Source organism: Ranitomeya imitator, chromosome 1 (genome assembly GCF_032444005.1).
Source record: "Ranitomeya imitator isolate aRanImi1 chromosome 1, aRanImi1.pri, whole genome shotgun sequence".
NCBI classification, from domain to species: domain Eukaryota; kingdom Metazoa; phylum Chordata; class Amphibia; order Anura; family Dendrobatidae; genus Ranitomeya; species Ranitomeya imitator.
Genome location: NC_091282.1, coordinates 1130363555 through 1130651912, shown reverse-complemented (window position 1 = coordinate 1130651912; position 288358 = coordinate 1130363555). Strand labels below are relative to the sequence as shown.

The following is a 288358-nucleotide window of genomic DNA, read 5'->3' as shown; positions in this document are numbered from 1 at the left end:
GATTCCTGGTTTCAAGTTCCCTAAGGGCCGACTTTTCAATCTGTCTGTGCCAGGGCATGCCGCCATGTGGAGTTATATTAAGGAGTCTTTGGAGAAGGGGCATATTCGGCCCTCTTCGTCACCTTTGGGAGCGGGTTTCTTTTTTGTTGCTAAGAAGGATGGCTCCTTGAGACCCTGTATTGATTATCGTCTTCTTAATAAGATTACGGTCAAATTCCAATACCCCTTGCCCTTGCTTACGGATTTGTTTGCTCAGATTAAGGGGGCTAGGTGGTTTAGTAAGATTGACCTCCGAGGGGCATATAATCTTGTTCGTATTAAACAGGGTGACGAATGGAAAACTGCATTTAATACGCCCGAAGGCCATTTTGAATATCTTGTGATGCCATTTGGGCTTTCTAATGCTCCATCTGTGTTCCAGTCTTTCATGCATGATATTTTCCACAATTATATTGATAAATTCATGGTCGTATATTTGGATGATATTTTGATTTTTTCCGATGATTGGGAGTCTCATGTGAAGCAGGTCAGGATGGTGTTCCAGATCCTTCGTGATAATGCTTTATTTGTGAAGGGGTCTAAGTGCCTATTCGGAGTTCAGAAGGTCTCTTTTTTGGGTTTTATTTTTTCTCCCTCGTCTATGGAAATGGATCCTGTTAAGGTCCAAGCTATTCATGACTGGATCAAACCCACATCTGTGAAGGGCCTTCAAAAATTTTTGGGCTTTGCTAATTTCTATCGCCATTTCATTGCCAATTTTTCCAGTGTGGTTAAGCCCCTTACTGATTTGACGAAGAAAGGCGCTGATGTAACGAATTGGTCCTCAGAGGCTGTTGAGGCCTTTCAGGAGCTTAAACGCAGATTTACTTCTGCCCCTGTGTTGCGTCAGCCGGATGTTTCTCTTCCTTTTCAGGTTGAGGTCGACGCTTCTGAGATTGGGGCAGGGGCTGTTTTGTCTCAGAGGGAATCTGATGGTTCTTTGATGAAACCGTGTGCTTTTTTTCCCAGAAAGTTTTCGCCTGCGGAACGCAATTATGATGTCGGCAATCGGGAGTTGTTGGCTATGAAGTGGGCGTTTGAGGAGTGGCGACATTGGCTTGAGGGTGCTAAACACCGCGTTGTGGTCCTGACCGATCATAAGAATCTGATTTACCTCGAGTCGGCCAAGCGGCTGAATCCTAGACAGGCTTGATGGTCCCTGTTTTTCTCCCGTTTTGATTTTGTGGTCTCGTATCTTCCGGTATCTAAGAATGTTAAGGCTGATGCCCTCTCTACGAGTTTTTCGCCTGATTCTCCTGGAGTCCTTGAGCCGGTTGGCATTCTTAAGGAGGGGGTGATTCTTTCCGCTATCTCCCCTGATTTGCGGCGGGTGCTTCAGGAATTTCAGGCTGATAGGCCTGACCGCTGTCCAGTGGGGAAGCTGTTTGTTCCTGATAGATGGACAAGTAAGGTAATTTCTGAGGTTCATTGTTCAGTGTTGGCTGGTCATCCTGGGATTTTTGGTACCAGAGATTTGGTTGCTAGGTCCTTTTGGTGGCCTTCCTTGTCGCGCAATGTGCGTACTTTTGTGCAGTCCTGTGGGACTTGCGCCCGGGCCAAGCCTTGCTGTTCCCGCGCTAGTGGGTTGCTTTTGCCTTTGCTGGTCCCTGAGAGGCCCTGGACGCATATTTCCATGGATTTTATTTCGGATCTTCCTGTTTCCCAGAAGATGTCTGTTATCTGGGTTGTTTGTGACTGGTTCTCTAAAATGGTCCATCTGGTACCTTTGCCTAAGTTGCCTTCCTCCTCGGATCTGGTTCCATTATTTTTTCAGCATGTGGTTCGTTTGCATGGCATTCCGGAGAATATTGTCTCGGACAGAGGTTCTCAGTTTGTCTCTAGATTTTGGCGGGCCTTTTGTGCTAGGATGGGCATTGATTTGTCTTTTTCTTCGGCGTTTCATCCTCAGACTAATGGCCAAACTGAGCGAACTAATCAGACCTTGGAGACCTATTTGAGATGCTTTGTGTCTGCTGATCAAGATGACTGGGTGGCTTTCTTGCCGTTGGCCGAGTTTGCCCTTAATAATTGGGCTAGTTCGGCTACTTTGGTTTCACCTTTCTTTTGTAATTTTGGTTTTCATCCTCGTTTTTCTTCTGGGCAGGTTGAGCCTTCTGATTGTCCTGGTGTGAATTCTGTGGTGGACAGGCTGCAGCAGATTTGGACTCATGTGGTGGACAATTTGACGTTGTCTCAGGAAAGGCTCAACGTTTTGCTAACCGCCGTCGGTGTGTTGGTCCCACGCTTCGTGTGGGGGATTTGGTTTGGTTGTCTTCTCGTCATGTTCCTATGAAGGTTTCCTCCCCTAAGTTTAAGCCTCGGTTTATTGGTCCTTATAAAATTTCTGCAATTATTAATCCGGTGTCTTTTCGTTTGGCTCTTCCAGCCTCTTTTGCCATTCATAATGTTTTTCATAGATCTTTGTTACGGAGATATGTGGTGCCGGTTGTTCCCTCGGTTGACCCTCCTGCCCCGGCGTTGGTTGCGGGGGAGTTGGAATATGAGGTTGAGAAGATTTTGGATTCTCGTTTTTCGAGGCGGAGGCTTCAGTATCTTGTCAAGTGGAAGGGGTATGGCCAGGAGGATAATTCTTGGGTTGTTGCCTCCGATGTCCATGCCGCCGATTTGGTTTGTGCTTTTCATTTGGCTCATCCTGATCGGCCTGGGGGCTCTGGTGAGGGTTCGGTGACCCCTCCTCAAGGGGGGGTACTGTTGTGAATTCTGCTCCTGGGCTCCCTCCGGTGGTTGTAAGTGGCACTTTTGTGAGTTCTGCTCTTGGGCTCCCTCTTGTGGTTTCAAGTGGTATGGCTGCTCCTTGGAGTTAGCTGTTGTCAGCTGCCTCCACTTATCATCTCCTCTCTCGCCTATTTAAGTCTGGCTGTTCCTTCAGCTAGTGCCACTTGTAAATGGTTCCTGGTTGGATTCACATCTCTTTGGAGTTCACTGTTATCCTGACCAGTTCTGCAAAGCTAAGTTTTTGCTTACTTTTTCTGTCCATAGTTTGTGGACTTATCCATTCTGTGCTTTCTTTGTTTGTCCAGCATTATCAGTTTGAAGTATTTTCTGTCTTGCTGGAAGCTCTGGGAAGCAGAGTGACCCTCCACACCTTTAGTCAGGTGTGGAGATTTTTTGTTTACTCTGCGTGGATTTTTGTAGTGTTTTATACTGACCGCACAGTGTTCCATCCTGTCCTATCTATCAAGCTAGACTGGCCTCCTGTGCTCATCCTGGTTTCATTCTGTGTATGTCTTTTTCCTCTCCATTCACAGTCATTATTTGTGGGGGGCTAATCTATCCTTTGGGGATTTTCTCTGGGGCAAGATAGTTTTCCTGCTACTGTCTTTAGGGGTAGTTAGCTCTTAGGCTGTGACGAGATGCCTAGGGAGAGTTAGGAGCATTCCACGGCTGCTTCTAGTGTTGTGTTGAGCTTAGGGTCTGCGGTCAGTACAGTTACCACTTCCCTCAGAGCTTGTTCCATGTTGCTCCTAGACCACCGCATCATAACACTCACCCCAGTCCCCGCATCTCCCCACAGTGGCTACCTAGACCAGTCCTGGGCTCCCACGGCAGAAGAGGCCCAGTGGGCATCGGGAGTGATTGAACTGAAGAAATGGAGGGAGCACCGAATTTTAAAGAAGCTGCAGTGCCCCGGCGGAGGAACCATGTCCGGCCGGATGACACGCGGCCCCTACAGAAAGCCAAAGGGCAGAGGCACCCTTCAAGAAATTGGTGGCCACAGTTGGGTCACAGGAGCAGGAGGCTCCAAATTTGTGAGCCAGCCGTTGCCAGAGGAAAAAAGCTGGAGGAACTGTAATGAGTTGTCCTTCAGTGGATCTTTGGGCCACAGTGCGGCCTTTTATTCCAACCAGCGGCAGTGTATAGACTGATGTGGCCTTGTTTTGAAAAAAAAAATGTTGTGCCGGTTGCATCTGAGGAATAAAAGGGACTGTTCCGCATCTCTGAAGAGGGGATCTCACGAGGTCACCGCAGTTCAGCCCAGCGATCGGTGTGAAAAAAAGTCAGACAGCACTCGCATGGTCTGAGTGCTGTGTGATTTTTTTTTTGTCGCACCCATTTACTTCTATTGCGGGATGCGGTCCGATTTCCTAATACAATCGCAGCATGCTGCGACTTTTTTCCAGTCCGATCGTGATCTAATCCGAGCTGGAAAAAAACGCAGATAAACACACAACCATAGAATAACATTTGTCCGAATTCAATCTGATTTTTTATCGGATTGCAGTCGATCGATTTCATCGCAAGTGGGAATGAGCCCTTAATAGTAACATAGTAACATAGTTAGTAAGGCCGAAAAAAGACATTTGTCCATCCAGTTCAGCCTATATTCCATCATAATAAATACCCAGATCTACGTCCTTCTACAGAACCTAATAATTGTATGATACAATATTGTTCTGCTCCAGGAAGACATCCAGGCCTCTCTTGAACCCCTCGACTGAGTTAGCCATCACCACCTCCTCAGGCAAGCAATTCCAGATTCTCACTGCCCTAACAGTAAAGAATCCTCTTCTATGTTGGTGGAAAAACCTTCTCTCCTCCAGACGCAAAGAATGCCCCCTTGTGCCCGTCACCTTCCTTGGTATAAACAGATCCTCAGCGAGATATTTGTATTGTCCCCTTATATACTTATACATGGTTATTAGATCGCCCCTCAGTCGTCTTTTTTCTAGACTAAATAATCCTAATTTCGCTAATCTATCTGGGTATTGTAGTTCTCCCATCCCCTTTATTAATTTTGTTGCCCTCCTTTGTACTCTCTCTAGTTCCATTATATCCTTCCTGAGCACCGGTGCCCAAAACTGGACACAGTACTCCATGTGCGGTCTAACTAGGGATTTGTACAGAGGCAGTATAATGCTCTCATCATGTGTATCCAGACCTCTTTTAATGCACCCCATGATCCTGTTTGCCTTGGCAGCTGCTGCCTGGCACTGGCTGCTCCAGGTAAGTTTATCATTAACTAGGATCCCCAAGTCCTTCTCCCTGTCAGATTTACCCAGTGGTTTCCCGTTCAGTGTGTAATGGTGATATTGATTCCCTCTTCCCATGTGTATAACCTTACATTTATCATTGTTAAACCTCATCTGCCACCTTTCAGCCCAAGTTTCCAACTTATCCAGATCCATCTGTAGCAGAATACTATCTTCTCTTGTATTAACTGCTTTACATAGTTTTGTATCATCTGCAAATATCGATATTTTACTGTGTAAACCTTCTACCAGATCATTAATGAATATGTTGAAGAGAACAGGTCCCAATACTGACCCCTGCGGTACCCCACTGGTCATAGCGACCCAGTTAGAGACTATACCATTTATAACCACCCTCTGCTTTCTATCACTAAGCCAGTTACTAACCCATTTACACACATTTTCCCCCAGACCAAGCATTCTCATTTTGTGTACCAACCTCTTGTGCGGCACGGCACAATGTATGTTTGGAGTTGATGTCCTGCTGCAGAATAGGTTAGAGCTGATCAAACATTTTAAAGGAGTTGTCCACAACTTTTATATTGATGATATTTTTAAATAGGAACTGATCTGCAGTACCTGGCAGCTGCCACTAAACAGTGTATTGATCAAAACAAAAACAAGACTAGACCATATTGTATCTGTGCACTTAGCCTAAAGTATACAGTACGTTGCAATCTTTTCCCAATATACAATTTAAAAATTGGCCCCCATTCACCAGTGGGGTTTTCTTCCAATAATCTTAGGTGAGCTGCTGAACATTACATCCCTTCTGTTGAGCTCCTTTCCCACTGCTAAAAAGACCCAAGATTGGTTCACGTTTGCGGTTGTGTCCGCAGCGTTTCTGATGCATACATCCGCATATGTCTTGATTTCATATCTTTAATATTGTGAACGCAAGTGCATGTGTTTGCATGCTTTCGTCTTTGTCTTTTCGCGATGAGCGGCTGGGCGCGACTAACGCACCATGTTGCAATTTTTGAGGTGGCAAATTTTCATAAAAAATGTGCAGGCATGCGCTTGAGTGCGTTAAAAAATGCATAAATGTCTATGGGAACACATGCGTACGCATGTCTTTGCGTACGCATGCGTTCGATGCGCTTGCGCACTTCGGACTGCGCATGTCCAGGAATTGATTTAGACACGCCCATTGAGACACGCCCTCCTGGAAATATAGAATGTATGCGCATAAAAAGCACAAACGCATGCAAAAAACGCATGCAAACGCAGCATTTTTTCCCCATCACGCATAAGCTGATGCGGGTAAAAAACACTGCGTTAACATGTGTTTGCATGCGTTTTTGCATGCGTTTGTGGTTGCGGACAAGACGCTGCAGACTCAACCGCAAATGTGAAACTAGCCTTAGCCATTCAGTAACCTGACATAAATCCCATAGCATTAGTGATTAGCGAGTGTACTCGTTGCTCGGGTTTTCCCAAGCACGCTTGGGTGATCTCCGAGTATTTGTTAGTGTTCCGAGATTTAGTTTTCATCGCAGCAGCTGAATGATTTACAGCTACTAGCCTGCTTGAATACATGTGGGGATTCCCTATAACCAGGCAACCCCCACATGTTCTCAGCCTGGCTACGAGCTGTAAATCATTCAGCTGCTGCGATGAAAACTAAATCTCCGAACACTAACAAATACTCGGATACCACCCGAACGTGCTTGGGAAAACCCGAGCAACGAGTTCACTCGCTCATCAGTAATGGGCACAGCTCTACACTTCCACTCATATGACAGCTAAGTGGAGGTGACCAGGGATGCTGCTTCCATTAGGCGATTTGAGCCCTTTGGCTCAGGCGGCAGAAGAGAGGGGGTGGCAGATTCCATAGTAACTGAATTTGCGCTGCTAGGTTTTTTTTTTGTTGTTTTTTTTAAATAAAACTCCGGGGTCAAGTGCCCGCCCCCCCTCCTCCCTCCCTCCTTCCCGCCCCCCCTCCCTGAAGACGTAATGCTCACCTTCCTCCAGCGGTGGATGCAACTGTGTCTCATATGTGCATATTCATGACTTTAATTAGCGCTATCATGTGACCGCTGAAGACAGGAAGGAAGACGCTACAGAATAGATGCCAGGAAGTTCTGTTCTGTGCCGCGCGGTGAGAGGTGAGTATGACAGGGAAAAAGGATGGGGAGCCATGCACGCAGGGTGGGAGGATAGGGGAGGCATGCACGCAGGGGAGAAGGATAGGGGAGCCAAGCACACAGGGGAGAAGGATGGCGGAGCAATGAATGCAGGGGAGAAGGATGGGGAGCCGCAAACGCAGGGGAGAAGGATGGGGAGCCGTGAACGCAGGGGAGAAGGATGGTGGAGCCGTGAACGCAGGGGAGAAGGATGGGGGAGCCAGGAACTCAGGGGAGAAGGATGGGGGAGCCGTGAACGCAGGGGAGAAGGATGGGGGAGCCGTGAACGCAGGGGAGAAGGATGGGGGAGCCGTGAACTCAGGGGAGAAGGATGGGGGAGCCATGAATGCAGGGGAGAAGGATGGGGGAGCCGTGAATGCAGGGGAGAAGGATGGGGGAGCCGTGAACGCAGGGGAGAAGGATGGGGGAGCCGTGAACGCAGGGGAGAAGGATGGGGGAGCCATGAACGCAGGGGAGAAGGATGGGGGAGCCGTGCACGCAGGGGAGAAGGATGGGGGAGCCATGCACGCAGGGTGGGAGGATAGAGGAGCCATGCACGCAGGGGAGAAGGATGGGGGAGCCATGCACACAGGGTGGGAGGATGGAGTATAAATATGGAGTATACAGTTAGGGCCAGAAATATTTGGACAGTGACACAATTTTCGCGAGTTGGGCTCTGCATGCCACCACATTGGATTCGAAATGAAACCTCTACAACAGAATTCAAGTGCAGATTGTAACGTTTAATTTGAAGGGTTGAACAAAAATATCTGATAGAAAATGTAGGAATTGTACACATTTCTTTACAAACACTCCACATTTTAGGAGGTCAAAAGTAATTGGACAAATAAACATAACCCAAACAAAATATTTTTATTTTCAATATTTTGTTGCAAATCCTTTGGAGGCAATCACTGCCTTAAGTCTGGAACCCATGGACATCACCAAACGCTGGGTTTCCTCCTTCTTAATGCTTTTGCCAGGCCTTTACAGCCGCAGCCTTCAGGTTTTGCTTGTTTGTGGGTCTTTCCGTCTTAAGTCTGGCTTTGAGCAAGTGAAATGCATGCTCAGTTGGGTTTAGATCTGGAGATTGACTTGGCCATTGCAGAATGTTCCACTTTTTGGCACTCATGAACTCCTGGGTAGCTTTGGATGTATGCTTGGGGTCATTGTCCATCTGTACTATGAAGCGCCGTCCAATCAACTTTGCAGCATTTGGCTGAATCTGGGCTGAAAGTATATCCCGGTACACTTCAGAATTCATCCGGCTACTCTTGTCTGCTCTTATGTCATCAATAAACACAAGTGACCCAGTGCCATTGAAAGCCATGCATGCCCATGCCATCACGTTGCCTCCACCATGTTTTACAGAGGATGTGGTGTGCCTTGGATCATGTGCCGTTCCCTTTCTTCTCCAAACTTTTTTCTTCCCATCATTCTGGTACAGGTTGATCTTTGTCTCATCTGTCCATAGAATACTTTTCCAGAACTGAGCTGGCTTCTTGAGGTGTTTTTCTGCAAATTTAACTCTGGCCTGTCTATTTTTGGTATTGATGAATGGTTTGCATCTAGATGTGAACCCTTTGTATTTACTGTCATGGAGTCTTCTCTTTACTGTTGACTTAGAGACAGATACACCTACTTCACTGAGAGTGTTCTGGACTTCAGTTGATGTTGTGAACGGGTTCTTCTTCACCAAATTAAGTATGCGGCGATCATCCACCACTGTTGTCATCCGTGGACGCCCAGGCCTTTTTGAGTTCCCAAGCTCACCAGTCAATTCCTTTTTTCTCAGAATGTACCCAACTGTTGATTTTGCTACTCCAAGCATGTCTACTATCTCTCTGATGGATTTTTTCTTTTTTTTCAGCCTCAGGATGTTCTGCTTCACCTCAATTGAGAGTTCCTTTGACCGCATGTTGTCTGCTCACAGCAACAGCTTCCAAATGCAAAACCACACACCTGGAACCACCCCTGACCTTTTAACTACTTCATTGATTACAGGTTAACGAGGGAGACGCCTTCAGAGTTAATTGCAGCCCTTAGAGTCCATTGTCCAATTACTTTTGGTCCCTTGAAAAAGAGGACGCTATGCATTACAGAGCTATGATTCCTAAACCCTTTCTCCGATTTGGATGTGGAAACTATCATATTGCAGCTGGGAGTGTGCACTTTCAGCCCATATTATATATATAATTGTATTTCTGAACATGTTTTTGTAAACAGCTAAAATAACAAAACTTGTGTCACTGTCCAAATATTTCTGGCCCTAACTGTAAATACTAGGCCCTATAGGGGGGACACTGTGTGAGAGGACAGTGTGAAGAGGGGGCCGGTATAGAAAGGAGAGGTCAGTGTGAAGAGCATGTACCATAAGAGGGACAGTGTGGGGGTCATATTTTGTGCAGACAATATAGTGAGGGGCAATTTTTTATTCCGGAGCATTATAATGACACTTGTATCTTTAAGGGCGTCTTGTGGAGATTTTCTGCAAAAGAGCGGAAAAGATGGAAGTCTGCAGAGATGGCTGTGGCTGAGAAAACTCATCATGGGGTCTGGACAAGATGAAGAAAAGAAGAACGGCTCCAGAATCAACGCCATCTATAAGGTACCTGGATGTAAATGTTATTTGTGATACTAACTAATTCTCATGTTTTTATTTATGTTAGGAGCATTAAAGGGGTTGTCCAGGTTTGTAATGAGTCTGCAGTCATTCTTTGTAACTGCAGACTTCTGACTTCTCACAGTGCGAACTGCAAGCTGTCAGGATTCTCTTGTGCTGGTGATTTACATTCACGCTGTCACGGTCTGACTAGACATGTGTAGCCTCCGTCATTGAAAATGAACTAAGCGAGGCCGGGCACGTCTAGTCGGAATGTGGTCAGAAGTATACAAATCACATGCTTGTGCTGACATGACCGTCCACCGGCAAGGGAGAATCCTAGAAGTGTGCAGTGCATTAGTTGTGAGAATTCAGAAGCTGCAATGTCAGGATTCAGCTCTGCAGGTTCCAGTAGTCGTCACATGGACACTTCACTCATATGCGATTTTCATACTTATGGTCCTGTGACAACGAGCTTCTCTTCTGCTTCTCTGTTTTTCACTGAACATTGAGAGCATTAGGGAGAGGAGCTCGTGGGTACATGACTAAGTGTGCAAATCGCATATGTCCTTGGTGGAGGGGGGGCACCAAAATGAATTCTTGTCCATGGTGCCAGAAACCCTAGATACACCTCTGCCGGTATGCCACTGCGAGCGGCGATTACCGGGTCCGATGGAGGGATGTGTGTGTGCCCAGGTAGTGAGGCAGGGACTGTGGGGGGGGGGCGCCATTTTTCCGTTCGCCTCAGGCAGCAGAGAGGCTAGGTTCACCCCTGGAGGTGACGTACTGCTATGGGTTGAATGAGAGACGTCCAGAATTAACATAGTATTGTAATAAATTCCACAATAGTTTTGCCAAATGATAAGAATAAAATTTTCTTGTATGTAAAGAAATAAAGCGGAGACCCACCCGATTTTGAAGTCTTAGATATTAGATAATTTACTCCGATGAAATCTGCTTCTTTTAGAATTGCAGAATAATTTTACATAGACATTTGGGTTTCCAGGACAACAGCAGAATGTTAACATTTGTGGCCCCAGCTGAAATAACATTGTGTCGCACCTCATTAGATGTCTGAAAATCTTGGCTTGTCACAAATAATCAGCAAATAAAATGCTAATAGTAGACACTAGTACTCACATCTATGCAGAAGTTTACTGACCTCAGTTTTGTTTGTTGATTCTTTTATTCCAGTCCAGGTCCTGCGTAGTTGGGTGCCCCGGACCTTGGTGACCAGCAGTTTCATGTAATAAAAAGAATTTGAACACAAATAGCAGAGGTGAAGAATATTGGAGATATAATTTCATGCCAATTATTTGTATCCTATTTGGGCTGGGATAATAAAACCCCCAGTCCTATTTCCTTTGTTTGGGACTCAGTGTAACATCCCTGCAGGCATCACTGCATGGCTTCCCATCTTCCCTCTTACTCAACACTCCAAGCCATGCTGTGCGTTCTGTCCTCTGCTGACTCCATGCTCGGGGCCTCATGTCCTTCTTTGCTGCACACCTCCTGGCTGTATGCTTATGGCGGCGGCCCTGGCACTTCCTGTATCTTATAGAGCAGGGGTCCCCAACCTGTAGCTCGGGAGCCACATGTGGCTCGCGGTCCCATGAATTGTGGCTCGCGGCTGTCTATCAGCTTGGTGAATTAGCACCACTTCTAGCAAACAGGTATGAAGAGCAAATCTGAAAATGGTGAATTTTGTGAGCAGCCCTGCACAGAAGAGCAGCTCTGGACGCACATATACTGGTCTTAGTGGTTTTGAGATGATTTAAGTATGGTACGCTGAAGACAAGATGATTTCCACCTGTCAGAGGAAATGTATGAAGCTGGATGTAACAGTGTGGTGGGAGTGCTTTATAGGAGAATACTGAATGGGGGTATTGTGGGAACCTCTGGATCTTAGTATACTACTTTGGCGTGATTTTTGTGGAAAAGCTTTGGTTAACCATTATGCCTGTAATGGGGGCTTTGGTTGGCACTATTGTGAGGGGGTGAGAGCTGAATGTGGCTCGCGACCCTCTCTCAGGGCAGGATGTGGCTCCCGACCCTCTCTCAGAGCTGAATGTGGCTCTCAAGGTCAGAAACGTTGGAGACCTCTGTTATAGAAACTGTGTGCACCTTCTTAAAGGGACTCTGTCACCCCCTCCAGCCGTTAGAAACTAAAAGAGCCACCTTGTGCAGCAGTAATGCCGCATTCTGACAAGGTGGCTCTTTTAGTTATTGGTGCAGTCAAAGCAGAAATAAAGCGTTTTATAATTTCGCAAAAATACCTGTCTTTAGACAGGGAGGCAGGTCTTAACCCCCCTGCTGCAAATGCCACACTTCCATCACTCAAAGCTTCGGCGCCGGGCGCCGCCCCCTCCGCGCTGTTTTCCAATCAAATCCGGTGCCTGTGCTGTATAGTTCTGCCAGGGGAAAGCGCAGTGAGCGCTGCCCGTCTGACCTCAGATGCAGTCTCGCAGACTGCGCCTGTTCGGCCACCCAGCTTGTGAATCCCAGCCCCGCAGTGTGTTATGCTTTATTCACAGTGTGGGGCTGTGATTCACAAGCAGGGCGGCCGCACAGGCGCAGTCTGCGAGACTGCATCTGAGGTCAGAGGGGCAGCGCTCACTGCGCCTGCCCCTGGCAGAACTAAACAGCGCAGGTGGCGGATTTGATTGGAAAACAGCGCGGAGGGGGCGGCGCCCGGCGCCGAAGAAGATTTGAGAGATGCAAGTGTGGCGTGTGCAGCAGGGGGGTTAAGACCTGCCTCCCTGTCTAAAGACAGGTATTCTTGTGATTCTGGTCTTTGCTCTGCTTCTTGCCGATCTGCTCTTTGCTCTGCCTCCTGTGGCTCTGTCCAGCTCTCCGCTTCATGCAGCTTAGTTTTGCTCCCGCTCCGTGGCCAGTGTGTCCTTGTTTCTTCAGCTTAGTTCTTACCTATTCCTTTATTCCTCTAGTCTGTACTGGTCCCTACCTGTTCCCTTATCCCACATGTTCCTGCCTATGCTCCTGTCCTACCTGAACCAGTTCCAGTCCCCACTATTTGTGCCCACCTGCCTGCCAGAGTGCCATACCCGCCTGCCTGCCAGAGTGCCAGCCGTGCCCGCCAGAGTACCAGTCATGCTCGTCCATACCTGCTCCCACCTGTTAATAGTGTTCAGTCCCTCTGTGGGATCAGCTGCCACAGCCAGACACTTCCCTGGAGTGGCACCTGGTAGCTACCTGTCGTGTCGCACAAGTCTGACCTCACCATCAGAGGCTCGAGCGAACACCAAGGAAGCTGCTTAGTCACACCCCTTCCAGGGTAGTCTGGTTTGTGGCACAGTGGGACCACAATCCCCTTGCTCACGCCACCCAGTCACGGCGTGAGTTTAACACTCAGCAGGAAGTCTAATATTCTCAAAGCCTCAAGAATAGAGATGGGTGGACCCCTGGATGTTCGAGTACAGTTAAAAAAGTTCAGGTACCAGAACAGTACCTGAACCAGATCCCCATTCACTTGAATGGGTGGCCCAAACAAGCAGTGTTTGACATGCTGACGTGCCCACAACAGCCATGGGTGGAATCGCGATCTACCCTCGGCTGTTAACTAGTTACAGTGCCTTGCGAAAGTATTCGGCCCCCTGGAACTTTTCAACCTTTTCCCACATATCATGCTTCAAGCATAAAGATACCAAATGTAAATTTTTGGTGAAGAAGCAAGAACAAGTGGAACGCAATTGTGAAGTTGAACGAAATTTATTGGTTATTTTAAATTTTTGTGGAAATTGAAAAACTTAAAAGTGGGGCGTGCAATATTATTCGGCCCCTTGTTATGAAAGCAATTCAGAATCACAATGGACATGGAGGTCAGAGCACATACAGTGAACTGACAATAACCCAAAATAATAGAACGAGCTCTGAGACGTGGGAACTCTGCAGACCGCAATCCCTAAGCCTATCAAACCACACTAAAGGTAGCCGTGGAGCGCTCCTGACCAGAACCTAGGCGCCTCGTCACAGCCTGAGAAACTAGCTAATCCTGAAGATAGAAAAATAAGCCTACCTTGCCTCAGAGAAATTCCCCAAAGGAAAAGGCAGCCCCCCACATATAATGACTGTGAGTAAGATGAAAACACAAACATAGAGATGAAACAGATTTAGCAAAGTGAGGCCCGACTAGCTGAACAGAACGAGGATAGGGAAGATAACTTTGCGGTCAGCACAAAAACCTATAAAAAACCACGCAGAGGGGAAAAAAAGACCCTCCGCACCGACTAACGGTACGGAGGTGGTCCCTCTGCGTCTCAGAGCTTCCAGCAGGCGAGAAAAACCAATAAAGCAAGCTGGACAGAAAAATAGCAACAAAATAACATAAGCAAAACTTAGCTTTGCAGAGCAGCAGGCCACAGGAATGATCCAGGGAAAAAACAAGTCCCACACTGAAACATTGACAGGAAGCATAGATCAAAGCATCAGGTGGAGTTAAGTAGAGAAGAAGCTAACGAGCTCACCAGATCACCTGAGGGAGGAAACTCAGAAGCTGCAGTACCACTTTCCTCCACAAACGGAAGATCCCAGAGAGAATCAGCCGAAGTACCACTTGTGACCACAGGAGTGAACTCTGCCACAGAATTCACAACAGTACCCCCCCCTTGAGGAGGGGTCACCGAACCCTCACCAGAGCCCCCAGGCCGACCAGGATGAGCCACATGAAAGGCACGAACAAGATCGGGAGCATGGACATCAGAGGCAAAAACCCAGGAATTATCCTCCTGAGCATAACCCTTCCATTTAACCAGATACTGGAGTTTCCGTCTTGAAACACGAGAATCCAAAATCTTCTCCACAATATACTCCACTTCCCCCTCCACCAAAACCGGGGCAGGAGGCTCAACAGATGGAACCATAGGTGTCACGTATCTCCGCAACAATGACCTATGGAATACGTTATGTATGGAAAAAGAATCTGGAAGGGTCAGACGAAAAGACACAGGATTAAGAACCTCAGAAATCCTATACGGACCAATAAAACGAGGTTTAAACTTAGGAGAGGAAACCTTCATAGGAATATGACGAGAAGATAACCAAATCAGATCCCCAACACGAAGTCGGGGACCCACACGGCGTCTGCGATTAGCGAAAAGTTGAGCCTTCTCCTGGGACAAGGTCAAATTGTCCACTACCTGAGTCCAAATCTGCTGCAACCTGTCCACCACAGTATCTACACCAGGACAGTCCGAAGACTCAACCTGTCCAGAAGAGAAACGAGGATGGAACCCAGAATTGCAGAAAAACGGTGAAACCAAGGTAGCCGAGCTGGCCCGATTATTAAGGGCGAACTCAGCCAAAGGCAAAAAGGACACCCAGTCATCCTGATCAGCAGAAACAAAGCACCTCAGATATGTTTCCAAGGTCTGATTGGTTCGCTCAGTCTGGCCATTAGTCTGAGGATGGAAAGCCGAGGAAAAAGACAAGTCAATGCCCATCCTACCACAAAAGGCTTGCCAAAACCTCGAAACAAACTGGGAACCTCTGTCAGAAACAATATTCTCTGGAATGCCATGCAAACGAACCACATGCTGGAAGAACAAAGGCACCAAATCAGAGGAGGAAGGCAATTTAGACAAGGGTACCAGATGGACCATCTTAGAAAAGCGATCACAGACCACCCAAATGACTGACATCTTTTGAGAAATGGGAAGGTCAGAAATAAAATCCATAGAGATATGTGTCCAAGGCCTCTTCGGGACAGGCAAGGGCAAAAGCAACCCACTGGCACGAGAACAGCAGGGCTTAGCCCGAGCACAAATCCCACAGGACTGCACAAAAGCACGCACATCCCGCGACAGAGAGGGCCACCAAAAGGATCTAGCCACTAACTCTCTGGTACCAAAGATTCCAGGATGACCAGCCAACACTGAACAATGAAGTTCAGAGATAACTCTATTCGTCCACCTATCAGGGACAAACAGTTTCTCCGCTGGGCAACGATCAGGTTTATTAGCCTGAAATTTTTGCAGCACCCGCCGCAAATCAGGGGAGATGGCAGACACAATTACTCCTTCCTTGAGGATACCCGCCGGCTCAGATAAACCCGGAGAGTCGGGTACAAAACTCCTAGACAGAGCATCCGCCTTCACATTTTTAGAGCCCGGAAGGTACGAAATCATAAAGTCAAAACGGGCAAAAAACAACGACCAACGAGCTTGTCTAGGATTCAAGCGCTTGGCAGACTCGAGATAAGTCAATTTCTTATGATCAGTCAATACCACCACGCGATGCTTAGCTCCTTCAAGCCAATGACGCCACTCCTCGAATGCCCACTTCATGGCCAGCAACTCTCGGTTGCCCACATCATAATTACGCTCAGCAGGCGAAAACTTCCTGGAAAAGAAAGCGCATGGTTTCATCACTGAGCAACCAGAACCTCTCTGCGACAAAACAGCCCCTGCTCCAATCTCAGAAGCATCAACCTCGACCTGGAACGGAAGAGAAACATCTGGTTGACACAACACAGGGGCAGAAGAAAAACGACGCTTCAACTCTTGAAAAGCTTCCACAGCAGCAGAAGACCAATTGACCACATCAGCACCCTTCTTGGTCAAATCGGTCAATGGTTTAGCAATACTAGAAAAATTGCAGATGAAGCGACGATAAAAATTAGCAAAGCCCAGGAACTTTTGCAGACTTTTCAGAGATGTTGGCTGAGTCCAATCATGGATGGCTTGGACCTTAACAGGATCCATCTCGATAGTAGAAGGGGAAAAGATGAACCCCAAAAATGAAACCTTCTGCACACCAAAGAGACACTTTGATCCCTTCACAAACAAAGAATTAGCACGCAGGACCTGACAAACCGTTCTGACCTGCTTCACATGAGACTCCCAATCATCCGAGAAGATCAAAATGTCATCCAAGTACACAATCAGGAATTTATCCAGGTACTCTCGGAAGATGTCATGCATAAAGGACTGAAACACTGATGGAGCATTGGCAAGTCCGAACGGCATCACGAGATACTCAAAATGACCCTCGGGCGTATTAAATGCAGTTTTCCATTCATCACCTTGCTTAATTCGCACCAGATTATACGCACCACGAAGATCTATCTTTGTGAACCAACTAGCCCCCTTAATCCGAGCAAACAGATCAGATAACAATGGCAAGGGGTACTGAAATTTAACCGTGATCTTATTAAGAAGGTGGTAATCTATACAAGGTCTCAGCGAACCATCCTTCTTGGCTACAAAAAAGAACCCTGCTCCTAATGGCAACGATGACGGGTGAATATGCCCCTTCTCCAGGGATTCCTTCACATAACTGCGCATAGCGGTGTGCTCAGGCACAGACAAATTAAACAATCGACCTTTTGGGAATTTACTACCAGGAATCAAATTGATAGCACAATCACAATCCCTATGCGGAGGTAGGGTATTGGACTTGGGCTCATCAAATACATCCCGGTAATCAGACAAGAACTCTGGGACCTCAGAAGGAGTGGATGACGAAATTGACAGAAATGGAACATCACCATGTACCCCCTGACAACCCCAGCTGGACACCGACATGGATTTCCAATCTAATACTGGATTATGGGCTTGTAGCCATGGCAACCCCAACACGACCACATCATGCAGATTATGCAACACCAGAAAGCGAATAACCTCCTGATGTGCAGGAGCCATGCACATGGTCAGCTGGGTCCAGTATTGAGGCTTGTTCTTGGCCAAAGGCGTAGCATCAATTCCTCTCAATGGAATAGGACACTGCAAGGGCTCCAAGAAAAACCCACAACGCTTAGCATATTCCAAGTCCATCAAATTCAGGGCAGCGCCTGAATCCACAAATGCCATGACAGAATATGACGACAAAGAGCAGATCAAGGTAACGGACAGAAGAAATTTTGACTGTACAGTAACCCAAGCGCCAGGAAAAACGCATCGATATTACTCAATGCAGGATCTCCTGACGCAAGAGAAAACGCCCAGTCCTGAGGGTCGCCGCGCAAAAAAGAAATGACGATCCTAACCTGTTGAATTGGGTCACCAGAAGAGCGAGGTTTCAAAGCCAGAAATAGTTTACAATTATTTTTGAAACTCAGAAATTTAGTTCTATCTCCAAAAAACAAATCTGGAATAGGAATTCTCGGTTCAAGCAAAGAATTCTGGACCACAAAATCTTGAATATTTTGAACTCTTGCCGTGAGCTGATCCACACATGAAGACAGACCTTTAATGTCCATTTCTACACCTGTGTCCTGAACCACCCAAATGTCTAGGGGAAAAAAAAGACAAAACACAGTGCAAAGAAAAAAAAATGGTCTCAGAACTTCTTTTTTCCCTCTATTGAGAATCATTAGCACTTTTGGCTTCCTGTACTGTTATGAAAGGCAATTCAGAATCACAATGGACATGGAGGTCAGAGCACATACAGTGAACTGACAATAACCCAAAATAATAGAACGAGCTCTGAGACGTGGGAACTCTGCAGACCGCAATCCCTAAGCCTATCAAACCACACTAAAGGTAGCCGTGGAGCGCTCCTGACCAGAGCCTAGGCGCCTCGTCACAGCCTGAGAAACTAGCTAATCCTGAAGATAGAAAAATAAGCCTACCTTGCCTCAGAGAAATTCCCCAAAGGAAAAGGCAGCCCCCCACATATAATGACTGTGAGTAAGATGAAAACACAAACATAGAGATGAAACAGATTTAGCAAAGTGAGGCCCGACTAGCTGAACAGAACGAGGATAGGGAAGATAACTTTGCGGTCAGCACAAAAACCTATAAAAAACCACGCAGAGGGGACAAAAAGACCCTCCGCACCGACTAACGGTACGGAGGTGGTCCCTCTGCGTCTCAGAGCTTCCAGCAGGCGAGAAAAACCAATAAAGCAAGCTGGACAGAAAAATAGCAACAAAATAACATAAGCAAAACTTAGCTTTGCAGAGCAGCAGGCCACAGGAATGATCCAGGGAAAAAACAAGTCCCACACTGAAACATTGACAGGAAGCATAGATCAAAGCATCAGGTGGAGTTAAGTAGAGAAGAAGCTAACGAGCTCACCAGATCACCTGAGGGAGGAAACTCAGAAGCTGCAGTACCACTTTCCTCCACAAACGGAAGATCCCAGAGAGAATCAGCCGAAGTACCACTTGTGACCACAGGAGTGAACTCTGCCACAGAATTCACAACAGCCCCTGTAACTTAATACTTTGTTGCACCACTTTTTGCTGCGATTACAGCTGCAAGTCACTTGGGGTCTGTCTCTATCAGTTTTGTACATTGAGAGACTAAAATTCTTGCCCATTCTTCCTTGGCAAACAGCTCGAGCTCAGTGAGGTTTGATGGAGATCGTTTGTGAATAGCAGTTTTCAGCTCTTTCCACAGATTCTCGATTGGATTGAGGTCTGGACTTTGACTTGGCCATTCTAACACCTGGATACGTTTATTTGTGAACCATTCCAGTGTTGATTTTGCTTTATGTTTGGGATCATTGTCTTGTTGGAAGACAAATCTCCGTCCCAGTCTCAGGTCTTTTGCAGACTCCAACAGGTTTTCTTCAAGAATAGATCTGTATTTGGCTCCATCCATCTTCCCATCAATTTTAACCATCTTCCCTGTCCCTGCTGAAGAAAAGCAGGCCCAAACCATGATGCTGCCACCACCATGTTTGACAGTGGGGATGGTGTGTTCAGGTTGATGAGCTGTGTTGCCTTTATGCCAAACATATCGTTTGTCATTGTTGCCAAAAAGTTTGATTTTGGTTTCATCTGACCAGAGCACCTTCTTCCACATGTTTGGTGTCTCCCAGGTGACTTGTTGCAAACTTTAAACAACACTTTTTATGGATATCTTTGAGAAATGGCTTTCTTCTTGCCACTCTTCCATGAAGGTCAGATTTGTGCAGAGTACGACTGATTGTTGTCCTATGGACAGACTGTCCCACCTCAGCCGTAGATTTCTGCAGTTCATCCAGAGTGGTCATGGGCCTCTTGGCTGCATCTCTGATCAGTCTTCTTTATTTGAGATGAAAGTTTAGAGGGACGGCCGGGCCTTGGTAGATTTGCAGTGGTATGATACTCCTTCCATTTCAATATGATCGCTTGCACAGTGCTCCTTGGGATGCTTAAAGTTTTGGAAATAATTTTGTATCCAAATCCGGCTTTAAACTTTTCCACAACAAAATCACGGACCTGCCTGTTGTGTTCCTTGGTCTTCATGATGCTCTCTGTGCTTCAAACAGAACCCTGAGACTATCACAGAGCAGGTACATTTATACGGAGACTTGATTACACACAGGTGGATTATATTTACCATCATTAGGCATTTAGGACAAAATTGAATCATTCAGAGATCCACAATGAACTTCTGGAGTGAGTTTCCTGAACTGAAAGTAAAGGAGCCAAATAATATTGCACGCCCCAGTTTTCAGTTTTTGAATTTCCACAAAAATGTAAAGTAACCAATAAATTTTGTTCAACTTCACAATTGTGTTTCACTTGTTGATTCTTCACCAAAAATGTACATTTGGTATCTTTATGTTTGAAGCATGAATACTTTCGCAAGGCGCTGTAAATGCCACTGCCAATCTATGACAGCGGCATTTAACTCGCGCTTCCGGCACGCGAGATGGAAATCCCGCCCATTGGTGACCCCATCATGTGACCGCAGGTCACCGATGGATTGGCATGACAACCAGAGGTCTCCAACAGATCTCTATGGTTATCATAGCCAGATTGCTATGATCGCCACCCGGTGGCTGGCGCTCATAGCAAGTGAGCATATCTGCTACATACAGGCGATCATGGAGACTAATAAGGCATGCAATAAGTAAAAAAAAAATGTTTTGAAAAATATAAAAGTTCAAATCATTCCCCTTTCGCCCCATTCAAAATAAAACAATACAAATAAAATCAAACTTACATATATTTTAAATCGCCGTGTTAAGAATTGCCCGATCTATCAATATAAAAAAGAATTAGCCCGATCGTTAAACAGCGTAGTGAGAAAAAAGTCAAAACGCCAGAATTACTTTTTTTTTGGTCACCACAACATTGCATTAAGATGCAATAACCGGCGATCAAAATATTGTAACAGCACCAAAATGGTGTCAATAAAACCGTTAGCTTAGCACACAAAAAATAAGCCCTCACCTAACCCGCTATCACAAAAAATGGAGACGCTACAGGTATCGCAATATGGCGCAATTTTTTTTTACAAACTTTGGAATTTTTATTTCACCACTTAACCTCTTAAATGACCGCCATTAAGTCTTTTTACTGGCCTGAGATATAAGAGAATAGCAGCCCCATACAGGCGACAATCCAGCAGCCGTCGGCTGTACGCTATAGCTGACAACTTGCTGTATCACCAACGATCAGTGCTGGCACCGTCCACATCTGTTTAACCCCTTAGTTGCTCCTGTCAAAAGTGACAACATCAAATAAATGGTTAAAAGATTGTGGGGGCTTCCGCTTTAATCGACACCCTGAGATCATGATTGTGTGGTTCTAATGTTTACCATGGCAGTTCATGGCCAAATAGATGTCAGTCTCCGGGCTGTAGCGGCCGGTTCAGAAGTTATCGACATTTAGGTGGTAAAAAAACACTTTTTCATTCATGCTATGCCACTTTGCATTAATTCCTGAAAATCACCTGAAGGGTTAATAAACTACCTGACAGAAGTTTTCAATATGTCGAGGGGTGCTGTTTTTAAAATGGTATCACTTTGGGGGTTTTCCAATATATAGAACCCCCAAAGTCACTTCAAACCTGGATAGGTCCCCTTTGAGAATTGCAATTTCTTTTCATTTTTGTCAAATTTGTGATATTTTTTATAAATAAACACAAAACATATCAACCTAAATTTACTATTATCTTAAATTATAATGTGCCACGAAAAAACCTTCTCAAAATCACTGGGGTTTGTTGAAGCATTCTTGAGTTATCACCACATAAAGTGACATTGGTCAGAATTTCAAAAATTGGCCCAGTCACTTAGGGGTTAAATAAAAAAGAATCTAGACATGTTTGGTGTCTATGAACTTGTAATGATCTGGAGAATCATAATGGAAGGTCAGTTTTAGCATTTAGTGAACATGGTAAAAAAAAAAAAAATAACTGTGGGATTGCACTTTTTTTGCAATTTTACAGCACTTGGAATTTTTTTCCCGTTTTCCAGTACATGATATTTTAAAACCAATGGTGTTACAACAAAGGGAGAGACACATGCTGAGAAATAGGGATTACCAGAAATAAAGATAATAAAAAATGCTTTATTTAGTAATAAAAAAACCAGACAGATGACAACATTAAAAACATTTGAAACCAAAACATGATAAATACACATGCCATGCTCATAATACGGCATTGACACACCTCCAGAAACCCATTCCTGAGTATATGTGACCCCAAATATGACTATATACAGACTGAGCAATATTAAACACTTGAATGGATTGATATGCCAAGCTGAAAAAAATAAGCATAAATTAGTAAGCCCAGTATGTGATGGGTCTAAATTCACAGCACCATGTAGAGAAAATAAACAAAGTCTGTAATAAAACCACTCCATAAACAGGAGCCAAAAACTGTATATAGATCCTAAAACACATAATAGTGTGGTGAAGACATAAAAGATCAGGCTATATAAATATGGAAAGTGCACAGGTGCTACTGCAGGGCCGTATTAAGGCTATGTTCACACTTTGCGGATTCCATCGGATTTATCGCGGTTTTTACTGCGGTTTCTTCTGCGGATTTTCATCTGCAGTTTCATATTGGAGCAGGTGAAAATCCGCAGAAAAGAAGTGACATGCTGCGGAATGTAATCCGCTGCATTTCCACACGTTTTTTTCCGCAGCATGTGCACAGCGTTTTTTGTTTCCCATAGGTTTACATTGTACTGTAAACTCATGGGAAACTGCTGCAGATCCGCAGCAGTCAAATCCGCTGTGGATCCGCAGCAAAATCTGCAAAGTGTGAATATAGCCTAAGGGTATGTGTCCACGTTCAGGATTGCATCAGGATTTGGTCAGGATTTTTCATCAGTATTTGTAAGCCAAAACCAGGAGTGGGTGATAAATGCAAAAGCATTTGTTTATATTATACTTTTCCTCTAATTGTTCCACTCCTGGTTTTGGCTTACAAATACTGATGAAAAATCCTGACCAAATCCTGATGCAATCCTGAACGTGGACACATACCCTTAGAGTTTCTGCTGCCCTAGGCACTTTAAATGCTGCCTCCCCCATTGTTGAGTATGACACTATCGGCAGTGACTTTGGCAAAAATCGCTGATGTGAAAGTAGCCTTTTGCAGCAGATCCGGCAGTTTTTCCGCATCTGCAGCATAATGGATCACTTACAGCAACACTGCATTCGGCCTCATTCATTCCTATGGGACTTGCGGACATGTGCAGCACTTGCGGTTTTGCCGCGATCCAGCAAATATGGTATTTGCAGCAATGGAAAAAAATGCTGCTAGCAGTGTTTTTTTTGTCTCACCGCAAGTGCCGCACATGTCCGCAAGTAGCCATCACTACCTGTCCCTGCACCTTGCTAGCTCATCCCTAACCATCCCTCCCTGACCTAAAACTACACTATAAAGCTTTAGAAAAACAATTTACTAACTGACATATTCCTATGATAATGAGGGCTCCAGGCTACGGCGTAGACTGGGACTGGCAGTCTCCGTGTCTCCATAATGCTCTCAATGTGTAGTGAAAAACTGAGAGAAGCAGAAGAGAAGCTCGTTGTCACAGGACCAGAAGTATGAAAGTCGCATATGAGTGAAGTGTCCATGTGACGACTACTGGAATCTGCAGAGCTGAATCCTGACATTGCAGCTTCTGAATTCTCACAACTAATGCACTGCACACTTTTAGGATTCTCCCTGGCCGGTGGACAGTCATGTCAGAACAAGCATGCGATTTGTATACTTCTGGCCACATCCCAACTAGACGTGCCCGGCCTCGCTCAGTTCATTTTCATTGTCTGAGGCCACATATGTCTAGTCAGCGCATGACTGCATGTAAGTAAAATCGCCAGCACGAGAGAATCCTGACAGCGTGCAGTGCGCACTGTGAGAATTTAGAAGTCTGCAGTCACAAAGAATGACTGCAGACTCATCACAAACCTGGACATCCCCTTTAAATGGAACCTACCACCCCCAAAATCGAAGATGAGCTAAGCCCACCAGCATCAGGGGCTTATCTACAGCATTCTGTAATGCTGTAGATAAGCCCCTGATGTATCCTGAAAGATGAGAAAAAGAGGTTAGATTATACTCACCTGGGGGGGCGGTCCGATTCGATGGGTGTCGTTGTCCGGTCCGGGGCCTTCTATCTTCATAGGATGACGTCCTCTTTTTGTCTTTACGCTGTGGCTCCGGCGCAGGCGTACTTTGTCTGTCTGCCTGTTGAGGGCAGAGCAAAGTACTGCAGTGCGCAGGTGCTGGCCTCTCTGACCTTTTCTAGCGCCTGTGCACTGCAGTATTTTGCTCTGCCCTCAACAGGGCAGACAAAGTACACCTGCATCGGAGCCGCAGCGTAAACACAAGAACAGGACGCCATCATAAGAAGATGGGAGGCGCTGGACTGGACCGCGACGCCCATCGGACCGGACCGCAGCGAGACCGCCCCTGGGTGAGTATAATCTAACCTCTTTTTCTCATCTTTCAGGATACATCGGGGGCTTATCTACAGCATTACATAATGCTGTAAATAAGCCCCTGATCCTGGTGGGCTTAGCTCATCTTCGATTTTGGGGGTGAGAGATTCCCTTTAATGCTCCTAACATAAATAAGAACATGAGCGTTAGTTAGTATCACAAATAACATTTATATCCAGGTACCTTATAGATGACGTTGTCTCTTCATCTTGTCCAGACCCCATGATGACTTTTCTCATCCACAGCTCCTCTCTGCAGACTGCCATCATCTCTGCTCTTTTGCAGAAAATTTCCACCTGATGCCCTTAAAGATACAAGTGTCATTAAAATGCTCCTGAATAAAAAAAATGTCTCTCACTATATTGTCTGCACAAAATATGATCCCCACACTGTCCCTCTTATGGTACATGCTCTTCACACTGACTTCTCCTTTCCATACCAGCAACCTCTTCACACTGTCCTCTCATACTGTCTCCTCACACTATTCCCCTCCCTCCTCATACTGTCTCCTCTCGCATCCCCTTTTTCACCACACTGTCTCCTCATATATTTACCCCCTCACTTTCTATACTGCCTGCTCACACATACCCCCCGACTCCACATTCTGTGTCTGCACACATCCCATCTCCCTCACTCCCCGAACTCTGTCCACATACATTTTTCACATCGCTACTAATACTGTGTCCGCATACATTCCCCCATTCGCTCCTCACAGTGTCTGCACCCATCCCCCATACTGTTTTCTTATATATGCCCCCCATTTCCCCATACTGTTTCCTCAGATATGCCCCCCATTCCCCTGTACTGTTTCCTCATACATGCATGGCTCGGCTCCCCCCCCCCCATCTTCTATGCATGGCTCGGCTCCCCCGTCCCATCTTGTATGCATGGCTCCCCCTGTTGTATTCATGGCTCGGCTCTCCCTGTCCCATCTTGTATGTATAACTCCCCCTGTTGTATGCATGGCTCGGCTCCCCCCCTCCCATCTTGTATGCATGGCTCGGCTCTTCCCGTCCCATCTTGTATGCATGGCTCCCCCTGTTGAATGCATGGCTCTGCTCCCCGTCCCATCTTGTATGCATGTCTCTGCTCCCCCCATCCCATCTTGTATGTATGGCTCTGCTCCCCCATCCCATCTTGTATGCATGGCTCTGCTCCCCCTTCCCATCTCATCTTGTATGTAAGGCTCTGCTCCCCCATCCCATCTTCTATGCATGGCTCTGCTCCCCCGTCCCATCTTGTATGCATGGCTCTGCTCCCCCCATCCCATCTTGTATGTACGGCTCTGCTCCCCCATCCCATCTTGTATGTATGGCTCTGCTCCCCCCATCCCATCTTATATGTATGGCTCTGCTCCCCCCTCCCAGCTTGTATGTATGGCTCTGCTCCCCTATCACATCTTGTATGCATGGCTCCCCCTGTTGTATGCATGGCTCAGCTCCCCCTGTCCCATCTTGTATGTATGGCTCCCCCTGTTGTATGCATGGCTCGGCTTCCCCTCTCCCATCTTGTATGTATGGCTCTGCTCCCCCATCCCATCTTGTATGTATGGCTCTGCTCCCCCGTCCTATCTTGTATGTATGGCTCTGCTCCCCCATCCCATCTTGTATGTATGGCTCTGCTCCCCTCGTCCCATCTTGTATGCATGGCTCTGCTCCCCCGTCCAATCTTGTATGTATGGCTCTGCTCCCCCCTTCCCATCTTGTATGCATGGCTCTGCTCCCCCCGTCCCATCTTGTATGTATGGCTCTGCTCCCCTGTCCCATCTTGTATGTATGGCTCCCCCATCCCCTGTCCTCCTCCTCCTCCCTCCATCCTCCTCTGTCCTCCTTCCCCCATCCTCCACCCTCCCTCCCCTGTCATACTCACATTTCTCCTCCACGCCGAAAGTCCCTGCATCTCTGTCCTGGCGCTGCAGCTTCTTCCTGTGTGAGCGGTCACGTGGTATCACTCATTAAGGTCATGAATATGCATCCATATTGATGACCTTAATGAGCGGTACCATGTGACCTCTTACACAGGAAGAAGTTGCAGCGCATGGACTTTCGGTGCCGAGGAGAAAGGTGAGCATTATGTCTGCAAGGAGGGAGGTGGGGAGGTGGGCAGGCGGGCAGGCGGTGGATGGGCGGTCGGGAGGTTTGGGCGCGCGGTGACCCCGGACTTTAATTAAAGAAACAAAAAAAGCACACAACTTGCTCAGGTGCCGCCCCCTCCCGCATCCTGGTGCCCTAGGCACGTGCCCTCAAGTGCCTGGTGCCAAATACAGCCCTGTGCTAATGAGAAGTAGATAAGATCCTAATCAGACCGTCAAACCTGCACGATAAATGAAGATAAAAACATAGCAGGTGGAGCCATGCTGGTAAACAAGGATGAAGGAGGAGGAAGCGACCACGTGTATTGCCACTAACATACGTGGCTTCCTCAGGGAAAATGTCTTACAACCATTGGTGTTTTTCAAAAGTAAAACTAATTTCACAAAAAACAAGCCCTCACGTGGCCATTTCGAATGAAAAAAAAAGTTATGGATCTAGGAAGAAGGGGAGCAAAAAATGAAAATGCAAAAACAAAAAATACCTCTGGTCATTAAGGGGTTAAATCAACAAATTTTTAAAAAAAATTACTGGTATTTCAGTAGCATGATCTGGCCACTACAATGTACTGGGCACTACAATGGCAGATTTTCAATTTTCACTCAGTAATATCCACTGCTTTTTGTTTCTAGAAAACACCCATGGGGTCAAACTCATCACTACACCTGTAGATAAATTCCCAAAGTGGTATAGTTTTCCAAATGGGGTTTCTTGAGGGGTATTCTGCTTTTCTAGCACTCAGAGGGTCTGTATATGATCTCTGCTAACTATTCTAGGAAAATTTTGGCTCCCAGAGGCAAATAGCTCTCTGTCCCTCCCGAATCTCACCGTATGGCTAGGTAGTGCACATATGGGGTATTTCTACTTTTAGCAGAAATTGTGGTGAAAATTTTTGGTGCCATTTCTACCCGTTTACCAGTGAGAAAATGTAAAATCTGGCGCTAAAACAACATTTTAGAGGTAAAAATGTAATTATTCTTTCTCCTCCATCCAATGGTATAAAATTCTGTGAGGCACATGTAGTGTCAACATACTCACTGCAATCCCTAAATTAATTCACGGGGGGAGGGTGCAGTTTGTAAAATGAGATCACTAATGGGTGGGGGGGTTAATGCTGTTCGGGCACCTCTGGGGCTCTGCCAATGTGACATGGCACCCTCAAACCATTCCAGCAAAATCTGAACTCCAATATACTGCTTCTTCCCTTATGAACTTTGCAACTCAAAAGTAGTTTTTGACCATATATGGGGTATCGGTGTATGAGAAGAAATTGAACAACCAATTTTGGGGTCCATTTGCTCCTGCTATCTTTGTGAAAATTTGGATCTAAAAACATTTTTGTGGGAAAAATAATTTTGTTTCATTTTCACAGATTAACGTTATAAAATTCTGTGAAGCACCTGGGGGTTCAAGGTGCTCACCACATGTCTTGATAAATTCCTTGAGGGATCTAGTTTCAAAAATAGGGTCAGTTGTGGGGGTGGGGTTTGTTAAGGCACATCAAAGGCTCTCCAAATGCAACGTGGCGTCCGTTCTCAATTTTGTGATCAAAAAGTCCAACAGTGCTATGCCATGCGCCCAAACAATACTTTTCTCTAAAATATGGGGCATAGGTGTACTTAGGAGAAATTGCACAACAAATTTTGGGTTCCATTTTCTCCTGTCACCCTTGTGAAAATAAAAATTGGGGCTAAAAGTACATTTTTGTGGAAAAAAATAGATTTTTTATTTTCACGGTCTTATGTTATAAACCTCTATGACGCACCTGGGAGTTGAAAGTATTCACCACATATCTAGATAAGTTTCCTGAGGGGTCTAGTTTCCAAAATAGAGTCACTTGTGTGGGGTTTCCTCTGTTAAGGCACATCAAGGGATCTCCAAACGTGACATGGTGTCCGCTCTAGATTCCAGCCATTTTTGCACACAAAAAGTCAACCGGTGGTCCTACACTTCCAGGCACTGGCATGCACCCAAACTGTAGTTTTCCCTTACATATGGGGTATCTGTGTACTCAGGAGAAAATGCACAATAAATTCTGGGTTCCACTTTCTCATGTTATCCTTGTAAAATTAAAAAATTTGGGGCTAAAGTACAATTTTTGTCAAAAAAGTAAAATGTTCATTTTTCCACATTGCATTATATCATGTGAAGCACCTGAAGGGTTAATAAACTTCTTGAATGTGCTTTTGAGGACTTTCAGGGGTGTAGTTTTCAGAATGGTGTCAGTTTTGGATATTTTCTGTCACATAGGTTGCCTCTCAAAGTCACTTCAAATGTTATGTGGTCCCTAAGAAAATGGTTTTGTACATTTTGGTGTAAAATGAGAAATTGATGATCAACATGTGGTAAATATTATTTATTAACTATTTTGTGTGACATAACTCTATGTTGTAAGGGCATAAGAAAAAAAAGTTTGAAAACTGCAAAATTTTCGACAAATTTCCGCTATTTTCACAAAAAACGCAAGTCATATCGAACAAATTTTACCACCATCATAAAGTACAATATTTCACGATAAAAGAATCCAAGAATCACTGGGATCTGTTGAAGCGTTCTAGAGTTCTTACAATATAAAGTGACACTGGTCAGAATTGTAAAATTTGGCCTAGTCATGAATGTGTAAACAGGCGGCTTGGGGTTAAAAGGGTGTGACAGGGTCACTGGTGCCATACATGAGGGAAGATTTGTGTCACAAAGGTTGCTTTCCTGTCTGATGTGAAAGCAATATGTTTTTTCTCCTGCACGATATGTGCTGAGAGCAATCCAGTAGCTATATGGGCATGGCTTTTATGGTGGGTAGGTCACCCCCCATATCTCCACCTCCAGGGTGTGGCTGGAGAGAATTAAATGTCCTGCTAGTTTGTGTGGAGGAAGGAAGCCTCCAGACTGCTAGCTCCTGTGAGAGCTGCTATATGTGTTGTCCCAGAGGCACAGGGCAGGACTTTATATGAACTTTTTTATTTTCACTTGAGCCAGAAAGGCTGTTCTTCTGTTACCAGTTTGGGTTTTTGGTTTATGATGCAATAAACCACCCAGAGACTTTAACTAAACATGGTCCTTGTGTCTACCTGGAGGAGCAGCTAAGTGAGCCGACCTTCCACAGGGGTTAAACATGTTCCGCTCAACAGACTGTGTGTTTTTAAAGAAGCACTCACATCAAAATTGTTATTCTCTCTATATTGCAGTCATTATATTATATAGCACTATGTACTTGCAATTCCTTATTTTGCCATTCTACCCAGTTAGTTCTTTTGCATTAGTTCTATGACATGACGTGATTAAAAATTGACTGGTTGAATCCTTTTAACCTCTATGTAGAGGAGGTCAATTTTCCCTGTATAAGTTATAAGTAACTGCAAAAGTCCCTGCCCGGGAAAGGAGCGTAGTAGCTGGGTCAAGAGTTGAAGTGGTGGATGATAACTGTGCAGAAAAGAGACTTCCTATTTCAACATAGAACAGAAAAAAGAGAAGAATTAACTGGGTAGAAAAGCAAAATGAGCAATTGTAAGTATACAGTGCTATATAATATGATTGCAATATATTATAAGGATAACATTTTGATGGGAGTGCTTCTTTAAGTTGTATTTGAACTTGTATTGGAGACTATCGGCTATGGTGTCTTCAGGTTTGCACTGACCCATAGTGTAACAGGTGAATCCCTGGTGGGCCCACCAATTATTACATAAGTAGTGTTTGGCACTTAATCAACATGTACAAAGGTAACATCTCATCATTCATTGAACAAATTACCCACTTTATTATTATATAGAAATATAAGCAAATGAACAAGGATCAGGTAATGTAGCTGATCAGTGGGCTGTAGTGTTGAGCGATACCGTCCGATACTTGAAAGTATCGGTATCGGATAGTATCGGCCGATACCCGAAAAATATCGGATATCGCCGATACCGATATCCGATACCAATACAAGTCAATGGGACATCAAGTATCGGAAGGTATTCTCATGGTTCCCAGGGTCTGAAGGAGAGGAAACTCTCCTTCAGGCCCTGGGATCCATAGGGATGTGTAAAATAAAGAATTAAAATAAAAAATATTGATATATTTACCTCTCCGGCGGCCCCTGAACTCAGCGCGGGTAACCGGCAGGCTTCTTTGTTCAAAATCAGCGCTTTTAGGACCTGAGAATCACGTCCCGGCTTCTGATTGGTCACGGGCCGCCATGTGACCGCCACACGACCAATCACAAGCCGCGACGTCACCGCAAGCTATTAACGCGCTCATTTTTAAAAATGAGCGCGTTAATAGCTTGCAGTGACGTCGCGGCTTGTGATTGGTCGCGGCCACGCGACCAATCACAAGCCGCTACGTCTTTGAAAGCCATTAACGCGCTCATTTTTAAAAATGAGCGCGTTAATAGCTTGCGGTGACGTCGCGGCTTGTAATTGGTCGCGGCCACGCGACCAATCACAAGCCGCTACGTCTTTGAAAGTCATTAACGCGCTCATTTTTAAAAATGAGCGCTTTAATAGCTTGCGGTGACGTCGCGGCTTGTGATTGGTCGCGGCCACGCGACCAATCACAAGCCGCTACGTCTTTGAAAGCCATTAACGCGCTCATTTTTAAAAATGAGCGCGTTAATAGCTTGCGGTGACGTCGCGGCTTGTGATTGGTCGCGTGGCGGTCACATGGGCGGCCCGCGACCAATCAGAAGCCGGGACGTGATTCTCAGGTCCTAAAAGCGCTGATTTTGAACAACGAAGCCTGCCGGTTACCCGCGCTGAGTCCAGGGGCCGCCGGAGAGGTAAATATATCAATATTTTTTATTTTAATTCTTTATTTTACACATCTCTATGTATCCGATACCGATACCCGATACCACAAAAGTATCGGATCTCGGTATCGGAATTCCGATACCGCAAGTATCGGCCGATACCCGATACTTGCGGTATCGGAATGCTCAACACTAGTGGGCTGTTATGATGCGGTGGTTTAGGAGCAACATGGAACGAGCTCTGAAGGAAGTGGTAACTGTACTGACCGCAGTCCTTAAGCTCAGCACAACACTAGAAGTAGCCGTGGGGTGCTCCTAACTCTCCCTAGGCACCTCGTCACCGCCTAAGAGCTAACTACCCCTAAAGATAGAAGCAGGAAAACTATCTTGCCTCAGAGAAAATCCCCAAAGGATAGATTAGCCCCCCACAAATAATGACTGTGAGTGGAGAGGGAAAAGATATACACAGAATGAAACCAGGATGAGCACAGGAGGCCAGTCTAACTTGATAGATAGGACAGGATCGAATACTGTGCGGTCAGTATAAAACACTACAAAAATCCACGCAGAGTTTACTAAAAATCTCCACACCTGACTAAAGGTGTGGAGGGTAAATCTGCTTCCCAGAGCTTCCAGCAAGACAGAATTAATTCATACTGATAACGCTGGACAAACATAGAAGCACAGAACGGATAAGTCCACAAACTGTGAACAGAAAAGAGTAAGCAAAAACTTAGCTTTGCTGAACTGGTCAGGATAACAGGGAACTCCAAAGAGATGTGAATCCAACCAGGAACCATTTACAAGTGGCACTGGCTGAAGGACAGAGCCAGGCATAAATAGTTGAACAGAAAAGACGATCAGTGGAAACAGCTGAAGACAGCTAACTCCAAGGAGCAGCCATACCACTAGAAACCACAAGAGGGAGCCCAAGAGCAGAACTCACAAAAGTGCCACTTACAACCACCGGAGGGAGCCCAAGAGCAGAATTCACAACAGTACCCCCCCCTTGAGGAGGGGTCACCGAACCCTCACCAGAGCCCCCAGGCCGATCAGGATGAGCCAAGTGAAAAGCACAAACCAAATTGGTGGCATGGACATCGGAGGCAACAACCCAAGAATTATCCTCCTGACCATAACCCTTCCACTTGACAAGATACTGAAGCCTCCGCCTCGAAAAACGAGAATCCAAAATCTTCTCAACCTCATATTCCAACTATCCCTCAACCAACACCAGGGCAGGAGGATCAACCGAGGGAACAACGGGGACCACATATCTCTGCAACAAAGATCTATGGAAAACATTATGAATGGCAAAAGAGGCTGGAAGAGCCAAACGAAAAGACACCGGATTAATAATTTCAGAAATTTTATAAGGACCAATAAACCGAGGCTTAAACTTAGGGGACGAAACCTTCATAGGAACATGACGAGAAGACAACCAAACCAAATGCCCCACACGAAACCGGGGACCAACACACCGACGGCGGTTAGCAAAACGTTGAGCCCTTTCCTGAGACGACATCAAATTGTCCACCACATGAGTCCAAATCTGCTGCAGCCTGTCCACCACAGAGTCAACACCAGGACAATCAGAAGGCTCAACCTGCCCAGAAGAAAAGCGAGGATGAAAACCAAAATTACAAAAGAAAGGTGAAACCAAAGTAGCCGAACTAGCCCAATTATTAAGGGCAAACTCAGCCAACGGCAAGAAAGACACCCAATCATTCTGATCAGCAGACACAAAGCATCTCAAATAGGTCTCCAAGGTCTGATTAGTTCGCTCAGTTTGGCCATTAGTCTGAGGATGAAACGCCGAAGAAAAAGACAAATCAATGCCCATCCTAGCACAAAAGGCCCGCCAAAATCTAGAGACAAACTGAGAACCTCTGTCCGAGAAAATATTCTCCGGAATGCCATGCAAACGAACCACATGCTGAAAAAACAATGGAACCAGATCTGAGGAGGAAGGTAACTTAGGCAAAGGTACCAGATGGACCATTTTAGAGAACCGGTCACAAACAACCCAGATAACAGACATCTTCTGGGAAACAGGAAGATCCGAAATAAAATCCATGGAAATATGCGTCCAGGGCCTCTCAGGGACCGGCAAAGGCAAAAGCAACCCACTAGCGCGGGAACAGCAAGGCTTGGCCTGGGCGCAAGTCCCACAGGACTGCACAAAAGCACGCACATCGCGCGACAAGGAAGGCCACCAAAAGGACCTAGCAACCAAATCTCTGGTACCAAAAATCCCAGGATGACCAGCCAACACTGAACAATGAACCTCAGAAATCACCTTACTCGTCCATCTATCAGGAACAAACAGCTTCCCCACAGGACAGCGGTCAGGCCTATCAGCCTGAAATTCCTGAAGCACCCGCCGCAAATCAGGGGAGATGGCAGAAAGAATCACCCCTTCCTTAAGAATGCCAACCGGCTCAAGGACTCCAGGAGAATCAGGCGAAAAACTCCTAGAGAGGGCATCAGCCTTAACATTCTTAGATCCCGGAAGATATGAGACCACAAAATCAAAACGGGAAAAAAACAGAGACCATCGAGCCTGTCTAGGATTCAACCGCTTGGCCGACTCGAGGTAAACCAGATTCTTATGATCAGTCAAGACCACAACGCGGTGCTTAGCTCCCTCAAGCCAATGTCGCCACTCCTCAAACGCCCACTTCATAGCCAACAACTCCCGATTGCCGACATCATAATTGCGTTCCGCAGGCGAAAACTTTCTGGGAAAAAAAGGCACACGGTTTCATCAAAGAACCATCAGACTCCCTCTGAGACAAAACGGCCCCTGCCCCAATCTCAGAAGCGTCGACCTCAACCTGAAAAGGAAGAGAAACATCCGGCTGACGCAACACAGGGGCAGAAGTAAATCGGCGTTTAAGCTCCTGAAAGGCCTCAACAGCCGCAGAGGACCAATTCGTCACATCAGCGCCTTTCTTCGTCAAATCAGTAAGGGGCTTAACCACACTGGAAAAGTTGGCAATGAAACGGCGATAGAAATTAGCAAAGCCCAAAAATTTTTTAAGGCCCTTCACAGATGTGGGTTGAATCCAGTCATGAATAGCTTGAACCTTAACAGGATCCATTTCTATAGACGAGGGAGAAAAAATAAAACCCAAAAAAGAGACCTTCTGAACTCCGAATAGGCACTTAGACCCCTTCACAAACAAAGCATTATCACGAAGGATCTGGAACACTATCCTGACCTGCTTCACATGAGACTCCCAATCATCGGAAAAAATCAAAATATCATCCAAATATACGACCATGAATTTATCAAGATAATTGCGGAAAATATCATGCATGAAAGACTGGAACACAGATGGAGCATTAGAGAGCCCAAATGGCATCACAAGGTATTCAAAATGGCCTTCGGGCGTATTAAATGTAGTTTTCCATTCGTCACCCTGTTTAATACGAACAAGATTATATGCCCATCGGAGGTCAATCTTAGTAAACGAACTAGCCCCCTTAATCTGAGCAAACAAATCAGTAAGCAGAGGCAAGGGGTATTGGAATTTAACCGTGATCTTATTAAGAAGACGATAATCAATACAGGGTCTCAAGGAGCCATCCTTCTTAGCAACAAAAAAGAAACCTGCTCCCAATGGTGACGAAGAGGGCCGAATATGCCCCTTCTCCAAAGACTCCTTAACATAACTCCGCATGGCGGCATGCTCTGGCACAGACAGATTGAAAAGTCGGCCCTTAGGGAGCTTGCAACTAGGAATCAAGTTAATAGCACAATCACAGTCCCTGTGCGGAGGAAGGGAACTGGACTTGGGCTCATCAAATACATTCTGGAAATCCGACAAAAACTCAGGGACCTCAGAAGAGGGGGAAGAGGAAATTGACATCAAAGGAACGTCACTATGTACTCCTCGACAACCCCAACTAGTCACCGACATAGTTTTCCAATCCAGCATCGGATTATGTTCCTGTAACCATGGAAAACCCAGTACAACAACATCATGCAGGTTATGCAACACCAGAAAACGGCAATCTTCCTGATGTGCTGGAGCCATGTACATAGTCATCTGTGTCCAGTACTGAGGTTTATCCTTGGCCAAGGGTGTAGCATCAATACCCCTCAAAGGAATAGGGCTCTGCAAAGGCTGCAAGGAAAAACCACAGCGCCTGGCGAATTCTAAGTCCATTAAATTCAGGGCAGCGCCTGAATCCACAAATGCCATGACAGAAAAGGATGACAATGAGCAAATCAGGGTCACAGATAAGAGAAATTTAGGCTGTATAGTACTAATGGTAACAGACCTAGCGACTCTCTTAGTACGCTTAGGGCAATCAGAGATAACATGAGCAGAATCACCACAGTAAAAACACAGCCTATTCTGACGTCTGAATTGCTGCCGTTCTGTTCTTGTCAAGATCCTATCACATTGCATAGGTTCTGGACTCTGCTCAGAGGATACTGCCATATGGTGCACAGCTTTGCGCTCGCGCAGACGCCGATCGATCTGAATGGCTAGAGACATAGATTCGCTCAAACCGGCAGGCGTAGGAAAGCCCACCATAACATCTTTAAGGGCTTCAGAAAGACCTTTTCTGAAAATAGCAGCCAGAGCCTCTTCATTCCATTTAGTGAGCACAGACCATTTTCTAAATTTCTGGCAGTATAACTCTGCCGCTTCCTGACCTTGACACAAGGCCAACAGGGTTTTTTCTGCATGATCCACAGAATTTGGTTCGTCATACAATAATCCGAGCGCTTGAAAAAATGCATCAACATTCAATAATGCCGGATCCCCTGTTTCAAGAGAAAAAGCCCAGTCTTGAGGGTCACCCCGCAGCAAGGATATGATGATTTTTACTTGCTGAATGGGATCACCAGAAGAGCGGGGTTTCAAAGCAAAAAACAATCTGCAGTTATTTTTAAAGTTCAAAAACTTGGATCTGTCCCCAAAAAACAAATCAGGAGTAGGAATTCTAGGCTCTAAAGCCGGAGTCTGGACAACATAGTCCTGGATACTCTGTACTCTTGCAGCAAGTTGATCCACACGAGAAAACAAACCCTGAACATCCATGCCAAAGCATATATCCTGAACCACCCAGATATCAAGAGGAAAAAAAAGACAAACCAGGGCACAGAAAAAAAAATGGTTCAGAACTTTCTTTTCCTTCTTTTGAGATGCATTTAATTCATTTTTAGCCACTTGTACTGTTATGATGCGGTGGTTTAGGAGCAACATGGAACGAGCTCTGAAGGAAGTGGTAACTGTACTGACCGCAGTCCCTAAGCTCAACACAACACTAGAAGTAGCCGTGGGGTGCCCCTAACTCTCCCTAGGCACCTCGTCACCGCCTAAGAGCTAACTACCCCTAAAGATAGAAGCAGGAAAACTATCTTGCCTCAGAGAAAATCCCCAAAGGATAGATTAGCCCCCCACAAATAATGACTGTGAGTGGAGAGGGAAAAGACATACACAGAATAAAACCAGGATGAGCACAGGAGGCCAGTCTAACTTGATAGATAGGACAGGATGGAATACTGTGCGGTCAGTATAAAACACTACAAAAATCCACGCAGAGTTTCCTAAAAATCTCCACACCTGACTAAAGGTGTGGAGGGTAAATCTGCTTCCCAGAGCTTCCAGCAAGACAGAATTAATTCATACTGATAACGCTGGACAAACATAGAAGCACAGAACGGATAAGTCCACAAACTGTGAACAGAAAAGAGTAAGCAAAAACTTAGCTTTGCAGAACTGGTCAGGATAACAGGGAACTCCAAAGAGATGTGAATCCAACCAGGAACCATTTACAAGTGGCACTGGCTGAAGGACAGAGCCAGGCATAAATAGTTGAACAGAAAAGACGATCAGTGGAAACAGCTGAAGACAGCTAACTCCAAGGAGCAGCCATACCACTGGAAACCACAAGAGGGAGCCCAAGAGCAGAACTCACAAAAGTGCCACTTACAACCACCGGAGGGAGCCCAAGAGCAGAATTCACAACAGTGGGCCCCCAGTATTAATGTTACTGCTGGGCTATTGACATTCCATTCTAATACTGGATGCATTCCACATACACAACACATGTGTCTATGTAGCACACAGTCAGAAGCAGCAGCAAGGAGGACATTGTACAGTAGCAGTAAGCAGTGTAGTAGTGAATCCAGCTCTGGGACCAGATAAACACTTGCTAAAAGTTATAGCGCAAGTTGTCCATGCTTCCCTCTGCCTGTTTTCCTACTGTGTTTCTTCCTCTCTGTCTCCATAGATTTCAATAGCTAGCTATAATCTGAACCCTTCATGAGCCGAAGTCTTACTTGTCTTGGGCAAAAGGGATGTTATTATTTTTTTCAGATCATTAAAAAAAAGTAATTTTTGTGTTGGCGCATTCTGAGACAATTCACTTGTTTCTTTATGGGACAGATGAAAGTTTTAAAGGGAATCTGTCAGCAGCAGGTTTTGCTACATAATCTAATAACATAAAATACATAAACTGAAGCATATAAATCACATAAAATGTACTAGAAGAAAGAGTATACCGTATATACTCGAGTATAAGCCGACCCGAGTATAAGCCGACCCCCCTAATTTTGCCACAAAAAACTGGGAAAACTTATTGACTCGAGTATAAGCCTAGGATGGAAATGCAGCATTTACCGGTGAATTTCAAAAATTAAAATAGATCATTATTTCCCCATAGCTGTGCCATATAGTGCTCTGCACCGTTCATTATTTCCCCATAGCTGTGCCATATAGTGCTCTGCATGTTCATTATTTCCCCATAGCTGTGCCATATAGTGCTCTGCACTGTTCATTATTGCCCCATAGCTGTGCCATATAGTGCTCTGCACCGTTCATTATTGCCCCATAGCTGTGCCATATAGTGCTCTGCACCGTTCATTCTTGCCCCATAGCTGTGCCATATAGTGCCCTGCATCGTTCATTATTGTCCCATAGCTGTGCCATATAGTGCTCTGTGCCTTTCATTATTGCCCCATAGCTGTGCCATATAGTGCTCTACACCGTTCATTATTGCCCCATAGCTGTGCCATATAGTGCTCTGCACCGTTCATTATTGCCCCATAGCTGTGCCATATAGTGCTCTGTACCGTTCATTATTGTCCCATAGCTATGCCATATAGTGCTCTGCATCGTTCATATTTCCCCATAGCTGTGCCATATAGTGCTCTGCACCGTTCATTTTTCCCCATAACTAAGCTGTGCCATATAGTACTCTGCACCGTTCATATTTCCCCATAGCTGTGCCATATAGTGCTCTGCACCGTTCATTTTTCCCCATAACTAAGCTGTGCCATATAGTGCTCTGCACCGTTCATATTTCCCCATAGATGCTCCACATAAATCTGTGCCATTGCTGCTGCAGTAAAAAAAAAACAAAAAAAAAACGGCATACTCATCTCTCTTGCTTGCAGCTCCCGGCGTCCGGTCCTGGCGTCTCTCCGCACTGACTGATCAGGCAGAGGGCGCCGCGCACACTATATGCGTCATCGCGCCCTCTGACCTGCACAGTCAGAGCGTATAGACGCCGGGAAGATGGAGCGGCGCCCGGCGGCTGGAACGGGGGCAGGTAAATATGCGATATTTACCTGGTCCCAGCGTCTGGCTCCTTCTCCTGGACAGCTGTCTTCGGTGCCGCAGCTTCTTCCTCTATCAGCGGTCACCGTTACCGCTGATTAGAGAAATGACTATGTGGCTCCACCCCTATGGGAGGTGGAGCCGTATATTCATTTCTCTAATCAGCGGTCCCACGTGACCGCTGAAGAGGGGAAGAACTGCAGCACCGAAGACCGTGGGACAGGCGGGGAGCGTCAGGATCGCTGGAAGCAGGTAAGTATGCCTCAGCGCCCTCACCCCCTCACCCGCAGACCCTGCCACCCACCTTGACTCGAGTATAAGCCGAGAGGGGCACTTTCAGCCCAAAAATTTGGGCTGAAAATCTCGGCTTATGCTCGAGTATATACGGTATTTTATTTTCAATAGAAAGTTACCATAAAATACAGTCAAATGACAATTAATGTCTAAATATCACAAACAGAGCTATTTGAGTATACGGTACAGGTGCACCCATGATAAAATGTGTTGCACCACAGAACAGGGCATGGGCACAGAGGTAATAGAGCAGGGGGAGATCTCTCAATATAACCAACCATATTACAACAGTAAAGTGCCAGTGCATAATATCAAAAACGGCTAATGTTGCAAATAATAATAATAATAATAATAATAAAAAAAATAAAAAAAAGGTTATTCTCACCCTCCGACGTCGCGTTGTCCTCGGCAGTGCAAGCGGCAGGTTCCAGTGCCAAGGATGCTATGCGAGAAGGACCTTCCATGACGTCACGGTCATGTGACCATGACATCATCACAGGTCCTGCGCTCATACCAACCCTGGGACCGGAAGCTGCCGCGTGCACCACACACAGGAGCCAGGACTACAAGGGGCCTTCGGAGGGTGAGTATATGTTTATTTTTTATTTTAAGTGTTTTTTAACCATGCATATAGTGCCCACATTGCTATATACTACGTGGGCTGTGTTACATACTGCGTGGGCTGCGTTATATACTACATGACTGCTATGTACTATGTGGGCAGTGTTATATACTATGTGGGCAATGTTATATACTGCGTGGGCTGCGTTATATACTACATGGCCGCTATGTACTATGTGAGCAGTGTTATATACTATGTGAGCAATGTTATATACTGCGTGGCCTGCGTTATATACTACATGGCTGCTATAGACTACGTGGGCAGTGTTATATACTATGTGGGCAATGTTATATACTGCGTGGGCTGCTTTATATACTACATGGCTGCTATGTACAACGTGGGCAGTGTTATATACTATGTGGGCAATGTTATATACTGTGTGGCCACTGTTATATACTGCGTGGCCTGTATTAACGCATCGGGTATTCAAGAATATGTCATGGTCTGTGCTATATACTATGTGGCTGCTATATACATACATATACAACAAAAACCCTCACTGTCGCCCTGATTCACTCCCGTCTTTACTACTGTAATGCTCTACTAATTGGCCTCCCCCTTACTCGACTTTCCCCTCTCCAGTCTATCCTTAATGCAGTAGCCAGGGTCGTCCATCTGGCTAATCGTTACTCGGGTTCGTCCGCTCTTCGCCAGTCGATACACTGGCTGCCCATTCATTACAGGATACAATTCAAATTACTTGTTCTCACCCACAAAGCTCTCCATAGTGCGGCACCCCCATACATTTCCTCCCTCATTTCTGTCTATCGGCCTAACCGACCGCTGTGCTCTGCAAATGACTTTCGACTAACCTCTGCACTAATCCGTACCTCCCACTCCCGACTCCAAGACTTCTCCCGTGCTGCGCCAATCCTCTGGAATGCTCTACCCCAAGATATTAGGACCATCCACAATTTGCATAGTTTTAGGCGCTCGCTCAAAACACATTTGTTCAGAGCGGCCTATCACATTCAGTAATCAAAGTCATTTTATGTTTGTGTGTGTGTGTAGCCCATTCACTATCTCCATCTATCCCCCACCCCCTGAAGATGGCTGGACCATCATTGTAAATACATCATTCTAAATACACACCTGTGCTTTGTATCTCCCCCACCTCATTGTAGATTGTAAGCCCCCCCAAGTAGGGTCGTTTTATTTCGCTTTAATTATTGTATTGTTAACGTTGTTACTGTTTGTGTTTGAAACTGTTAAACTGTAAAGCGCTGCGGAATATGTTGGCATTATATAAATAAAGATTATTATTATATTCTAGCATACCCGATGCGTTAGAATCGGGCCACCATCTAGTGAGATATAAATAGCAAGCTCAGGAGTAAAGTTACCCCATTTTTCGGATTATAAGATGTGCTTTGTTCCCCCAAATTTTCGGGAAAATGGGGGTGCGTCTTATAAATCGAATATACTTTAGCGGCCGCGTTGGAGCAGGGTCACAGGGTCGCTGCTTGAGGAGGCACGAATGGCGTGTTGCTGCAGGCTGGGATAAGGGTATGTTTGGAGGTGTGACGCTGTGGGTGTTCGGTGGTGCGGGGGCTCTGCTGTCATTTTGTGAATGCCCGGGATCCCCGCACTTCCATGATTTACATTGCGGTGGACTCCAGGAAAATGGCTGCCAGGGGCGGCGCAGGCACAGATGGAGATCTCGGCACCAAGATCTCGGGAGATGAGATCTCAGGCGCCGCCCCCGTCAGCCATTTTCCTGGAGTCCACCGCAAACTAAACAGGCTTTCACAAAATGTCAACGGAGCCCCCGCATCACCGAACACCAGCAGCGTCGCACATCCGAACACCCCTTTCTCCCAGTCTGGGGTCTGCAGCATCGCCCCACTCTTGCCTCCTCCAGTAGCGACCCTGGGACCCCACTTCACCACAGCCACCACCCCAGCAATAAGATGCATTTTTTTCCTATTTTTCTCCTCAAAATTTGGGGTGCATCTTATAATCCGGTGTGTCTTATAAACCACAAAATACAGTATATAAAAAAGTGGGCTGTAATCTCTTTTTGGAGTGAGGGATTGTTTACAACAACTTATTAAAAAGTACTAAGCTGTATAGTGCTAAACGTTTCCGACCCGGCTGCTGCACCGCTCTCACTGAAATTACTATATATACAAACTGAGCCCAACCACGAAGACTCTGCCTCCCCCACACTCCTATCCAGAGTAGATCTTTGTAGATGGCAGAGCACATTTTGGCATCTATTTTCTCCATGATGGCTGCAAAATGTTAGTTAATCATATTAGAAAATGTATTCAAATTTACATTTCTAGCTTAAAAATGAAACAAAAAAGTTTAGTTACCCTTTAAAAGGAACATGTCATAATATAAATTACGGCCACCACATTTAATGCCTCTTTTATAGAATTCTAGTAAGCCCCCAAAAAAGCTTTTATAATTCCACCATACATACTTTCCAGTCCAATGGGCGTCACGCTGGTCTTGCTTGGTTGCCTCCTCTCTCCTCCTGCTTGCTTCATGTGGAGGATGAGTCCTACAGTACTTTGCTCTGACCACAGTAGGGCAGAGTGAAGTACGCCTTGTAGAGGGGTCAGGGACTTAAGCAAATCTTGCTAGACTACTGTAAGGCTACGTTCACATTAGCGTCATGCGACGCAGCGTCGTCGACGCAACGCACGACGCATCGGAAACACACACAAAAACGCACCCTTTTTGACGCATGCGTCGAACGGATGCGTCGTAAAACGCAGCGTTTTTGGTGCGTTTTTGTTGCGTTTTTCCGAAAAATGCAGCGTTTTCCAACGCATGCGTTGTCAAACAATGATGTCATTTTTCAGCACAATTAAGTGTCTAGACACTAGATAATACCACCAATGAATAGAAGAGGGTGGGTCTAGTGTCTAGACACTAGATAATGCCACCAATGGATAGATGAGGGTGGGTATAATGGAATTGTGGTATATATACCCCGGCATAGATAAATTCCTACCATACAGCATCAAGATGGAGCGTCCCATGGAGAGTATCTACCTCAATATGGAGCTGGATTTTGCCATTGCTATTGCTTATGCTATTGCCTGTCATGAACAGAGGAAAAGAGAAAAACTATGGAGAAGGAGTCATCGGCGTTTTTGGCTACACCCTATAGTGTAAGTCCGAGAGAGTCGTGGAGCCTACCATTGTTTGTTTGGCGAGTTAAATGACAACCAGGAGAAATACTTTGAGTACACCAGGATGTCTCAAAACAGCTTCCGATATCTGCTGCGTCTGGTGGAAGGAGCCATTTCCAGGCAGGACATGCAGCTCCGTATATCAATTTCCCCCGAGGAACGTCTGCTGGTGACTCTACGGTACGTAATGCAATGTGAAGGATTTATATGTTCTTGCCATTTTTTAAAGTAACGTGTTTTGGTTTCGTGGGGTGGGGGATTGGAATTAAAAATGAAAATTTATTTTATAACAATGTAATTAATTAAATTTTTTTATTTTTCTTCTTGTCAGTTTCCTGGCTACCGGAGAGACCTTGAGATCACTGCATTTTCAGTTTCGGATTGGAGTCTCCACACTTTCAGGTATTATTGCCGACACATGCCGGGCATTGTGGGACAACCTCCGGGAGGAATTTTTACCAATACCAACGACAGCGTCATGGGAGGCCAACGCCCAAAAATTTGAACAACTGTGTTCTTTCCCTAACTGTATTGGAGCAGTGGATGGGAAGCACATTAGGATTACAAAGCCTGCAAGAAGTGGATCTCTGTTTTTCAATTATAAAAAATACTTTTCCACCGTGCTCATGGCAATTGCAGGTGCGGACTGCAGGTTTCTCACCGTGGACATTGGAGCGTTTGGCCGTGCAAATGATTCACGGACATTTAAGGAGTCTGACATGGGCCGAAGATTATACGAGAACAATTTTAATTTCCCTCAGCCACGACCTCTTCCCAACACCGAAGGCCCGGCCATGCAATTTGTTGTGGTTGGGGATGAGGCTTTTCGAATGAGTGCCAACCTACTGAAACCGTACTCCAGTCGGGGGTTGGACCGCACAAAAAGTATTTTTAATTATAGACTGTCCAGGGCCAGAAGAACTGTGGAGTGCGCCTTTGAAATCCTTGTCTCAAAATGGCGTATCTTAGGATCCGCAATAAATTTGAAAATTGAGACAGTGGATGAGGTGGTGAAGGCTTGTGTGGTTCTCCACAATTATATTATTGATAAAGAGAGAGTCAACGTGGAACTTGATGAACCCATACCAAATCCATTGCCTGATTATCAAGATCATCCTCTGAGGACAACTTTGGACATTGCTCATATGAGGGACCGATTTGCTGCATACTTTGTTTCAGATGTTGGGCGTGTTTCATGGCAAGATCAAATGGTTTAATTCATCTTGGTATGATACAATGAAAACACTGTCATGTAAACACTGTTGAGTCCATGACATTTTACCAGCCTATGTAATGTTATTTAAATGTTGTAATTGTCCCCTTAATTTCTTCTGCGTTGTGTTTTGAAATAAAGTTCTTGTGCCTTTCCGTTTTAACAAAACAAATCTCCCATATGTTTTTCCAAAGTAAACAAAATTTAAAATCCAATGTTCTAGAAACTAATGTGTGTCCCACAAAATTTAGTAATGTGAGCACCAGTACCCAAATTGACTGTGACAAAACAAACAAATTGTTCAGCCGTGTGTTCCATAGTTTTGAAATATAACATGATCGTCTCCCACCTTGTCAACCATTTTTAATCTTGCAGACTATTTGCATATGGAACCTGGCTTGACAAGGAGGGAGACGATCATGTTTGCAAAACTCTACTGAGTTAACACTATTGGACTCAGGATGCTAGAATACGTCCAGAGTCAAATAGTGGCGACACAGTGCACATTGCTACCACCTCACCTGACCAATATTCTTAAGGTACCGTAATAAAACGATTAGCCAACGATCACGACCAGTGATACGACCTGACCGTGATCGTTGTTAGTCGTCGCGTGGTTGCTGGAGAGCTGTCACACAGACAGCTCTCCAGCGACCAAAAAAGAGCAAGTCCCCGTGTAATCTGGGTAAACATTGTGTTATGAAGCGCATGGCCGCACTCACGATGTTTTCCCTGTTTACCATTGTAAATGTAAAAAAAAAAAAAAAATACCCTTACATTCCGGTGTGTGACACGTCCATCGCCGTCAGCTTTCCGTACTGTGCCAGCCCTAAAGCACAGCACAGCGTTTATTAAGTCAACGGTGTGCTCTGCTTTACTTTACGGCCGGGAATGACAGTGTCAGTCACTGCGGGAAGATGACGCCGCGGGACGTGATTGACACCGTAATAAGTATGTAGTATTTTTTGGTATTTTTCACTTTTTTGATTGTTTAAAACACTGCGCTAGTAACCCGATATTCCCTTGTTTACAGCAAAGACATCGCTGGATCGGTGTCAAACACGCCGATCCAACAATGACAGCGTGTGATCAGTTACCCAAAAAAGGTACTGATCATTCGCTGAGACCTACAATCTCCCAGCAGGGGCCTGATCGTTGGACGATTTCAGAAAAGATAACGTTGCTAAGTGACAAAAAACAACTATATCGTTAATGAAATCGTTGTGTGATGGTACCTTTTAAAATTGATATATTGTGCAATGCTCTTTGTGTTTGTAATATCTCATAGTACAATGAGCGACAGCCCTAAAAAAAATGTAAAAAAATATTGATAAAATAGTGTCAGACATTGCACATCAGGTGTTACAAACACAAGATTTGTTTATACGGCGCACGGTGTGATTTGGTGCAAACTTTATTTTAGACAAAGAAAAACTCAGTATTTTTGAACAAATTAACAAATTTATTGAGGACACAAAAATAAAAAATGGGTAAATGTTATGGGGTATTAATGTCAGCGATTAAGGGGGATTGATATCCTCCACTTTTGGTGTGTGTTGAGGAGAACGAGGAGGAGGACGAGGGGGAGGAACCAGCATACTCTAATACACTAGATGGGATGCCGACATCAATCCAGCCAGTAGACTGTGGCGATACTGCCAACGCAGGAGGTGAGGGAGGAGGGACGACCAGTGTCCTAGGCTGGCTACTCCTGCTCCGGGTAGACCCAGGCTGAGTACTGGGTGTGCTCCGGGTAGACCCAGGCTGAGTACTGGGTGTGCTCCGGGTAGACCCAGGCTGGGTACTTTGTGTGCTGGTTTTTGGAGCAGCCATAGCCGACGTTGTAGTGCTGGTCTTCTTCTTTTTTTTTCCTCCTCTCTCCCTCTGGGTGTGGGTCGGCTTCCCGTCTTTGTGCCCTTGAAGGCCTGGCAGGAGCAGAAGTTTGGGGCTCTGTTCTATGGTGGCGGTGGCGGTGGCCCTCGGCACGCGGAGCTCTGTGTTGGTGCTGTGCAGCAGGAGTCGGAGCCATGGTAGCCAGCGATGGTACTGCGGGCATTGTAGTCGCTGACTGCATGACCCGAGCCTGCTGCAGAGCAGTGACGTATGCATTGTTGCAGGCCTGCATCACCGAAATCTGGAGTTCCAGCGTAAGATGTTCCACCATGCCCTTCTCAATGGCACTAAAAAAATGTTTGGCCGGCCTTGAGAGCTCCGATTCCATTGTTTCAAGACGCCGGTCGATATTGGACAGAGCTGTGTCCATTCTATCGCCCAGCGCCTTGAAACAATTCTGGAAGACGGTGCTCAAATGTAAAAATTCGGGCAGGACCGCCCTGTCCGAGGCCCGCTGACGCTGTCGGGAAGACCCGAAGGAAGGAGCGACAGAGGCCTCGGCCAGGGGAACATCTGATGGACCGGCTGCCAGTTCGCCAGATTGTGGTGGTGCAGACCTGCTCTCGCTGTGGGATGGCTGTGACGGGTCAGATGGCGATTCACGAAGGACCGCTCCAGAGGGTCGGACAGGCTCGCGGGTGCTGCTGTGTGTTCTGTGAAAACATAAGGAAACCATTAGTATACAAAATATAACATTTCACATTCGTCACCACCTGTGTAAAACTAAACATTGCATCACACACTATTACTGTTAAGGGTTTGTTCAGTCAGTCGTAACGGTTTGCTGATTGAACCGGCCAGCTGCCTGACATGGCTGATGCTACCAATCAGCGCAGGTGACAGGCCTGATTAAAATGCCCGCTCCTTACTCCCCGCAGTGAAGGCCCGTCGCCCGCATACTCCCCTGCCATTAATTAACTTTACCGGCGGTATCCATTGCCGCCGTTAATGTTAACCAATTTTTAATATTGACACTGCATATGCCGCATCAATATTAAAAATAGAATACATTTATTTATTTCAAAATAGTCACCCATGTTTGCCGTTTGTAACGCCCGACAATTACGCTTATCGTCGGAACTGCCATGACGTCACGGTCATGTGACCGAGACGTCATCACAGGTCCTGCGAGCTGAGCAACCATGGGAACATAACCTGCCTTGGAGTAGAAGGTATGCTGTGTCTATTTATATTGTTCCTTTTTTAAAAAAAAATCTGGGATACACCTGGATGGGCAATATACTACTCCACTATGAAATATTGCCCGGGCATGGCCAATCTACTATCTTTCTGTGTTCTGTATACTTGGTACTTCAGGAAAAAAAAGAGGAAGTCCAGCTCACCATAGTAGTAGTCCCAGAAGGCTCGGAGCACGGAGACGCTGTGTCAAGCGTGAGAAGACCAGAAATGAAGAAAAAATTCCAGCTCAACGAGGCGTGAAAAGTAAAAACTAAATACTTTATTCACTTCAATCAGAAGCAGAGGATGAAACATCAGCACAATACAATAAAAAACACTATCTACGCGTTTCAGCTGACAGGGCACCCTTAATCATGATGTCTGATTAAGTGTTCCCTGTCACCTGAAACGCGTAGAGAGTGTTTTTATAGTACTGTGCTGATGTTTCATCCTCTGCTTCTGATTGAAGTGAATAAAGTATTTAGTTTTTACTTTTCACGCCTCGTTGAGCTTGAATTTTTTTCTTCATTTCTATACTTCGTACTTGCCAAAATAAATGGCTGGGCAATAAACTACATGGCTGGAATATAAGAAGACACAAAAGAGAATAGTAAAACCAAAAACACTCAGTTTGAAAAAATGTTGCAGTAATCCGCAAGTGCTAGTAAAAGATGTAAAAAACAGGGTATTTGGTTGATACGTTTTTTGCAAAAAATGTATACTAAGCTGCTCTACCAATCTTCACGGTATACCCTTATCAGAGCAGTCCTAACTAATGTATGCAATCCCTATCTGATGTATTTAAAAACCTGATCATCTGTATATAACCTGTGTGAACAGGGTTCAGAGAGGAAAAATCCATGTGTGCATACAGGGTAGAACAGCTTTTGTGCAGATAGCCCAAGAGGAGTGGTGGAACTCCCCAGTCTTGTAGACACAAGAGAACAATTATGGAAACAGGAACACATGGGCTACTTGCACAGTGAACAAGTCTGTATGATCATGTTCACACACCACCAAGAAACCTGAAGACACAAAAGAGAATAGTAAAACCAAAAACACTCAGTTTGAAAAAATGTTGCAGTAATCCGCAAGTGCTAGTAAAAGATGTAAAAAACAGGGTATTTGGTTGATACGTTTTTTGCAAAAAATGTATACTAAGCTGCTCTACCAATCTTCACGGTATACCCTTATCAGAGCAGTCCTAACTAATGTATGCAATCCCTATCTGATGTATTTAAAAACCTGATCATTTGTATATTACCTGTGTGAACAGGGTTCAGAGAGGAAAAATCCATGTGTGCATACAGGGTAGAACAGCTTTTGTGCAGATAGCCCAAGAGGAGTGGTGGAACTCCCCAGTCTTGTAGACACAAGAGAACAATTATGGAAACAGGAACACATGGGCTACTTGCACAGTGAACAAGTCTGTATGATCATGTTCACACACCACCAAGAAACCTGAAGACACAAAAGAGAATAGTAAAACCAAAAACACTCAGTTTGAAAAAATGTTGCAGTAATCCGCAAGTGCTAGTAAAGGCCCCTTCACATTAAGCGACGCTGCAGCGATACCGACAACGATCCGGATCGCTGCAGCGTCGCTGTTTGGTCGCTGGAGAGCTGTCACACAGACCGCTCTCCAGCGACCAACGATGCCAGTAACCAGGGTAAACATCGGGTAACTAAGCGCAGGGCCGCGCTTAGTAACCCGATGTTTACCCTGGTTACCATGCTAAAAGTAAAAAAAAACAAACACTACATACTTACCAACAGCCGTCTGTCCTCCAGCGCTGCGCTCTGCTTCTCTGCTCTCCTCCTGTACTGTCTGGGAGCCGGAAAGCAGAGCGGTGACGTCACCGCTCTGCTTTCCGGCTCACAGACAGTACAGGAGGAGTGCAGAGCGCAGCGCTGGAGGACAGACAGCGTTAGGTAAGTATCTAGTGTTTGTTTTTTTTACTTTTAGGATGGTAACCAGGGTAAACATAGGGTTACTAAGCGCGGCCCTGCGCTTAGTTACCCGATGTTTACCCTGGTTACCAGTGAAGACATCGCTGGATCGGTGTCACACACGCCGATCCAGCGATGTCTCCAGGGAGTCCAGCGACGAAATAAAGTTCTGGACTTTCCTCAACGACCAACGATCTCCCAGCAGGGGCCTGATCGTTGGTCGCTGTCACACATAACGATTTCATTAACGATATCGTTGCTACGTCACAAATAGCAACGATATCGTTAACGATATCGTTATGTGTGAAGGTACCTTAAAAGATGTAAAAAACAGGGTATTTGGTTGATACGTTTTTTGCAAAAAATGTATACTAAGCTGCTCTACCAATCTTCACGGTATACCCTTATCAGAGCAGTCCTAACTAATGTATGCAATCCCTATCTGATGTATTTAAAAACCTGATCATCTGTATATAACCTGTGTGAACAGGGTTCAGAGAGGAAAAATCCATGTGTGCATACAGGGTAGAACAGCTTTTATGCAGATAGCCCAAGAGGAGTGGTGGAACTCCCCAGTCTTGTAGACACAAGAGAACAATTATGGAAACAGGAACACATGGGCTACTTGCACAGTGAACAAATCTGTATGATCATGTTCACACACCACCAAGAAACCTGAAGACACAAAAGAGAATAGTAAAACCAAAAACACTCAGTTTGAAAAAATGTTGCAGTAATCCGCAAGTGCTAGTAAAAGATGTAAAAAACAGGGTATTTGGTTGATACGTTTTTTGCAAAAAATGTATACTAAGCTGCTCTTCCAATCTTCACGGTATACCCTTATCAGAGCAGTCCTAACTAATGTATGCAATCCCTATCTGATGTATTTAAAAACCTGATCATCTGTATATAACCTGTGTGAACAGGGTTCAGAGAGGAAAAATCCATGTGTGCATACAGGGTAGAACAGCTTTTGTGCAGATAGCCCAAGAGGAGTGGTGGAACTCCCCAGTCTTGTAGACACAAGAGAACAATTATGGAAACAGGAACACATGGGCTACTTGCACAGTGAACAAGTCTGTATGATCATGTTCACACACCACCAAGAAACCTGAAGACACAAAAGAGAATAGTAAAACCAAAAACACTCAGTTTGAAAAAATGTTGCAGTAATCCGCAAGTGCTAGTAAAAGATGTAAAAAACAGGGTATTTGGTTGATACGTTTTTTGCAAAAAATGTATACTAAGCTGCTCTACCAATCTTCACGGTATACCCTTATCAGAGCAGTCCTAACTAATGTATGCAATCCCTATCTGATGTATTTAAAAACCTGATCATCTGTATATAACCTGTGTGAACAGGGTTCAGAGAGGAAAAATCCATGTGTGCATACAGGGTAGAACAGCTTTTGTGCAGATAGCCCAAGAGGAGTGGTGGAACTCCCCAGTCTTGTAGACACAAGAGAACAATTATGGAAACAGGAACACATGGGCTACTTGCACAGTGAACAAGTCTGTATGATCATATTCACACACCGCCAAGAAACCTGAAGACACAAAAGAGAATAGTAAAACCAAAAACACTCAGTTTGAAAAAATGTTGCAGTAATCCGCAAGTGCTAGTAAAAGATGTAAAAAACAGGGTATTTGGTTGATACGTTTTTTGCAAAAAATGTATACTAAGCTGCTCTACCAATCTTCACGGTATACCCTTATCAGAGCAGTCCTAACTAATGTATGCAATCCCTATCTGATGTATTTAAAAACCTGATCATCTGTATATAACCTGCGTGAACAGGGTTCAGAGAGGAAAAATCCATGTGTGCATACAGGGTACAACAGCTTTTGTGCAGATAGCCCAAGAGGAGTGGTGGAACTCCCCAGTCTTGTAGACACAAGAGAACAATTATGGAAACAGGAACACATGGGCTACTTGCACAGTGAACAAGTCTGTATGATCATGTTCACACACCGCCAAGAAACCTGAAGACACAAAAGAGAATAGTAAAACCAAAAACACTCAGTTTGAAAAAATGTTGCAGTAATCCGCAAGTGCTAGTAAAAGATGTAAAAAACAGGGTATTTGGTTGATACGTTTTTTGCAAAAAATGTATACTAAGCTGCTCTACCAATCTTCACGGTATACCCTTATCAGAGCAGTCCTAACTAATGTATGCAATCCCTATCTGATGTATTTAAAAACCTGATCATCTGTATATAACCTGTGTGAACAGGGTTCAGAGAGGAAAAATCCATGTGTGCATACAGGGTAGAACAGCTTTTGTGCAGATAGCCCAAGAGGAGTGGTGGAACTCCCCAGTCTTGTAGACACAAGAGAACAATTATGGAAACAGGAACACATGGGCTACTTGCACAGTGAACAAGTCTGTATGATCATGTTCACACACCACCAAGAAACCTGAAGACACAAAAGAGAATAGTAAAACCAAAAACACTCAGTTTGAAAAAATGTTGCAGTAATCCGCAAGTGCTAGTAAAAGATGTAAAAAACAGGGTATTTGGTTGATACGTTTTTTGCAAAAAATGTATACTAAGCTGCTCTACCAATCTTCACGGTATACCCTTATCAGAGCAGTCCTAACTAATGTATGCAATCCCTATCTGATGTATTTAAAAACCTGATCATCTGTATATAACCTGTGTGAACAGGGTTCAGAGAGGAAAAATCCATGTGTGCATACAGGGTAGAACAGCTTTTGTGCAGATAGCCCAAGAGGAGTGGTGGAACTCCCCAGTCTTGTAGACACAAGAGAACAATTATGGAAACAGGAACACATGGGCTACTTGCACAGTGAACAAGTCTGTATGATCATGTTCACACACCACCAAGAAACCTGAAGACACAAAAGAGAATAGTAAAACCAAAAACACTCAGTTTGAAAAAATGTTGCAGTAATCCGCAAGTGCTAGTAAAAGATGTAAAAAACAGGGTATTTGGTTGATACGTTTTTTGCAAAAAATGTATACTAAGCTGCTCTACCAATCTTCACGGTATACCCTTATCAGAGCAGTCCTAACTAATGTATGCAATCCCTATCTGATGTATTTAAAAACCTGATCATCTGTATATAACCTGTGTGAACAGGGTTCAGAGAGGAAAAATCCATGTGTGCATACAGGGTAGAACAGCTTTTGTGCAGATAGCCCAAGAGGAGTGGTGGAACTCCCCAGTCTTGTAGACACAAGAGAACAATTATGGAAACAGGAACACCTGGGCTACTTGCACAGTGAACAAGTCTGTATGATCATGTTCACACACCACCAAGAAACCTGAAGACACAAAAGAGAATAGTAAAACCAAAAACACTCAGTTTGAAAAAATGTTGCAGTAATCCGCAAGTGCTAGTAAAAGATGTAAAAAACATGATCCTACAGACTTGTTCACTGTGCAAGTAGCCCATGTGTTCCTGTGGCTGGAATATAGTACGTGAATATGCATGTTTTCAAAACTAGGTGTGTGAATAGGTACTATACTTACTCTCGGCTTTCAAGGACCGGTCGCAGGAATTGCAAAATACGATTGTATTTGTAGATTGAGGTCCTTGAAGCTGCAGCACCACTACGAATCTGTCCCTCCTTTTTCAGGCCCCTCTTGAAACGGTCCTTCATGGAGCGCCATCTGGTCTTCAATTGTTTAACTGTGTATAAAGTTAAAAAAAAAAGTTAGTTTGAGAGAAAATATTGAAATTGATAACGCAACTGTGTGCAATCCCAATAGAAGACATCACAGACGGTTGTGTATCCTGGCATGATGGGTCAGAGCAGCATTTCGGAAATACTTACGAAATTTATCTTTGCCCGCGGGGGAAGCGCTGTCGAAGCCATCCCACAGCGATTTTGCCACCTCAATCCACAAACGGCGCAACACGCCCTGGTCCGCGTGCCGGGGGTCACGGCTGTCCCACAACGGGCCTCGTTCCTGTATGGATGCCACCATGAGGTCTATGTCCAGTGGGTCATCATGGGCCCGTTGTGAAACCTAGAATAATTGGAAAATATTAATGTTTGCAAGATAAAAATTGTTCTCCCTACCTCCTCCACCACCGCCTACCACCTCCACCCCCCCCCCCACCCACCACCCCCCATACCCCAAAAAAAAAAAAGTTAAAGAAAAAAAAAGGAATAGGTTTGACATAAAAACTTACTCGCCGTCCTGCCACCACAGCTTGGTCCCGTGGTCTCTGCTCCTGAGGGCTATGTTCCTCCTGGCTCTCCTCCTCACTTGAAGAAGCCTGTAAAATAGTTTAAAAAAAGTTGAGTGACCCATCTACAAATGACACCGAATAGTAAGCAACAGTAGATCATGTACTCACCGGACTCCTCAGCGGTGGGGTGGGGCTTGACTCGCTGGCCATTACTAATGCAATTCTGAAATAAAAAAACAAAATAAAATTTATCCTATGCACAATACAGCGGAACATAGTAAAATATAAAAAAAAAATACATTTACATTTCAACCACAAAGAACATTGCACTAATGCCAACTGAACTAACGCTGAGCAAACAACACTGCCGCATTGAAACAAAAAACAATGGCAGAGACAACACAATGCCAGAGTAAACAAAAGCCTAAAGATAACAAAACAAATACACAACAGACCCTATGTCGTAATCCAAAAAGACAGTTTTGTTTAAAAAAATGTTTACTACATTGATTGCAAAAAGTCAAAAGAAGAGCAAAACCATACCGCCATACGTGACAATTAAAAAAAAAAAAAATTAACAAAAAAAAAAAAACGCTAAATATAAGACCTTAAATACCAAACTGATTAAAAAAGCAAACATTTATATTTAAAAAAGCAAAAAAAAATTTGGAACAACAGTATGCACGGAGCAACCCAAAAAACACAATAGATTTTTGAAAGAAAAAAATTAACAACCCCCAAAAATTAAGGACAGAAACGGCAATCCTGGATACACCACCATACTTTAAAAATAAAACCGACAGGGCCAGAGACAATAAAAGGATACAACGCCATACATCACAACCAGAAACATACAACAATGTCTTTACACAACCACAGTGCAGAACATAATACACAACTTGCAATAAAAATTATTACATTTAATAAAAGGGCGCAGAATCATTCTATACTACCATACTTTACAATAAAACCGACAGGGCAGGAGACAATTAAACGCCATCATATAACGCAAGAAAAATACATCACAACTGAATACAAAAAACACCCCCAAACCAATAAATGGAAAAGAAAAATCTATCCTGGAAAGAACAATAATCAAGGCCGGAGACAATGAAACGCCATCCTTTACAAACGCCATACATCACAACCAGACTAAAAATACAACAATATCTTTAAACAACCACAGTGCAGAATATAATACACAACTTGCAAAAACAATTTAAAAATAAAACATGTAGAAAATGCACAGAATCATTCTATACTTACATCTCTGGACAGCAGATGAAGATGTCTGGTCTGGTGTGTTGGCTATAGATGCTGCAGCAGAAGTGACAAACAATCCAAACATTTTCTTTATATATGGGGGATGTTTTTATCACTGTCTTCACTGTCTAGACACTGTCTAGACACTTTTTTGTTTAATTTTATTTAACGACGCATGCGTCGCACAACGCACGCACGACGCACGCACTTGCGTCTCGTGCGTTGTCAATTGGTTTCAATGGGAGATTGTAACGCAATGACGACGCACGAGCGATGCAAGTGCGACGCATGCGTTTTATAGACGCTACAAAAATGCAACATGTAGCGTCTCCGACGCCACCCAGGTGCGGTGAAACAACGCATGCGTCGTGCGTTTTTACAAAAACGCATGACAACGCAACGCATGCATCCCCAATGATAAAGATAGGGGCGCATGACGCATGCGTCGTTGTGCGTCGACGACGCTGCGTCGCATGACGCTAATGTGAACGTAGCCTAAAAGAGTCATTAATGGTGGTGGCTGTAGTTTATATTGGTTCCCTTTAAACTAGAGGTGGAGAACTTTTTTATCCACCAAGGGCCATTTAGATATTTAGGACTCCTTTCCACTTGCGAGAAACACGTCCGTGTCTCGCATGTGAAAACCAAGCTCTGGCGCCGGCACTTGGGAGCGGAGTGTGCAGCTCCATGTGTTGCTGTGCGTCTGCACGCTCCACTCTGGAGTGTCGGCGCCAGAGCTTGGTTTTCACATGCGAGACACGGACGTGTTTCTCGCAAGTGGAAAGGAGCCCTTATACTGAGCCTGACGTCCAATCAGCGCTGGCGTCACTGTCCCCACTTTCAGACGAACCGGACATGAAGAGGAAGTCCGGGTTGTAGCTGTATTCAGGGAATACAATAAAAGCAAAAACTATGCACTTTTGACCTGGTGGCAGGACCTCTTTAAAGGGTTATTCCAGCAATCACATTATTTGTCACAAAGCACTGTAAATGCACACTTACTGTTAATATAAAGATCTAGATCAACATACAGATTTTTTTTTATACCATTGTGTCTTTAACCCCTCTGTGACCTTGGACGAACTATCCCGTCGAGGTGCCCTGGGCTTATCTGACCCTGGACGGGATAGTACGTCATAGCCGATCGGCCGCGCTCACGGGGGGAACGCGGCCGATCGCGGCCGGGTGTCAGCTGCTTATCGCAGCTGACATCCGGCACTATGTGCCAGGAGCGGTCACGGACCGCTCCCGGCACATTAACCCCTGGCACACCGCGATCAAAGATGATCGCGATGTGCCGGCGGTGCAGGGAAGCACCGCGCAGGGAGGGGGCTCCCTGCGGGCTTCCCTGAGCCCCCCGCAGCATTGCGATGTGATCTCGTTGCTGCGAGGGTCTCCTCACCTCCCTCCCTGCTCGAGCCCCGGATCCAAGATGGCCGCGGATCCGGGTCCTGCAGGGAGGGAGGTGGCTTCACAGAGCCTGCTCAGAGCAGGCACTGTGAAGCCTGCAGCGCTGCTAGTGAGATCAGTGATCTGACAGAGTGCTGTGCAAACTGTCAGATCACTGATCTGTGATGTCCCCCCCTGGGACAAAGTAAAAAAGTAAAAAAAAAATTTTCCAAATGTGTAAAAAAAATAAAAAAAAATATTCCAAAATAATGAAAAAAAAAAAAAAATATTATTCCTATAAATACATTTCTTCATCTAAATAAAAAAAAAAACCAATAAAAGTACACATATTTAGTATCGCCGCGTCCGTAACGACCCGACCTATAAAACTGTCCCACTAGTTAACCCCTTCAGTAAACACCGTAAGAAAAAAAAAAAAAAACGAGGCAAAAAACAACGCTTTATTATCATACCGCCGAACAAAAAGTGGAATAACACGCGATCAAAAGGACAGATATAAATAACCATGGTACCGCTGAAAGCGTCATATTGTCCCGCAAAAAAAGAGCCGCCATACAGCATCATCAGCAAAAAAATAAAAAAGTTATAGTCCTGAGAATAAAGCGATGCAAAAATAATTATTTTTTCTGTAAAATAGTTTTTATCGTATAAAAGCACCAAACCATAAAAAAATGATATAAATGAGGTGTCGCTGTAATCGTACTGACCCGAAGAATAAAACTGATTTATCAATTTTACCAAACGCGGAACGGTATAAACGCCTCCCCCAATAGAAATTCATGAATAGCTGGCTTTTGGTCATTCTTCCTCACAAAAATCGGAATAAAAAGCGATAAAAAAATGTCACGTGCCCAAAAATGTTTTCAATAAAAACGTCAACTCGTCCCGCAAAAAACAAGACCTCACATGACTCTGTGGACCAAAATATGGAAAAATTATAGCTCTCAAAATGTGGTATTGCAAAAAATATTTTTTGCAATAAAAAGGGTCTTTCAGTGTGTGACGGCTGCCAATCATAAAAATCCGCTAAAAAACTCGCTATAAAAGTAAATCAAACCCCCCTTCATCACCCCCTTAGTTAGGGAAAAATAAAAAAAAATGTATTTATTTCCATTTTCCCATTAGGGTTAGGGTTAGGGCTAGGGTTAGGGCTAGGGCTAGGGTTAGGGCTAGGGTTAGGGCTAGGGTTAGGGCTAGGGTTAGGGTTAGGGCTAGGGCTAGGGCTAGGGTTAGGGCTAGGGTTAGGGTTAGGGTTAGGGCTAGGGTTAGGGCTAGGGTTAGGGCTAGGGTTAGGGTTAGGGTTAGGGCTAGGGTTAGGGCTAGGGTTAGGGCTAGGGTTAGGGCTAGGGTTAGGGTTAGGGTTGGGGCTACAGTTAGGGTTGGGGCTAAAGTTAGGGTTAGGGTTTAGATTACATTTACAGTTGGGAATAGGGTTGGGATTAGGGTTAGGGGTGTGTCAGGGTTAGAGGTGTGGTTAGGGTTACCGTTGGAATTAGGGTTAGGGGTGTGTTTAGATTAGGGTTTCAGTTATAATTGGGGGGTTTCCACTGTTTCGGCACATCAGGGGCTCTCCAAACACGACATGGCGTCCGATCTCAATTCCAGCCAATTCTGCGTTGAAAAAGTAAAACAGTGCTCCTTCCCTTCCGAGCTCTCCTGTGTGCCCAAACAGGGGTTTACCCCAACATATGGGGTATCAGCGTACTCAGGACAAATTGGACAACAACTTTTGTGGACCAATTTCTCCTGTTACCCTTGGGAAAATACAAAACTGGGGGCTAAAAAATAATTTTTGTGGGAAAACAAAAAGATTTTTTATTTTCACGGCTCTGCGTTATAAACTGTAGTGAAACACTTGGGGGTTCAAAGTTCTCACAACACATCTAGATAAGTTCATTGAGGGGTCTAGTTTCCAATATGGGGTCACTTGTGGGGGGTTTCTACTGTTTAGGTACATTAGGGGCTCTGCAAACGCAATGTGACGCCTGCAGACCAATCCATCTAACTCTGCATTCCAAATGATGCTCCTTCCCTTCCGAGCCCTCCCATGCGCCCAAACGGTGGTTCCCCCCCACATATCGGGTATCAGCGTACTCAGGACAAATTGGACAACAACATTTAGGGTCCAATTTCTCCTGCTAACCTTGGAAAAATACAAAACTGGGGGCTAAAATATAATTTTTGTGGAAAAAAAAATATTTTTTATTTGCATGGCTCTGCGTTATAAACTGTAGTGAAATACTTGGGGGTTCAAAGCTCTCACAACACATCAAGATGAGTTCCTTAGGGGGTCTACTTTCCAAAATGGTGTCACTTGTGGGGGGTTTCTACTGTTTAGGTACATTAGGGGCTCTGCAAACGCAATGTGACGCCTGCAGACCATTCCATCTAAGTCTGCATTCCAAATGGCGCTCCTTCCCTTCCGAACCCTCCCATGCGCCCAAACGGTGGTTCCCCCCCACATATGGGGTATCAGCGTACTCAGGACAAATTGGACAACAACTTTTGGGGTACAATTTCTCCTGTTACCCTAGGGAAAATACAAAACTGGGGGCTAAAAAATAATTTTTGTGGGAAAAAAATTTTGTTTTATTTTTATGGCTCTGCATTATAAACTTCTGTGAAGCCCTTGGTGGGTCAAAGTGCTCACCACACATCCAGATAAGTTCCTTAGGGGGTCTACTTTCCAAAATGGTGTCACTTGTGGGGGGTTTCAATGTTTAGGCACATCAGTGGCTCTCCAAACGCAACATGGCGTCCCATCTCAATTCCTGTCAATTTTGCATTGAAAAGTCAAACGGCGCTCCTTCCCTTCCGAGCTCTCCCATGCGCCCAAACAGTGGTTTACTGCCACATATGGGGTATCAGCGTACTCGGGACAAATTGGACAACAACTTTTGAGGTCCAATTTCTTCTCTTACCCTTGGAAAAATAAAAAATTGGGGGCAAAAATATAATTTTTGTGAAAAAATATGATTTTTTATTTTTACGGTTCTGCATTATAAACTTCTGTGAAGCACTTGGTGGGTCAAAGTGCTCACCACACATCCAGATAAGTTCCTTAGGGGGTCTACTTTCCAAAATGGTGTCACTTGTGGGGGGTTTCAATGTTTAGGCACATCAGTGGCTCTCCAAACGCAACATGGCGTCCCATCTCAATTCCTGTCAATTTTGCATTGAAAAGTCAAACGGCGCTCCTTCCCTTCCGAGCTCTCCCATGCGCCCAAACAGTGGTTTACTGCCACATATGGGGTATCAGCGTACTCGGGACAAATTGGACAACAACTTTTGAGGTCCAATTTCTTCTCTTACCCTTGGAAAAATAAAAAATTGGGGGCAAAAATATAATTTTTGTGAAAAAATATGATTTTTTATTTTTACGGTTCTGCATTATAAACTTCTGTGAAGCACTTGATGGGTCAAAGTGCTCACCACACCTCTAGATAAGTTCCTTAGGGGGTCTACTTTCCAAAATGGTGTCACTTGTGGGGGGTTTCAATGTTTAGGCACATCAGTGGCTCTCCAAATGCAACATGGCGTCCCATCTCAATTTCTGTCAATTTTGCATTGAAAAGTCAAACTGCGCTCCTTCCCTTCCGAGCTCTCCCATGCGCCCAAACAGTGGTTTACTGCCACATATGGGGTATCAGCGTACTCAGGACAAATTGGACAACAACTTTTGAGGTCCAATTTCTTCTCTTACCCTTGGAAAAATAAAAAATTGGGGGCAAAAATATAATTTTTGTGAAAAAATATGATTTTTTATTTTTACGGTTCTGCATTATAAACTTCTGTGAAGCACTTGGTGGGTCAAAGTGCTCACCACACCTCTAGATAAGTTCCTTAGGGGGTCTACTTTCCAAAATGGTGTCACTTGTGGGGGGTTTCAATGTTTAGGCACATCAGTGGCTCTCCAAACGCAACATGGCGTCCCATCTCAATTCCTGTCAATTTTGCATTGAAAAGTCAAATAGCGCTCCTTCCCTTCCGAGCTCTCCCATGCGCCCAAACAGTGGTTTACTTGCACATATGGGGTATCAGCGTACTCAGGACAAATTGTACAACAACTTTTTGGGTCCAATTTCTCCTGTTACCCTTGGTAAAATAAAACAAATTGGAGCTGAAGTAAATTTTTTGTGTAAAAAAGTTAAATGTTCATTTTTATTTAAACATTCCAAAAATTCCTATTAAACACCTGAAGGGTTAATAAACTTCTTGAATGTGGTTTTGAGCACCTTGAGGGGTGCAGTTTTTAGAATGGTGTCACACTTGGGCATTTTCTATCATATAGACCCCTCAAAATGACTTCAAATGAGACGTGGTCCCTAAAAAAAAATGGTGTTGTAAAAATGAGAAATTGCTGGTCAACTTTTAACCCTTATAACTCCCTAACAAAAAAAAAAATTGGTTCCAAAATTATGCTGATGTAAAGGAGACATGTGGGAAATGTTACTTATTAAGTATTTTGTGTGACATATCTCTGTGATTTAATTGCATAAAAATTCAAAGTTTGAAAATTGCGAAATTTTAAAAATTTTCGCCAAATATCCGTTTTTTTCACAAATAAACGCAGGTACTATCAAAGAAATTTTACCACTATCATGAAGTACAATATGTCACGAGAAAACAATGTCAGAATCACCAGGATCCGTTGAAGCGTTTCGGAGTTATAACCTCATAAAGGGACAGTGGTCAGAATTGTAAAAATTGGCCTGGTCATTAACGTGCAAACCACCCTTGGGGGTAAAGGGGTTAATTCATCTCCATCTGCTCCATATTATCTTATGCCATTGCATAAGTAGAGTAGAAATTGCAGTTTCACATGATCTATCAACAGCAGATATCAGACTGTGCTCCCCAGCAAGCAGAGCAGAGGGCAGTACAAGTGAGTTCTGCTGGAAGCCAGCTATCAAGTCAATGATGTAAGAACACACATGCTGCTCTGTTGATATCGTTGATAGAAGATACAATCCTTTAGTCAGAGTTGTGCACAGGACAATAAAGTGCATAGAAGAATAGAGGGTATAAATGTCTGAATGTAGAATGCACTATGTGGCAGTGGTGGAGACATGGCAGAGCTATGCCTGGAGCCAGCAGAGAGACTGCACTCACGGTGCATGTGTAACATGGTGCGGGCTGATAGCTATGGGTGAGGTACTCTTATATTGCACCTCGGACATTTTACATGAAGGTGGGGGTCCTGGCTGGATGTTTGGACTTATGCTGTCAGGATGCTACTCTCGTGCAGGCCGCATGTAATCGATGTTGCTGGTTTGCCAGGACCAGGTGTTGAACAGTTCAATGAGGGAGACCACCATTTAAAAATAAACTTTTTACTGAACAAGAATATATGTAAGAGATAGTGGTTACATAGTCTTATGAGCGTTCTACAGGCACTAAGTGATACAGTTACTGTCATGCAATGTGTAATGTGATCCATAGTATATAGGGAAAGCCTACGGTTATGTTTAGAGTACATGGCCTAGCATAGGGCTTAAGGATTAAGTTAGAAAGGGGAAAGATTCAGCTGTGGACATACTAGAGATAGGAAGTATAGTGCACAGGTTAAGTTTGCCCAGCAACCTACTGCTGGGGCAGACAGAGTAAAGAGACAGTTAATGATTGGTCCATCCTAAAGTGGGAAGGGTTAAGGCCAGTAAAGGGCAGCCATTTCCTGGTTTTATTCAGTTAGTGAAAGAGGTGGTTGGTGACAGTTGCTAGAGTGAGTTCAAAGTGCATTGGGCTGCTAGCAGAAGCAAGTACGAGTTGTGCTGGGCGGTATGAGGCCTTACCTAACTCCCTGCGGATATTCCTGCAATGTCCGGTGGCTATGGAGACACTGACACCCCTTCCATACAGAAGAAGCTGGATGTTGAACCGCGTGAGGGAAAGTTTATGGATCGCGGCAATACTGCAGGGACGGATGAAAAATCTCTGGGGCCGTCAGGAACTGTTACAGCAGGAATAGTTCAGGCGGGAAATGTACTGTGTTACTGAAACAAGAAATGGAGAGAGTGTTGTGCCCGATACTGCGTGATACAATCTGATGTACTGTTACTGTCATTGACCATGACTACTGCATTGCGCACCTTACAGTCACACCCTCCGCTACCACGATTGTTACACTCCTGGATGTGTTACTTGTTAGGCTGCTTGTTTTAGTTTTGATAAAATCATTGCTTTATCAACAGATTTTCGCTACAGGACTAGTAAACCTACTACCATGTAGTCCTCCATATTCATAAGTTCTGTATACTCTCAACAGCACCACTGGTTGGCAGCTTCCTGCCTATGCACAGTGCACCCGCTGTCAATCAGTAGCGTGGTGGGGTTTTACAGACCTCAACATTCAGAGAACTAGTAGATCTGTATCAGATAAAACAATGACTTTATCAAAACAGAAGGAAGCAAACCAGTAAAGGTACCTTCACACTGACCAACTTAACAACGATATCGCTAGCGATCCGTGACGTTGCAGCGTCCTGGATAGCGATATCGTTGTGTTTGACACGCAGCAGCGATCTGGATCCTGCTGTAACATCGTTGGTCAGAGCAGAAAGGCCAGAACTTTATTTCGTCGCTGGATCTCACGCAGACATCGCTGAATCGGCGTGTGTGACGCTGATTCAGCGATGTCTTCACTGGTAACCAGGGTAAACATCGGGTTACTAAGCGCAGGGCCGCGCTTAGTAACCCGATGTTTACCCTGGTTACCAGTGTAAATGTAAAAAACAAACAAACACTACATACTTACATTCCGGTGTCTGTCGCGTCCCCCGGCGTTCTGCTTCCCTGCACTGTCAGCGCCGGCTGGCCGTAAAGCACAGCGGTGACGTCACCGCTCTGCTTTACGGCTGGCGCTCACACAGTGCAGGGAAGCAGAACGTCGGGGGACGCGACAGACACCGGAATGTAAGTATGTAGTGTTTGTTTTTTTTTACATTTACACTGGTAACCAGGGTAAACATCGGGTTACTAAGCGCGGCCCTGCGCTTAGTAACCCGATGTTTACCCTGGTTACCCGGGGACTTCGGCATCGTTGGTCGCTGGAGAGCTGTCTGTGTCTAGATCGCTGCAGCGTCGCTAAATGTGACGGTACCTTAAGTGATACGTCATTGGAATGAGGATCTTGTTTCCTACATCTTGCTGCTTTAAGATGAGATAACAAAATCCTGGAGATAGATTCCCTTTAACAATGAGTTACATTAGCACAAATTAATAACGATATATGAACATTATTATAAAACCACTTGGTAATTTTGGGAATTACCACTAAATAGCGAACTGTGCAGGATAAAATTGTGACGCCCAGGAGACCGGGATACCCAGCACCGGACCAATGGAGTCTGTCTCTTGAAGGGGATGTCACGGGTGGCTTGACCCGGTGCTGTGGCCTCAGGCAATGCACAGTGTAAGGGGTATCATGAGGGGACAGGCACTTACTTGATCAGCAGCAGGTTCTCCCAGCGGTGACGATCCTGATCCTGGATAGATGGCTATTGTCCAAATGAAAGACTGAGGCACTGAAACGTTTAACCAGTTTACTTTAACATAAAAGGATTTACAACCAGTCCTGTCACCGGAGTCTGTATGGGAACTCTGAGTTACTTTGACCCTGCCGGGGTCTTCGCCTCTTATTGTGCGCAATTTCTGTGTGGCCCTGCTGCTGTATGTGAACTGGCTGCCGGCCCAATCTGTCCCCTCCGGGTCCTGGTTCGACGGGCAACCCGAGTCCTTTTATCGGTTTACCCCCTCTGGGAGACCGCTGAACTCTGTGTCTGTTGCTGCATCCGACCCTAGTGAAGCTGATATCACCTCACGTTTTTCCGGTTGCTGTATTATATATGATGAATACAGCCACGGATCCGGTATCTGTCTTTGCGCCTGTTCTGGGTAGTGATTAATGCTACCCGGTTCTCACAATGTCCTTTTTCTCTATCCCTCTTCTCCTCAGGCCGGTGATTTAGGCCTGGTAACAGTCACAGGGCTGTTAGAGATTCAACTGTATGACCTCTCACTATCAGCTCCTTGGCCCAACTGCCATTTCTTCTCTCAGACCAGAATGGATCAAGGGGAGTCTCTGGAGCTCCCCCTTCTGGCCGGAGGTGGTAGTGCAGTCTTGCTATTTTAGTATTTGTACTTACTGTCAGTAACTATTTTTGTGGCAAATACCCCTAGGGGTGCCACATTCCCCCTTAGTTAAGAACAGTACTCCGGGACTGTGGGACAATAACATTTTGAAATAACAATTAATATGTACAGAGTCTTAAAAATGAAAAGTTACAAAAACCACTCAAGGAAACAAAAATAGAGTTCTGTAAAAAGTCACTTCAAATAGCGTCCATTAATACAGTTCTATCCTTGAAGGTATTAGGAACGGCACTGTACTTAGTGTCCAGGAATTTAGTTCCATTTTTCCAACGGAGTTATCAATATAAAGTCTAAAGAAAGTTCAAAAAGAGCAAAAAGCAAAGTTCAAAAAGCAGTCTTTCCGGAGCTTTGATTTAGTGCCTCCGGGCTGATAAAAAGTTCAAGAATATGCAATAAGTTCATACAGACAAGTCTCTGTAGGCACTGGGCTTAAACGTTGCAGACTGATAGCAATGACTATACTACATTTTCCGTTTAACTATATACGGCATAACATATATACAATTCACATTATGAGCTTTATAGTTGGTAATCTGCATACCTGGCCGGTAATTGACCCTGGGTACTACGCTGTGATCTACGTAATAGCGGTGTCTCTTCATGTGGTGTACTACTGTCTACTGCGGATGTAGTATCTGCCCGCTCTGCTAAAGATAATTCCACGACTATGGAGTTGGCAAGTCCACCATGAATGGGATTACTCTGACCAGGAATCTGTTCTTCCTGGCCTGGAACCTCCTGTAGTACGGGGTCAGCCTCTTCCTGTCTTGGGACTTCTGGTATTGGGTTCGGTGTTGGGTAAAAGGCCACCATGGGAACCACTACTGCACCATGGTATGTTAGTAGGGTTTTGGGAAAGTCTCCTATACAGGTGTGATACACTTCCTCTTCTTTTTCCTTTACTGGTTGAACCTGTATGGGTTGAATAACTTTTGGTTCTGGCTGGACAACGTCTGGCTCTTTCAATGCTTCCGGACATAATTTAAGATTGTCTCTTGACACTAGTACAGATGTTAAGCCTCCGTTTTTGCTAATGAGACACATTTTAGGATTATCCACTCTTGTTGGTAAAACTGTGTAGGGTACGGCTTCCCACTGATTGTCCAGTTTATTGGTTCGACGATTTCTCTTGAGCACTTGGTCACCCGGTCTTAATGGGGTCGCTAGAGCATTCTGGTTGAAAGTTCGCTCTTGTCTTTCTCTAGTTTGCTGAAGGCTTCTTTCCACACTCTCTTGCACTTGGCGATACTGCTTTTGCCGTATGATATCCCAATTGGAGTCTTGAACTTCTGCGTCTGGTTTCAGAATTCCCATTTCTAGATCGATTGGTAATTGGCCGGGTCTTGCACGCATAAGGTAAGCTGGGGTGCAGTTGGTGGAGCTCACCGGGACATGATTATACAGATCCACCAAGTCAGGCAATTTCTCTGGCCATTGATTCCTTTCTGTCTCAGGTAAAGTCTTTAGTAGGTCTATTACAATATGGTTCATCTTCTCGCATAAGCCGTTTGTTTGTGGATGATAGGCCGTCGTCCGGATCTTTTTGCAACCATACATATTACAGAATTCTCTGAAGATCTCTGATTCAAAGGCTGTACCTTGGTCGGTGAGAACCTGTTCCGGATATCCATGGGGTCTACAAAAGTACGTTTGGAACGCTTTGGCTGCTGTTTTTGCTGTCAGATCTTTTACGGGTACTACTACCAAGAAACGTGAATAATGGTCCACGATGGTCAAGGCATAGACATAGCCGGACCGGCTTGGTGTCAACTTCACGTGGTCCATGGCTACAAGTTCAAGTGGTTGTTTGGTGATTATGGGCTGCAGTGGTGCTCTTTGGTTCTTTTGATCGTTTCTTCTGAGGTTACACGGGCCACAATTTCTGCACCACTGTTCGATTGATTTTCTCATCCCGACCCAATAAAATCTTTCTCTTAGAAGTACTTCTAACTTTTTCCAACCGAAGTGACCAGCACCATTATGGTAAGCTTCGAGGACCATCTTCACATCTTGTTTAGGCACAATAATCTGCCAAACCAATTCATGTGTTTTCGGATTGGTGTATCTTCTACAGAGCTTCCCTTGATACAGGAACATTTTGCCTCTCTCTTTCCAGAGTTGATGCGTCTCTTCTGGGGCATCCTCATAGGGATATGCACTTTGCTCAGTCAACAGTTCCTTCACCAACTTCACAGCCGGATTGCTGTCTTGGGTGTCAGCCCATCTATGGTGTGCTAACGGATTAAAATTCACCTCTTGTTGTTTCTGATAGGTACTTGACTGATGATGTTTTGCCTTGGGACGATGGAAGGCTGGTAGTTCAATTTCTTCAAGCTCCCCCGTTTCCTCTTCTACATCTCTCAAGTGTGGCATCCGGGATAGGGCATCGGCATTTCCATTCTTGCGACCTGCTCGATACTTGATTATGAAGTTGTAATTAGATAACCGGGCTATCCATCGCTGTTCTAACGCACCTAATTTGGCTGTGTCCAGGTGGGTCAACGGATTGTTGTCAGTATAGACAATAAATTCTGCAGCGGCCAGATAGTGTTTGAAACGCTCCGTCACAGCCCAAACTACTGCCAGTAGTTCCAATTTGAAGGAGCTGTAATTTTCTGAATTTCTTTCAGTAGGCCGGAGCTTTCTACTTGCAAAGGCGATGACTTTCTCCCGACCTTCTTGCTTTTGTGACAGCACCGCTCCTAGTCCCACATTACTGGCATCGGTGTAGAGGATGAAAGGTTTATGGTAATCTGGGTATGCCAGAACCTCTTCTCCGGTTAGTGCCTTCTTTAGTTGTTCAAAGGAGTCTTCCCTTTCGTCGTTCCACTGAAAAGGAGGGTTTCGGTTTGAAGGTTTCTTCGTCTGCCCTACCAAGGTGTCTTGCAAGGGTGCTGCCAACTTGGTAAATCCTTTTATAAATCTGCGATAGTAACCCACCAATCCCAGGAATTGTCTCACTTCTTTTGCGCTGGTAGGTCTTGGCCAATCCCTTATGGCGCTTATTTTCTCGGGATCTGGTGCTACTCCCTCCGAACTCACGATGTGTCCCAGGTACTGTACCTTTGGCTTGAGAAGGTGACATTTGGATGGCTTGACTTTCATGCCATACCTGGATAAGGCTTCGAACACTTCTGCCAGGTCTATTAAGTGTTGTTCGTAAGTCTTTGAGTAGACGATCACATCATCTAGGTACAGGAGGACGGTCTCGAAGTTCTTGTGTCCGAGGCAGCATTCCATCAGCCGCTGGAAGGTACCGGATGCGTTGCAGAGTCCGAACGGCATGCGATTAAATTCACATAGACCCATTGGTGTGGTGAATGCCGTCTTTTCCTTATCTCTCTCAGCCACAGGGACTTGCCAATACCCGCTTGTTAAGTCTAAGGTGGAAAAATAATTAGCAGATTTCAAAGCAGTTAAGGACTCTTCTATCCTAGGCAAGGGGTAGGCGTCTTTATGGGTGATGTTATTAATCTTCCGGTAGTCTACGCACATTCTCATGGTTCCGTCCTTTTTTTTGACAATCACTAGAGGGGCCGCCCAGGGGCTACAGCTGTCTCTTATTACCCCGGCCTGTTTCATTTCCCTCAGCATATCTTTTGCACATTGATAGTGAGCGGGCGGTATGGGTCTATATCTTTCTTTTATTGGGGGATGGTCACCTGTGGGGATTGTGTGTTCTACCCCTTCTATCCGTCCGAAGTCCAATGGGTGTTTACTGAAGACTTGTTCATATTCCGTCACTAGCCTATACACCCCTTGTTTTTGATGGGTAGGTGTTGAATTTATGCCCACGTGTAGCTGTTGGCACCAATCCTCCATTTCTCCATCTGAGCCATTGCCTTCCACCTGACAGGTTGGTTCTAAGGGCTCAATGGTTGTGATGGCATTGTTGTCAACAGTATATAGCTTTGCCATTGTAGCATACCTTGGCAAAGTGACCTCTTCCTCTCCACAGTTCAAAAGTCGTACCGGCACTCGTCCCCGGTGTACCTCGACTATCCCTCGTGCTGTGAGTATAGTGGGCCTGCTGTCGGTGTACACTGGTTCTATTAAGGCTTGATAATCTCGTCCCTTAGTACCAATGGCTGCTCTACACCATACCAGCATTTCTGTTTTTGGTGGGATTACAATAGACGTTGGATCACTTACCCTCACACTGCCGATTTCTCCACCTGCAACTTCTACCTGTTGCCTTAACATCAATACTTTTATTTCCCTCCGGAGAACTCTCTGCTGGCAGGATTGGGCAGTTTCAGCAATTTGCTGTAAGACAGAAATGACTTCGGAAAAGCAGTTCTCTAACACATTCATTCCTATCAATACAGTTGGTTCACAGTTCCGCCGGTCAACATCAACAACAATTATACCCTGTTTCTTCAGTTCTACTTTACCAATCTTTATGGTCATCTCCCTGAATCCTAGTTTCGGTACCAACTTACCATTACTGGCCCATATATCTAGTTCAACATCAGAGGGCCCTTTATCAATATCTGCATCAGCCCAGTACCTCTTATAAAGGATATACGGTATAGATGAAATCTGGGAACCTGTGTCCAACAAAGCGTTGAGGGGAATTCCGTCCAGCACGATAGGGATAATGGGTCGTCCTCCGATGTACCTGTCGTGCCAGGGTGTTGGGCCTTGAAAGTTCATTCCTGCGAAGCGGCCCGCATTCCCAGGGGATTCCCGTTTAAATCACAATCTCGTGCAAAGTGGCCCGGCTGCTGGCAACGGCGGCAAATGGGCTGTCCATCCGGTTGGTAGCGGTCGCGGGGTCGTCCTCTCCATGTCGGGTATCTCCGGGGTCTCATCCATGGAACATCCTCTCTACAGTTTGCCAACTCCATCTTGTGTCCTCTCATCTCCTGCATGGTTTTAGCCATTGAAGCAACAACATCAGCTAAAGAGTCAAGCTTTTTTTGAAGAGCCTCATTAGTACTGGGCCCCAGGGGCTTAGCAATGGCCCCAGACATAGCTGATGTCACTGGCACTCCCTGTTGTTGAGGTGCCTCTGCCATGGGTTGCGCAGGATCCTGATCCCGAGGTGCCTCTGCGAGCTGGAGACGTATAGCGCTCTCCTTTAATTGGGCAAATGTCAATTCAGGGTTCTTAAAAACAAGCATGCTCACATGCCCCCGGTGAGAAGGGGTGTAGAGTCCCTCAATAAATTGATCTCTTAGCAGTTTATCCGCTCCGGTGTTAAAAATGGGTTCAGCCAGTGTAAGTGATTTAAGGGCTTCCTGCAGGTTTAAGGCAAAGTCTCTCACGCCCTCATTAGCTTTTTGTTTGCAACTAAAGAATCGTATTTTAGCTTTGCTGCTGGCCGTGGTTTCAAATGTAGCTTTTAATCCAGCAAATATGCGTTCAACAGTGCCTTTTAGATCAGCTGCCCATGCTGTGACTTCTCGCTTAGCATGGCCACTTAACTGCATCATCAGGAGACTAACACGCTGAACTTCACCCACAGGGAACATGTCAAAATGGGCCAGCATCTTTTCTCTGAAATCGTCAAGGGTATTAGGCTCACCTTCATACATTGGAAGCCATGGGCCACCCGGGGTATATGGCATCAGCACCGGCATGATGGGCGCCACTCCTTGCACCGCTGCGCTGCCGGACTCTCTATTGACACTCTGTCTTTCAGCTGCATTAGCGTTGCCGAGTGCTGCGGCGTCTCCGTGCTGCGACATACTGTGCCCCCTTAGTTAATCCGGACCCTTCCGGTCCTCCGCTTCTGTCGGGATAGTGTAGATTCGTTCCGCTGTGCAGCAGGATCGATTTTCCCCTTGCTCTGATGTCAGAGCGCTCAGCTTGGTGCCGCCCACAATGACACGCCCCCTGCTGCTCCCACCCACCGCGCTCTGTAATGGCGGATTCTGAAGTTTTTCAGTTAGACTGGGGCTCAGGTGATGGCATAGCTCAATTAACAGTCTCGTGCCTAACGGTTATGAAGTGATTACCTCAGGGGATGGCGGCCATCTTTACTCCATTATAACCAATGGGGAAAAGTCACTTTCAATAGTTTTCAATGGGGAATGGATTTTTCTTTAATAAAGTCAATTTTCAAGATTTTTCATCCCAGTTTTCACAGTTTTGGGCTCCAATCACGGCACACAATACCCGGTATACGGGCTGGCTAGATCCTGTTCGTGACGCCAATTGTGATGCCCAGGAGACCGGGATACCCAGCACCGGACCAATGGAGTCTGTCTCTTGAAGGGGATGTCACGGGTGGCTTGACCCGGTGCTGTGGCCTCAGGCAATGCACAGTGTAAGGGGTATCATGAGGGGACAGGCACTTACTTGATCAGCAGCAGGTTCTCCCAGCGGTGACGATCCTGATCCTGGATAGATGGCTATTGTCCAAATGAAAGACTGAGGCACTGAAACGTTTAACCAGTTTACTTTAACATAAAAGGATTTACAACCAGTCCTGTCACCGGAGTCTGTATGGGAACTCTGAGTTACTTTGACCCTGCCGGGGTCTTCGCCTCTTATTGTGCGCAATTTCTGTGTGGCCCTGCTGCTGTATGTGAACTGGCTGCCGGCCCAATCTGTCCCCTCCGGGACCTGGTTCGACGGGCAACCCGAGTCCTTTTATCGGTTTACCCCCTCTGGGAGACCGCTGAACTCTGTGTCTGTTGCTGCATCCGACCCTAGTGAAGCTGATATCACCTCACGTTTTTCCGGTTGCTGTATTATATATAATGAATACAGCCACGGATCCGGTATCCGTCTTTGCGCCTGTTCTGGGTAGTGATTAATGCTACCCGGTTCTCACAATGTCCTTTTTCTCTATCCCTCTTCTCCTCAGGCCGGTGATTTAGGCCTGGTAACAGTCACAGGGCTGTTAGAGATTCAACTGTATGACCTCTCACTATCAGCTCCTTAGCCCAACTGCCATTTCTTCTCTCAGACCAGAATGGATCAAGGGGAGTCTCTGAAGCTCCCCCTTCTGGCCGGAGGTGGTAGTGCAGTCTTGCTATTTTAGTATTTGTACTTACTGTCAGTAACTATTTTTGTGGCAAATACCCCTAGGGGTGCCACAAACTTCTTCTAAGGCACCGCCATAAAAAAAAATGGTACTTCAGAAGAATGACCTTATATGACCAATGTAAAAAGGCTACACAGCGGTCATTAAGGAGTTAGGAATTCTGTGGAACACAAGAAATAAACAGTTTTTGACTGCCTGCACCACATACTGCGTGATCTATTTTCATTTATCAGTGCTGGTTCCTCTTTTCATTGCATTTAAAACAGGCAAAAAGTTGTTAGTGTCGTGTTGTGTTGTCCTGTCCTCCCATCACTTGTGTTTGTGCCAATATGTAATAAACTATTATTACTTAAAGTTCCATACTGTCCCGGGGGAATTCATTGGCGTTGATTTCTTTAACCTTCTTGTTTATGTCTGTAGCTAAAGCTGCCATTGACTGCCATTGACTGAACATCTTCAATTCCCTTGCTGATGGAAGTAGGTTTACACTCAAAATCTCACGTATTTGGCTTCAACTCAGTATTTTGTCTTCTCCAAACACGACGAGTTTTGTTTCTACCAAACAGTTCTACTTTGGTTTCATCAGACCATATGTCATTCTCCCAATACTCTTCTGGATAATCCAAATGCTCTCTACTAAACTTCAGACGGGCCCGGACATGTACTGGCTTAAGCACAGGGACACGTCTGGCACTGCAGGATCTGAGTCCTTGGTGGCATAGTGTATTACTGATGGTAGCCTTTGTTACGGTGGTCCCAGCTCTAGGCAGGTCATTCAAAAGGTCCCCCCGTGTGGTTCTGGGATTTTTGCTCACCGTACTTGTGATCATTTTGACCCCATGGGGTGAGATCTTGCGTGGAGCCCCAGATCGAGGGAGATTATCAGTGGTCTTGTATGTCTTCCGTTTTCTTATTATTGCTCCCACAGTTGATTTCATTACACCAAGTTGCTTGCCTATTGCAGATTCAGTCTTCCCAGGGCTACAATTTTGTTTCTGGTGTCCTTCAACAGTTCTTTGGTCTTCACCATAGTGGTGTTTGAGGATGTGGACAGGTGTCTTTTATACTCATAGCAAGTTCAAACAGGTGCCATTACTACTGGGAATGAGTGAAGGACAGAGGAGCCTCTTAAAGAAGAAGTTACAGGTCTGTGAAAGCCAGAAATTTTGCATGTTTTTAGGTGACCAAATACTTATTTTCCACCATAATTTGCAAAATAAATCTTGCCAAATCAGACAAGGTGATTTTCTGGATTTGTTTTCTCATTTTGACTCTCATAGTTGTGGTCTACCTATGGTGTCAATTACAATTCTCTTGTCTTTTTAAGTGGGAGAACTTGCACAATTGGTGCCTGACTAAATACTTTTCCCCCCCACTGTATTAGTATCTAGCAACAAGCAAATCCTTTACATAAAGAGATGATAGACTAGTGGAGGGATACAATACCTGTCATTTCATATATCCTTATCAGGATTGCAACATTATCATATGCTGATAGACAGACCTGCTCCGAGCAAGGTGGAAATGTATATATTTAATTACTTAATAAAAGTTAGATTTTATACTTAGGTTTTATTACACAAAAAGAACCTGAAGACCCACCTCTGCCGACAAGCCTACAACCTGCAGTATCCAAGAAACCACTGCACGACCAGCTCTACCATCTCATTATCCTCACCCATCCCTTGTAGATTGTGAGCCCTCGCGGGCAGGGTCCTCTCTCCTCCTGTACCAGTCGTGACTTGTATTGTTTAAAGGGGACATGTGACCTGAATTTGGGCGGGACAGGTTTGCGGTCATATGGGCGGGGTTTTCAAGATTGCCTTGCGCAGGAGTGTACTTCGGAGGACACAGCATGAACTTCAACCCAATATTGCGGCCAGCATGGAGCCAGCGGGTAAGGAAAGGGTAAATCAAACACCCGAAAACCCCGCCCATATGACCGCAAACCTGTCCCGCCAAATTCAGGTGACAGGTTCCTTTTAAGATTACTGTACTTGTTTTTATTATGTATACCCCTCCTCACATGTAAAGCGCCATGAAATAAATGGCGCTATAATAATAAATAATAATAGTCCACTTGGATCAATCATATTGTTTAAATACTGTGGATCTGTATATACATTGTGGGTTGTAATCTGAGAACCCCGGATTATGCACTCCTTTGTACAGCGTCGCTCCATTGAAGATATACATGTGTTTCTTCTGGAGCGCAGTATGGGAAATCTCTTCTTGCAGATCAACTAGGCATTTCTCTCTAGAGGAGTGAGTTTTACTCCGCCCACCCAGATGCTGCCAATCACAGCTCGGCAGTGTCTGAGACTGCTAGATCAGCCCTGAGCTGTTATTAGCAGTCGCCTGTGACGCCAGAGAAGACTATGAAGAAACGCCCAGTTGGCCTGCAAGCATAGATTTCCTATACTATGCTCCAGAAGAAACAGGTGAATATCTCTGCAATAGAGTGACAAAGCAGAAAATCGTAAAGAGCGGCCAGTGTGTGGGATTCTGAGGGTTCTCCTGGGTTCTATGGAACCGCTTGTTAAAATAGCAGGGGGTTCCCAGAACCTGGAAGAACCAGAGCCCCATGGGTGGGATTCAGCCATTTCTAACTGACTCTGCGTCCTTTGACGTACATTTAGTTGAAATGTAATGCGGTGCACGAAGCTATCGGCTTTCGAGTCAGTACAATTACAGCAATATCACATTTATAGATTTTTTATGTTTTGGCGCTTTTACACAATAAAAACTATTTTATAGAATAAATAATTATTTTTGCATTATCTCACTTTTTGTTCAGCGACAAGATGACGAGTATTGTTTCATGCCTCGTTTTTTTACTGTGTTCACTGAAGGGGTTAACTAGTGAAACAGTTTTATGGGTCAGGTTGTCCCAGACAAGGGGATACCAAAAGTGTACTTTCTTTGTTTTTTGTTTTTTTTACATAAAAATAGAGATGCATCAGCCTCAACACTGACTTACTGTCCTGAGGATCCAGGCACTGGATGATATCTTTTATCCAACCTCCTGGCCAGCGGTGGCACTTCCAGACCTGCAGCGTTCCAGACCCAGGCAGACACCAGCCAGACCTGGGTAAAACATATCTTCGGTACCATCCTCACTTCACTCTAGAATCCCTCAAGGACAGGAAACCAAACTAACATAGTAACATAACATAGTAACATAGTTAGTAAGGCCGAAAAAAGACATTTGTCCATCCAGTTCAGCCTATATTCCATCATAATAAATCCCCAGATCTACGTCCTTCTACAGAACCTAATAATTGTATGATACAATATTGTTCTGCTCCAGGAAGACATCCAGGCCTCTCTTGAACCCCTCGACTGAGTTCGCCATCACCACCTCCTCAGGCAAGCAATTCCAGATTCTCACTGCCCTAACAGTAAAGAATCCTCTTCTATGTTGGTGGAAAAACCTTCTCTCCTCCAGACGCAAAGAATGCCCCCTTGTGCCCGTCACCTTCCTTGGTATAAACAGATCCTCAGCGAGATATTTGTATTGTCCCCTTATATACTTATACATGGTTATTAGATCGCCCCTCAGTCGTCTTTTTTCTAGACTAAATAATCCTAATTTCGCTAATCTATCTGGGTATTGTAGTTCTCCCATCCCCTTTATTAATTTTGTTGCCCTCCTTTGTACTCTCTCTAGTTCCATTATATCCTTCCTGAGCACCGGTGCCCAAAACTGGACACAGTACTCCATGTGCGGTCTAACTAGGGATTTGTACAGAGGCAGTATAATGCTCTCATCATGTGTATCCAGACCTCTTTTAATGCACCCCATGATCCTGTTTGCCTTGGCAGCTGCTGCCTGGCACTGGCTGCTCCAGGTAAGTTTATCATTAACTAGGATCCCCAAGTCCTTCTCCCTGTCAGATTTACCCAGTGGTTTCCCGTTCAGTGTGTAATGGTGATATTGATTCCCTCTTCCCATGTGTATAACCTTACATTTATCATTGTTAAACCTCATCTGCCACCTTTCAGCCCAAGTTTCCAACTTATCCAGATCCATCTGTAGCAGAATACTATCTTCTCTTGTATTAACTGCTTTACATAGTTTTGTATCATCTGCAAATATCGATATTTTACTGTGTAAACCTTCTACCAGATCATTAATGAATATGTTGAAGAGAACAGGTCCCAATACTGACCCCTGCGGTACCCCACTGGTCACAGCGACCCAGTTAGAGACTATACCATTTATAACCACCCTCTGCTTTCTATCACTAAGCCAGTTACTAACCCATTTACACACATTTTCCCCCAGACCAAGCATTCTCATTTTGTGTACCAACCTCTTGTGCGGCACGGTATCAAACGCTTTGGAAAAATCGAGATATACCACGTCCAATGACTCACCGTGGTCCAGTCTATAGCTTACCTCTTCATAAAAACTGATTAGATTGGTTTGACAGGAGCGATTTCTCATAAACCCATGCTGATATGGAGTTAAACAGTTATTCTCATTGAGATAATCCAGAATAACATCCCTCAGAAACCCTTCAAATATTTTACCAACAATAGAGGTTAGACTTACTGGCCTATAATTTCCAGGTTCACTTTTAGAGCCCTTTTTGAATATTGGCACCACATTTGCTGTGCGCCAGTCCTGCGGAACAGACCCTGTCGCTATAGAGTCACTAAAAATAAGAAATAATGGTTTATCTATTACATTACTTAGTTCTCTTAGTACTCGTGGGTGTATGCCATCCGGACCCGGAGATTTATCTATTTTAATCTTATTTAGCCGGTTTCGCACCTCTTCTTGGGTTAGATTGGTGACCCTTAATATAGGGTTTTCATTGTTTCTTGGAATTTCACCTAGCATTTCATTTTCCACCGTGAATACCGTGGAGAAGAAGGTGTTTAATATGTTAGCTTTTTCCTCGTCATCTACAACCATTCTTTCCTCACTATTTTTTAAGGGGCCTACATTTTCAGTTTTTATTCTTTTACTATTGATATAGTTGAAGAACAGTTTGGGATTAGTTTTACTCTCCTTAGCAATGTGCTTCTCTGTTTCCTTTTTGGCAGCTTTAATTAGTTTTTTAGATAAAGTATTTTTCTCCCTATAGTTTTTTAGAGCTTCAATGGTGCCATCCTGCTTTAGTAGTGCAAATGCTTTCTTTTTACTGTTAATTGCCTGTCTTACTTCTTTGTTTAGCCACATTGGGTTTTTCCTATTTCTAGTCCTTTTATTCCCACAAGGTATAAACCGCTTACACTGCCTATTTAGGATGTTCTTAAACATTTCCCATTTATTATCTGTATTCTCATTTCTGAGGATATTGTCCCAGTCTACCAGATTAAGGGCATCTCTAAGCTGTTCAAACTTTGCCTTCCTAAAGTTCAATGTTTTTGTGACTCCCTGACAAGTCCCCCTAGTGAAAGACAGGTGAAACTGCACAATATTGTGGTCGCTATTTCCTAAATGCCCAACCACCTGCAGATTTGTTATTCTGTCAGGTCTATTAGATAGTATTAGGTCTAAAAGTGCTGCTCCTCTGGTTGGATTCTGCACCAATTGTGAAAGATAATTTTTCTTGGTTATTAGCAGAAACCTGTTGCCTTTATGGGTTTCACAGGTTTCTGTTTCCCAGTTAATATCCGGGTAGTTAAAGTCCCCCATAACCAGGACCTCATTATGGGTTGCAGCTTCATCTATCTGCTTTAGAAGTAGACTTTCCATGCTTTCTGTTATATTTGGGGGTTTGTAACAGACCCCAATGAGAATTTTGTTACCATTTTTCCCTCCATGAATTTCAACCCATATGGACTCGACATCCTCATTCCCTTCGCTAATATCCTCCCTTAAAGTGGACTTTAGACAAGACTTTACATAGAGACAAACCCCTCCTCCTCTCCGATTTTTACGATCTTTTCTAAACAGACTGTAACCCTGTAAGTTAACTGCCCAGTCATAGCTTTCATCTAACCATGTCTCGGTTATTCCCACTATGTCAAAGTTACCTGTAGATATTTCTGCTTCTAGTTCTTCCATCTTGTTTGTCAGGCTTCTGGCGTTTGCGAGCATGCAGTTTAGAGGATTTTGTTTTGTTCCAATCTCCTCACTGTGGATTGTTTTAGAAATGTTCTTACCTCCCTTCTGAGTATGTTTTCCTGGGTCGTCTTTGTTCGAGTCTAATGTTTTTCTTCCCGTCCCCTCTTCTTCTAGTTTAACGCCCTCCTGATGAGTGTAGCGAGTCTTCTGGCGAATGTGTGTTTCCCAGGTTTGTTGAGGTGTAGTCCGTCTCTGGCGAGGAGTCCATCATACCAGTAATTCACACCGTGGTCCAGGAATCCAAATCCTTGTTGTCTGCACCATCGTCTTAGCCAGTTGTTTGCATCAAGGATCCTGTTCCATCTCCTGGTGCCATGCCCGTCTACTGGAAGGATAGAAGAAAAAACTACCTGTGCATCCAGTTCCTTTACTTTCTTCCCCAACTCTTCAAAGTCCTTGCAGATTGTCGGTAGGTCCTTCCTTGCCGTGTCATTGGTGCCAACATGTATCAGAAGAAATGGGTGGACGTCCTTGGAGCTGAAGAGCTTTGGTATCCTATCGGTCACATCCTTGATCATCGCACCTGGAAGGCAGCATACTTCTCTTGCAGTTATGTCCGGTCTGCAGATGGCTGCTTCGGTGCCTCTCAGTAGTGAGTCTCCCACCACCACCACTCTTCGTTGCTTCTTGGCTGTACTTTTTGCTGTCACTTGTTGCTGTGTGCCCTTTTCTTTTTTGCTTGCTGGTATTGCTTCATTCTTAGGTGTGCCATCTTCATCCTCTACAAAGATTTGATATCGGTTCTTCAGTTGTGTGGTTGGTGATTTCTCCATGGTCTTCTTGCTTCTTTTGGTCACATGCTTCCACTCATCTGCTTTTGGAGGTTCTCTGACACTTTTTGCACCTTCTGTGACCAGTAGAGATGCTTCTGTTCTGTCTAGAAAGTCTTCATTCTCTTTGATGAGTTTCAAAGTTGCTATTCTTTCTTCCAGACCCCGCACCTTTTCTTCTAAAAGGGCCACTAGTCTACACTTCTGACAGGTGAAATTGGATTCTTCTTCTGGTCGATCTGTGAACATGTAGCACATGCTGCAGCTCACCATGTAGGTTGTCACATCTGCCATGTTGCTCCTAGATCCTGCTGACTTGCTGTGTGTTTTCCTTCTTGTGTAATCTACTCAGCCAAGCTCTCTTGCAATAATGTCCTACAGGCAAAAATTCGTTTGGTGATGCTTTCGAAGCAGCTGGTCCCGGCTGTACCCAACGATCTTCTAGCTTAGGGAGACTTCGCTTCTCCCAGAAGGCACCTGGAATATGCAAATTAGCCTCCTGAAGCTTGAATCCCTGGTTTGGTGATGCTTTCGAAGCAGCTGGTCCCGGCTGTACCCAACGATCTTCTAGCTTAGGGAGACTTCGCTTCTCCCAGAAGGCACCTGGAATATGCAAATTAGCCTCCTGAAGCTTGAATCCCTGGTTTTGATGCGGAGGATGTCACCACCCTTTTATTCAGTAGCTTTCCTGTCCTTAGTGGGTGTTGCTGTAATGGGAAAAGGGGAAAATAAAAGGTTCTTATATCAGAAACAAACTCATCACTGCTATAGGCCTACTTAAGTTTTATAAGGATACTTTATGTAAATCTGTTAACATAAATTAAATTTAAATGTATTATTTTTCACTACAGATATGCCGTAATACTACTCAAAATTACTTGTTTGTGTAAAGTGTGAAATAAAAAATCAAGGCGCTTTGTATTTTCAAAAATTATTTTAATTACGATAGAGAAAAAAAACACAGGCATATTAATGTCATAAATCAAAACATTAGCAATATAAAATAGGCTAAATTTTAAAAAAAAATTACAAATTATAAGAAAAAGGTGGGGAACTCAAACCAGGGACTTGGTGTTGAAAAAGTGGGGGAACAGCAGCAGGAGTGGACACAAAGGGAGTAAGGGAAGCGGACTAAAGGGCGGTCCAGAATGTTGGGTAACAAAAGGTTGTCCTCCTTAAATATACCACCCACCTGCTGGGGTTCAGGTGGTTTCTTCTTAGCACTACGTCGGAGTCCTACTCTGACAAGCAGGGTCTCCGGCGTGTCTCTCCAGTCACCCGTGCTGCGGTCAGATCTTCTCTTCCCCATGCTCTGCATGCTTCCAACCGGTCCTCTAGCCATGTCCTTAGGGCACGCGTGCGTGCACTCCCGCCCTCTTAAAGGGTCAGCGCGTGCACTTGCTATTTCCTCCCCAGCCAATAGCTGTGGGACATTATGTATATATTGCTTCCTCCCCACTGGGGAGGTGCCTGAGCAACCTTCCTGTTTTGCAGTCTAAGTTGTGTAAGGTTGCATACAAGTCCCTGCTGCACTCTACTGCAGATCCTGCCTGCTGCACTATACTACAGATCCCGCCTGCTGCACTCTACTACAGATCCTGCCTGTGAACTCTACTGCAGATCCTGCCTGCTGCACTCTGATGCAGATCCTGCCTCCTGCACTCTAATGCAGATCCGGCCTGTTGCAATCTTATGCAGATCCTACCTGCTGCACTCTGATATAAACACTGCCTGCTGCACTCTGATACAAACTCTGTCTGCTGCCTTCTAATGCAAACTCTGCCAGCTGCTCCCTCCATTCTATCCTCTGGGTCCAGCTGCTGCGCGTCCGTTGGTCTGTCCTGGAGTGGCACCTGGCGTTCATTGGGTGCCAAATCTAACCTCACCTTCAGAGGCTCTAGTGAACAGTCAGGTGCTCGCTTAGTCATGTCCCTCCAGGCTCTCCATGGTTCGTGGCACAGTGGTTACGCAAACCATGTCCATGACACTTCTGTAGCTATAGCTTTCTGTAACTTAGTTTCAGTAATGTGCACCGCGCCATTCCAGGATGTGCGCGGCTGAACACGGTACTTCCGGTACGCTAGTTTGAAGCGCCAATTTTTAACCAAAAGTGCTTCTCTATGACATGCACCCTATCAGGATGCATGTCGGGCTATAAAAGAGAAGCAGGGGGGACGGAAGTCTAGGCAATTCATGGGGATCTAGTACCACATGAACCGTATGCCACTCATCTTACATCTTTTACCAGACATGTAATAAGTGGTGACAGTCTGAGTCCTGCTTCTCCAGTGTCTGCACATGTAATAAGTGGTGACAGCCCGAGTCCTGCTTCTCCAGTGTCTGTACATGTAATAAGTGGTGACAGCCCGAGTCCTGCTTCTACAGTGTCTGTACATGTAATAAGTGGTGACAGTCTGAGTCCTGCTTCTCCAGTGTCTGTACATGTAATAAGTGGTGACAGCCCGAGTCCTGCTTCTACAGTGTCTGTACATGTAATAAGTGGTGACAGCCCGAGTCCTGCTTCTACAGTGTCTGTACATGTAATAAGTGGTGACAGCCCGAGTCCTGCTTCTACAGTGTCTGTACATGTAATAAGTGGTGACAGTCGAGTCCTGCTTCTCCAGTGTCTGTACTTGTAATAAGTGGTGACAGCCCGAGTCCTGCTTCTCCAGTGTCTGTATATGTAATAAGTGTGTGAAGGAACAAATTAAGAAAGATTCTCCATTTTGTGCTTTTCGACTCCATTTTGCTGTTTTGATATAAATTTTGTTACTAGGCTAAAGTTCACAGCTGTTATGAGACCTTGATTGTTGAAATCTGGACAGGACATGAGACTGAGGGTGTATTATTCTATGAGACTTTGACGTACAGACTGTTCCTGCATTCTTATAGGTTAAGAACCGTGAGCGTGTTCTTATGCTGATTGGTTGAAGTATAATTTTTATGATTCTGAAAAGTGATATACAATAAACGGGGGCCAGAGATCTGCTCGATCCCCCCAAACAGAGACACACGTCTCCGTCTGGTCATTTTCAGTTGCCGGCAATGCCCTGTAGATTAATTTGGAAATCACTGAGTCAACCATGAAGGATCACTTTAGATCCTCCCTCAACAAGTGGTGACAACCCGAGTCCTGCTTCTCCAGTGTCTGTATATGTAATAAGTGGGGACAGCCCGAGTCCTGCTTTTCCAGTATCTGTACAGGTAATAAGTGGTGACAGCCGGAGTCCTGCTTCTCCAGTGTCTGTACATGTAATAAGTGGTGAAAGCCCGAGTCCTGCTTCTCCAGTGTCTGTATATGTAATAAGTGGTGACAGCCCGAATCCTGCTCCTCCAGTGTCAGGACATGTAATAAGTGGTGACAGCCCAAGTCATGCTTCTCCAGTATCTGTACATGTAATAAGTGGTGACAGCTGGAATCCTACTCCTCCAGTGTCTGTACATGTAATAAGTGGTGACAGCCCAAGTCCTGCCTCTCCAGTATCTGTACATGTAATAAGTGGTGATAGCTGGAATCCTGCTCCTCCAGTGTCAGGACATGTAACAAGTGGTGATAGCCCGAGTCCTGCTTCTCCAGTGTCTGTACATGTAATAAATGGTGACAGCTGGAATCCTGCTCCTCCAGTGTCTGTACATGTAATAAGTGATGACAGCCCGAGTCCTGCCTCTCCAGTGTCTGTACATGCAATAAGTTTTGACAGCCCGAGTCCTGCTTCTACAGTGTCAGGACATGTAATGAGTGGTGACAGCCCAAGTCCTGCTTCTCCAGTGTCTGTACATGTAATAAGTGGTGACAGCCCGAGTCATGCTTCTCCAGTATCTGTACATGTAATAAGTGGTGACAGCTGGAATCCTACTCCTCCAGTGTCTGTACATGTAATAAGTGGTGACAGCCCAAGTCCTGCCTCTCCAGTATCTGTACATGTAATAAGTGGTGACAGCTGGAATCCTGCTCCTCCAGTGTCAGGACATGTAACAAGTGGTGACAGCCCGAGTCCTGCTTCTCCAGTGTCTGTACATGTAATAAGTGGTGACAGCTGGAATCCTGCTCCTCCAGTGTCTGTACATGTAATAAGTGATGACAGCCCGAGTCCTGCCTCTCCAGTGTCTGTACATGCAATAAGTTTTGACAGCCCGAGTCCTGCTTCTACAGTGTCAGGACATGTAATGAGTGGTGACAGCCCAAGTCCTGCTTCTCCAGTGTCAGGACATGTAAAAAGTGGTGACAGCCCAAGTCCTGCTTCTCCAGTGTCAGTACATGTAATAAGTGGTGACAGCCCGAGTCCTACTTATACAGTGTCAAGACATGTAATAAGTGGTGACAGCCCAAGTCCTGCTTCTCCAGTGTCTGTACATGTAATAAGTGGTGACAGCCCGAGTCCTGCTTCTCCAGTGTCTGTGCATGTAATAAGTGGTGACAGCCCGAGTCCTGCTTGTCCAGTGTCTGTATATGTAATAAGTGGTGACAGCCCGAATCCTGCTCCTCCAGTGTCAGGACATGTAATAAGTGGTGATAGCCCGAGTCCTGCTTCTCCAGTATCTGTGCATGTAATAAGTGGTGACAGCTGGAATTCTGCTCCTCCAGTGTCTGTACATGTAATAAGTGGTGACAGACCGAGTCCTGCCTCTCCAGTATCTGTACATGTAATAAGTGGTGACAGCTGGAATCCTGCTCCTTCAGTGTCTGTACATGTAATAAGTGGTGACAGCCCGAGTCCTGCTTCTCCACTGTCTGTACATGTAATAAGTGGTGACAGCCTGAGTCCTGCCTCTGCAGTGTCTGTACATGTAATAAGTGGTGACAGCCCGAGTCCTGCTTCTCCAGTGTCTGACTGTCTGTACATGTAATAAGTGGTGACAGCCCGAGTTCTGCTTCTCCAGTGTCTGTACATGTAATAAGTGGTGACTGACCGAGTCCTGCTTCTCCAGTGTCTGTACATGTAATAAGTGGTGACAGCCCGAGTCCTGCTTCTCCAGTGTCTGTACATGTAATAAGTGGTGACAGCCCGAGTCCTGCTTCTCCAGTATCTGTACATGTAATAAGTGGTGACAGCCCGAGTCCTGCTTCTCCAGTATCTATACATGTAATAAGTGGTGACAGCCCGAGTCCTGCTCCTCCAGTGTCTGTACATGTAATAAGTGGTGACAGGTGGAGTCCTGCTTCTCCAGTGTCTGTACATGTAATAAGTGGTGACAGCCCGAGTCCTGCCTCTCCAGTGTCTGTACATGTAATAAGTGGTGACAGCCCGAGTCCTGCTTCTCCAGTGTCAGTACATGTAATAAGTGGTGACAGCCCGAGTCCTGCTTCTCCAGTGTCAGTACATGTAATAAGTGGTGACAGCCCGAGTCCTGCCTTTCCAGTGTGTGTACTGTTGTGAGTTCTGTTTTTGGGCTCCCTCTGGTGGTTACTGATGGTACTGGGTGATTTGTGTTCTGCTGTCTCTGGTGTCCACCTGTTCTATTAGGATTTGGGAGTTTCCTATTTAACCGGGCTTTCTTGTCATTTCCCCGCCGGCTATCAAGGTTATCAGAGTGTTTTGTTACCTCAGCTTCTGGCTTCAGTAATCTTCAGGACAAGCTAAGTTTTGATTTTCTTGTTCCACGTTTTGCTTTATTTTTGTCTTGTCCAACTTGCATATAATTGTCTTTTTGCTGCTGGTTGCTTTAGTGGGCTGTAATTGCTCCTCATGTTCCATGAGTTGGAACATGAGTTCAAGTAATTACAGGATGGTTTTTTGAAGGGTTTTTTGCTGACCGCGCAGTTTACTTTTGTATCCTCTGCTATCTAGTTTTAGCGGACCTCATTTTGCTGAATCTGTTTTCATACTGTGTATGTGCCTTCCTCTCATTTCACCGTCATTATATGTGGGGGGCTGCTATTTCTGTGGGGTATTTCTCTGGAGGCAAGAGAGGTCTGTGTTTCTTCTAATAGGGGAAGTTAGATCTTCGGCTGGTGCGAGACGTCTAGGATCAACGTAGGCACGTTCCCCGGCTATTGTTATTTGTGTGTTCAGGTTTAGGGTCGCGGTCAGCTCAGGTTCCATCACCCTAGAGTTCGTTGGTGCTTGTCCTTTTGTGATTCCCTGCCATTGGAATCATGACAGTATAGCCGGCCAAAATGTTTGGGCTGAAGTAGGAGGAAAAGTAGTCTGAGGAAGTTTTTTTTTTTTTTTTCTTCTCCTCCTCAGTGTTTGCTGCCTAGCCTTAATTGCAGCCAGTCTGATTTTTTTTTTTTCCTCCTCTTAATCCTTGAATGGCTCTGACCTTAGCTGTTTATCATGGACGTCCAGAGTTTAGCTTCCAGCTTGAATAATCTTGCTGCTAAGGTTCAAAATATACAAGATTTTGTTCTTTGCTGGAGATAGATCTAGTTTTCTGAATTTTAGGAACAATTGCAAGCTGTTCCTTTCTTTGAAATCTCGCTCTTCTGGAGACCCTGCTCAGCAGGTTAAGATTATTATATCTTTCCTGCGGGGTGACCCTCAAAATTGGGCATTTGCATTGGCACCAGGGGATCCTGCGTTGCTTAATGTGGATGCGTTTTTTCTGGCATTGGGTTTGCTCTATGAGGAACCTAACCAGGAGATTCAGGCTGAAAAAGCTTTATTAGCTCTCTCTCAGGGGCAAGATGAAGCAGAAATATATTGTCAAAAATTTCGGAAATGGTCAGTGCTTACTCAGTGGAATGAGTGCGCCCTGGCTGCAAAGTTCAGAGATGGCCTTTCTGAGGCCATTAAAGATGTTATGGTGGGGTTCCCTGCGCCTACGGGTCTGAATGAGTCTATGACTATGGCTATTCAGATTGATCGGCGTTTACGGGAGCGCAAACCTGTGCACCATTTGGCGGTGTCTTCTGAACAGGCACTTGAGACAATGCAATGTGATAGAGTTCAGTCTAGAAGTGAACGGCAAAACTATAGGCGGAAAAATGGGTTGTGCTTTTATTGTGGTGATTCAGCTCATGTTATATCAGCATGCTCTAAACGCACAAAAAAGGTTGATAAGTCTGTTGCCATTAGTACGTTACAGTCTAAGTTCATTCTGTCTGTGACTCTGATTTGCTCATTATCATCCATTTCCGTCGATGCCTATGTAGATTCAGGCGCTGCCCTGAGTCTTATGGATTGGTCATTTGCCAAGCGATGTGGGTTTAGTCTTGAGCCTCTGGAAGTCCCTATTCCTTTGAAGGGAATTGACTCTACACCTTTAGCTATGAATAAACCTCAGTACTGGACACAAGTGACCATGCGTATGACTCCCGTTCATCAGGAGGTGATTCGCTTCCTGGTATTGTATAATTTACATGATGTTCTAGTACTTGGTCTGCCATGGTTACAAACTCATAATCCAGTCCTTGACTGGAAAACAATGTCTGTCTTAAGCTGGGGATGTCAGGGGGTTCATGATGATGCACCTCCGATTTCTATCGCTTCATCTACTCCTTCTGAGGTTCCTGTATTTTTGTCTGATTATCGGGATGTTTTTGAGGAGCCTAAGCTCAGTTCGCTTCCTCCTCACAGGGATTGCGATTGTGCTATAGATTTAATTCCTGGTAGTAAATTTCCTAAAGGTCGTTTGTTCAATCTGTCAGTGCCAGAGCATACTGCTATGCGGGATTATGTTAAGGAGTCCTTGGAAAAGGGACATATCCGTCCATCTTCGTCCCCTTTGGGAGCAGGTTTTTTTTTCGTGGCCAAAAAAGATGGGTCCTTGAGGCCTTGTATAGATTATCGTCTTTTGAATAAGATTACCGTAAAATATCAGTATCCTTTGCCTTTGTTGACTGATTTGTTTGCTCGCATTAAGGGGGCTAAATGGTTCACTAAGATTGATCTTCGGGGTGCGTATAATCTTATACGAATAAAGCAAGGTGATGAGTGGAAAACCGCATTTAATACGCCTGAGGGCCATTTTGAGTATTTGGTAATGCCTTTCGGACTTTCTAATGCTCCTTCAGTCTTCCAGTCCTTTATGCACGATATTTTCTGTGAATATCTGGATAAATTTATGATTGTGTATTTGGATGATATTTTGGATTTTTCTGATGACTGGGAGTCTCATGTTCAGCAGGTCAGGAAGGTGTTTCAGGTCCTGCGGGCTAATTCCTTGTTTGTAAAGGGCTCAAAGTGTCTCTTTGGAGTCCAGAAGATTTCTTTCTTGGGGTATATTTTTTTCCCCTTCTACTATTGAGATGGATCCCGTCAAGGGTCGGGCTATTTGTGACTGGACGCAGCCTGCATCTCTTAAGAGTCTGCAGAAGTTCTTAGGCTTTGCTAATTTCTATCGTCGTTTTATAACTAATTTTTCTAGTGTTGTTAAGCCTTTGACGGATTTGACTAAGAAGGGTGCTGATGTTGCTGATTGGTCTCCTGCGGCTGTGGAGGCCTTTCGGGAACTTAAACGCCGGTTTTCTTCTGCTCCTGTGTTGCGTCAGCCTGATGTTTCACTTCCTTTCCAAGTTGAGGTTGATGCTTCTGAGATTGGAGCGGGGGCGGTTTTGTCACAGAGAAGCTCCGATTGCTCGGTGATGAAGCCATGTGCGTTCTTTTCTAGAAAATTTTCGCCCGCTGAGCGGAATTATGATGTGGGCAATCGGGAACTTTTGGCCATGAAGTGGGCATTTGAGGAGTGGCGTCATTGGCTGGAGGGTGCTAGACATCGTGTGGTGGTCTTGACTGATCACAAAAATCTGATTTACCTTGAGTCTGCCAGGCGTCTGAATCCTAGACAGGCTCGTTGGTCACTGTTTTTCTCTCGTTTCAATTTTGTGGTTTCATACCTGCCAGGTTCAAAGAATGTGAAGGCGGATGCTCTTTCTAGGAGTTTTGTGCCTGACTCCCCTGGAAATTCTGAGCCCACTGGTATCCTTAGGGATGGGGTGATTTTGTCGGCCGTCTTCCCAGACTTGCGACGTGGTTTGCAGGAGTTTCAGGCGAGTAAACCTGATCGTTGTCCGCCTGAGAGACTGTTTGTTCCGGATAGTTGGACCAGTAGAGTCATCTCCGAGGTCCATTCTTCTGCGTTGGCAGGTCATCCTGGAATATTTGGTACTAGAGACTTGGTGGCCAGGTCTTTTTGGTGGCCTTCCTTGTCGAGGGATGTGCGTTCTTTTGTGCAGTCTTGTGAGGTTTGTGCTCGGGCTAAGCCTTGCTGTTCTCGAGCCAGTGGATTGTTGTCACCTTTGCCTATCCCGAAGAGGCCTTGGACGCACATTTCCATGGACTTTATTTCGGATCTCCGTCTCTCAAAAAATGTCTGTCATCTGGGTTGTGTGTGACCGCTTTTCTAAAATGGTTCATCTTGTACCCTTGCCTAAGTTGCCTTCCTCCTCTGAGTTGGTCCCTCTGTTTTTCCAGAACGTGGTTCGTTTGCATGGGATTCCGGAGAACATCGTTTCTGACAGGGGATCCCAGTTTGTGTCTAGATTTTGGCGGACGTTCTGTGCTAAGATGGGCATTGATTTGTCCTTTTCGTCTGCATTCCATCCTCAGACGAATGGCCAGACGGAGCGAACTAATCAGACCTTGGAAACTTATTTGAGGTGTTTTGTTTCTGCTGATCAGGATGACTGGGTTACCTTTTTGCCGCTGGCCGAGTTTGCCCTTAATAATCGGGCTAGTTCTGCTACCTTGGTTTCTCCTTTCTTTTGTAATTCGGGGTTTCATCCTCGTTTTTCCTCTGGTCAGGTGGAGCCTTCTGATTATCCTGGAGTGGACATGGTGGTGGATGGGTTGCATCGGATTTGGAGTCATGTGGTGGACAATTTGAAGTTGTCCCAGGAGAAGGCTCAGCAGTTTGCTAATCGCCGTCGCCGCGTGGGTCCTCGACTTCGTGTTGGGGACTTGGTGTGGTTGTCTTCTCGTTTTGTTCCTATGAAGGTCTCTTCTCCTAAGTTCAAGCCTCGGTTCATCGGTCCTTATATGATCTTGGAAATTCTTAACCCTGTGTCGTTTCGTTTGGATCTCCCGGCATCGTTTGCTATTCATAATGTGTTCCATCGGTCGTTGTTGCGGAGGTATGAGGTACCTGTTGTTCCTTCGCTTGAGCCTCCTGCTCCGGTGCTGGTGGAGGGAGAATTGGAGTATGTTGTGGAGAAGATCTTGGATTCTCGTGTTTCCAGACGGAAACTCCAATATTTGGTCAAGTGGAAGGGTTATGGTCAGGAGGATAATTCTTGGGTGGTTGCCTCTGATGTTCATGCTGATGATTTGGTCCGCGCTTTTCATAGGGCTCATCCTGGTCGCCCTGGTGGTTCTCGTGAGGGTTCGGTGACCCCTCCTCAAGGGGGGGGTACTGTTGTGAGTTCTGTTTTTGGGCTCCCTCTGGTGGTTACTGATGGTACTGGGTGATTTGTGTTCTGCTGTCTCTGGTGTCCACCTGTTCTATTAGAATTTGGGAGTTTCCTATTTAACCGGGCTTTCTTGTCATTTCCCCGCCGGCTATCAAGGTTATCAGAGTGTTTTGTTACCTTAGCTTCTGGCTTCAGTAATCATCAGGACAAGCTAAGTTTTGATTTTCTTGTTCCACGTTTTGCTTTATTTTTGTCTTGTCCAGCTTGCATATACAGTGGGGCAAAAAAGTATTTAGTCAGTCAGCAATAGTGCAAGTTCCACCACTTAAAAAGATGAGAGGCGTTTGTAATTTACATCATAGGTAGACCTCAACTATGGGAGACAAACTGAGAAAAAAAAATCCAGAAAATCACATTGTCTGTTTTTTTAACATTTTATTTGCATATTATGGTGGAAAATAAGTATTTGGTCAGAAACAAAATTTCATCTCAATACTTTGTAATATATCCTTTGTTGGCAATGACAGAGGTCAAACGTTTTCTGTAAGTCTTCACAAGGTTGCCACACACGGTTGTTGGTATGTTGGCCCATTCCTCCATGCAGATCTCCTCTAGAGCAGTGATGCTTTTGGCTTTTCGCTTGGCAACACGGACTTTCAACTCCCTCCAAAGGTTTTCTATAGGGTTGAGATCTGGAGACTGGCTAGGCCACTCCAGGACCTTGAAATGCTTCTTACGAAGCCACTCCTTCGTTGCCCTGGCGGTGTGCTTTGGATCATTGTCATGTTGAAAGACCCAGCCACGTTTCATCTTCAATGCCCTTGCTGATGGAAGGAGGTTTGCACTCAAAATCTCACGATACATGGCCCCATTCATTCTTTCATGTACCCGGATCAGTCGTCCTGGCCCCTTTGCAGAGAAACAGCCCCAAAGCATGATGTTTCCACCACCATGCTTTACAGTAGGTATGGTGTTTGATGGATGCAATTCAGTATTCTTTTTCCTCCAAACACGACAAGTTGTGTTTCTACCAAACAGTTCCAGTTTGGTTTCATCAGACCATAGGACATTCTCCCAAAACTCCTCTGGATCATCCAAATGCTCTCTAGCAAACTTCAGACGGGCCCAGACATGTACTGGCTTAAGCAGTGGGACACGTCTGGCACTGCAGGATCTGAGTCCATGGTGGCGTAGTGTGTTACTCATGGTAGGCCTTGTTACATTAGTTCCAGCTCTCTGCAGTTCATTCACTAGGTCCCCCCGCGTGGTTCTGGGATTTTTGCTCACCGTTCTTGTGATCATTCTGTCCCCACGGGGTGGGATTTTGCGTGGAGCCCCAGATCGAGGGAGATTATCAGTGGTCTTGTATGTCTTCCATTTTCTAATTATTGCTCCCACTGTTGATTTATTCACTCCAAGCTGGTTGGCTATTGCAGATTCAGTCTTCCCAGCCTGGTGCAGGGCTACAATTTTGTTTATGGTGTCCTTTGACAGCTCTTTGGTCTTCACCATAGTGGAGTTTGGAGTCAGACTGTTTGAGGGTATGCACAGGTCTCTTTTTATACTGATAACAAGTTTAAACAGGTGCCATTAATACAGGTAATGAGTGGAGGAAAGAGGAGACTCTTAAAGAAGAAGCTACAGGTCTGTGAGAGCCAGAAATCTTGATTGTTTGTTTCTGACCAAATACTTATTTTCCACCATAATATGCAAAAAAAATGTTAAAAAAACAGACAATGTGATTTTCTGGATTTTTTTTTCTCAGTTTGTCTCCCATAGTTGAGGTCTACCTATGATGTAAATTACAGAAGCCTCTCATCTTTTTAAGTGGTGGAACTTGCACTATTGCTGACTGACTAAATACTTTTTTGCCCCACTGTAATTGTCTTTTTGCTGCTGGTTGCTTTAGTGGGCTGTAATTGCTCCTCATGTTCCATGAGTTGGAACATGAGTTCAAGTAATTACAGGATGGTTTTTTGAAGGGTTTTTTGCTGACCGCGCAGTTTACTTTTGTATCCTCTGCTATCTAGTTTTAGCGGGCCTCATTTTGCTGAATCTGTTTTCATACTGTGTATGTGCCTTCCTCTCATTTCACCGTCATTATATGTGGGGGGCTGCTATTTCTGTGGGGTATTTCTCTGGAGGCAAGAGAGGTCTGTGTTTCTTCTAATAGGGGAAGTTAGATCTTCGGCTGGTGCGAGACGTCTAGGATCAACGTAGGCACGTTCCCCGGCTATTGTTATTTGTGTGTTCAGGTTTAGGGTCGCGGTCAGCTCAGGCTCCATCACCCTAGAGCTCGTTGGTGCTTGTCCTTTTGTGATTCCCTGCCATTGGAATCATGACACTGTACATGTAATAAGTGGTGACAGCCAAAGTCCTGCTTCTACAGTGTCAGGACATGTAATAAGTGGTGACAGCCCGAGTCCTGCCTCTCCAGTGTCTGTACATGTAATAAGTGGTGACAGACCGAGTCCTGCTTCTCCAGTGTCAGTACATGTAATAAGTGGTGACAGCCCGAGTCCTGCTTCTCCAGTGTCTGTACAGTATATGTAATAAGTGGTGACAGCCCGAGTCCTGCTTCTCCAGTGTCAGTACATTTAATAAGTGGTGACAGCCCGAGTCCTGCTCCTCCAGTGTCTGTACATGTAATAAGTGGTGACAGCCCGAGTCCTGCTTCTCCAGTGTCTGTACATGTAATAAGTGGTGACAGCCCGAGTCCTGCCTCTCCAGTGTCTGTGCATGTAATAAGTGGTGACAGCCCGAGTCCTGCTTCTCCAGTGTCTGTACATGTAATAAGTGGTGACAGGTGGAGTCCTGCTTCTCCAGTGTCTGTACATGTAATAAGTGGTGACAGGTGGAGTCCTGCTTCTCCAGTGTCTGTACATGTAATAAGTGGCGACAGCCCGAGTCCTGCTTCTCCAGTGTCTGTACATGTAATAAGTGGTGACAGCTCGAGTCCTGCTCCTCCAGTGTCTGTACATGTAAAAAGTGGTGACAGCCCGAGTCCTGCTTCTCCAGTGTCTGTACATGTAATAAGTGGTGACAGCCCGAGTCCTGCTTCTCCAGTGTCTGTACATGTAATAAGTGGTGACAGCCCGAGTCCTGCTCCTCCAGTGTCTGTACATGTAATAAGTGGTGACAGCCCGAGTCCTGCCTCTCTAGTATCTGTACATGTAATAAGTGGTGACAGCCCGAGTCCTGCTTCTCCAGTGTCTGTACATGTAATAAGTGGTGACAGCCCGAGTCCTGCCTCTCCAGTGTCTGTACATGTAATAAGTGGTGACAGCCCGAGTCCTGCTTCTCCAGTGTCTGTACAGGTAATAAGTGGTGACAGCCCGAGTCCTGCTTCTCCAGTGTCTGTACATGTAATAAGTGGTGACAGCCCGAGTCCTGCTTCTCCAGTGTCTGTACATGTAATAAGTGGTGACAGCCCGAGTCCTCCTTCTCCAGTGTCTGTACATGTAATAAGTGGTGACAGCCCGAGTCCTGCTCCTCCAGTGTCTGTACATGTAATAAGTGGTGACAGCCCGAGTCCTGCCTCTCTAGTATCTGTACATGTAATAAGTGGTGACAGCCCGAGTCCTGCTTCTCCAGTGTCTGTACATGTAATAAATGGTGACAGCCCGAGTCCTGCTCCTCCAGTGTCTGTACATGTAATAAGTGGTGACAGCCTGAGTCCTGCCTCTCTAGTATCTGTACATGTAATAAGTGGTGACAGCCCGAGTCCTGCTTCTCCAGTGTCTGTACATGTAATAAGTGGTGACAGCCCGAGTCCTGCTTCTCCAGTGTCTGTACATGTAATAAGTGGTGACAGCCCGAGTCCTGCTTCTCCAGTGTCTGTACAGGTAATAAGTGGTGACAGCCCGAGTCCTGCCTCTCCAGTGTCTGTACATGTAATAAGTGGTGACAGCCCGAGTCCTGCTTCTCCAGTGTCTGTACAGGTAATAAGTGGTGACAGCCCGAGTCCTGCTTCTCCAGTGTCTGTACATGTAATAAGTGGTGACAGCCCGAGTCCTGCTTCTCCAGTGTCTGTACATGTAATAAGTGGTGACAGCCCGAGTCCTGCTCCTCCAGTGTCTGTACATGTAATAAGTGGTGACAGCCCGAGTCCTGCTCCTCCAGTGTCTGTACATGTAATAAGTGGTGACAGCCCGAGTCCTTCTTCTCCAGTGTCTGTACATGTAATAAGTGGTGACAGCCCGAGTCCTGCTTCTCCAGTGTCTGTACATGTAATAAGTGGTGACAGCCCGAGTCCTGCTTCTCCAGTGTCTGTACATGTAATAAGTGGTGACAGCCCGAGTCCTGCTCCTCCAGTGTCTGTACAGGTAATAAGTGGTGACAGCCCGAGTCCTGCCTCTCCAGTGTCTGTACATGTAATAAGTGGTGATATCCCGAGTCCTGCCTCTCCAGTGTCTGTACATGTAATAAGTGGTGACAGCCCGAGTCCTGCCTCTCCAGTGTCTGTACATGTAATAAGTGGTGACAGCCCGAGTCCTGCCTCTCCAGTGTCTGTACATGTAATAAGTGGTGACAGCCCGAGTCCTGCCCCTCCAGTGTCTGTACATGTAATAAGTGGTGACAGCCCGAGGCCTGCTTCTCCAGTGTCTGTACAGGTAATAAGTGGTGACAGCCCGAGTCCTGCCTCTCCAGTGTCTGTACATGTAATAAGTGGTGACAGGTGGAGTCCTGCTTCTCCAGTATCTGTACATGTAGTAAGTGGTGACAGCCCGAGTCCTGCCTCTCCAGTGTCTGCATACGTAATAAGTGGTGACAGCCCGAGTCCTGCCTCTCCAGTGTCTGTACATGTAATAAGTGGTGACAGCCCGAGTCCTGCCTCTCCGGTGTCTGTACATGTAATAAGTGGTGACAGCCCGAGTCCTGCTTCTCCGGTCTCAGTACATGTAATAAGTGGTGACAGCCCGAGTTCTGCCTCTCCAGTGTCTGTACATGTAATAAGTGGTGACAGCCCGAGTCCTGCCTCTCCAGTGTCTGTACATGTAATAAGTGGTGACAGCCCGAGTCCTGCTTCTCCAGTGTCTGTACTTGTAATAAGTGGTGACAGCCCGAGTCCTGCCTCTCCAGTGTCTGTACATGTAATAAGTGGTGACAGCCCGAGTCCTGCCTCTCCAGTGTCTGTACATGTAATAAGTGGTGACAGCCCGAGTCCTGCCCCTCCAGTGTCTGTACATGTAATAAGTGGTGACAGCCCGAGTCCTGCCTCTCCAGTGTCTGTACACGTAATAAGTGGTGACAGCCCGAGTCCTGCCTCTCCAGTGTCTGTACACGTAATAAGTGGTGACAGCCCGAGTCCTGCCTCTCCAGTGTCTGTACATGTAATAAGTGGTGACAGCCCGAGTCCTGCCTCTCCAGTGTCTGTACATGTAATAAGTGGTGACAGCCCAAGTCCTGCTTCTCCAGTGTCTGTACATGTAATAAGTGGTGACAGCCGGGTCCTGCCTCTCCAGTGTCTGTACATGTAATAAGTGGTGACAGCCCGAGTCCTGCTCCTCCAGTGTCTGTACATGTAATAAGTGGTGACAGCCGGGTCTTGCTTCTCCAGTGTCTGTACATGTAATAAGTGGTGACAGCCCGATTCCTGCTTCTCCAGTATCTGTACATATAATAAGTGGTGACAGCCCGAGTCCTGCTCCTCCAGTGTCTGTACATGTAATAAGTGGTGACAGCCGGGTCCTGCTTCTCCAGTGTCTGTACATGTAATAAGTGGTGACAGCCGGGTCCTGCTTCTCCAGTGTCTGTACATGTAATAAGTGGTGACAGCCCGAGTCCTGCTTCTCCAGTGTCTGTACATGTAATATGTGGTGACAGCCCGAGTCCTGCTTCTCCAGTGTCTGTACATGTAATAAGTGGTGACAGCCCGAGTCCTGCTTCTCCAGTATCTGTACATGTAATAAGTGGTGACAGCCCGAGTCCTGCTTCTCCAGTGTCTGTACATGTAATAAGTGGTGACAGCCCGAGTCCTGCCTCTCCAGTGTCTGTACATGTAATAAGTGGTGACAGCCCGAGTCCTGCTTCTCCAGTGTCTGTACATGTAATAAGTGGTGACAGCCTGAGTCCTGCTTCTTCAGTGTCTGTACATGTAATAAGTGGTGACAGCCCGAGTCCTGCTCCTCCAGTGTCTGTACATGTAATAAGTGGTGACAGCCCGAGTCCTGCTCCTCCAGTGTCTGTACAGGTAATAAGTGGTGACAGCCCGAGTCCTGCCTCTCCAGTGTCTGTACATGTAATAAGTGGTGACATCCCGAGTCCTGCCTCTCCAGTGTCTGTACATGTAATAAGTGGTGACAGCCCGAGTCCTGCCTCTCCAGTGTCTGTACATGTAATAAGTGGTGACAGCCCGAGTCCTGCCTCTCCAGTGTCTGTACATGTAATAAGTGGTGACAGCCCGAGTCCTGCCCCTCCAGTGTCTGTACATGTAATAAGTGGTGACAGCCCGAGTCCTGCTTCTCCAGTGTCTGTACAGGTAATAAGTGGTGACAGCCCGAGTCCTGCCTCTCCAGTGTCTGTACATGTAATAAGTGGTGACAGCCCGAGTCCTGCCTCTCCAGTGTCTGTACATGTAATATGTGGTGACAGCCGGGTCCTGCTTCTCCAGTGTCTGTACATGTAATAAGTGGTGACAGCCGGGTCCTGCTTCTCCAGTGTCTGTACATGTAATAAGTGGTGACAGCCGGGTCCTGCTTCTCCAGTGTCTGTACATGTAATAAGTGGTGACAGCCGGGTCCTGCTTCTCCAGTGTCTGTACATGTAATAAGTGGTGACAGCCGGGTCCTGCTTCTCCAGTGTCTGTACATGTAATAAGTGGTGACAGCCCGAGTCCTGCTTCTCCAGTGTCTGTACATGTAATATGTGGTGACAGCCCGAGTCCTGCTTCTCCAGTGTCTGTACATGTAATAAGTGGTGACAGCCCGAGTCCTGCTTCTCCAGTATCTGTACATGTAATAAGTGGTGACAGCCCGAGTCCTGCTTCTCCAGTGTCTGTACATGTAATAAGTGGTGACAGCCCGAGTCCTGCCTCTCCAGTGTCTGTACATGTAATAAGTGGTGACAGCCCGAGTCCTGCTTCTCCAGTGTCTGTACATGTAATAAGTGGTGACAGCCCGAGTCCTGCTTCTTCAGTGTCTGTACATGTAATAAGTGGTGACAGCCCGAGTCCTGCTCCTCCAGTGTCTGTACATGTAATAAGTGGTGACAGCCCGAGTCCTGCTCCTCCAGTGTCTGTACAGGTAATAAGTGGTGACAGCCCGAGTCCTGCCTCTCCAGTGTCTGTACATGTAATAAGTGGTGACATCCCGAGTCCTGCCTCTCCAGTGTCTGTACATGTAATAAGTGGTGACAGCCCGAGTCCTGCCTCTCCAGTGTCTGTACATGTAATAAGTGGTGACAGCCCGAGTCCTGCCTCTCCAGTGTCTGTACATGTAATAAGTGGTGACAGCCCGAGTCCTGCCCCTCCAGTGTCTGTACATGTAATAAGTGGTGACAGCCCGAGTCCTGCTTCTCCAGTGTCTGTACAGGTAATAAGTGGTGACAGCCCGAGTCCTGCCTCTCCAGTGTCTGTACATGTAATAAGTGGTGACAGCCCGAGTCCTGCCTCTCCAGTGTCTGTACATGTAATATGTGGTGACAGCCCGAGTCCTGCCTCTCCAGTGTCTGTACATGTAATAAGTGGTGACAGCCCGAGTCCTGCCTCTCCAGTGTCTGTACATGTAATAAGTGGTGACAGGTGGAGTCCTGCTTCTCCAGTATCTGTACATGTAATAAGTGGTGACAGCCCGAGTCCTGCCTCTCCAGTGTCTGTACACGTAATAAGTGGTGACAGCCCGAGTCCTGCCTCTCCGGTGTCTGTACACGTAATAAGTGGTGACAGCCCGAGTCCTGCCTCTCCGGTGTCTGTACATGTAATAAGTGGTGACAGCCCGAGTCCTGCTTCTCCGGTCTCAGTACATGTAATAAGTGGTGACAGCCCGAGTTCTGCCTCTCCAGTGTCTGTACATGTAATAAGTGGTGACAGCCCGAGTCCTGCCTCTCCAGTGTCTGTACATGTAATAAGTGGTGACAGCCCGAGTCCTGCTTCTCCAGTGTCTGTACATGTAATAAGTGGTGACAGGTGGAGTCCTGCTTCTCCAGGATCTGTACATGTAATAAGTGGTGACAGCCCGAGTCCTGCCTCTCCAGTGTCTGTACACGTAATAAGTGGTGACAGCCCGAGTCCTGCCTCTCCAGTGTCTGTACACGTAATAAGTGGTGACAGCCCGAGTCCTGCCTCTCCAGTGTCTGTACATGTAATAAGTGGTGACAGCCCGAGTCCTGCCTCTCCAGTGTCTGTACATGTAATAAGTGGTGACAGCCCAAGTCCTGCTTCTCCAGTGTCTGTACATGTAATAAGTGGTGACAGCCGGGTCCTGCCTCTCCAGTGTCTGTACATGTAATAAGTGGTGACAGCCCGAGTCCTGCTCCTCGAGTGTCTGTACATGTAATAAGTGGTGACAGCCGGGTCCTGCTTCTCCAGTATCTGTACATGTAATAAGTGGTGACAGCCCGAGTCCTGCTTCTCCAGTGTCTGTACATGTAATAAGTGGTGACAGCCCGAGTCCTGCTTCTCCAGTGTCTGTACATGTAATAAGTGGTGACAGCCCGAGTCCTGCCTCTCCAGTGTCTGTACATGTAATAAGTGGTGACAGCCCGAGTCCTGCCTCTCCAGTGTCTGTACATGTAATAAGTGGTGACAGCCCGAGTCCTGCTCCTGCAGGGTCTGTACATGTAATAAGTGGTGACAGCCCGAGTCCTGCTTCTCCAGTGTCTGTACAGGTAATAAGTGGTGACAGCCCGAGTCCTGCCTCTCCAGTGTCTGTACATGTAATAAGTGGTGACAGCCCAAGTCCTGCTTCTCCAGTGTCTGTACATGTAATAAGTGGTGACAGCCGGGTCCTGCCTCTCCAGTGTCTGTACATGTAATAAGTGGTGACAGCCCGAGTCCTGCCTCTCCAGTGTCTGTACATGTAATAAGTGGTGACAGCTCGAGTCCTGCCTCTCCAGTGTCTGTACATGTAATAAGTGGTGACAGGTGGAGTCCTGCTTCTCCAGTATCTGTACATGTAATAAGTGGTGACAGCCCGAGTCCTGCCTCTCCAGTGTCTGTACAGGTCCTTCTCAAAAAATTAGCATATAGTGTTAAATTTCATTATTTACCATAATGTAATGATTACAATTAAACTTTCATATATTATAGATTCATTATCCACCAACTGAAATTTGTCAGGTCTTTTATTGTTTTAATACTGATGATTTTGGCATACAACTCCTGATAACCCAAAAAACCTGTCTCAATAAATTAGCATATCAAGAAAAGGTTCTCTAAACGACCTATTACCCTAATCTTCTGAATCAACTAATTAACTCTAAACACATGCAAAAGATACCTGAGGCTTTTATAAACTCCCTGCCTGGTTCATTACTCAAAACCCCCATCATGGGTAAGACTAGCGACCTGACAGATGTCAAGAAGGCCATCATTGACACCCTCAAGCAAGAGGGTAAGACCCAGAAAGAAATTTCTCAACAAATAGGCTGTTCCCAGAGTGCTGTATCAAGGCACCTCAATGGTAAGTCTGTTGGAAGGAAACAATGTGGCAGAAAACGCTGTACAACGAGAAGAGGAGACCGGACCCTGAGGAAGATTGTGGAGAAGGACCGATTCCAGACCTTGGGGAACCTGAGGAAGCAGTGGACTGAGTCTGGTGTGGAAACATCCAGAGCCACCGTGCACAGGCGTGTGCAGGAAATGGGCTACAGGTGCCGCATTCCCCAGGTAAAGCCACTTTTGAACCATAAACAGCGGCAGAGACGCCTGACCTGGGCTACAGAGAAGCAGCACTGGACTGTTGCTAAGTGGTCCCAAGTACTTTTTTCTGATGAAAGCAAATTTTGCATGTCATTCGGAAATCAAGGTGCCAGAGTCTGGAGGAAGACTGGGGAGAAGGAAATGCCAAAATGCCTGAAGTCCAGTGTCAAGTACCCACAGTCAGTGATGGTGTGGGGTGCCATGTCAGCTGCTGGTGTTGGTCCACTGTGTTTCATCAAGGGCAGGGTCAATGCAGCTAGCTATCAGGAGATTTTGGAGCACTTCATGCTTCCATCGGCTGAAATGCTTTATGGAGATGAAGATTTCATTTTTCAGCACGACCTGGCACCTGCTCACAGTGCCAAAACCACTGGTAAATGGTTTACTGACCATGGTATTACTGTGCTCAATTGGCCTGCCAACTCTCCTGACCTGAACCCCATAGAGAATCTGTGGGATATTGTGAAGAGAAAGTTGAGAGACGCAAGACCCAACACTCTGGATGAGCTTAAGGCCGCTATTGAAGCATCCTGGGCCTCCATAACATCTCAGCAGTGTCACAGGCTGATTACCTCCATGCCACGCCGCATTGAAGCAGTCATTTTTGCCAAAGGATTCCCGACCAAGTATTGAGTGCATAACTGAACATTATTATTTGATGGTTTTTTTGTTTGTTATTAAAAAACACTTATTTGATTGGATGGGTGAAATATGCTAATTTATTGAGACAGGTTTTTTGGGTTATCAGGAGTTGTATGCCAAAATCATCAGTATTAAAACAATAAAAGACCTGACAAATTTCAGTTGGTGGATAATGAATCTATAATATATGAAAGTTTAATTGTAATCATTACATTATGGTAAATAATGAAATTTAACACTATATGCTAATTTTTTGAGAAGGACCTGTATACGTAATAAGTGGTGACAGCCCGAGTCCTGCCTCTCCGGTGTCTGTACATGTAATAAGTGGTGACAGCCCGAGTCCTGCCTCTCCGGTGTCTGTACATGTAATAAGTGGTGACAGCCCGAGTCCTGCTTCTCCGGTCTCAGTACATGTAATAAGTGGTGACAGCCCGAGTTCTGCCTCTCCAGTGTCTGTACATGTAATAAGTGGTGACAGCCCGAGTCCTGCCTCTTCAGTGTCTGTACATGTAATAAGTGGTGGCAGCCCGAGTCCTGCTTCTCCAGTGTCTGTACATGTAATAAGTGGTGACAGGTGGAGTCCTGCTTCTCCAGTATCTGTACATGTAATAAGTGGTGACAGCCCGAGTCCTGCCTCTCCAGTGTCTGTACACGTAATAAGTGGTGACAGCCCGAGTCCTGCCTCTCCAGTGTCTGTACACGTAATAAGTGGTGACAGCCCGAGTCCTGCCTCTCCAGTGTCTGTACATGTAATAAGTGGTGACAGCCCGAGTCCTGCCTCTCCAGTGTCTGTACATGTAATAAGTGGTGACAGCCCAAGTCCTGCTTCTCCAGTGTCTGTACATGTAATAAGTGGTGACAGCCGGGTCCTGCCTCTCCAGTGTCTGTACATGTAATAAGTGGTGACAGCCCGAGTCCTGCTCCTCGAGTGTCTGTACATGTAATAAGTGGTGACAGCCGGGTCTTGCTTCTCCAGTGTCTGTACATGTAATAAGTGGTGACAGCCCGAGTCCTGCTTCTCCAGTATCTGTACATGTAATAAGTGGTGACAGCCCGAGTCCTGCTCCTCCAGTGTCTGTACATGTAATAAGTGGTGACAGCCGGGTCCTGCTTCTCCAGTGTCTGTACATGTAATAAGTGGTGACAGCCGGGTCCTGCTTCTCCAGTGTCTGTACATGTAATAAGTGGTGACAGCCCGAGTTCTGCCTCTCCAGTGTCTGTACATGTAATAAGTGGTGACAGCCCGAGTCCTGCCTCTCCAGTGTCTGTACATGTAATAAGTGGTGGCAGCCCGAGTCCTGCTTCTCCAGTGTCTGTACATGTAATAAGTGGTGACAGGTGGAGTCCTGCTTCTCCAGTATCTGTACATGTAATAAGTGGTGACAGCCCGAGTCCTGCCTCTCCAGTGTCTGTACACGTAATAAGTGGTGACAGCCCGAGTCCTGCCTCTCCAGTGTCTGTACACGTAATAAGTGGTGACAGCCCGAGTCCTGCCTCTCCAGTGTCTGTACACGTAATAAGTGGTGACAGCCCGAGTCCTGCCTCTCCAGTGTCTGTACACGTAATAAGTGGTGACAGCCCGAGTCCTGCCTCTCCAGTGTCTGTACACGTAATAAGTGGTGACAGCCCGAGTCCTGCCTCTCCAGTGTCTGTACATGTAATAAGTGGTGACAGCCCGAGTCCTGCCTCTCCAGTGTCTGTACATGTAATAAGTGGTGACAGCCCAAGTCCTGCTTCTCCAGTGTCTGTACATGTAATAAGTGGTGACAGCCGGGTCCTGCCTCTCCAGTGTCTGTACATGTAATAAGTGGTGACAGCCCGAGTCCTGCTCCTCGAGTGTCTGTACATGTAATAAGTGGTGACAGCCGGGTCTTGCTTCTCCAGTGTCTGTACATGTAATAAGTGGTGACAGGTGGAGTCCTGCTTCTCCAGTATCTGTACATGTAATAAGTGGTGACAGCCCGAGTCCTGCCTCTCCAGTGTCTGTACACGTAATAAGTGGTGACAGCCCGAGTCCTGCCTCTCCAGTGTCTGTACACGTAATAAGTGGTGACAGCCCGAGTCCTGCCTCTCCAGTGTCTGTACACGTAATAAGTGGTGACAGCCCAAGTCCTGCTTCTCCAGTGTCTGTACATGTAATAAGTGGTGACAGCCGGGTCCTGCCTCTCCAGTGTCTGTACATGTAATAAGTGGTGACAGCCCGAGTCCTGCCTCTCCAGTGTCTGTACATGTAATAAGTGGTGACAGCCCGAGTCCTGCTTCTCCAGTGTCTGTACATGTAATAAGTGGTGACAGCCCGAGTCCTGCTTCTCCAGTGTCTGTACATGTAATAAGTGGTGACAGCCCGAGTCCTGCTTCTCCAGTGTCTGTACATGTAATAAGTGGTGACAGCCCTAGTCCTGCTTCTTCAGTGTCTGTACATGTAATAAGTGGTGACAGCCCGAGTCCTGCTTCTTCAGTGTCTGTACATGTAATAAGTGGTGACAGCCCGAGTCCTGCTCCTCCAGTGTCTGTACATGTAATAAGTGGTGACAGCCCGAGTCCTGCTCCTCCAGTGTCTGTACAGGTAATAAGTGGTGACAGCCCGAGTCCTGCCTCTCCAGTGTCTGTACATGTAATAAGTGGTGACAGCCCGAGTCCTGCCTCTCCAGTGTCTGTACATGTAATAAGTGGTGACAGGTGGAGTCCTGCTTCTCCAGTATCTGTACATGTAGTAAGTGGTGACAGCCCGAGTCCTGCCTCTCCGATATCTGTATACGTAATAAGTGGTGACAGCCCGAGTCCTGCCTCTCCGGTGTCTGTACATGTAATAAGTGGTGACAGCCCGAGTCCTGCCTCTCCGGTGTCTGTACATGTAATAAGTGGTGACAGCCCGAGTCCTGCTTCTCCGGTCTCAGTACATGTAATAAGTGGTGACAGCCCGAGTTCTGCCTCTCCAGTGTCTGTACATGTAATAAGTGGTGACAGCCCGAGTCCTGCCTCTCCAGTGTCTGTACATGTAATAAGTGGTGGCAGCCCGAGTCCTGCTTCTCCAGTGTCTGTACATGTAATAAGTGGTGACAGGTGGAGTCCTGCTTCTCCAGTATCTGTACATGTAATAAGTGGTGACAGCCCGAGTCCTGCCTCTCCAGTGTCTGTACACGTAATAAGTGGTGACAGCCCGAGTCCTGCCTCTCCAGTGTCTGTACACGTAATAAGTGGTGACAGCCCGAGTCCTGCCTCTCCAGTGTCTGTACACGTAATAAGTGGTGACAGCCCGAGTCCTGCCTCTCCAGTGTCTGTACATGTAATAAGTGGTGACAGCCCAAGTCCTGCTTCTCCAGTGTCTGTACATGTAATAAGTGGTGACAGCCGGGTCCTGCCTCTCCAGTGTCTGTACATGTAATAAGTGGTGACAGCCCGAGTCCTGCTCCTCGAGTGTCTGTACATGTAATAAGTGGTGACAGCCGGGTCTTGCTTCTCCAGTGTCTGTACATGTAATAATTGGTGACAGCCCGAGTCCTGCTTCTCCAGTATCTGTACATGTAATAAGTGGTGACAGCCCGAGTCCTGCTCCTCCAGTGTCTGTACATGTAATAAGTGGTGACAGCCGGGTCCTGCTTCTCCAGTGTCTGTACATGTAATAAGTGGTGACAGCCGGGTCCTGCTTCTCCAGTGTCTGTACATGTAATAAGTGGTGACAGCCCGAGTCCTGCTTCTCCAGTGTCTGTACATGTAATAAGTGGTGACAGCCCGAGTCCTGCATCTCCAGTGTCTGTACATGTAATAAGTGGTGACAGCCCGAGTCCTGCTTCTCCAGTGTCTGTACATGTAATAAGTGGTGACAGCCCGAGTCCTGCTTCTCCAGTGTCTGTACATGTAATAAGTGGTGACAGCCCGAGTCCTGCCTCTCCAGTGTCTGTACATGTAATAAGTGGTGACAGCCCGAGTCCTGCCTCTCCAGTGTCTGTACATGTAATAAGTGGTGACAGCCCGAGTCCTGCCCCTCCAGTGTCTGTACATGTAATAAGTGGTGACAGCCCGAGTCCTGCTTCTCCAGTGTCTGTACAGGTAATAAGTGGTGACAGCCCGAGTCCTGCCTCTCCAGTGTCTGTACAGGTAATAAGTGGTGACAGCCCGAGTCCTGCCTCTCCAGTGTCTGTACAGGTAATAAGTGGTGACAGCCCGAGTCCTGCCTCTCCAGTGTCTGTACATGTAATAAGTGGTGACAGCCCGAGTCCTGCCTCTCCAGTGTCTGTACATGTAATAAGTGGTGACAGCCCGAGTCCTGCCTCTCCAGTGTCTGTACATGTAATAAGTGGTGACAGCCCGAGTCCTGCCTCTCCAGTGTCTGTACATGTAATAAGTGGTGACAGCCCGAGTCCTGCTTCTCCAGTGTCTGTACATGTAATAAGTGGTGACAGCCCGAGTCCTGCCTCTCCAGTGTCTGTACATGTAATAAGTGGTGACAGCCCGAGTCCTGCTTCTCCAGTGTCTGTACATGTAATAAGTGGTGACAGCCCGAGTCCTGCTTCTTCAGTGTCTGTACATGTAATAAGTGGTGACAGCCCGAGTCCTGCTCCTCCAGTGTCTGTACATGTAATAAGTGGTGACAGCCCGAGTCCTGCTTCTCCAGTGTCTGTACAGGTAATAAGTGGTGACAGCCCGAGTCCTGCTTCTCCAGTGTGTGTACATGTAATAAGTGGTGACAGCCCGAGTCCTGCTTCTTCCGTGTCTGTACATGTAATAAGTGGTGACAGCCCGAGTCCTGCTTCTCCAGTGTCTGTAGAGGTAATAAGTGGTGACAGCCGGGTCCTGCTTCTCCAGTGTCTGTACATGTAATAAGTGGTGACAGCCCGAGTCCTGCTTCTCCAGTGTCTGTAGAGGTATTAAGTGGTGACAGCCCGAGTCCTGCCTCTCCAGTGTCTGTACATGTAATAAGTGGTGACAGCCCGAGTCCTGCTTCTTCAGTGTCTGTACATGTAATAAGTGGTGACAGCCCGAGTCCTGCTCCTCCAGTGTCTGTACAAGTAATAAGTGGTGACAGCCCGAGTCCTGCTCCTCCAGTGTCTGTACAGGTAATAAGTGGTGACAGCCCGAGTCCTGCCTCTCCAGTGTCTGTACATGTAATAAGTGGTGACATCCCGAGTCCTGCCTCTCCAGTGTCTGTACATGTAATAAGTGGTGACATCCCGAGTCCTGCCTCTCCAGTGTCTGTACATGTAATAAGTGGTGACATCCCGAGTCCTGCCTCTCCAGTGTCTGTACATGTAATAAGTGGTGACAGCCCGAGTCCTGCCCCTCCAGTGTCTGTACATGTAATAAGTGGTGACAGCCCGAGTCCTGCCCCTCCAGTGTCTGTACATGTAATAAGTGGTGACAGCCCGAGTCCTGCTTCTCCAGTGTCTATACATGTAATAAGTGGTGACAGCCCGAGTCCTGCCTCTCCAGTGTCTGTACATGTAATAAGTGGTGACAGCCCGAGTCCTGCCTCTCCAGTGTCTGTACATGTAATAAGTGGTGACAGCCCGAGTCCTGCCTCTCCAGTGTCTGTACATGTAATAAGTGGTGACAGCCCGAGTCCTGCCTCTTCAGTGTCTGTACATGTAATAAGTGGTGACAGCCCGAGTCCTGCTCCTCCAGTGTCTGTACATGTAATAAGTGGTGACAGCCCGAGTCCTGCTCCTCCAGTGTCTGTACATGTAATAAGTGGTGACAGCCCGAGTCCTGCTCCTCCAGTGTCTGTACAGGTAATAAGTGGTGACAGCCCGAGTCCTGCCTCTCCAGTGTCTGTACATGTAATAAGTGGTGACATCCCGAGTCCTGCCTCTCCAGTGTCTGTACATGTAATAAGTGGTGACAGCCCGAGTCCTGCCTCTCCAATGTCTGTACATGTAATAAGTGGTGACAGCCCGAGTCCTGCCTCTCCAGTGTCTGTACATGTAATAAGTGGTGACAGCCCGAGTCCTGCCCCTCCAGTGTCTGTACATGTAATAAGTGGTGACAGGTAGAGTCCTGCTTCTCCAGTATCTGTACATGTAATAATTGGTGACAGCCCGAGTCCTGCCTCTCCAGTGTCTGTATACGTAATAAGTGGTGACAGCCCGAGTCCTGCCCCTCCAGTGTCTGTACATGTAATAAGTGGTGACAGCCCGAGTCCTGCCTCTCCAGTGTCTGTACATGTAATAAGTGGTGACAGCCCGAGTCCTGCCTCTCCAGTGTCTGTACATGTAATAAGTGGTGACAGGTAGAGTCCTGCTTCTCCAGTATCTGTACATGTAATAATTGGTGACAGCCCGAGTCCTGCCTCTCCAGTGTCTGTATACGTAATAAGTGGTGACAGCCCGAGTCCTGCCCCTCCAGTGTCTGTACATGTAATAAGTGGTGACAGCCCGAGTCCTGCCTCTCCAGTGTCTGTACATGTAATAAGTGGTGACAGCCCGAGTCCTGCCTCTCCAGTGTCTATACATGTAATAAGTGGTGACAGGTAGAGTCCTGCTTCTCCAGTATCTGTACATGTAATAATTGGTGACAGCCCGAGTCCTGCCTCTCCAGTGTCTGTATACGTAATAAGTGGTGACAGCCCGAGTCGTGCCTCTCCGGTGTCTGTACATGTAATAAGTGGTGACAGCCCGAGTCCTGCCCCTCCAGTGTCTGTACATGTAATAAGTGGTGACAGCCCGAGTCCTGCTTCTCCAGTGTCTGTACAGGTAATAAGTGGTGACAGCCCGAGTCCTGCCTCTCCAGTGTCTGTACATGTAATAAGTGGTGACATCCCGAGTCCTGCCTCTCCAGTGTCTATACATGTAATAAGTGGTGACAGGTGGAGTCCTGCTTCTCCAGTATCTGTACATGTAATAAGTGGTGACAGCCCGAGTCCTGCCTCTCCGGTGTCTGTATACGTAATAAGTGGTGACAGCCCGAGTCCTGCCTCTCCGGTGTCTGTACATGTAATAAGTGGTGACAGCCCGAGTCCTGCTTCTCCGGTCTCAGTACATGTAATAAGTGGTGACAGCCCGAGTTCTGCCTCTCCAGTGTCTGTACATGTAATAAGTGGTGACAGCCCGAGTCCTGCCTCTCCAGTGTCTGTACATGTAATAAGTGGTGACAGCCCGAGTCCTGCTTCTCCAGTGTCTGTACATGTAATAAGTGGTGACAGGTGGAGTCCTGCTTCTCCAGTATCTGTACATGTAATAAGTGGTGACAGCCCGAGTCCTGCCTCTCCAGTGTCTGTACACGTAATAAGTGGTGACAGCCCGAGTCCTGCCTCTCCAGTGTCTGTCCACGTAATAAGTGGTGACAGCCCGAGTCCTGCCTCTCCAGTGTCTGTACACGTAATAAGTGGTGACAGCCCGAGTCCTGCCTCTCCAGTGTCTGTACACGTAATAAGTGGTGACAGCCCGAGTCCTGCCTCTCCAGTGTCTGTACACGTAATAAGTGGTGACAGCCCGAGTCCTGCCTCTCCAGTGTCTGTACACGTAATAAGTGGTGACAGCCCAAGTCCTGCTTCTCCAGTGTTGTACATGTAATAAGTGGTGGCAGCCGGGTCCTGCCTCTCCAGTGTCTGTACATGTAATAAGTGGTGACAGCCCGAGTCCTGCTCCTCCAGTGTCTGTACATGTTATAAGTGGTGACAGCCCGAGTCCTGCTTCTCCAGTATCTGTACATGTAATAAGTGGTGACAGCCCGAGTCCTGCTCCTCCAGTGTCTGTACATGTAATAAGTGGTGACAGCCGGGTCCTGCTTCTCCAGTGTCTGTACAAGTAATAAGTGGTGACAGCCGGGTCCTGCTTCTCCAGTGTCTGTACATGTAATAAGTGGTGACAGCCCGAGTCCTGCTTCTCCAGTGTCTGTACATGTAATAAGTGGTGACAGCCTGAGTCCTGCTTCTCCAGTGTCTGTACATGTAATAAGTGGTGACAGCCCGAGTCCTGCTTCTCCAGTATCTGTACATGTAATAAGTGGTGACAGCCCGAGTCCTGCCTCTCCAGTGTCTGTACATGTAATAAGTGGTGACAGCCCGAGTCCTGCCTCTCCAGTGTCTGTACATGTAATAAGTGGTGACAGCCCGAGTCCTGCCTCTCCAGTGTCTGTACATGTAATAAGTGGTGACAGCCCGAGTCCTGCCTCTCCAGTGTCTGTACATGTAATAAGTGGTGACAGCCCGAGTCCTGCCTCTCCAGTGTCTGTACATGTAATAAGTGGTGACAGCCCGAGTCCTGCCTCTCCAGTGTCTGTACATGTAATAAGTGGTGACAGCCCGAGTCCTGCTTCTCCAGTGTCTGTACATGTAATAAGTGGTGACAGCCCGAGTCCTGCTCCTCCAGTGTCTGTACATGTAATAAGTGGTGACAGCCCGAGTCCTGCTTCTCCACTGTCTGTACAGGTAATAAGTGGTGACAGCCCGAGTCCTGCCTCTCCAGTGTCTGTACATGTAATAAGTGGTGACAGCCCGAGTCATGCCTCTCCAGTGTCTGTACATGTAATAAGTGGTGACAGCCGGGTCCTGCCTCTCCAGTGTCTGTACATGTAATAAGTGGTGACAGCCCGAGTCCTGCTCCTCCAGTGTCTGTACATCTAATAAGTGGTGACAGCCGGGACTTGCTTCTCCAGTGTCTGTACATGTAATAAGTGGTGACAGCCCGAGTCCTGCTTCTCCAGTGTCTGTACATGTAATAAGTGGTGACAGCCCGAGTCCTGCTCCTCCAGTGTCTGTACATGTAATAAGTGGTGACAGCCCGAGTCCTGCTCCTCCAGTGTCTGTACATGTAATAAGTGGTGACAGCCCGAGTCCTGCTCCTCCAGTGTCTGTACATGTAATAAGTGGTGACAGCCGGGTCCTGCTTCTCCAGTGTCTGTACATGTAATAAGTGGTGACAGCCGGGTCCTGCTTCTCCAGTGTCTGTACATGTAATAAGTGGTGACAGCCCGAGTCCTGCTTCTCCAGTGTCTGTACATGTAATAAGTGGTGACAGCCCGAGTCCTGCTTCTCCAGTGTCTGTACATTTAATAAGTGGTGACAGCCCGAGTCCTGCTTCTCCAGTGTCTGTACATGTAATAAGTGGTGACAGCCCGAGTCCTGCTTCTCCAGTGTCTGTACATGTAATAAGTGGTGACAGCCCGAGTCCTGCCTCTCCAGTGTCTGTACATGTAATAAGTGGTGACAGCCCGAGTCCTGCCTCTCCAGTGTGTGTACATGTAATAAGTGGTGACAGCCCGAGTCCTGCCTCTTCAGTGTCTGTACATGTAATAAGTGGTGACAGCCCGAGTCCTGCTCCTCCAGTGTCTGTACATGTAATAAGTGGTGACAGCCCGAATCCTGCTTCTCCAGTGTCTGTACATGTAATAAGTGGTGACAGCCCGAGTCCTGCTTCTCCAGTGTCTGTACATGTAATAAGTGGTGACAGCCCGAGTCCTGCTTCTCCAGTGTCTGTACATGTAATAAGTGGTGACAGCCCGAGTCATGCCTCTCCAGTGTCTGTACATGTAATAAGTGGTGACAGCCGGGTCCTGCCTCTCCAGTGTCTGTACATGTAATAAGTGGTGACAGCCCGAGTCCTGCTCCTCCAGTGTCTGTACATCTAATAAGTGGTGACAGCCGGGTCTTGCTTCTCCAGTGTCTGTACATGTAATAAGTGGTGACAGCCCGAGTCCTGCCTCTCCAGTGTCTGTACATGTAATAAGTGGTGACAGCCCGAGTCCTGCTTCTCCAGTGTCTGTACATGTAATAAGTGGTGACAGCCCGAGTCCTGCTTCTCCAGTGTCTGTAGAGGTAATAAGTGGTGACAGCCGGGTCCTGCTTCTCCAGTGTCTGTACATGTAATAAGTGGTGACAGCCCGAGTCCTGCTTCTCCAGTGTCTGTAGAGGTATTAAGTGGTGACAGCCCGAGTCCTGCCTCTCCAGTGTCTGTACATGTAATAAGTGGTGACAGCCCGAGTCCTGCTCCTCCAGTGTCTGTACATGTAATAAGTGGTGACAGCCCGAATCCTGCTTCTCCAGTGTCTGTACATGTAATAAGTGGTGACAGCCCGAGTCATGCCTCTCCAGTGTCTGTACATGTAATAAGTGGTGACAGCCGGGTCCTGCCTCTCCAGTGTCTGTACATGTAATAAGTGGTGACAGCCCGAGTCCTGCTCCTCCAGTGTCTGTACATCTAATAAGTGGTGACAGCCGGGTCTTGCTTCTCCAGTGTCTGTACATGTAATAAGTGGTGACAGCCCGAGTCCTGCCTCTCCAGTGTCTGTACATGTAATAAGTGGTGACAGCCCGAGTCCTGCTTCTCCAGTGTCTGTACATGTAATAAGTGGTGACAGCCCGATTCCTGCTTCTCCAGTGTCTGTAGAGGTAATAAGTGGTGACAGCCGGGTCCTGCTTCTCCAGTGTCTGTACATGTAATAAGTGGTGACAGCCCGAGTCCTGCTTCTCCAGTGTCTGTAGAGGTAATAAGTGGTGACAGCCCGAGTCCTGCCTCTCCAGTGTCTGTACATGTAATAAGTGGTGACAGCCCGAGTCCTGCCTCTCCAGTGTCTGTACATGTAATAAGTGGTGACAGCCCGAGTCCTGCCTCTCCAGTGTCTGTACATGTAATAAGTGGTGACAGCCCGAGTCCTGCTTCTCCAGTGTCTGTACATGTAATAAGTGGTGACAGCCCGAGTCCTGCTTCTTCAGTGTCTGTACATGTAATAAGTGGTGACAGCCCGAGTCCTGCTCCTCCAGTGTCTGTACATGTAATAAGTGGTGACAGCCCGAGTCCTGCTTCTCCAGTGTCTGTACAGGTAATAAGTGGTGACAGCCCGAGTCCTGCTTCTCCAGTGTGTGTACATGTAATAAGTGGTGACAGCCCGAGTCCTGCTTCTTCCGTGTCTGTACATGTAATAAGTGGTGACAGCCCGAGTCCTGCTCCTCCAGTGTCTGTACATGTAATAAGTGGTGACAGCCCGAGTCCTGCCTCTCCAGTGTCTGTACATGTAATAAGTGGTGACAGCCCGAGTCCTGCCTCTCCAGTGTCTGTACATGTAATAAGTGGTGACAGCCCGAGTCCTGCCTCTCCAGTGTCTGTACATGTAATAAGTGGTGACAGCCCGAGTCCTGCTTCTTCAGTGTCTGTACATGTAATAAGTGGTGACAGCCCGAGTCCTGCTCCTCCAGTGTCTGTACAAGTAATAAGTGGTGACAGCCCGAGTCCTGCTCCTCCAGTGTCTGTACAGGTAATAAGTGGTGACAGCCCGAGTCCTGCCTCTCCAGTGTCTGTACATGTAATAAGTGGTGACATCCCGAGTCCTGCCTCTCCAGTGTCTGTACATGTAATAAGTGGTGACAGCCCGAGTCCTGCCTCTCCAGTGTCTGTACATGTAATAAGTGGTGACAGCCCGAGTCCTGCCTCTTCAGTGTCTGTACATGTAATAAGTGGTGACAGCCCGAGTCCTGCTCCTCCAGTGTCTGTACATGTAATAAGTGGTGACAGCCCGAGTCCTGCTCCTCCAGTGTCTGTACATGTAATAAGTGGTGACAGCCCGAGTCCTGCTCCTCCAGTGTCTGTACAGGTAATAAGTGGTGACAGCCCGAGTCCTGCCTCTCCAGTGTCTGTACATGTAATAAGTGGTGACATCCCGAGTCCTGCCTCTCCAGTGTCTGTACATGTAATAAGTGGTGACATCCCGAGTCCTGCCTCTCCAGTGTCTGTACATGTAATAAGTGGTGACAGCCCGAGTCCTGCCTCTCCAGTGTCTGTACATGTAATAAGTGGTGACAGCCCGAGTCCTGCCCCTCCAGTGTCTGTACATGTAATAAGTGGTGACAGCCCGAGTCCTGCTTCTCCAGTGTCTGTACAGGTAATAAGTGGTGACAGCCCGAGTCCTGCCTCTCCAGTGTCTGTACATGTAATAAGTGGTGACAGCCCGAGTCCTGCCTCTCCAGTGTCTGTACATGTAATAAGTGGTGACAGCCCGAGTCCTGCCTCTCCAGTGTCTGTACATGTAATAAGTGGTGACAGCCCGAGTCCTGCCTCTCCAGTGTCTATACATGTAATAAGTGGTGACAGGTAGAGTCCTGCTTCTCCAGTATCTGTACATGTAATAATTGGTGACAGCCCGAGTCCTGCCTCTCCGGTGTCTGTATACGTAATAAGTGGTGACAGCCCGAGTCGTGCCTCTCCGGTGTCTGTACATGTAATAAGTGGTGACAGCCCGAGTCCTGCCCCTCCAGTGTCTGTACATGTAATAAGTGGTGACAGCCCGAGTCCTGCTTCTCCAGTGTCTGTACAGGTAATAAGTGGTGACAGCCCGAGTCCTGCCTCTCCAGTGTCTGTACATGTAATAAGTGGTGACATCCCGAGTCCTGCCTCTCCAGTGTCTATACATGTAATAAGTGGTGACAGGTGGAGTCCTGCTTCTCCAGTATCTGTACATGTAATAAGTGGTGACAGCCCGAGTCCTGCCTCTCCGGTGTCTGTATACGTAATAAGTGGTGACAGCCCGAGTCCTGCCTCTCCGGTGTCTGTACATGTAATAAGTGGTGACAGCCCGAGTCCTGCTTCTCCGGTCTCAGTACATGTAATAAGTGGTGACAGCCCGAGTTCTGCCTCTCCAGTGTCTGTACATGTAATAAGTGGTGACAGCCCGAGTCCTGCCTCTCCAGTGTCTGTACATGTAATAAGTGGTGACAGCCCGAGTCCTGCTTCTCCAGTGTCTGTACATGTAATAAGTGGTGACAGGTGGAGTCCTGCTTCTCCAGTATCTGTACATGTAATAAGTGGTGACAGCCCGAGTCCTGCCTCTCCAGTGTCTGTACACGTAATAAGTGGTGACAGCCCGAGTCCTGCCTCTCCAGTGTCTGTACATGTAATAAGTGGTGACAGCCCGAGTCCTGCCTCTCCAGTGTCTGTACACGTAATAAGTGGTGACAGCCCGAGTCCTGCCTCTCCAGTGTCTGTACACGTAATAAGTGGTGACAGCCCGAGTCCTGCCTCTCCAGTGTCTGTACACGTAATAAGTGGTGACAGCCCGAGTCCTGCCTCTCCAGTGTCTGTACACGTAATAAGTGGTGACAGCCCAAGTCCTGCTTCTCCAGTGTTGTACATGTAATAAGTGGTGGCAGCCGGGTCCTGCCTCTCCAGTGTCTGTACATGTAATAAGTGGTGACAGCCCGAGTCCTGCTCCTCCAGTGTCTGTACATGTTATAAGTGGTGACAGCCCGAGTCCTGCTTCTCCAGTATCTGTACATGTAATAAGTGGTGACAGCCCGAGTCCTGCTCCTCCAGTGTCTGTACATGTAATAAGTGGTGACAGCCGGGTCCTGCTCCTCCAGTGTCTGTACATGTAATAAGTGGTGACAGCCGGGTCCTGCTTCTCCAGTGTCTGTACATGTAATAAGTGGTGACAGCCGGGTCCTGCTTCTCCAGTGTCTGTACATGTAATAAGTGGTGACAGCCCGAGTCCTGCTTCTCCAGTGTCTGTACATGTAATAAGTGGTGACAGCCCGAGTCCTGCTTCTCCAGTGTCTGTACATTTAATAAGTGGTGACAGCCCGAGTCCTGCTTCTCCAGTGTCTGTACATGTAATAAGTGGTGACAGCCCGAGTCCTGCTTCTCCAGTGTCTGTACATGTAATAAGTGGTGACAGCCCGAGTCCTGCCTCTCCAGTGTCTGTACATGTAATAAGTGGTGACAGCCCGAGTCCTGCCTCTCCAGTGTCTGTACATGTAATAAGTGGTGACAGCCCGAGTCCTGCCTCTCCAGTGTGTGTACATGTAATAAGTGGTGACAGCCCGAGTCCTGCCTCTTCAGTGTCTGTACATGTAATAAGTGGTGACAGCCCGAGTCCTGCTCCTCCAGTGTCTGTACATGTAATAAGTGGTGACAGCCCGAATCCTGCTTCTCCAGTGTCTGTACATGTAATAAGTGGTGACAGCCCGAGTCCTGCTTCTCCAGTGTCTGTACATGTAATAAGTGGTGACAGCCCGAGTCCTGCTTCTCCAGTGTCTGTACATGTAATAAGTGGTGACAGCCCGAGTCATGCCTCTCCAGTGTCTGTACATGTAATAAGTGGTGACAGCCGGGTCCTGCCTCTCCAGTGTCTGTACATGTAATAAGTGGTGACAGCCCGAGTCCTGCTCCTCCAGTGTCTGTACATCTAATAAGTGGTGACAGCCGGGTCTTGCTTCTCCAGTGTCTGTACATGTAATAAGTGGTGACAGCCCGAGTCCTGCCTCTCCAGTGTCTGTACATGTAATAAGTGGTGACAGCCCGAGTCCTGCTTCTCCAGTGTCTGTAGAGGTAATAAGTGGTGACAGCCGGGTCCTGCTTCTCCAGTGTCTGTACATGTAATAAGTGGTGACAGCCCGAGTCCTGCTTCTCCAGTGTCTGTAGAGGTAATAAGTGGTGACAGCCGGGTCCTGCTTCTCCAGTGTCTGTACATGTAATAAGTGGTGACAGCCCGAGTCCTGCCTCTCCAGTGTCTGTACATGTAATAAGTGGTGACAGCCCGAGTCCTGCTCCTCCAGTGTCTGTACATGTAATAAGTGGTGACAGCCCGAATCCTGCTTCTCCAGTGTCTGTACATGTAATAAGTGGTGACAGCCCGAGTCATGCCTCTCCAGTGTCTGTACATGTAATAAGTGGTGACAGCCGGGTCCTGCCTCTCCAGTGTCTGTACATGTAATAAGTGGTGACAGCCCGAGTCCTGCTCCTCCAGTGTCTGTACATCTAATAAGTGGTGACAGCCCGAGTCCTGCTTCTCCAGTGTCTGTACATGTAATAAGTGGTGACAGCCCGAGTCCTGCCTCTCCAGTGTCTGTACATGTAATAAGTGGTGACAGCCCGAGTCCTGCTTCTCCAGTGTCTGTACATGTAATAAGTGGTGACAGCCCGAGTCCTGCTTCTCCAGTGTCTGTACATGTAATAAGTGGTGACAGCCCGAGTCCTGCTTCTCCAGTGTCTGTAGAGGTAATAAGTGGTGACAGCCGGGTCCTGCTTCTCCAGTGTCTGTACATGTAATAAGTGGTGACAGCCCGAGTTCTGCCTCTCCAGTGTCTGTACATGTAATAAGTGGTGACAGCCCGAGTCCTGCCTCTCCAGTGTCTGTACATGTAATAAGTGGTGACAGCCCGAGTCCTGCTTCTCCAGTGTCTGTACATGTAATAAGTGGTGACAGCCCGAGTCCTGCTTCTCCAGTGTCTGTAGAGGTAATAAGTGGTGACAGCCGGGTCCTGCTTCTCCAGTGTCTGTACATGTAATAAGTGGTGACAGCCCGAGTTCTGCCTCTCCAGTGTCTGTACATGTAATAAGTGGTGACAGCCCGAGTCCTGCCTCTCCAGTGTCTGTACATGTAATAAGTGGTGACAGCCCGAGTCCTGCTTCTCCAGTGTCTGTACATGTAATAAGTGGTGACAGCCCGAGTCCTGCTTCTCCAGTGTCTGTACATGTAATAAGTGGTGACAGCCCGAGTCCTGCTTCTCCAGTGTCTGTAGAGGTAATAAGTGGTGACAGCCCGAGTCCTGCTCCTCCAGTGTCTGTACATGTAATAAGTGGTGACAGCCCGAGTCCTGCCTCTCCAGTGTCTGTAGAGGTAATAAGTGGTGACAGCCCGAGTCCTGCCTCTCCAGTGTCTGTACATGTAATAAGTGGTGACAGCCCGAGTCCTGCTTCTCCAGTGTCTGTACATGTAATAAGTGGTGACAGCCCGAGTCCTGCTTCTCCAGTGTCTGTAGAGGTAATAAGTGGTGACAGCCCGAGTCCTGCTCCTCCAGTGTCTGTACATGTAATAAGTGGTGACAGCCGGGTCCTGCTTCTCCAGTGTCTGTACATGTAATAAGTGGTGACAGCCCGAGTCCTGCCTCTCCAGTGTCTGTACATGTAATAAGTGGTGACAGCCCGAGTCCTGCTTCTCCAGTGTCTGTACATGTAATAAGTGGTGACAGCCCGAGTCCTGCCTCTCCAGTGTCTGTACATGTAATAAGTGGTGACAGCCCGAGTCCTGCTTCTCCAGTGTCTGTAGAGGTAATAAGTGGTGACAGCCGGGTCCTGCTTCTCCAGTGTCTGTACATGTAATAAGTGGTGACAGCCCGAGTCCTGCTTCTGCAGTGTCTGTGCACTAAGCCCTCTAGTCCTCACAGGTGACGTCACACAGTCTCTACAGCTGATGACGTCACGGTAAGTACATAACCCGGTATTTGTTTATGGACGTGGTCTGGGAGAAACATAAAATCTGCTACCTGTGACATCACGAAGTACCCGCCCCTATACCCGCTTCGAGCACCGCAACCTCCAGTCCCCGCCCATTGCTCTACTGATCCAATCATTGTGATCGAGGGGTGGGAAAGATGTTAATGTCCGTCCAATGAGTGCAGCCGTGGGCGGGGCTGAGTAGAGTGCGTGTGCCCGGCGGAGAAGTGAGTGCGGGTCGAGTAGCTGAAGCGGGGGGACCGGGCTGCCAGTGCCTGTCTGTCTGCGTCACACGAAAATGCACTCGGATGCTGTCAGTAAGTAGAGGCCGCGGCGCCGCTGACTGGCCCGGAGACGGTGCGAGCTGCTCCTGCTGAATGTGCGTCATGTGTTATGGAGGAGGTGGCGCCCCCTAGCTGTGATACGGGTAATAGGGGCATTGTGCAGGAATAGCTGCTGCGTAATAATAGCGGCCGCCATCACCGTCTGGCTCTCCCTCCCCTTGTCGGAGACAGACCTCCTACTCCCCCCACCCTGCGGGCTGTGAGGCTCGGCCGGCGCTCCGGACAGCCGGGGGTGCGCGGTCCTGCAGGGGAGGTGGCGGCTGTGTGCTCGGTGCTGCCATCTGGTGGCAGGGCGGCTCACTGCTGGATTCCGTCCTTTGTGCGCAGGCTGCTGCTCAGACAGTATTGATGAGCTCAGGGCAGAGGTCGCCTCTCCCCACCAGGGGGCTGTGGGCAGAAGGCTGATGTCCAGACACAAGGTGGGGGCACATGCCCAATGCTACCAGCCAGCAATGCCACTGTCTATAGGGGTCCTCCATAAATGTCACTGTTTATAGGGGTCCTCCATAAATGTCACTGTCTATCGGGCTCCTCCATAAATGTCACTGTCTATAGGGCTCCTCCATAAATGTCACTGTCTATCGGGCTCCTCCATAAATGTCACTGTTTATAGGGGTCCTCCATAAATGCCACTGTCTATAGGGCTCCTCCATAAATGCCACTGTCTATAGGGGTCCTCCATAAATGTCACTGTTTATAGGGGTCCTCCATAAATGCCACTGTCTATAGGGGTCCTCCATAAATGTCACTGGCTATAGGGCTCCTCCATAAATGTCACTGTCTATAGGGCTCCTCCATAAATGTCACTGTCTATAGGGGTCCTCCATAAATGTCACTGTCTATCGGGCTCCTCCATAAATGTCACTGTCTATCGGGCTCCTCCATAAATGTCACTGGCTATAGGGCTCCTCCATAAATGTCACTGTCTATAGGGCTCCTCCATAAATGTCACTGTCTATAGGGCTCCTCCATAAATGCCACTGTCTATAGGGCTCCTCCATAAATGTCACTGGCTATAGGGCTCCTCCATAAATGCCACTGTCTATAGGGGTCCTCCATAAATGTCACTGTTTATAGGGGTCCTCCATAAATGTCACTGTCTATCGGGCTCCTCCATAAATGTCACTGGCTATAGGGCTCCTCCATAAATGTCACTGTCTATAGGGCTCCTCCATAAATGCCACTGTCTATAGGGGTCCTCCATAAATGTCACTGTCTATAGGGCTCCTCCATAAATGTCACTGTCTATAGGGCTCCTCCATAAATGCCACTGTCTATAGGGGTCCTCCATAAATGCCACTGTCTATAGGGCTCCTCCATAAATTCCACTGTCTATAGGGGTCCTCCATAAATGCCACTGTCTATAGGGGTCCTCCATAAATGTCACTGTCTATAGGGCTCCTCCATAAATGTCACTGTCTATAGGGCTCCTCCATAAATGTCACTGTCTATAGGGGTCCTCCATAAATGCCACTGTCTATAGGGGTCCTCCATAAATGCCACTGTCTATAGGGCTCCTCCATAAATGCCACTGTCTATAGGGCTCCTCCATAAATGCCACTGTCTATAGGGGTCCTCCATAAATGCCACTGTCTATAGGGGTCCTCCATAAATGTCACTGTCTATAGGGCTCCTCCATAAATGTCACTGTCTGTAGGGCTCCTCCATACAGTGGGGCAAAAAAGTATTTAGTCAGTCAGCAATAGTGCAAGTTCCACCACTTAAAAAGATGAGAGGCGTCTGTAATTTCCATCATAGGTAGACCTCAACTATGGGAGACAAACTGAGAAAAAAAAATCCAGAAAATCACATTGTCTGTTTTTTTAACATTTTATTTGCATATTATGGTGGAAAATAAGTATTTGGTCAGAAACAAAATTTCATCTCAATACTTTGTAATATATCCTTTGTTGGCAATGACAGAGGTCAAACGTTTTCTGTAAGTCTTCACAAGGTTGCCACACACTGTTGTTGGTATGTTGGCCCATTCCTCCATGCAGATCTCCTCTAGAGCAGTGATGTTTTTGGCTTTTCGCTTGGCAACACGGACTTTCAACTCCCTCCAAAGGTTTTCTATAGGGTTGAGATCTGGAGACTGGCTAGGCCACTCCAGGACCTTGAAATGCTTCTTACGAAGCCACTCCTTCGTTGCCCTGGCGGTGTGCTTTGGATCATTGTCATGTTGAAAGACCCAGCCACGTTTCATCTTCAATGCCCTTGCTGATGGAAGGAGGTTTGCACTCAAAATCTCACGATACATGGCCCCATTCATTCTTTCATGTACCCGGATCAGTCGTCCTGGCCCCTTTGCAGAGAAACAGCCCCAAAGCATGATGTTTCCACCACCATGCTTTACAGTAGGTATGGTGTTTGATGGATGCAACTCAGTATTCTTTTTCCTCCAAACACGACAAGTTGTGTTTCTACCAAACAGTTCCAGTTTGGTTTCATCAGACCATAGGACATTCTCCCAAAACTCCTCTGGATCATCCAAATGCTCTCTAGCAAACTTCAGACGGGCCCGGACATGTACTGGCTTAAGCAGTGGGACACGTCTGGCACTGCAGGATCTGAGTCCATGGTGGCGTATTGTGTTACTTATGGTAGGCCTTGTTACATTGGTCCTAGCTCTCTGCAGTTCATTCACTAGGTCCCCCCGCGTGGTTCTGGGATTTTTGCTCACCGTTCTTGTGATCATTCTGACCCCACGGGGTGGGATTTTGCGTGGAGCCCCAGATCGAGGGAGATTATCAGTGGTCTTGTATGTCTTCCATTTTCTAATTATTGCTCCCACTGTTGATTTCTTCTCTCCAAGCTGGTTGGCTATTGCAGATTCAGTCTTCCCAGCCTGGTGCAGGGCTACAATTTTGTTTCTGGTGTCCTTTGACAGCTCTTTGGTCTTCACCATAGTGGAGTTTGGAGTCAGACTGTTTGAGGGTGTGCACAGGTGTCTTTTTATACTGATAACAAGTTTAAACAGGTGCCATTACTACAGGTAATGAGTGGAGGAAAGAGGAGACTCTTAAAGAAGAAGTTACAGGTCTGTGAGAGCCAGAAATCTTGATTGTTTGTTTCTGACCAAATACTTATTTTCCACCATAATATGCAAATTAAATGTTAAAAAAACAGACAATGTGATTTTCTGGATTTTTTTTTCTCAGTTTGTCTCCCATAGTTGAGGTCTACCTATGATGTAAATTACAGACGCCTCTCATCTTTTTAAGTGGTGGAACTTGCACTATCGCTGACTGACTAAATACTTATTTGCCCCACTGTAAATGTCACTGTCTGTAGGGCTCCTCCATAAATGTCACTCTGTAGGGCTCCTCCATAAATGCCACTGTCTATAGGGGTCCTCCATAAATGCCACTGTCTATAGGGGTCCTCCATAAATGCCACTGTCTGTAGGGGTCCTCCTTGTAAACGTCACTGTCTGTAGGGGTCCTCCATGTAAATGTCACTGTCTGTAGGGCTCCTCCATAAATGTCACTGTCTGTAGGGGTCCTCCATAAATGCCACTGTCTATAGGGCTCCTCCATAAATGCCACTGTCTATAGGGCTCCTTCCATAAATGCCACCGTCTGTAGGGGTCCTCCATAAATGTCACTGTCTGTAGGGGTCCTCCATGTAAATGTCACTGTCTGTAGGGCTCCTCCATAAATGTCACTGTCTGTAGGGCTCCTCCATAAATGTCACTGTCTGTAGGGGTCCTCCGTGTAAACGTCACTGTCTGTAGGGGTCCTCCGTGTAAACGTCACTGTCTATAGGGGTCCTCCATGTAAATGTCAGTCTGTAGGGGTCCTCCATAAATGTCACTGTCTGTAGGGGTCCTCCATATAAATGCCGCTGGCTGTAGGGCTCCTCCATATAAATGCCGCTGGCTGTAGGGCTCCTCCATATAAATGTCGCTGGCTGTAGGGGTCCTCCATATAAATGTCACTGTAGTGCTCCTCCATATAAATGCCATTGTAGGGCTTCTCCATGTAAATGTCGCTGTCTGTAGGGGTCCTCCATATAAATGTCGCTGGCTGTAGGGCTTCTCCATATAAATGTCGCTGGCTGTAGGGGTCCTCCTTATAAATGTTGCTGGCTGTAGGGCTCCTCCATGTAAATGTTGCTGGCTGTAGGGCTCCTCCATATAAATGTCACTGTAGGGCTCCTCCATATAAATGTCGCTGGCTGTAGGGGTCCTCCATATAAATGTCGCTGTCTGTAGGGGTCCTCCATATAAATGTCACTGTAGGGGTCCTCCATATAAATGTCACTGTAGGGCTCCTCCATATAAATGTCGCTGGCTGTAGGGGTCCTCCATATAAATGTCGCTGGCTGTAGGGGTCCTCCATATAAATGTCGCTGTCTGTAGGGGTCCTCCATATAAATGTCACTGTAGGGGTCCTCCATATAAATGTCACTGTAGGGCTCCTCCATATAAATGTCGCTGGCTGTAGGGGTCCTCCATATAAATGCCGCTGGCTGTAGGGCTCCTCCATATAAATGCCGCTGGCTGTAGGGCTCCTCCATATAAATGTCGCTGGCTGTAGGGGTCCTCCATATAAATGTCACTGTAGTGCTCCTCCATATAAATGCCACTGTAGGGCTTCTCCATGTAAATGTCGCTGTCTGTAGGGGTCCTCCATATAAATGTCGCTGGCTGTAGGGCTCCTCCATATAAATGTCGCTTGCTGTAGGGGTCCTCCTTATAAATGTCGCTGGCTGTAGGGGTCCTCCATATAAATGTCACTGTAGGGCTTCTCCATGTAAATGTCGCTGGCTGTAGGGGTCCTCCATATAAATGTCGCTGGCTGTAGGGGTCCTCCATATAAATGTCGCTGGCTGTAGGGGTCCTCCTTATAAATGTCGCTGGCTGTAGGGGTCCTCCTTATAAATGTCGCTGGCTGTAGGGGTCCTCCTTATAAATGTCGCTGGCTGTAGGGGTCCTCCTTATAAATGTCGCTGGCTGTAGGGGTCCTCCGTATAAATGTCGCTGGCTGTAGGGCTTCTCCGTATAAATGTCGCTGGCTGTAGGGGTCCTCCATATAAATGTCACTGTAGTGCTCCTCCATATAAATGTCACTGTAGGGGTCCTCCATATAAATGTCGCTGGCTGTAGGGGTCCTCCATATAAATGTCACTGTAGGCGTCCTCCATATAAATGTCGCTGGCTGTAGGGCTCCTCCATATAAATGTCACTGTAGGGCTTCTCCATGTAAGGCCGGCGTCACACTCAGCGTATGCAAATACGGTCCGTATATTACGGCCGTAATACGCTGAAAAGTCCCGAAAATAGTGGTCCGTAGCTCCTCCGTAGGCAGGGTGTGTCACCGTTTTTTGCGCATGGCATCCTCTGTATGTAATCCGTATGGCAGCCGTAATGCGTGTTTTTATCGCAGGCTTGCCAAACCGACATACGCCTATACAAGGGATCCATGTGTTAAAAAAAAAATAAAAACGTATATACTGTATCTATCTATCTATCTATATATATCTCAGTAGACACATATATATATTATTCCTTCATACAGCGCGATATAGCAAAAAGCCGGTAATTCAATTACCGGCTTTTGCTTTCTCCTTCCTAAACCCGACATTTAACCCTTTATTTTAAGAGCTAGAACGGCCAAATTTTGCAGATACACACTACTAACAGTAGTGTGGATTATGCAAAAAAAATGGTGATATGGGATGGTTTACTGTATGTAAACCATGTCTCATATCTTGTCGGGTTTTAGGAAGGAGAAAGCAAAAGCCGGTAATTGAATTACCGGCTTTTTGCTATATCGCGGCTGTATGAAGTAAGAATATATATATATATATATATATATATATATATATATATATATATATATATATATATATATATATATATATATATATATATATATATATATATATATATATATATATATACCTGTTCTATGTGTACATATTTATTCTACTGTAAGCTGTCAGTGTGATTTTACTGTACACCGCACTGAATTACCGGCTTTTCTCTGTAACAGCGCTGCCTATTTCTCGCAAGTCACACTGCTGGTCCGTGTGTAATCCGTATTTTTGGGGCTTCCATAGACTTTCATTGGCGTTTTATTTGCGCAATACGGTGACAAACGCAGCATGCTGCGATTTTCTACGGCCGTAGAAAGCCGTATAATACTGATCAGTAAAATACGGCAGATAGGAGCAGGGGCATAGAGAATAATTGTGCCGTATTTTTTGCGAGTTTTACGGACATAGTTTCTGCGCTCTTACGTCCGTAAAACTCACAAGTGTGACGCCGGCCTAAATGTCGCTGTCTGTAGGGCTCCTCCATATAAATGCCGCTGGCTGTAGGGCTCCTCCATATAAATGCCGCTGGCTGTAGGGCTCCTCCATATAAATGCTGCTGGCTGTGGGGCTCCTCCATATACCTGAGGCTGGTGGTCTTGCATGGTTGCCGTCACATTGCATTCCTACCCAGTCCTTCCTGTCTGGGCAGCTGTCTGGAACCTTACAGTCCTGACATGATGATTCCAGGTCCAGAGAAGTGCGGTTTATGCCCCTTTATAATGGGTCGGGCCATCGTTGTTACTGTGGACCAAGGCTCGTGTGCCGGGGAGTCCTCCAGTTTATTAAAGGGCTGTTGCTGTGTTCTCATATGAGGAGAAATAGCAACTTGCTTGTAAAATCTAGTAATTTTGCAATTAACCTCGAATTAAAAATGCTGTGTTTAGAAGAAGTGATTTATATTTTTTTTGTTTACTGCTCATTGCCTAGGTTACCGGCCACCTCTGCAGTCTTATCAGTTGGTGTCGTACAAGCTCTTTTCTATAGATGCTTGTAAGCGCTCTCTGGTTCCAGTCCTGCCCCGTGTCGCTGCCCTGCGCTCTCAGTGCTGTAGAGACCAAGGTGCCTCATGAGAGAGCCCACAGTTCGAGATGATGACACAAAGATGCCACTGGTGCCGACTGTTACGCATGGCAACCAAGAAGTAACGAGGCGGGGGGCAATACTCCCATTGTATATGTTAGGAATAACCCTTTAGCTTTTACGCGGTGCTGAGACACCGGTGTCGGGTATGATGTCTTCCAACCTGCGGTGAGGCGGCCTAGAGGACGGCACGGTGAGGCACTTATGTGGTGTGTGCTAGCAGGGTTGTTTTTCTAATCTCCATGTTTGTATTCCCCATGGATTCTGCCGAGCACAGGGTGATACTCCGCAGAATACGGGCTGCTGTTTGTGGTGGTCTACACCTGTCTATTCCACAGCCGGCTAAGGCTCAGTGATGGCATGTGCTAGGACACCACATCATGGAGTACCTGAGAGATCATTGTGCACTGAGATGTCTAAATATTTGTAGAAATATTCCGTCGATTATTTGGTTAGTAATGGATGGAAGGAACTGCCGACCATAAGGCACAGGAGGTGCTGAATTTGGATTTATTCAGAATATCTAATTTCCATATCACGCTGCTGTCAGTATGGGGAAAAAAAAACGTAAGATTTTGGCTAAATACTAGTGATGAGCGAGCACGCTCGGGTGTTCTCCGAGTATCTTAGGCGTGAGCGTAGATTTTGAGTCCCCGTACCTGCATGATTTGTGGATGCTAGACAGCCTGAATACATGTGGGGATTCCCTAACAAACAGGCAAGCCCTGCATGTGATCAGGTTGTCTTAACAGCCACAAATCATGCATCTGCGGGGACACAAGCATAATATACGAGCACGCCCAAAAATACTCGGAGAACACCCGAGCGTGCTCGCTCATCACTACTAAATACCCTTTATCAGATGTGTCTGCTGTGGAAAATGATCTCAAAATTAGAAGGGGCTGGCTTTTGGGGTGGTCTTCCCCAGAGCAAAAAGGCAATTCAGAACCACTCTTCACAATACTTGCTCTTGGTTTACTTTTTTTTGCTCTGGGGAAGCCCACCCCAAATCCCGGACCTTTCTAATTTTGAGAGCATTTACCACAACAGATAATATGATGAAGGCTATTTACTAGTGTTGAGCATTCCGATACCGCAAGTATCGGGTATCGGCCGATACTTGCGGTATCGGAATTCCGATACCGAGATCCGATATTTTTGTGATATCGGGTATCGGTATCGGAAGTGTAAAATAAAGAATTAAAATAAAAAATATTGTTATATTCACCTCTCCAGCGGCCCCTGGACATCTGCGTGAGGAACCGGCGTCCAGCACGGCTTCTTTCTTCAAAATGCGCGCCTTTAGGACCTGTGGTATGACGTCCCGGCTTCTGATTGGTCGCGTGCCGCCCATGTGACCGCCACGCGACCAATCAGAAGCCGCGACGTCATTCCTCAGCTAAAGTCCTAGAATGAGCGCCTTTTAGGACCTGAGGAATGACGTCGCGGCTTCTGATTGGTCGCGTGGCGGTCACATGGGCGGCACGCGACCAGTCAGAAGCCGGGACGTCATTCCACAGGTCCTAAAGGCGCGCATTTTGAAGAAAGAAGCCGTGCCGGACGCCGGATCCTCCCGCTGATGTCCAGGGGCCGCCGGAGAGGTGAATATAACAATATTTTTTATTTTAATTCTTTATTTTACACTTTAATATGGATCCCAGGGCCTGAAGGAGAGTTTCCTCTCCTTCAGACCCTGGGATCCATGAGGATACATTCCGATACTTGATGTCCCATTGACTTGTATTGGTATCGGATATCGGTATCGGCGATATCCGATATTTTTCGGGTATCGGCCGATACTATCCGATACCGATACTTTCAAGTATCGGACGGTATCGCTCAACACTACTATTTACCCAAAATGTTACATTTCTTCTATACCGACGGTGATGTAATCTATGGATATGAGATATTCTGAATAAATCCTAATTAAGCATCTCCATGTGCCTTATGGTGGGCAGTTCCTTCCTTTCATTCATTCACTAGGGATCTACAGGAGCTCAGTGGTTGGCTCCAAAGGCAAAGCGCACTATACAACTTCGTATCGTCCATTGAGGGTCTGCCACCTACCCTAGTGATCATTCGATTATTTGGTTAGTGTCGAAGACGTGTTCTGTAGAATCGATGAGTAACTGATCGGGTTCTGCAGAAAGTTGCCTTTCTCTTTTACATCAAGTAAAATCCGCTTATTACAGGGACCGGTCCAATCCGCTATTTACCCAAGTGGCACAACAAATAATACAGTTAGGGCCAGAAATATTTGGACAGTGACACAAGTTTTGTTATTTTAGCTGTTTACAAAAACATGTTCAGAAATACAATTATATATATAATATGGGCTGAAAGTGCACACTCCCAGCTGCAATATGATAGTTTCCACATCCAAATCGGAGAAGGGGTTTAGGAATCATAGCTTTGTAATGCATAGCGTCCTCTTTTTCAAGGGACCAAAAGTAATTGGACAATGGACTCTAAGGGCTGCAATTAACTCTGAAGGCGTCTCCCTCGTTAACCTGTAATCAATGAAGTAGTTAAAAGGTCAGGGGTGGATTCCAGGTGTGTGGTTTTGCATTTGGAAGCTGTTGCTGTGAGCAGACAACATGCGGTCAAAGGAACTCTCAATTGAGGTGAAGCAGAACATCCTGAGGCTGAAAAAAAAGAAAAAATCCATCAGAGAGATAGCAGACATGCTTGGAGTAGCAAAATCAACAGTTGGGTACATTCTGAGAAAAAAGGAATTGACTGGTGAGCTTGGGAACTCAAAAAGGCCTGGGCGTCCACGGATGACAACAGTGGTGGATGATCGCCGCATACTTAATTTGGTGAAGAAGAACCCGTTCACAACATCAACTGAAGTCCAGAACACTCTCAGTGAAGTAGGTGTATCTGTCTCTAAGTCAACAGTAAAGAGAAGACTCCATGACAGTAAATACAAAGGGTTCACATCTAGATGCAAACCATTTATCAATACCAAAAATAGACAGGCCAGAGTTAAATTTGCAGAAAAACACCTCAAGAAGCCAGCTCAGTTCTGGAAAAGTATTCTATGGACAGATGAGACAAAGATCAACCTGTACCAGAATGATGGGAAGAAAAAAGTTTGGAGAAGAAAGGGAACGGCACATGATCCAAGGCACACCACATCCTCTGTAAAACATGGTGGAGGCAACGTGATGGCATGGGCATGCATGGCTTTCAATGGCACTGGGTCACTTGTGTTTATTGATGACATAAGAGCAGACAAGAGTAGCCGGATGAATTCTGAAGTGTACCGGGATATACTTTCAGCCCAGATTCAGCCAAATGCTGCAAAGTTGATTGGACAGCGCTTCATAGTACAGATGGACAATGACCCCAAGCATACAGCCAAAGCTACCCAGGAGTTCATGAGTGCCAAAAAGTGGAACATTCTGCAATGGCCAAGTCAATCTCCAGATCTAAACCCAATTGAGCATGCATTTCACTTGCTCAAATCCAGACTTAAGACGGAAAGACCCACAAACAAGCAAGACCTGAAGGCTGCGGCTGTAAAGGCCTGGCAAAGCATTAAGAAGGAGGAAACCCAGCGTTTGGTGATGTCCATGGGTTCCAGACTTAAGGCAGTGATTGCCTCCAAAGGATTTGCAACAAAATATTGAAAATAAAAATATTTTGTTGGGGTTATGTTTATTTGTCCAATTACTTTTGACCTCCTAAAATGTGGAGTTTGTAAAGAAATGTGTACAATTCCTACATTTTCTATCAGATATTTTTGTTCAACCCTTCAAATTAAACGTTACAATCTGCACTTGAATTCTGTTGTAGAGGTTTCATTTCAAATCCAATGTGGTGGCATGCAGAGCCCAACTCGCGAAAATTGTGTCACTGTCCAAATATTTCTGGCCCTAACTGTATACTGCATAACTAATGGAAGCCATCAAAGATTGCACAGCGCCCCAGGATGGTGCCAATGGTTGGCTGCTCTGTATGTGGCAGAAGGAAATGGTGCTCTTAATGGTGTGTGCAGTGAATTCTAACATTCTCCCTATTTTAATCAACACATTACTTTTTTTTATTTTTTTCTAGTAGGAGAGTGCCCCTGACTCTATGCCACCCTTACATTACGTAGCCTATTTAAGTGACTGGTAGAAGAGGCGCTTCAGCAGCTGCAGTCTGTATTATAAGCTGATGCTACCATTTATCATACAGACCTCAGATGCTGCAGACCTTCTTTAAAAGGCCGTGATTGTCATGTACTTTCAGCTGTGCACTATTGTTGGAATTTCCATAGAAGTGAATAGAGCGAGTGTTAATACAGCTCCCTATCCATTCACAAAAGCAGAATTCTTTGTTAACATAATATGCAAACAAAACAATAAATATTTTAATATATAAAATGTGGGAAAATTATAAAATGTGGAATACAGACACAGTGACAACAGCTTTTTTTTTAGCGTTTTTTCACCCATAGAAAGCAATGATTAAGTGCAAGAATGCAGGTATCAAGTTTTGCTGTGTTTTTGGTACCATAACCTTATGGAAATTGCATCTTTTTTTTTGTATGTTTTTGTGGGGGGGAATAAACTTTATCAGCATGCACAAGACATGAGAAACTCAGTAAAACCTTATTTTTTTGAAGCTGCTGCTTTACTGCCATGCAAGCAGGTTTTGCCTGCAGAAAGAAAAAAAACGCATCGTGTGAACGTAGCCTAAGGCAAACCTGTAATATATCAAATATAGTAACCCGTCAATGAGCTGTGTCCCTGTATCACATCTCTAAGCTATAATAACCCCCAGGTGCATAAGATTGGGTCATGGGTCTGTGGTGAAATCATAAATGCATAATAGTATATATGATTAGATCGTGAATTCATAATAGTTTATCAGTAAAGTGCTTAAAAGGTTTCACCGAGAATATAGGTTAAACTGTTGACAATTTAATGTGGTATATGATCCACCTACCGTGTTTCCCCGATAGTAAGACATCCCCGATAGTAAGACGTAGTGGGGGGTTTAAGGGGGTCGGATAATGTAGGACGTACCCCCGAAAGTAGGACGTAGTGGGACTTTTGGGGGTACCGTAAAATATAAGCCATGCGGTACCGTACGGTGGTTAGGGCTTGTTTCCACTTGCGAGATGCGTCCGAGTCTCGCATGTGGAAACAAAGCTCCTGCGCCGGCGCTGCAGAGCAGAGCGTGCGGCTCCATGTGTTCCTATGCAGCCGCGCGCTCCGCTCTGGAGTGCCGGCGCAGGAGCTTCGTTTCCACATGCGAGACTCGGACGCATCTCGCAAGTGGAAACAAGCCCTTAGAGCGGGATGCGGAGGGATGTGGAGGCCGCGGGAGCAGCAGTAATGTTGTCCGGCAACAACATGCAGCCTCAGTGCCCTCATGTGCAGCCGCTGGTGGCCCCTCTGATTGGCCCAGCGGCTCATGCATGAGGAAGAAGCCACACCTCTACCCAGCACCGCAGAGGAATTGATCGCCATTACGGTACACTTACTGTGGGATACTGTATGGGGCTGTAACCCTATGGATGGCAGGCTGTGTGTGTGGGATACTGTATGGGGCTGTAACCCTATGGATGGCAGGCTGTGTGTGTGGGATACTGTATGGGGCTGTAACCCTATGGATGGCAGGCTGTGTGTGGGATACTGTATGGGGCTGTAACCCTATGGATGGCAGGCTGTGTGGGATACTGTATGGGGCTGTAACCCTATGGATGGCAGGCTGTGTGGGATACTGTATGGGGCTGTAACCTATGGATGGCAGGCTGTGTGGGATACTGTATGGGGCTGCAACCCTATGGGAGACTGTGATATGGAACCATAAGCAGTGCTTATACTGTGCGCTATATTTTTGCCCCTAGACATGAGCGCTTCCGGTTCCAGTGGTAAAAGGAAGAGCTACACCGTGGAGTATAAAAAAGCGATTGTCGAATCTTGGGGCAAAAATGTAGTGGAGTTCTGCAAGGAGAAAATGTTGGATCACCGACTGGTCCAAAAATGGCGTGCAGAATACACTAAGCTGAGTGAAAAAGTGGAGAGCGGAATGGCTAAAAAGCGCAAGATTGGATGTGGTCGGCAACCAATGTATACAGAGCTGGAAAGCCTGGTCTCAGAGTGGGTTGCAGACAGGAGAGCAAAGACATTGGTGGTGACCAGGGCTCAGATTCAGGAGTGTGCCCTTGCAGTGGCACCACAGTTTGACATTTCCCCTGAACAATTCAAGGCATCACAGCACTGGGTGGATAGCTTTCTTGAACGCAATGACCTGTCTTTGAGAAGATCCACAACCCTCTTTAGGCTGGAGGATGCTGAGATTGTAAAACGTGCATTTGCCTACAAGAAGTTTGTGGATGACATTGACTTCTCTAAATACAGTCTTTGCAACATGATCGCCATGGATGAAACTGCCGTGTTCATGGGCCAAGCAGCTCAAACCACCATTGATCAACGAGGTGCGTCCTCAGTGTACGTTCCCTCCACCGCTTATGAAAGTGCACGTGTCACCTGCATTTTGGCGATTCGCCTGGATGGCACTAAAGTAACACCGCTTCTCATTGCAAAGGGCAAGAAGGACAAGATTGAGCGGGTTTCTGGCATTTATGTGCTGGAAACTGAAAAAGCCTGGGCCACACAAGCTGTTATAAGGAAGTGGCTTGCTTTAATGCTGCCGCTTGTTATGCGAGGGAACAAAAGAGGGATGCTGATCTGGGATGCAGCCAGCACACACCGCGCCAAAAACATGAAAAACTTCCTTCATGAGCGGAGAATCGACCAAATCATGATTCCTGCAGGGATGACGGCTTATCTCCAGACTCTGGATATCGCCATTAACAAGCCGTTCAAGGACTATCTGCGTGCGGAAATCAATGACTACATTGAAAACCGCATGGAGAGAAATGTACGTGGGAACTTTGTGAAGACAAGAATGCCAGAGATTGTGAACTGGGTTAAGAATTCCTGGGATAAGATCACTGACACCTGCGTTGCAAATGCACTGTGAGCTGGCTACCTGGACAAGACCTGCTCATTTCAGGATAGTGCCATTGCTACCCATGACAGATATTGGCCAATGATTCAGCAGGAAATGGTGTCCCGAGAGTCCCAAGAAAATCCACAGGAACCTCAGAGTATGGATGTTTATGAAGATGTTCCTGAAGATGATGACATGGTTGTCATGGAATAAATCTGTTTTATCTTCCAGTATAACATATTCAGACTGTTCGTTCTTACCGTTTTTCATTGTTTTACATGTTATACATGGAAATACGGTACCATCATGATACGGTTGTAACAAGACATTCTTGGCATTTGCTTTTATAAAACTGTTTTGTGGTGAATACCATACTGTTCAGGTTGTTAATAAATGTTAATTTTATGTTTAAAACAAAAATCAACATTTTTTTTCCCCAATATAAGACATACCCTGAAAGTAAGACATAGTGGGGCTTTTGGGGGTAAAAAGAATGTAAGACGCTGTCTTACTTTCGGGGAAACACGGTATATTGTAGGGAATATATTGCACAACTAGTGTTCATATAGTATGGTATGTAATGTGCACACGGAACCAAAGGTTATAATGTACCTTATGGCCGGGGCTGAGGAGCCGGTGTTCACAATGCAGGATGTGCTGTACATATTTTCTTAATAATTTGGGAAAGTTATGAAATGTCCTATAAATGTCTGTTCTGTTCCTCATCTGAGGATCTCGGCTTTTAATGGAGATAAATCTGTGTCGCACTTTATGCACATGCTCAGTAGTGACCAGTGCTGTGGAGTCTGTCAAAGAAATTGAGGAGTCTGAAGTCTGAGGCCGGCGTCACACTAGCGAGTTTTACGGACGTATGAGCGCAGAAAATACGCATTGCACACGGCCCAATGATTCTCTATGGGGCAGCTCCTATCTGCCGTATATTAACGCATCCGTAATATACGGTATGTTACGGACATAGAAAATCGCAGCATGCTGCGTTTGTCAGCGTATTGTGCAAAAAATACGCCAATGAAAGTATGGGGGCGAGAAAATTACGGATTACACACGGAACATGCGTGTGACTTGCGAGAAATACGCAGCGGTGTTCTATAGAAAAGCCGGTAATTTGGTACGGTGTACAGTAAAATCACACTGACAGAATAGATTAAATGTGTACACATAGTATAGGTATATATAATATATTGCAGCGCAAGATGGCAGAAAAGCCGGTAATTCAATTGCCAGCTTTTACTATCTCCTTCACAAACCCGACAGGACATGGTTTACATACAGTAAACCATCGCATAATCCTTTTTTTATTACATATTCCTCTTTAGTAATGTAAGAAGTATCTTTGTGTCAAATTTGGGGTCTCTAGCTATTAAATTAAAGGGTTAAATCCCGGAAAAAATTGGCGTGGGCTCCCGTGCAATTTTCTCCGCCAGAGTGGGAAAGCCAGTGACTGAGGGCAGATATTAATATCCTAGAGAGGGACCATGGTTATTGCGCCCCCCCCCCCCCCCCCCCCCGGCTAAAAACATCTGCCCCCAGCCACCCCAGAAAAGGCACATCTGTAAGATGAACTTGAGCCTGGGAACTTTTCAGAATACTTTCCCACGCTCGAGTTCATGAGTTCATCCAGCAGAGGGCGCATCACCGCGACTCGGGGTAACTACAGTACATTCCCCTGCATTCCATTCATTCACCAAGTTTTACAGTCAGGAGCACAGCTGCATTAGCAGAGCTCCTGGGTGTAAAATGATTTAACCCCTTCAGATGGATTTACAGCGTGGGACAAGACTGAAACGACGGAAGGTATGGAATATTTTTTTTTTTTTTTTTTTAACTTTGCTTCAGGTGACAAGGGTCTTCAGGTGGATTAAGAGTATAATAAAATATTAAAACACATATGAACTCGAGCCTGGGAAAATATTCTGAAAAGTTCCCAGGCTCGAGTTCATATGAGGAAACCCAGCAGAGGGCGCATCACCTCAACTCGGGGTAGCTACAGGTCATTCACCTACATTCCATTCATTCGCCGGGTTTTTACAGGCAGGGGCTGCATTAGCAGGCTTCTGCTTGTAAAATTAGTTAACCCTTTCAGATGGATTTACAGCGTGGGACGGAGACTGATCATCGGAAGGTATGGAATATTGTTGTTAGTTTTTTTTTTTTACATTTGTTACAGGTGACAAGGGTCTTCAGGTGGATTACCAGTATAATAAAATATTACAACAACCTGTGTATTTCATTAAAAGACTTTGTAATAATGTGTGTGTGTTTTATTAACCATTTCACACTATTGGATTAATAATGGATAGGTGTCATAATTGACGCCTCTCCATTATTAATCTGGCTTAATGTCACCTTACAATAGCAAGGTGACATTAACCCTTCATTACCCCATATCCCACGGCTACACGGGAATGGGAAGAGAGTGGCTAAGTGCCAGAATAGGCGCATCTTCCAGATGTGCCTTTTCTGGGGTGGCTGGGGACAGATGTTTTTAGCCGGGGGGGGGGGCAATAACCATGGACCCTCTCCAGGCTATTAATATCTGCCCTCACTCACTGGCTTTACCACTCTGGTGGAGAAAATTGCGTGGGAGCCCACGCCAATTTTTTCATTGATTTAACCCTTTATTTAATAGAGCGCACAAATTTTGCACATACACACTACTAACATTAGTAGTGTGGAATATGCAAAAAATAAATGGGGATATGAGATGGTTTACTGTATGTAAACCATGTATCATATGTCGGGTTTGAGAAGGAGATGGGAAAAGCCGGCAATTGAATTACCGGCTTTTAAGCTATCTAGCGCAGTATGAAATATTAATATATATATATATATATATATATATATATATATATATATATATATATATACATACGTGTCTCGTTGAGATAGAGATACATATATATACATTTATTTTAGCTATTCTATTCTAACCTGTCAGTGTGATTTTTACTGTACACCGCACTGAATTGCCAGCTTTTCTATAGAACACCGCTGCGTATTTCTCACAAGTCACACTGTTGGTCCGTGTGTAATCTGTATTTTTCTCGCCCCCATAGACTTTCATTGGCATATTTTTTGCGCAATACGATGACAAACGCAGCATGCTGCGATTTTCTACGGCCGTGGAAGACCGTATAATACGGATCAGTAAGATACGGCATATAGGAGCAGGGACATAGAGAATCATTGTACCGTATGCAATCCGTATTTTCTGCACCTCTCATATGTCCCTAAAACTCGCTAGTGTGAGGCCGGCCTTACCGACGCCACAGCCCTTCTAATTGCAAACTCTACTGTAAGGAGGATATTCGCCCAAGTGCGGATGCCTGTATCCTACCATTGTGGTGGTCATAAATACAGAGTGGTCAAGAACATATTGTGCACCCATCTAGGTATCACTAAGAAAACAAAATAGTTAAGTATGGCAACAAATATAGTAAGAGTGGAAAGGATTACCAAACAGTTGTCAGGCCCTTAACGTTGGTTTTGCATTGCTTTCTCAGAAGGGGAATCGTGAAACTTGTACTATTATGCATTTATGATTTCTTTGGATCATGGTTCCATGATAACGCAATCTTCTGCATCCATGTTATGGCTAATGGAGATTAGCGATGTGATACTGGGGAACACAGCTCATTGATGGGTTACTATATTTTGAAAAAACATAGCAGCTAATAACGTGAGTGGGGTCAAGTATCATGAAAAAAAACTCTTAATAAAAAAATGAACTTTTATATATCTCTTAGAAGTGTGTATACATATATTCAGACAAATCCTTTTAAAAAGGGGGAATATAACAGTTATTCAGAGACTGCCGACGTTGAGTTGGGGCGCCAAGTCGAATCATTAGGATGCCAACCTCCAGGGATAAGCAGGTGAACAGCTCTATAGGGCCTACCAGGGTGTGTTAGGCTTCTTTCACACTAGCGTCGGAATCTCCCCGTCGCAATGCGTCGGGGAGAGATTCCGACGCTAGCGTTTAACGCTTTGCACAATGGGTGCAGCGGATGCATTTTTCCGGCGCATCCGCTGCCCCATTGTAAGGTGCGGGGAGGTGGGGGCGGAGTTCCGGCCGCGCATGCGCGGTCGGAAAAAGCGGTCCGTCGGGAGAAAAAAACGTTACATGTAGGGTTTTTTTTTCCCGACGGTCCGCCAAAGCACGACGCATCCGTCTTGCGACGGATGCGAAGTGTGCAAATCCGTCGCAAATGCGTCGCCAATAGAAGTCTATGGGGAAAAACCGCATCCTGCAAGCACTTTTGCAGGATGCGTTTTTTCTGCAAAACGACGCATTGTGACGGATTTACAAAAAACGCTAGTGTGAAAGTACCCTTAGCCTGTCTATGTTCATATTACCCTGACATAATTAATGTAACCTATATCTATTCACCCTTTTTAAAGCGTTTTGTCTGAATATATGTATATCAAAAGTTAATTTTATTTTTTACTTTTTTTTTATTACGGTATATTGGATATATTACATGATTGCCTTATGATCATTCATATGGTCACTGGGTCTGCATTCATTCATTTTTTAAGTATTTTTATTGTGTTATGTTATAATAAAGAGTTTTGACACCATCTGCAAGGGAGTCTTTATCTTCGTCAGATTATTTACTATTTCTATAGACCCTCAGGCTTTTGGAAAGGCCAGATAGGATAACTAAATAAATCTATCTGTCCAACCGTAATGATTCACAGAATAAATGTGAAATGTTATTTAAACCATTATAGTGAATGTCACAAGATTGACATGTGGGGAAAAAACAGTGTTCCAAGGCTGCTTTCACACTAGCGTTGTGTTGACGTATGTCGCAATGCGTCGTTTTGGAGAAAAAACGCATCCTGCAAAGTTGCCCGCAGGATGCGTTTTTTTTCCATAGACTTGTATTAGCCGACGCATTGCGACTTATGGCCACAAACGTTTTATCTGTCGTGCGACAGATGCGTCGTGTGTTGGCGGATCGTCTGTACAAAAAAAAGTTGCATGTAATGTTTTTTTGTGCGTCGTGTCCGCCATTTCCGACCGCGCATGCGCGGCCGGAACTCCGCCCCTTCCTCCCCGGACCTTACAATGGGGCAGCGGATGCGTTGTAAAACTGCATCCGCTGCCCACGTTGTTCATTTTTTTCGCAGTTTGCATCGGTACGTCGGGTCGATGCATGGCGACGGCCCCGTACCGACGCTAGTGTGAAAGTAGCCTTATATGTGACCAACTAAAAGAGGTTTGTCCAGCCCCAGGTGTGGGGGATGAGGTTACGTTCTATTGTCCACTAAGATACATCCCTTAAGGTACCGTCACATTAAGCGGCGTTGCAGCGCTATAGACAACGAGCCAATCGCTGCAGCGTCGCTGTTTAGGTCCCTAGGAGACGTCAAACATGGCAACAGCTGAACGATGCAGGAGCGATCCAGTGACGTACTTATTGTTCTCGCTGGTTGTTGCTCCATGAAAAAACATTGCTGGCATTGTTGCTTTTGCTGTCAAACATGACGATACATGCCGACCTGACGACCAAATAAAGTTCTGGACTTCTAGCTCCGACCAGCGATGTCACAGCGGGATCCAGATCGCTGCTGCGTGTCAAACACAACGAGATCGCCATCCAGGACACTGCAATGTCACGGATCGTTGTCGTTCTCGTTGGAAAGTTGTTCAGTGTGAAGTTACCTTTAGTCCTAAATGAAACTTGTTTTTCCAGCTCATGGCAGCTTTGTTTTACAGCAGGCTGGAAGGTGTATATACATAAAACATGCACTAAACACATCTATATATAGAGATATACATTTTGGGGCATTTCCCTTCTACATGCACTAAAATGGTGGAACTGAAAGAACGGTCGGTGGAAAACTAAAAAGGTGTGGGTTTTGGTTGGACGTGAGAAAAAAATAAATATTTTCATTGGGAAAGGGTTATTCCCTCAAAAATGGTTATCCATGTGATGGGGGTGATCTTGTTTATCACTGGAGGTCCAACCACTTGGAAAACCAGCAAACCTGAGATTGGGGACTCTGCAGCCTCGTTCCGAATGGAGCCGAGTTATGGTTGCTCACCCTTTAGTGACGGTCCATTCATTGTGGGAATTATTCATTACTGGGAATAGATGAGTGCTGTCCCATAAACAATGATTAGCGTGGAAGCCAAGCATGTGTCCTCCCATCAGTCAAGATGGGCCTGCTCTTGGGGTTAATGTATATGTCCCAATGGTTATGTCAATCAGAGGCCATAAATGTCATGTTGCCAATGACTTAGGCCATGTTCACACAGTGCGTTTTTTACCGCGGAACCGCGGCGGTTTTGCCGCTGCGGTTCCGCAGCTGTTTTCCATGCAGGGTACAGTACACTGTACCCTATGGAAAACAGGACACACTGTGCACATGGTCCGGAAATTGTAAAAAAAAAGACGCGCTGAATAGCTCCCGGAAAAAAGGAGCATGTCAATTCTTTTTCCGGAGCCGCAGCGGTTCTGCACCCATAGACCTCCATTGTGAGGTCCAAACCGCAGTAAAACCCGCAGATCAAAAATATATCTGCGGGTTTTACTGCGGTTTGATGTGCAGAACCGCTGCAGCAGGAAGTGCGGGGAGCGGGCGGAAGTGCGTGGGCGGAGTGTGGCTGCCCCCCCCGTGTTCCGATCCCGCCCCCCCGTGCTCCGATGCCCCCCCCCAGTGCTCCGATGCCCCCCCCCAGTGCTCTGATGCCCCCCCCCGTGCCCTAATCTCCCCCCCTTATACTCACCCGGCGTCCCGGTGTCCGTCCGGCCGTCTTCTCCCTGGGCGCCGCCATCTTGCAAAATGGCGGGCGCATGCGCAGTGCGCCCGCCGAATCTGCCGGCCGGCAGATTCGTTCCAAAGTGCATTTTGATCACTGAGATATAACCTATCTCAGTGATCAAAATAAAAAAATAGTAAATGACACCCCCCCCCGCCTTTGTCACCCCCATAGGTAGGGACAATAAAAAAAATAAAGAATTTTTTTTTTTTTTCACTAAGGTTAGGGTAGGGTTAGGGGTAGGGTTAGGGGTAGGGTTAGGGGTAGGGTTAGGGGTAGGGGTAGGGTTAGGGGTAGGGTTAGGGGTAGGGGTAGGGTTAGGGTATTTTCAGCCATTTTAACCCTAAAAAAATTCCTAGAAAACACACAGACTCTGGCTAGAAAACTGCATCAAAAAAACGCATCAAAAAAACGCATCAAAAAACGCATCAAAAACGGACCAAAAAAGGACCAAAAAAAGGACCTGCGTTTTCTGCCAAGAGCTGCAGTTTTTTAAAAAACAGTCAGGAAAAAAAAAAGGATGGAAATCCTGAACGTGTGAACATACCCTTAAACGTTGAAGACTTTTCATATTAGTAGCAGATCGGAACCTCCCTCCTTTTCTGGAGAAAGAGAGGTTCTGCAGCAGCATAGGTGGGAATTCTAATAAATATGTCACTAATATAAATACATGTCAGAAAATATTAGAAGCTGTTTTGCAGGCCTTGTGCGTTTACTTCCTCACTACACTTGTAGCTTCTCATAGTTCCATAATTTACAACAGAGTTTGTTATCTGAAATATATTGCTGCATGGTTATAAATGCAGATCGCAGGCTGGTGGATATTAACTTGTTCAGATAATCTCACTTCCTTTTCAAAAATATTTATTTTACATTGTACCGTAATGTTGGAGCTGAGCAGGAATATTCTGAAAGTGAACTCTTGTCTTGTGGGTAAATCTTGTGTGGCCAAGTTACACATCTAGTCCTGTCTGCAATCCGGTATTTACTCAGGGATAAGAATGCCAACTGTAAGGGTACCGTCACACAGTGGCATTTTGATCGCTACGACGGCACGATCCGTGACGTTCCAGCGATATATCCGTGACGTTCCAGCGATCTCGCTGTGTCTGACACGCTCCTGCGATCAGGGACCCCGCTGAGAATCGTACGTCGTAGCAGATCGTTTGAAACTTTCTTTCGTCATCTAGTGTCCCGCTGTGGCGGCATGATCGCATGGTGTAACAAAGGTGTGCACGATATTGTATACGATGTGCGCATAGTAATCAACGGCTTCTACATCGCACATACGTCATGAAATTATCGCTCCAGCGTCGTACATTGCAAAGTGTGACAGCAGTCTACGACGCTGGAGCGATATTGTTACGATGCTGGAGCGTCACGGATCGTGCCGTCGTAGCGATCAAAATGCCACTGTGTGACGGTACCCTAAAGAAGGAATGCAAGGACCGAGCCTGAATGTGCCTCCTTTGTCTTGTGTGGTGATAAGGTGGTTAAAGGGGGTCACTGCTTTTATATAGGAACTGGTGATTAAAAGCAACACATGGGTGTGTGCATCAAACGTGGTGTCCATGCGCATCATGTGTACGTACAACTCTCCGTACCCACTGCACTCACGTTCCCGTGTACCCACTGCACTCACGTTCCCGTGTACCCACTGCACTCACGTTCCCGTGTACCCACTGCACTCAGGTTCCCGTGCACCCACTGCACTCAGGTTCCCGTGCACCCACTGCACTCAGGTTCCCGTGCACCCACTGCACTCAGGTTCCCGTGCACCCACTGCACTCAGGTTCCCGTGCACCCACTGCACTCAGGTTCCCGTGCACCCACTGCACTCAGGTTCCCGTGCACCCAGGTTCCCGTGCAGTCAGGTTCCCGTGCACCCACTGCACTCAGGTTCCCGTGCACCCACTGCACTCAGGTTCCCGTGCACCCACTGCACTCAGGTTCCCGTGCAGTCAGGTTCCCGTGCACCCACTGCACTCAGGTTCCCGTGCACCCACTGCACTCAGGTTCCCGTGCACCCACTGCACTCAGGTTCCCGTGCACCCACTGCACTCAGGTTCCCGTGCACTCAGGTTCCCGTGCACCCACTGCACTCAGGTTCCCGTGCACCCACTGCACTCAGGTTCCCGTGCACCCACTGCACTCAGGTTCCCGTGCACCCACTGCACTCAGGTTCCCGTGCACCCACTGCACTCAGGTTCCCGTGCACCCACTGCACTCAGGTTCCCGTGCACCCACTGCACTCAGGTTCCCGTGCACCCACTGCACTCAGGTTCCCGTGCACCCACTGCACTCAGGTTCCCGTGCACCCACTGCACTCAGGTTCCCGTGCACCCACTGCACTCAGGTTCCCGTGCACCCACTGCACTCAGGTTCCCGTGCACCCACTGCACTCAGGTTCCCGTGCACCCACTGCACTCAGGTTCCCGTGCACCCACTGCACTCAGGTTCCCGTGCACCCACTGCACTCAGGTTCCCGTGCACCCACTGCACTCAGGTTCCCGTGCACCCACTGCACTCAGGTTCCCGTGCACCCACTGCACTCAGGTTCCCGTGCACCCACTGCACTCAGGTTCCCGTGCACCCACTGCACTCAGGTTCCCGTGCACCCACTGCACTCAGGTTCCCGTGCACCCACTGCACTCAGGTTCCCGTGCACCCACTGCACTCAGGTTCCCGTGCACCCACTGCACTCAGGTTCCCGTGCACCCACTGCACTCACGTTCCCGTGCACCCACTGCACTCAGGTTCCCGTGCACCCACTGCATTCACGTGCCCGTGCACCCACTGCACTCACGTTCCCGTGGACCAACTTACCAGAATCTCCTCTGGCTTAGTTTCTAGTTGGAATAGAGTAATGGAGGTTGTGCACCTTATTCTCAGGTATGGAATTTATCCCCCATCCAGGGATCGGGGACTCTGAAGAGTCATATGAATGGAGCAGTGGTCGATCATGTGCACTGTAGCTCCAGGTATTATTATAGGAGAGCTGAAAGCGAGCTGAGTGCTGCATCCGGCAGTCTCAAGAAAGAGTACACCGCCACCGCATTCTATCAACCCCTGCTTCTTTCACATGGGACACTTCAGAGTATTCGTTGATGTTTATTTTACCAACTTTATGAAAATAATGCACGCGGTTCATGAATTCGGCAGGCACAGAGGTTGAGAAAAAAAACCTGTCCTGTCAAAGTCGAATCTTTTTGTAAGTGTACCTAAAACTACGCCAAGGAACAGCTGGAGTAGAGTTGAGTCAAATTTAGTGAATTTTTAAAAAGTCCCAGTTGATGAATCTGCTAAAAACCTCTGGAATAACTAAACTCTACCTGTAAAGCAGAAAAAAAAAACAGGTGAGCACATAGAAAATGCACTTCAAAAAAGGCGCAAATAGAATAATTGGATGCAAACCAAAAAAGGCCCAAAAAAACAGTTATAAAGGGATTTTTTTTTCTTTCGCCTTAAAAACGCGGTGGCCAGATGTAGACTGGGACTATATATAGCGAAATACTTAACTCAAGATCTACAGTACTCTGCAGTTCCGAAGATTTATGTTTTAGATATGCATTTGTCCATAGCCATCACTATAGGAAAAATAGTGCATATGTGTATTAAAGAAATAACTTTAGAAGCAAATGCAATAAAACCAATGATATTTGTAGTGTGGGTTTTTTTTAAACCAGAAAACCAAGCCTTACATTGGGATAGCTACATGTCATACAAAAAAGTTTTAACATTCTGTAGTGGCAAATGTGATGCTTGACACCCTTCATGGAAAAAATTGTCCACACAGATGTTTTTTCAGTGTGAGTGATGTTTTGAAAACTCGCACTTTGTAGAAGGATCGTCTTTAGGCCGGGGTCATGCTTGCGAGTGCCATGCAAGAAACTCGCGCATCAATACCCGGCACTGCCGCCAGCACTCGGGACCGGAGCGTGTGGCTGCATAGAAATACATGCAGCTGCACGCTCCGGTCCCGAGTGCCGGGTATTAATGCGAGAGACTTGCGCGAGTTTCTTGCATGGCATTCGCAAGTGTGACACCGGCCTAAAGATGATCCTTCTACAACGTGGCAACCCTTGAGATATTTGTAGATATCTATTCAGTCTTCTCTGTCTTTTTTGCAAGCTAAACATTCCCAAATCCTGTAACCATTCCTCATAGGACTGGCCATTCTGGCCGCTCTTCTATGGACTTGCTCCAGTTTGTTGATGTGTGTGTGTGTGTTTTTTTTTTTTTCTCTTCGCCACGACAGCACCCACTGAGAGAGGGGATCCGCCCCTAGGAACAGGAAACCCTACGGAGAGATAAAAGGGGCGGTCCCCCTCGCTCCCACAGTTTGGTTTCCTGTTCCTAAGGGAACCCAATGGAGAAGAGGATACCTAGCCTGGATGCCGCCTGTGCGGTTTACCTGAGAGGACGGCAGGGGCTCCAGTGCTGGAAGCAGCGTCGGGGGTCCTGGCTTCAGTTTCCCCCCTCCGCTGGCAGGCTCCGTGAGGCCAGGGCTCCAGGTCGCATGGGTCACGGGCAAGAGGACGCATCAGGCGAGCCTGCGGCAGAAGATTATACCCGAACTGCGGCGCCGCTGCTGGCGGTAATTGCGGGGGTATTGCTGCCATTTTTTCGCTCCCCTGGATGCCGGATACATGCATCCAGTGTGGGAGCAGAGGAGAGATGACGCCGGGCAGTGCGGCACGAGATCCAAGATGGCCGCGACCCGGAAGTGGTGAGTACTTCCGGGTTCAACAGGAAGAACATGGCGGCCCCCATGTAAAAAGGACGCCGGCGCTGCATTCCGGCGTCCAAGATGGATTCACCGAGAGAGCCTGTGGTACCTTCGCTAGAGGTTACCACTGTCGCCCCTCGTAGCCATGCCAGCAGCAGCAGCAGCCGCTCTAGGCAGAGCGGATCGTCCAAAAGAAAGCCACCTGCACCTGTGTCTCCTCCTCAGCCGGTACCTGATCGGTCAGCTTCTGGGTGAGTGTGCATCTACCCCACTAGCCTGATTATTGTCCCTCTCCCTTTATATAGGCAAAAAGGAAGGAAAAAGAGAAACACAAGCAGTGTGCGTTATGTATCCCGCCCCTTCCGGATAGTTACACTAAAAGGCTATGTGATTCATGTATAAAATCAACGTTACGTGAGGAAGCCTTAGTCAAATCAGAGGATATAAGGGCCATGATTAGGGAAGAATTACGAGCCCTACAAAGCATTGACAGAGAGCCACGTATTAAGGAGAAAAGAGGATACGTTTCACCTGTATCCAATCAGGCCTCTGAGTTAGAGGATACAAACTCAGATCGCAGCAGGAGGTATCCTCAGATGAGGATCAGGATACGTGCTTCCCCACAGACAGCATTGACAATCTGGTGAGATCAGTTTGCAATACCATGGGCATAGAAGATCCTAAAGTCCCTAAAACACAGCAAGACATTATGTTTGCTGGCCTATCCGAAAAGAAGAGACCCTCTTTTCCGGTAATAACGGCAGTAAAGCGTTTAATCAAAAAAGAGTGGGAAAGCCAGGGGCAGAGGGGGTTACCACCGTCCTCAAAAAGACGCTACCCCTTTAATGATGAAGAATTCGCAACATGGTCAAAAGCCCCGAAAGTAGACGCAGCTGTGGCGTCTACATCAAAAAGATCCTTACTGCCTGTAGAGGATTCAGGCTCGTTGCAAGATCCTCTAGATCGTAAAGCCGATTCACTTCTTAAAAGAGCATGGGAGACTTCTGCAGGGGCTTTTAAACCGGCAATCTCAGCCACATGCCCCGCAAGTTCCATGCTTGTTTGGCTGAGTGACTTGGAAGAAGGGCTGAAAGGAGGTCTCTCTCGAGAAAAATTATTGTCCTCTATACCCCTAATTAGAGGTGCCACAGCCTTTCTAGCGGACTCATCTGCCGATTCTATACGCCTGGCAGCCAGGTCAGCAGGATTAACAAATGCAGCACGTAGGGCCCTATGGCTTAAGGGCTGGAAGGGTGACCCTCAAACCAAGTCTAAGTTATGCGGCCTCCCATGTCAGGGTGAGTACCTGTTTGGTACCAAACTGGATGAGATCCTGACTAAAGCAGGGGAAAGGAAGAAAGGCTTTCCTAATAGTAATAATTACCTTCCATTTTATAGGAGAGCGTTCCGAAAGCCCGCATTTAATAAAAGGAAGGAGTTTAAGAACCAGGATCGCTGGGCCACAAGAGATACAAAACAAAGGGGTGCGTTCTTTGGGAAGCGCCCTTTCAAGTTTGAAGAAAAACCCCGTTAGGACAGATCTACCTGTGGGAGGCAGATTATCCTCCTTCGCAAATCAGTGGCGGGCGATAACAGCAAATATTTGGGCAAATAACCTTATCACCTCTGGGTTACAATTAAAATTTTCCCGAGTCCCTCCGGACTCATTTCTATTGACTTCATTAAAGTCTCAGTTACAACAAGAGGCATTGGATCAGGAGGTAATGAATCTCCTATCCAAGGGAGTCTTGGTGGAGGTTCCATTCCTACAGGAGGGAAAAGGATTCTATTCCCCGTTATTTTTAATCCCTAAACCAGATGGAACATTCAGAACTATTATTAATCTTAAAAAATTAAACATCTACCTAGAAAATCAAACCTTTAAAATGGAGTCTATCCGGTCCACCATTAAACTCCTGTTTCCCTATTGCTTTATGACGGTTCTCGACCTTAAAGATGCGTATTACCATCTACCTATTTATATAGAGCATCAACAATATCTCCGTGTAGCGATTGTATTGAATGGGTGTGTCAGACACTTTCAGTATACTGCAATGCCTTTTGGGCTTTCCATAGCCCCAAGAGTATTCACTAAACTAATGGCGGAGGTAATGTATCTAAGACTAAAAGACACTCTCGTGATTCCCTACTTAGATGATATCCTAGTAGTAGGAAATTCTCCTTCACAATGTCAACAACGATTGTGTGATATGATAGCATCTCTGCAAAGATTGGGTTGGATAATAAACTGGGAAAAATCTAGGCTTGTCCCAACAACTCGGCAAATTTTTCTGGGGATTATATTAGATTCTACAAGCCAGAGATGTTTCCTTCCGGAAACTAAACAAATAACGGTTAGAAATAAAGTTCAGTCGGTAATAGATAAACCCCTAATTTCCTTGAGAGAAGGCATGTCCCTTCTTGGCTCTTTCACGTCATGTATCCCAGCGGTTCCATGGGCCCAATTCCATTCGAGGCATTTACAGTATGCAATTTTACACGAAGAAGAAAGATTTCATGGTCATTTAAATAGTAAGATTTCCCTTTCTAATAAAGTAGTCCAATCTCTGATCTGGTGGCTAGAACCAAGAAACCTGGTTAATGGGGTTCCCTGGATAGTTAAACCCTCAAATATAATATATACTGATGCCAGTCCTACTGGCTGGGGCGCACATTTAAAAGACCATTTAGTCCAAGGATTATGGTCAGTCACGGAGTCAGACGACTCTTCTAATATAAGAGAGCTAAAAGCCTATCTATCATGCTCTGTGTGAATTTCTTCCGTAGCTACACGGGACACATACCAGAATTCTGTCAGACAACATGACATCAGTCGCCTATATCAATCATCAAGGAGGAACAAGATCAGGAACTCTTATGTCTATAACCGAAGACATTCTAACTATAGCCGAAGAACATCTTCTGTCCCTGTCAGCGCTACATGTCAGAGGAGTGGACAACTCAAGAGCAGACTTCCTCAGTCGTCATACCCTCCACCAAGGGGAGTGGGTCTTAAATCATCACATTTTCAAAATGATAACTATGAAATGGGGTACACCCGAGATAGATCTCTTCGCCACAAGACACAACCGACAACTAAAGAGATTCGCTTCAATGTTCCGGGCCGACAATCCCGATATTCTCGATGCCCTTCAGACTCCTTGGACATTTCAGAAAGCATACGCTTTTCCTCCTCTGATTCTTCTACCAACAGTAATCAGGAAGATAAGGGAGGACCGGGCAAATATAATCCTGATTGCCCCGTTTTGGCCAAAAAGACCATGGTTTTCCCTGCTCAGAGCCATGTCCATCTCGGATCCGTGGATCCTCCCGGAGGATCAGGATCTTCTTTCCCAGGGGCCCTTCAACCACCCTAATGTGAAGGGACTAAGGTTGACAGCCTGGAATTTGAGAGGCAGCTGTTAAAACTAAGAGGCTTCTCAGATAATGTAGTTAATACCCTGTTGACAAGTAGGAAAAGATCCACTACTGCCATATATGTGAGAGTGTGGAAAAAATTTCTAGATCTCTATCCATCAGCGTTGTCTAGTGAAATTCCCGTCTCCACTATTCTAGAATTTCTTCAAAATGGACGTGACCTAGGCCTTTCAGTTAGTACTCTGAAGGTACAAGTTTCTGCTCTAGGGGCCTTGTATAGTCACAATGTTGCAGGTAATAGATGGATAGCCAGATTTATTTCAGCTTGCCAGAGATCAGAGCCAGTTCAGATTCCGCAGATACCTCCTTGGGATATTAATTTGGTCCTGGAAGCTTTAACAGGTCACCCATTTGAGCCTCTAGACTCAGCTCACATTAAATATATTTCACTTAAGACTGTTCTTCTTGTCGCGCTAGTATCGGCAAGAAGAGTAGGTGACATACAGGCGCTATCTGTAGATCCTCCCTTTGTCAATATTTCCAGATAGAATTGTCCTGAAGACAGACCCTTCCTACCTTCCTAAAATGTGTACAAAATTTCATAGATCTCAAGAGATCCTTCTTCCTTCTTTCTATAATAACCCTATAAATGAGGAGGAAGAGAAGTACCATACTTTAGATGTGAGAAGGGCTATAATAGCTTATCTGGATAGGACTAGCCCCTGGAGGAAGAGCAGGGCTCTCTTTGTTTCCTTCCAGGGTCAAAGGAAAGGATCGGGTGTAACAAAAGGCACACTCTCCCGATGGATTCGGGAGGCGATATACCTGGCCTATTCATCTAAAGGGGAGAATCCACCTGAGACTCTGAAGGCACATTCCACCCGGGCGATAGCATCAGCCTGGGCAGAGCGAGCAGAAGTTCCTATAGAACTCATATGTAAGGCCGCAACCTGGTCCTCTCCTTCTACTTTCTATAGTCACTATAGATTAGATCTATCTGCCTCCACTGACTTGTGTTTCGGTAGATCAGTCCTTAATACGATAATCCCCCCCAAATAACTATCTCTGAAAGTCTCTCAGTGGGTGCTGTCGTGGCGAAGAGAAAACACCAGATTACGTACCGGTAATGCTCTTTTATAGAGCCACAACAGCACCCCTTCACTTCCCTCCCATTTATATATATATTAGTGTACATATGAGCACTGTTAAGGGTGGTGGATTCTTGTAGTTATACGTAGTTAAATTATAATAATTGATGATAAAGAATTGTCTACTAAAACTGGTGGGCGGTTCCTCGCAATCTCTGTAACCCAAACTGTGGGAGCGAGGGGGACCGCCCCTTTTATCTCTCCGTAGGGTTTCCTGTTCCTAGGGGCGGATCCCCTCTCTCAGTGGGTGCTGTCGTGGCTCTATAAAAGAGCATTACCGGTACGTAACCCGGTGTTTTTTTTTTTTTTTTATGTAGTGCCCAAAACTGGACACAGTATTCCAGATGAGGTCACACCAAGGAGGAGTACAGGGTAATACAGTAATGACTTCGCGTGATCTAGACTGTATGCTTCTGTTAATACATCCCATAATTGTATTTGTATGTTCTCCCTCGCCACATTGGGGGACACAGGACCGTGGGTGTATGCTGCTGCCACTAGGAAGCTGACACTAAGTAAATACAAAAAAGGTTGGCTCCTCCTCTGCAGTATACACCACCCACTGGCTCTGAATATTACCAGTTCTTGCTTAGTGTCTGTAGGAGGCACACTGTGTCTGTTTTTCTCAGACATTCTTATTTTTATATTTATTTTTATTCCTTATATTTTTACCTTTTGCGCAAGAGGATGATTGGGGCGACGACCCCTTTTAAGGGGGCCGATCTCCCCCAAAACATCAACAGGCGAGCATGGCGAGTTTCACCTCCCCGTACCCTCTCCTGCGACGTGGGATTCACGGCCGAGACTTAGCCCTGCGAAATCCTAGGGGAGCAAACCCTTAGGATACAGAGGCCACCTTTTACTATTGATAGTCCAGCTGCCCTCCCTCTGCGCCACCACTGAAGAACAGCGGTGCTGCATGGAGCTCCTTGGTCCCTCTCCACCTCCTCATCAAGAGGGCGGCGGATTGAGGGTCCCCGCACCTCCCCTCATACCTCGCCTGAAGAGGACCTCAGCGGTAAGTCTTGCTGGGGGGGGGAGGCTCCCGAGCGCACCGCGGGCTCGGCCACGTCTTTCGGCCGGGCGCCGCTAATTTAGTCCACGGCTTCGGCCCCAGCTAGGCTGCGGTTACGCCCACAGCGCGTGTCATGCCCAAGGCCCGCCCACCGGTTTAGGTCTTCTCGCACAGTGCGAGAAGCGCTCCATATACTCTCGGCGGCCATCTTTGGAGAACAGGAGCATAAGGCACAGCCCTGCGACAGGACACAGGACCTGGTAGGTGCACTGCACACTGACGCAGGCTCTCCTCCTCCTGCATTTACACACAGAGTGCTCCACTGTAGCTGCACATAAAGTGCCCCACAACAGTCCTGCAGTCTCTTTGGAGGTTAGCAGGTACAACATGTCTCTGCCTAAAGCCTCCAAAAAATCTGCAAAAATGCATACGGTGTTTTTCACTTCTTGCACCTCCTGTCAGGCTGCGCTACCAAGCGGCCATACTGCTTCGCTCTGTCATGCTTGTAACCCTAAATGCGCTCAGGAGCCCCTAACTGCAAATGAGCCTGCGGTGACCAGTCCCCCTGAGTGGGCTTTGTCATTTTCGCAATCTATGTCTTCCTTGACTAAAGCGATCGAGTCCCTCCAGGAGCAGGACCACTAATCCGCCTGCTCAGGAAACTTCCCCTACAGCAGGGGAATCTTCGGCCTGCAGGGGCCGCTCTCATTATAGACACAAGCAGGCATCTAGGAAGCGCTTTCAAGCTCGTCCCCCAGGCCTTCTGGTGCCTCGGCGTCTTTTAGCTCTGATTCCTGCTCTCGCTCCCCAGGCACCTGTACCGACCAGGACTCTGAACCTGAGTCTGATGGGCCTCTTGATCTAGAGTCGCCAGGTTATCAGAGTACTATAGATACTCTCATTGAGGCCGTCAGCCAGTCATTTCAGGTTGATGAGGAGCCTGCAACCTCAATACGGATAATTTGGTGTCCTTCAAAAGGACCAAGCGTCCTCATAGGGTGTTTGCCAATCACCCGGAATTCCAGGACATAGTTCAGCGACATAGGGAGCGTCCGGACAAACGCTTTGCAGGTCAAAGATCTCTGGAGTCCAAATATCCTTTTTCTCCTGACCTTCGCAAACAATGGACAGAATCCCCTCCTGTGGATCCTCCTGTTTCACGTTTGTCCTCCAAAACTCTTCTATCCATGCCGGATGGATCTTCCATCAAAGATCCCACGGATCGTCTAGTTGACAGCCTCGCTCGTTCATTGTTTGAGGCATCAGGCTCTGCACTCTATCCCTCTTTCGCTGCTACCTGGGTAGCCAAAGCCGTAACTCTTTGGTCAAACTAATGCATAAGGCCTTACAGAACAGTGAGCTCCCTTCTGACATAGCGGAGCTAACTAATCAAATTTCATTGGCTGGCGATTACTTATTAAACGCTTCCCTGGACGCGGCTAATTGCTCTGCACTTACAGCTTCAAACGCCGTGGCGATTAGAAGAGCAGTATACCTGAGAAACTGGCGAGCGGACTCTGCATCTACAAAGTCCCTAACGTACCTTCCATATCTCACTGGCTGCCTATTTGGTGAAAAGCTTGACCAGCTTTGAGACAACCGATCCACTGACAGCCACAGGCTCGTTTTCGGTCCTTTCTTGGCAATTATGCATGGTCATCCTCTGCCAGTTCCCCTGGATCGGGACGCCGTCAGGGACAAAAGCCCACAGGCCTCGTACAGGCCCGACCACTCTTGGAGGGGCCGCTCCATGCAGTCTAGGCCTAGGGGATCCAGACCCCAAAGATCTTCTACTAAATGACTCGCATTCTCGTCCGGATGACACCAGCAAAGTAGGTGGCCGCCTTCTCTTGTTTCGTCATACCTGGCTTGCAGTCGTTCATAATGAGTGGGTCAGGGATCTCGTGTCCTCCGGATACCTAAGATCGAATTGTCCCCCCCCCTCCAACCTGGTTTTTTGCTTCCCGGCCTCCGAAGTGGGAACACGCGCTCTGGCTTTTTCCCAGGCCATAGAGTCACTCCATCGAGACGGGGTCATTGTCCCTAGTCCAAAAGAAGATGAACAGCGCTCCAGCCGGGTGTCGTAGTATCAAAAGAAAACTTTATTGGTCCATGTAGAAGCAACGTTTCGACCAGTATCCTGGTCTTTTTCAAGCAAAAGTTTTCTTTTGATACTACGACACCTGGCTGGAGCGCTGTTCATCTTCTTTTGGACGAGTTGATATATCCAGGTTGGTTCCCTGGACAAGGAACGAGCGCCCGTTTGTGTGAGTGCTGTCAGCCCAACCTTTTTTCTACTACAGGGGTCATTGTCCCTGTCCCAGAGGACGAAAGGTTTTGCGGTTTTTATTGAAATCTGTTCATGGTCCCCAAAAAGGTTGGAACAGTCAGGCCCATCCTGGACCTAAAGCTCTTAAACAGATTTGTCAAGGTCCGACATTTCAGGATGGAGTCCCTCCGTTCCGTCATCGCCTCGATGGAGGAGGGTGAGTTCTTAGACTCCATCGACATTCAGGATGCATATCTTCACATCCCAATCTTTCTGCCTCACCAAAGGTTCCTTCGCTTTGCTGTCCGCGGGGAAAATTTTCAGTTCACGGCCTTACCTTTCGACCTCGCCACCGCCCCCAGAGTTTTCACAAAGGTGATGGTCTAGTCGTGCTCCCCTATCTAGACGACCTACTGGTCAAAGGTCTATCCTTCCAAGCTTGCGAGGAATGCGTCCGCATTTCATTGGATACTCTCTCGGATGGGCTGGTTGATCAACTTAAAAAATTCATCTCCTGTTCCAGCTCAGCGGATCTCCTTCCTGGGCATGACTTTGGACACTTCCCGAGGGTTGGTGCTTCTCCCTCGGAACAAGGTCCTAGCTCTTCAACAGGGGGTTCGGAGGCTCCGTCAACTGTCCCCCTGTTCCATCCGTTTTGGCATGAGGATTCTCGGGAAAATGGTGGCTGCAATGGAAGCAATTCCATTTGTGCAACTGCACCTTCATCCCCTTCAACACGCACTGCTGGACGCATGGGACGGGAGTCCTTTTTCCCTTGACCGACTGTTTCCTCTCACCCCTCGAGTCAAGCAGGCACTCTAATTGTGGATGCTCTAAACCTCTCTTCTCCAAGGGAGGTCCTTCCTCCCAGTCCATTGGCTGGTAGTCACTACCGATGCCAGCCTCCTCGGCTGGGGAGCGGTTTTTCGCCATCACACTGCACAGAGAACCTCGACTCCTCACGAGTCTCACCTTCCATTTAATATCCTGGAGATACGTGCAATTTGGCTGTCCCTGAGGCGGTTTCATCATCTCCTAGCAGGCCACCCCATCCGTATGCAGTTGGACAATGCAACGGCTGTGGCTTATATAAATCATCAGGGGGGCACCCGCAGCAGAGCTGCAATGTGTGAGGTAGAGCACATCCTTCGCTGGGCTGAAAACAACCACTCGGTCATATCGGCCGTTAACATTCCAGGAGTGGAAAATTGGGCCGCAGACTTCCTCAGCCATCAAGGTCTTGCCTCAGGAGAGTGGTCTCTCCATCAGGACATTTTCCAACGGATCTGTCTTTGTTGGGGTACTCCGGACGTAGACTTGATGGCTGCCTTGTTCAATGCCAAGGTACCTCAGTTTGTAGCCCGGTCTCGGGACCCGAGAGCAATCGGGGTGGACGCGCTGGTCCTTCCTTGGAGTCAGTTTCACCTTCCTTATCTGTTTCCTCCCCTGCCCTTGCTTCCGAGAGTCATCAGGAAGATCAGGGCGGAGGGCGTGCTGGTGATTCTCATCGCTCCGGATTGGCCTCGCCGGGCGTGGTACGCAGAGCTGGTCCAACTCGTCGTAGATGTTCCTTGGCGACTACCAGATTGTCCGGATCTGCTTGATCAGGGTCCGATCTACCACCAGAACTCTGGGGCCCTGTGTTTGACGGCTTAGCCGTTGAATCCTGGGTTCTGACTCAAGCAGGCTTTTCCTGCGAAGTAGTTTCCACCTTGATCAATGCTTGAATGCCGGTGTCATTGCGCATCGATCATCGGACCTGGAAGACTTTGTTTGAATGGTGCAGAACTAGAGGTCACCCTCTGTTGGTTTTCAACATCCATACCATAATGGATTTCCTTCAATCCGGTCTGAACTTGGGGCTTTCACCGAGTTCCCTTTAAAGGGCAGGTCTCGGGCTTGTCAGTCCTTTTCCAACGAAAAATTGCTTCCAAACCCCAGGTCAGAACGTTCTTTCAAGGAGTTTCCTACGTGGTGCCTCCCTATAGACCACCACTAGAGGCTTAATCTGGTCCTAGGTGTCCTGCAGGAATCTCCCTTTGAGCCATTGCAGGACATCTCTCTAGCTCTTCTTTCATGGAAGGTGGCCTTTCTTGTCGCTTTTACTTCGATCAGACAAGTCTCGGAGTTGGCTGCCCCTTCCTGTCGAACGCCGTTCCTTACATTCCACCGAGACAAGGTGGTCCTCAGACTGTCCCCTTCCTTTCTTCCCAAGTTGGTGTCTTCCTTCCACCTTACGAGGATATTGTACGTCCGTCGTTTTGTCCTGCTCCGACGCACTGCGTGGAGAAGGCTCTTCACTCCCTGGATCTTGTAAGAGCTCTCAGGAAGTACGTGTCTAGGACGGCACCTTTTCGACAGACGGAAGCTCTGTTCATGCTCCCGGCAGGACACCGGAAGAGACAGGCCGCTTCTAAGTCGCTAGTCGCCAGATGGATTCGGTCGACTATTCAAGAGGCTTATCGCGTCAGAGGCAAGCATCTCTAAGCGGGTATCAGGGCACACTCCACTCGGTCGGTGGGTGCTTCCTGGGCCATTCAGAATCGAGCGTCTGCACAGCAAGTTTGCAAAGCTGCAACCTGGTCTAACACTTTCTCAAAGCATTATAATGTCCATACTCAGGCATCTGCAGCGGTAGCGCACCTGTAGATAGCAGGTGCCATGAGTTTACACTGTTGTGGTTTTTTCCCACCCAGGGACTGCTTTGGGACGTCCCACGGTCCTGTGTCCCCCAATGTGGCGATGGAGAAATAGAGATTGTTTTTGAAGCATCAAAATCCTTTTCTCCGAGCCACTCATTGGGGGACACCGCACCCACCCTTCCTTGGCTTGTTGCCTATAATGAGTGTTATAGTAGTTGACATGTTGTAGCGGTTAAACTTTTTGTTAATCTCCTACTGCTTTGTTACTGAACTGGTAATATCTGGAGCCAGTGGGTGGTGTATACTGCAGAGGAGGAGCTAACCTTTTTTGTATTTACTTAGTGTCAGCCTCCTAGTGGCAGCAGCATACACCCACGGTCCTGTGTCCCCCAATGAGTGGCTCGGAGAAAAGGATTTTACGGTGAGTACACAAAAATCCCTATTTTGTGTTGCTGCATCACACTGTTGACTCATGTGCCGTCTGTGATCTATTTATTATATCCAAATCCTTTTCACATGTGCTGTTGCTTAGCCCTATTACTCCTATTCTGTATGTTTTTTTTCATTATTATTGCCCAGATGTAGTACAGTACTTTGCATTTTTCCCTGTTAAAAACAATTTTGTTAGTTGCTGCCCACAGCTCCAGTTTTGTGTCATCAGCAAATTTAACCCCTTAGCGACCGCCGATACGCCTTTTAACGGCGGCCGCTAAGGGTACTTAAACCACAGCGCCGTTAATTAACGGCGCTGTGGAAAAAGTGTATAGCGCCCCCCACAGGCCGATTTTCTCCAGGGTCTCGGCTGCCGAGGGTAGCCGAGACCCCAGAGAACATGATTCGGGGGGTTTTTAACCCTCCCCGCATTTGCGATCGCCGGTAATTAACCGTTTACCGGCGATCGCAAAAAAAAAAAAAAAAAAAAAAAAAAAAAAAGCGATCTTTTTAATTTCTCTGTCCTCCGATGTGATCGCACATCGGAGGACAGAGAAAAGGGGTCCCAGGTGGCCCCCCAATACTCACCTAGCTCCCCCGATGCTCCTCGTGTCTCCCGGTGGGCGCCGCCATCTTCAAAATGGCGGGCGCGTGCGCAGTGCGCCCGCCGGCCGGCACCGGGAGAATCTTTGGGGTCTCGGCTGCCTGGGGTAGCCGAGACCCCAAAGAGCATGATCGGGGGTCGGTTTTAGCGACCCCTGTTTTGCGATCGCCGGTAATTAACTGTTTACCGGCGACCGCAAAAAAAAAAAAAAGTAAAGTGTAATTCTCTGTCCTCTGATGTGATCGCACATCAGAGGACAGAGAAATAGGGGGATTCGGGGACCCTAGCATACTCACCTAGGTCCCTGGATCCTCTTGCTGCTCCTCCTGGCCGCCGGCAGAAGAACATGGCGGACGCATGCCCAGTGCGCCCGCCATCTGTCTCCATCTGCCGGCCGGCAGGAGAACAGCGGTTAGGGTTAGGGGTAGGGTTAGGGGTAGGGTAGGGGTAGGGGTAGGGGTAGGGTTAGGGCTAGGGTTAGGTTAGGGGTAGGGTTACGGCTAGGGTTAGGTTAGGGGTAGGGTTAGGTTAGGGTTAGGGGTAGGGTTACGGCTAGGGTTAGGTTAGGGGTAGGGTTAGGTTAGGGGTAGGGGTAGGGTTAGGTTAGGGGTAGGGTTGGGGCTAAATTTAGGGTTAGGGTTGGGGCTAAATTTAGGGTTAGGCTTCTTTCACACTTACGTCGGTACGGGGCCGTCACAATGCGTCGGCCCGACATACCGACGCACGTTGTGAAAATTGTGCACAACGTGGGCAGCAGCTGTAGTTTTTCAATGCATCCGCTGCCCAATCTATGTCCTGGGGAGGAGGGGGCGGAGTTACGGCCACGCATGCGCGGTCAGAAATGGCGGATGCGACGTACAAAAAAACGTTTCATTGAACGTTTTTTTGTGCCGACGCTCCGCCAAAACACAACTGATCCAGTGCACGACGGACGCGACGTGTGGCCATCCGTCACGATCCGTCGGCAATACTATGGGCAAAAAACGCATCCTGCGGGCACATTTGCAGGATCCGTTTCTTGTCCAAAACGACGGATTGCGACGGAATGCCAAACAACGCAAGTGTGAAAGTAGCCTTAGGGCTAGGGTTATGGTTGGGGCTAAAGTTAGGGCTAGGGTTGGGGCTAAAGTTAGGGTTAGAGCTGGGATTAGGTTTAGGGTTTGGATTAGGGTTGGTATTAGGGTTAGGGTTGGCATTAGGGTTACGCTTGGGATTAGGGTTAGGTTTGGGATTAGGGTTAAGGTTAGGGTTGTGATTAGGGGTGTATTGGGATTAGGGTTAGGTTTGAGGTTAGGGTTGAGATTAGGATTAGGGGTGTGTTGGATTTAGGGTTTTGATTAGGGTTATGGTTAGGGTTGACATTAGGGTTGTTTTGGGGTAAGGGTTGTGATTATGGTTAGGGTTAGTGATTAGGATTATGGATCAGGTTGGGATTAGGGTTAGGGGTTGGAGCTAGAATTTGGGGGTTTCCACTGTTTAGGTACATCAGGGGGTCTCCAAATACGACAGCCAATTTTGCGCTCAAAAAGTCAAATGGTGCTCCCTCCCTTCTGAGCTCTGCCGTGCGCCCAAACAGTGGGTTACCCCCACATATGGGGCATCAGCGTACTCGGGGATAAATTGGACAACAACTTCTGGGGTCCAATTTCTCTTGTTACCCTTGTGAAAATAAAAACTTGGGGGCTACAAAATCTTTTTTGTGAAAAATAAAAATATTTTTTATTTTCACGACTCTGCATTCTAAACTTCTGTGAAGCACTTGGGCATTCAAAGTTCTCACCACACATCTAGATAAGTTCCTTGGGGGGTCTAGTTTCCAAAATGGGGTCACTTGTGGGGGGTTACTACAGTTTAGGTATATCAGGGGCTCTGCAATCGCAACATAATGCCCACAGACCATTCTATCAAAGTCTGCATTCCAAAAAGGCGCTCCTTCCCTTCCGAGCTCTGCCGTGCGCCCAAACAGTGGTTTACCCCCACATATGGCACATCAGCGTACTCGGGATAAATTGGACAACAACTATTGCAGTCCAATTTCTCCTGTTACCCTTGTGAAAATAAAAACTTGGGGGCTACAAAATCTTTTTTGTGAAAAAAAAAATATTTTTTATTTTCACGACTCTGCATTCTAAACTTCTGTGAAGCACTTGGGCATTCAAAGTTCTCACCACACATCTAGATAAGTTCCTTGGGGGGTCTAGTTTCCAAAATGGGGTCACTTGTGGAGGGTTTCTACTGGTTAGGTACATCAGGGGCTCTGCAAATGCAACATAATACCCGCAGACCATTCTATCAAAGTCTGCATTCCAAAAGAACGCTCCTTCCTTCCGAGCTCTGCCGTGCGCCCAAACAGTGGTTTACCCCCACATATGGGGTACCAGCATACTCAAGACAAATTGGACAACAACTTTTGGGGTCCAATTTCTCTTGTTACCCTTGTAAAAATAAAAACTTGGGGGCTACAATATCTTTTTTGTGGAAAAAAAAAATATTTTTTATTTTCACGGCTCTACGTTATAAACTTCTGTGAAGCACATGGGGGTTCAAAGTGCTCGCCACACATCTAGATAAGTTCCTTAAGGGGTCTAGTTTCCAAAATGGTGTCACTTGTGGGGGGTTTCCACTGTTTAGGCACATCAGGGGCTCTCCAAACGCGACATGGCGTCCAATCTCAATTCCAGCCAATTCTACATTGAAAAAGTAAAACGGCGCTCCTTCACTTCCAAGCTCTGCGGTGCGCCCAAACAGTGGTTTACCCTCACATATGGGGTATCGACGTATTCAGGAGAAATCGCACAACAACTTTTGTGGTCTAATTTCTCCTGTTACCCTTGTGAAAATAAGAATTTGTGGGCAAAAAGATCATTTTTGTGTAAACAAAAGCGATTTTTTTATTTTCACGGCTCTACGTTATAAACTTCTGTGAAGCACTTGGGGGTTCAAAGTGCTCGCCACACATCTAGATAAGTTCCTTAAGGGGTCTAGTTTCCAAAATGGTGTCACTTGTGGGGGGTTTCCACTGTTTAGGCACATCAGGGGCTCTCTAAACGTGACATGGCGTCCGATCTCAATTCCAGCCAATTCTGCATTGAAAAAGTCAAACGGCACTCCTTCACTTCTAAGTTCTGCGGTGCGCCCTAACAGTGGTTTACCCCCACATATGGGGTATTGGCGTATTCAGGAGATATTGCATAACAAAATTTATGGTTACATTTCTGTTTTTACACTTGTGAAAATAAAAAAAATGGTTCTGAATTAAGATGTTTGCAAAAAAAAGTTAAATGTTCATTTTTTCCTTCCACATTGTTTCAGTTCCTGTGAAGCACGTAAAGGGTTAATAAACTTCTTGAATGTGGTTTTGAGAACCTTGAGGGGTGTAGTTTTTAGAATGGTGTCACACTTCATTATTTTCTATCATATAGACCCCTCAAAATGACTTCAAATGTGATGTGGTCCCTAAAAAAAAAATGGTGTTGTAAAAATGAGAAATTGCTGGTCAACTTTTAACCCTTATAACTCCCTAACAAAAAAAAATTTTGTTTCCAAAATTGTGCTTATGTAAAGTAGACATGTGGGAAATGTTATTTATTAACTATTTTTCGTGACATATCTCTCTGATTTAAGGGCATAAAAATACAAAGTTTGAAAATTGCAAAATTTTAAAAATTTTCGCCATATTTCCGTTTTTTTCATAAATAATCGCAAGTAATATCGAAGAAATGTTACCACTAACATGAAGTACAATATGTGACGAAAAAACAATCTCAGAATCAGCGGGATCCGTTGAAGCGTTCCAGAGTTATAACCTCATAAAGTGACAGTGGTCAGAATTGCAAAAATTGGCTCGGTCATTAAGTACCAAATTGGCTCTGTCACTAAGGGGTTAATCCGTTTCGGCAAGCCCCCATTGGCATTTAGGGATGGGCAAAGGGACTGTATCAGCTCATTCTGCCCCCCACTCTCCAGTCCCATTACTTGTGTAGGTTATAAAAACACAAGTGAATCCAGACCTTTATTAACCAACACCTTCCTCTGTCACAGAGGAATCCAGTTTAGACATGTTCTGTAGTCTTCCAGGAGCATTTCCACTGCCTCTGCTCCCAGCTCAATTCTAAGACTAATTCTGCTCACCACTTGGTGATTGACTGCTCTGACAAACTGTAGCGGTGCGATCAGTCCCCTTGTAGAGAGTGGAACAAGGCTGGGAATGAAGCTGGGAGCCGAGGCAGTGAACGGCTGCAATGCTCATGTGATCTAATAATAATACCACGCAAGCAAACTGACATTGCTAGAACATTGCTGGTGCAGGAGGTGACTATAAGCCTTTATTTTAATCGGAGGACTCGGGCATTTAAGAAGAGGTTGTCTTAATGGCGGACAACCCCTTTAACCAAACCAAGATTTCTGGCAGGGCTGTCGAGTTCATTTTGGTGGAGTTGGTATAAAATGGACTGACTCCTACTTCTAAAATATGTAAATTGGGTTCAGTAGTACAATGCAGGATGAGCTGTAAATGTTTTCATAATAATTTGGGAAAGTTATAAAATGTCCTATAAATGTCTGTTCTGTTCCTGATCTGAGGATCTCAGCTTTTGGTGGAGATGAATCTGTGCTGCACTTGATGTACATGCTCAGTAGTGACCAGTGCTGTGGAGTCGTAGTTGAGATCAATCTGTGCTGCACTTTATTTACATGCTCAGTAGTGGAGATGGAGTCAGGGAAATTGAGAAGTCGGAGGTTTGGCTTACTGACTACACAGCCCTGATTTTTGGTGCATTTAACTTTTTAAAAAGGGGAGAAATTTACTAATTAACCTGTAGGACTCAAACGCCTTGTGGAGTGCAGGGGGTTTAAAAGAACTGGAAAATGTACCCTCAGGTCTGTATAAGAGGATGCTTCAGCAGGTATGAGCTGTGGTTACTCTGTCACCTGAACATTTGCAACAAGAATCCAAATAGCTCCTGCTATGTTCCCATGTAGTTTTTCCTTTTTTTTTTTTTTTTTTCTACAGTAAAATTTTTGCTTAATTGTCCATGCAAAGTAATGTGATTTCATGATAACCCATGCCCAGGGTGCAGCTGATGATGCCGTTGAACTGCATTTTTTGGGTGCGATTTTTCTTGGTAGAGCGCAGTTGTGTTTTTAAGTGCAGAAACAAAGCTTTTCTACTTGTTTTTTTTTTTTTTGTGGGACAAGTTGTACTTTTGAATGACATCATTGGTTTTAACATTTCGTGTACTGGAAAATGGGGGGGGGGGGGAAATTCCCAGTGCGATGAAATTGCAAAAATAGTGCAATTCCACAGTTGTGGTTTTTTTTTTTTGTTTTGTTTAACCATGTTCACTAAATGCTAAAACTGACCTTTCATTATGATTCTCCAGGTCATTACAAGTTCACAGACACCAAACATGTCTAGGTTATTTTTTATCTAAGTGGTGGGGAAAAAAAATCCTAAATTTGTTAGAAAAAAAAATGGCGCCATTTTCCGAGACCTGTATCATCTCTATTTTTCGTAATCTCTGATTGGGTGAGAGCTTATTTTGTTTGCACGCCGAGATGACTTTCTTATTGATACAATTTTAGTAGAGATACAATCTTTGATCACCCATTATTACATTTTAGTGCAATGTAGCGGCGACCAAAAAAATGTAATTCTGGTATTATTTTTTTCCTCGTTACGCCGTTTAGCGATCTGCTTAATTCATATATATATTTTTTTTTTATTGGGCGATTCTAAACACGGCAATACCAAATATGTGTATATTTGATTTCTTTTCTTTTATTTTGAATTGGACGAAAGGGGGTGATTTAAACTTTAATAAAGTGTTTTTTTTTGTTTTTTTTTTTCTTTTTGCATGCTCCAGTAGTCTCTATGGGAGATTAGAAGCTGCAGTACTTTGATCAGATCGCCTGTGTGTAGCAGAAATGCTCACTTGCTTTGAGTGCCGCCGACCACAGAGCGATCTGGCAATGACAACCACAGAGGTCTGCTGCAGACCTCTGGTTGTCATGCCGACCCATCGATGACCTGCCATCATGTGAATGGGGTCACCGATCGGCGGGATTAGTGATGGGCTAATTGATTGACAGCGGCATTTAATTAGTTAACAGCCGCGGGTGGATGCTATTCCACCTCCAGCTGTTGCAGGCACATGTCAGCTGTATAGATAAGGTGTCATGTGCCCCGGAAAGGTGCGTTCTCGGCTCCAAAGCCTGCACCAATCAGGGAGTCCGATGTGTGCGTACTATTCCCCACATATCTGTAAGGGATTAAATCCAAATTACAAATGCATCAAATAAAGGGGAGAATAGATTTCATGTTACTGTGCGGACTCCTGCAGAAATAATGTGGATGGAAAGCAGCAGAGAAAACTGCAGTATTTTCTCTAGATGTGAACATAGCCTTAAGCCTTGTAGTCTATATACTGTTTTTTTTTTTTTTTTTTTTTTTTTAATTCCAAACTGTTTTTTTATATTATGCAGAAAAGTTGTTTAACTGTTCCATCAAAGTAGATGTGATTTCATGAAAACTCGTGCCCAAAGTGCGGCTAAAGTTGCTGCTGAACTGTTTCTTGCTGCATTTTATTCTCTATAGGCTTCTATGTAAACCCTGGAATAAAAAAAACACCGACCGCCTTCTTCTATCTCAGTAATGGGAAAATTGTATCTTCACTGAATCCAGATTTTACCCCTGAATTGAGTTAGAAATCAGTCTATAGCTTTCCTTACCTTAGTATAAAAGCTAATGTAAATGATTGAAGTCATACAGTCTGTGGCCATGTTTCTAATATGTACCAGCAGTGTTGCCCTTCAGACTCCCATCGCCTCCATTAACAAGCATGGTGGCAGTGTGTGTCCCCCTGAATATTATTGATAGCAGAGGTTGTGTTTCCCCCACAAACGAGGATGCCATAAGAATGCCCAGGCTTAATAAATAGTGGCACGATTATTGCTTCACATAAACAATATTTCCAACAGGGTGCCCGTTCCTCCATAACCTGCAGCACCAGTGGTATTGCCTCACTCAAGAGACACATTCTGCCCAACTCCACCTGCCACTAGGGGGCGATCACAAAGCAGTAATAAAGCTACAATTCCCATAAATGACCCCATTCCATGTTTAGATACTCGGACACCCGATTCACGGTCTATATGGTGTGTACATGGGCTGTATCTAATATCTATAGTGAAAACTGTTTTTTTCATTTCATTGCAGATTTTCAACTGAACTCTCATCTATCAACACTGGCAAATATTCACAAGATATACCACACACTCAACCGGCTGGTAATGACAAGACAGTGGCACAAAGGGATTCTGGAATGGTTGCAGTTTGTTGTCTAAGTAGATTGAGAATCCATTCATGTATCATGTGCACCTGTTACATAGATGTACACTACATGTTTCTTATCCATTTGATCTGCTGTTCGATAAAACTATTGAACTTTGTAGCGTAGCCCCTCTAAAATCCCCCTGCCCCTAGCACCAACTGTAGTGCTGACCCTTCATTGCACAGAACTAATGCAGCCGTAAAATGAGCACTAGGTGTGTCATACATCAATGGCTGACTATTTCATGTACCATTTCCAGAATTTGACAGAAGACGTGGGTCAAGACGATCACCAGACAGGTAGAACTTCAAAAAATTCTTCCAGACTTGTGTTTATGTATATACAGTGCCTTGCGAGAGTGTTCGGCCCCCTAGAACTTTTCAACCTTTTCCCACGTATCATGCTTCAAACATTTGGTTGGGGGAATTCATTGTGGGGTATCATGCTATATTTGGGGGGCACTTTTGTTGCCATCATACTTTATCTGTATTCAAGGATGTTTATCCTTTGTTATTACATATTTAAATTGGGCCACATGCTTTTTCTGCTCTTTTATAGCCTATATTATTCCAGTATTCCCCATTAGTGATTATGTGCTAATTTTATTTTAATATCTGTTAATTGGAATGTACTTTGTTCGTAGGACAACCCCTCTGAGTTTGTGTCCATATAAAAAGTTTCATCATTATGTTTGATCAGTCAAAAGGTCCTCAATTGTAGACTTTTTTTTGATAAATATCAAGGTTGGCCCATGACATTGACAAAAGTTTTTTTTTTTTTTTTTAAATGTTGCCCCTTTGTAGATTTGAATTTGACGTCCCTGTTGTAGGGGGGCATACAGTGTAGAATTTCAGTATTTGCAGATGATGCTAAACTCTGCAATCAAAGTATACAACACGGGAGGATAATTTAACATTACAGAGGGATTTATAGAAGCTGGAGGCTTGAGCTGAGAAATCAGATTAAAGTTTATTGTAGATAAATGTTAGATTCTGTAGAGGAAATAAAATGTATTATGTACTAAATAGTAAAACTCATGGAAAAAGCATTGGGCGTATGGATGGATAGCAAACTCGACTTTAGTGCCCAGTGCCAGGCAGCTGCTGCTAATGCAAATAAAATATGGGATGCTTTAACCCCTTTACCCCCAAGGGTGGTTTGCACGTCAATGACCAGGCCAATTTTTACAATTCTGACCACTGTCCCTTTATGAGGTTATAACTCTATAACGCTTCAACGGATCCAGGTGATTCGGACATTGTTTTCTCTTGACATATTGTACTTCATGATAGTGGTAAAATTTCTTTGATAATACCTGCGTTTATTTGTGAAAAAAATGGAAATTTGGCGAAAATTTCGCAATTTTCAAACTTTGAATTTTTATGCAATTAAATCACAGAGATATGTCACACAAAATACTTAATAAGTAACATTTCCTACATATCTACTTTACATCAGCACCATTTTGTAACCAAAATTTTTTTTTGTTAGGGAGTTATAATATAAGGGTTAAAAGTTGACCAGCAATTTCTCATTTTTACAACACCATTTTTTTTTAGGGACCACATCTCATTTGAAGTCATTTTGAGGGGTCTATATGATAGAAAATACCCAAGTGTGACACCATTCTTAAAAGGGTGCTCAAAACCACATTCAAGAAGTTTATTAACCCTTCAGGTGTTTCACAGGAATTTTTGGAATGTTTAAATAAAAATGAACATTAAACTTTTTTCACAAAAAATTTACTTCAGCTCCAATTTGTTTTATTTTACCAAGGGTAACAGGAGAAAATGGACCACAAAAGTTGTTGTACAATTTGTCCTGAGTACGCCGATACCCCATATGTGGGGGTAAACCACTGTTTGGGCGCATGACAGAGCTCGGAAGCGAAGGAGGGCAATTTGACTTTTCAATGCAAAATTGACAGGAATTGAGATTGGACGCCATGTTGCGTTTGGAGAGCCACTGACGTGCCTAAACATTGAAACCCCCAACAAGTGACACCATTTTGGAAAGTAGACCCCCTAAGGAACTCATCTAGATGTGTGGTGAGCACTTTGACCCACCAAGGGCTTCACAGAAGTTTATAATGCAGAGCCATAAAAATAAAACAAAATTTTTCTCCCACAAAAATTATTTTTTAGCCCCCAGTTTTGTATTTTCCCTAGGGTAACAGGAGAAATTGGACCCCAAAAGTTGTTGTCCAATTTGTCCTGAGTACGCTGATACCCCATATGTGGGGGGGAACCACCGTTTTGGCGCATGGGAGGGCTTGGAAGGGAAGGAGCGCCATTTGGAATGCAGACTTAGATGGAATGGTCTGCAGGCGTCACATTGCGTTTGCAGAGCCCCTAATGTACCTAAACAGTAGAAACCCCCCACAAGTGACACCATTTTGGAAAGTAGACCCCCTAAGGAACTCATCTAGATGTGTTGTGAGAGCTTTGAACCCCCAAGTATTTCACTACAGTTTATAACGCAGAGCCGTGAAAATAAAAAATCCTTTTTATTCCCACAAAAATTATTTTTTAGCCCCCAGTTTTGTATTTTAACAGGAGAAATTGGACCACAAAATTTGTTGTCCAATTTGTCCTGAGTACGCTGATACCCGATATGTTGGGGTAAACCCCTGTTTGGGCACACGGGAGAGCTCGGAAGGGAAGGAGCACTGTTTTACTTTTTCAACGCAGAATTGGCTGGAATTGAGATCGGACGCCATGTCGTGTTTGGAGAGCCCCTGATGTGCCTAAACAGTGGAAACCCCCCAATTATAACTGAAACCCTAATCTAAACACACCCCTAACCCTAATCCCAACGGTAACCCTAACCACACCCCTAACGCACCCCTAACTCTAATCCAAACCCTAATCCCAACCGTAAATGTAACCCTAACCCTAACTTTAGCCCCAACCCTAGCCCCAACCCGAAAATGGAAATAAATACATTTTTTTAATTTTTCCCTAACTAAGGGGGTGATGAAGGGGGGGTTGATTTACTTTTATAGCGGGTTTCTTAGCGGATTTTTATGATTGGCAGCCGTCACACACTGAAAGACCCTTTTTATTGCAAAAAATATTTTTTGCGTTGCCACATTTTGAGAGCTATAATTTTTCCATATTTGAGTCCACAGAGTCATGTGAGATCTTGTTTTTTGCGGGACGAGTTGACGTTTTTATTGGTAACATTTTCGGGCACGTGACATTTTTTGATCGCTTTTTATTCTGATTTTTGTGAGGCAGAATGACCGAAAACCAGCTATTCATGAATTTCTTTTGGGGGAGGCGTTTATACCGTTTGGTAAAATGGATAAAGCAGTTTTATTCTTCGGGTCAGTACGATTACTGCGATACCTCATTTATATTATTTTTTTTATGTTTTGGCGCTTTTATACGATAAAAACTATTTTATAGAAAAAATAATTATTTTGGCATCGCTTAATTCTGAGGACTAGAACTTTTTATTTTTTTGGTGATCATGCTGTTTGGCGGCTCATTTTTTGCGGGACAAGATGACGTTTTCAGCGGTACCATGGTTATTTATATCTGTCTTTTTGATCGCGTGTTATTCCACTTTTTGTTCGGCGGTATGATAATAAAGCGTTATTTTTTGCCTTGTTTTTTTTCTTTTTTTCTTACGGTGTTTACTGAAGGGGTTAACTAGTGGTTCAGTTTTATAGGTTGGGTCGTTACGAACACGGCGATACTAAATATGTGTACTTTTATTTTCTTTTTTTTTATTTAGATAAATGTATTTATGGGAATAATATATTTTTTTTTTTTCATTATTTAGGAATTTTTTTTTTTTTTTTTACACATTTGGAATTTTTTTTAAACTTTTTTTACTTTGTCCCATGGGGGGACATCACAGATCGATGATCTGACAGTTTGCACAGCACTCTTTCAGATCACCGATCTGACTCTGAGCAGGCTCTGTGATGCCACCTCCCTCCCTGCAGGACCCGGATGCCGCGGCCATCTTGGATCCGGGGCCTGCAGCGAGGAAGGAGGTAGGAGACCCTCGCAGCAACGCGATAACATCGCGTTGCTGCGGGGGTCTCAGGGAAGACCGCAGTGAGCCCCCTCCCTACGCTTCCCTGCACCGCCGGCACATCGCGATCATGTTTGATCGCGGTGTGCCGGGGGTTAATGTGGCGGGGATAGGCAGCTGACACCCGGCCGCGATCGGCTGCGCTCCCCCCGTGAGCGCGGCCGATCGCTATGACGTACTATCCAGTCGAGGGTCAGATAGGCCCAGGGCACCTCGACGGGATAGTACGTCTAAGGTCAGAGAGGGGTTAAAAGAGACACAGATGCTCATGACAAAAACATAGTTTGCCTTTATACAAGTCACTAGTGCAGCCACACTTCGAATACTGCGTACAATTTTGGTCTCTGATGTATAAGAAGGATATGACTGATCTAGAGCGGGTGCAGAGAAGAGCGACCTTTCTTGATATTGCAATCAAACTTGGGATTATTCACTTTTGCAAAATGAGGGCTTTCTCAATGTACAAATATATGAGGGGACCGTACAGAGATCTTTCTACATCTAGGCCTGCGATGCTGTCAAGGGGCATACTCTGTCTAGAGGGAAAAAAGGTGAAATTATCAGACTGTGATTCTTTACTGTAAAGGTACCGTCATACTAAGCGACACTGCAGCGATACCGACAACGATGTTGATCGCTGCAGCGTCGCTGTTTGGTCGCTGGAGAGCTGTCACACAGACGGCTCTCCAGTGACCAACGATCCCGAAGTCCCCGGGTAACCAGGGTAAACATCGGGTTACTAAGCGCAGGGCTGCGCTTAGTAGCCCGATGTTTACCCTGGTTACCGTTGTAAATGTAAAAAAACAAACACTACATACTTACATTCCGGTGTCTGGTCATGTCCCTCGCCTTTAGCTTCCCGCACTGACTGAGCGCCGGCCGTAAAGTACAGTTAATCGCATATACTGTAATATTCTGTTACGCTCCCAGTATACTTTAATAAATTGGCACAACCTTTTTCATCATTATCCTAAGAGAGTGCGGTGAATCTAAATTTCATTATATAGGGGCCTTTGGTCCATTACACCGGCACCTCGCTTCATCTAGGCTGAGTGCACGCCAAAACCCTCCTTCTTTCTTGAAAAGTATAACATGACGGGTTTGGGGTACTAGATTCTGGGAGGAGACCTTGATCCAAGGAACTAGTATGATTGCTGTCTATGCTGTCAAGAAGGATTTTTTTCCCTCCCTATCATGGAGCTATTTTTATCTGCCTCATGGGGTTTTTGCCTTCTTTTGGATCAACATGTTAGGTAATAGGCTGAATGTATGTGTGTGTTGTGTGTATAGAGAGAGGTTTTCTTCTATTTTCCTTTTTTATTCTCAGGGAGTCTGCGTTCCTGCAGCACCTCAGACTGTTTTACTAAGGCTATGCCCCCACGAAAAAAGAGAAGACCTGCTGCTGGCGATGACCTGTTGGCTAAGAAAAGTAGACACGACGGGTAGGAGCACATTGATGAGCACATTTCTGGTTTGTTATTTACTACGTTCTGTTATTGAGAATCGGTCGTTTCCATGACCTGTATCATTCTGGATTGTTGCTGCTTGTTCACCCTCTGCTTGTAAGTGGAGGAATGGACTGCCTGCACCTAGCACCTCAGACTGGTGTCCGATGAGCTGAGGTGGCTGCATTGTGTGCAGGCTCAAACTGGCCCTGAGGGGAATCCTCGGTGGGCCCCTGTGGAGATCTGGGCCCTCAATCCCACTGTATGGGCAGTACTTGGCATATTTCACTTAAATCACTCTGTACAGAAAAAGCAGCATCTCCTCATTCATTAACCACGCTACCCAGTTTATTATTATATAGAGATATAGGTAAATTTGTGAACGAAGATAGTATAATATTTGCATGCAGGTGAAAATGCCCCCCCCCTCCCCCCTTCCCAAGTCAATGTTACTGGTGAGCCCTTGTTACCCCAGTCCGACACTGATATTGTGTGTTTGTCAGTCTTTCAAGAAGCAACATGCACTTTTTTCTCCTCACCAGACATTTTTCAAGGTCTGAAGTGGGCAAAAAAGACATAAAAGACTGAACATATAAGTAGCAAAGTGGTTGTACAGTACAGTGGGGGGTTTTTTTGTACGGTACAGGTTTTTTTTTCTGTTGACTCACTGAAAAAAATACAAATAAAACAAAAAATCCTTCATGTGCAAATATCCATATGCCACATGTAGAGTTCTATCCTTTTAGAACACTATTGGTGTTCTAGTTCTCTCCATTATAGTCTATAGAGCTGTTCAGATTTCTGTGTTTTTTTTTTTTGTTTTTTTATTCAGACCGTGTGTCAGCAAGAAAAATCACCAAGGCATGTTTGTTTTTGATCTGATTCATCAAAAACACCAATAGCAGTCTGTGGGTCCATGAAAATCACAAACTGCACTCTGTTATCTGTGTGCAATTCATGTCATTTTCTCATTCCCATAGACTTGTATGGGTGGTATTGATTCAAGAGTTGGCAACAGACATGGCAACAGACATGGTGGATGAGTGGGTATCCTTCTTTCTAAAAACTGTTCCTTCAACCCTATCCAACCCCCACCCTCCCTTATCCTCCCTTCAATCTCCAAATGGCTGTCATATACCGACCACCTGGCTCAGCCACTGCCTTCATCGACCAATTCTCCACCTGGCTCCTTCACTTTCTCTCTGCCAACATCCCCACCATCATCATGGGCGACTTTAATATCCCTACTGACACCCACCAGCCAGCAGCCTCCAAACTACTGGCCTTTACTTCATCCTTTGGACTCACCCAGTGGTCCTCCACAGCTACCCACACAGACTGACATACACTAGACCTCATCTTCACCCGCCTCTGTTCCTTATCTAATCTCACAACCTCTCCCTTCCCCCTATCTGAACACCATCTACTCACCTTCTCATCCTTGTCCTCCTCACCTTCCCCCCCCAGGTCCAGCCATTACCACATCCTCGCAGAATACTCGCAAACCTAGACATTCACAGACTATCAGACTCTCTCCTACCCCTGTCCTCCATATCTTCACTCCACGACACAGACAGCGCCACCGCTTTCTATAACTCCACCCTCACATCAGCCATAGACTCAGTCGCCCCTCTGATGCATGGCGGAGTGCGACGAACCAATAGGCAACCCTGGCATAACAATCTCACAAAAACTTCGACAAGCATCCAGGGTCACGGAGCGACGTGGGAAGAAAGCACGCATGCCAGACGACTTCACTGCTTTCAGACAAGCTACACTTGACTTCAAATCAGCCCTCACCTCTACTAAACAACCTATTTCACTAACCTTGTATCTTCACTATCCTACAACCCGAAACAACTATTCAGCACATTTACCTCCCTCCTCCGCCCACCACTGCCACCTCCAACTCCCTTCATCTCTTCCGAGGACTTTGCCACCTACTTCAAAAACAAGATCGACCAAACAAGGCAAACCTTTACTTGTCCACCACCCCAACCACTCCATATACCAGACCTCTGCCCTTCCCTAATAACCTCCCTCTCCAACATCACTGAAGGAGAGCTTACTCGCCTCTTTTCCAAATCGCACCTCACCACTGGTGCACTTGACCCATCCCTTCCCACGTGCTCCCCAACCTCACCTCCTTCAACCTCTCTCTCTCTTCCGGTACCTTCCCCTCTGCCTTCAAACATGCCACCATCACACCCATCCTCAAAAAAGCTAACCTTGACCCAACTGCTAAGCCCAGCTATCGCCCCATATCACTGCTCCCGTTTGCTTCAAAACTCCTTGAGCAGCATGTCCATGCTCAACTTTCCTCCCACCTCTCATCTAACTCTCTCCTTGACAACCTCCAATCTGGCTTCCACCCCCACCACTCCACCGAAACTGCCCTGACAAAAATTACTAATGACTTAAGGTACCGTCAAACTGAACGATATCGTTGCTTTTTGTGACGTAGCAATGATATCGTTAACTAAATCGTTATGTGTGACAGCGACCAACGATCAGGCCCCTGCTGGGAGATCGTTGGTCGCTGGGGAAAGTCCAGTACTTTATTTTGTCGCTGGATCTCCCGCTGACATCGCTGAATCGGCGTGTGTGACGCCGATTCAGCGATGTTGTCACTGGTAACCAGGGTAAACATCGGGTTACTAAGCGCAGGGCCGCGCTTAGTAACCTGATGTTTACCCTGGTTACCGTTGTAAATGTAAAAAAACAAACACTACATACTTACATTCCTGGTGTCTGGTCATGTCCCTCGCCTTCAGCTTCCCGCACTGACTGGTGAGCGCCGGCCAGCCGTAAAGCAAAGCACAGCGGTGACGTCACCACTGTACTTTACGGCCGGCGCTCAGTCAGTGCTGGAAGCTGAAGGCGAGGGACCTGACCAGACACCGGGAATGTAAGTATGTAGTGTTTGTTTTTTTACATTTACAACGGTAACCAGGGTAAACATCGGGTTACTAAGCGCGGCCCTGCGCTTAGTAACCCGATGTTTACCCTGGTTACCCGGGGACTTCAGGATCGTTGGTCGCTGGAGAGCTGTCTGTATGACAGCTCTCCAGCGACCAAACAGCGACGCTGCAGCGATTGACATCGTTGTCGGTATCGCTGCAGCGTCGCTTAGTGTGATGGTACCTTTAGTCACAGCCAGAGCTAACAGACAGTTCTCAATCCTTCTCCTTCTTGACCTGTCCTCTACTTTTGACAGTCGATCACTGCCTAATGCTACAGATTCTCTCTTCCCTTGGCATCAAAGACCTTGCCCTGTCCTGGATTGCCTCATACCTATCCAACCGCACATTTAGCGTTTCCCACTCCCACACTACCTCCTCATCCCGCCCTCTCTCTGTTGGAGTCCTTCAAGTCTCTGTCCTAGGGCCCCTACTTTTTTCCATCTATACCCTTGGCCTAGGACAACTCATAAAGTCCCACGGCTTCCAGTACCACCTGTACACGGACGACACTCAGATCTATCTCTCTGGCCCAGATGTCACCTCTCTGCTGTCCAGAATCCCGACGTGCCTGTCAGCCATATCCTCCTTCTTCACCTCTCGCTTCCTAAAACTCAATGTAGACGAAACCGAACTCATCATCTTTCCCCCATCTCACGTTTTCCCCCTACCTGACCTATCTCTTATGGTAAACGGCATCACGCTCTCTCCCGCACCTGAAATCCGCTGCCTTGGGGTAACTCTCGACTCTGCCCTGTCCTTCAAACCGCACATCCAAACTCTTGCCACCTCCTGTCGCCTCCAACTCAAAAATATTGCCAGAATCCGTTCCTTCCTCAGCCCACAATCTACCAAAACTCTTGTGCATGCCCTCATCATCTCCCGCCTCGACTACTGCAACACCCTCCTCTGTGGCCTCCCCGCTAACTCTCTTGCACCACTCCAGTCTGTCCTCAACTCTGCTGCCCGGCTAATCCACCTCTCTCCTCCCCTTCTCCCCTCTGCAAATCCCTCCACTGGCTCCCAATTCCCCAACGAATCCAGTTCAAACTACTAACACTGATCTACAAAGCCATCCACAACCTGTCCCCTCCCTATATCTCTGAACTAATCTCCCAATATCTTCCCTCACGTAATCTCCGATCCTCTCAAGACCTTCTACTCCCCTCCACACTTATTCGTTCCTCACACAACCGCCTCCAAGATTTCTCCCGAATATCCCCCATCCTCTGGAATTCCATGCCTTAACACGTCCGATTATCCACTCTCGGATCCTTCAGACGGAACCTGAAAACCCATCTCTTCAAGAAAGCCTACAATAACCGAGCCGCCGCCAGAGCCACCGCCGCCAGAGCCGCCGCCTTACCCCTACCTTCTGTCTCTTCCCCACTATCCCATAGAATGTAAGTCTGCAAGGACAGGGTCCTCTCCCCTCTGTACCAGTCCGTCACTGTAAACCTGTTTACTGTAAACGATATCTATAACCCTGTATGTAACCCCTTTCTCATGTACAGCACCATGGAATTAATGGTGCTATATCAATAACAATAAAAAGAGTTGGATCAAAATCAGACACTGTAAATCCATGTTTTGTGGGTTGTTGGTTTTTTTTTTTTGGGGGGGGGGGGGAGGGGATACATGGTCCGCAAAGAAACACGGACAGCCACATAGACTGTAGTGGGTACATAAAATAAACCACATATTCCATTGTGTGCTACCACAACAGAAACAGAAGTGAAGACAAAGGGAGATAATAAAACGATAATAATTTTATTGAAACAACAATGTTTTTTAAAAATACAGGGCATATGACAATGGGGAGGGGGAAGGAAAAATAGGGAAAGCAAAAAATGGGGGAAAAACCACCAAGCTTAAGAGAACGAAGCCGCACTGTCCTGCAAGGGGTTAATATACTAAACCCAGTAATCATATGATGGTAGTACTAATAGTAAAGCAGACCAGGTATCCTAATTCATGATAACTGACAATGTACACAAGGTATAACTGCCACAGGCATAAAAATATATCCTGTTTCAAGGTAAAGTCAATCGGCATAACGTGAGTATAAGCCTTACCCAAGAACAATGCAGAGAACGAACCTGCTAGTGTACTGGTGAGAACTCCAATAGTTCAAATATGCCAGCTAAAAACAATGCCAGGACATTACCACAATAGGGGTGAGTAGCCAAGGAGGTTTACCTGTGATGACAGTTAGAGTGCAGCGGTATCTGGTGTCGCTAGGACAGTGCAGGAACGGTTCCCATGCGCCCGACAAGCGCTGTTTCGCCGTAGCTTCTTCAATAGGGGCGAGGACAAGGTTTAGAAAGGTGTGGGGGACTTATATAGAAGAAAAGGAGTGACGATGCCTAGACCGGACGTATCCTAAGCTGCTTCAGATAGCGCGCGTTATGGGACCGTCCCACCGAGCCAAGGGGACTTCCGAGTCTGCGCACCGTGACACGCAGTGGAACGCACTGCGGTCACGTGATTGCGCATCCCGGAAGTCAGTGGCGGGGTAACGGATCCCGCGCGTGCGCAATGCAGCTAGGAGGCGCGGAAGATGACAGAGAGGGTAGCAGGGAGTGTTCTGGACGGGTTAAAGTTGCGCGCGCATCACGGGCCGTCCCACCAAGCCAAAGGGACTCCCGAGCATGCGCACCGTGACACGCAGTGGAACACACTGCGGTCACGTGATTGGCGCCTCTCGGGAGTCAGGGGGGGAGCGGACCCCGCACGCGCGCAGTACCACCGCCAGATACACCAAGGGGAGAAGAGAAGGGAGAGAAAGCTGGGTATCCATAGCGGGACGGGTTATCGTATCGGCCAAAATAAGGTGAAAGGGGACACGATATAAGTGCAAAAAACCAGCATAAATTACTAAGATGAAGATAAAAAGCCCTAACACAGGTGTATAATAATATAAATATCAAGGTAAAAATACCAACCTCAAGATGCACAATCAGATGTGCACAAATACATATAAGTGGGATAAGAATAAACCATAGTGCCATATATACGGGAGGCTATAGGAAAATGGGTAGAAAGAGGTGGAGCAACCACCAATAACACTACATCGTAATATATAATTATAAGAATAAAGACCATACACATACCCAAAGGCAAATATTATGCTAAAGGCATATCAGCCCAGAACAACAGGCATCAGTGTAAATGCAGCCATGGTGATGACCATTATATAAACAAAACATGATGAATCCAGTTCAAACTACTAACACTGATCTACAAAGCCATCCACAACCTGTCCCCTCCCTATATCTCTGAACTAATCTCCCAATATCTTCCCTCACGTAATCTCCGATCCTCTCAAGACCTTCTACTCCCCTCCACACTTATTCGTTCCTCACACAACCGCCTCCAAGATTTCTCCCGAATATCCCCCATCCTCTGGAATTCCATGCCTTAACACGTCCGATTATCCACTCTCGGATCCTTCAGACGGAACCTGAAAACCCATCTCTTCAAGAAAGCCTACAATAACCGAGCCGCCGCCAGAGCCACCGCCGCCAGAGCCGCCGCCTTACCCCTACCTTCTGTCTCTTCCCCACTATCCCATAGAATGTAAGTCTGCAAGGACAGGGTCCTCTCCCCTCTGTACCAGTCTGTCACTGTAAACCTGTTTACTGTAAACGATATCTATAACCCTGTATGTAACCCCTTTCTCATGTACAGCACCATGGAATTAATGGTGCTATATCAATAACAATAAAAAGAGTTGGATCAAAATCAGACACTGTAAATCCATGTTTTGTGGGTTGTTGGTTTTTTTTTTTTTTTTTGGGGGGGGGGGGGGGAGGGGATACATGGTCCGCAAAGAAACACGGACAGCCACATAGACTGTAGTGGGTACATGTTCTTTCCTCTCAATGAGGCCTGTCTGTTTTTAGCATTGCAATGGGTAGGTAGAAGCTTTGCAAAAAATGTTTTATTTGTTTTGAGGGTTAAAACTGACCAAAAAGCGCTGTAAAATCTGATCCAAGACACTGAAAATCGACTGCTTTTTTTTTTTTTGGTCATCTGAATGAAGCCTTACATTCCACAATTGTTTTGCAAAAGCCCGTTGTGCATCTCCACTCGTTATTCACGGAAACGGTGGGAGAAACAAGTTGATGCAGTTAGGAAAAAGATTTGATCATTGAATCTTATATATGTGTATGTCTTGTGCAAGTTTATGCCTTGCTGAAATCGGCAAAGGGTGCTTTTTTTCTTTCCAATTTGTCTTCTTGGGGGAAAAGGAACCTTCTGATAACAATAGTGTTTAAAGATGATCTACGGTATTTAAAGGGGTTTTAACTAGATCATCATAAAGAAGCCCTCCTCCTCCCATCAACATTGTTATCTTAATATATTGCAGTTATCATATTATATAGCACAGTGTACTTACAGTTGTTCATTGTCATTCCTGTACACGGCCACAAATTAATAAAAGAAAAAAAAATTAAAGGGAAGTTCCCTTAAACTAAAGGAGGTTTGTACTGGGGACGTAATATGGATGCTATACGCTGTTTAAAGGTATTTCCCCCTTTTTTTTTTTTTTTTCTTGCTGTAGTAAACTTGCCAGATATTGCAATATGGTGAATCCCTTATTTGGGGGTATAAAATGCATCTGAAAACTGCAATTATAAATCCCAAACCCTTTAACAGTGGTTTTATACTTTGTATATATTTTTGCAGTGAAAAATCATTTGATTGCTGCACATGCAAAACACGAATGTAGCAAAATTGCTGAGAGAATTAACATGCTCAGTTATAAATAAAAAAAATATTAAAAAAAAATGCCGTGTAGGAATGAGATCTTGGCAATTTAATGTGCTGCTACTGTAAAATGCAGCATTTTTTTAAATTTTTAACAGCAGAAAAATGCTAAAAGTGCAGCAAAATTTCCACCTGTGAATAAGCATTAAGTGGTCAGTTTGACAAGAAAGATAACTATGGGCAGCCGTCTGCTATGGTCTCTGGTGTTACTGAACATAAGCCTTTTTTTTTATATATATACTTTTTAGAATGTATAAGAAATACGACCCTTCCAGAATAAGAGCGGAGGATGAAGTGTTTTCAAGCAAACGGTGCCTAGAATGGTTTTATGAATATGCAGGTACGGTCCCATTATTTTCTATAGCCTTTTATTTAAAGGGGAAAATGTTTTCTGATGTCTCATAGGATCCTGCTCTATGGGCCAACAGCACCACCCCTGGTAGACCCGGCTTATAGTTCTTTCAACACCATAAGCTTTGGGTAGGGCTGTGCTGAAGTTTCTGTGCTGCAAAGACCAGAAACACATAGGAGACTTTATGGAAGGATTTAGAAAAGCAAAAAAATAAGTCCTCATGATTTTGCAACATGTAACAGCGAAAAATGTGCATATAACCCAGCCTGACTCTGCTTCGCTTCTCTCTAAAGATCAGATGACTGCAGTAACCGGTAGGTGCACTGAGCTACAGGAGGGCCCATTAAGACATGTGATCTTGGTATTGTCAGTTATAATTTTGCCCAATCATATGGGGGAGGTGTCGTGCAGGGGGGAAAATGAACCCAGAGAGAAGCTTAAAGCAGGCTTTCTCCATTGAGACATGTAATGACAGGCAGCTCTGTGATCTCTGCCCATGTCATTATAAACAACTCTAACATGGTAACATAGTTAGTAAGGCCGAAAAAAGACATTTGTCCATCCAGTTCAGCCTATGTTCCATCAGAATAAATCCCCAGATATACGTCCTTCTAAAGAACCTAATAACTGTAAGATACAATATTGTTACACTCCAGGAAGACATCCAAGCCTCTCTTGAACTCCTCGACTGCTCTCTGTCTGCTTTCATCTCACAGCAGTCAGTGTGGGGGGAGGATGGAGAACAGCAGAACTGACAGTGCCGGAGATGAAAGTTGCATGAGATGGGGTTTGCAATGACACATGGCCCTGCTCTACTTCACACAGTAGGTGCAAGCAGTGAGATCAGTGAGGAGAGCAGGGCTTTGTCATGACATGTCTCACAGGGGAAAGCCTGCGGACATGTTCCCATGACCCCCCCACACACACACACACACACACACACACACACACACACACACACACACACACACACACACACACACACACACACACGCGCGCACGCATGATGCCTCCGGCTTATGTTGGGCAACTTCATCCAACAGAAAAAGGACATGCCCCTGAGACCAATCTCTGATAACGCCCCCTTGGTCTTGGCTTCTAAAGTTTAGGGTATAATTTATTCTAATATCTGCAATGGAAGAAAAAAATAAAAACTTTTATTTTAATTCCAAAAAGTATTTAGTCAATCAGCAATAGTGCAAGTTCCACCACTTAAAAAGATGAGAGGCGTCTGTAATTTACATCATAGGTAGACCTCAACTATGGGAGACAAACTGAGAAAGAAAATCACATTGTCTGTTTTTTTAACATTTTATTTGCATATTATGGTGGAAAATAAGTATTTGGTCGGAAACAAAATTTCATCTCAATACTTTGTAATATATCCTTTGTTGGCAATGACAGAGGTCAAACGTTTTCTGTAAGTCTTCACAAGGGTGCCACACACTGTTGTTGGTATGTTGGCCCATTCCTCCATGCAGATCTCCTCTAGAGCAGTGATGTTTTTGGCTTTTCGCTTGGCAACACGGACTTTCAACTCCCTCCAAAGGTTTTCTATAGGGTTGAGATCTGGAGACTGGCTAGGCCACTCCAGGACCTTGAAATGCTTCTTACGAAGCCACTCCTTCGTTGCCCTGGCGGTGTGCTTTGGATCATTGTCATGTTGAAAGACCCAGCCACGTTTCATCTTCAATGCCCTTGCTGATGGAAGGAGGTTTGCACTCAAAATCTCACGATACATGGCCCCATTCATTCTTTCATGTACCCGGATCAGTCGTCCTGGCCCCTTTGCAGAGAAACAGCCCCAAAGCATGATGTTTCCACCACCATGCTTTACAGTAGGTATGGTGTTTGATGGATGCAACTCAGTATTCTTTTACCCTTCGCCACGACAGCACCCCACATGAGAGAGAGGGATCCGCCCATAGGAACAGGAAACCTACAGAATAAAAGGAGGCGGTCCCCTCTCCTCCTCAGTTTAGGGTTCCTGTTCCTACAGGGACCCGGCTTACCTACAGATGAAGAGGATCCCTGGGCCATGCACCCGCCTGCGCCGGTTTCTGTGGGAACGGCAGGGGCTGCGGTACCAGAAGCAGCGGCGGGGGAGCCCCTGCTTGCAGCCTCCCCCCTCGTCTGGCCAAACATCCACGGTCCGGGTCCGGTCACCGTAGGTCCGGCCGGCACTGTGAGGACGCGCGCGCTGCAGCGGCCGGCTTAATAGCCTCTGGCGGCCGCATGGTGGTGAGAGCGGCGCGTCTAACCCGGAAGTCGCGGGAGCACTTCCGGGTTGGTCCGGGGAGGCAGGAGAATGGGCGGCAAGTTTAAAAATGCAGCGCTAGCGTCGGGCCGGTGTGTGTGAAATGGCTTCACCGGCCGACGAAGCGCACCTGCCCGCAGTGCAACAGCGCTCTCCCAGCAGGGAGAGAAGCACGAGGAGCAGCACAAAGAGTGGTGGCCGACCTCCAGAGAAGAGTTCTACCACCAAACGAATTCCGCCTCCAGAACCGGTACCTGTCAGCTTCACTGGGTGAGTTTTTGAAAGAGTCTCTTCCTATATGCTGATATATGTTCCTCCTGTATCCTTCCTCTAGACTAAGAAAAGGACACACAAATCTAAGCATAAAGAGTGTGCTTTATGTACGCAGCCCCTCCCGGATGATTATGCCAAAAAACTGTGTGCAGAGTGTATCATGCAAACTCTACGGCAGGAAAATATCATGACTCCCTCAGATGTCAGAGCTATTATCCGAGAAGAGATGCAGGGTTTGGCGCAGACAAGTAGCGCCAGTACCCGTCAGCCTAGCAGGTCCCGGTCTCCGGTTAGTTCGGAGTCAGAGGGTGTATGTATTTCTTCAGACGAAGAGGGATCTCAGCCGAGCTCATCCGAGACTGAAGGGGGACTTTGTCTTCCCAACAGTAATGTGGACAATTTAATAAAATCTGTCAGGAGCACGATGGGGTGCCCAGATGGGAAAGAAAAGAAATCAGCACAGGACATAATGTTTGCGGGGTTAGGACAGAAGAAACGTAGGTCCTTCCCCGTCATACAAACCATCAAAGATATTGTCAAAAAGGAGTGGGACAAGCAGAATAGAGGGTTTTTACCATCATCCTCTAAAAGGCGCTATCCCTTCAGCGATGAAGACCTAAACACCTGGTCAAAGGTGCCAAAAGTTGATGCTGCGGTAGCCTCCACAACCAAACAGTCGGTCCTACCAGTGGAGGATTCAGGGGTCCTAACAGACCCGCTGGACCGTAAAGCAGAAGCTTTACTAAAGAGGTCATGGGAAGTCAATACGGGGGCGTTCAGGCCCGCCATATCTAGTACCTGTACTGCAAGATCTCTACTAGTATGGACGGAGCAATTGGAGGAACAGATTAGAGGCAAAACTTCGAGGGAATCTATCCTGCTGAAATTGCCTCAAATTAAAGAAGCAGTAGCATTCCTAGCTGATGCCTCAGTGGACTCGCTACGTCTTGCAGCCAGGTCAGCCGGCCTAGTCAACACAGCCCGGCGTGCACTCTGGCTAAAGAATTGGAAGGGGGACGCACAAGCTAAAGCGAAACTTTGTGCGATTCCCTGTCAGGGTGAGTTCCTTTTTGGGAAGACGCTGGATGAACTCCTGAATAAAGCAGGTGAAAGGAAGAAAGGCTTCCCTAACCAGTATCTTCCATCCTACAGGAGAGCCTTCAGGAGACGCCCCTTTACTAGGAACAAGCCGCTTGAACAAAGAGAGCGATGGGAGTCGAAGGACCCAAAGCAAAAAGGTGCCTTTTTTAGCGGGTCCCATAATCCGAGACGTAAATACCGCTAACCAGGAAGTAGGCGGCAGATTAAAATTTTTTCTTCCCCAATGGGGACAGATAACATCCAGCCAGTGGATTCTGGACATTGTGCAATACGGCCTTAAATTAGAATTTGATCGAATCCCTTGGGATTCCTTCATAATAACATCTCCAAAAGGTCAGGACCAACAGAGGGCTCTAGAAATAGAGATCCTATCTCTTCTATCTAAGAAAGTCCTGATTGAAGTTCCCCAGGATCAAAAAGGGAAAGGGTTCTACTCCCCTTTATTCCTGATTAATAAACCAGATGGTTCATTTAGAACCATCATAAATCTTAAAAAATTAAATTCTTTCCTGCGTAATCATACCTTCAAAATGGAATCCATTAGTTCTACCATAAAACTCTTATTCCCTAGGTGTGTCATGGCCGGAATAGACTTAAAGGACGCCTATTACCATCTTCCCATACATGCCGAACATCAGCAGTACCTAAGGGTAGCAGTCACCCTGGAGGGAAAGGTTCGTCACTTTCAATATGTTGCAATGCCATTTGGGCTTTCTATGGCTCCCCGCGTCTTCACTAAGGTGATACTAGAAGTGATGGCTCATCTACGCCAACGAGATACCTTGATAATACCCTACCTAGATGACTTTCTAGTGGTAGGAAGCTCTGCACTTCAATGTAAAACTCGTTTATCTAATACGATCTCGTCCCTACAGGAGTTAGGTTGGATCGTCAACTTCGAAAAATCTCGGCTGAATCCAGAAACCGTTCAGACATTTCTAGGAATCCAGCTAGACTCCGTAAGTCAGAAATGCTTTCTTCCTCAGTCAAAGAGGTTGACTATACAATCAAAGGTATCAGACGCAATACGCAAACCCTACATGACACTAAGAAAGGCCATGTCCTTACTGGGGTCATTATCATCATGTATCCCTGCTGTACCTTGGGCACAATTCCATACCCGTCAATTGCAGTACGAAGTATTGTCGGCTCAGGGGAAAGACGGTTATTTAGAAAGTAGAATAACTCTTTCCAGTAATGTCTTAGAATCGCTATCCTGGTGGCTAGACATGGACCACCTATCACGGGGTGTGCCATGGATAATAGACCCGTCTAAAATAATTACCACCGACGCCAGCCCTATTGGGTGGGGAGCACATATGGAAGACAATCTGGCCCAAAATACTTGGGATCAGACAGAATTAATATGTTCCTCCAACTGGAAGGAGTTAAAAGCAATAGAATGTGCCTTATATCATTTTCTTCCGCAGATTCATGGAACAAATGTAAGAATTTACTCAGACAATTCCACCGCAGTGGCATACTTGAACCGTCAGGGTGGTACAAAGTCAGGAAGTCTGATGACCATAGCTGCAAACATCTTTCAGCTGGCAGAGGCTCATCTAACATCCTTAACAGCCCTGCACATCAAAGGTGTAGAGAACATCAGGGCAGACTACCTCAGCAGAAACGAGTTGCGTCAAGGAGAATGGACCTTAAACAAATCCATATTCAGAAGGATAACAGAAGCATGGGGGATACCACAAATCGACCTATTTGCCACAAGAGACAACCGGCAAGTACAAAGGTTCGCTTCCCTGAACACCAGGGATCACCCAGATATGTTGGACTCTCTCCACCATCCTTGGCGGTTCAGACTGGCATATGCCTTTCCTCCAATGTCTCTGATTCCTCTAGTGATCAGAAAGATCAGGAGGGAACAGGCAAGAGTAATCCTCATTGCACCATTCTGGCCGAAAAGACCATGGTTCTCTTGTCTCCAGACCATGTGCCTATGCGATCCTTGGATCCTCCCATCAGACAAGGAGCTGCTGTACCAAGGCCCCTTTTTCCACCCGCAAGTGAAAGGTCTTCACTTGACGGCGTGGAATTTGAGAGGCAACTATTAAGTTCCAGAGGGTTCTCAACAGAACTAGTAAACACCCTCTTATTGAGCAGGAAAAGATCTACCACCCTAATATATAGTAGGGTATGGAATAAATTTTTAGACTTTTACACGGTACCGTTCACTAAGCAAGTTCCACTCACACCTATCCTAGAGTTCTTGCAAAAAGGCCGAGAGTTAGGACTATCTGTAAATACCTTAAGAGTTCAGGTCTCGGCATTAGGAGCCCTATATGGATGCAATATAGCAGCTAATAGGTGGATCTCCAGATTCATAAAATCTTGTGAACGTAGTAAACCGGTCCATATTCCCCGTCTACCTCCGTGGGATTTAAATCTAGTATTAGAGGCCTTAACAAGCTCTCCATTTGAACCATTAGATTCAATACCTTTAAAAATCCTAACATATAAAGTAGCCTTACTAGTAGCCCTAACCTCAGCTAGACGGGTTAGTGACATCCAGGCCCTATCAGTAGACCCACCTTTCTTACTGATATTTCATGATCGGATAGTCCTGAAACCAGACCCCTCATACCTCCCTAAGGTAGCGTCCACCTACCACAGGTCACAAGAAATATTTCTCCCTTCCTTTTTTGATTCACCTGTAACTCCAGAACATCATAAGTTCCACACCTTAGATGTCAGAAGAGCCATCCTGACTTATATAGAAAGGTGTCAGACATGGAGGGAGAGTAGGGCTCTGTTTATCTCCTTTCAGGGCCACAAGAAAGGACATGGGGTCACGAGAGCTACCATATCTCGGTGGATCAGAGAGGCTATCTGCTTGGCCTATACGTCAAAAGGCGAGATTCCTCCAGTGGGTATAAAAGCGCACTCAACACGAGCCATGGCTTCCTCCTGGGCGGAACAAGCAGATGTACCGATCCATTTAATATGTAAGGCTGCAACTTGGTCTACACCTTCTACCTTCTACAACCATTATAGACTTGATCTGTCCACGTCTTCTGATCTGACCTTTGGTAGAGCTGTTCTTAATACAGTAATCCCACCCAAATAATGACTCTCTGAAAATCTCTCATGTGGGGTGCTGTCGTGGCGAAGGGTAAAAAGCCGGATTACGTACCGGTAATGCTCTTTTAATGAGTCCACGACAGCACCCATGTATTACCCTCCCTAAATTATGCACAGCTCTTTCCTTTAAGGTCACAAATAATGGTTGTATAGAGTTAAGAAATTTATGTGACTGAATAAGAATGAATACTAACACTTTTGCGGTTCCCCTTTTTATACTCTGTAACTAAACTGAGGAGGAGAGGGGACCGCCTCCTTTTATTCTGTAGGTTTCCTGTTCCTATGGGCGGATCCCTCTCTCTCATGTGGGGTGCTGTCGTGGACTCATTAAAAGAGCATTACCGGTACGTAATCCGGCTTTTTTCCTCCAAACACGACAAGGTGTTTCTACCAAACAGTTCCAGTTTGGTTTCATCAGACCATAGGACATTCTCCCAAAACTCCTCTGGATCATCCAAATGCTCTCTAGCAAACTTCAGACGGGCCCGGACATGTACTGGCTTAAGCAGTGGGACACGTCTGGCACTGCAGGATCTGAGTCCATGGTGGCGTAGTGTGTTACTTATGGTAGGCCTTGTTACATTGGTCCCAGCTCTCTGCAGTTCATTCACTAGGTCCCCCCGCGTGGTTCTGGGATTTTTGCTCACCGTTCTTGTGATCATTCTGACCCCACGGGGTGGGATTTTGCGTGGAGCCCCAGATCGAGGGAGATTATCAGTGGTCTTGTATGTCTTCCATTTTCTAATTATTGCTCCCACTGTTGATTTCTCCACTCCAAGCTGGATAGCTATTGCAGATTCAGTCTTCCCAGCCTGGTGCAGGGCTACAATTTTGTTTCTGGTGTCCTTTGACAGCTCTTTGGTCTTCACCATAGTGGAGTTTGGAGTCAGACTGTTTGAGGGTGTGCACAGGTGTCTTTTTATACTGATAACAAGTTTAAACAGGTGCCATTACTACAGGTAATGAGTGGAGGAAAGAGGAGACTCTTAAAGAAGAAGTTACAGGTCTGTGAGAGCCAGAAATCTTGATTGTTTGTTTCTGACCAAATACTTATTTTCCACCATAAAATGCAAAAAAAATGATAAAAAAACAGACAATGTGATTTTCTGGATTTTTTTTTCTCAGTATGTCTCCCATAGTTGAGGTCTACCTATGATGTAAATTAGACGCCTCTCATCTTTTTAAGTGGTGGAACTTGCACTATTGATATATATATATATATATATATATATATATATATATATATATATATATATATATATATATATATATATATATATATACGCATGCATACATACACATATATATATATATATATATATATATATATATATATATATATATATATATATATATATATATATATATATATATATATATATATATATATATATACACACACAGTTAGGTCCATATATATTTGGACAGAGACAACATTTTTCTAATTTTGGTTATAGACATTACCACAATGAATTTTAAACAAAACAATTCAGATTCAGTTGAAGTTCAGACTTTCAGCTGTCATTTAAGGGTATCCACATTAAAATTGGATGAAGGGTTTAGGAGTTTCAGCTCCTTCACATGTGCCACCCTGTTTTTAAAGGGACCAAAATTAATTGGACAGGTTCAATAATTTTAAATAAAATGTTCATTTTTAGTAGTTGGTTGAAAACCCTTTGTTGGCAATGACTGCCTGAAGTCTTGAACTCATGGACATCACCAGATGCTGTGTTTCCTCCTTTTTGATGCTCTGCCAGGCCTTCACTGCAGTGGTTTTCAGTTGCTGTTTGTTTGTGGGCCTTTCAGTCTGAAGTTTAGTCTTTAACAAGTGAAATGCATGCTCAAGTGGGTTGAGATCAGGTGACTGACTTGGCCATTCAAGAATATTCCACTTCTTTGCTTTAATAAACTACTGGGTTGCTTTGACTATGTTTTGGGTCATTGTCCATCTGTAGTATGAAGCGACGACCAATCAGTTTGGCTGCATTTGGCTGGATCTGAGCACACAGTATGGATCTGAATACCTCAGAATTCATTTGGCTGCTTCTGTCCTGTCACATCATCAATAAACACTAGTGACCCAGTGCCACTGGCAGCCATGCATCGCCAAGCCATCACACTGCCTCCATCGTGTTTTACAGATGATGTGGTATGCTTTGGATCATGAGCTGCACCACGCCTTTGCCATACTTTTCTCTTTCCATCATTCTAGCCAAGGTTGATCTTGGTTTCATCTGTCCAAAGAATGTTCTTCCAGAACTGTGCTGGCTTTTTTAGATGTTTTTTAGCAAAGTCCAGTCTAGCCTTTTTATTCTTGATGCTTATGAGTGGCTTGCACCGTGCAGTGAACCCTCTGTATTTACTTTCATGCAGTCTTCTCTTTATGGTAGATTTGGATATTGATACGCCGACCTCCTGGAGAGTGTTGGTCACTTGGTTGGCTGTTGTGAAGGGGTTTCTCTTCACCATGGAGATTATTCTGCGATCATCCACCACTGTTGTCTTCCGTGGGCGCCCAGGTCTTTTTGCATTGATGAGTTCACCAATGCTTTCTTTCTTTCTCAGGATGTAACAAACTGTAGATTTTGCCACTCCTAATATTGTAGCACTTTCTCGGATGGTTTTTTTCCTGTTTTTGCAGCTTAAGGATGGCTTGTTTCACCTGCATGGAGAGCTCCTTTGACCGCATGTTTACTTCACAGCAAAACCTTCCAAATGCAGCACCACACCTCAAATCAACTCCAGGCCTTTTATCTGCTTAATTGATAATGACACAACGAAGGGATTCCCCACACCTGTCCATGAAATAGCCTTGGAGTCAATTGTCCAATTGCTTTTGGTCCCTTTAAAAACAGGGTGGCACATGTTAAGGAGCTGAAACTCCTAAACCCTTCATCCAATTTTAATGTGGATACCCTCAAATGAAAGCTGAAAGTCTGAACTTCAACTGCATCTGAATTGTTTTGTTTAAAATTCATCGTGGCAATGTCTATAACAAAAATTAGGAAAATGTTGTCTCTGTCAAAATATATATGGACCTAACTGTGTGTGTATATATACATCTTGGGCAATCGTACGCATTCTCCGCCAGGTGTTCATATCTGACATCTGGTTCTCCCTTACCTCTCCCTTCGATCGGTGTCATCATGGGGGCCCTTTCTTTGCGATGATGAACTGAGGTTGTCATGATGACATTTAGATCGCTGGGCTATGGCAAGCCCCTTAAACCATGCACAGGGCAAGATCTAAGGGGCTTGCCAGTGCATTGCAATGCTTTATACCAGCGATCTGACTGCTGAAAGTGAAAGTTCCATGGAGGCATAGAGGGACTAAGTAAAAAAGTGAAAATAAAGTAAAAGAAAATTGTGTATCCATCTATCCTAAATAAGAATTTGTCCTGAATGACCCGACCTATAAAACTGACACACTAGTTAACACCTGTAGTGAACACTGTGAAAAGAAAATATTTATAAAGAGGCAAAAAGTGGAATTAAACGCTATCAAATTGATGAATGAAAATAAAAATGGTGTCGTTTTAAAATGCCATCTTGTCCCACAAAAAAAAACTCGCTACAGCAACAGAAAAATAAATTCTAGCTCTCAGAATAAAGCGATGCAAAAATATTTTTTTTTTCTAAAAAAGTTTTTGTGTAAAATCGCCAAAACGGCAAAAAAAAACCTATATAAATGTGGTATCGCTGTAATCGTACTGACCCAAAGCATAAAGCTGTCTTATCAATTTTACAACACACAGAACGGCAGAAAAAGGGAAAAAAAATTCTTATTGTACGGTTTTTGTTCATTCTGTCTCCCAAAAAATCTCAATAGAAAGCAATCATAAAATGTTGTGACCAAAAATGGTACCAATAAAAATATCAATCTGTAAAAAATAAGCCCTAACATGACGGTCATCAGAAATATGGAACAATTATAACTCTCAAAATTTGGCAATACAAAAACTACTTTTGTGACCTCAGCCAAACATAATAAAGCTATATGAATCTGGTATCGCTGTAATCGCACTAATCTGAAGAATAAAGTCACGAGGAATGGCTTAAAAAATGAATAAAACCCTTTGTTCACATGCTGCTGATTTGTTCATTCTGCCTCCCAAAAATCACAGTAAGGCTCTGCTCACATTTATCCTGATTGAGCGCCTGGTCATGAAGGTGAAAACAGGGGGTTAATATGCTCAAACTGGTGAAAGGTCCTCTTTAAGTGGCTATATTTGCATTTTGTGGATGACAGACTCTCTTTGAACATTCATGGCACTGAAGTTTTGTAAAGAAAATCTTGTGCTTTCCTTTTCAGGAACTGATGACATAGTAGGTCCAGAAGGCATGGAGAAGTTCTGTGAAGATATCTGTGTAGAACCTGAAAATGTAAGGCTTTCTGGTGTTCTTAAGTAATGTACTAACAGGGGATCATGTACATAAAGTAGTGTAGGTAAGAGCAGCTGTGATTCTAGCTATCAAACTAGATGCTAAACATTGGGAGCAAGCATCTGCCGTAGTTCTTAGAAATGTTCCTCTGTGTAGAATAATAAAAAAGATGATGTCTTATAACGGCATGTAAGGCAGTGGTCGCCAGCCTTTCATTGAAAGCCACATTCAGGTCTGAGAGATGGTTGGGAGCCACATAAGGCCCTCTTCTCTCCCTATAGTAGTAACAGCCAAAGCTTCCCCATAGGAAGCACACCTAGATGTTCTGCCCTTCTCCCTTATTGGCAGTATACTTAAATCTAGGGGTTGTTATTATTATTATTTTTTATTATTATAGCACCATTTATTTCCCACTTTACACCAATTCGGTATTCTTCCATCAAGCACTGCCACCCCACTATTGCATATTCTTCAAAGCCACGTTTAACTAGCAGTATCCTCCTAACCCCACCTTACCATATTACATACTTACATAGGTAGAAAAAATACCTTTTTTGTCACCAAATTATAAGCCACAATGTTATGTGTACTGAGGAAATCATCCAGTCCTTTTGTAAATGCTGTTCTAGTGTCTTCCATTTCTACATCTTATGGTCAGGCATTCCACAGTCTGACTGCTCTAACTGTAAAGAACCCCTTCCTATTTAGCTGCTGGAATCTCCTTTCTTCTCCCTGAAATGAGTGCCCCTGGTCCTTTTGTATGGTCTTTGGAAGGAATAAGTCATGGGTCAATCATTTATATTGACCACACATTTATTCCCCGCATACCCTGAGATCTGTTCTTCTGTGCGGGACTACTCACAAAAGTCGCCATCTGGAGTTCTTCTCTTCATAGGTGTTTGCTACAAGCCACAGGTTGAGGACTGCCGGTGTAAGGGATCACATTGCCAATGACGAATACCTTAGTTTGACGTTGTCTTTTGCAGATTGTTTCACCATAGTTCTGGTAGTCTGCTGTATGCCTCAGGGGCATGTCAAGGGGGTTTGTGCGTGTTACAATTGGCTCCCTTGTGTGGGTATAGGTCTTTATTCTATGAGCAGCCCATCACTGTAATCTTGTATTCTCCCACAGGTAGTGATGCTAGTTCTAGCCTGGAAATTGGATGCACAGAATATGGGCTACTTTACATTACAAGAATGGTTGAAAGGAATGACTTCCCTACAGTGAGTGCTTGTCTAATCATGACCTGTCGAAATGAAATTGTCCACTACTCTGCACTCGCAACTCAATCTGAGTGGTTGTAATAACTAAACCATTAGCAAATTGTGCCAAAGTTGTAAAAAAAAATATATATATAATATATTACTAGCTATTGAACCCGTTCTACGCCCGGGTGGCGAGCCTTTATATTGGTATATTGTCTCCATCATGGTATGTGCTGCTCCATCCTGCGTCCCCATCCTGTCATGCGCTGCTCCATCCTGCGTCCCCATCCTGTCATGTGCTGCTCCATCCTGCGTCCCCATCCTGTCATGCGCTGCTCCATCCTGCGTCCCCATCCTGTCATGTGCTGCTCCATCCTGCGTCCCCATCCTGTCATGTGCTGCTCCATCCTGCGTTCCCTTTCCTGTCATGCGCTGCTCCCATCCTGCGTCTCCATCCTGTCATGCGCTGCTCCATCCTGCGTCCCCATCCTTATGTGCTGCTGCATCCTGCGTCCCCATCCTTATGTGCTGCTGCATCCTGCGTCCCCATCCTTATGTGCTGCTGCATCCTGCGTCCCCATCCTTATGTGCTGCTGCATCCTGCGTCCCCATCCTTATGTGCTGCTGCATCCTGCGTCCCCATCCTTATGTGCTGCTGCATCCTGCGTCCCCATCCTTATGTGCTGCTGCATCCTGCGTCCCCATCCTTATGTGCTGCTGCATCCTGCGTCCCCATCCTTATGTGCTGCTCCATCCTGCGTCCCCATCCTTATGTGCTGCTGCATCCTGCGTCCCCATCCTTATGTGCTGCTGCATCCTGCGTCCCCATCCTTATGTGCTGCTCCATCCTGCGTCCCCATCCTTATGTACTGCTGCATCCTGCGTCCCCATCCTTATGTGCTGCTGCATCCTGCGTCCCCATCCTTATGTTCATGCTGCATCCTGCGTCCCCATCCTTATGTGCTGCTGCATCCTGCGTCCCCATCCTTATGTGCTGCTGCATCCTGCGTCCCCATCCTTATGTGCTGCTGCATCCTGCGTCCCCATCCTTGTGCTGCTCCATCCTGCGTCCCCATCCTTATGTGCTGCTCCCATCCTGCGTCCCCATCCTTATGTTCATGCTGCATCCTGCGTCCCCATCCTGTTATGTGCTGCTCCATCCTGCGTCCCCATCCTTATGTGCTGCTCCATCCTGCGTCCCCATCCTTATGTGCTGCTCCATCCTGCGTCCCCATCCTTATGTGCTGCTCCATCCTGCGTCCCCATCCTTATGTGCTGCTCCATCCTGCGTCCCCATCCTTATGTGCTGCTGCATCCTGCGTCCCCATCCTTATGTGCTGCTCCATCCTGCGTCCCCATCCTTATGTGCTGCTCCATCCTGCGTCCCCATCCTTATGTGCTGCTGCATCCTGCGTCCCCATCCTTATGTGCTGCTCCATCCTGCGTCCCCATCCTTATGTGCTGCTCCCATCCTGCGTCCCCATCCTTATGTGCTGCTCCATCCTGCGTCCCCATCCTTATGTGCTGCTCTATCCTGCGTCCCCATACTGCCTCTGACCCGCTCGGCGCCGAGTGCTGGGGGGCCTGAGCAGGCGGGGACACCGGCGCGCTGTGGGGGTCAGGTGCCGGTATCGCCGCCAGCTCAGGCCCCCCCAGCACTTACTATACTCACCTGTCCGGCGCCGCCATCTTCCCGGTCTCCTGGCTGTGACTGTTCAGTCAGAGGGCGGCGCCGGCGCGCATTAAGCGCGTCATCGCGCCCTCTGAACTGAAGGTCACAGGCCGAAGACCGGGAAGATGGCGCCGCTCAGCGATGGAACGGGGACAGGTGAATATAGGCCGATACTCACCCTCCTGGCGGTCCCTGCTTCTGCGGTGGAGATCGCGGTGTGTGTTCAGTGTGAACGCACACCGCGATCTCCCGGGAGCGTCGCTCTGTGAGGCCCAGACTGCGCCGGCGCTTGCGCAGTCTATAGAGGCTTCGGACAGAGTGACGCTCCCAGCGTTATATTATAGATTATATATCTCAACATACACTTTTTTTTGTGTGTTGTTGTTGCAGTACGAGTTGTTTTTTAATGACCGCTTCAAAATGACAGAACCTTTTTTGCTAAAACTTGGCCAATTATCCAAGTTATTACTTGTTTTCATAGCGATGGGACTTCTTTTTGTCTGCTACAAATATTCAGGGCCAACTACGGTATTTATGAATACCTCCTCGTGTTTGAAATTTACTTGTTTTTCTTAAACCTTTTTTTTTGGCTTGTTTATGCTCCAGGCCCACTGATGGATCATGTGTTTAGGGTTTCCTTAGTATTTCACGTTTGATATTTCATCAGCTGTGGAATACTAAGGGAATGATGAAAACCTGATCTGTTGTTGGTCCATGAGGACCGGGAAACATGGGAGTGGGTGGAACATTCCTGTAGCAAAAATGTACGTCATGGTTCATTAACACGGTTATGTTAAAGAAAGTTTTGATTATAACATATTTTAATGTAGGGCCTATTTACCCTTTTTAAAGTGATTTTGCCGGGTTCAAATACAATTCTTCAGACACCCTTTGACTGCGGATTGCCGAATCTTGACAGTGTGCAGTGTTCACCTTGTCAGGATTCCTGAGTTTTTTAACTTCACATTTTTGGTGCGTCAAAAATACAGCACCTTTATAAAGTTCCAGCAAAGTGGATGGGATTTATAGACCTCTTATTCCTAATATGCTTTCTCCCCCCCACAGAATAAACTGACCTGCAATTTGTGTTTTCGAATCCGCAACATGCCATTTTCTCTTGTGGGTATTCTGAGTGTTATATTCAGATTTTCCCTATAGACTAGCATTAGTAATCTACATAGCACATCTCATGCAGATCCGTTTCCGGCCCATAGATCCTAACGGTTCATTTACATATAGGACAAATGTGGACTTCTCTGGAATAAGATATTGATTCACAGATATCAAGGTGTCATATTATTCATCTTCCGGTGACCTGCATGCCCCTATAGATGGCTTAAGATCCCACTGACAGATGCCCGTTAAAGCATAGCATACCAAAAAGACAAAAACCACAGTATCAAAAAACGCATGTAAAAAGATGCACCTAAAAAAAAAAAAAGCAGTGAAAAAAACTCGAATAACCTAATTTTACCTAAAAGATGTAGAAAATGTGAAGACAAAACCTCCCCAATAAAAGTGTTACCAGGAGTGCTTCTTTATTGTTCTTTTGAGAGACGTGGGTGAGAATCTAGTTTTACGAATCACACAATAGAGTGGAATCCTGACAGTGTGAACATTGCACATTACCGCAATTTGCTGTCAAATTGAGACATTTCTCTTGAGCCCAGAAAACCCCTTTAATGGTTTTGGTTTCTTTGATTTCTCTGTAGGGGTCATAAGTTATCTGTTTGAATGAAATTGCTCAATTATCCATTTAAAGCTAAAACGTGAACCAATCCTTGACTTTCCTGTGGCATCTTTCTCTAAAGCTGGATTCACACCTTGTGCATGATTTTTACTAAACTGAAATCTACATAGTGTCTACAACAGAAATCCATGCATGTTTTCTGCTCTTATTCATGGATTTTTATGTGCATTTTTCGTTGCGGAAAACTATTCTATAAACAACGCAGAGAAGCGGTTTAACCTGCGGGTTCCAAGGTCCCCATCGGACCGAGTGGTTAAAAACAGTACAAAAGGGTGGTGTTTCCGCTGAAGAAATAGACATGTTACAGCTTTAAAAAGTGATGCAAAAATAAATTAATGTTCAGATACAGCAACAAAAAACGCTACATGTGGATGAGATTGAAATAAAACTCGTCCACTTTGCGGATTTAAGGAGTGTAAAGTCCACACCAAGTTTGCAATATTTTTGCCCCAGTACAGTATGAGTGCATGTAAAATCCATGTGATTTCATGTATTTTCGAAATAGATTTTTTTCAGACTGATTTGTAAGAACCGATGCCAAGATATCCCATTCATTAACATACGGACAGTGTATTTCTTAAGTACCTTTCTCTGCTGATTGTGTTCATAATCATTGGTATTAGTGAGGTACAACATGAAATGCTTATCTGGGCTCGTTGGCATAGGGCCGGGCGTTTGGCTACCTTTTCTGTTAGGACTTTTCCGTGTATTTTTTGTGGTGTAGTAATGGTGGGGCCCTTACCACATCACTATCGCCAGGTCCTTACACTGTAACTGATCGTATAAGACTCACGTCTGTGCCTTCTCTTTCAGATGTGACGCCACTGAAAAACTTAGGAATACTTTGGATTACTTGAGATCTTTGTTAAATGAGCCAGCTAATTTTAAACTTATTTATAGATATGCTTTTGATTTTGCACGGGTAAGTAAAATTTTATTAGAAAGGTAACATCAGCCGTTGATATGCAGGACTGAAATCTAGTGTAGAATTTCAGAAGGCTAGGAGCAGAAGACTGAGCTGAAATGGCTAATGATCAGCTAAATGTGAGACTGTATAGGTAACATGGATATGATTGTGCACGGCGCACCTGCTGCAACAGCGACCGCCGCGTGCTCCGTTGGGTAGCCATCATCTCTGACAGTGACATTTCACTGTCTCAGTCGTGTGGTGTAATCATTATAGCACCCATCAGTTTCCCCCACTACGAGGTGACTGAGATATCGGTAACCCAGCTTCATAGGAAACCGGTACTATTACTATATACTGCAATCGCAGTATAGAGCACAAGCTGTCATAGGTTCAAGTCCCCTAGAGAAACTAAAAATGTTTTTCAAAAAATACTAAATGTAAAATATACAATTGGCTCTCTTTTTCCAGATCAAAATAAAAAAAATAAATATACTTTGTGTTTGTCATGTTGTAAAAGCCCAATCTATCAAAATACACAAAATATATACAGTTCTCACTAAATTAGGATATCAGCAAAAAGTTAATTTATTTCAGTTCTTCAATACAAAAAAAGTAAATCTCATATATTTTGTAGTCATTATAAACAGAGTGATGTATTTCAAGTGCTTATTTCTGTTAATGTTGATGATTATTGCTTACAACCAATGAAAACCCAAAAGTCATTATCTCAGTAAATTAGAATAATTAACAAAAAACACCTGCAAAGGCTTCCTAAGCGCTTAAAAAAGTCTTAGTCTGTTCCAGTAGGCTCCACAATCATGGGGAAGACTGCTGACGTGACAGATGTACGAAAGGCAGCCAGTGGCACTCCACAAGGAGGGTAAGCCACAAAAGGTCATTGCTAAAGAAGCTGGCTGTTCAGAGTGCTGTATCCAAGCATATGAATCGAAAGTTGAATGGAAGGAAAAAGTGTGGTAGAAAAAAATGCACAAGCAACCGGGATAACCACAGCCTTGAAAGGATTCAGGAAAGGCCATTCAAAAATTTGAGGGAGATTCACAAGGAGTGGACTGCTGCTGGAGTCATTGCTTCAAGAGCCACCACACACAGACGTATCCAGGACATGGGCTACAAGTGTCACATTCCTTGTGTCAAGCCACCCATAACCAATAGACAACGCCAGAAGCGTCTTACCTGGGCCAAGGAGAAAAAGAACTGGGCTGTTGCTCAGTGGTCCAAGGTGTTGTTTTCAGATGAAAGTCAATTTTGCATTTCATTTATAAATCAAGGTCCCAGAGTCTGGAGGAAGAGTGGAGAGGCCACAATCCAAGCTGCTTGAGTTCTAGTGTGAAGTTTGGTTTGGGGAGCTGTCATCTGCTGGTGTAGGTCCACTGTGTTTTATCAAGGGCAAATTCAGCGCAGCCATCTACCAGAAAACACTTCTTGCTTCCCTCTGCAGACAAGCTTTTTGTAGATAGACATTTAATTCTCCACACTGCCAAAAGTACCAATACCTGGTTTAAAAACAACAGTATCACTGTGCTTGATTGGCAGCAAACCCGCCTGACCTTAACCCCATAGAGAATCTATGGGATATTGTTAAGAGGAAGATGAGAAACACCAGACCCAACAATGCAGACGAGCTGAAGGCTGCTAACAAAGCAACCTGGGCTTCCATAACCCCTCAGCAGTGCCATAGGCTGATCGCCTCATGCCACGCCGCATTGGCGCAGTTATTGATGTAATAGGAGTGCCGACTAAGTATTGAGTGCATGTACTGAACATACATTTCAGTAGGCCAACATTTCAGATTTTGAAATCATTTTTCAAGCTGGTGTTATGAAGTATTCTAATTTACTGACGTAATGACTTTTTTTTGTCCTTTCTCATTCTTGGGTCCTATACCAGAGCCCTGGGAGTTTAAGGGTAGAGATGAGGAACATTTGGATGTTCGGGTCCAGCCGAGCAGTTACAAAAAGTTTGGGATCGGGTACCAGAACAGCACTCGAATGGGGGGCTCGAACATCCAGTGTTTGCTGCGCTGTTATGTGCATGACAGTTCGTCAAACACCGCTTCTGATTGGTGGTGAAATCCTCCCCGCCGATCAGAGAGACGCGGTTCCCACACTGTCAGAAGATGGCGGGAGCGCTCTGCTGTGATCGGAGGTATAAAGTTTACCCCCGTCACTGGTGTCAGCTGATGGAACAACTGCTCCCATCATCTGACACCTGCTACCGCTAATAACAGCGAGAGCAGGAGCTGCGGATGGGAGTATTCATCTGTCGCTCCTGTTCTGTAAATAAATAATTTAAAAAAAAAACGGCGTGGGTTCCCCTGAATTTTTGATAACCAGCCAGGCAAAACTCACAGCTGGGGGGCTGCAACCATCAGCTGACAGCTTCAGCAAGGCTAGTGATCAAGAATAGAGGTGTCCTCACGCTGTATTTTTTATTTTTTAAATAATTTTAAAAAAAACGTGGGGGTACCCCCATTTTTGACAATGCTAAAGCAGACACCTAGGGGCTGGTATTCTCAGGCTGGTAAGGGGCCGTGGATATTGCTCCCCTACCCCAGTCTAAAAATAACTGTGTGTGTGTGTATTTTGATAGATTGGACTTCTACAACATGACAAACACCAATTGTGTTTTTATTGTGATATTTTTCAATTTGTTAAAAGATCCAAAATGTTTTCAAGGGGCTAGGATCTTGCCAATTTCTAATGCTAATTTTAATGTAGTAATAAATAGGATCAGGTTTCTTGATCATGCCATCTATAGACTGTTATTTCTTTTCTGCTAACCCCATATAATACTAAGATGACTGGTCATTAGAGGTTAGTGGTATCTGTACTTTATATTTCTGTCATCAGTCACAGTTTGTAAGTAAGGCCGGAGTCACACTACAGCGAGATACGGCCGAGTCTCGCAGGTTAAAACCAAGCTCTGGCACCAGCACTCCGGAGCGGAGCGTGCGGCTCCATGTGTTGCTATGCGGCCGCCCGCTCCGCTCCGGAGTGCCGGTGCCAGAGCTTGGTTTTAACCTGCGAGACTCGGCCGTATCTCTCTGTGTGTGATCCCGGCCTAAGATGCTTATTCTGCACATCGCTTATTATGAAATACTGTGAATACATCTCCAGCTGTCTTAGTTTTATACTCCTAAGGTTTTTTTTCTCCATTTTTCTTACATTGATTTTTCTTTTATATTGTTTTTTTAGGAAAAAGATCAGCGGAGTTTAGATATGAATACAGCAAAGTGTATGTTAGGACTCTTATTAGGAAAAACGTGGCCTCTGTTTCCAGTGTTTCATCAGTTTCTAGAGGTATGATTCTGTTTTTGCAATCTGCATTCTGTGAAGCTTTGTAAGACTGGACTCACACATTGTGATAGGTCTGCGTGGACAAAAGCCACATATTGCTATGTTTGTGTGGTGTAGACTGCATTCACACTTAAGGTACCTTCACACATAACGATATTGTTAACGATATCGTTGCTATTTGTGACGTAGCAACGATATCGTTAATGAAATCGTTATGTGTGACAGCGACCAACGATCAGGCCCCTGCTGGGAGATCGTTGGTCGCTGAATAAAGTCCAGAACTTTATTTCGTCGCTGGACTCCCTGGAGACATCGCTGGATCGGCGTGTGTGACACCGATCCAGCGATGTCTTCACTGGTAACCAGGGTAAACATCGGGTAACTAAGCGCAGGGCCGCGCTTAGTAACCCGATGTTTACCCTGGTTACCATGCTAAAAGTAAAAAAAAACAAACACTAGATACTTACCTACCGCTGTCTGTCCTCCAGCGCTGCGCTCTGCACTCCTCCTGTACTGGCTGTGAGCCGGAAAGCAGAGCGGTGACGTCACCGCTCTGCTTTCCGGCTCCCAGACAGTACAGGAGGAGAGCAGAGAAGCAGAGCGCAGCGCTGGAGGACAGACGGCTGTAGGTAAGTATCTAGTGTTTGTTTTTTTTTTACTTTTAGCATGGTAACCAGGGTAAACATCGGGTTACTAAGCGCGGCCCTGCGCTTAGTTACCCGATGTTTACCCTGGTTACCGGCATCATTGGTCGCTGGAGAGCGGTCTGTGTGACACCTCTCCAGCGACCAAACAGCGACGCTGCAGCGATCCGGATCGTTGTCGGTATCGCTGCAGCGTCGCTAAATGTGAAGGGGCCTTAAGGAGTTACACCGCAGCTAGAAACCACGACACCCGTGTGCTGCAGAGGTCTTATCACTGTTTCCCTGCACAGTCACTTACTTTCACAGAGAAACTGCTGTCTAACTTTACAGACCGCATAGCCTGTTGTAACAACCGCATGAATGTAACGACCGCACGGACATTCAGGTGAATCGGCTGTTTGCCTGCGCAAGATTGTGATTGTGCAGGGACACATTCTAAAGACGTGTGAACACAACCTTGCATGTAGAACTTTTTCTTTTCTTTTATGTTTTAGTTTTAACCCCTTCAAGACGCAGCCATTTTTCATTTTCGTTTTTCGCTCCCCTCCTTCCCAGAGTCATAACTTTTTTTTTTTTTTTTTCTGTCCATATGGCCATGCAAGGGCTTGGTTTTTGCAGGATGAGTTGCACTTTTTAACGTCACCATTGGTTTTACCATGTCTTTTTGTACTAGAAAACGGGGAAAGAAATTCCAAGTGTGGAGAAATTGCAAAAAAAAGTGCAATCCCACACTTGTTTTTTGTTTGGCTTTTTTGCTAGATTCACTAAATGCTAAAACTGACCTGCCATTATGATTCTCCAGGTCATTACGAGTTCGTAGGCATCAAACATATCTAGGTTATTTTTTATCTAAGTAGTGAAAAAAAATTCCAAACTTTGCTATAAAAAAAAAAAAATTTAAAAAATAAATTGCGCAATTTTCTTATACCCGTAGCGTTTCCATTTTTCAGGATCTCGGGTCAGGTGAGGGCTTATTTTTTGCGTTCCGAGCTAACGTTTTTAATTATACCACTTTTGTGCAGCTACGTTCTTTTGATCGCCCATTATTGCATTATAACCCCTTCCCGACCCATGACGCCACGTAGGCGTCATGAAAGTTGGTGCCAATCCGACCCATGACGCCTATGTAGCGTCATGGAAAGATCGCGTCCCTGCAGATCGGGTGAAAGGGTTAACTCCAATTTCACCCGATCTGCAGGGACAGGGCGATTTTGTAATATTTCACCTAAAAAACTGGTGAAATATTACAATCCAGCCATGGCCGATGCTGCAATATCATCGGCCATGGCTGGAAACACTGATGTGCCAGCCCCCCCCCCCCCCCCAGGTTATTCCGCAGCATGTGCGCAGCGTTTTTTTGTAAACTCATGGGAAACTGCTGTGGACCCGCAGCGGCGGAAACGCTGTGGATCCGCAGCGCTTTCCGCATCGTGTGCACATACCCTTAGAATTAGGCTATGTGCACACGGTGTGGATTTGGCTGCAGATCCGCAGCAGATTTGGCTGTGGACCCGCAGCGGATTGGCCGCTGCGGATTCGTAGCAGTTTTCAATCAGCTTTACAGTTCCATGTAAACCTATGGAAAACCAAATCCACTGTGCCCATGGTGCGGAATATACCGTGCGGAAACGCTGCGTTGTATTTTCCGCAGCATGTCAATTCTTTGTGCGGATTCCGCAGCGTTTTACACCTGTTCCTCAATAGGAATCCGCAGGTGACATCGACACAAAAAACACTGGAAATCCGCGGTAAATCCACAGGTAAAACGCAGTGCCTTTTACCCGCGGATTTTTCAAAAATGGTGCGGAAAAATCTCACACGATTCCGCAACGTGGGCACATAGCCTTAGGGTTAGGATTGGAATTAGAGTTAGGGTTGGAATTAGGGCTAGGGTTGGAAATAGGGTTAAGATTAGGCTTGTGGTTAGGGGTGTGTTGGGGTTAGGGTTTGGATTAAGGTTAGGATTATGGTTAGGGTTGGGATTAGGGTTAGGGGTGTGTTGGGGTTAGGGCCGTGGTTAGGGGTGTGTTGGGGTTAGGGTTGTGATTAGGGTTATGGCTAGAGTTGAGATTAGGGTTAGGGGTGTGTTGGGGTTAGTGTTGAAGTTAGAATTGAGGGGTTTCCACTGTTTAGGCACATCAGGGGTCTCCAAACGCAACATGGCGCCACCATTGATTCCAGCCAATCTTGCGTTCAAAAAGTCAAATGGTGCTCCCTCCCTTCCGAGCCTCGACGTGCGCCAAAACCGTGGTTTACCCCCACATGTGGGGTACCAGCATACTCGGGACAAACTAGGCAACAACTATTGGGGTCCAATTTCTCCTGCTACCCTTGTGAAAATAAAAAACTGCTTGCTAAAACATCATTTTTGAGGAAAGAAAAATTATTTTTTTATTTTCACGGCTCTGCATTATAAACTTCTGTGAAGCACGTGGGGGTTCAAAGTGCTCACCACATATCCAGATAAGTTCCTTTTGGGGGTCTAGTTTCCAAAATAGGGTTACTTGTGGGGGGGGTTTACTGTTTAGGCACATCAGGGGCTCTGCAAATGCAACGTGATGCCCGAAGTCCATCAAAGTCTGCATTTCAAAACGCCACTACTTCCCTTCCGAGCCCCGACGTGTGCCCAATCAGTAGTTTACCCCCTCATATGGGGTATCCGCGTACTCAGGACAAACTGGACAACAACTTTTGGGGTCCAATTTCTCCTGTTACTCTTGTGAGAATAAAAAATTGTGGGCTAAAAAATTTTTGAGGAAAGAAAAATTATTTTTTATTTTTACGGCTCTGCCTTATAAACTTCTGTGAAGCACTTGGGGGTTTAAAGTGGTCACCGCACATCTAGATAAGCTCCTTGGGAGGTCTAGTTTCCAAAATGGAGTCACATTTGGGGGAGCTCAAATGTTTAGGCACACAGGGGCTCTCCAAACGCGACATGGTGTCAGCTAACGATTGGAGCCAATTTATCATTCAAAAAGTCAAATGGCGCTCCTTCCCTTCCAAGCCCGGCCGTGTGCTCAAACAGTGGTTTACCCCCACATGTGAGGTATCAGTGTACTCAGGAGAAATTGCCCAATAAATTTTAGGATCCATTTTATCCTGTTGCCCATGTGGAAATGAACAAATTGAGGCTAAAAGAAATTTTTTGTGAAAAAAAAAAAAGTACTTTTTCATTTTTACGGATCAATTTGTGAAGCACCTGGGGGTTCAAAGTGCTCACTATGCATCTAGATAAGTTCCTTGGGGGGTCTAGTTTCCAAAATGGAGTCACATGTGGAGGAGCGGGAGCTCCTATGATTAGGCACACATGGGCTCTCCAAACGCGACATGGTGTCCGCTAAAGATTGGAGCCAATTTTTCATTGAAAAAGTCAAATGGCGCTCCTTCCCTTCCGAGCCCTGTCGTGCGCCCAAACAGTAGTCTCCTCCCCCCCCACATATGGGGTATCAGTGTACTCAGGACAAATTGTACAATAACTTTTGGTGTCCAGTTTCTCTTTTTAACCTTGGGAAAACAAAAAAATTGTTGCTAAAAGATCATTTTTGTGACTAAAAAGTTAAATGTTCATTTTTTTCCTTCCATGTTGCTTCTGCTGCTGTGAAGCACCTGAAGGGTTAATAAACTTCTTGAATGTGGTTTTGTGTACCTTGAGGGGTGCAGGTTTTAGAATGGTGTCACACTTGGGTATTTTCAGCCATATAGACCCCTCAAACTGACTTCAAATGTGAGGTGCTCCCTAAAAAAAAAATGGTTTTGTAAATTTTGCTGTAAAAATGAGAAATCGCTGGTCAACTTTTAACCCTTATAACTTCCTAGCAAAAAAAAATTTGTTTCCAAAATTGCGCTGATGTAAAGTAGACATGTGGGAAATGTTATTTATTAACTATTTTGTGTCACATAACTCTTGTTTAACAGAATAAAAATAAAAAATTTGAAAATTGCGAAATTTTCAAAATTTTAGCCAAATTTCCATTTTTTTCTTAACAAATAAACACAAAAGTTATTGACCTAAATTAACCACTAACATGAAGCCCAATATGTCACGAAAAAACAATCTCAGAACCGCTAGGATTCGTTGAAGTGTTCCTGAGTTATTACCTCATAAAGGGACACTGGTCAGAATTGCAAAAAAACGGCCAGGTCATTAAGGTCAATATAATTTCTCAAGCTTGAGAGAGGATATTGCATCCGAATCGTTGCCACGCCGTTTGGGCAATAAAGTCCACTTTATTCCTTTTTTATTTCTATTTTTAAAGCAATTTGAACATTGGTTGGGGAAGCTTTGCACATCATTGAGGTAGTATTTGATGCTGTGTGTGTGTATGTATATATGTATATAATTTATTACAGACCAAAAGTTTGGACACACCTTCTCATTTAACCCCTTTCTGACCTCGGACGGGTTAGTACGTCCGAGGTCAGAAGCCCCGCTTTGATGCAGGGCTCCGCGGTGAGCCCGCATCAAAGCCGGGACATGTCAGCTGTTTTGAACAGCTGACATGTGCCCGTAATAGGCGCGGGCAGAATCGCGATCTGCCCACACCTATAAACTAGTTAAATGCCGCTGTCAAACGCAGACAGCGGCATTTAACTACCGCTTCCGGCCGGAAATGCCGTCATCGCCGACCCCCGTCACATGATCGGGGGTCGGCGATGCGTCAGGATGGTAACCATAGAGGTCCTAGAGACCTCTATGGTTACTGATCACCGGTGGCTGTGAGCGCCACCCTGATGTCGGCGCTCACAGCACGCCTCCATTTCTGCTACATAGCAGCGATCAGCAGATCACCACTTAGATAAAAAATAACCTAGTCATGTTAGGTGTCAATGAACTCGTACTGACCTGGAGAATCATAATGTCAGGTCAGTTTTAGCATTTAGTGAATCTAGCAAAAAAGCCAAACAAAAAAACAAGTGTGGGACTTTTTTGCAATTTCACTGCGCTTGGAATTTTTTTCCCGTTTTCTAGTACATGACATGCTAAAACCAATGATGATGTCGTTCAAAAGTACAACTCGTCCCGCAAAAAATAAGCCCTCACATGGCCAAATTGACGGAAAAATAAAAAAGTTATGGCTCTGGGAAGGAGGGGAGTGAAAAACGAACACTGGAAAACGAAAAATCCCAAGGTCATGAAGGGGTTAAAGATTTTTCTGTATTTTCATGGCTATGAAAATTGTACATTCACACTGAAGGCATCAAAACTATGAATTATGTGGAATTATATACTTAACAAAAAAGTGTGAAACAACTGAAAATATGTCTTATATTCTAGGTTCTTCAAAGTAGCCACCTTTTGCTTTGATGACTGCTTTGCACACTCTTGGCATTCTCTTGATGAGCTTCAAGAGGTAGTCACCAGAAATGGTCTTCCAGCAATCTTGAAGGAGTTCCCAGAGATGCTTAGCATTTGTTGGCCCTTTTGCCTTCACTCCAGATCACCCCAAACCATCTCGATTGGGTTCAGGTCTGGTGACTGTGGAGGCCAGGTCATCTGGCGTAGCACCCCATCACTCTCCTTCTTGGTCAAATAGCCCTTACACAGCCTTGAGGTGTGTTTGGGGTCATTGTCCTGTTGAAAAATAAATGATGGTCCAACTAAACGCAAACCGGATGGAATAGCATGCCACTGCAAGATGCTGTGATAGCCATGCTGGTTCAGTATGCCTTCAATTTTGAATAAATCCCCAACAGTGTCACCAGCAAAGCACTCCCACACCATCACACCTCCTCCTCCATGCTTCACGGTGGGAACCAGGCATGTAGATTCCACCCGTTCGCCTTTTCTGCGTCGCACAAACACATGGTGGTTGGAACCAAAGATTTCAGTTTTGGACCCATCAGACCAAAGCACAGATTTCCACTGGTCTAATGTCCATTCCTTGTGTTCTTTAGCCCAAAACAAGTCTCTTCTGCTTGTTGCCTGTCCTTAGCAGTGGTTTCCTAGCAGCTATTTTACCATGAAGACCTGCTGCACAAAGTCTCCTCTTAACAGTTGTAGAGATGTGTCTGCTGCTTGAATTCTGTGTGGCATTGACCTGGTCTCTAATCTGAGCTGCTGTTAAGGTACCGTCACACTAGACGATATCGCTAGCGATCCGTGACGTTGCAGCGTCCTCGCTAGCAATATCGTCCAGTGTGACAGGCAGCAGCGATCAGGCCCCTGCTGTGCTGTCGCTGGTCGGGGAAGAAAGTCCAGAACTTTATTTGGTCGCTGGACTCCCCGCAGACATCGCTGAATCGGCGTGTGTGACACCGATTCAGCGATGTCTTCACTGGTAACCAGGGTAAACATCGGGTAACTAAGCGCAGGGCCGCGCTTAGTAACCCGATGTTTACCCTGGTTACCATCCTAAAAGTAAAAAAAACAAACACTACATACTTACCTACAGCCGTCTGTCCTCCAGCGCTGTGCTCTGCACTCCTCCTGCTCTGGCTGTGAGCGCCGGTCAGCCGGAAAGCGCAGCGGTGACGTCACCGCTCTGCTTTCCGGCCGCTGTGCTCACACAGCCAGTACAGGAGGAGTGCAGAGCACAGCGCTGGAGGACAGACGGCTGTAGGTAAGTATGTAGTGTTTGTTTTTTTTACTTTTAGGATGGTAACCAGGGTAAACATCGGGTTACTAAGCGCGGCCCTGCGCTTAGTTACCCGATGTATACCCTGGTTACCGGCTTCGTTGGTCGCTGGAGAGCGGTCTGTGTGACAGCTCTCCAGCGACCAAACAGCGATGCTGCAGCGATCCGGATCGTTGTCGGTATCGCTGCAGCGTCGCGAAGTGTGACGGTACCTTTAACCTGCGATTTCTGAGGCTGGTGACTCTGATAAACTTATCCTCAGAAGCAGAGGTGACTCTTGGTCTTCCTTGATGGTTTTTGCAACTGCACTTGGTGACACTTTCAAAGTTTTCCCATTTATTTTTTTCGGACTGACTGACCTTCATTTCTTAAAGTAATGATGGCCACTCGTTTTTCTTTACTTGGGCTACGTTCACATTTGCGTTGTTGTGTGCTGCGTCAGCGACGCAACACACAACGCATGCAAAACGCTGCGTTTTGTGACGCATGCGTTCATTTTTATAGCGCAAAAAAAAAATGCAACAAGCTGCGTCCTCTGCGCCCTGACGCTTGCGCCCAAAAAACGCATGCGTCACAAAACGCATGTCCATGCGCCCCTCATGTTAAATATAGGGGCGCATGGCGCATGCGTCGCCGCGGTTGCGCCCGACGCGCCGCAAATGTGAACGTAGCCTTAGCTGCTTTTTTCTTGCCATAATACAAATTCTAACAGTCTATTCAGTAGGACTATCAGCTGTGTATCCAGCAGACTTCCGCACAACACAACTGATGGTCCCAACCCCATTTATAAGGCAAGAAATCCCACTTATTAAACCTGACAGGGCACACCTGTGAAGTGAAAACCATTCCCGGTGACTACCTCTTGAAGCTCATCAAGAGAATGCCAAGAGTTTGCAAAGCAGTCATCAAAGCAAAAGGTGGCTACCTTGAAGAACCTAGAATATAAGTCATAATTTCAGTTTGTTTCACACTTTTTTGTTAAGTATATATTTCCACATGTGTTCATTCATAGTTTTAATGCCCTCAGTGTGAATGTACAATTTTCATAGTCATGAAACTATACAGAAATTTTTTTAAATGAGGTGTGTCCAAACTTTTGCGCTGTACTGTGTATGTGTATATATATACTGTATATGTGTGTGTATATATATATATATATATATATATATATATATATATATATATATATATATATATATATATATATATATATATATATATATATATATATATATATATACATACAGTATATATATAATTTTTTTTTTTCTTTCATATTTTTTAAAACATTTCTTTTCCCATGGGAGGCTATAAGCTGGCATAGCCTGATCGGCTCTGCTACATCGAAGCGATGCTCTCATCTCTCCTATGTAGCTGAATTACAGCATTGTAGCATAGCAATCCGGCATCAACAACCATAGAGGTCTTCAATAGGCCTCTGGTTGTTATGCCGACGCATCGCTGACCCCCGATCATGTGCGCTTTTCCGGTTCGATGGCCGGAAGCGGTAGTTAAATGCTGCTGTCAGTTTGATAGCGGCATTTAACTAGTTAATAGCGGCGGGTGGATCGCGATTCCACCTGCCGCTATGGCGCGCACATGTCAGCTGTTCAAAACAGCTGACATGTCGCGGCTTTGATGTGGGCTCAGCGCCGGAGCCGACATCAAAGGGGGAGACACGACATGCGCAGTACTAGTACAGCGCATATTGTGAAGAGGTTAAGGTTGAAAATAGACTTGGGTTGAACTCTATGGACTTCACATTAGGGGAAAAATTCCTTCACTACCCCATACGGCAATCAGACTCATTCCCTATATCAACGCACCATCACAGAATCTATATAGTTACATAGGTTGAAATAACCTGTAATATTGTATTTATCAAGAAAAGCATCCAGATCTTTCTTGGAACTTTTTAATAGTGGATCAACCATTATAATGTCATGTGGCAGAGAGTTTCATAGTCTCACTCCTCGTACAGTAAAGAATCTGCATCTGATTATGATTAAACCTTCTTTCCTCCAGACGTAGAGGATGCCCCCTTGTCCCTGTCGCAGGCTTAGGTGTTAAAAGATCATTAGTGGTGATGAGCGAGTATACTCGTTGCTCGGGTTTTCCAGAGCACGCTCGGGTGGTCTCCGAGTGTTTGACTGCTCGGAGATTTAGTTTTCATTGCCTCAGCAGCATGATTTACAGCTATTAGCCTGTTTGATTACATTTGGGGATTCCCTAGCAATCAGGCAACCCCCACATGTACTCAGCCTGTCTAATAGCTGTAAATCATTCAGCTGCCGTGATGAAAACTAAATCTCCGAACACTAACAAATACTCGGAGGACCCCTGAGCGTGCTCTGGAAAACCCGAGCAACGAGTACACTAATCAATAGAAAGGTCTCTGTGCTGTCTCCTCATATATTTGTATATTGTAATAAAATCACCCTAAGGCTTCTTTCACACTAGCGTCGGAATCTCCCCGTCGCAATGCGTCGGGGAGAGATTCCGACGCTAGCGTTTAACGCTTTGCACAATGGGTGCAGCGGATGCATTTTTCCGGCGCATCCGCTGCCCCATTGTAAGGTGCGGGGAGGTGGGGGCGGAGTTCCGGCCGCGCATGCGCGGTCGGAAAAAGCGGTCCGTCGGGAGAAAAAAAACGTTACATGTAGGGTTTTTTTTTTCCCGACGGTCCGCCAAAGCACGACGCATCCGTCGCAAGACGGATGCGAAGTGTGCAAATCCGTCGCAAATGCGTCGCCAATAGAAGTCTATGGGGAAAAAACGCATCCTGCAAGCACTTTTGCAGGATGCGTTTTTCCTGCAAAACGACGCATTGTGACGGATTTAAAAAAAAACGCTAGTGTGAAAGTACCCTAAGCCTTCTTTTTTCCAAACTGAATAACCCCAAGTTTGACAACCTTTCTTGATATTGCAGTCCACCCATTCTGGTCGCTCTTCTCTGCATCCGCTCTAGATCAGTCACATCTCCTTATACATCAGAGACCAAAATTGTATGCAGTATTCTAAGTGTGGCCGCACTAGTGGCTTGTGTAGAGACCAAGCTAAGTTCTTGTCATGAGCATCTGTGTCTCTTAATGCAAACCATTATTTTATTTGCCTTGACAGCAGCTGCCTGACACTGATTACTAAAGCAGAGTTTGCTGTCCACCCATGCACCCAAGTCTTTCAGCATCCGTTTTAGGCTGGTTTCACATTGGCGTTTTTTGGGGTGCGTTTTTGCGGTAAAAAAACGCAAAAAAAACGCATGGTGAAGAAACGCATGTAAACGCGTGTAAACGCTGCGTTTTTTTGACGCATGCGTTTTTGCATGTGGTGAAAAAAACGCGGCGTTTTGACGCGTTTACATGCGTTTGCGTTTTTTAAATGCATGCTGAGAAATGTGTGACAGCTGCCAATCATCAAAATAAAGTAAAAAACCCACTATAAACAGAAACAGTTGGGGTTAGGGGTAGGGATCATAACCCTAACCCTAAAGGGATCCTACCCCTAACCCTAACCCTAAGGGATCCTAACCCTAACCCTAACCCTAAGGGATCCTAACCCTACCCCTAACCCTAAGGGATCCTAACCCTACCCCTAACCCTAAGGGATCCTAACCCTACCCCTAACCCTACCCCTACCCCTAACCAAGGGATCCTAACCCTACCCCTAACCCTAACCATAAAGGGATTAGGGTTAGGATCCCTTAGGGGTAGGGTTAGGGGTAGGGTTAGGTTCCCTTTATCACCTTTATGTTGGGGGGTGGCATATCAGTGTGTTTTCTGGTTTTTTAATAAAAAAACGCATGCGTTTTTTACCGCAAAAAACGCATGCTTCAAAAAACGCATGCGTCCCCATTCACTCCAATGTATTTTTCGACCCAAAAAAAACGCATGAAAACGCATGCGTTTTTTTTTGGTCCAAAAAACGCTTCTAAAAATACTACAAGTAGCATTTCAGAAAATGAACGCATGCAGTAAAAAAACGCATGCGTCAAAAAACGCGACCAAACGCGTACACAAAAAAAATGCATGCGTTTTCAATGTTAAAGATAGGAAAAAAAAACGCATGCGTTTTTTTGAAAAAAAACGCTGCAGACAAAAACGCAAGTGTGAAACCACCCTTACAGAGGTTTACAGTTTAGTACATAATTATACTAATATTTTTCCTCTGCTCGAGTGCCTAACCTTACATTTATCTACATTCAAACTCTGCATTTCCTGTTCTCATTTATTTTGTGGCTGATACTTGGCTATTTAAAGAGGTTGTCCACTATAATATTGATATTATATGATAGGTCTTTAATGTCCGGCACCCTGCTGATCAGCTGTTTTCATTGGCGGCTACTGTAAGTACTCACAGAGCTGGCCGTCCACTTGTACCGGCTGGTTCAGGGTTCTGCGCATTTGCCCCCTATTGATTTGAATAGGAAGCGGATGTGCAGTACCAAGCCCCGGCCACTACAAGTAGAAGGAGCAACTCGGTAAGTGAGTACTTCCAGCTGGCGGCCACCACTGATAACAGATGATCGGCGGGGTTGTTGGACCCCGGCTGGTCAGACATTCATGACCTACCCAAAGGTAAGTCTGAGCTAAAGTCAAAACAGGAAGACATCTGTTTTACATGCATTTTTAAATGATCCCTTGCAAATTGTCTCTGGGGGAAAACAAAACAGTTTACCTATTTCAGATTGTAAAATTATAATGCAAAACTCATAACACGAGAGGAAATTGATCTGTTTTTTGATTGGTATAAAAAAAAAAAAAAAAAAAAAACTTGAAGCAGATGTGTGAATGTAGACTTCAAAGAGAACGTTTCACCAGTCTGAGCCTGTTAAAGGGAACCTGTCACAAGTTTTTTTTCATGTGTGAACTAAGACTAGCACCTTAATCAGCGCCTGTGCTGCATTCCATAAAGGGGTGTATATAACCCCCCGATTCCCCATGTATAACCCCCAAAAAGCTTTTGAAACTCTCCCACACGCTATGTAAATCCTGCCCCGTAGGCGTCCTTGCTGAGACATCTATCCCTCCTCCCGGCCGCTGATTGCCGTCCTCCTGCCCAGATTCTGTGGTAAGATCAGACTGTTTCTACACGGTCAGACACGGCCATTACACAGTACACAGCAGAGGCACATTTATAAGATTATCTCCGCACAGGAACATTTATTTTTATTTTTAAACGCATACAATTGTGGAAATTATTATTCCAACATCTATTGATTAAAATGAACTTACTTCATGGGGAAAAGCCCCTTTATATTAACAAAGAATTAAAAAAAAAAAATCTTGACTCAGGAGGAAGAGGAGGTAGCCAACACTGTTTTTGTGAGGTGGTTTTGTGTTTATGCTTTGTTTTTTTTATTATTTGGGGAGGCCCCATAAGATTGGGAATGGAAAATAGAACAAACAAACTGCAATTGAGTTTAACAATGGCTGGATTTGACTAGTATGCTTCTCCATTCAGCCAAAGGTACGGACAAGTCCTGTGGGATCCACGCCTGGTTCCCTTTAATGAACCTGACCTGGCCCACGTTGGCTGCAGACAGGAGGATGCAAAGTTTCATATCTTTCATGCTGGATAAAATTCCTAATGGAAGAAAAAAAAAAAAATAAAGTTACTCTTTAGATGTTAGAGTAAAAGAAAAAACAAGCTTTAAAAAAAAATCATAAATTGCAAACTCTTGTCAAAGGAAATAAAAAAAAATGTAAAAAAAAAGTTGAAAAAATGGTGTCAATATCTATCACACAAGCAGCCAAACTAGCTTTGTATCGTGTGAAGTCTGCAGAATCTCAGCTTCCTTGGTTGAGAGTGGGGAATGGGGATTATCTGCGGTTACATTGGCATTTTCGAGTTATCGTTATCAACAACCGGAAACGTGAGCGCCGACATCTATGTAACCATAAATGCTGTGACTATTAAGCGGCTTGAGAAAGGCTCATCCAGTGCCGAAATGTCACGCAAACATGGGAGAATCAATGGTCGCTTTGTCCCCAGTGACATGCCTGTAGCAATTCTTGCTTGCATTGCTATGCTTCCATGAACCAAGATTTCGAGCTCAAGTACTGTGTCCAGTTGTGCCTGTGAACTCTGAGACTTGATAGAAAAGATGGATACGTCTAATACCCAATGAACGTTCATGACCTAGGCCAGTGTTCAGGAGCACAGACCAGAGATATACGAATTGTCACTATGCTTACAGGACTGCTCAGCAAAATCTGATCATAGAATGTAGGACTTCAGTTAGGAAATGGGTGATCAGGAATTACTCATGTCATCGAGGATAGCACTGTGGCTAAAGCCAGCGATTTACTTCCTTTTCTCCTGACATTTTCTTAAGAAAAAAAATAAAATTAAGTACAGACCTCATATTATTCGTGTTATCCCTTGAGACCAGCTCTTGTCCGTCATCCTTCATATTATCCGTGTTACTAGCACTCGCCGGTCTTGTCTGTTTTGCCGCATATAATACATGTTACCTGACATGGTCACTGGCTTAATGATCAATTTTTGTTTTCAGCAATCAAAATACAAAGTTATTAACAAGGACCAATGGTGCAATGTTCTAGAGTTCAGCCGCACAATTAACCTGGACCTCAGCAACTACGACGAGGATGGGGCTTGTGAGTACATGACTGTCTTCTTATTCCTGATCGTATTAGTAGTTGTTGTGGTTTTTCCTCCATTATAAGTGATCGCCTATCTCTGTTTTATCAGGTCAGTTTTGGATTAGACCTGGCAAATTCTGTTTAGAGTAATCAAATAATTTTCTCCTCGTTATTATCATGTTGATACCTCAGTAGCTTTATCTGCAGAGGATATTTTTTTAAGTGAGGAATGGAATTTAACTAAGTGCAGTCTGCAGGCTATAATTTCTTAGATGATCTCCTTCCAGCCCGTAAAACCAGTTTCACATGCCCAACAATAACTATCAGAGTATGGGCTGCAATGTCCGGACCAACTACAGGTCTCCTGACCGAAACCCAACAGACACGGAGGCCTATGAACCTCTTGGGTATGTCAGGCAACCCGTTGCCAGTCCAGATATCATGGTCTATATTCGGGCCGTGAATGCTGCATTTGTGAAAGCGGCATACATTTTTTAATTAATCAGTATTTTGTGATATGGAGGCTGAAAGGATCCATTCAACTGTATGCTCCAGACATTTCAGCACTCAGCCTGTTGGCGGCCATGGGTAGGTGGGCCTCCAATCCCTCGTATCTTCTAAACTGAATTCTTGTTGTATGAATTAAGCTTAGGTGAGCATTCAACAGATGGGAGAAACCAAGACGGAAGGAGCAGAAAGAGTGTGGACCCTTGTGATTTACACTGAGCTGGATTGAGCAGCTTGCAGTGTATCTTAATTCATGCATGCTACAGGATTCAAGCTAAAACAAATTATACATTTTTATTTTTTTTATATAATGCACCCAAAAAAACAAACAAAAGGTCTACATGGTGTTTTAATATCTTACAATGAATTTTAATGAGCTGTTGTTTTTCCCCACAGGGCCAGTATTGTTGGATGAGTTTGTGGAATGGTATAAAGAAAAGCGGGTGCCATAACAGATCCACTATGCATTGCAGCTGAAGAGTCCATTGTTAGCACACTTGCGTCAACCATTAGCCACAAATTGCTGTTTGTATCAAATGCATGTTGCTTATTTGCACAGTATACCCCTCCCGCCGGGTCCCCCCATCCCGGTGTGTTAGCTGTTCGACAGGCCTGGCTTTCCGTGTAGCACTGTACTCTTTACAGGCTGCTTTGCAGTTCGTATTCACACTACAGATTGGTGAATATGCCAATGTCCTCACTGTGATAATGTGTATATTGCTGTTCATTTTTTTTTGTATATGCTTGTACATAAATGCTTATGTTTTAAACCTTTTTTGGTTGCTCACACGACATTGTACGAATAGCGTTCTGCCATATTTTGGTTTCATTTTTATTTTCTTCCAGTTTTCCTTAAGAGGAAAAAAATCTTAAGTTGTTAGAATGTCGATCAGTCTCTTCATATGTTAGAAACCTTTCCCTCCGAAGTCCTTAAATTCTCTTCAATTAACAAATATAACTTTATGTACACGAGACATATGTCGCGGAAGGAAAATTGTTGAATAGGATTAAGTAGGCCGTGTGTGGCACCGATACATGGGGCAGGGATAGTCTCACTGCTGAAGTGGGCACATTTTCTGGAAAACTGTGCAGGAATATTAAAGCTAAGGCTACATGTAGCGGCTACTGAGACGGGTCTGAAATACAGGAAGGGCCACTCTGACATAGTTTTACTTCAAATCGAAGTGGACGTAAAAATGAAAGTGGCTGTTACTTTAATATTGATGGCCTGTCCTTGGATGTGGCCGGATGGGCTCAGTTGTGGAGCTGGACGGCGGTCTACTCTAGTAGCTGTGGCCCTGGCACGTCTGCTTCTGTTCTAATGAATTTGGATATTTTCTACAGTAAGCATATCCAGGCGGCATCGGGAGCAGCTGATCTGTGGTGTTGCCGGATGTCGCACCCCCACCCTTCTGGCTTTGATTATGCTAAGGATAGACCATCAATATCCAAGTCACAGAAGACCCCCTGAATATTAATGGCCAAGTATGGTGTGGGTAAAACTACTGTTCACCTGCAAAATTGTGCGACATTAACAATAAGTTTGAAACAAAACACATTTTGCAGTAAAACCATATATCTGTTTCTTGTGGCTGCTACAAGTGGCCTTTTCCTTCTAGCTGCCATATTACGTGTTACACAGATTTGCCTGAATGTCTCATGAAGGCCTTATTCATGCAAACATTTCGGTTTTTGTGTCATCCATTTTTTTAACAGAGATGAATATACTACAATTCTGATCTACAGTTTTAAGACCTTATCGTGTAAGAATATCTCCATTGAATTGTTTGGGATTGTGTGCTATCTTTTATTAAAATGGGCAACACACGGATAAGAAAGAGTGTGAACAAGGAGGTCTTGCATGTCTCCTGCAATGGCCCTTGCAGAAAACATTGTATTGTACGGCCGGCAGCCAATCACATGATCAACCACATAGTACATAGAGGGGGAACAGCTCTGACTTTGCTGTGTGTCATACAGAAGGATCTTCCTGTTATATTCCTCTGCCCTCATTTCCATTTTGTGAAACCATCCAATTTAGGAAATCTTTTACGATTCGGTCTTAAGAATGAATTCAGGATTTCTTTGTATTGTACTTTTTGTTTTTTTACCATAAATGCCCTGTGTCACAACAGCTTGTGTTCCCAACTTAATGAATTATTGCACTGTGGCACATTATGACACTGAATCTGTAGACCTTTGGATATGGGGAACCCTGTAGCTTTGTTCTGTGCAATTAGTGACTTGTCTTTTCTGACGACCTGTAAAAAGTGCTCTTGCTCTTTGCATACACATTAAGAAGTTTTCCAGGATGAAGGCTGGTCATACACATTAGGTGGCTGTCTGCTGAACGATGCTTCGACCGATTGTTTGGCTTACAACCATCTCAGCCGATACCATATTCTCCCATACCCTGGAGTGGTGGTTCAGCCAAGCACTCCTGTGTTCTCTATGAGAAAGCTGCTGGCTGTCATTTCTGATGGTGGCTTAGCTCCTAGAGCACAATAGTCAGTACTCAGATGTGCGGTCAACATTCCCCCAAACAATCCGTCGGCTGGTGCCCTCGTACACGTTAGACCATTGGCTCAACCCGTCTGTCGGCTCGGCCGACATTATAGACTAATGTATATAGGGGGTCTTAACACTGTTACATAGTTCATCAATATGAGACCAATCTAGGCTCAACACTCCCTCTGATTAGCCGATTGCTTACATCTGTCCGCTCCCAAAGCAGATATTCACTTGAATTGGAGCTAAACTGCCGCAGCCATTAAATATGTGGAGCTGTGGTAATTAGTTCTGTAAATACCAGCTCCATATGTAAGATATCCTGCCGCCTGATGGAAGCGATCATGTGCATAGGTCATTAGTTGTTTAGTCCATATTACCTTTTAAGGCTACGTTCACATTAGCGTTTTGCGGGGCTGCGTCGGGCGCAGCCGCGGCGACGCATGCGTCATGCGCCCCTATATTTAACATGGGGGCGCATGGACATGCGTTGTCTTGCGTTTTTTTGGCGCAAGCGTCAGGGCGCAGAGAACGCGGCAAGTTGCATTTTTTTGCAGCCAAAATCCTGCCAAAAAAAGACGCATGCGTCACAAAATGATGCGTTTTGCATGCGTTCTTGTTTGCGTTGTGCGTTGCCGACGCAGCACCGCACAACGCAAATGTGAACGTAGCCTAAAGGAGCCATTTCATGAGCTAACCATTTATTCAGCTTTTGGATTTATAAGAAATATATCATTTCGATAGCTAGCCAAAGACATAGGAAAGTGGAGCTGATCCTGCATGTTCATTTAGCTGGTGAGTAGACTCCCAGAGACTATACTAGCTAGAAACCTCTATGCTGTGATTTTAAAAGGAACCTGTCATGTGAAAAAAGGTCATTAACCTGCAGGTTCATAGCATGAATCTGCCCAGCTCCTGCATTTAGAGCCCCGCTGTTGGAAGCAAATGAACTTGTGCGGGTGTTGGACAGGTTCAGAACGCGATTGACCTGGAGGTTAATGGTGTTTTTTTGTTTTTTTTCATGTGACAGGTTCCCTTTTAATATTTACCGTATATACTCGAGTATAAGCCGACCCGAGTATAAGCCGAGACCCCTAATTTTGCAACAAAAAACTGGGAAAATGTATTGACTCGAGTATAAGCCTGGGGTGGAAAATGCAGCAGCTACTGGTAAATTTCAAACATAAAAATACGGTAGATACCAATAAAAGTAAAATTAATTGAGACATCAGTAGGTTAAATGTTTTTGAATATCCATATTGAATCAGGAGCCCCATAAGATGCTCTATACAAAAATATGCCCCCATATAATGCTCCATAAAGGTTAATGATGGCCCCATAAGATGTTCCAGATTAAAATATGCCCCATATAATGCTCGATAAAGGTTAATGATGGCCCCATAAGATGCTTCATATTAAAATATGCCCCATATAATGCTCCATAAATGTTAATGATGGCCTCATAAGATGCTCCATAGAAAAATATGCCCCATATAATGCTGCACAAAGGTTAATGATGGCCCCATAAGATGCTCCATACAAAAATATGCCCCATATAATGCTGCTGCGATTTACAAAAAAAAATTACATACCTCTCGTCGCTGCCAGCTGCTCCTCAGTGTCGCCGGCTCTGTGCATTGACTGTTCAGGCAGAGGGCGTGCACTAACCCAGTCATCGCGGCCTCTGACCTGAACATCACAGACAGAGGACCATGAAGACACAGCGCAGCATTGGAACGGGGACAGGTGAAGATCACATGGCTCACCCTCCCCCAGTCCTACTCACCATCCTGGGGCTGCATATCAGTCCCTGAATCTCGGGCGCCGACATCTCTCTCTGTCTTCCTTCCTGTGCTGAGCAGTCAGTGATACCACTCATTAAAGTAATGAATATGCGCTCCACGCCTATGGTAGTGGAGACGCGTGCATATTCATTACTTTAGTGAGCGGTACCACGTGACCGCTGAACACAGGAAGGATGACAGGAAGAGAGATGCCAGCACCCGAGATGCAGGGACTGATATGCAGCGATGATACCAGGAGGGTGAATATGATGTCTTCTGCAAACCCTCCCCTCCCCCACCGGCAATGACTTGTGTATAAGCCGAGAGGAGTGCTTTCAGCACAAAAAAAGTGCTGAAAATCTCGGCTTATACACGAGTATATACAGTAATTACCTGGTTAACCTGGTGAACATCCAGATTAGCAGGAAATGATTGTCCAGACTGAGCAAAATGCAACTCGGCAACTTTTTTTTTTTCATTGGTGATGGTTATGAGCACATGGTTACTATCTGGCCAGTCACACCAACCCCGTGATACCTAGTCTCTAACAAAGGACGTTACAAATGCTACCCTGTGGAAATGTCAGATTATTGTGTTCCAGGTTAAAGGGAAACCAGTCAGAAATGTTCCCAGCACCACTTTTATGACGTGCTTTAAATACGGACGATGGGGTGTGGACTTAAATGTACTGCAGACGAAATATTGGTACAAATTTTTGGCTCATTAAATAATTGGTGGTGTATACTTAGACTAGAGCCTCAGTGATAAATTTGACGGTCTAGTCTAAATCTACCCTGGTGGGGAAAAAAGATTGTTTTCGGGAAACATTTCTTTGTTGTACAAGTTTCAAAATCTACAGGGAGAGGGAGAAGTGGCCCTTAGGTGGTCCTCTCTTAACCACACCCAACCTGGCCTGACTTGATTTACAGATCTTTTTTGAATATCAGGTGTGATCGGTTGATCTAGCGGAGTCGGGTGCTGGATGCTTCTCTCGGTGTCCAGCTCCTTTTTAGGGTGAAGTCAGAGGGCCGTATTACTCGCGCAAGGATCTTATCGCAATTCCTCAGACTGGCTGTCAGCTCTCCTGACAGGAGCGTGACCGCTGTGTAGAAATACATTCAGTCTCACTTCAGTAAGGAGAGCCAACGACGTGTCCAAGGATTGCAATGTGATCCTAGCACGAGTAATATTGCCGTCTGACTGCACCCTTAAACTTTTTTTTTAGGATGCACAGAAGCATTGCAGAATAAAACCTATCTCTTTGTAACTTTCTTGAGGTTTTGTGCTTCTTGAGGTTTGGACAGCTTGAACTGGTTCCCTTTAGGCTTGAAGCTACATGGTAACCGATAAACACATTGTTTAAGTATTTGATTTTTTTTTTTTGGGGGGGGGGGGGTTGTTTTTTTTTTTTTTTACGTCATTGTTATAATTAATTCCAATACTGAGTAACTAGAACTGATGCGGTATTAAAATTGAAAATGTATTTGCATTGACAAAACAACAAACAAGCAAAAATATTCAGCTAAATTTAAAGGGCCTCCTATTGCCATTTACTTGTTTCTGAAGACTTCTAAGACTTATTGGTTTGTTAAAGGATTGTGCGGTCATAATAATATTGATGACCTATCTTTTCAATAGGTCATTAATGCCAAGTCAGTGGGGGGGTCCTATACCTGGCACCCCCACTAATTAGCTGTTACAAACTCAGGCCAAATGTAAACATATTGAAAGGAGCTTCCACAGCTGATTGGTGGGGGAGCCAAGTGTTGAACCCCCACCAATCTTATATTTGTGACCTATCGCAAGAATAGGTCATCTATTGTAAAGGGACAACCCTTTTAAGGCTGGGCACAAAGTATGTTTGTGGCTGTTGTCGGGTGCATACGAGGTGTGAGTCTGTCGATGGCCACTGTCAGGCTGGATGCCTTTGCATCCGTCCACCTTATGGACCCACTGTAAAGAAACCTGTACTCCATATGTATCTTTGCAGTGCGTTTCTGTATAGGAACGCTCAATCTGCTGTTTTTTCCTATACAGTTAAACTGTTTAGCACATATTGTACCGTGGGGTCACCATACTGTATGCTAAGTGAAACAAACTCGGTGTGCACCTAGCCTAGGATGGTTCTGCTCCCGACTGCACAGTGCCACCAGGCTAGAGTGATCTGTCTTCCACATGTTCTCTGCTGGCATTTTACGAACAGCATAGCAACATTTAATTTATAGAGTCTTTAGAATTTTTTCACGCATAAATCGTTTTCATCTTATTTATTTGTACATCAAAGCAATGAATCATAAATGTAAAATGCAATGGCCATTTTGGTGATAGAACTTCATGAAATACCCAGGAAAATACTGTCTCCTTCAGTGACAATGCAGTTGCCACCAAAAGGCATTTAATAGAAGAACACATCCAAAAATTAAGATTAACATAGATTGAATCTAGCACAGGGGTCCCCAACTCCAGGCCTCGAGGGCCGCCAACAGTGCAGGTTTTCAGGATTTCTTTAGTATTTCATCGGTGGTGATGTGATCATCTGCACAGGTGATGATTCCAACCCCTGTGCAATACTAAGGAAATCCTGAAAACCTGCACTGTTGGCGGCCCTCGAGGCCTGGAGTTGGGGACCACTGATCTAGCACATTGGTGTAATCTTCATCATGTGCTAGATTCAATCTTCAGATTCTATGGAAGCTATTGGCAATGAAGTTTGAGTGGGGAGGGGGGGTGCAGTTGACCATGACTATAGGCAATGAAATCCATGAGTGGGGAGGGGGCTGCAGTTGACCATGAATCTTGTAAATTATCTCCGATTGTGATCAGAAGACAGGGTTTCTAAAAGTCAGTTTACATGGCGGTACAATACGACCACTGATTTGTAAACTTACTGATTTGGCGTTTAACTGCCTCTATACACAGGCAGAGTAAAGTTAACGGTGTGCATTGAGAAAGGATGATGATCTGTGATGCTGCACAAAAGATAATTTCACCTTATGATAAAGCATTTTGCTCGGCTTGTTCTTAAGGTACCTTCACACTCAGCAACTTTACAACGAGAATGACAACGATCCGTGACATTGCAGCGTCCTGGATAGCGGTCTCGTTGTGTTTTACACGCAGCAGCGATCTGGATCCCGCTGTGCCATCGCTGGTCGGAGCTAGAAGTCCAGAACTTTATTTCGTCGTCAGGTCGGCGTGTATCGTCGTGTTTGACAGCAAAAGCAACGATGCCAGCAATGTTTTACATGGAGCTAACAACCAGCTACAACGATAAGTGAGTCGCCGTTACGTCACAGGATCGCTCCTGCATCGTTCTGGAGCTGCTGTGTTTGACGTCTCTACAGCGACCTAAACAGCGACGCTGCAGCGATCGGCTCGTTGTCTATATCGCTGCAGCTTCCCGCACTGACTGTGTCAGCGCCGGCCGTAAAGCAGAGCACAGCGGTGACGTCACCGCTGTGCTCTGCTTTACGGCCGGCGCTGACAGTCAGTGCAGGGAAGCTGACGGCGGGGGACGTGACAGACATCGGAATGTGAGTGTGTACTGTTTTTTTTTTTTTTGTTTGTTTTTTTTACTTTTACAATGGTAACCAGGGTAAATATCGGGTTACTAAGCGCGGCCCTGCGCTTAGTAACCCGATATTTACCCTGGTTACAAGTGAACACATCGCTGGATCGGCGTCACACACGCCGATCCAGCGATGACAGTGGGTGATCAGCGACCAAAAAAAGGTCCTGATCATTCCCCAGCGACCAACGATCTCCCAGCAGGGGCCTGATCGTTGGTCGCTGTCACACATAACGAGAGCGTTAGCAGGATCGTTGCTATGTCACAAAAAGCGTGACTTTGCAAAGATATCGTTAACGAAATCGTTGTGTGAAGGTACCTTTTGTTTTCATCCGGCAGCTGAATGATTTACAGCTACTAGCCTGCTTGATTACATATGGGGATTCCCTAGAAACCAGGCAACCCCCACATGTACTTAGGCTGGCTACTAGCTGTAAATCATTCAGCTGCCGGGATGAAAACTAAATCTCCGAGCAGTCATAAATACTCGGAGGTCACCCGAGCAACGAGTACACTCTCTCATCACTGATACGGACGGAGATCAGAAATGGTTGCTCCCTAGGATATGAGTAGAGCTACTGTAAGCTCTTGTGGCTTTATCTCTGTGCAAACCTGTTCATAAAGGGAATCTGTCAGCTTATACATGCTGCCTAAACCGTGGGCAGCATGTATCAGCCACTAACTGTCAGATCACAACCATGTGCAGTGCTTCAGAGAAGAACATACTTTTAATAGTCGCGGGAGACCGAGCCTTGCTATTGACTAGTCATACAAGCGGGTCCCCAGTCGCTTCTCCCCGACCATCAACCGTAACGGCAAGCCTCTGCCTGTATGCGTGTCTAGGCATAGACCTATCAATCACTCAGCGGGCGGGGAGAAGCCACCGGGGACCTGCTTGTATGACTAGTCAATAGCGCGGCTTGGTCTCCCGCGGCTATTAAAAGTATATTCAGAGACTAACATACATTGCTGTGATCTAAACCATAGGCAGCAAGTATCAGCTGACAGATTCCCTTAGAGGTGCATTTACACTGAAAGATTATCGTCAGACAAGTGCTCGTTTCTCAATAATCCTTCAATGTAAAGAGGCTGAACAAGCAAAATGCTTGCTCAGCATGTGAAATGATCTTTTGTGCTGCACAAAAGATTGTTTTCGGTGGCACTTTTTTTTTTTTCTTTTTGTAAGCAAAACAGGCTGCCATTCTCAGCAGTTATGTGCACAGGACAATTACAGATCGTTCAGTGCGCATCGTTTACCGCTATGTAATCCAGCTATTAAATTATCGCCTATTAGTAAATATTTACCGATCAGCGCTCGTTTAGTACCAATTGCTGGTCTGCCTATAGGGATCTTTACAACTAACATAACTAGAGTTCACTCTGCAGATGCTTTACCTGTTACAGGTTAGAGAATATATCGAGACCATGGACATAAAACTGACTATTTTGGCATGATTAGCTGACTAATGTCTATAAGGGTCCTGTAACCTCCGAAGTCAGATGCGATGGTAAAGAAGGATTGGATATGTTTAATTTTAAGCTGCCCGTTCCCGCTGCCGCAGCTTCCTCTGGCAAAAACTTTAATAAGTTGTTTTATATTCTATATACCTACCTGTAGCCCTGTTTACATTGGTAACTATATTGAAGGGCATCTGTCAGTAGGATCAACCCTCCTAATCCATCTATATGGACATGTAGGACATAGGAAGTGGAATAACGTGATGCCTTGATATCTGCGACATGATATCTTATTAAAGAGAAATTCATGTTTTCTTATATGTAAAGGAGCTGTTAAGATCTATGGGCTGGACATAAATCTCCCTGAGAATCTGCCTCCAGAACTCATTTTAACTAAAAGGAGGAGTTACCAGTGTGATGGCTGCTCTCTGCTCTCACTGCAGAGCTGTGTGTGATTATAACTGACCCATCTGCAGGTTTCTCTGTGCTTCAGCTTCCATCTCAGAGGCAGCCAGTGTTGCAATGCAGCGGAGGTCTAAGAGCTGCAGCTGATAACGTGTTTGTTATGCGACCACGTTGAGCTCTACTCTTCTGTGCCATTGCATGTCTCACACTGCTGACGTCTCCTTTTATTTATAATCTCGGGATGCAGATTCTCATGCAGATCAGTGTCTGGCCCATAGATCTGAACAGCTCATTTACATACAAGAAAAACATGGATCTCCCTCTGGAATAAGACATCTGATCACAAATATCGGTATCACTTTATTCAGCTTTTTATGACCTACATACAGACAGCTGAGGAGGGTTGATCCAATTGACAAAATCCCTTTTAAGGCTATGTGCTCACATTGCGGGCTTAGGAATTTCTGGTGCGGATTCTGCCTCTCCTGGCAGAAAACGCACTTGAGGATTTGTCGCGTTTTTTTGTGCGGTTCCGCAGCGTTTTTTGTGCGTTTTTGCTGCGTTTTTTACCCCTGTGGTTTTCTATAATGGAATGCAAAGCAGGGGTGGAGGGTACCATCAACAATAACAAGATATAATAATAGGGGATCTACCCAGAGTATGTCAATATAGAATACGACATGAGAAGAAAAGAGACATACCAAAAACTGGGGATCACCCTAAATACAAAGTGTACTATTTTGGGAATAATTTATTACGAGTCCAAACAACACATACCACAAGAAAAAGTTGCATAAAAACATAAGCATTAAAAACAGTAAATGGACAACCCCAAAAAGAGAGGTGAAGCCCCCTGGGAACTGGACAAATAGGTCAAGTGCCAATGATGAAGGTATTGCACTGTTACAATAAATATATACAACTATCATTAGAAATCATAGGACATGACTGCAAGTAAAAATCACAATAGTGCAAAGATGCAAAAACAGGCTGCAATTGTGGTGTGCCCACTGAATAAACTTTATATAGAAAAACCCCACTGCCTCGGTACTGTGGGGGATGTGAATTCACAGCACAAAGAAATAAATAATTCCATTATATGAAAGGCATGATTGAGGCTTGTAAGCTATATAAAACAGATGGAATAATTTGTATGACCAGCCAAACTGCACAAAGAAAATACCAGAAATGTCAGCAAGTATAGAAGCCTGTGGTGTGCAGCAGGCTGCAAATCTACTATGTGTGATAATCAACAGACATACATACTTATGTGCAAAACGAGACCCCTCTGCCTGAAAAAATGTATATACCCAACACAGATAAATCTGTTATATTTAGTAGATTATACAGACAGAATAGAGTAAGTACATATATACAACCATGCCGTCCATGAAATAACGTGTCATTAATACATGGACAAATGCCTGACAAAGCTCAGAAATAAGACTAGATGCACATGGAGGAAAGTGAATATACAACATGTGGTCATGTAGAAGCACAGCATGCACCAGCTAGATCTATCTATCAGCCTGAATGGCCGCAATATGTCTCATCAGTCATGCCCAGAAATGTGCAAACCCAGTCCGAGGGGGGTCAAAGACCCGACGCGTATCACCACAGCAGTGGCTTCATCAGGGGTAAAGAATGGAGTTCCATTTTTGTGTATGTAGTCTTATTTCTGAGCTTTGTCAGGCATTTGTCCATGTATTAATGACACATGTTATTTCATGGACGGCATGGTTGTATATATGTACTTACTCTATTCTGTCTGTCTACTAAATATAACAGATTTATCTGTGTTGGGTATATACATTTTTTCAGGCAGAGGGGTCTCGTTTTGCACATAAGTATGCATTTCTGTTGATTATCACACATAGATTTGCAGCCTGCTGCACACCACAGGCTTCTATACTTGCTGACATTTCTGGTATTTTCTTTGTGCAGTTTGGCTGGTCATACAAGATTATTCCATCTGTTTTATATAGCTTACAAACCTCAATCATGCCTTTCATATAATGGAATTATTTATTTCTTTGTGCTGTGAATTCACATCCCCCACAGTACCGAGGCAGTAGGGGGTAACAGTGCAATTCCTTCATCATTGGCACTTGACCTATTTGTCCAGTTCCCAGAGGGCTTCACCTCTCTTTTTGGGGTTGTCTATTTACTGTTTTTAATGCTTATGTTTTTATGTAATTTTTTCTTGTGGTATGTGTTGTTTGGACTCTAATAAATTATTTCCAAAATAGTACACTTTGTATTTAGGGTGTTCCCCAGTTTTTGGTATGTCTCTTTTCTTTTCTATAATGGAATGGGTACAAAAACGCTGCAGATTCACAAAAAAAGAAGTGACATGCTACTTCTTTTAAACCGCAGCGGATTTTCCGCAAAGTGTGCACAGCATTTTTTTTTTCTAATTGATTTACATTGTACTGTAAATCAATTGCGGATCTGCAGCGTTTCTGCACCGCAAAAAAACGTTGCGGATCCACAGAGAATCCGCAACGTGTGCACATACCCTAAGAGCGCATGGAAGAAAGTAGTTAAAGGGAACCTGTCACCTGAATTTGGCGGGACTGGTTTTGCGTCATATGGGCGGGGTTTTCGGGTGTTTGATTCACCCTTTCCTTACCCGCTGGCTGCATGCTGGCTGAAATATTGGATTGAAGTTCATTCTCTGTCCTCCGTAATACACGCCTGCGCAAGGCAAGACCTTATCATCTAGCCCAGATCTAGAAGGTTTCTTACAAGTTTAGGATTGACTCACAGTACATAGTACTGTATGCACTGGGCTAAGGGTGTCTGTCAGCACAAAAAGACTGTTCAAACCAATCACATTCACTTGGGCATCTTTGCCATGTTAAAATCCGGTCAGTACACCCCCATCCCCACTTGTTTTCCATCTCTATCGTCACCTCCTGATTGACAACTCTGGCTTTACAGTAGATGGGCAGAGCTGGATGGAAATAAAGTAGGTAGAAAGGTGTACTGAACTATTTGGCCATGTCAAAGAAACACCAAGCTCCTGTAGTTGGTTTGCACAGTTTTTTTTGTGTTGATGGGAAAAGATGCAGTTAAAGAAGGGGTGGGGAATCTTTTTTTCTGCCAAGGGCCATTTTGATCTTTATACCATCCTTCGGGGGCTGCACAAACTCCTCCCACAAAGTGCATCCTGACTCTGGCACTGGTCTCAGGAAGTAATCTTTCATTGCATGCCCTTCAGTGTCCAGTAGTGAACACTGCATGTGTGTGCTAACAGAGCAAGAAGAAATTAAAGAGTGAGTTGTAATCAAAACACACCTCCCTGCCCAATATAATTCTCCATGCCATTATTTTGTCTGATCAGTGGTCAGTCAAGACGCCCCTATGCACATCTACTCAAATTGTATTAAAGTTAAAATAGATGTTGTTGACTATAATGGTGTGGAAGGTAACATAATGTCCTTTTAACTTATCGCCGTCTATAAAGTTGATTAAGTTTTACACTTTGACTTAGTCAGCTGAAAGATTGTGGCGCTGATGTATTAAGACTGGCATTTCACACACCAGTCTTGATAGAACAGGGGCCGCTGGGTAAGATGCACCTAATTCATTAAGAGGTGCACCACACTTAGGCTGGGTTCACATTGTGTTCATTGATTACGTTAAACGCGGTGTAACGTAGTCCGTTAACGCCGCCATTGAATGCAATGAACGCATCGCTAGCGCACCCCCAAAATGGTCGTGCGTTAGCGATGTGCCGTCATTTGAGTGACGGGCCCGAGACGCTGGCTGCAGCGTTTCCGGGTCCGTCACTGCTAGCGTAGATGGAGCTATCAGATGCTCTATCTGCGCTAGCGTGATGTAGCGCAGGCACTTGCGCTAGCAGCAGCCCGTTAGCGTATGTGCTGAACGGGCTGCTGCTAACGCAATGTGAACCTAGCCTTATTGAATTGGACACATCTTACGAGTGCGAGGTGCCACCGGCAGAAGTGTCACAGGCTGGAGTACATTTCTGGAGCATGTGATGCCTTAGTGATGTAACTTTTCATGTATTTGACATGCTGTCTTGCCCATGCTTCACCCCTATTGGCGTAGCTAACCAAGGCTGGCGTGTAAAGCCAAAATTTGCAATATTTCAGCACAGCTTCCAAGTTCTGGAATTCTGGCGTAAGTGATAAATCGTTCCCTTTATGGACACAAACAGCCTTTCTCGGAAAGATATTTTTTTTTTGTCTTTCACTTGTCCCAAATGTTTATGACCAGAGTGGATCGACTGTAATAGCCCATGGACTATATTCTGCATTGCTACATCTGCAAAATGACTGTGACCTAGTCTTGTGTAACACTCATCGCCACCTGTGTGGTTTCTATTACTCTGGTCTGAACCTTATCGTGAAGACCTGTTCACACATTGAGTATTTGACATCAGTATTTGTAAGCCAAAACTAGGAGTGGAATAATCGGAGTAAAAATATAGTAAAAACATATGCACCACTTCTGTATTTATTACCCACTCCTGGTTATGGCTGCCAAATACTGATGTGTGAACTCGGAAAGTAGAGCTCTTTGTTTAATCTATACAGTAAAAAGAACATCATGTGGGCACAATTTATTCTCGGTGCTTCTGTTCCCAGTTCCATCCCTGGTCCATAGTTTGCACCGCAAGACAATAAGCATACTATAGGTTGGACTATAGCTGTAGGACATTTGCTTCAGTGTGCCTACATATATCATATATGGAGCAAATACCTGATATCTTATTCGAGTGACGTACATATGATCATATGGTTCTCTATGTGAGATTGTTGACTGGTGCTGGTCTAGCTACCTCATCACCTATTTTCAAACGTGTAAAACCAATCTCTATAACATGTTACATATTTTATCAGTTTCTTTGTAAAATTTCCATCAGTGCAAATATAAGGGACCAAAGTTTCATCTAAATGTAGAGGAGTAGACTCTTCTTGCATCACAATTTAAAAACTCACAAGAGTTTTCCTACTAAATGAGTGGCTAATGTTAGATTTTTGGCACCCCAGACAATCGTCCAGTCAGGTGACCCCCGTTGACTTGTGACCATGAGTTGAATGAGATGTGTGTAATTATTTGCACTCGCCATACATCTCTCGAGAGATGCAGTTGTGGGTTTGGGTTTTCATTTTACCTGTTTGAGTTTTCATAGTCTATAAAAGGAAAATCGCTTGTGAAACTACTAAAGGAAGCTAATACAATGGCCACTGTGGTAGTCACCCAGATTTCCAGACACCTGAACCTCACATACATCTTTTACATTCAGGTCTTTCTACAAGGTGTATTATTATTGTTGTTGAATACAGCCATTCTTTTACTTGCATGGTTTTTGCTGTTGGACTCTCTAACTGTATGGAAGAAACACTTTAGAAATAGTCATTTGAAGATAATGTCGTAACCCTCTGTGAAGTCTCTTCCCTATCCTTGTTCTCCTGTTATTACAATAGCTGCTACTTCTCCCCCACACGCCTTAGAAGTACTTTAGCCTTATGACAGAATGTGTTTCCGGTGTAAATACAGGATTTTTTTCTACCGGCTGTCTAAAATTGAACCAAAATGTTGCTGGATTTTTACAATTCTGTATAACCGTTTCTTCCAAAGCTGCTACATTGTTGCTGTGGAAAGCCGTTCCATGCTTCTGTGTTGCGTCCCCTTCATCGAGTACACATTGTGGGCCAACGTAATGCGACTCGAAAACTGTTCATCATGATATTGGCAGCTTTAGTTCTATTTCCAAAACTGTTCATTGTACCCACAAATAAACTATATTTGTGAATGCTGTTCTCATGTAGTTTGTATTTGCGGAGTTCTCAGGTCATTCACCTGCTGTAATTTATCCTTTAATCATGACTATTGAAATACATTCTAGCCAAGTATAGCACATTCTAGGGGTTGTCTGATTTGTAAAATTCACTTTTAAATGCACTATTATACTATTTTTAGTTAATAGAAAGGAGTCCCTAATTCAGGACCCTCATCTATTAACTAGAGAGGAAATTAGCTGTAACGAGCAGCTCCAAAAGACCTAACTCATCCAAGCATTACGTAGATTGCTTTATTGGTTAATGCTTCATTTTCCCTGTAGACAGATTGAACACATGATTCAAACACAGATTACAGCTGATTATTGAGGGTCTGATCAATGGGATGCCTCATTTTTAGCTTATCTAGGCTCCCTTTCTAAGGGCTCGCACACGTGAGAGTATAACACGGCCGAGTGCTAAAAAGTCGCATAGCACTACGACCAGTATTCTATGGGGCAGCTCAGATCTGCGATTATTTTCTAATGCCGGATAGGCATGAGAAAACAATGGCAGCATGGTGTGATCGCATCCGAGATGCATGCAAGTCTACGAGTGCGTGTGAAACATTAGACTGCCCATTGTATGTCATCCGAGTGCAGTTTGATTACCACAGACATTCGCAATGGAGAAGAAGAAATTATTTTCTAAGTTTCCTCCACACTTGAGCGGTGATTCTCATGTGAGAGGATTGGAACACAGTGCGCTGACAGTCGGTTTGAACTCTTGACGGAGTTTGAGCCAAGTGTCATTTGCATAATGAACTCAAATTCTGTCGCATGAGACAGCATACACTTATGTGACTCCAGCCTAATAAAAACAAAAAGGGACTGTCCAAGCTGAGCCTTTTTTTTTTAAATTATGCACATCCAACATTCATGGTCTGAGAATGGTGCGCATGGTCCCAGTATGGACCGCATTGCCCGACTGGCCACTGGTCTCCTTACCTGAACTAAACAGCTTAATGCTTATCAGACTGTTGAGTTCAGGTCAGGAGGCCTGCTTCAAGGCCGGACATTGTGGTCCGTAGTTGCACTGTGAATGTCGGATGCGTAAAACCATCCTTAGTTTGATCTTTGGTCATTTAGAACGTAGACGGAATACAGTCATTCTCATCTAAATCTGTATTTTAAGTACTGAACATGATTGCAGTTATTGAATACAGATCTCTCATTTCTCCAAAATTCCTTCTCTAGGGTATGCCCATGCACATGCAGCTATTTATTAGGATCTAAAATTGATAATGGTCTTATTTTTTAGCTAACCATGCTAAAGTCATTTGTGTATACTGTGGCCCCAATTCATCATGTGCATTCTTTAAGTTTCTCTCCTTTTATGTGCTGTGGTATTTATTGTCGTTTTAAGTGCCAAATTCATCAAAATGATGCACACGATCCATGAAATTGGAAAAAAATAAAAAACATTGTCTTTTTTCCTGTCAATCTGTTTGTTTTTCACGACTTTTATTAATAACAAAAATTGCACCAAAGTACTTGCATATTGAAAATACACCGGGGGGATATTGAAATGAAGTTGCACCAAATTTTTTTAATAGTTGCACTTGCGGAATTGGGCAAAAAAAAAGGAAACACTAGACTCTGCCTACGAAGAATGCGTAAATGAAATAAAGGATTGCATACAAACAAAAAAAAAATTGAGGCCTCAGTCTAAATATCAAGAATATTATAAGTTGGTTTCATGGACAAGAACCATTACACACAATTTGCCAATTTTCTTTGAAATTTAATGCTCAAAGCTCGTCATCCATATGTTATAGATGAAATCCGAACTCTACAGGTCAAATCTATATAAAGGCCACAGGAAATTATAGAACTTAATAGTGGAAGGAACATTACTAAAATTAAAAACACAAAATAATCATTTTATTTAACGTAAACCTATCAGATTTTAAGCTGACGGCAGCAACGGACGCTGATGTCACCATTCTGTCACTTGGTGGTTTATATGCAATACATTAGGACTTGCATCTTATTCCTCTTAGCACTATGAGAGCATACCAATGTATAAATGATAGGAAGCTCCCCCCTACCATTTAGCCGCTTATTGAAAGATTTCTCCCTATGTTCAGTAATATCTATAAATTTGTAATTTAGCAATATGAGGGCATTGGATGCCTTAATAATAGTCCCCCGATGCAGTGCATGGTGTAAGAGGTAATTCTGACATCAGCATGTGATTACTTAATGCCGAGGAATACAATACCTTTCAAATAAAGCCATCTCGAAAATGTAATTGCCACTTGCTCTGCAACCAATACAATCTTTGTCTAACTAGCCATTTCAAGCTCACTAGAGTCCAATGAGCAAGGTCAGAAAAATATCCATTCCCTGCCCTTTTTATGATCATCATGATGATTTTTTTCAGCATGTCTTCAGTCCTGATAATCTTCAGAAATCAGCAAATTTCCTTTTCAGAGAAGAAGAGAACTTTAGCTCGATCGCCACCTGTTGGAAATGGCAATCCTAAATGTCAATATCGACCCTTTAACAAGCCTTGTCCTATGACTAAGGCTCGTTAAAGGGTCGATATTGACTTTTAGGATTGCTACTTCCAATAGCTGGTACTAGAGTTCAAGATCTCTTCCTGTCTGAAGAGGCAATTTGCATATTTAATTTCCCAGAGGAGCATTGCATGCCTTGTAAGCCTCCTTACACTGACATGTCACTCTCCACAAGGAGAGCATTCAATAAACGAATGACTTTAGTATCTCTTTATAAACTTTGCATATGACTATTTGTGAGTGATCATAAGTAGCAAATAGTGTTGAACATTCCGATACTGCAATATTGGGTATCGGCCTATATTCGCGAGATTGGAGTTCCGATACTTTTACACCATCGAGCACCTGAATCGGAAGTTTCCATAATGCAATGAGCCAGTTTGATTTTATTCAGCCAATGAGGAATCCTAAGAAGTGTGGGCACATGTTAGGCATATTAACTAATGGCATGGCTGTGATTGGCTGCTGAAATGATGTCATGATGCACTATAAAAGCCGCCGCAATTTTGGGTTCACTGCTGTGAATTTACTTAGGGACAGGAGGCTGCTGTTCTGACTCTGAAGGACAGTTTGAGCTAGCGATTTGCTTTATTGTGCTTTACCCAGGCTACTTTAGCAACCGCTGTGTGAGAATTGAGAAGCTTTCTTTTGCCTTGTAGCGCTGTTCACGGCTGTCTGTGAGGTCTGTGTGTGTGAGTGCAGCTCACGCTGTAGTTGTTCTGCAGCCACCTCCGGTTGTAGTCCGCTCAGCGTATATCACTGCCTCATACATTGTCTTTTTTTCATTAGTGCAGCTCATTTTTACTGATTTCTCCTATTAGTGTGTTTCCATCCGTATCCAGCTAGATTGCTTGAAAACACTGTATAGGAGTAGATAGATGAGCTTTTCTGCAGCCTTGCAGCGCTGTTCACGGCTCTCTGCGAGGTCTGTGTGTGTGTGCAGTTCACTCTGTAGTTGTGTTCTGCAGCCACCTCTGGTTGTAGTCCGCTCAGCGTGCGTCACTGCCTCATACATTGTCCTTTTTTTTCATTAGTGCAGCTCATTTTTCCTGATTTCTATTAGTGTGGTTCCATCTGTATCCAGCTAAATTGCTTGAAAACACTATATAGGAGTAGATAGAGGAGCCTTTCTGCTAGCTCGTGCCCTGCAGCCCCAGCCAGATTAGTATTAGCCTATTTTTTTGGAGCCTCATCTATTGCATTGTAGGTTACCTTCCTGCATTGTAATAGCTACAAAAAGTTTGTGATACTATCGGTTTTACATCTTTGGGCACATCCAGTGTCTTTTTGTGAAAAAAACAAAAAGTTAATAAAGTTCACCAAACACTCCACTTTACACTTGTGTAGGCCACATTAGCTCATATTAAAGTCTAGTTCACACTTTATAAAATTAGTGTTTCTTATACCTATTAGCAGCTGTTCAGGAATAAGCACACTAAGCCCTTAGTACTTTTCTGCCTATCTTTATCAGTGTACCAAAATGAAGGAGGTAGGGAGTAAGGCACATGGTCATGGGCATGGAGTTTCTGCAGGGAGAGGACGTGGGGATTCTGTGCCTGCTGCGGGCACCAGTGACTCCGCATCCCCCAGTTTTACCAGGGAACAGTCCTTTATGCGCAGCTTTGTAGGAGCTTGCCGTACCCCACTGCTGCAGGACGAACAAATTGAAGCCGTTGTCGGATGGATGGCAGCTAACGCATTGACTTCAATTAGTTCCAGAGCACTGAAGAGCACCCATCTGTCTCTTCACCACCTGCCAAATTGCCCAGGCAGTCAGAGAGCCCTGGACAGGAGCCATCTCTACTTCTGTTCTCTGAATCTGTTGGTTTGGAAAGAGGGGGCCAGCCAAGCAGCATTCGAGAATTAGAAGAAGAGGTAGTATGCAGTGATGCGCAATAGCTTTGTCTCTCTGAATCTGAAGCAGGTGGGCCAATGCCTATGGTCAGCACACCTCAGTACGGATCTGCTGATGAGACTCAGGTGCCACTTTCTGGTGCATACTGTGCTGTCGAGACTACCCAGGAGAAGCAGTCTTTTGAAGAGGGTAGTGTAGATAATGAGGTCCTTGACCCATCATGGCGTGAGGTATAGGAAGGTGGTGGGAGCAGCTCTGAGGAAGAGATTCCCCGAACGGCCAAAAAAGGAGGGAGAGGGAGGGGGCAGACTCTGTTGCCTGTAGCCTCCACTTCGACACCCATTAGGAGCATGCCTCTTCCAAAACGGGTGCTCCCAAGACTTGCAGTGCCTGGTCCTTTTTTGACACAGGTTAGATGAAAGCTATGACTGGGCAGTTAACTTACAGGGTTACAGTCTGTTTAGAAAGGATCGTAAAAATCGGAGAGGAGGAGGGGTTTGTCTCTATGTAAAGTCTTGTCTAAAGTCCACTTTAAGGGAGGATATTAGCGAAGGAAATGAGGATGTCGAGTCCATATGGGTCGAAATTCATGGAGGGAAAAATGGTAACAAAATTCTCATTGGGGTCTGTTACAAACCCCCAAATATAACAGAAACCATGGAAAGTCTACTTCTAAAGCAGATAGATGAAGCTGCAACCCATAATGAGGTCCTGGTTATGGGGGACTTTAACTACCCGGATATTAACTGGGAAACAGAAACCTGTGAAACCCATAAAGGCAACAGGTTTCTGCTAATAACCAAGAAAAATTATCTTTCACAATTGGTGCAGAATCCAACCAGAGGAGCAGCACTTTTAGACCTAATACTATCTAATAGACCTGACAGAATAACAAATCTGCAGGTGGTCGGGCATCTAGGAAATAGCGACCACAATATTGTACAGTTTCACCTGTCTTTCACTAGGGGGACTTGTCAGGGAGTCACAAAAACACTGAACTTTAGGAAGGCAAAGTTTGACCAGCTTAGAGATGCCCTTAATCTGGTAGACTGGGACAATATCCTCAGAAATAAGAATACAGATAATAAATGGGAAATGTTTAAGAACATCCTAAATAGGCAGTGTAAGCGGTTTATACCTTGTGGGAATAAAAGGACTAGAAATAGAAAAAACCCAATGTGGCTAAACAAAGAAGTAAGACAGGCAATTAACAGTAAAAAGAAAGCATTTGCACTACTAAAGCAGGATGGCACCATTGAAGCTCTAAAAAACTATAGGGAGAAAAATACTTTATCTAAAAAACTAATTAAAGCTGCCAAAAAGGAAACAGAGAAGCACATTGCTAAGGAGAGTAAAACTAATCCCAAACTGTTCTTCAACTATATCAATAGTAAAAGAATAAAAACTGAAAATGTAGGCCCCTTAAAAAATAGTGAGGAAAGAATGGTTGTAGATGACGAGGAAAAAGCTAACATATTAAACACCTTCTTCTCCACGGTATTCACGGTGGAAAATGAAATGCTAGGTGAAATCCCAAGAAACAATGAAAACCCTATATTAAGGGTCACCAATCTAACCCAAGAAGAGGTGCGAAACCGGCTAAATAAGATTAAAATAGATAAATCTCCGGGTCCGGATGGCATACACCCACGAGTACCCACCCATTATTTCTTATTTTTAGGGACTCTATAGCGACAGGGTCTGTTCCGCAGGATTGGCGCATAGCAAATGTGGTGCCAATATTCAAAAAGGGCTCTAAAAGTGAACCTGGAAATTATAGGCCAGTAAGTCTAACCTCTATTGTTGGTAAAATATTTGAAGGGTTTCTGAGGGATGTTATTCTGGATTATCTCAATGAGAATAACTGTTTAACTCCATATCAGCATGGGTTTATGAGAAATCGCTCCTGTCAAACCAATCTAATCAGTTTTTATGAAGAGGTAAGCTATAGGCTGGACCACGGTGAGTCATTGGACGTGGTATATCTCGATTTTTCCAAAGCGTTTGATACCGTGCCGCACAAGAGGTTGGTACACAAAATGAGAATGCTTGGTCTGGGGGAAAATGTGTGTAAATGGGTTAGTAACTGGCTTAGTGATAGAAAGCAGAGGGTGGTTATAAATGGTATAGTCTCTAACTGGGTCGCTGTGACCAGTGGGGTACCGCAGGGGTCAGTATTGGGACCTGTTCTCTTCAACATATTCATTAATGATCTGGTAGAAGGTTTACACAGTAAAATATCGATATTTGCAGATGATACAAAACTATGTAAAGCAGTTAATACAAGAGAAGATAGTATTCTGCTACAGATGGATCTGGATAAGTTGGAAACTTGGGCTGAAAGGTGGCAGATGAGGTTTAACAATGATAAATGTAAGGTTATACACATGGGAAGAAGGAATCAATATCACCATTACACACTGAATGGGAAACCACTGGGTAAATCTGACAGGGAGAAGGACTTGGGGATCCTAGTTAATGATAAACTTACCTGGAGCAGCCAGTGCCAGGCAGCAGCTGCCAAGGCAAACAGGATCATGGGGTGCATTAAAAGAGGTCTGGATACACATGATGAGAGCATTATACTGCCTCTGTACAAATCCCTAGTTAGACCGCACATGGAGTACTGTGTCCAGTTTTGGTCACCGGTGCTCAGGAAGGATATAATGGAACTAGAGAGAGTACAAAGGAGGGCAACAAAATTAATAAAGGGGATGGGAGAACTACAATACCCAGATAGATTAGCGAAATTAGGATTATTTAGTCTAGAAAAAAGACTGAGGGGCGATCTAATAACCATGTATAAGTATATAAGGGGACAATACAAATATCTCGCTGAGGATCTGTTTATACCAAGGAAGGTGACGGGCACAAGGGGGCATTCTTTGCGTCTGGAGGAGAGAAGGTTTTTCCACCAACATAGAAGAGGATTCTTTACTGTTAGGGCAGTGAGAATCTGGAATTGCTTGCCTGAGGAGGTGGTGATGGCGAACTCAGTCGAGGGGTTCAAGAGAGGCCTGGATGTCTTCCTGGAGCAGAACAATATTGTATCATACAATTAGGTTCTGTAGAAGGATGTAGATCTGGGGATTTATTATGATGGAATATAGGCTGAACTGGATGGACAAATGTCTTTTTTCGGCCTTACTAACTATGTTACTATGTTACTATGTATTTGCTTTGTCAAATGCAAGCTGTGTAATCAGAAAGTAAAAAGAGGAAAAAGTGTCAGCAACCTTAATACCACAAATATGTGGAAACCTATACGGACCAAGCACGTGGTGGAGTTACAAAGACACACTGAAGATCTAGGCCAACTTACAGCGCCACCTACCACCTCTTCAGCTCGTGTTGTAGACTCTTCCTCCAGCTCACACACAGCTGGTTTGGCTTCCTCACAGGATTACCATGAAAGAACCTCTGGCACTGTTGTACAGACACACAGTGTCATTCCACCCACAGCACCACGTTCCCTGTCATCCTCACACTCCCAGGCCAGTCTACAGCCATCGGTAGCACAGGCATGGGAGAAAAGGCGCCCATACTCGGCAAACCACCCCCGAGCACAGGCTCTGAATGCTGGCATTGCAAAACTACTGTCCCTTGAAATGCTCTCATTCAGGCTGGTGGAGACTGCCACCTTCCGTAACTTGATGGCATTGGCAGTCCCACAATACAACGTACCCAGCCACTTTTATTTCAGCAGGCAAGCCGACCCTGCCCTGGAAAAGCATGTGGAGGGAAAAATTAAACATGCAATACTAGATGCCATCAGTAGCAAGGTCCACCTGACCACCGATGCGTGGACCAGTAACCATGGACAGGGACGATATATTTCCCTCACTGCCCATTGAGTAAATGTTGTGGAGCTGGGTACAGATCTTGAGAGGCGCCGTACGTGTTCTGCCAACTCCAAGGATTGCAGGAATCCAGTCTACACATTGACTCCTCATACTCCAGTTCCTCTGAATCAGCACTGCAGGAGCCTTCACAGTCTACCTCCACATGGACCCGTGAACGCTTACCTGTTACGACCGATATGAGCACAACCGTGGCCAAACGTCAACAGGCCATATTGGAATTAATTTCTTTGGGGAATCGAAGCCACACAGCACAGGAGCTCTGGAATGCCATCAAGCAGGAGAGCGACGTGTGGTTTGTGCCAGCGAATCTCCAGCCAGGCATGGTAGTGACAATGGCCGAAATCTGGTGGCAGCTCTGGGCCTAGGCAACCTCACTCACATCCCATGTCTGGCACATGGGCTCAACTTGGTCATGCAGAGTTTTTTGAGGGACTATCCGGATCTTGATGCACTGCTGCACAAGGTCCGCATAGAGTGCGCTCACTTGCGGCGTTCCAGCATGGCAAGATCGCGCATTGCAGCTCTGCAGCGCCGATTCCGCCTTCCGGAACATCGCATCATATGTGACCTACCGACCAGGTGGAATTCAACGTTACATATGTTGGAGAGGTTGTGTGAGCAGCAGGCAGCAGTAATGGAGTACCAGCTGCATCAGGCGCAAACAAGTCGCACTGCACGCCGTTCACACTTTACCACCACTGAGTGGGCCTCTATGAAGGACATCGGCCACATTTTGCGTGCCTTCGATGATTCCTACGCGGATGGCGAGTGCAGATGATGCACTAGTCAGCATGACTATCCCCCTTATCTGCCTGCTTGAAAAAACACTGCAAGCGCTAAGGGAGGAGGTTGTGGAAGAGGTGGAGGATGAGGAGTCACAAATGCCATCTCCTTCTGGACAGTCTGCGCAACGTGGTTTCTCACAATTGCCTAGGCAGGGGACACTTTGTGAGGAGGATGAGGAGGAGTTAATGGAGGAGGAAGACATCTGTCCAGAGGAGGGAGGTACACAATGCTCGAGTAGTCAGTATGTAGAGCGAGGGTGGGGTGATGCAGAGCAGGCAGAGATGACGCATTAAGCATGGGACAGCGTTTCTTGGCCAGTTGGCAGTCTGCAGCACATGGTTGATTTCATGCTGCAGTGCATGAGAAACGACTGCCGCATCGCCCACATTCTCAACACGGCTGATTATTGGGTGTACACCCTCCTAGATCCTCGCTACCGGGACAACTTACAAAGCCTCATAGCACTGTTGAACTGGGAGCGTAAAATGCGGGAGTACCAAGACACACTGCTGCATTCCATCATGTTCTCCATTCTACCCGAGAGCAGTGCTGCTAGTGCTTTACAAAGCTCAGTGCGTCGAGGCAGTGGAGGAAGCGCTGCACAAAGAGGGAGCAGAAGCAGCGTCTCAGCACAAGGCAAGACCAGCATGGCCCAAATGTGGCAAAGTTTTGTGTCCCTGCCACAAATGTCTACACTATCACAGACGGCTCCAGTCAGCAGGAGGCAACGTTTCCGTCAGATGGTGACAGACTACACGTCTTGCCCTCTCAGTGTTCTCCCACACGGCTCTTCCCCCTTGAAGTTTTGGGTCTCTAAGCTGGATACATGGCCAGAGCTTATCCAGTATACATTGGACATGCTGCCTTCTGCTATTGTATTATCGAAACACGTCTTGCCTTGCACAGGCATGTACTATGGAGGACACAGCATGAACTTCAACCCAATATTGTGGCCAGCATGCAGCCAGTGGGTAAGGAAAGGGTGAATCAAACACCCGAAAACCCCGCCCATATGACCACAAACCTGTCCCGCCAAATTCAGGTGACAGGTTCCCTTTAAATAATTGGTTGGCAACAGTATCCAAGTCTCCTGTTGTGTTCATGTTTCTACCACCTGAACTCTAATCCCTGGGCTCCAACACCGCCAGTTGCTGCTCAGAAGTGCTGTCTGGACAGTCAACACTTGATCCTGTGTTATTGGGGCTCAGTAACGTCAGCTGATCCCCTGCTGTGTGTCCGGCAATTTTTCCTGCTCTGTCCACATTCACACTTCTACTACAGATTTTAAACATGCTCCAATTACGTCTCTGCCTCCACTTAGTTTCTAGTATTTACCCTGGGCTCCAACACCGCCAGTTGCTGCTCAGAAGTGTCTTTGGCACGGGTACTCCCTCCTGACCAGCCTGATTCCAGCACCGCCAGCTGGTTCCGGGTAGTGTCAACATAACTTTGCCTCCAATACTTTGTCCTGTCGTGTTCTGATCGGGTTAGCCGACTCTATGGTGTCTGCAGTTTAGGTGCTTCCTATGTGGGCTGCGGGATCTGGCAATGAAGGCTGGTTCCGTAGTGCCAATCGGACAAGCTCCCCCTGTAGGACTGTGGGTTTTGGTAACTCCGGCCGGCTCACGGCCTTGCAACTTTTTTTTCATGCGTACCTTCGGCTGCCTATCTGAGTTCCAGTACCATTAGCTGGTTCTTTGGAAGTAAATCTTGAATATGTCCCCCTGGGTTCCAGTAACATCAGCTGGTTCCAGGCAGGGCCTTTGGCTTAGGTGCCTCCTTCTCGTTCCACCAACGTCTGCTGGTCCTTGGTAGTGCTTTCTGGCATGGGTACCTCCTGCTTAGTAACCGGGTTCCAGTACCATCAGCTGGTCCTCGATAGTTCCATTGGCTCTTGTACTTTCTACTACATTTCCAAGTTCAAGCTTTTTGAAATGGTTTTTGGTAATCACTCTGGATCTCCCTGACGACGACCCTAAAGACAACAACACTGAAGACCACCCCGAAGAAGACGATGACCCCGAAAATGACTACCCTGGAGACGATGACCCTGAAGACCACCCCGAAGAAGACGACGACCCTAGAGATGACGACCCTGAAGACCACTCCGAAGAAGACGACGACCCCGAAGACGACGACCCTGAAGACCACCCTGAAGAAGACCAAGAAGATGACCCTGAAGAAGATGACCAAAAGGACAAAGAACAAGAAGACAACCACCAAGATACAGAAGAACAAGAGACAGAAGACCAAGAAGCAGAAGAACAAGAAGCTGCGAAACAAAAAGAAGAACATTAAGCATAATACTAAAAATCAGAGCAAAATATATCTAAATTATAAGCAGAAGAAGACTAAGCAGTGTATGGGGGTGAGTCCGTTCCTCCTCGTGGTGCCCCTGGAAAATACCTGCTGCTGCAGGCAAAACTGAACACGGACAAATCCTGTTGTAAATCTTTTGTGACAGGCAGAACGGAAGGTGTAATCTTCAAACTTTTATAGATAACAACTACAGGAATGCCTGTCACAAATAAGAATATGATGAAGAAAAAGAATATGAAGAATAATAGTTGAGTAAGAAGAATATGAAGAATGTAAAAAAACACCGGATTACGTACCGGTAATGCTCTTTTATAGAGCCACGACAGCACCCACTGAAAGAGGGGATCCGCCCCTAGGAACAGGAAACCCTACGGAGAGCTAAAAGGGGCGGTCCCCCTCGCTCCCACAGTTTCGGTTACAGAGATTGCGAGGAACCGCCCACCAGTTTTAGTAGGTAATTCTATATCATCATTTACTATAACTTAACTATGTATAATTACAGGAATCCACCACCCTTAACAGTGCTCATATGTAAACTAATATATGTAAATGGGAGGGAAGTGAAGGGGTGCTGTCGTGGCTCTATAAAAGAGCATTACCGGTACGTAATCCGGTGTTTTCTCTTCGCCACGACAGCACCCACTGAGAGACTTTCAGAGATAGTTATTTGGGGGGGATTATCGTATTAAGAACAGATCTACCGAAACACAAATCAGTGGAGGCAGATAGATCTAACCTATAGTGACTATAGAAGGTAGAAGGGGAAGACCAGGTTGCGGCCTTACATATGAGTTCTATAAGAACCTCTGCTCGCTCAGCCCAGGATGATGCTATCGCCCGGGTGGAATGTGCCTTCACAGCTTCAGGTGGATTCTCCCCTTTAGACGAATAGGCCAGGTATATCGCCTCCCGAATCCATCGGGATAGTGTGCCTTTTGTAACACCAGATCCTTTCCTTTGACCCTGGAAGGAAACAAAGAGAGCCCTGCTCTTCCTCCAGGCGCTAGTCCTGTCTAGATAAGCTATTATAGCCCTTCTCACATCTAAAGTATGGTACTTTTCTTCCTCTTGATCTGCAGGGTCATTATAAAAAGAAGGAAGAAGGATTTCTTGAGACCTATGAAATTTAGTACACATTTTAGGTAGGTAGGAAGGGTCTGTTTTCAAGACAATTCTATCTGGAAAAATTGACATAAAGGGAGGATCTACTGATAGCGCCTGTATGTCACTTACCCTTCTTGCCGATACCAGCGCGACAAGAAGAGCATTCTTAAGGGAAATACATTTGATATGAGCTGAGTCTAGAGGCTCAAATGGGTGACCTGTTAAGGCTTCCAGGACCAAATTAATATCCCAAGGAGGTATCTGGGGAATCTGGACTGGCTCTGATCTCTGGCAGGCTGAAATAAATCTAGCTATCCACCTATTACCCGCCACATTGTGACAATACAAGGCCCCTAGAGCAGAACACGACCTTTCTGAAGAAACTCTAGAATAGTAGAGACGGGAATTTTATTTGATAAGGCTGATGGATAGAGATTTAAAAATTTCTTCCACACTCTCACATATATGGCAGTAATGGATTTCTTTCTACTTGCCAATAAGGTATTAATTACTTTATCAGAGAAGCCTCTTAGTTTTAACAGCTGCCTCTCAAATTCCAGGCTGTCAATCGTAGACCCTTCACATGAGGCTGGTTGAAGAACCCCTGGAAAAGAAGATCCTGATCCTCCGGGAGAATCCACGGATCTGAGATGGACATGGCTCTGAGTAGGGAAAAACCATGGTCTCTTTGGCCAAAATGGGGCGATCAGGATTATATTTGCCCGGTCCTCCCTTATCTTCCTGATTACTGTTGGAAGAAGAATCAGAGGAGGAAAAGCGTATGCTTTCTGAAATGTCCAAGGAACCTGAAGGGCATTGAGAATATCGGGATTGTCGGCCTGGAACATTGAAGCAAATCTTTTTAACTGCCTGTTGTTTCTTGTAGCGAAGAGATCTATATCGGGAACACCCCATTTCATAGTTATCATTTTGAAAATTCGATGATTTAGAACCCACTCCTCTTGGTGGAGGGTATGACGACTGAGGAAGTCTGCTCTTGAGTTGTCCACTCCTCTGACATGTAGCGCTGACAGGGACAGAAGATGTTCTTCGGCTATAGTTAGAATGTCTTCGGTTATAGACATAAGAGTTCCTGATCTTGTTCCTCCTTGATGATTGATATAAGCCACTGATGTCATGTTGTCTGACAGAATTCTGCTATGTGTCCCGAGTAGCTGCGGAAGGAATGCACATAGAGCATGATAGATAGCTTTTAGCTCTCTTATATTAGAAGAGTCGTCTGACTCTGTGACTGACCATAGTCCTTGGACTAGGTGGTCTTCTAAATGTGCTCCCCAGCCAGTAGGACTGGCATCCGTACATATTATGTTTGAGGGTTTGACTACCCAGGGGACCCCTCTAACCAAGTTTTTTTGTTCTAGCCACCAGTTTAGAGATTGGACTACTTCATCAGAAAGAGAAATCTTAACATCTAAACGACCATGAGATTTTTCTTCTTCATGTAAAATTGCATACTGTAAATGCCTCGAATGGAATTGGGCCCATGGAACCGCTGGGATACATGACGTGAAGGAGCCAAGAAGGAACATGCCTTCTCTCAAAGAAATGAGGGTTTTATCTATTACCAAAACAGCTAAAATAGACACAGCCAGCTCACCAAGCAGCCACCGCAGGTGCACGGAACTCCACGTAGATCAGCGTAGTCATCAGATGAGGAAAGAAAAAAAAAAAAAGTCGTCCCAGCTCCATATTCTTAAAAATCCAGGCTTGAAACTTTATTGTGCCAATGTAAAAACAGTGGATACATGCTCTCCGGCCGCACACCGGGACACAGACAGCGACGCGTTTCGATCCCTAAGGATCTTTATCAAAGCTGCATACATGTAATTGTGTGCTCATTATATAAGACCTAGTGACCAATGCAACACCAGCAAGTGGTCACATGATCCAGCACAAGGTCCTTCAGATAAAAAAGGACTCCAGATCATCGCACATAACTTAACAAATTTGACATATAATAAAATAAATAAACAAGAAAAATTAATTCTTAAAACCATACCAAAACACATGCAAATAACATTAATAATGAAACATCAGTTCACTACGTTTGTTGAGACCTGCAGGAAACCGGGTGTTGAGGTAATAGATCCAAAAAGCCTCACGAGTGTGAAGCAATCATCTCATGTCTCCACCCCGTGTTGGTTTGTTAACCCTTTCAATTCCCTGTACTCTAAAGAATTGAGTGCTGCGAGCATGGACTGAAATAAAGTGCTTCGAAGCCGCAGTAATAGTGCGAGTTGAATTGCCAGTGTGACAAATGTTCACCTACCCGAACTTTTAATCTGCATGACGTGCATCCCACATATGATAACTGGCACATGGTACAATCGATTTTATAAATAACAAAATCGGTGTTGCAATTAATATATTGTTTGATATTAAAACTTTGAGAATTATCGCTACTATGAAACATTTTCGTGATATTCGCATGTGCACAAGTCCTACATTTATTAGAGCCACATTTAAAGAAACCATTATAGTCAAGCCATGTCCTACTCCTCTGACTCTTAGTACAAAACAAACTTGGCGAAATTCTATTACCTATGGAGGGGGCTTTCCTAGCCACAACATTAACGCCAGTTTGTAAAATTCTAGCCAAACTTTCATCTTCTTCTAAGATAAGAAGAAATTTATTAATAATGCCCTTGATCTGATGGAACTGAGGGCTAAATTGAAAGCAAACAAAAGGTTTGCCTGCGTCACGAGGAGCTGACGGCATATTAGGCTTGCGAACAATAAGATCCTCCCGTTTCTTATGACTAACAATTTCTTGCGCCCTATTCAAAGTCCAATCTGGGTAGTGGCGACGTTTAAGTTTGCCCGATACCAGATTCAATTCTCTCTTTAAGGCCGGGGACACACACAACGTATAAAAAAACGGTCCGTTTTTGACGGACGAGAATCGCACAAATGTTACCAAAACAGTGATCCGTGTGCAGTGCGAGGATGCGATTTTCTCGCATCAAATGATCCGTGTGACATCCGTGTGACATCCGTATGGCATCCGTATGGTGAGATTTTCTCACACACTTGCAAAATGAGCAAATAATGGCTGAGCCTTTCCTGTCACCTGCCCAATGCCTGAGAATTTCTCGCAAGTCACACTGATGGTCCGTGTGCTGTGCTATTTTTTCTCGCCCCCATAGACTTTCATTGACGATTCTCGGCCGAGAAACGCTGACAATCGCAGCATGCTGCGATTTCACTCGGATCCTGAATACGGCCGAGAAAATATCGGATGATGGGAGCTGCCCCATAGATTAACATTGGGACGAGTGCTATGCGATTTTTTATCACATTGCACTCGTCTGTATTACGGTCTAGTGTGACCCCGGCCTAAATCGCAGTTATTACTGCAATTGCGTTTGACTCTGACATATTCTCCTACTGGAACAGAACGAATTGTATGCCTAGGGTGGCCACTGCTCGCGTGCAGAATAGTGTTCCCACTAAGTGACTTGTGATGTGTATTTGTTGAAATTAAACAATTGGCAACACCACTCAAACTAAGATCCAAAAAATGAACATGGCTAGTATCCTGTCTATAAGTGAAGCGTATATTATATACATTGGAATTCAGATAATTCACAAATTCCGGTATGGCAGATACATCGGCACCCGAAATAATGAGCAAATCATCGATGTATCTGCCATACCAGACTAGACAAGACAAAAATGGATTGGAGACAGAAAAAATAAACTCATACTCCCAAGATGCCATGACAAGGTTAGCCAGGGAAGGTGAAAATTTAGCACCCATGGCCACACCAGATTTCTGTAAAAAAAAATTGACCATTGAAAGAAAAAAAATTATGTGTCATGAGAAAAAATGTGGCCTGTAAAATAAAGTTTTTTAAATCACTTGAATAATCACTAAATCCATCTAAATGAAATTGAAGGGCACGCATTGCCAATCATGTGGAATACATGTATATAACGAAATTACGTCACAGCATAGCCAAGAATAACTGGAAAGCCACAATTTGTCCGAAAAAACATTAAGCACCTCCTTAGAGTCTTTAATGTATCCAGGAATTCTGCATACAAGAGGATGAAGTACTGAATCAACCCATTCCCCCAAATGCTCATTGGCTGAGCCAATGCCGGAGACTATTGGCCTCATAGGTGGAATGGCATCAGTCTTATGGACTTTGGGAAGTCCATGTAAAATCGGACATACCGGATCTGTAACAATCAAATAATCCATTTGTTTTTTTGAAAGCACACCAAGGCTAAAACCTTCCCTGATGATAATGTCTATTTGTTCCTTGAATTTGGTTGACGGATTGGAGCTCAGTTTATCATAAGTGGACGTGTCCGAAAGCAATTCCATAATTTTACAACAATAGTCAGATGAATTCATAACCACCACCAATCCCCCCTTGTCTGACACTTTAATTATGACGTCTTCCATCTCCTTCAATTCCTGTAATGCTCGCCATTGTTTACTTGAAAAATTCCTAGTGTTGTGATTATAGGAAGTAGATGACATGCTGTTACTCAATTTTCTTAATTCCTTTTTCACAATTTCCTGAAACCTGTCCATGCACTCAGATCTGGCATGGACAGGATAAAAATATGGATTTTTAGTTGTAAAATCAGGAGATTGATTAATAGTAGGAATATTAAGCTGATCCTCTGTATTGAGAGATTGTAAAGTGACCAAAGACATTTGTTCGGAAAAATTCATGCCCAAAAATTCATTATCGGGTACCTCATGATGATTAATATTATCCCCTGGATCTACATCATTGGTATTATCCAAAAAATGCTTTTTAACAGTCAGATTACGCACAAATTTATTGACATCAAGAATGGTAGCAAATAAGTCAAATTTCTGGTTAGGCACAAAATTAAGACCTAAGGAAAGAACTTCCAATTGGTCCGATGTTAGACTTCTTGAAGATAGATTTAAGACATTATCGTTGTTGTTGGTAATATTCATTTGAAAAGCCGTCTCCTGTGACGAGTCATAACTCCATAGCCTTCTGCGGTGCTTCCTACCGCCCCGCCTTTTGCGTTTTTTGAATGTCAAAAAAACTTTTTTCTTCCAATGGTACAAGTTTCTCCAGAAGACAAATCCGAGACACTGCGATTATTATCCGAAGAGTCAGGATCGGAAGAATTAAAGTTGACATGCGGTTTGGCTGCTGGTTGTTTATGACTTGCATTGGTCACTAGGTCTTATATAATGAGCACACAATTACATGTATGCAGCTTTGATAAAGATCCTTAGGGATCGAAACGCGTCGCTGTCTGTGTCCCGGTGTGCGGCCGGAGAGCATGTATCCACTGTTTTTACATTGGCACAATAAAGTTTCAAGCCTGGATTTTTAAGAATATGGAGCTGGAACGACTTTGTTTATCTATTACCGACTGAACCTTATTTCTAACCGTTATTTGTTTAGTTTCCGGAAGGAAACATCTCTGGCTTGTAGAATCTAATATCCCCAGAAAAATTTGCCGAGTTGTTGGGAATAGCCTAGATTTTTCCCAGTTTATTATCCAACCTAATCCTTGCAGAGATGCTATCATATTACACAATCGTTGTTGACATTGTGAAGGAGAATTTCCTACTACCAAGATGTCGTCTAGGTATGGAATTACGAGGGTGTCCTTTAACCTTAGGTATGACATTACCTCCACCATTAATTTAGTGAACACTCTAGGAGCTATAGATAGTCCAAAAGGCATTGCTGTTTACTGAAAGTGCCGGATACACCCATTCAATACAATCGCCACACGGAGATATTGTTGATGCTCTATATAAATTGGTAGATGGTAATACGCATCTTTAAGGTCAAGAACCGTCATAAAGCAATGGGGAAACAGGAGTTTAATGGTGGACCGGATAGACTCCATTTTAAAGGTTTGATTTTCTAAGTAGATGTTCAACTTTTTAAGATTTATAATTGTTCTGAATGTCCCATCCGGTTTTGGAATCAAAAATAACGGGGAATAGAATCCCTTTCCCTCCTGAAGGAATGGAACTTCCACCAAGACTCCCTTGGATAGAAGATTCATTACCTCCTGCTCCAATGCCTCCTGTTGCAATTGAGACTTTAATGAAGTCAATAGAAATGAGTCCGGAGGGACTCGGGAAAATTTTAATCTTAAGCCAGAGGTGATGAGGCTATTTGCCCAAACATTAGATGTTATTGCCCGCCACTGATTTGAGAAGGAGGACAATCTGCCTCCCACAGGCAGATCTGTCCTAACGGGGTTTGTCTTCAACCTTGAAAGGGCGCTTCCCAAAGAATGCACCTCTTTGTTTTGTGTCTCTTGTGGCCCAGCGGTCTTGGTTCTTAAAATCCTTCCTTTTATTAAACGCGGGCTTTCGGAACGCTCTCCTATAGAATGGAAGGTAATTATTATTATTATTAGGGAAGCCCTTTTTTCTCTCTCCCGCTTTGGTTAGAATCTCGTCCAGTTTAGTACCAAACAGGTACTCACCCTGACATGGGAGGCCACACAATTTGGATTTCGTTTGGGGATCACCCCTCCAGCCCTTAAGCCACAGGGCCCTACGGGCTGCATTCGTCAGTCCTGCCGACTTGGCTGCCAGGCGGATGGAATCAGCAGATGAGTTCGCTAAGAAGGCTGTAGCTCCCCTAATTAGGGGTATAGAGGATAATAATTTGTCTCGAGAGAGACCTCCTTTCAGCCCTTCCTCCAAGTCACTTAGCCAGACTAGCATGGACCTAGCGGTGCATGTAGCCGAAATAGCCGGTCTAAAAGCCCCTGTAGAAGTCTCCAAGGCTCTTTTCAAAAGCGAGTCAGCCTTACGGTCTAGTGGATCTTGTAACGAGCCTGAATCCTCCACAGGCAGCAAGGATCTTTTGGATGTGGATGCCACTGCCGCGTCTACCTTCGGGGCTTTTGACCAGGTTGAAAACTCTTCATCATTGAAGGGATAACGCCTTTTTGAAGATGGTGGTAACCCCCTTTGCCCCTGGCTTTCCCACTCCTTTTTGATTAAATTTTTCACTGCTACTATTACCGGAAAGGAGGGCCTCTTTCTTTCGGATAGATCAGCAAACATTATGTCTTGCTGTGTTCTAGGGACCTTAGAATCCTCGATGCCCATGGTATTACAAACGGACTTCACAAGGTTATCAATACTATCCGTGGGAAAGCATGTATCCTGACCCTCATCCGAGGAAACATATTCTTGGGATTTGTCAGAGTCTGCATCCTCTATATCAGAGGGCTGGTCAGATATAGGGGAAACGTATCCCCTTTTCTCCTTAGTACGCGGCTCCTTGTCAGAACTATGCAGGGCTCGTAATTCTTCCCTAATCATGATTCTAATATCTTCAGATTTAACTAAGGCTTCCTCCCGTAAGGTAGTATTAATACATGAATTACAAAGCCTCTTAGTGTGACTATCTGGAAGGGGCTGGAGACATAACGCACACTGTTTGTGTTTCGTTTTTTCCGTTCTTTTTGCCTAGGGTGTATAGAGGGAGAGGGGACAATAATCAGCTTAGTGGGGAAGATGCACACTCACCCAGTGAAGCTGTCTGTCAAGGTACTGGCTGAGGAGGAGACTGAGGCATAGGTGGAGGAATAGGTCGGTCCGACTTCTTCCTAGAAGATCCGCTCTGTCTAGAGCGTCTGCTGCTGCTATGGCTGCGTGGGGTACTAGCGGTGACCTCCAGAGAAGGCATCGCAGGCTCCTTTGCAGAATCCATATTGGACGCCGGATTGTCAGCGCCGGCGTCCTTTTCACATGGAGGCCGCCATCTTCTTCCTGTTGAACCCGGAAGTGCTAATCACTTCCGGGTTGCGGCCATACTGTATGCGCCTGCAATGCCACCGGCATCAGCGCAGGCGCCGTCTCTCTCCTCCATCACCCCGGAAGCTTACCTGCACTTCCGGGGGCATACACGGGGCTCCACGCTGCCTTGAACGACCGCCGAGGATGGCGCGACGCTGCTTACTGGCGCTTGCTCCCTGCAGACCCGCCGAATGAATTCCTGTGAGCCAGCAACATCTGTCCTGGCCTCACAGCGTCTGCCAGCAGAGGGGGGAACTGACCCAGGACCCCCGACGCTGCCTCCAGCTCTGGAGCCCTTGCCGTCCTCACAGGTAAACTGCGCAAGCGGCATCCAGGCTGGGCCTCCTTTTCTCCGTGGATCTTCCCATAGGAACAGGAAACCAAAACTGTGGGAGCGAGGGGGACCGCCTCTTTTATCTCTCTGTAGGGTTTCCTGTTCCTAGGGGCGGATCCCCTCTCTCAGTGGGTGCTGTCGTGGCGAAGAGAAAATAATAATAGGAAGAAGGTGATGAAGAAGAAGAAGGTGAAGAAGTTGATGAAAAAGATGCTGCTGAGGATGATGAAGGAGAAAGTGTGGGAGAAGTAAAAAAGAAGGTGAAGAGCATGGAAGTAGTGAAGCATACAAAAAATATCTGACAAAATATAAAAAAGCTTAACATAGTTAATATCTTTGTAACTCCGAACGCCTTAAAAAAAAATTAATTACCGCTATTCCATTTGATTGGGCTAAACCTCTATGCCTTTAATGTCTCCTCCACCTCCCCCAATACATTCTACATTATTCTTAGTTGTTTTCCTTTATGTAGAATTAACCTACAAGGAAAGAAAGGGTTTATTTTCATTCCGATATTTTTGTCCCATTGACTTGCATTGGTTTCCGGTATTGGAATCGGCGATATCCGATATTTTTGGGGTATCTGTCCGATCCAATCCCATCCGATATTTCCCGATATCGGAAGGTATCGCTCAACACAAGTAGAAAATATTAACAATTGAGTGGCAAATAGATTTAATATACAGGTTTATGATATCATACTTTACAATATATCTACATATACTATAGTGTCCAATATGATGGAGTTTGAATCTACTTCACGTTAGATTTGTTCTTCATTCAAGGATTCCGAAAATGAATAAAGCTTTCTCATGTTTGAAAGCACTTCCTTTGATGCATTGGGATGGAATAGTCCACTGTGGATGAAACCTCCTTTTATACAGATGCATCCAAGGATTGTTATGTGTCATTGGTAAAATCAATCAAATTTCCATCGGTGCTTGTTTCACCAAAATCTGGTAAGAAATAAGTTGGCATGGAAAGGTTCTCTTTTCTAACAATAGTCCTTGTTGTCCATCCTTGGTTGTTCAGGTCCAGCACAAGTTCTTGCTCTGATGTTTGTTCAGTAGGGGTTTTACTGCTTGAAAATTCAGTATTTGGTTTATCATTTGTGTTAGTGTTTAACCAATGAAGAACATCCTTAGCTTTATTTGGTTCATATTCACCACCAGCAAAGTCTTTAAGCTTTTCGTCCCTGTAGGCCATATTAGTTTTGGGGTATGTTGTACCGTGTTTTCCACTTTTTGCAACCTTTCCTTTGTCCTTCTCTTTTTTGCTATTGCGGTTGACTGACTTAGTGTCTATCCTCTCAGATTCATTTGATAATGAGTTGGATTGACTGAAGATGAAGAAGGAACCATCATCTGATGAACTATCATTGATGGTGTCTGTGTAATATTCAGAAATAGTATGTGATAGGCGTTCTGATACTGGTACTTTTGTTGGACTCATCACTGCGTCAGTTGATAAATAGTCTGGTACTGCAATTCTAATTGGTTTTAACAGAGACATTACATGTCTGAGGTTCAGTTTATGGCTTGTGTTGTCCCTTTTGGCTGGAGTTGTCCACTTTGGAAGAGGAGCTGAATCTTTTATATCACCCTTGTATGAAATCTGACTTGACTCATCTACAGGGAACCTGTTGTAGAAAGTATAGGTTTCTTCTGAATTAGAACTATTGAGGCCTTTATAACTTGTATTGTTTAGTTGTTTTCTAGAACTGTCTCCATCAAATTTATAGTCTTGATCATGGTGATGATATGTATAGACATTTTCCATTCCATCTCGTGGTTGATAGATGTTAGACAAATATGTCTGCTCAGGGCTAGTCACAGCCACAGTAGTGGTGAAATCTGGAGCTATAATATTGATGGGTTTAAGAAGAGACATTGTATGTTTTAGATTTACTTTCTGATTAGGATTTTCACTATTTTCCCATGTTAACAACTTTGGATTTACTTTAGTAGCATCAAAATCCTGATTTATCTCGTAAACAAAACGCTTTGATTCATTGTCTCTCATTGACTTAGGACTTTTGAGTTTAGGTACAGGAGAATTGTTAAATGTTTCATTCTGTAACTGGCCTACTGCTTTATACCTACGTACTTCGACATTATACTTTTCCTGAAAACGTCTTAGCGCTTCAGTCACAGTGCTGTCTGGAGCTTTAATGTTAACTGGTTTCACCAGAGACATTACATACTTGAGGTTCACATTTGGGCTAATATTTTCTGTGTATTCCCATGTACCACTCCTTGTTAGAAGTATATCAGAATTCATTCCACCACCCTCATCTGAACTGTTATCTTCTCCATTATCTAAGTCATCATCAGATGAAGTGCTGTTAGACAGTATTTCTTTATATCTTTCATATTTTGTAGGTTGCCTGGAAATTTCTGAATGAGGTGTTTCATAGTTTGAATCTTGAGGTTGAATTTCAACTCCTCCTTGCTGTTTGATATACTTATGATTATATGGATAGTATAATTTCACATCTGTCACCGACTCGGGAGATATGATATTAATAGGTCTTACTTGAGACCATACATGCTTGAAGTTCACAGTTTGACATACATTTACTTTGGATGTCCATGGTTCTTGCTTTGTTATAAATAAATCAGATTTCTTGATCTTTTCTTCAATGGAACATTGATCATCATCATCCGTTGTTGATTCTTCTTCGGATGAACTTGTGTCATAAAAAGTCTGCTCACGTTTACTATCATTCATCACTATAGTGGACGATATACAGTGTCTGTCTTCATGGTTTGTACTACTAGTTGTGAAAAACTGTTTCTGTGAAGGACTTCCAGATGATTCAGTTACAGAGTAGTTTGGCCCTACAATATTAATAGGTTTCAGCAGAGAAATTACTTGCTGAAGGTTCACCTTGGGGTTTTCATCTTTTCTTGTCCATGATGGCTGTTTTGTTAAAAGCAAGCCAGGATTCACTGTAACTTCCTCATTGGAACTGTCCTTTTTAGAATCATTTGATGAACTACTGTCATAAAATGTCTTATTGCCTTCTCCATCATTTAGCGGGAAAGTAGGACTTTTATCAATGTTCTGGTTTTTATCATATGACTTATTTTCTGCATCACTAGAATAGTGGTCTTCCATTCTGTGCATCGGATATCTCGATATACTACCTGGGAAAAACTGTGATTGCAAAGGATTCTTTCCTAGATCACTCTTCGGAGATTCTGGAATTGTGACATTAATAGGTTTTAAAAGAGACATTACATGCTTGAGGTTCACTGTGGGGCTAACATTTTGAGGGTTTGCCCAAGTTTCTTGTTTTTCAAGTGAAATCGAAGGAATTATAAATCCTTCGTCTAAACGGTAATCCTCATTTGATTCATCGTCTGATGAACTGCTGTCAGAAGATGTTTCCTTACTTTCTATATAGTCAATTGGACTTCTGGCTGAAACAAATCTGTTTTCAGGTTCTTCATCTTCACTTGTGTGTTCTGGAAATTTAGAAATGCTTCCTGGGAGAAGCTGTATTTGTGAAGGTCTGCTTATTAGATCAGACTTTGGAAATTCTGGAATTGTGACAATAATAGGTTTTAAAAGAGACATTACATGCTTGAGGTTCACTGTGGGGCTAACATTTTGAGGGTTTGCCCAATTTTCTTGTTTTTCAAGTGAAATCGAAGGAATTATAAATCCTTCGTCTAAACGGTAATCCTCATTTGATTCATCGTCTGATGAACTGCTGTCAGAAGATGTTTCCTTACTTTCTATATACTCTGTTGGACTTGTGGATGAAACAAATCTGTTTTCAGGTTCTTCAACTTCACTTGTGTGTTCTGGAAGTTCAGAAATGCTTCCTGGGAGAAACTGTATTTCTGAAGGTCTGCTTATTAGATCAGATTTTGGAGATTCTGGAATTGTGACATTAATAGGTATTAAAAGAGACATTACATGCTTGAGGTTCACTGTGGGGCTAACATTTTGTTGGTTTGCCCAAGTTTCTTGTTTTACAAGTGAAACCGAAGGAATTATAAATCCATCATCTAAACGGTAATCCTCCTTTGATTCATCGTCTGATGAACTGCTGTCAAAAGATGTTTCCTTACTTTCTATATAGTCTGTTGGACTTGTGGATGAAACAAATCTGTTTTCAGGTTCTTGAACTTCATTTGTGTGTTCTGGAAGTTTAGCAATGCTTCCTGGGAGAAACTGTATTTCTGAAGGTCTGCTTATTAGATCAGATTTTGGAGATTCTGGAATTGTGACATTAATAGGTTTTAAAAGAGACATTACATGCTTGAGGTTCACTGTGGGGCTAACATTTTGTTGGTTTGCCCAAGTTTCTTGTTTTACAAGTGAAACCGAAGGAATTATAAATCCATCATCTAAACGGTAATCCTCATTTGATTCGACGTCTGATAAACTGCTGTCAGAAGATGTTTCCTTACTTTCTATATAGTCAATTGGACTTGTGGATGAAACAAATCTGTTTTCAGGTTCTTCATCTTCACTTGTGTGTTCTGGAAATTTAGAAATGCTTCCTGGGAGAAGCTGTATTTGTGAAGGTCTGCTTATTAGATCAGACTTTGGAAATTCTAGAATTGTGACATTAATAGGTTTTAAAAGAGACATTACATGCTTGAGGTTCACTGTGGGACTAACATTTTGGTGGTTTGCCCAAGTTTCATGTTTTACAAGTGAAACCGAAGGAATTATAAATCCATCATCTAAACGGTAATCCTCCTTTGATTCATCATCTGATGAACTGCTGTCAGAAGATGTTTCCTTACTTTCTATATAGTCTGTTGGACTTGTGGATGAAACAAATCTGTTTTCAGGTTCTTCAACTTCACTAGTGTGTTCTGGAAGTTTAGCAATGCTTCCTGGGAGAAACTGTATTTCTGAAGGTCTGCTTATTAGATCAGATTTTGGAGATTCTGGAATTGTGACATTAATAGGTTTTAAAAGAGACATTACATGCTTGAGGTTCACTGTGGGGCTAACATTTTGGTGGTTTGCCCAAGTTTCTTGTTTTACAAGTGAAACCGAAGGAATTATAAATCCATCATCTAAACGGTAATCCTCCTTTGATTCATCATCTGATGAACTGCTGTCAGAAGATGTTTCCTTACTTTCTATATAGTCTGTTGGACTTGTGGATGAAACAAATCTGTTTTCAGGTTCTTCAACTTCACTAGTGTGTTCTGGAAGTTTAGCAATGCTTCCTGGGAGAAACTGTATTTCTGAAGGTCTGCTTATTAGATCAGATTTTGGAGATTCTGGAATTGTGACATTAATAGGTTTTAAAAGAGACATTACATGCTTGAGGTTCACTGTGGGGCTAACATTTTGTTGGTTTGCCCAAGTTTCTTGTTTTACAAGTGAGATCGAAGGAATTATAAATCCATCATCTAAACGGTAATCCTCATTTGATTCATCGTCTGATGAACTGCTGTCAGAAGATGTTTCCTTACTTTCTATATAGTCAATTGGACTTGTGGATGAAACAAATCTGTTTTCAGGTTCTTCATCTTCACTTGTGTGTTCTGGAAATTTAGAAATGCTTCCTGGGAAAAACTGTATTTGTGAAGGTCTGCTTATCAGATCAGATTTTGGAGAATCTGGAATTGTGACATTAATAGGTTTTAAAAGAGACATTACATGCTTGAGATTCACTGTGAGGCTAACATTTTGTTGGTTTGCCCAAGTTTCTTGTTTTACAAGTGGAACCGAAGGAATTATAAATCCATCATCTAAACGATAATCCTCCTGTGATTCATTGTCTGATGAACTGCTGTCTGAAGATGTTTGCTTATCTTCAAAATCATTGGTTGGTCTTGTAGATATCAAATTGTTTTCATATTTTGGATAGGATGACTGATATCCAGGTTCTTGAAGTCCTTTATCTTCCATTTTCTTTTCGAAATCTGGAGCTATGATACTGATAGGTTTAAGAAGAGACATGACTTGTGGGAGGTTTACTATAGGTCTAGTAGCAATGTTGTGTGTCCAAGATTCTTCCTTTCTTGGAAGCAAAACAGGAGTCATTTTTACTTCCTCATTGGAACTGTCATCATAGTCCAAATCGGACCCATCATCTGATGAACTACTGTCAGTAGACTTTTTTCCTTCCCTATCATATGTGAGAAGAGTTGCAGGTTTATTGTTTTGTTTGTCTTCTGGTTCTACTTTGAAATCTTCTGTACTGTGCCCTGGATATCTAGATACACTGGTTGGGAAGAACAGTATTTGTGAAGGTCTTTTCACTTGATCAGTAGCAGTAGATTCAGGAATTATTATATTAATAGGTTTTAAAAGAGACATTACATGTTTAAGGTTCACTGTAGAAGTAGGTTTTTCCTTTTTTGCCCAAGCTTCTTGTTTTGTAATTGAAACATAAGGAACTACACTTCCTTCATCTGAACTGTGATCCTTCTTTGATTCATCTTCTGAAGAACTGCTGTCAGAAGATGTTTGATTATCATCCAAATCTATTGTTGGCCTTGTGGAAGATACAAAACTGTCTTCATATGTTAGATTTGGTGACTGATTTCCAGGATCTTGATACTCTTTAAGAACAATATCTCTTTCTTCCATTTTGATGTCAAATTCTGGAGCTATGATACTAATTGGTTTTAGAAGAGAAATGACTATTTGAAGATTCACTGTAGGTCTAGTATCAATAGTGTTCGTCCATGATGCTTGCTGTGTTGTTGGAGACCAGCCAGAATTCAGTTTGACCTCCTCATCCGAACTGTCATCATAATCAAAAGATGACCCCTCATCTGATGAAGTGCTTTCTTCTTTTATATCTTTTGGTGGTCTTGATCCACATGGATAAAATGTATCCTGTGAAAGATTTCTATCTACCTCACTTACTGTAGAAGGGACTATGATGTTAATAGGTTTCAGTAGAGACATTGCTTGTTGAAGGTTCACTGTAGGACTAGTATCTGTTTTGGTTTTCTGTGGTGCTCGCGTTGTTGGGAGCAAAACAGGATGTAATCTAACTGCCTCATCTGAACTATCATCATAATCAATCGACCCATCATCTGACGAAGTGCTGTCATAAAATGTCTTTTTACCTGCTGCATCCTTTGTGGGTTGATTTTCAGGAGCTTGATTAGAATAATTGTCCATATTATATTTAGGATATCTTGGTAAAACAAAAGGAAACATTTGCTTCTTTGTTGGACTTTTTACTATGTCGTATGCTGTAAATTCTGGAACTATTACATTAATAGGTTTCAGCAGAGACATTGCATGTTTTAGATTGATATTAGAGCAGTTGTTTTCTTTGTTTGCCCTTATGATGATTATAGATTCCTTTTTGGAGTTGTGATCATCATCAGAACTACTGGATCCATCATCAGACAAACTATTGTCATATAAGTCTTGATCACTGAACTGAGTAGAACTATTCGAGAAATCTTCATAATGGTTTTTAGCTATCTCAGGTTCTGTAGATACTGGAACAATAAAGTTCATAGGTTTCAATAAAGACATGATGTGTCGGAGGTTTACTGTAGGAATAACATGTCCTTTACTTGTAGATCCTACTTGCTGTGTGGAAACATATTTCACTATAATATCCTCATCTGGAAGCCGATCTTCTGCATCCCAAAACTCTGAATCATTGGAAGAAATGCTGTCTGAAAAACTCCCTTTAGTTCTCTTGGGAATGACAGACGGTGTGATGTTTTGATAATGGTTATCTGTATTCTCCATTTCAGATGCTGGAACTATGATTTTAATAGGCTTTAGCAATAACATTACACTTCTAAGGTTGACTTTAGGGCTACCCTCTTTATCACTTGCCCATGTTACTGTTTTTGAATGTGAATTACTTGTGGAATGGACATTTTTATGTTTAACCTTCACAATTTCAGGTGTGTCACTTCTCTTTTGAACTTCACTACGTGTGGGTATCTGAGTGTCGAGATCATACGGTTCATCTTTGTAGCAGATTTCTCTTTCATTATACGTAACGTTCTCATATTTACTACCTTCTGGTTCTTCAAAATCTGAATCACTTCCAGAAGACTTTTCTTTGGGCACATGCATGGGCAACCTACTACCTGCGCCATTTGAAGAGTGCCTCCTTGCTACATTTTCCTCTGAAAAACCTTCATTGTCATACGCCTCATCTGAGGTCTTCTTCTTTGAGTCTTTGGATTTGCAAAGTTTCCTCCATAACGTTTCCAAGTAAGGTCTAAGAAACACACCAAGTACAAAGGCACATATAAATGTGATCACTACAGAGAGGACAACTGCCCGAGTGAAATCTTCGTCTGTTCGTATTCTGGCGTTCAGTTGGGACACATCACGTGGCCTCCTTATAGGTGTCTCTGCTTCTATCCGGAAATGTACCTGGTACACAATTCTTTCCATGCCAGCAATGCAGATATAAAGCCCTTCATGAGAACGGTCAGGACTTGTTAGTATGAAGTTATTCATTTTGTCAATGTATTGGTTTGTTACAGAGGTTTCTCCTGAGATAATACCTTGTGGTGTCCACCAAAATGTTTTCTTACATTCTGCAAAACACAAACATACAAATACATTCAATCATACATTTTTACTTTCAGAAACTTAATTTAGATTATTTCACTGCTTTCCAGCTTTCTTCCAATTATTTAAAAAAAAAATCAATTTCCCCTTTTGAGCCATAATACTTGTATTTTGCATTATGAATTAAACAACAAGTGCCGTACCTTTAAAAATATGGACATGATTGGAGGCATTTTGTTTTACCTAAATGCATGTATTACTGTCCGGAAGGCATTTTTGCAATAAGGTTTTATGATACATTTTTATTTGGTTGGGATCTGCAGCTTCCATGTATCACAGTACATAGTAGGCTGTAGAATGCCATTCACAGGTAATTGGTCAGAGCGCTCATCTGATGGCAGGATTTGTCATCTTTATCCCTTTTCCCCTGATCCATCTTCTAACCTAATTTATGACCAAATCAAAGTTTAACCTTGATTTGGGCAGAATTAGCATAGAAGATCATTCAGGAGAGGAGAGAAAGAAATGACAACCAAACCTATACATACTAAATAGAATGAATATCAGAGGATTTCAAAGGGAATTTGTCAGCAGGATTTTACCATGTGATCTGAGAGCAGCATCATGTAGGGGCTGAGGGAGGAAAGTTTCCCATAAACTACGCTTCTTCCAACTAATTACAACATAGAATACACATCCCTTTTATACTCTACTCCCATTGCTGTGTGCAGAAAATAAGAAAGGGGAGAGAGGAAGGTGAAAAGGGAAGATCAAAACAAAATAAGGAAGAAAGAAATTTGATAACATAATGCATACAAACATAAAAATATTCTATATCAAGCAGGTACGGACTGGGGCTGAAATTCAGCCCTGGCTTTTCAAATCACACAGGCCCATGTTGTCCCCTTCCCATGAACCAGATGGGATATATTACTAATATTACCCTGGATGTAGGAAAGGTAGATTTTCTACAAGACCGATCTTTCTAAAGGTACCAGTGGCCTGCTGGGGTAAGTGACGGAATCAGCGACTTTGTGCTCCATCACAACTTTTAACAGTATGGGGATCTTGAGAACCCCGATTCTGTTAACAACGTAGCAGACAAGGCAGCCCATGACCAGACAGGCCCTTCTAGCATTTGCCAGAATTGCCAAATGGCCAGTCCGGCCCTGATATCAAGTACTAAGCACAATAAAAACATGCAAGAAAGAAACAGACTTAAATCATGTCGGTGATTTAACCCTATAGTTCTTAGCGCCTTTCGTTCAAGGAAGGATGACACAAAAAATAAAATAGATTGTTGGCGTAAAGGTGTACTGAATGGGAACTATATGTGTAAACACTGCAGTATGTGAAAATATATGTTTTCAGGTAACCAAATTAAATTAGGTAGATCTGTTCACAATATTAATCACTTTTTCACTTGCCAAAGCAAATATGTGTTTTATGCTGTTATTTGTGATCGAGCGAGATTTTACATAGGTGGCATTATTTTTCCTCTACGTAAACATTTTAGTGAACATGTTTGTTTCTTGACCTCAGATAAAGGATCTATGAGACTTATTGCACACCTGAGAGCCTAAGTAATCCTAACTGCATGCGGTTCCCAAGCTTGTGGTCTGAACCGGCACCTATAACGGGCACTAGAACCTATAGGGTTAAATGACCAACATGATTTAAGTCCAATTCTTTCTTGAATGTTTTAATTGATAATATAGAACATTTTTATGTTTGTATACAGTATATTATGTTCGCAAATTTCTTTTGTACTTACTGGGCTTTGATTTTCCCTGCTCACTGCCCTTTTTTCTTTTCTGCACTTAGAATTGGGAGTAGAGTATAAAAGGGGTGTACTCAATACCATCGGACTGACATAACAGACAGCCGAAACAATGAAGAGATCCAGAATATGGTTAAAATAAGGCTTTATTTATGGAGAACATATCCAGTGCCATAGTGCACAAGCACCTAAACAAGAAGTGGGATGCCACGTAATACAACTCGCTGAAAGCATATATTGCAGTGTAGTACAGAGCAATGCCACACATACATCTGGTGTATTACACCTTAGTTGCCTAAGCATACAAGCAGTGAGACCATAACAAGTATGTGCCACGTAAAAAGACAATTGCTATATCTACCTGCGGCTGACCCAGCGTCCCACCTCACCCCAACGCGCGTTTCGCTTCCAGCTTTTTCCGCCCCCGCCATCACTGAAACCTGGCTCACCCCTTCTGACACAGCCTCTCCTGCTGCACTTTCCTATGGTGGCTTCCACCTTTCTCACACACCCCGCCCCAGCAGCAAGCATGGCGGAGGAGTTGGTTTTCTCCTGTCAGATAACTGCTCCTTCACCCCAATCCCACTGCCACCCTCTGTTATCCTCCCTTCCTTTGAGGTGCACTCTGTGCGCATCTATGCCCCCACCAACCTCCAACTGGCTGTCATTTACCGTCCCACGGGGCCAGCCACCACCTTCTTTGACCACTTCACTACCTGGCTACTTTTCCTTTCTGCGGACATCCCCACTATCTTCATGGGCGACTTCAACATACCCATTGACACTTCCCTCTCAGCTGCCACTAAACTTCTATGTCTCACTTCCTCCTTCGGCCTCAATGGTCTTTTGCAGCCACTCACAAAGATGGTCACACATTGGACCTCATCTTCACCCGCCTCTGCTCCCTATCTAACCTCTCTAACTCACCTCTTCCTCTTTCTGACCACAATCTACTCACATTCTCTTATCTCTCCACTCCTTGTCTGCAATCCCCACCCCACAAACTTGCACACCCTCGCAGAAATCTTAAACACCTTGATCTACATTCACTCTCTGAATCCCTCCTCCCTCTCACAGACATAAATTCCCTACACAATGCGGATGATGCTGCCGCTCTATATAACACCACAATAGCTGCAGCTTTGGAATCTCTTGCCCCTCCCATATATACCAAAGCTCTCAAAATCAACAGACAGCCCTGGCACACCAGCCTGACCAAAGAACTGAGGCGAGCTTCCAGGGCTGCAGAGCGGAGATGGAAAAATCCCACTTCAACGAGCACTTAATCGCATTCAAACAGTCCCTCACTACTTTCAAGACCACACTCGCCACAGCTAAACAAACCTACTTCTCGTCTCTCATATTCTCCCTGTCTAACAACCCTAAACAGTTATTCAACACCTTCAACTCTCTCCGTCCCCCAGCACCTCCTCCCTCCCGACTCATCTCAGCTGAAGACTTTGCCTCATTTTTCAAGCAGAAGATTGAGAACATCAGAGACAGTTTTAGTCCACAACCCCCAGAGCCCTTCCTCCCAACTACCCAGCCCTCCACCTCGAAAACCAACTTCACCATTGCAGAAGATTGACTCTTCACTCTACTCTCAAGATCGCATCTCACCACCTGTGCACTTGACCCGATCCCTTCCCACTTCATCCCAAACCTCGCCAGAGTCTTCATCCCAACTCTAACCCATCTCGTCAACCTATCACTAACAACTGGTGTTTCCGCTCAAGCTTTAAACATGCCTCAATCACACCTATCCTCAAAAAGCCCTCCCTTGACCCATCCTCTGTATCTAGCTATCGCCCTATATCACTTCTCCCCTATGCCTCAAAACTACTGGATCAACACGTCCATCTTGAACTGTCCTCCCATCTATCTTCCTGCTCCCTTTTCGACCGCTTACAATCAGGCTTCCGGTCACACCACTCCACTGAAACTGCCCTAACTAAGGTCACCAATGACCTATTTACCGCCAAGAGCATGCGACACTACTCTATCCTCCTCCTCCTGGATCTATCCTCTGCCTTTGACACAGTGGACCATTCCCTATTACTACAGACCACCCTCTCATCCCTTGGCATCACAGACTTGGCCCTATCCTGGATCTCATCATACCTAACTGACCAAACCGCCTCCTCACCTCGCCCCCTATCTGTCAGAGTCCCGCAAGGTTCAGTTCTTCTCCATTTACACTTTTGGCCTGGGACAGCTCATAGAATCTCACGGTTTTCAGTATCATCTCTATGCTGATGACACACAGATCTACATCTCTGGACCATATATCACCACCCTACTAACCAGAATCCCTCAATGTCTATCCACTATTTCATCCTTCTTCTCCACTAGATTTCTAATACTTAACATGGACAAAACAGAATTCATCATCTTTCCCCCATCTCACGCGACCCCCCCCCCAATGAACCTATCCATTACAGTAAATGGCTGCCCACTCTCCCCAATCCCACAAGCTCGCTGTCTCGGGGTAATCCTCGACACTGATCTCTCCTTATCCAAGCCCTTTCCACTTCTTGCCACCTTCAACTCAAAACTATTTCACGGATCCGTACATTCCTAAACCAAAAATCTGCCAAAACCCTAGTCCATGCCCTCATCATCTCCCGCCTCGACTACTGTAACCTCTTGCTCTGTGGCCTCCCCTCGAACACGCTCACACCCCTCCAATCTATTCTAAACTCTGCTGCCTGACTAATCCCCCTCTCCCCTCTGTCAATCCCTTCACTGGCTCCCCATCACCCAGAGACTCCAGTACAAAAGCCTAACCATGACATACAAAGCCATCCACAACCTGTCTCCTCCATAAATCTGTGACCTCATCTCCCAGTACTTTCCTGCACGCAACCTCCGATCCTCACAAGATCACCTTCTCTACTCCCCTCTTATCTCCTCTTCCCACAATCGCATACAAGATTTCGCTCGCGCATCACCCCTACTCTGGAACTCTCTACCACAACATAACAAACTCTCACCTACCATCGAAACCTTCAAAAGGAACCTGAAGACCTAACTCTTCCGGCAAGTCTACAACCTGCAGTAACTACTGATCGACCAAACCACTGCACGACCAGCTCTATCCTCACCTACTGTATCCTCACCCATCCCTTGTAGATTGTGAGCCCTCGTGGGCAGGGTCCACTCTCCTCCTGTACCAGTTGTGACTTGTATTGTTCAAGATTATTGTACCTGTTTTTATTATGTATACCCCTCTTCACATGTAAAGCGCCATGGAATAAATGGCGCTATAATAATTAATAATAATAATAATGTTACGCAGCCCCTTCAAACCTTTATGACCGTCAAGATTCTCATGTCAATTTACTAATGATTCATTGAAATACCTTGGAGTACAGGTGACAAAACACCCAGCTAAATTATACAAAACCAATATCAAATTATACCTCAAATCTACATTTGCCAAATGGAAAGATTTTAACTTGTCATACCTAGGCAGAGCCAATGTAATTAAAATGGCAGAGTTTCCACGTCTCCTCTACCTCCTCCACACTCTCCCAATTTATTTAGCGCCTAAAGAGGAGAAGCAGATCAATTATCTACATCGCTTATTTATCTGGGAGGGTAAAAAAATGGTGGGATAAACTTTCCAGATATTAGACACTATAACCTAGCATCGCTGTTTCAGGTGGTGGTAAACTGGCTTGGAGAGACGTCTTTGGCCACGTGCACACGTTGCGGATTATTCTGCGGATTTTTCCAGACTGATTTTGGTAAATCCACAGGTAACCCGCACTGCGGATTTCTTGTGGAATTACCGCAATTTTTTGGGGGGGATTTTGTGCGGATTCCACCTGCGGTTTCACACCTGTGGATACCTATTATGGAGCAGGTGTAAACCGCTGTGCAATCCGCACAAAGAATTGACATGCTGCGGAATAAACAACGCTACGTTTCCGCGCGTTTTTTTCTGCAGCATGTCCACTGCGGATTTTGTCTCTCTGCACAGATGGTTTACCAAACCCAATTCTAAGAATTGCCATTAACTATAAATTCATTCACGTAGCCCTAGAATATGAACAATCCCAATTTCCGTTAACAAAATAGCGGATTGAAGACTCCAGCCTAACTTTCAACATTATTCTGAAAGCTTTAGACCAAGTCCATAAATTTCTCCCTTCAGCTCATTTCCTAGAGATGAGACTAAAAATCTGCCATGGATTCTACCTAACCCCACAAAAGGGTCATAGAATGGGGCTGTACACATTTTCCAGGTGTTTTAAATGCCATTCCCCAGAAGCCAACCTGTTTCATTGTCTGTGGACATGCCTAGTCATTAAGCCATTTTGAGAGAGAATACCGCAATTTACCACTACACATCTGACAAATTTTGCTCCTGACGAACCCTTGTGGGTCATATTTGGATACGTAAAACCAGACACATACACCTGCTCACCAGGGGCCCTTAAACTATTGCACTTGGTGGTGGAGGCTGGTGCTAAGGCCATTTTGCAGACGTGGATCCACGACCATGCCCTCCCTTCAAAATCTTCTTAGAGAAACTGTCATTTCTGCTTCAGATGGATTAGGTCGAGGCCTCTCTGCATAAGGAGGGAAGGGTACAGGCCTTTTTTAAAACTTGGGAAAACTTCATCTCTGTGCTCCCACAACACATCTGGAGTGACGTCGTTATACTGCGATGTCCTTGGGCAATCCGCTACGAAGAGACACTGCTAGGTGTTGGAGGTGTACTTTGGTGTCGGTGGGTCCTGAGCTTAACGCTGGACACGTATGCTGAGTGTCTAATGGGTAAAAATTGTACCTGTTTCTGTCATGCTTCCCTCTCCCTTCCTTTTTCCTCCCCCTTTTCCAGTTTTGTGTTTTTTTTTGTCTTACTGTCCTGTGTACCAATACAACCTCCAATATAGATGTATATATCTTGATAAATATGCTTTAAATAACGTCTGCATTGCTGTATGTATGTAATACAAAATTTTTGAATTCAATAAAAACAAAGTTTGTTTTTTGTTTTTTTTTTAAAAAGCTCGTGAGGATGTGGAGACTTTTTCAAACAAAGAGGAATTGCAAATTTTAAGAACAAAAGCATTGGAATTTCGGGTAATGACTCTCGCAAAAAAAAATAAGTCAGATTATTTTGGACTGCAAAGTCCTTAAAAATTATACTGTGACCGCAGAAGAAATCTCGCAATTTCAGGATAATATGGATTTTGTTGCAGAGTGGAGGGAAGCACATGTGCAATTTTTGTCGGAATTAACACAACTCATCCTTAGAGGCACTGAAAACAAATAGACTATGATAATAGAGGAACTAACCAAACCAAAATGGAGTGTCTGAGATTCAATACAATACCATTCTCAAAAAAAGGATAAAAAGCTGATTGTGGTACAAGCTGAAGTTAAAGAAAGAAAAAAAAGACGCATTTTTGCATAACAAACAAGATTTTTTTATTCTAATAAGAGCCTTCAATGGCAAAATAATCAACACAAACACACTATAAATAGGAAACAAAATTACAGGAAAACAGATATTTGATTACTGACTCAGGATCCAACTCTAGTACTACAGAGGATTTGTCTCGCTCTATTAAAAAAAAATGGACGTCACAGATGTGAACTGTGGCAGATGAGATATCCCTTTACACAATCCATTAGAAGGGGGTGCCAAAAGCAGAAACGGCAACAGAGGGGGCACCAAACGCAAACAAGTGTCTTAAAGGTGTTAAATTGTCATATATATTCTGTGCAGCCTTATAAGCAGATCGATAATATACAATCTTCTACTGTAAATATAGTGACACATCGCTAGAATCAGAGTCTCTGTGTCTACAACATGCTGCTCTCAGATTACATAGCAAAAATCCGATGATAGATTCCCTTTAAACCTCTGACTTCATCATTTTCTATGTATATAAGAATGTTAGTAATAATAGTATCTATAAGTAATTTCGTAATTTCCTTACATGACACTATTGTTTTTTTTTTTTGTTTTTTTTTCGGTAAACAGGGTGATTCAGTTGCTACTTTAGCCAGAAAAATTTCTGTAACTTCTAAAAGACGTGGTTGGCCGTTCTGAAATTTGGACTGTACATACTTTGGTTCATGGGAAGTGAGAGTGCAATGAACCACAGCGACGAGAAACATCCTGTCACCAAGGGTCTCGCTGACTTGTCACCCCGCCGGTTGAGGGTCTCGCTGACTTGTCACCCCGCCGGTTGTCTCCCCTATTAGATAGACTTACTGCCCGCCTATCTGCACATCGGTAGTTTATGTGTGGTGGTGCATTTCACTCCTGCCAAATTCTTTCTTCATTTGTTAGCAATGTACATATACAGTTTGGAGGAGCGTGTTTCCATTGTGAAAACTTATTGGGAAACTGAGTCCTTAAAGGGACACGGTCACCTGAATTTGGAGGGAACAATCTTCACCCATAGGGGCGGGGTTTTCGGATGTTTGATTCACCCTTTCCTTACCCGCTGGCTGCATGCTGGCTGCAATATTGGATTGAAGTTCATTCTCTGTCCTCCGTAGTACATGCCTGCGCAAGGCAATCTTGCCTTGTGCAGGCGTGTACTACGGAGGACAGAGAATGAACTTCAATCCAATATTGCAGTCAGCATGCAGCCAGCGGATAAGGAAAGGGTGAATCAAAAACCCAAAAACCCCGCCTCCATGGCTGAAGATTGTTCCCTCCAAATTCAGGTGACAGTGTCCCTTTAAAGAGATGCCAAAGTGAGTTCCTAAAGAAGTTTGGAGGTCGAAATCTGCCGTCCAAACCGTGTATTCTGTCATTGGTGAATAAGCTGGAACATTAGGGCATAGGCATGATGGAGGACGTTCCCTTTGGGTTGGGTGTACAGTAACAAGCCACGAACATTACAGGCACTCTGAGAGAACTTCAGGCTACGACCCCAGACCTCCTGCTGAAGACATTTAACAATATGGAACGGCGCGTGCAGGTGGGCTTGGATGCGAACGATGGACATTTTTAACACCGGTTTTAAACCATCAGTTTCTCATGAGCCAAGGTATGTACAGCCCAAATTTCACTACAACAGATCTTCTAGAAGTTACAGAAATTTTCCGGGTTAAGCAGCGAGCGAATCACCCTCTACAACATGCAATCATTGATTATAATATACATAAAACTTGATTTTTTTTTAAAGACAATATTAAATACATACCAGTTTTGTCTGTGATGTTACAGGGCAAATATATATTTTCCACTTTCTTAACTACAATTTTTCTGGCGTAGATATATTTGTCCACAGGCGATCGGCAGGATCCATTTATATGGCTTATTGAATGAAGGCGAGTTCCTGCCCTTGATAGTGGTGTATTGCATGTCACGTTCCACTCTTTACTTACTACTTTGCCTGTGGGTATAAGCAAATGCTTCAAAGGCTGAATTCTACAGTCACAAGCCCAGCGATTGTAAGATAGATCAATATCTGCCCTTAAAACGTGGCTGTACAGGAAGACCAGTGGTGTAATGCTGACCAGCGCATTGTTACTAAGCCTCAGGATCTGAAAAAATACAGATGAATAATATGCATAAATTATCATTTAAAGGCATATAACATTTATTTATTGCACAAAAAGGTTTTTACGACATTCAAAAATTTTATTTTTTTTTCTTAAAGGGGTCGTCCACTCCTGAAAATTAGCAGCACGCTGTTAAACAAATAAGTAAAACATGCTCACCTTACCAGTCCCCCGCTGATTATCTTTTAATGCTGATCATGTTCTGTACTGCCTCTTCTGCCTGAACAGGTATGTGACCACTGCAGCCAGTTACTGGCCACAAAGGTGACTGCAGCCAATCACTGGCCACTGCTGTGGGCTGTAATTGGCTGCAGCAGTCACATGATTTTACAGCCAAAACAGGATGCACAGAGACTGGCCGTGCACATTCTATCCCAATCATAAGGATATGTGACCACTGTAATCAATAACTGGTTGCAGTGATGATGCCCGTCCCTGCAGGAAAAGGAAGGACAGAGACTGGCAAGGAATCCAGTGAGTGGTGGGAAATCAATAAGGTGAGCATGTTGAAACTTGTTTTTATTTTACTGCATTCTGGATGGCTTTAAAAAATGATTTTTCTGTGAACAATTCCTTTTACATGAATTTATAATTTGTACTGTTTTTTGAATCTCTTTTGTTCTCTTCTGTAACAGTGGTGCATATCAGAGCTACATGGTACTCACTGGTTAGATTAGTTGTGGGCCTTACCATGGGGCAGTAAGTAGGTCCAAAAATATTAGTGACCAAACCCACTAAGTCTGGTGTATTATACACAAGCGAAAGTAACGGAGGTGGTCGGAGTAATCTGCAGCACGGCTGTAAAAAGGCACTCATTTTTTAATAAATTTTGGAATATTGACGTTAAAAAACAAATAATTCACAATTGCTCCTGATCTCCTTAGTAGAGTTAAAGGGGTTGTCCGGTCTGAAATTAATAGTCTGCGGTCTCTCTGTGTGACTTCAGACTTATGAATCCCCCCAGGGCGCATTGTACGCTGTGAGGATTCGCCGGTTTGTGAGCCGGAAATAGCGGTGATGTATGCAATATGCATATTCCCAGGCAAAGGCTTTCTAGTGTGTATGACCACTCGCCATACAAGTGTATTGAGCAAGAGTGTGGCCATCTACTGGGTACGGCCTAGCTCTATATACTTACTAGCACAAAAGAAAAAGAGCTAGAAGCTCAAAGAGTATAATCCTAAAATTAATACTTATTTATTTAATCAATTTTAAAATGCAAACATGGCAAAATACAGAGACTGCTTAGCAAACAAACACGGAGCGTCAAAAAAGACTAGTGAATTAAAGTGCTTAGTGCTATAACACCACACTATGAGTGATTCATTACTTAAATTTAAGAGGGGACTGGATACCTTTCTGGAAAAGTATAATGTTACAGGGTATATACACTAGATTCCTTGATAGGGCGTTGATCCAGGGAACTAGTCTGATTGCCATATGTGGAGTCGGGAAGGAATTTTTTTCCCCAATGTGGAGCTTACTCTTTGCCACATGGGTTTTTTTTGCCTTCCTCTGGATCAACATGTTAGGGCATGTTAGGTTAGGCTATGGGTTGAACTAGATGGACTTATAGTCTTCCTTCAACCTTAATAACTATGTAACTATGTAACACTATGATGGTATAACTTATACTGTCAAATAGTAGCATATACAAAGATAAAATGGGTCCAATCAATAAATTGCCAAAGTGAGATGAACACATATTTTTCAGCCTAATCAAATGGCAGGTAACATGTATTAAGATGATAAGAACCACAAAGAAAAGCCATGGCAAACTTAAATATAACTACTTACAGTGAATGGTGCAAGTCTGTGTCCTCCTCCTGATAAAGTTGTGACGAAACGTGCGTTGGGGCGACGGAGAGGACACAGACTTGCACCATTCAATGTAAGTAGCTATATTTAAGCTTTCCATGACATTTCTTTGAAAGTGGAAAAGAGTGCAGTAAAGCTGACTCGGGTACAAGTGGCAAGTCTTCCTCCCATCGCCGGAGACGTAAAAGAGGCAAAGGGGCTGAACAAATTGCACTCTTTGATAAGATTAATAAAGAGATAAATTTTACAACTGACAAAACCCAGCACTGAGGTAGTCAAGGATGTAGGAACCATAAAACTGACCCAGAGTGGTGGTAGGGTACCAACAGTTAAAATCACAGTTGAAGAACCATTCCAAGACATAATAGAGAGCGTGCAGGAGAATTCGACCACTGTCACCTGACTAGAGGAGGTCTGTCAACAGCTGACGAATGAGAGGGTGAAGGTGTCGAGTATGAAAGCCGCCAACTCCGCACAGTTGGATCAATTGCGTCACCTGGAGTCTGAGCTCTCGGTAGTTAAAGCTCAGGTTGGCGAGAAGGAAGTGCAAGACCAGAACACGGCTTTGGAGTCTAGGAACAAGAACAGTGATGCTCTAAAGATGCTCTAAGGGGCTATAAAAGAGCAGGTCGAACAAGAAAAGGCCCTGAGACAAGCGGCTGAGTACGGGGTGGATGAGCTGGAGAAGGAAGTCGCTGAGATCAGAGGTCACCTGTCAACGTGGCAAAGTATGAATTAAGGCCTTAAGGGAAGATGTGGAAGTGCTCAGAGAAGCGTTAAGAGGTCTTCTGCAAGAGGAGAATATGGTGTTCGCAGACTTACAGCGGCGGTGCCAGAGTGGTAACGAGGTGAAGCTGCCAATGCCCATCCTGGCCAGGGGTCTGGAATACTGTAAAGCGGAGGAAGAGTTGGCGCTAAAAGCAGAACAAGACAGTCACCTGGTTGTGGCAGATGACTTGATGGAAATGTCCAAGACAAAACAGGAGCCATCCGTCCATGAAGAGAATGAGACTCCGCTCTTCAAGTGCATGATAGAGGTACCCGAAGACGTACAAGATGCATGTACCAGGGAGGATGTGCATGAGGCTTTTAGAGAAGCAGTAGAAGCGTGTAGTGTTCACTGGGCGCCCAAGACTTAGCAGTTGGTCATACTGTCAACTAGTGAAGTCACAGTGAAGCGGGTGGCTATCCTGAGGGATATGCACCTAAAATGCCTCCACACAAAACAGATGATCCTTTTGAGGAATAAGGAAGCCGCTCCACGGTTGGAGCATGCCAGGAAAGCTCAAAGTTGGCTGGGGTTGTAGAAGACATAATTCAAGTACTCAGAAATCTGGTGAGGAGAGTCATTGGAAGACGTGGAAAGGTGAAGCAAGAACTCGTGAATAGATCCAGTGTGGCTAGAGTGCGAATTCCAGCGGATGGTGAAGTCCAGGTAGCTGGGAAAGATGAGATGGTTCCATTCGTCATTGTGGGCTCAGAGGAGTGCCTTACGTACAGTCATGGCCAAAAGTATTGACACCCCTGCAATTCTGTCAGATAGTACTAATTTTCTTCCTAAAAATGATTGCAAACACAAACTCTTTGTTATTATTATCTTCATTTAATTTGTCTTAAATGAAAAAAACACAAAAAGAATTGTCCTAAAGCCAAATTGGCTATAATTCCACACCAAACATAAAAAAGGGGGTGGACAAAAGTATTGGCACTGTTCGAAAAATCATGTCATGCTTCTCTAATTTGTGTAATTAACAGCACCTGTAACTTACCTGTGGCACCTAACAGGTGTTGGAAATAACTAAATCACACTTGCAGCCAGTTGACATGGATTAAAGTTGATTCAACCTCTGTCCTGTGTCCTTGTGTGTACCACATTGAGCATGGAGAAAAGAAAGAAGACCAAAGAACTATCTGAGGACTTGAGAAACCAAATTGTGAGGAAGCATGAGCAATCTCAAGGCTACAAGTCCATCTCCAAAGACCTGAATGTTCCTGTGTCTACCGTGCGCAGTGTCATCAAGAAGTTTAAAGCCCATGGCACTGTGGCTAACCTCCCTAGATGTGGACGGAAAAGAAAAATTGACAAGAGATTTCAACACAAGATTGTGCGGATGTTGGATAAAGAACCTTGACTAACATCCAAACAAGTTCAAGCTGGCCTGCAGTCCGAGGGTACAACAATGTCAACCTGTACTATCCATTGGCACCTGAATGAAAAGGGACTGTATGGTAGGAGACCCAGGATGACCCCACTTCTTACCCCGAGACATAAAAAAGCCAGACTGGAGTTTGCCAAAACTTACCTGAAAAAGTCTGAAACGTTTTGGAAGAATGTTCTCTGGTCAGATGAGACAAAAGTAGAGCTTTTTGGGCAAAGGCATCAACATAGAGTTTACAGGAGATAAAAAGAGGCATTCAAAGAAAAGAACACGGTTCCTACAGTCAAACATGGCGGAGGTTCCCTGATGTTTTGGGGTTGCTTTGCTGCCTCTGGCACTGGACTGCTTGACCGTGTGCATGGCATTATGAAGTCTGAAGACTACCAACAAATTTTGCAGCATAATGTAGGGCCCAGTGTGAGAAAGCTGGGTCTCCCTCAGAGGTCATGGGTCTTCCAGCAGGACAATGACCCAAAACACACTTCAAAAAGCACTAGAAAATAGTTTGAGAGAAAGCACTGGAGACTTCTAAGGTGGCCAGCAATGAGTCCAGACCTGAATCCCATAGAACACCAGTGGAGACATCTAAAAATTGCAATTTGGAGAAGGCACCCTTCAAATATCAGGGACCTGGAGCAGTTTGCCAAAGAAGAATGGTCTAAAATTCCAGCAGAGCATTGTAAGAAACTCATTGATGGTTACCGGAAGCGGTTGGTCGCAGTTATTTTGGCTAAAGGTTGTGCAACCAAGTATTAGGCTGAGGGTGTTAATACTTTGTCTGGCCCATTTGGAGTTTTGTGTGAAATGATCAATGTTTTGCTTTTTGCTTCATTCTCTTTTGTGTTTTTTCATTTAAGACAAATTAAATGAAGATAATAATACCAAAGAATTTGAGATTGCAATCATTTTCAGGAAGAAAATTAGTATTATCTGACAGAATTGCAGGGGTGTCAATACTTTTGGCCATGACTGTATATCCAAATGCTCCTGGAATATCTGGTGACATACTGAGATAGAGACATACAGAGATAGAGCAGCTGAGACAGAAAAAACTGCAGATTAATAAACAGTTGCAGGACATAAGATGGCGGCCGACTGCAACTCCAGGTAAAGGGAACAGAAAGGGCCCTCCAAATAATGGAATGGCTGACAGCCAAAGATGTTCAGCAAGCCAAGGAGGCCGAGAATCTGCAAGTGGCCATTCTACTCTCAGTCTCTCAGTACAAGGTGGAGGGACCTCGACTGTAGCCCCTGTGATGTACTAGATGGGTCAGACTTAGACCAGACAGTAGGCTCGACTGGAGACGGTCATGAAGAGAAAGGTCGGGTGATGGGGCGTACTGGAAAAATGTGGAGACTAAACAGGGTCTAATGACACAGACAGACTGTGACTTAAGAAAAAGTTCAATGCCTACATACTGACTGCTGGGGGAGGCCTAACAAGGGTATGGTGAAGAATGATGCTCAAAACCGACTGAGATGGTTTCCTCAACTGGTAGAGCAAGGTGACATGAGTGCCCGGTCTTTGGGCCCTGGTTTATATCAAGTGTTCAACCCCGCAAGTTTGAACAGAGGGAGAGGGTATGTGATACAGTGACTGGTGTCACTGTCAATGGCCAGTATGTGTCGCAGAGACAGATGTTGTCCTCTGCGCTGTAAGCCCTAAATGTTGTTGTTCTGGGACTTGTAGTCCCACAAGTGTTTGTTTTGTTTAAGGGAGCTTACATGGTTAGTTGGAGAGCTGGGCAGGACTGACCAAACGTGTGAGGTCCTGGATGCCCTGTGTGTTGGAATGTCCTGGAGTGGACTGGATTCCCGGAAGCACATGGTGAGGCCATGGACTGAAGGCCTGTGTGTTGGAAGTTCCTGGGACTGGTCTTCCTGAATACCATATGGAGAGGCCGTATGTGCAGAGTCTGTGATGGCACTGCGTTGGGGAAGCTACCGTCCTTCTGTAGGTCTGAGACTGTCAGGTGGCCTGGTGAATGAGGCATCGTCTGGGACGGTGATCCCAGTTAGGCAGCTTCCCTGGGAACAAGGACTGACCAGGAGTCAACGTGTGGAGCAGGAGCTCCAGGAAGGTAACTCCAGATAAAGGTGGTTATAGGCACAGAAGTATCTGCCATTGGAACAGACAGTCGGTGGTTATTATGTTCCATTGATGTATATAATTAACTGTTTGTGACACAGATTATTAGTCTAAATAAACCGTAATAGACTGTTTTTGTGAGAAATCGTGCCTGAGTGCTTTAATCCCGTTGCCAAGCGCAACTCAGGGAGCGCTATCTCACAATACTTTTATGGAGTAAGACCGTACCCACATCACCGCCATTCCCGATTCAAAAACAGGCAAACCCTGGCAGTGCAAAGTATGTGTTCTGGGGAGATTAATAAGTCTTACGTCACACAGTGTGACCACAGACTTTTCATTTTAGACCTGACAACCCCTTTAATAGTGTGGCCTAAAAGTCAGCTCCTCGGAGATCATGCCCAGTTTTCTCATCACATCTAAAATTTGATGTGTGAGAAGCATTGCAAATGTTGTGCAAATCTGCAGCACATCATAATACAACTTTGGGCCAATGCGTCTAATTCACCAGCAGCAATGAGGAATATTTCACTATGACCATTTCACAGCACTGCAGGGCATGCAATATTCCTCAGCATAGCATGGGCAGCACCCCCCGAGGAAGTCCAATATGTGAAACATGCGTCGGGACGAAGGTATGAACGTACACCATCTTTCCTTCTCACATGGGTGAGCACTATTTTGCACTTTATGTATGCTTAGGGACTTTGGATCTTGCTCTACCATCTACAGTCACACAAGCGTACCCTCTTTCTTTCACTACACATCTGGACGAGTGCTATGAGAATCCTGTTTTCTTATACGCCATGTTGTGGCCATATCACGGTACTGTCCAGTATGTATATATCCTTCTCTACTAGCAGGATTTGATATTTCCTATATTGGCTCTTTGTGATATGTTAGGTCCAAGTCCAAGATTCTTTGATATTGCAATATTTACTCAAACCCATGGTGTTGTTCTTTTCTGTCTTCACCAATAACTAATCACAAAATGTTTACCATTAATGTTTTTTATACAATTGAGAAATAAAGTCTTTAAATTGTATTACTAATATGATTGTCGCTCTCATGATATTTGATTTTGGGACACACTGGGCCAATTCTTTGTAGGATTCTCAGCATAGTGCATTCCTGGTGAGGAACATAACTGTACATGTCCCCCAGACCATTTCATCCTATTTTCAGCTCATCATTCAGCCCTCCTACATTAGTATGATAATATAAAGAAATACAATCACTGACTAGAAAATGGGTGAACACTGCTTTCATATCATATTTAGTGCGAAATCAATCACCTGCAGATTCCTAAGGTCTCTGAACGCATCGGGATCTATTTTGTGAATTCTATTGTCTCTCAGGTCGAGGTTCTGAAGTTGGGTGCAGTTGGCAAAGTCATCCCTCTGTATCCGCAGAATACTGTTAGCAGATAACTGCAGAGTCTGTAGAGATGTCAGTTTCCCAAGGCCTTGAGTGGAAAGACATAAAATGTTATTAAAAAATTATATATGAAGTTTTGTAAGAAAGATATAAATTACATTATTCCAGAATAGGCAGCCTCCCACATGACCTATGAAATGTTCCAAATACACAGAAGTAAATAACAATAGATTAGGAATATATATGCCGATTTATTTAAAAAAAAACACGCTAAAATGCTTCCAAATATTTTCAAGAAGTACATATCAGTAGCGGAATACATGTAGCTACTCCATTTGATTTAATAATCATTGATTGACTTTAATACGCATCAGTTTTTATATCTGTTCTACTAAAGTTTTCTACATACAGTGGCATGTAAAAGTTTGGGCACCCCTGGTCAAAATTACTGTTATTGTGAACAGTTAAGAAAGTTGAAAATTAAATGATTTGGGCACCCTTGGAGATTTGTGTGCTCAGGTAACTTTGACCAAGGTTACAGACCTTAAGTAGCAATCAGTGTTAAGGTACCGTCACACATAGCGACGCTGCAGCGATACCGACAACGATCCGGATCGCTGCAGCGTCGCTGTTTGGTCGCTGGAGAGCTGTCACACAGACAGCTCCCCAGCGACCAACGATCCCGAGGTCCCCGGTAACCAGGGTAAACATCGGGTAACTAAGCGCAGGGCCGCGCTTAGTAACTCGATGTTTACCCTGGTTACCATCCTAAAAAGTAAAAAAACAAACGCTACATACTTACCTACCGCTGTCTGTCCTCGGCGCTCTGCTTCTCTGGTCTGGCTGTGAGCGCCGGGCAGCCAGAAAGCAGAGCGGTGACGTCACCGCTCTGCTTTCCGGCTGACCGACGCTCACAGCCAGAGCAGGAGGAGAGCAGAGCACAGCGCTGGAGGACAGACGGCTGTAGGTAAGTATGTAGTGTTTGTTTTTTTACTTTTAGGATGGTAACCAGGGTAAACATCGGGTTACTAAGCGCGGCCCTGCGCTTAGTTACCCGATGTTTACCCTGGTTACCAGCAAAGACATCGCTGAATCGGTGTCACACACACCGATTCAGCGATGTCTGCGGGGAGTCCAGCGACGAAATAAAGTTCTGGACTTTCTTCCCCGACCAGCGATCTCCCAGCAGGGGCCTGATCGCTGCTGCCTGTCACACTGGACGATATCGCTAGCGAGGACGCTGCAACGTCACGGATCGCTAGCGATATCGTCTAGTGTGACAGTACCTTTAGGAAAGGCCAGCATTATAAAAACCCAGCCTCCTATAACCTTGTGCCAAAAACAGCAGCCATGGGTTCTTCTAAGCAGCTGCCTAGCATTCTGAAAATGAAAATGGTGGAGGCCCACAAAGCAGGAGAAGGCTATAAGAAGATAGCAAAGCATTTTCAAGTTGTCCTTTCCTCAGTTTGTATTAAGAAGTGTCAGTTAACAAGAAAAGTGGAGGTCAAGATAAGGTCTGGAAGACCAAGCAAAATTTCAGTAAGAGCTGCTCATAGGATCACTAGAGAGGCAAATCAGAACCCCTGCTTGAAAGCAAAAGACCTTCAGAAAGATTTAGCAGACTCTGAAGTTGTGGTACCTTGTTCTACTGATCAGAGACACCTGCACAAATATGGCCTTCATGGAAGAGTCATCAGAAGAAAACCTTTCCTGCATCCTCACCATATGATGCTGAATTTTAAATATGCAAAAGAACATCTAAACAAGTCTGATGCATTTGGAAACAAGTTGTGTGGTTTGATGAGGTTAAAATAGAACCCTTTGTCAGCCCAGGGTCTTTTGGCACTTGTGTGACATTGCTATGGCAAATGAGTGCTGCTTCCCATCAGTGGTCGCTAAAGGGCTGCATTGCTGACACTACCCTTGGACAAATGTCAGAAGTTCGGGGAAGGTGTGAGTACTGCAGCACATTAGTGACTGCGGATTGTTATGCTGCATGAGAGCTGCAGCCTATGTTGCTGGAATGGCACTTGTGCTGGAGGTACCTTTTTAATTATTAAATTGGGGAACACAGCATTTAAGTAGTTGACAATGTCTTTAACCCCTTCACAATAAAATGTGATTTTGTTGCCATTTTCTGAGACCCATAACGTTTTTATTTTTCGAGATCTGGGGTTGTTTGAGGGCATATTTTTTGCGCCCTGAGTTGACATTTTTAATGCTACCATTTTGGCGTAATTATGATGTTTTCATTGCTCCTTATTGGATTTTATTGCACTGTAAAGCGGCCAAAAAAACATAATTTTGGCATTTTGATTTTTCTTTCTTGTTACGCTATTTACCGATTGGATTAATTTACTTATATTTTAATACATTGGACTTTTCCAAATGCAGCAATTCCAAATATGTGTATTTTTTAGTTTTTTTAATGGAGCATAAAGGGGGTGATTTGAACTTGTGTTTTTCTTAATTTTTGCATATTTTTAAAAACTTTTTTTTCACTTTTTACTGTATATGTTAGTCCCCTTAGGGGACTTGCAGCCGTAATTATCCAATTGCTTGTACTATACATAGCAGTGCATCAGCAATGCTTTGTATGGAGAAAATCACGATCTCCCATTAACGCTAGCTTAACGCTAGCTATCACAGAAGGATCGTAATGACAGGCAAGTGGGTCATCAGTAGACCCCTGGCTGTCATGATAACCCATCGGCCCCCTGCGATCATGTCATGGGAGTACTGATGCGAGTGTGGAACTATGTGCCCCCCCTGTGTCGCATGTTAAATGCAGCTGTCCGAGATTGACAGTGGAATTTAACAGGTTAGCAGCAGGGGCCAGAGTTCTGCTCCACCCATGGCTGTAAAAGGCACATGATGGCTAATTAACACAGCCATCATGTGCAAGGAAAGATGCGGGCTAGTTTTCTTAGCCTGCATCAAAGGTAGGGACATGACATATGATATACATCATGTGTCGCGAAGGGGTTAAAGGGGTTATCCACTACTAGGACAACCTCTTCTTAAATGCTGTGTTCCCTGATAAGAAGCATTGCGCTTTTGCAGTCTCAATGTCACGTGCGTTCTGAGAGATCCAGGGCTGACATCACTGGAACTTCCATATTCCATGTACCTATTATAATCTATGGTGCTATTCAAATTTCCATGTCTTTGCATAGACTGTGTGTTTGTGCAAAAGACACAGAGACATGTCTGTTTTTTCCAGCAGCACAGATGACAAAGACCAATACAAGGCTATGGGTCCATGAAAAACACGTACAGCACACGGATGGCACCAGTGTGAAATCCTGTGCTGTCCGTGTCTAACACTACAAAGTACGGGAGAAGCTTGATCATTCAGTTCTTTATCCATCATGAAAAACACTGATAGGAAAAACGGACACACGGACCAAACACTGATGTTACCTCCGCCAGTTTTTCACGTACGTGTTTAAACACAGACGTGATTGAGGCCTCATAGCACACGGGTGCCATCTGTGTATCAGCAGAGTGTTGGCCATCTTTTTTTTACTACTTAATCTTTTCCCTATGTATGAAGCGGTTTCAGGAGCTGAGCCAGCAGATTCCAGATATGTCACACAGTCCACAGCATCTGTCTATAACAGCAATGACTAGAACTTGCTTTGATAGCTGCTGTTTAACCATTTAAATGCCTCTGTCAAATGACGTGAACTATCTCCAATTACTGCCACAACTATCTTAGTCCTCCTGTGAAGTGCAGATGCATGCTAGGCTTCATGGCAGAACATTATTTTATTTTTATCCTGCAATGCCTTGGTATAATAATATTGTTGATCACAGGTTCCAAACCAGTAAGGAGACTAATAAAGTACAAAATAAAAAAAGGTAAAAAAATGTAAAACATAAAAATCCAAAATTAACCCATACCACACTTAAAATTGAGTCTTTTTTTCTATCTCCACACCTCTTTGATTTGAAGATCAAATTAAACACAAATTGGTAGCAATAAAAATATCTGCTCACCACACAAAAAAACAAGGCTCCTACACAGTTACATCAACTGAAAAATAAAAACATTATGGGTCTCAGAAAATGGCAGCTAAAACCTATTTTTTTTTTAGAAATTTCTGTTTTGTTTTTAACACTTACAGTGGGTACGGAAGTATTCAGACACCTTTAAATTTTTCACTCTTTGTTTCATTGCAGCCATTTGGTGAATTCAAAAAAGTTCATTTTTTTCTCATTAATGTACACACAGAATTGTGGCAAGGCACAGATCTGGACAAGGTTACAACAGAATGTCTGCAGTACTCAAGGTTCCTAAGAGCCTCCTATGGCCTCCATAATCCTTAAATGGAAAAACTTTGGGGCCACCAGAAGTCTTCCTAGACCCGGCCGTCCAGCCAAACTGAACAAGCGTGGGAGAAGAGCCTTGGTGACAGAGGTAAAGAAGAACCCCAAATCACTGAGCTCCAGAGATGCAGTAGGGAGATGGGAGAAAGTTCCACAAAGTCAACTATCACTGCAGCCCATCACCAGCTGGGCCTTTATAGCAGAGTGGCCAGACGGAAGCTTCTCCTCAGTGCAAGACATATGAAAGCCTACATAAAGTTTGCTAAAAAAACACATGAAGGACTCCCAGGCTATGAGAAATAAGATTCTCTGGTTTGATGAGACAAAGATAGACCTTTTTGGTGATAATTCTAAGCGGTATGTGTGGAGAAAACCAGGCAATGCTCATCACCTGCCCAATACAATCCCAACAGTGAAACATTGTGGTGGCAGCATCATGCTATGGGGGTGTTTTTCCGCTGCAGGGACAGGGCGACTGGTTGTCATTGAAGGAAACATGAATGTGGCCAAGTACAGAGATATCCTGCATGAAAACCTCTTCCAGAATGCTCTGGACCTCAGACTTGGCCGAAGGTTCACCTTCCAACAAGACAATGACCCTAAGCACACAGCTAAAATAACAAAGGAGTGGCTTCAGAACAACTCTGTGACCATTCTTGACTGGCCCAGACAGAACCCTGACCTAAACCCAACTGAGCATCTCTGGAGAGACCTGAAAATGGCTGTCCACCAACGTTCACCATCCAACCTGACGGAACTGGAGAGGATGTGCAGGAAGAATGGCAGAGGATCCCCAAATCCAGGTGTGAAAAACTTCTTGCATCATTCCCAAGAAGACTCATGGCTGTACTAGCTCAAAAGGTGCTTCTACTCAATACTGAGCAAAGGGTCTGAATACTTATGACCATGTGATATTTCAGTTTTTCTTTTTTATTAAATTTGCAAAAATTACTACATTTCTGTTTTTTTTCAGTCAAGATGTGGTGCAGAGTGTACATTAATGAGAAAAAAATGAACTTTTTTGAATTTACCAAATGGCTGCAATGAAACAAAGAGTGAAATTTAAAGGGGTCTAAATACTCTCCGTATCCACTGTAGATTAGAATATATTATATATATTATATGAGAACTATTTTCCCATTAAAAAAAAAAAAGAACTGGTCCAATTTCTCTTGCATGCAAAAAAGAAAAGACTGGCCATCTGAATCAGGCTTTAGCTGCAGTGAAAGCCAACTCTGCAGTTTACCCACAGTAATGCTTACACTGCTGATGTACATGAGCTGTATGGTCCCTTTACTGGCAGCTTTCTCTCACTGGTAAGAGTATAAGGAGCTAGCTGTGATTAGGCAGCCAGGCGGCATAGTGAGCACACAACATACAGCATGAATAGCAAGACTTTAGCTTCGGATCCCGCTGCAGCTAAAAAAATGTTTTTATAAAAAATATAGCACCAACAAATGAATGTGAGTCCCATCACTGCTTTGTATCGCCCTCAGACAGGGAAGCATAAATTCCCTTCAAATGAAGATTTGTCCTATGAGAGTATCCTTTCCTAAAGCGATTCTTCACCTTCGGACATAAGTGTTTGTTTACACATTTCTCATGTAAGTCGTCGCGCCTTGTTTGCCCCACTGCTTCCTCGGAGTATATCGACCCTTTATCATGCACTAGAGGCATTCCACATGCCACTATGAAAATAGGTAGAAAGGACCGCTAATCTGAGCATAAGGCTAGGGTCACATTGCGTTAGGGCAGTCCGTTTAGCGCATAGCTAAAGGATGGTACCTGAAGAAATGTATAGTCATTATTAAGTCCCAGATTGGAGATTGTTTAAAGTATATTTTCTTATATAAGCCATCTTCAAAGGTTGTAAAATCAAAATTCATCTATAAAGTCCAATAAATTCTAGATTCTCTCTGTATCTGTCTTTCTTCTTCATGGTTTGCCCCCTATGAATGCTTTAGTACATTAATGATACGACATGAGGTGAAAAATACATTTACTACTAAACTAGGTGATCTTACCTTTTGGGACAAAGGTAAGTCTGTTCCTGTCAATCACAAGGCTCTTTAGAGAAACCAATGTTACATCTTTTCCCTCCTGCTCATAATTTATAGAAATCATGGAGATGTAATTATTACTGATGTTTAAAGTTTCCAAAGATGAGAACTTGTAAAAAATATTCAGATGAAAAGATGATATCCGGTTATTGCTCAGGTTGATGTGTTTCATGGTCTTCAGGAATCTCGGTGCTCGAGGCCAAGAAGGTGATTTCTGTAACTCTTGAAGATTAGTAATTCCAGCTGACGTGCATCTCAGAGAATACACGTGGTCCCAGTGACATCCAGATGTGAAGTTGGTTTCTAGACCTCTAAGAGATCCAGCAAGGAGAAAAGATGTCATCACAAATGGCCAGGAGATCCCCATGGTATCTTAAATGAGCAGAAACAAAATGATAAAATCTATAGTTAGATACAAGATAGAATCTAGCTATTGATAGTTTGGGGTAAAAAAAAATAGGAGGTAATTCAACTTGCCCCCCCCAAAAAAATTCACAAAATAAGTAAAATATACCAACCTTACCATTGCCACATTTCTGCTCTTTCAATGCTGCCTGTCAACCCTGCCAGTCTCCAAACATCAAGTTCTGGCAAAATGAGCTGTAAGGATAACATTTCCAAACATAATAAGATATATAGAGGTCGTCTCAGTACGTTCTATTGTGGCAAAGCAGATGTGACCACTGCAGCCACTCACATGCTTGTCCAGCTGGGACAGGATGTACAAGAACTGAGAAGTAGGCAACATTGAAATAAAAGTTGGACTAACATAGGGGCCATGATAGTGTAAGTATGTTTTATCGCTTTAGAAAATGGTGGATTTATTTCTATTAAAAAAAAAACACAGTTTAGAGGTGGACAGTCCCTTTTAGCAAATATATAGGATTCTCAAAATAGTAAGAGATCTCTTTATCATCATACAGTATATAGTTTCAGTCAATGTAATTTTAGACTCCAACTAGAACCTGCAGTAGCCACCGATAGACCAAACCGCTGCACGAACAGCTCTACCCCCGCCTAATGTATCCTCACCCATCCCTTGTAGATTGTGAACCCTCGCGGGCAGGATCCCCTCTCCTCCTGTACCAGTCGTGACTTGTATTGATTATAAGATGATTGTACCTGTTTTTATTATGTATACCCCTCCACACATGTAAAGCGCTATGGAATAATTGGCACTATAATAATAAATAATAACTACAAAACCCTGCCCTTCTCATGGTATGATTTGCCGCCATTTACCTCTATGTATCATACCCTTGCAGAAGTGTACCAATTTTTCCTAATTTTCTGAAGTTACTTGAATAAAGAGTGTGGGTACGTCACCATTCCAGGTTATGAAGAGGGCTACCTTGGTTAGACAGCGAACAATGGTCATAGGGCTTGATCTTGTGGATGTGCCATAAATCTATTTGATAGTAACTCCCATTTAAAGAGGAAATCAAACAAGAAATTAAATTGTAAGACAGGTGAGATCACATTAGTGGAGAGCATATTCTAGGACCACCACTAATCTCCAGAAGGAAATGTGTAACAGCAGTATATAGAAATAAGTGTTCAGAGATACACAACAGTTGAATAGATGGTAGAATGAGCATATAATAGATGCACCAACACTAGGAAAATAAGAGCCAATATAGGAACTAAATCACACCACAATGGAAAGGCAATACATGACTGTCAAGCAAATTACAGTATATAGGAGGTATAAGTGAAATCATGATCAGATAGTAATATGATGATCGGGGGTGCCTACAGTGTAGAGAGAAATTCAAATATTACCTGGGTGTTGGGTAGTATGTGTGCAGCACATGCCCCGACGCACGTTTAGGACCACTTCCTTTGTAAGGGCGTGGTAGATCCCTGATGAAGGACGAGGTCCCAAACAACACCCAGGTATATTTGAATTTCTGTCCACACTGCAGGCGCCCTGATCATCATCTATTACTATCTGATCATGATTTCACTTATACCTCCTATATAATTTGTTTGATACTCATACATTGCCTTTCCATTGTGGTTTGGTTTAGTTCTTATATTGGCTCTTATTTTCCTAGTGTTGGTGCATCTATTATATGCTCATTCTACCATCTATACACCTGTTGTGTATCTCAGCACATTGATTTCTATATACTGCTGTTACACATTTTCATGGCCTACTCTCTTTGCCCCCTTATATATTAATGTTTTTTATGTCTCATGGTGTATAATCTGAATATATAATATTTACCTGAATTTTTTTCCATCTTTTTTTATATATGCTGTATGTATGTGCAGGCACATTTCCTGTGCAATAATACCACTTTTTCACCATTTGTCTCAATAAAAGTGTTTTATCGTATTTAACTTGGTACTTATTAATCCTGACCATTATTCGGATTTTTCTCCCTTGGTCCTACTGCACTAACCCGAATGGTCTGCCATTCTTTTCCATGCACATATATGTCACCACCACCTTTGTCATCTCATGTAATATGATTATATATATATAGCTTTCCAGTGTGTTTTGACTTTAATCTCTGAATATGTAAATTTCTCTTACAGGGAAAGCTAACAGTTTTGACATTTTGGTGGTTTAATTATCTCAAGCCTAGTGACAGGTTCCTTCTAAGGTCATGTTCACATCATGTTTTAGCCACACATCAGTGGCTTCATCAGGGCCTCCATGTAAAGACCTGAAAAAAAACTGGATTTACTCATATCTGTCGACAGCATCTTTTCCATAGTCATTTTATAATCTGTCTGACCTCATTTTAGACAATGCTTTTTTTCAGATATGCACAAAAACGCAATCAATTATGTGCCTGCCTAAAAAAGGTTTAAACTAACGTAAATGATATTAGACAGAGCACAAAATGAGTCCATCTGCTTCATTAAAGTCAATGGCCCTGTTGATGGACTTGTCTGAACCCCTTTTTTCAGGGCTTCAGATGGAAGCCTCAATGGAGCCGCTGATATGTGGCTAAAACATGATGTGAACCGAGTCTTATTCTGTAAATCAGTGGTGGTTAATCTCAGATATTTTCATGCAGATATACAACATCTCTTAAAGACAGATATAAAAATTATATATATAGGTCTTTTTTGAATAATAAAGATCTGTCCAAAAAAATTCTGTACTCGGTTCAGTCATGCAGTATAGCCTTCATGTTATCAGCTAAGCTGCAGTGTCGTCTTTGGAGACAGGTGGAGCTGGGCAGGGCTAGCTGCTATGTTGGCAGCTGTGTGGGTGCAGGTGACGTCTATTCCAAAAGTAGGACAGAAATCATATTTGTAGACTCTGACACATGGGTGGACTGGGCGGTCAGGCTTAATAGCCCACAGTAAATGATATCACTGCACTTGGTGTGGTGACATCACTAGTCCCAGACTGGAAAGCTTAGGTGGTCCCACTCCAATATTGCTTTTACCTTGCTGATACCAAAAACTAGACATATCTTAAACTACTTTTATTCATACAGAAAATAGAGCTTCTATTATTTTAAATATCTATATGCAAGCAAGGTCAGAGTTAGACGTACCTGCATGTCTGCACATCTCCGTATGAAGATTCTTGGATTATTGAGGCTGATTCTCCATCTTTCTTTATCCTACTATCTATATAACAAGAGTTTTATCCTGGAATTGTTGAAAGCTGGTCTTGTCGTAGGAGTAGTATCTTGGAGAATCGGAGGCACCTGCTCTGGTATTGTCAGTATCCAGTGTAAGAATATCCTCTGGGTGCACGCACTTTCCTTCCCCTCCTACTCGTTTTATTACTGGACAAAGTCTAGCACAATAATTACCTGGAATATATCTAATGTGCGATCAATCACATAGTTACAGCAGCTAATAAAGTCTTGGACTAGAAGGTAATTATTAGCAGACGAACAGCTCCTTTCAGGTGAATAAGGTGACATTTTTGTGCCTTGTTTACAAATCAGATGGTGAAAGTCTTGTAAGCAAGGCCTTTTATCATATCTATCTCCATACACAATTATTGTTGGAAATCTGCAAACAGTGCTCCAATGCCAGACCTGTAGGAGGGTCACCATTTACTAAGACCACTAGTGACTTCATGTGTGGCCTTCTCAGGCACCGGATGTCATTACTACCTCTGCCTCCCTATATTAACACCTCTGTGTGATCCTAGAGTTACTCCAGGCTCAGTTATATACCTGTCTGGATTTTGCTACTCTCACCACTGCTGAACTCTGTTCGGCTCCATGTCGGGCTTTGCAAATTGTGTGATCCCATTTGATCATCTGTCTGGGCCTATTTAAGGCCTACCAAAACTCACACCTGTGTCTTGGTATTAAGACTTTTAGAGTTCTTGAGTCTTCATTGCCTGCGGCTTCCAGAACCTCTGTTACCGGTCCCCTAATCGCCTGCAGTGTCCAGAAAGTCTCCTGTCCACCTGTGGCTTCCAGAACCTCAGCTACCTGTTCCCAGTCTTGCGGAACATCTGCTTCCAGAACCTTTGCTACCAGTTCTCTGGCTTCCAGGACCTCCAGGACCTGTTTCTAGGCTGCTGTCCGTCTGTGGCTTCCAGGATTTCTGCTACCTGTTCCCGTTAGTCCAGGACATCTGCTACCTGTCTGCCATGTGCCTACTGCACTGATGCCCGTGTGCCCACCTTGACCCATGGCCTTGAAGATTCACCTCACCTAGTGAGCCTAACACTCAGTATGTGTATCATATGTCCAAAAACGTATCTGGTTTTCACAGCAAGTTTAGTAATCTGAAGTAATCTTTAGAGAAGAAGCAAGAACCAGAAGCAATGAGCAGACTACCCACACTTCATGGAATCACTGCAGCTAAACTATTGTCAATGTTCAAAGCCCTCCCTTGAAGGAGTTGAGCTAATAAACAACCAAGCAGTGAATTAAAATAAAAAATACATAACATGCAAGAATCATTTCCCACTGAAAGAAGACCTGTCGCTTCTTTTAACATGATCTTTTTTTCCCAAAATTCTTGTATTTCACATTCCAAAGCACCTTTTCTGAACCCTTTCCCAACTGGGCGATTTTCCATTTTTGCGCTTCTGTTATTTCCTCTATTTCTACCAAAAACCAAAACATTTTAAATTTTTCCATCATATAGCTATGTGAGGGTTTGTTTATTTCCCTGGATGAGTTGTACATTTGAATTAAATCATCCAATTTATTGTTGTGGTGTAAAGCAGAAAAAAAGGTGAAGCAAGGGAAAATTGAGGGAAAATTTAAACAAATAGCAATTCCGCAATTTTTTTATTTTGTGTTTTTGTGTTTACAGCATTGATTATATAGTAAAATTTACCTGGCAATATTATTTCCCCAGGTCAGTACAATTACAGTCATACCAAACATACCCAACTGGCGATACACTGACAGGAGCTAATCGCCCCTGTGGTGTATCAAATGATCAGCTCCGATGCTGTCACTTACAGCACCGCAGTAGTGGATAGGTGTCTTATAGATGCTTAGTAATGGAGAAGCATCTATAAGACACCATTACTAATCCTATAGTTATATGGTCAATAAAGACACAGCCAGAATCAAGTCCTTTATTAATCTTAATTAACTATACTGACTGCATCGCCTAATCCCCGACTCCCTCGATCTCCTGCAACAAAAACAAAATAATAAACCAGCATATACTCCCTGTCTGCTGTAGTCCATTTACCGACTGTCCCACGACGACCTCATGTGTAGAACAGTTACATCGGGAGATGTGACCTCTCTACCCGGCCTCCGACGATACACTGATAGGAGCTAATATCTCTTGCAGTGTATCACGGAGCTGCAGTGAGAGTTCACCGGAGTTCATCACGCTGGTGCTCTCACTTTATAGCAGTACCGCTGTGAGAACTTTCCCATGCAGCGGTGCCATAAGTGACAGCATTGGAGCCGATCAGCTGTTACACCGCAGGGGCGATTAGCTCCTGTCAGTGCATCGCTGGTCGGGTAGAGCGGTCATATCTCCCGATGTAACTGTTCTACACGTGAGATCACCATGGGACAATCTGGATTACCTTAGACTATGGCAGACAGGGAGTATACGTTTATTATTTTACATTATTTCTAGGAGACTAGGGCGTCGGGGATTTGGTGTGCGGTGAATATAATGTGTTATTATTTCTATGTGAATATGTATGTAATTTTACTATTTTTTTTTTTTTTTTTTTTTTTAACAGTAAGCATAGGTGCCGGCAGATAGCAGGTGTCGCTGATGGGAGAGTAGTACTGTCACTGTAATCAGTGACACCAGATATAGCCGGATGGGTGCAGTAGTCTCGTCGGGCCAAGCCTGCTTCTCCACTGCAGGTCACAGTCAGCTGCGGAATCACGCTGACATCTGCCAGCATGATCCCACAGCGCTGTGAGTGACAGTACCAGCGGTAGGGTTACCGCACACAGACACCCGCAGACACCTGTACACACAGACCCAGCATATGACGAGCATGGTGGCGCCAGGTCTAAAATAGACCTGATGACGCTGTGTGGCCAGCTAATCACTGTAATGCCACAACCAACATGGCTGCAGCACTGGAGTGTGTGGCAGACAATCCCTGCATGCTCATTGGCTCTCCAAAGAGTGCCAAACATGCAGGGTGGGGACCCGAGGAATACTCGACGAGCTCTGAGCACCGAATAATGGCGAGCATGCTAGCTCATCACTAGTTCTAACACAGTATTACTCGGTCCTGCTCAGCCCTTATTCACATTTAGGTAAGGCTGGGTTCACATTACGTCCAAGCAGTCCGTTAGACGGACTGCGTTAGACTGCGGCATAATGCTGTGTAACGCAGTCCGTTAACGCTGCCATTAATCTCTATTTCGGGCGCATCGCTAGCACACGCCCAAAATGGGCGTGCACTAGCAATGTGCCGTCATTGAGGGATGGACCCTGGGACGCGAGCTGCAGCGTTTCCGGGTCCGTCACCGCTAGTGCAGATTGAGCATCTGCTAGCTCTATCTGTGCTAGCGCGATGGCATGTCGGCACATGCGTTAACGGGATGCTGTTAACGCAATGTGAACCTAGCCTAAGAGGTTAGGACCGTCTCGATTGGGTAAACCTTGGCACTGGTGGGATGGCTTTTATGCTTTTTTTTTTTTTTTTTTTTTTTTATAATCAGAAAGTGTTTATTAAGTACCCTATATTATATATATGAACTATTGCTTTTTACTCACAATTTGTTCATTTTGGTTCTACCTTAGGTTTTGCCTGTCCTTCACAACCTTTGACGCATATTTGATGTAGGCTCGCATGCTGAGCTCAAATCTTTCCCCGCACATGATAAATTATTTAATCAGTCATCTGCCTTTACCAGCCATGAGTGGAGCGGTCCTCCGCCTCCTACTGTTAACCAATTAAATTCTGCTGTCAATCACTGACAGCAGGATTTAACATGCGCCAGCCGGAAGTGCATCATTCATCCCGCCCATCGACACAGCGCAATGATGCCGTATGTGAGCCAGATGGCACTTATATGCGCTGCACGCAAACCCACCATAATAATGGGAAATCCCATGTAACAAAGTTATTATGCGTGCACCGCAAGGATGGCATGTGACTCACATGACATGCAGGAAAAATACTGATGTAGGACAGGTTGTAACTAGGGATGGGCAAACACAAATGGTAAAGTTCATAAAAAATGAAACAGCAAAAATGGAAAATTGCAAGGTCATGAAAGGAATAATGGCCAGTGTGAACATGCTCCTACATGCTGCATGTATATCAACTATACCCCACTTCATTTCTTTCGGTTTTACATTATAAATTAGGCATCAGCCCATGAGAGGAGTCACCACAGGATAGGTCTCAGCACAGAAAATCGCCTTATCGCGGCTACTGGGTACACATGAATTGGCCAATTTATGCGCTAGGCTTTCTCAATTTTTCCTATTTTCTAGAGCAGTAATGCAGTCCAAATTTCATATATTTCATATTTGCATGCTATAAAGCTACAGAGTGCTACTTTAATTTGCTAGTTGTGAACAAAGAGCCTGCTGGCGTAAGATGTGCAAAATTTATTAGGAGGCATACATCTGTTATTTGGATCATACAATGAAATCAACAGCAGCTATAAGGTTGTGTAGATTTCTGATAATTTACTCAGGGTTTTTTTTTTGGTGCATGTTGCAGTAAATCTGTCATTTGCCGGTTTTCCACTCCCTTTTTACTACTGGTGAAAAAAAGACAAAAAGTTGCCAAATGGTTGCACAAAATACATCTTGAAGCAAATTTTGTAACTTTTCCTATCCTAGAACACTGGCGAAGAGGAAATTAAATTCCTCCTAATAATGTTATTTTGGCTCTAAGGCCGGGGTCACACTTATGAGTGCAATATGAGTGCAATTTCTCGCATCAATACCAGGCATTGTCGCCGACACTTGGGACCGGAGTGTGCAGCTACATGTATTTCTATGCAGCTGAACGCTCCATCCCAAGTGCTAGTGGCAGTGCTGGGTATTGATGCGCAGGTTTCTCGCATTGCACTCGCAAGTGTGACCCCGGCCTAATGATGAGATCAGATCTGCACAGACTTGTAATCGCGTTCCATAGACCAAAGGTTCCTCGGTTTGGGACACTACCTCGGTAAGCTTCACCTTTCATACAGAGAAACACAATTTTGTGACATGCTCCATATACAATGTACTATAGCATAAAATATAGTGTAGCCCATCCAAAACTTGCCCAAATTCCTTGCATTCTTTAGTGATAAGCATGGGTGAATAGTAACCCTAAATCTATTGCTACAAGTGTTGATAACATACTTGTGATAGATTGTAGCGAGAGGTTTCCATGGCTATTTATTAACCTCGATACCACTGCTATTTACAACATTTTCAATAAATTATGTGAGTCATGTGTGTTACATTCTATCTTCCACCTAACATACTGTGAGCGATTAATAGGGTGCGTCCCAAGCAGTAAACCCTTATGTCGTCCATATTACTCTTAATATTTAATTGATAGCCAAGCTGAGGCCCCCCTAATAACCTCATTTCACCGGTGGCCAATTTTTACTTTTGCACTTTAGTTTATTCTTTCCGTTCTTCCAAGAGCCAGAACTTTTTTTTTTTTTGTTCTGTCAACAAAGCCATAAGTTGTGTAGTTGTGAATTATTCCAATCATTATACTACGTGGGGACAAAAAATTAGTGTTAAAAAATAATGGAAGAATATGATTGCTCGGGAGGATACATTTACAGCCGTAAACTTTTTTTTTTTTTTTTTTTCATTTAAGGGGTGTAAAGATTGAAATTTGGTTTATGTTACCATTTTCTGCCATTTTTCACGGAGCTGTATGAGGGCTTGTTTTTCGTGCCGAGAACTGACATTTTTATTAACAACCTTTTGGGGTACATCCATTTTGATAGCTTTTTATTGCTTTACTTTAGAGAGGCGTGGTGACCAAAATATAGCAATTCTGGCACATTCATTTTTTTTTTCTCTTCATGACATTTAACTTACGGTTTAGTTAATTTAAATTTTTTTGATAAATTGGACTTTTTTTTTATTTTTTTTATTTTAAAACTGGGAAAAGGGAGAAGATTGAAAATGTTATAATTAGTTTTACATACTTAAGAACATGTATTCTATTTTTTTTTACTTTATTTTTATTTGCCTTAGGGGACTTGAATCTGCAACTGCTTCTTCGATATACTACAATGCCAAAGTATTGAAGTATATAGTGAACATGATGTTCTCCTATGAAGCTCAGCCACATGCTTGGCTTCATAGAAGAAACGAGAGAATTGGGAGCCTTCTGCAAGTGCTCTGCTGCCACAACCCATTGGGACCTTGCACTCACTTCGGTGGGGGAAAAGTGTACACAAAGGGGGCAGAAGCAGGCACGCACTAGCACCCAGTGCCGCTGCCAGTGATTGACAGAGGCAGTTAAATGGGTTATACAGCAGCAATCGGAGTGACCTCGGGTTGCTGCTATTACAGGCAGATAACAGTTGCTGAGTCTATACCATACACCTGGAATACTTATGTCCTACGTCGGGAAGGGGTTAAAAAGGACATTTCTGTAAGGTTATATGCACATGACGTTTTTCATGTGTATAAAAACGTCAATTTTTCAAGCGTTAAGCGCTAGTTTTATATACCTGAAGCATTTAACTTTAGCTTTTTTTTCACTCGTTTATTGAGCCATTTTTTGATATTTTAGACTGCCGTTTTTTCTAGAAATTTTTCAGGTTTTTTTTTTTTTTTTAACTCCACTCCATTCAATGTAGGATCCACTAGTGGTTTTTGATGCAAAAAATGCTGTCAAAAAGCTAAAAAAAAAAGACACGCGATGTGTTTTAAGCCTTCCCACTGTCTTGTTTTGGAAAGTATAGGAGGGTCTTCAGCGTGTAAGTTGACTGACGAATTTTCAGGTCACTTATTTTAACCTCTTGGCATGTTTGAAAAACTGAAGCAGTCAAAAGTCGCTCAAAAGCATTTTTTCCAAAGCTCCAAACTGACCTAAAAAATTGTGTGAACATTCTCTAAGAAACAAAACACACAATATCACATTTAAGTACCGGTGTTGGAGTTTTTTTTTATTATTATTTTTCCATTGTCTTTTTATTTTTACAGCAATTTGGAAAAAAGAAATTCACTCAAATTCTGTCATACCACAAATAAATATATTATCAACTGCAGCACACATACATATATAATACTGTATTGGTTTAATAGTGCACCTTGTTCAAGGTCAGATATATTAGTGTTTTCAAACCAAACGAAAAAAAAAAGGTTATAGTATTATTATTATATTATGATATAAAACATTTTATCTCAGAAACGGGCTTTTAGATTTCAAGAGTTATTCTTAGCAAATGGCGTATCTGAGTTTTGCTTGGACTCGTAAAATTTTCATACGACCAGTCTGAGTACCAGGGGACAGAACAAAACAGAAAATTGCAATTTTGATTCACACGATGCAGTAATTCACTGCTCCCTAAATTCAACCATCGATGGCAAAGCTTCAATTATACAGCTGGATTCAGACATATCTGAACAGTGGCAGAATGATCATGATTTCATCTCTGTACAATAGATTTGATGCAAAGCTGCCAAAATGTAACTGCAGAGATTCAGTATTTATTAAAGAGGTCATACAAAAATACTGCACTATTTAACTATGCATTATAATAACATTCTATAACACTGCATTAACTATGCTGCACATATATAGTGTTATCTTTATTCTGTGGACAGAATGATTATGACAATACTACTTTTATATGGTTTTATATTTATTTTGTATTACCGTATTTTTTGGACTATAAGACGCACTTTTTTCCTCCCAAAATGTGGAGGAAAATGGGGGGTGCATCTTATAGTCCGGATGTATTGCCTCTGGCGGGGAAGCGGTATCGGAGGAGCAGCGGGTCACAGAGGCTGGAGCCGGTGGCTCCGGTTAACTCCAGTGCCTGCTGCTAAAGAGAAATAAATGTGCACTACATTCCACGCCCATGGGCATGAATGGCAATGAATATTCATTCCTTCCTTGCATCCTGGTATGATTGATTGACCCCATGGCTCTCATGGGGCCATGCATAACAGGGCTGGGATGGGGACAATCAAGCATACCAGGAACTGGATGGTGCCAATCAATAATACCAGGAACTGGATGGGCCAATCAAGCATACCAGTAACTCGATGGGGCCAATCAATCATACCAGGAACTGGATGGGGCCAATCAATCATACCAGGAACTGGATGGGGCCAATCAATCATACCAGGAACTGGTGGGGCAAATCAATCATACCAGGAACAGAATGCGGCCAATCAATCATACCAGGAACGAAATGGGGCCAATCAATCATACCAGGAACTGGATGGGGCCAATCAATCATACAAGGAACTGGTGGGGCTAATCAATCATACCAGGAACAGAATGCGGCCAATCAATCATACCAGGAACGGAATGGGGCCAATCAATCATACCAGGAACGGGATGGGGCCAATCAATCATACCAGGAACTGGATGGGGCCAATCAATCATACCAGAATAAGGATGGGGCCATGCATACCAGGATGGAGATGAGGGCCATGAATACCAGGATGGGGTGAGAGGACCATATTTACCAGGATAGGTGATCTTAAGTACAGAATTGACCACATTTTTTGCTTCAGTTTTTTTCTCCTAATTTCCTCCTCTAAATCCTAGGTGCGTCTTATAGTGTGAGAAATATGGTACCTTTGTACAATTAATACTCTCTTTAAAAATGATGCAAACTCGGCTTTGGGAAAATGGCCGCCGCGATCTCTTGTGCGCACGCGCGGCATCCCGCGGCCATTTTCCTGAAGTCCCGTGCAGCAGAGCACTACATCTGCGCACGCGCGGCCCCAGGAAGATGGCCGCCCCCACCGATGACAGGGGGTGATAGCGCAGATCGCGCGCTCCTTGTTCACGTGCCCACAGTGGATTAGTCACCTCAACGTGCGGACACCACTACGCCACCAACGTAAAGCTGAGGAAGAAACAGCGCTGTGAACACGCCCACCCGACCTGACCAGCCTGATTGACAGGCGAAAACGGCGACTTTGGTAATGTATTGCGCAGCGTAGGTGGGGAATCAGGGTACACTACATACACTATAGTAACGCACAGCGCAGGCCCTATTTAACAGTATTTATATCTCAATCTCAAAAAACGGGGTGACAGGTTCCCTTTAACTTCTTATTCTCCATTCACTGTTAGGTATAATTGATGTTATTCTTCTGCAAGTCAATACAATCATGACAATATCAAATATATATGTTTTGCCAATTTTTCACTTTATATTCTACATATTAAAACAATTCTGGTGATAACCAATTATTAATTTAATCTTTTTTGCTTAACTATCGTATTTTTCGTTTTATAAGATATAAGTGCTAAAGCGTAGAGTTAAGGGAAGCATTGTAAGTAACATGAGCCATGTTTGTGACTAACATGTGAGGAGAAACCTTAGTACTCATGTATGGCACTCTTCTAGCTCCCAGGGAACCCCAGGAATTCCACATCACTACTATCAGTCCCTAAGAAGTTCAGTTGCTCTCAGTCACTGGTGTCGCTTTCTTCACTGTCATCATACAGCATACCATCTTCGGTGCCATCTAAGTTATTTGCTAACTCCACATTTTTGGAATGACTTTATACCGGTTTCGTCCTTCACCATGATGTTTTCACCGACTCACAAACTTGAGTGATAGTGGGTCTCTTCATTCGTCCAGAAAGTGCGAGATCATGATTGCTAGCAGCCATCCATTTGTTCCATTCTTCTCACATGAAAACTTTAAAATGTTTATTGATTGAAATGTTAAGAGGTAGCAGCTGACTGGTAAGCCCCCCTGGAATT

General features: G+C 44.8%; 2 protein-coding genes across 2 annotated transcripts; one reads left to right on the top strand and one right to left on the bottom strand.

The window, feature by feature from the left end:
* Positions 1-115054: 115054 nt before the first annotated feature.
* On the top strand, positions 115055-208059 carry DCUN1D4 (defective in cullin neddylation 1 domain containing 4). Its single transcript, XM_069744485.1, has 11 exons — positions 115055-115188; positions 159302-159372; positions 159676-159715; positions 164791-164905; positions 172890-172981; positions 184032-184102; positions 185235-185326; positions 189544-189652; positions 192856-192960; positions 206691-206793; positions 207682-208059. Exons 1-11 carry the CDS (start codon positions 115170-115172, stop codon positions 207735-207737), a joined length of 873 nt encoding a protein of 290 aa, XP_069600586.1. The 5' UTR covers positions 115055-115169; the 3' UTR covers positions 207738-208059.
* Positions 208060-244062: 36003 nt separating this feature from the next.
* Positions 244063-278756, bottom strand: LRRC66 (leucine rich repeat containing 66). Its single transcript, XM_069744484.1, has 5 exons — positions 278567-278756; positions 275010-275417; positions 268572-268741; positions 260850-261192; positions 244063-251917 (listed from the first exon to the last, which is right to left on the bottom strand). The coding sequence occupies exons 1-5, from the start codon at positions 278580-278582 to the stop codon at positions 244305-244307; spliced, it is 8550 nt and encodes a 2849-aa protein (XP_069600585.1). The 5' UTR covers positions 278583-278756; the 3' UTR covers positions 244063-244304.
* Positions 278757-288358: the final 9602 nt, after the last annotated feature.

Coding starts and splice junctions, on each gene's coding strand:
- DCUN1D4 (XM_069744485.1), top strand. Junction 184,103..185,234: donor TCTGTGTAGAACCTGAAAAT/GTAAGGCTTTCT, acceptor ATTCTCCCACAG/GTAGTGATGCTAGTTCTAGC. Junction 206,794..207,681: donor CTACGACGAGGATGGGGCTT/GTGAGTACATGA, acceptor TTTTCCCCACAG/GGCCAGTATTGTTGGATGAG.
- LRRC66 (XM_069744484.1), bottom strand. Junction 268,742..275,009: donor ACTTACCTTTGTCCCAAAAG/GTAAGATCACCT, acceptor TTTCCACTCAAG/GCCTTGGGAAACTGACATCT. Junction 251,918..260,849: donor TAACATCACAGACAAAACTG/GTATGTATTTAA, acceptor TGTGTTTTGCAG/AATGTAAGAAAACATTTTGG.